The sequence below is a fragment of the Eleginops maclovinus genome, chromosome 18 (genome assembly GCF_036324505.1).
Source record: "Eleginops maclovinus isolate JMC-PN-2008 ecotype Puerto Natales chromosome 18, JC_Emac_rtc_rv5, whole genome shotgun sequence".
NCBI classification, from domain to species: Eukaryota; Metazoa; Chordata; class Actinopteri; order Perciformes; family Eleginopidae; genus Eleginops; species Eleginops maclovinus.
In genome coordinates this window covers 24152974-24441331 of record NC_086366.1, presented here as the reverse complement: position 1 = coordinate 24441331, position 288358 = coordinate 24152974, and the positions used below count along the sequence as shown (strand labels likewise).

Sequence of the window (288358 nt, the reverse complement as noted above, 5' to 3'; positions counted from 1 at the left end):
GTGTGTGTGTGTGTGTGTGTGTGTGTGTGTGTGTTAATTTCGTCCATTTATACACTGTAAATCGTGCGTATACCTTAGCATATTTTACACATTCCAGATCAGACCTACATCATTCCGAATAACTGTATTATTATCATTTGTGGGGGCAACTAGTGCTTTTATTCAAGTTATAGTGTTAAAAAAAGAGGGAGACAAAGGGGATGACACGTGGCAAATGATCCCAGGCTGGTTTCGAACCCGGGTCCCCAGTACACGGGCTGCTGAGCTATTCAGTTGGCCCAAAGGTACTTGTTTTAAACTCTGATATACTGCTTGTTTTATTTTTCAAAATCTATTGTCATGTTCGTACTTTTAGTGTATTAAGATTTCTTATAAATATTTAATTACAAATGTATTTTTTAATTGAAAAACAGTTTCAAAATATTTTTTCTACATTTTTTCCTTTTTTGCAACTTTATTCCTGTTACTCTATATCTGCAAATCTGTATTGTTATACAATTAATTATTGATATCGATGGTTTCTTCTTTTCTGCACTACTTAATACTGTAACTACACTGTTGTTAAAAAAACAAACATGCATTATTTAATTTTTACTATTCACTGCTGTTATTGCTGGCTGCTGATTCATTATTCTTATGTGCTCACTTAGTTTTTTACTGCTGCTACATATCTTTTATACCTTGGATGTGTTGCTTTGATCAATTTCCCTGCCATGGGATGGATACAGGATTTTGGATTCTGAACCAGCTTGGTAGTAAAGCTGATTCTTATGTGTGTGTGTATTTTCAGCTGGTGGCAGAGGACGTTGACAGTCAGCTGAATGGAGCCATCCTTTACTCCATCATCAGTGGAGACCGAGACAACCAGTTCTTCATGGACCCGCTCCGTGGGGTCATCAAGGTCAACAAGCCACTGGACCGTGAGACAGTAAGGATGCCACACAAACAAAACACACAACCATACACACAAAGACACACACACAGACACACATACACACAGACACACAGACACACACACACACACACACACACACACACACACACACACACACACACACACACACACACACACACACAGAGACACACACACACACACACACACACACACACAGACACACACACACACACACACACACACACACACACACACACACACACACACACACATGCAATTTTCTGAAGCTCATTCTTAAAAAAAACTATGGAAAGGATTCCCTCAGCCTCTCTAGCACTAAACCCAATTTAAAAAGCTTCAAAAAACACCCACATCTCATTTATCTGCTGTTATGTAATTGCTATATAATATACTTATAAACACTTGTTTACATTTTATTTTTTTAATTAAATTCATGTACTTGTATTAGTTTGCTATCACTTAAGTTAATATTATTTATTTATATATGAATCATTTATTTTTCTACGACATTTTGAATTTTAACATGATTTAGGTTTTCTAACCCATTTCAACCTGGCTATGTGTTTTGGCATTTAAGGAATGGGTGTCCACACTTTAACTAATTCTCATATTTGTTTGTATATTTAATGTAAAATATCAAATGTACACAGTCAGAGGCAACATAAGCGTGTTTACACCTGAGTTTCTCTTTTCTCTTTCTTCTCTCTTTTTTTAAGCATTTATTAGATGTCATTTGAAGCCAGAAAGCTGATAAGACATTTATTTGAAAAGAAATAGGATTATTTGCTTGGCTTATAATCAAATATGTATAGTTTATCAACCTGGAACTGGAACTAGAGGACTTTAATGTATAAAGAAATGGTTGCAGTGCTCCTGGATTAACAATCACACTTTTCATGAACTATTTCAGCTCCTAGCAAGCTAAATATCCACTCAATACCTAGCAACTTATTCTGTTTTATTCAACAGATTATTATCTCAAGCCTCATGTTTCTGGTTAATTGGCACAGTCCTAATATTATAAGACGAACAGCTCCTCGAAGAAACGCTGCTATGATCTCCTACTTTCAGCCATTTATTTATTTATTGAAATGGTGAGATGAGAACATCACACGTTAATGGTACCGGTCTGGGATTTGAACCCCAGTCTCTGCAGTGGGGATTGATCCACAGTAAATGGACCACTAGCCTTAACCTAAGTAAAAGTAATAATACCCCACTGTAGAGAAACTCTGTTAGAAGTAAGTATGGCATTCAAATGTTACTTTGGTAAAAGCATAGATGTATAATCATCAAATTATACTTAAAAGACCAAAACTAAAAGTATTTTTTGGAATTATTTGTATTTTATCATATTATTATAATGATGTATGCATTTTGAATTTTGATTAACTTTAAGTACTTTTTTACACTGCCAGGGAATCTCAATCCAATCTAGAATCCATTATAATCGCTCATTAAAACACATTTATTGTGTTGAGCTGCAGAGTAATTTACTATTCTTGTCAAATAGATGCAGTCTAGTAAAGAAATATATATATATATTTTCTACCAAATTGAAGTAGTAGTAGTAGTAGAAGTATGCAAGTGGTAGTAGAAGTATGCAAGTGGCATAAAATGCAAATGCTCAAGTAAAGTACAAGTATCTCAAAAATATACTTCAGTAAACTACCTGAGTTAATGTACCTAAATATATTCAAAGGTTTGAAGTCTTAATTCTCATATTCAGGATAGCTACAGTGTAGTTTTGCAATATAAATCCTTAATCTCAGGCTACTCAATGCAACATAAATATATATTTAAGACATACAACAGTGAAAAATAAGTTAGAGAAGTGCCAGGGAATGTTGTGAATGACCAATTTGGAAGTAAATACGTTAACTTTATACAGAATAAGATAAAACACAATGTTAAACTTTACAATGGAACACAATAATGCTTATTGTCAAAAAAAAAGTGAGCTGTAAACATATGAAGACCTCAGGAGTTTAGCAGTCTTTTGGCTGGTGGAATAAAACTGTCCCTGAGTCTGGTGGTTTTCCATCACTGGCCCCCATCTCTACCCAAGTCAGCTATACGGCAGCCATCTTTGATGTAAAGAAGGAGCCTGTTGGCAGCTGATGGGCTCACTGGGAGATGTTTTGCTGCGAGAAGGATCCCTGACCAGATGGCGACTAATCACTCTTCAACAGGAAACGCATGCAGAAAAGCAGCTCTGAATATGAGCTCTTTAATTTGCAGCAGGAAAAAAGATGGAAAGCACGAACCCTCCTGCTTGCCTGCCCCCCACACACCCTGCTCTCTTATGAGCTCTTTCCCCACTCTTTTTCTTTTCTCATTCATCTTGCCTCGTCTCCTTCTCCTCCACAAAACTTCAGAAATGTTCACATTGCTATCATAAAGAATTCAAGAGTGCGGCCCATGAGCGCACCCAGTAAGAGGGTGCAGGCAAGTGTTGAGGATCAAAGCTTTAGGCTGATGAAAGTGTGTTTGGGTTTATCACACAGAGCGCAGCAGCTTCCTCTGTGTGCAATGCTGATGTGTCCGTCCATGTGTGTGTGCATTCAAACTTATATGGGTGTTTACATGTGGTTTCATTTCCTTTTTTTTACTCCCCCTCCCTTGTCTCTCTGCAAAGCAGGTCACAGTTGTTTACTAAAGTTTTTTTCTCACATGTCTCAGGCAGCGGGATATTATTTTGCTGCTGCGTTTGCATTTCTTTTTAGTGTGCTTCATTAACTCTTTTCTATATAGCAATATGGAAAAATGGAAGAAATGTCCTGCTGCGAGCTAAGGGAAGACTGAGCAGCATGCCAGGGTAACTAGGTGTGGGAACCTCTCAGCCTTCCTTCAGACAACCATATCAAAAAAGCACTTCTATAATATGAAAGCTTTGATCCAGTGAGTCATGTCAGAGCGCTTTGGAAGGATCAAAGGCAGCGAACCAATCAGGAAGCCTCCTCTCTGCCACTCAGAGTCATTTTGTCTGACACTTAGCGATTGAGTGATTGTAGACTGGCGATGAAAAGTCATTTTTGATTAGCATCTGTTACTATTAACTTATGTCAATCTATATTTTCTGTATCCTATTATCCCTGAGCAAATATGATCACAACTTTGAGCTAAATTGCAGATTTTATTCCCTGGTATACTTTCACTATCTAATCAGGCAAGTAAGAAAAAGCTAGCTTACCAAATGTCAGAGCTAACAGCTAATACAATGTTATAAGAACTGATAAATTAATTGACAAAATAATGAAAGTAAGCCAAAATTGATGCTGGATTTTTTGGCCTATTATAAGAACAGAGGGGCAACTTGAAAAAAATCCAGTTTGGACCAATATTACAAGGGGTTAGGGTCTAAATTTAGGATCCACCGTCAAAGAAAACTACTAGGGCATTTTATCCACTACAACAATGTAAAAGGAAAACTATGAGAAGATGTCAAGAGCACATTTATACCTTTTATATTTGAACAAACCTTTGCCTATCATCTATTGCCACCCTGAGGACAAAATGTACATTTTCACCAGGCTGTAAAAATAGTAAAATAATCTTCCTGTTGATGCTCAGCCTTTTTTCAATGTGTTATGGAATGAATAAGAACATCCACCTAGCCTTGGTGGGAATTTCTTCAAAAATGAACAGCGACTGTGATGGTTGTTATATTTGTATCCAGCCCAGAAATCTTGATTTCCCCAAACATTTCTTCAGTCTTACGTGTGACATCACAGGTGCTGTGTTCATAATATTCAGGTTTTTAGATATATTTATATCTGCCATTGTGTTTTTTCCTTCGAGGTTCCGAGCTACTCGTTGGCCATCAGAGCTCTGGATAGTGGAATCCCACCCATGTCCTCGACCGTGATGGTCAACATAGACATCTCTGACATCAATGACAACCCGCCCACCTTCTCCCCAGCCAACCTCACTACTGTCATACAGGTACACCTCCCTCTGACATGATATTCAGTTAAAGGAGTCATGTTGTGCTGATTTCAGGTTTATATTTGTATTATGTGCCTCTACTGTGACATGTCTCCATGCTTTAATGTTCAAAAAGCTCTTTTCACCCTCTGTCTGAAACCAGAGCCCACTGCTCTGGTTGGTTAGCTGGCCAGCTCTGTTGTAATTGGTCAGCTGCTTAAAGATGTGTCGGAAATGTCCCGCCCCTTTAGTGTACAATGGGTTGGAACGCTAGCCAATAGAAGCACAAGTGTTACATTATATGTCATTATGTTACCAAATAAAACAATCAATGCCGTTAAGTAAGGGGTGGGAATGAATTAGCATTTGTATCCTCCTGCTCCTTTTCAGACACTTATGATTAATTATTATTATGATGATTGTTATTATTATTATTATTATTGAATATATTGTTATAATAATATATAAACAATAAACAATAATATTGTTTGACACTTAATACATAAAAAAAATACATAATAATACTCTGTTTTACCAATACGACATGACATCGGTATTATTTTTGAATTTTCCTCTGGATTATGGGATTTCAGCCGTTGCAGATGGGGGGAACAAAAACCCTGTCTGCAACGGCAAAAAAAAAAAAATAAGCATAATAGGGCGTCTTACACTTACACAAAAAAAGGTTCGTTTTCCTGGACAATGATTGTGTGCTAAGCTGCAGTTTAAGGGGTATTTTTGGAGGGGACTGACTGAACTAAACATCTTTACAACACCCCTGGATGGGCAGGGTAAATTCCCAAACCCAATGTCTCAGATTTATATCCAGGAGCAAACATCTGTGGCTTTTTTTTAAGGCACTGAAAATGAAATTAATATTCAGATCTCTAAAATACGTCATCATACTCAAACAGTCACCATATTGTGAGCATGCATAACATATCCCCAAACAGGTAGGTTTTCAATAGTGTGTTTCCTTCCCCAGGAGAACAAGCCAATCAGCACCAGCATATTGCAGCTGTCTGTCATCGATCAGGACTCCTCCCACAACGGCCCACCCTTCGACTTCCGCATCCTGTCAGGAAACGAAGGCGGAGAGTTTGTGCTGGAGAAAGATGGAACGCTGTTGGCCAATCAGGTCTTCAGGAGGGACCTGGCAACGGAATATGTGATACTGATTCAGGTGGAGACAAACTGCTGTTTAGTGGTGGATTTAAAATAAATAGGATAGGTTTTTAGCCTCTTAAATACAGGTGTATTCACTAACCCTATCACCTGTGTTAAACCTATAAGCATTGACATAAAAGACACACTACTCTGTCAGTTTATAGGCAGTCATGGCTGGCTGAGGAGCTTCTTCAGACCTTGGTTATAATAGTAGTAATAGTTTAAATAATCTACTCAAGCTAGATTAAAATCTATGCTACATTAAATTAAATGTACAGTGCATTTAACAGAGTACTTTTAACTTGTCGATCCGCCTCTGCAAATGAGTGCTGTGATCTGCATTAATGCTCTTTCTAACTGTGTGAATGAGATGTGAAGGGTGGCACGATGTAAGCACGTCGCCTCACAGCAAGAGCGTTCCAAACCTGTGTGTGTTTTTTATTCAAATTCAAAGAGTTAAGGCATGCAGATTACAATAGGTTCATTGCTGACTCTGAATTGCGTGTAGGTGTGAATGTGAGGTGACAGATTGTCTCTGTGTGAACTGATTAGTGACCTGTCCATCAGTGGCCTCTTGCCCAATGGGATTGGCTTGTGGTTACAGGTAATTTATCGGTGTGATGTGAAGATAAGATAAGATGTACCTTTTTTAATCCCCATGGGGAAATTCGAGTTCCAAGAATGTAGAGAAAAGATGTCAACAAATAGTCATGTTACCAAGACATTTCTCCTGTGTTCTTGATTCATTTCCTTATCTAATTTCTTTTCCTTCCTTGGTTCATCCGTCTCCTCTTAGGTAACAGACTCGGGGAAGCCTCGCCTGTCCTCCTCCTCCATGCTGACAGTCAGGGTGATTGAGGAGAGCCTTCACCGGCCAGTAGCGTTGCCCCTGGAAGTTCATATAGTCACTATGGAGGACGAGTTTCCCGGTGGTGTGATTGGCCAGCTGCACGCCACCGACGCTGACCCTTACGATGCTCTGACTTTTGGCCATGCCCCCCCAGCCCAGCGCAGTCTCTTTAAGATCAGCCCTCGTGACGGCAAGATCATTGCCCTGGGTGGCTTGGATGCAGGCAGGTACACCCTCAATGCCAGCGTAAGTGACGGCCGCTTCGCTGTGCCTGTGCCCGTGAACGTGCACGTGGAGCAGGCGACACCAGAGATGCTGCGTGAGGCGGTGACAGTGCGCTTTGAGAGTGTGTCCCCACAGGACTTTGTGGCGCTGCACCTGAAGAGCGTGTTGAAGGTCCTGCAGCAGGCCGCCGCATCGCAGCAGCAGGACAAGCTGCACTTGCTCAGCCTGCAGCCTGTCGGAGGGACCCAACAGCTGGACATGCTTGTTGCTGTGGAAACAGCAGCAGGCGGGTACTACAAGGCAGCATACCTTACCCAGAAACTTAGTGCATCACGTCGGCAGCTGGAGGGGGTCCTCAGAGTGTCGGCTATCCTGGATAAGAACTGCTCTGGGCTAGAGTGTCGCGGTGCGCAGTGCGAACAGAGCATCATCCTGGACTCACACAGCCTGGCTACATACAGCACGCCGCGGGTCAGCTTTGTTTCACCACGCTTCCACCGGACCTCACGCTGCACGTGCAACGGTAAGTGAGATGATGTGTTAAAATTAGAATCTGTGATTTGTAAACAGTCTGTTGTTTGGCTTCCAACATTATTTCCCATTAGCCCCTCACAGTCTTAATGTTGCGACCTTAACAAAAGAGGCAAGTCAATGGGTTGCAGAGAGTGTGATGACTGACTGTGGCAGGTGTCAGCCAGGTGTCAGGACAGTGGTAAGCGCGGGCAGTCATCTAGCACAGTAGTCGACAAACTACTGAACTAAAGGCCAATTACTCAGCAATCAAGACACTGTTGTCTCAACTATACTCGCTGTCAACTAGGATGGGTCCACATTTCCTGTGCATGGTTTGCTGTTCCTCTGTTTGATGTCCTTTTGTTTTTCATTCATTTAAGTAATTATTTCAACCAAGAAGGTCATGATTTTACCCATTTAAAAAAAAAAAAGGAACAGCATTACCTATTTAGCTGGTTAGCTGCTGTAATAGCAGCAGGGCAGATAAGACAGAACAAACACTGTAGAGGTTAGGCCTAAAAACTGGGGGAAATACTTTAGAAGTGATCATTGCTTTAAGTAATTGTTTTTGATATCCTTAAAATTGCTACTGTTTTAATTGTGTATACCAAATGCAGTGGTGAATTCACAGTTACCAATTAGCATATGTCGGTAAAAACGTACTGCGTGCTTTAGGTTTGCAGAATGATCATTGCAAGGCATTACGTTCTAAAAGCAGACGTACAGGGGCTAGCCCAACGTGAATGCAAAGCACTGCAGTTAGCATAAGATCAAATCTGCAGGGGGGTTTGTATGAATACATCATGAAAGGTTATTTAAGCTTCCTCAGGCTGCATGAGCCTCAGTGCTATGAACAGGCGAAAGGAAAGGGAGTCTTTGGGGAAAGACAATCATCATGTGACTGATGGGCATAGCCAAGCTAGCGCCAATGCTAGCAAGCTACACCCATGGCTCTGATTGCCTTCTTACAAGTAGCAGCAGCATCATAAGGATACAAAAAGCGTTAAAGAGTTTCAAAGTCTATAGAGAGCTAAGTTGTTGAAGGGTAGGGTGGGCTGTTTCTACCAGAATGCAGAGGTGACTGTAGAGCCTTCTGGTTGTCAGAGTCACAGTGTGTGTTGTGTCAAGGAAGGCATTTGGCTGAAGAAAATACATGTGACATTTTATGATTTAAGATGTTAGATGTTATGTTTACATTTACATTATCCCTACATTACTTTATTTGACTTGACAATTAGGAACTGCACTACAGCGGTAAACCTGTCTGAATGAAATGGAAACTTGGCATGTGTTCTATGCCGCAACATGTGTAACCCGAGCGTACTTTCATGGGTCACGTTGCGTGTTATGTAATTGCATTTTCTGCATGAATTCCACTTTTAATTTAAGCATATTTCACTAAAATGGGTCATGAAATTTCCTTCCAAGTATAATTATGGAATAGTGTATTGCAAATAGTAATGACGTGGTAATGATTGAATTATAGTTGTAATATAGTTATAGCCACAAAATATGTATCATGTAATACAGAGTCATTTCATAATAACAAACTCTCACATTCAGTGCTTTAATTTGTATATTTGCACATAATACAGAAAGGGGTTTGACACCATATGAGTCACTGACACTAAAACAGGAAATACTTTGTGTAGTAATATCAGTGTCCATCCAATGTGTCATACAGAAAGGAAAGTGATTTGTAAATCTGCAAAAAAGGTCTGAATACCTGAAGGATATACCTTAAATAATGCGTTCAGGTCCGGAAATGGTTCAACATTAATCTCAGTTTGTTATTCCATTTGTTCATAAGTGCTGATTTTAATATCGCCATCAAACATCTTTTTTAATTTTAAATCTTTATTTTGCTTTAAGTTCTTAATCCGAATTGTATTCTGATGGTGTGTGTGTGTGTGTGTGTGTGTGTGTGTGTGTGTGTGTGTGTGTGTGTGTGTGTGTGTGTGTGTGTGTGTGTGTGTGTGTGTGTGTGTGTGTGTGTGTGTACAGATGCCAGCTGTGCCGTCCTGTCAGAACAGTGTGAGGAGCAGCCCTGTCCTGCAGACATGCAGTGTGTTACAGTGGAGGCCACCAGAGGGCGCTATGCATGCCAGTGTCCACCGGGCAAACTGGGAGAGTGTGCAGGTGTGTGTGTTCAAGTAAAAAAAAGGGACTAAATACCAATAATCCTCAAGTCTATGTTAATATTTTCGATGTATAACACAATGTCATGTATATAAATATACTTAATCTGTGTGTGTGGGGGGGGGTACAGGCCATTCGTCTCTGAGTTTCTCAGGTAACAGCTACATCAAGTACAGGCTGTCTGAACGGCTGCAGATGGAGCTGAAACTCAGCCTCCGGATCAGAACTCTGCAGAGCAAAGGAATCATCATGTACACACACACCGAGCCCTGCACCGTGCTCAAGGTACAAACTCCCAAACACACACACACACACACACACACACACACACACACACACACACACACACACACACACACACACACACACACACACACAACAAAGTGTTGGTCTATGCTCTGGCAGTCTTATATTTCTTAAACACAACCCGATTGAAGGAAATGAATGAAAACATGTTTTAATGTGTTGGTACTGTATGCACCTTGATAACATTAATATATGTTTATAGAAGTTAAATTATAATAATCATTAGGACATAATAAATATACTTATTAGATGTAATGATTAGATGCATTTGAAGGATAATTCAGACACCCTGTTGTTACTGAGGCAAAAAGAGATTTAGGAATTAAAATGAAAGAAGCCCTCAAACAGTGAAACATTAAAACTCGCTTCACATTGTGAGTTATATTTTTGGGAAAATATGTGTTTGGTTCGACAACAGTTCTTCTAACTATTTAAACATATGGCACTTGTACATTTGTAAATGTCCATATTATGATCATTTCTGCTTTGGTGTAATATTAATCAGAAATGTCCGTTATTTTCCAGAACATGAACACTGTAGTGTATCATTATATTAGTATACACAATTTCCATGAAAATGATCCTAACAAGGGATTGGAACTGTTTGTAGAGTTTGATAAAGTATGTTTTCATTGAATATGTTGCCTGATTAGACACTGTATGTTGTCCGACATTAATGTTGGTATGTGTATGTGTGTGGGCAGTTGGAGGACGGGAAGCTGTGGTTCCAGCTGGCCTGTGGCGGTGCTGGTGGTGAAGGTGGAGGTGGGGACAATCCCGAGATGTTGGGCATCTCTGGTCGTCGTATCAACGATGGCAGCTGGCACACAGTGGCACTGGAGCTTAATCGGAACTTCAGCAGCCTGGCCCTGGATGACAGCTACGTTGAGCGACGCCGTGGACCGTTCATACAACCGTTGGCTCCGGACAGAACCATCTACTTCGGAGCACTGGTCAGTCCATTATATTTAGAGGGTTTAGATGAAAACACAATGGTAGCCATGTGGGATCCTCAGGTAAGCTTTTGACGTGTTTTTTTTTTACCGTAGCGCTGCCTCTTAATCCTGCATCCGGGTTTAAAGAATGCTTGCTAAAAATGTAACCTTCTTTTCTAAAATGCCCAATATTTTTGTTGCGCTATACTGTTACTGCGCACCGTCTATTCCAAGGTGTAATGTTAAATTTGGGTGCAAAACAATAATGTGGTGCAGGAATAAGTCCTTAAACCTGGAAATGAGTCAGGATTTTTCCACTTCTGGTTACCTTGTTTGCTTTTTGACAAGTTTTTGGTTAGCAGCCTGAAATAATCTCTGTGCCAAACACAAGCTGAAGAGTTTTACATGTTTTGTCCTATGACTTATATCAGTAAAGTCCCCACTTGTGAATTTCTGAAGCTTTTATTTGTGATAAAAAACAGCCATTGCTAAAACTGACTAGGCACTCGTACTTCTCAGTTTAATCTAAGAATTCTGAATTTATTCTCAGAACTCACTTTTAGGAAAACCTGTAAATATTGTCTTTTGCAAACTATCTCTGTTAGTTCATGTCTTAATTTCTGACCCTTCCATCCACAGGTGCAGCATCCCAACTCTCGCAGCCTCATGGACTCGCAGAAGGACCCGCGGGTGCTCGAAGGTTTTCAGGGCTGCCTGGACTCTGTCATGCTGAATAACAACGAGCTGCCGCTGCAGAACAAACGCTCTCGATACGCAGAGGTGGTGGGACTGACGGAGCTGAAGCTGGGCTGCATCCTCTACCCTGACGCCTGCCTGCAGCAGCCCTGCCGCAATGGAGCAACCTGCACCAACCTTCCCTCTGGTGGTGAGTAACAGGAAATGCAGCTACCTCAGACTGGAGGTCCTGAAAATATATTTGGTAAATGTCACTTAGAGATGTCAGATGTCAGACTATCCTGTAGAATGTGTTGGAGGAGTAGTCAATAGAAGCACGAGTGTTACATGGGGATGTCACTATGTTACGGAAGTAAACAAAGGAGTCTAATAGAGGCATTTAAGGCAAGGGGGAGAGAAACTCCGTCTGGCATGAACTAGGGGATTTTATCTTTTGCAGACCATTTACCTGCACACAAAACACATTACAGGAAAGGGAAAACCCCCAAAAGCATAATGAGGCCCCTTTAAATCATCATTTGGGACTCAAAGAATGAACCCATATATTCAAGAGATTTTTGTGGAATAGATGAGATCACTTGCTGACAGTTGAAATACCCACAATCATGAGGGTGAAGTGAATGCACCAGCTTCTGTGTGAGCAGTGTGTGTGATGGTTGAGGTCTACAGAATCACTAGGCCTCACTGAACACTGCTGTAAGACCTTCCGCACGCAACATGTTACTCATTTACACCATAATGAGCAAAGCATCCTGGGAATTGTCGCAGCCCACTGATGTCGTTTACACAGCGCTGTGGAAAGGTTAGTGTCTCTGGTGTATTGTGTTCGCACAATAAAAATGTTAATTCCCCCGCGTTGTCTTGTGTGTATTGGTGATTTGTGTGTCAGAGACTGTCCCTTGTGTATCTGTATGTGTGTACGCATGTCTTTATTGTGCTGTGTGGATGTCCTCGTGTGATTTCCCAAAGGTGTGTGTCGGTGCTCTGCATTCTTGATGAAGTGTATCTCCTGCCTGTCTGTGTGTGCAGGGTTCTCATGCAGCTGTAACCCCCAGTACACCGGAGGGCGCTGTGAGATGGAGATAACGGCGTGTGTTCCCAACCCGTGTCAAAACGGCGGAGTGTGTAAACCCATCGGTAACGCCTTCCTCTGCAGCTGCAGGAGAGGCTTCAAGGGCCTGACGTGAGTCCAAACACACACTCCTTAAGAGCTTTTGACAATCTTGTAAAAATAAATGTGTTACACGTCTCTAGCAGTCTCTCCGTAGAGTGGTGCAGGAATGAGTCCCTAAACCCGGTAATTAGTTAGCATTTCACCACATCACCACAACTCATTTCAGGGTCAATGGTTGTCAAACATGTTTTTGGTTATCTGCGTGAAAGAAACACATTTTTGTATTTTTAAATTACAAAAAAAAAATCATTGAAGTTTATCTTTTAAAGACTTTTAATTGTCTGTCTGTCTGTCTGTCTGTCTGTCTGTCTGTCTGTCTGTCTGTCTGTCTGTCTGTCTGTCTGTCTGTCTGTCTGTCTGTCTGTCTGTCTGTCTGTCTGACAACTCAAGGACCTTTAAGTTTACTATTTTATTGTTTTGTTGGTTATTACAATATGTAATAACATTTAAAAAAATGTCAATGGAAACAACTAAAAATGTATTGACTGCAGTTGCTGTTCCTGTCCACAAAGAGGCAGCACTGAATTAAAGCTCATCATTTTGCCTTCTGCTTTTTTATCTTCCTCAAACACAACACTTAACCGTCAAAGTCCAAAATAAATTAGTTGGAAGCCAAATGGCACAGTCACAGCAGATTGATCATATTAAAGACAAAGGGCTGGCAGGAGGATTGGGCTGGCATTGGGACTACTTCTTCTGTAATCTATCCGTAGTGCATTTGACTCTTGGGATCAGGTAGTGGATCAGTCAGATGTTATTTCTACTTGTAAATTCACACCAGTCCTTTTCCCTATTTCCTCCATCCTTCTCCCGCAGGTGTGAGGAAGATGTGAACGAATGTGACCGCAGCAATCCGGAGGGGGAGTGCGAGAATGGTGGCGTCTGCGTCAACACCTATGGTTCCTTCTACTGCAACTGCACAGCGGGCTTTGTGGGCCAGCGCTGCAGCCTGCGACCCGTCGTCGTCCCCGACATGCAGGCCGGTCACACCGTGGTCGGTAAAGAAGAGCTGATCGGAATTGCCGTGGTGCTTTTTGTCATCGTCACCCTCATCATCCTTTTCATCGCTTTCCGCAAGAAGGTCTTTCAGAAGAATTACTCGCGGAACAACCTGTCTCTGGTGCAGGACCCGGCTACTGCAGCGCTCCTCAACAAGGCCAACGGTGTTCAGTTTAAGACCCTTCACTGCTCACCAGGGGACCCCCTCAACCTGTACTCAGAGCCCACCGTGTTGGGAGTGGGCGGGATGATGGGACCTCCACAGGTCCCTGTGAGGCCCATGGCATACACGCCCTGTTTCCAAGGGGACCCGCGGTCCACGCTGGAGAAGATGGTGGACGGGCGCGGTGTGGAGCATACGGAGATGAGCACCTTTCACCCGGAATCCCCAAGGATCCTGTCGGGAACCACCAGGAGGGGGGTCGTGGTGTGCAGTGTGGCCCCCAACCTGCCGCCAGTGTCACCCTGCCGCTCAGACTGCGATTCCCTACGCAAGAGCCCATGGGACAGTGATGAGTGTGAGTCTGTGTGTGTTTTTACTTCCTGCCAAAGTGAAAAGTGCTGTTTGCAAGGTTAATGAGGTATACTGTATATAGCTGTATGCAGTACTTCTCTGAAGTCATTTTGTGCTACGGTTAGGGATGGGTTAGTGTTATCAAACTGCAGACCCATATTCTACACACCAAAGATCAACAATAGAGGCACCCAATACTTTTTGCCACTGTTTTGGAATATGGCCCTCCTGACCCCCTGACCTCTCCCTATAGGTAAAATGGTTGACATGGGAGAAGAAGTAACGTGTTTCTCAGGGAGCAACAAAGGCAGCAACTCAGAGGTCCAATCCCTGAGCTCCTTCCAGTCCGACTCCTGTGATGATAATGGTAAGACACGCCACCTGCACTACCCAACAATTTAGAAATTGGTAGTTGAAGGATAATCAGAATTCTCATAGTCATTTTTCAGGTATAATAAGAAATGTATTGCAATTATATGCATAGCTTTCTATCTATCATTTATCAAGGTAGTTCTTTAAATCATACAGGTTGTTTTTTGTGGTTGTAACTACGGGTAAGGCGAAGATTAGCAAAATATTGTCAATCATGTGCAACTGTTAAGAAATTGTGTGATTGATTGAATCCATTTAGTCAGGTATGTATGCATGTATTATTAATTTTGAATTGCTGTAAAATAATGCAGGAATGCATTCCAAAAGTTTCCAAATGCTTTCTCAAATGTCTTCAGGATTTTATAGTCACTGAAATCATTGTCGAAGAAGCTAAGGGACTTTCATTGCTTCGCAGTGCGGTGGTCTTTGTGCTGGAGCTGTGTTTTTGGTGTCATTTTCATTGCATCATGCTGATTTTATTTGCAAACCATGAAATTCATTGATTTAATTGTTTCAGTATGATCATAATATATAGTTTTGGTTTCCAAAATGATGACATTATTTACATATTTAATCATCCCTGATTAAATATTTGAGTTGTGCTGCAGCCATATTAATATTGTTCCCATTTTCATTGCTTTGCTTGTTTAAGACGGACTGGTGTACCAGATGAGTAAGTGTCTGCGCTGAAAGGAAAGAAAGCAGTAGAGTGTAGTGTTGTTGGTTTTGTGCTTACATATTGTTTTTTTCTCACAAGTCAATTTTCTTTTTTTTGCATTAATTTCTGATATATTTGTTCCCATTAAACTGTTGCAAATATGCAAATTTCCCCCGAATATCAAAATCTCGACAAGAAGTCTTGACTGTGACTCTCTGCAGAAAGGACTGGCAGTAGCGGGCAGCCATAAGCAACACCATAACGAAACCTTTTTCACTTTGGATAACTGTATTTCAAAACTTATCTCCTCCTTTTTTCCCTCCACAAGCCTCCATAGTGACGGTCATTCGACTGGTCAATGATGCAGTCGACACAATCGAAAGTGAAGGTACCATGTCTCATCCCCTTTGTGTCTCTCCTCTCACTTTTCTCTTTTTCCAGTCTGGTATTTGCAGTAACTCTTAAATGCTCTCCCTGAGTGTAACATACTGTATCATTCAGTTGGACACTGTAGATTAATTAGCTCTCCTTCCTCATACATTCTCGAGTCAGGGTTAGTTAGTGTGACCTACTTCAGGGTTAGATTTTCTTCTGTTCGCTCATTCAGTTAATACTTTTATAAAGCAGTGGTGGCAACCACATTCCAGTGATCACCTCAGTAGGTGATTCTACAAATTATTTCCTCCTTTTCACTATCCTGTTTAGTTGGAATGAAAAGTGCTCAAAGATCATGACAGTTGTACATGAATGGTAGAGAACAACAAGTCATATGCTGTGTCTCAATTTGCACGTTTCGGACCTTAGATTTGCTGTACATCCCTAGAACGCCCCAATGGTGGCTATGGCAAAATACAGTGCACTACATTGTGTATCTGGATGGTAAACTAATCAACACTCAAAAAGTTCAGTGTGGAACACTCAATGATCGCCATCTTGGCTATGTAACGTGTTGTATGCTAGCTAACAACACTTGTCTTCACTTTCTTAAAGGCATGGTACCTGTGTGCGATTTAAGAAACACTACACGGATGAAATGTAGTGTTCACAGTGTACGACATGTGGTGTACTGGGTAAAGTGCCCAAATTGAGACACAGCAAGAGTTTCTGACTTGGTCAAATGAGGATGAGAGATAAGGAAATGTGGGGAGGCAATTACATAATCAGGACCCTGTAAGTCAGGCCTGCAACTTTAAGAGAACTTGAAACTCGAGAATTTAAAGTGAGAAATGACAAAATAACTTACATTAGACAGGCTGACTTTTATTCCCACAGAACACCTAAGCCTTATGCAAAGCGAGGCAAGGGAGATGTATTTATATCGCAGCTTTCAACACAAGGCAATTCAAAGTGCTATACAAAAAAGAAAACATTAAGAGCATTAGTCATATTCCACCCTGTGAGAGTACATTTAGAACAGCACACACTCACTACCCAATGCTAAAGGCTTCTGTCTTGTGTTGTTCTTCTACCTGACAGTGTCAGTAATGGACCATGGTCAAACCTACAACAGAGGTGACTACCAGACCCTCTTCCTTCCTTTACCCCCCCCCCCCTATCTATCTATCTATCTATCTATCTATCTATCTATCTATCTATCTATCTATCTATCTATCTATCTATCTATCTATCTATCTATCTATCTATCTATCTATCTATCTGTCTGCAGCGGGTAGACAAAATATTAATCACAAAATACCAATAATACCAATTATGCTTTTTTGGGATCAATTTTTGTAGCTATTTGACCTGATGACACCAGGGCTTTATGATGAAGTTGCAGGTCGGTTATTCAATAATTGGTCCAGAAATATATGTCTAACAGATGCTGCACCTTAGCATTAAACTAACTTGACCCAATGTTAGTGAGTGAAAGTTCAGCCAGGAAAACTCTTGGCTACTTCTTAAATTATGAATCCCTATAAATCAAAATATCCTCACTAAAGACACTAACTGGCTCCATGCACACATGCTTATATTTACCAGTTATTTGACCAACATCATTCTAAAAGTCGACTATTCAAAAATAAGAACAGATCAGGTGTGTGAAGCTATGCTCGAGCCCCAGGTGAGAAACAACAACCTTTGCCTTCCATTGACGATAGTTTGTCTGGTAGATGCAGTGCAACCAGATCATGATGCTTTTCATAAACACACGGCCTAATCAGAGGAGCATTTCAACAGCTGAGAACTTGGTGAAGTTTAAAACGAAAATTCCCGCTTGTTGATATTCAATAGACAACTGTCTTGACAGTGCTGACATTTTCTGACCAGCTAACAGAACTATAGTGTCTAGCTCTAGCACGTTAGCAATTAAGTCCCAAGTTACATTAGTTCATTACATTACATGTAATTTAGCGCTTATATTCAAGGAGAAAAAAACACTGACCCTCTGATTGGTAGATGCCCATTTACCAGCTTAGCCACAGTTGGTAAAGCCGCACTACATCTGCAAGTAGCTACTAAGTCACCAAGCTTCCAGAGTGATTTGTTCAGCAAGTAAAGAGCCAAAGATAGCTTAATATAGTTAAGAAGCATGCATACAAAATATAAAGAATTCAATAATTGTTTGTTCTTGTGCCAAGCCTGAATACTCACACAAAGGTACAACCGGTTGATGTGATACACATTATTACCAGTGATTTCACACTTCTGCTGTCATTGGTCAAAAGTAATGTGTTGAGAAATGTAGTTATTCGCCAGCTAAAGGCAAATAGTGCATTTAGCTGGTAAACATGTACTGAAATCATTTTTCAATTACAATTTAAAACTAACACATTAGAGCTATAACCTCCGTGTGTTGTTTGATCACAATAAAACCCCTAAGGGTACATTGTTTGTTAATATCAAATTCGCTTCAGCTACACCTGTACCAGAAGCCAAAATCCACCTCGCCCCAACACCAGCAGATCACAACACTTTCTTCAAGCCAACTTTGTCAATCGACTGCCAGGCACTGACCACAGATAGTGTAGCTATCAAATCTAATCTTGAATCATAACTATTTTATCTCTAAGTTATTTTCTCTTGAAACCTCCATTTTTTTGTCTACCCGCTCTGTTTCTCTACCTCTGTGATTACCACGCTGTACTTTCGTATTTCTGTCATTGGTACATTTCCCTGCTCATCCCCTTCCCGAGTTGGAGGTTTGTGTGCGTATCTGTAATTTGATGTGACTTCCGACCCCCTCCAACAACTCATTGTGCTGTGCTGAATAAGCAGCCCAGTGCAGTCCCCCCCCCTTCCTGACAATTTTATTGCCTGCCATTTTCACCTCACTGCATCCACCATGTTACTTTGTTTGGTTTTTATCTCCAGCCCAGTGATGTTACTGTACCAGTTGTTGCGTGATGAAGTTTTCACAGCCTCTTCCCATGGTTTGTGTTCCGCTTTGATGCATGGATGTCTTCTTGTTTGATTTGACATTGCTTTACTCACCCTGTTTTGCTCTTGAATGAACTTGTTCTCATTTTAAATAATCTGCAAAGTTTTTGGTAGATTATCCTTTTGTTCTGACGAACCTCTGTGATGAGATTCATCATCCATGTCAGTAAATTGTTGGCTCAAGTGTTCAATACAAAAACATTAGCAACGGACCCATTTCAGACTCCCACACTTTGAGTTTCTATTGGGTAAACCCTTACTAAGGGCTCTGCCAAATGTGATCAATATTGCAGCTTGGTTTAGCTTAAAGCTAGAGGGGGAACCAAACTGTACGATCTCAAAATAATCCATATCCTTTCATTACTTTATTGTTCATTCTGCCGTTGGTTGTTGTCAAGACATTTTCATCCCAACTTACATTCTCGAATCTAAAACACTGTATTATTTGAAATAGTACTTATCTGGGTTATTTGAGCACAGATGTATTTTCTAGAGCCAACAACCCAAGAGCAATGCCTGTTTTTGCATCACTTTGTTTCTTTGACCAAGAGGAAAATCTACCAGATATTATTGTTACTGATGTATCCTTGTAACATCCAGAAACCAAAGAGATTTTTGAGCCTGTCAACAAGGCTTGAATGCTGCAAATCTTCATGAAGCTCAGCATGCTGTGACATCTGTGATCCCTACACTCAAAGGCTCCTGTTGTGCATGTCAAATACCCCTTATGATCTAACATGATTGATGTCCAGAATGTGCCTTGTCCTGAACCTGAGCTTCAGCATCTCTGTATTGTACCGAGTATAATGTGCCTGGTGCATACTAAGGCATGTCTGCTGCAAAGCTATTCATTGTGGAAACCAGTTTGAATGTGTCTTGGTTCACAGACCAGATTGTTACTAACCATCTCCCCTTCTCCTGTTCAGCATATCATTGGGACACATCGGACTGGATGCCTAACACCAGGCTGTCAGACATTGAAGAGGTACCGGGCTATGAAGCAACCCCCGGCAACGACGTAGCAGGCTCAGCCCCACGCCTCGGAGGAAGCACCCGTGAACTTGAATCAGACTATTACCTAGGGGGCTATGACATTGACAGCGACTACCCCCCTCCACACGAAGAAGAGTTTTTGAGTCAAGACCAGCTGCCACCTCCGCTGCCCACAGTTGAGGACTACCCTGAGGCCTACACGCCGCTGCCCACGAACCCCCCGGTCTCCAAGGAAAGCACCCTGAGTTCTGGCAGCACTGGGCATCAGCAAGCCAGGCCAAACTTCCACCCCAGCCAATACCTGCCTCCCCACCAGCTGCCCCTTGGAGAGGCCTCCCATGGGGACCTCAGCACTCCACTGAGTGGGGTAACCCCAGGAAATGGGGACACTGATGACTCTGTGTCACTAAACATGCGACTGTCCGTTGGTGCATCGTCAACCTCGGACATGTCGGCCCCCTGCGGGCTGGATGACTCTGAACATGGCAGTGACTTTGACAGTATGGACGAGCTTCGTCGAGGCGTTACCATCATCACTGACTCACAGCAACAGACTGAGGTGTGATCAGTTGACCAGTAAATAAAGGCTATGGGATCTATAATGGACCAGAAGGAGCATAACATTGGAGGAAATGGAAGGAAATGCACAAGTGGAGCTTATCGCAGGAAGAAATGCTCAGTCATTAATGCTTGGTTCTTCTTCAATTATAAAAATGACCTTAAACCCAAACGTTAAAAAAGACATTTCAACTGTTTTAAGTACTATCCTTTGGAAGTGTTGAGTTTTTCCATGAACAACAAACTCACTGTGTGTTGTCAGTTTAGTCTCCGCTGTGCAAAACAATCAGAAGTGTCCTTCCTGCTCCAATAGGGAGTCACTTGTAATGTAAAAGAATGGGGTAGAGAATGTGAATGAGAAAGACTAATCCAAAAGAGATGGAAATGTACAGAAGCGGTAGAGAAGAAAAGAGAAAAAGAGAAGGGACAATCATGTAAGTAAAAGGGTTGTTTTGTTCCCTGCTCCTTCAAAGAAGCCAATTGGACCACTACTTTCTGGACAGAAAGAAAAAAAAAAATTACAAAAATGCCCATTTCCTTTTTTCCTCTGGGGATTTGTAAACTTTGTAGTGCTCCGAACTTGTACAGACTTTGTAAAAATAGTATGCCCTTACTGGTGAGTACGTACGAAGCAATGTATCAGCCACGTGACGAAGAGCCATTTATTTGTTTTGATGTGGAATGTGCTTGCTCTTTGCCCAAAAACATCTTGTCCCCCATCAAGCCATGAGATTTCTGCCATGGTTTCTCATAATTCTAAAATGTTTAATGTATCATTGAACTTCCAGCTTTTTTTCTTCTGGTGCGGAAGCCAAGAGCTGGTATAGTTGCATAAATCACAAACTCACTGTCAAATCCCACAGTTAAGACACAGTTTCTAAATTCTAGGATGAATATTTTCCTCTAATATTAACCAAACTGTTTAATGATATCAGGACGTAACATATTGTTCTCTTCTCTCAATAAATGTCAGCTGCTGTTTAGAACAGAAGTGAAAGTACCTTTGTTATACTACATGACTATGGTTGGATGTACATCTGCATGAATATGTTACTAGTAAGCTGGTAGCCACAGGGCTGATGAATGAGCTAGTTATTACAAATCATGAATGAAGCAGCTGATGCCAAACAACTATAGCGTGACTTCAGGGCTTGGCCTGAACTAACACTATGCTCCATTTTGTGGACTACAAATTGTAACAAAGCTTTTTATATTGTCATATTTTAACTAAAGAATCCCCATCCACAACTGAATGGAATGCCATGATTTAAATGTGATCACGAGAAAATGTAGCTATATGATAAAAATAATTGTAAAGGTCTCCTATTATGCTCTTTTAAGGCATATCTTATAGGTCTCAAATGTATTAAAAAACCCATGTTTCTGACGTGTTTTGCTCAAAATACCAAACAGATCATGCATTTTAGCATGTCCTCTATCCCTCTGTTTCAGCCCCGTTTTCGAAAGTGCTGATTCTGTGATTTTCCCTTTCATGCAAATGAGCAGAAGCTGGCCACGCCCCTTTGGAGAGTAGCTCTGTCTGAAGAGAGAAGTTTCTAACAGAGAGACTCAGCTAAACGCTGCCGTGATTAAATGCCATATTATGCTCCAAACCACATCAAGCATTATCTCTGAAACACTTCTCAGTGTTTACCACTAGAACAGAGACATTATATGTATTACATTTACAACAGTTTAATGTAAAGCGAGCCCACATTTAGGTTATGACGTCATATCGGCAGCAAAAATCTGGATCAGCTCGTTTGTACCCCCGTTTTTAGAGATGTGGGTAAGGAGGAAAAGAGAGAGGGTTGCATTTTCTGACCCTTCCTGAGTCTCCTTACACACCGGGGACACATATTTATGTATAAAAGACAGCAAAAAGTGCATTTTGCATAATAGGGGACCTTTAAATAATTATATTAGCAACCGCAGACACTCTTTGCATCGGTCTTTTCTTATCTGCTACTGTAAAAATCTTTGGCACAAATAGTCAAAAGCACCAGCCGTCCATATTTGATCTTGTTCCTTTGATCTGTTTCATATCAAAGCATTATTCCAAAAATCCATGCAGAGCAGACACATTTTTAGTGGTGGTTACTGTTATAGCATCTTCACCATATCTCTAGGCAGAAGTCCAACCCTTATCCAGGTCACAAATGGCCTGGTTCCCACGTGGCCTCGTGGACAGACAGCACATCAAGCAGCTTCAGATCGTCACTGTATTGTACCTTAATCTGCCTGATCCACTCGGGCATGCAGCTCCTTTGTTCTTTGTAACAGGTGTATGTGTTTAAATCTCTGTACAGTGTATATAGCTAGGTTGTTAAAATGCAGATTTTGTAGATATACAATCCTAAACTTCCTTTTAGTTTTTTCTTTGTTCGACTGTTTGATGTGAATGTGGACACTAAGACTGTGGAATATCAATTATTTTCACATTATTCCTGCCCTTTCACTGACTGACTGAATGCCATTTCAATATTATAGATGAGTTTTGCACAGTATTAAATCCAGAGAATATTTCTTTTTTACTTTTGTTTTATGTTAATGAGGAAACCGTTTTTGTATATTTCTTTCATCTGGAATGTTTCAATGAATTTCTAATGTTCAAAGACATAAGTCAGTGTCAACAATATGTCCCCTATCTGCAAACATTGAGTGTACAAAGTGAGTGCTTTTTTTTACCTTTTTCTTTCCAATGCAGTGCAGACAATAAAAAGGTTCTTGCGCACCATGTCACCTGTCCTAGTCCATATTAGGGTTAGGGTTACCTTTTGGTAATACTTTGCATTGCGCAGACTTCTACATTTAACCTGCTTAATATGAATCAGGAAGCATCATCATTCACCTCTTTGCCAAACGAACAATGATCAACGTTGTCTTGTCGCCCAATGGGTAATATCAAGACAAAGAGATATAAAACACAATGGTTACAAACCTTTTCTCTTGGGGATCCCGTTTCTATCATTGAGTTAAGTTACGACCCTTGACTAAGTGAAATACTGTATAGGTATTTCATGTTACATTTAATGCGTTACAATAACAGCGCCAGTACAGATGACGACCTCAAGAACTACTACAACTAGAAAATTCTGAGAAATGTTGACTATGTGACTAAAACTAGAGCTGTTAGAACCATTATTTTAGCTGACTTTTAGCTGAGTATTTTAACGGTTTATCTTTAGAGTAGCCTTTCCGAGAACCAGCACCTTATCATGGTGGAGAGGTTTGTGTGCCCCGATGAACCTGGGGGCTGTGTTGTCTGGAACCTTGTGTTCCTGGTAGGGTCTCCCATGGCAAATTGGTCTCAGGTAAGGGGCCAGACTAAGATTGGTTCAAAAGACCTCATGACAAAGAAACATGAAAGTGAGGATACCCGGCCCGGAGGAAGCCCAGGGTCCCCTTCTGGAGCCAGGCCCAGAAGGAGGACTCGTCAGCGAGCGTCTGGTGGCCGGGCTTGCCACGGAGCCCGGCCGGGCACAGCCCGAAAAAGCAACGTGGGCAACACCTCCGCTGGGGGGGAAGGAGCCGGAGCTTGTGCAGGAGGTGGAGCGTTACCAGTTGGATCTGGTGGGGCTCACCTCTACGCACAGCGTCGGCTCTGGAACCTTACTTCTGGATAGGGGTTGGACTCTATTCTTCTCCGGAGTTGCCCAAGGTGTGAGGCGCCGAGCGGGTGTGGGGATACTCACAAGCCCCCGGTTGAGTGCCGCTTTGTTGGAGTTTACCCCAGTGGACGAGAGGGTCGCTTCCGTATGCCTGCAGGTCATGGGGGGGGGAGTTCTGACTGTTGTGTGTGCTTATGCACCAAACAGCAGTTCAGAGTATTCGGCCTTCTTGGACACCCTGAAAGAAGTCCTGTATGGGGCTCCTGAAGGGGGCTCCTTAGTCTTGCTGGGAGATTTCAGCGAACACGTGGGCAATGATGGAGACACTTGGAGGGGCGTGATTGGGAGGAACGGCCCCCTCGATCTGAACCGAAGTGGTGGTTTGTTACTGGACTTCTGTGCTGGTCATGGATTGGCCATAACAAACACCATGTTCGAACATAAGGATGCTCATAAGTGTACGTGGTACCAGAGCACCCTAGGCAGAAGGTTCATGATCAATTTGGTTATTGTATCATCGGACCTGAGGCCGCATGTTTTGGACACTCGGGTGAAGAGAGGGGCGGAGTTGTCAACTGATCACCATCTGGTGGTGAGTTGGGTCGAGTGGCAGGGGAAGCCTCTGGACAGACCTGGTAAGCCCAAACGTGTAGTGCGGGTGAACTGGGAACGTCTGGAGGAGTCCCAAGTCCAGGAGGCCTTCAACTCACACCTCCGGCGGAGCTTTTCAGGCATCTCTGTGGAGGCTGGGGACATTGAACCAGAGTGAGCGGTGTTCAAAGCCTCCATTGCCGAAGCTGCGGCGGGGAGCTGTGGTCTCAAGGTCTTAGGTGCCTCAAGGGGCAGTAACCCTCGAACCTCCTGGTGGACACCGGTGGTCAGGGAAGCCATCCGACTGAAGAAGGAGGCCTTCCGGGATATGTTATCCCTGGGTACTCCTGACGCAGTTGCAAGGTATCAACGGGCCCGAAGTGCAGCAGCCTCCGCTGTGGCCGAGGCAAAGCAGCAGGTGTGGGAGAAGTTCGGAGAAGCCATGGAGAAGGACTTTTGGTCGGCACCAAAGTTGTTCTGGAAAACCGTCCAACACCTCTGGAGGGGGAAGCAGGGAACCAAGCTGTGTACAGTAAGGATGGGATGCTGTTGACCTCAACTGATAGTGTGTTAGGGTGGTGGAAGGAACACTTTGAGGAACTCCTGAATCCGACAACTCCGCCCTCTATGTTAGAGGCGGAGCTGGAGTATGAAGGGGGATCAATTCCAATCTCACGGGGGGAAGTCAAACAGCTAGTTAAACAGCTCCACAGTGGCAAAGCCCCGGGGGTGGATGAGATCCGCCCAGAAATGCTGAAGGCTCTGGGTGTTGAGGGACTGTCATGGTTGACACGGAGTGCACACTTTTCAAAATGAAACCCAGACAAACAGACAGATCGTGAACAAAATCCAATTAGTCTCATAAAGTCCACAGTCTGGAGAACAGTTTCAACTTAATTTTTGTTCTACGTTAAAGTATGTGGAATCTGTATGGGGTCAAAGTGGGGTGTTTGTGAGCTCTGTTCAATTGTATTTCCCATTCATTCCCATGGGGAATATGATCGCAGTTTTCTGCAATTTACATGAAAACTGCTGGCGAAGCTCTTATAAAAGACATAGCAGACAGATCCCGGTCATTCTGCACGTTTTGATGTGATTTTTGCCCAACAAGTAGCATAACAAAATTTTTGGCGGAAGAAGGAGAATAAGATGAGATGAGTATCTCGAACACTAGACTGTGCGTGGCTTCACCACTCACACAGAATTAACCCAAAAAGAGTAAAAAATAACTGCAGGTGGTTTGTGTTAAATGAGCGATTTTGACTTATTTTGGATCAGAGTTTTTTTTTGTGAATATTACCTAAGAGACGAGTTCACAAAAAAATCTGTGCTCTTCCCCCTTTTACATGTCATTTACCAGTTCACTGTTTGGCTCATGAAGAACCAAAGAGAGGGAAGGCTATAGCCAATATAGCAGCGTGTGTTCATGTATTCAAAGTGGCCTTATCCTGTGAGATTTAAATAGCATTATACCTCTAAAATCAAATAAAGCTTTATTTATTTACCACCATTTATACACGGTGGTAACACAAAGTGCTTCACAAAAACCCATAGACATTTCACAAATACAAACTATACTATTGTTCCCTTCCAGGTTCATATTCAGTGTAAGACATAGCTTTGCAGAATTGTAATTTTGTTTTCTTCTCAGATATGAATGAAATCCAAAAATAAAGGCACATTGTATCCATTGAAAGAAATCAAAGTATTAAGGCAAAGTGTATCCATTTAAAAACAGCCATATACTTTCAGTGTAATCCAATAAGATCTCACTTACAGCAGGAGAGGTGGAATTGGGGTGAAATTGACTAAATGACATCCAATCTAGCTAACAGATGCTGCTGCTGTATCAAGCTCCAAAGATCCAAAGTCTGTAGCGGACTTGATCATAGCAAGATATTGTATGTCATCATCATGAGCACTACAATAAGTTAATGATTGTTTTACAATCCACTATTTTACCAACATGAACCCTACAGCTCATCAACTCATCAAACCACACACCCATCATTTAACGTCTTATTTCTCTCAACCAAATTTTTCACACAGAAGCAGTCATTGGTATCTTTTCAACCACCAAACACTTATATTTTATATACCACATACGTACTTATTCTGCCACAGTGAATTTAAATCCCCACCTTCTTGCCCACTGATCTACCAGCCAATAACATATTGCATTCAACCTTATTCTAATCATAGCGAAAAGCGACATTGCAAAACCAAAACTTACCTCCTTATCACGTTCATCATCATGATGTTAAATAACACAGAGCTGATTGCACTTGAGTTCCATTATCTATAGTGATTGTTTCAGGAAAAATAACTCTTATTTCCCAGCATCATACTGAGGGCCCTCCTTCCAGCATATAATATACACTGCCCGGCTAAAAAAAAAAGATCACCACCTGGATTTAACTAAGCAAATAGGTAAGAGCGTCCAATTGGATGTTTACTGCATGGGTGATTATGTTTCAGCTGGCAACAAGTTATTAGCCCTAACTGATGCAGTGAGTAGCTTCTCATTTGTTAAACAGTCATGAATAGACATATCCTGTGGTCATGGAAAAGATGTTGATCTGTTTCAGAAGGGTCAAATTATTGGCATGCATCAAGCAGAAGAAACATCTAAGGAGATTGCTGAAACTACTAACATCGGGTTAAGAACTGTCCAACGCATTATTAAAAACTGGAAGGACAGTGGGGAAACATCATCTCCCAGGAAGGAATGTGGTCACTTAAACGTTTGGTGAAATCAAATGGTAGAGAAACAACAGTAGAACTCACGGCTATGTTTCATAGTGAAAGTAAGAGCATTTCCACACGCACAATGTGGAGGGAACTCAAGGTATTGGGACTAAACAGCTGTGTAGCCGTAAGAAAACCACTGGTCAGTGAGGCTTATCGGAAAAAACGGCTTAATTTTGCTAGGGAGCAAAAAGATTGGATTCTGGTGCAATGGACGAAGGTCTTGTGGTCTGATGAGTCCAGATTTACCCTGTTCCAGAGTGAAGGGCGCATCAGGGGAAGAAGAGAGGTGGCTGAAGTGATGCACCTATCATGCCGAGTGCCTACTGAACAAGCCTGTGGGGGCAGTGCTCTGATCTGGGGTTGCTGCAGTTGGTCTGGTCTAGGTTTAGCAAGTTGTGCCTAAAGAATGAGGTCAGCTGACTCCCTGAATATACTGAATGACCAGGTTATTCCATCAATGGATTTTTTCTTCCCTGATGGCACGGACAAGTTCCAAGATGACAATGCCAGGATCTATCGGGCTCAAATTGTGAAAGAGTGGTTCAGGGAGCATGAGACATCATTTTCACACATGGATTGGCCCCCACAGAGTCCAGACCTGAACCCGATTGAGAATCTTTGGGATGTGCTGGAGAAGACTTTGCGCAGTGGTCCGAATCTCCCGTCATCAATACAAGATCTTGGCAAAAAATTAATGCAAGACAGAAATAAAGGTTGTGACATTGCAGAAGCTCGTGGAAACGATGCTGCAGCGAATGCATGCCGTAATCAAAGCTAAAGCCAGTCCAACGGGTATTAGAGTGTGTGACCTTTTCTTTCGCCAGGCAGTGAAGTTTGTTTTTATCCAAGAAAATGGTAAAATATACTTATATACAAGGGCCTTTTCAGAATTGAATTGTAAAGTGTCCCAGACTAAACCCATTTTGTTAGTGTGAGCTATCGGGCTCACACCTGGGTTCAGAATGATGGAAGGACCGATGGGTAAGGTGTAATAACTGAAATCTTTATTGTCCAATGGGCAACTCAAATTAGGCACCGAATCAATCGCGTTCGTCGGGCGTGGGAGGGGAGACAGGCCTCACTCAGATCCCAGTCTACTGCAAAAGGGGCGGAACCAGGTTACGACCATGCTTTTAATCAGTCCCTCATTACCTGATTCTGATCAGCTGCCTGGCCTTCTGCTGCCACAGTTAGGGTTAAATCCTCCGACCTGTTTTATATGACATGGACATTTTGGCAATGGGCCTATAAGATCCTGGACTGGTTTGCTGCTTTTCCCTGGTTTTAATATTGTCACAACCACTGCACATTTTCTCATCTGCAGGCAGCTATCCTTTCTCAAGAGGCAGTATCAATGCAAGCATTTATTCCAGCACCAAATGATTAATGTGCTTTTCATATCCTACTCCATCGCCCTCCCGGAGTACTATTCCTCCCTGCCTGAATCGCTTTTTCTTATTTGTTCCTTTACACTAATTTCCACTTTAATTATGCATTACAGTCAAATCGCCCAGTTTAATTTACTATTCAGGTCAGGGTGGCCAAATATTGTGTTGTAGTAAATATTACAAATAAACTGCTATTAAAACACGCCCCACAAGTGTTTACAACAACAAATGACATGAGTGCATGAGTGTGTATTTTTTCTCTTTCCAGATAGAAAGCTTGAAAAAGGTAATCCAAATTACAAACAAGGCATGGGATGGACACTGATTTTACATAAGATGGGTGCCTTGGTCAGTCATTTTATATTGGTGTTGAAGTTCATTTCAAACAGTTGCACTTGGGGATTACATAGAGAGTAGTTCTTCAGACACACAGACATGAAGTATTTCAGCCCCAGCTCTGATTCCCCTCATCACAAAGTCACAGCAACTCACAATATGTGCACTGACTTGATACGTTTAATGGAATACTATTGACGTATGAAGGACTTAAAATATATATGTGGAGATTGTTATTTTTAATATAAGAATAGGACGAAAAACTGATATGGTCATTTGTACAAACTCTGCTGACAGCAGACGGCTTTATTGCAGAGATTGTACAAATACACCTGAACTACATAAAAGCCGCTCTGGATTAAAGGGCATTCAAATAATATGTAATGGGTGCATGCCAGTTATTACTTCCTGAACTGCATTCCCCACAGAAAATAAAAGGTTATATTGAGTTTAGTATTCAAGAAAATGTCCAATTATTGACAAAAAACAATATTCTCAGCATATCTGTTTTTAATGAAAGAGCCCTTGTCCAACTGCATCTCCTTCAAATTGTTAAAAACACCCACGATTCCTGCACTGTCAACCAAGGATGGATCCTCAACCCTTACAGCCAATCAGTCAGCACTTTTACCTTTTACCGGTTTAATTGTAACCCTGACTAAAGCAACAAAATACAATTATTATTGCTTTTGCTGTCTTGCTATCCTGCAAAAATGATAATGACTCGATCCCCAGCTCTTGCAGCCAACATGTGGACGTGACCTTTGGTAGGATACATTACTTTACGTGTCATTTGTTAGATGCTTTTATCCAAAGTGACTTACACACATTCAATACTGTGGGCAATCCCTACAGGAGCAACTTAGCAACAGGTAAAGTGTCTTGCCCAGGGACACACCAACATGCTGACTGCAGTGGGACTCGAACCTGCTCTCCCCAGATCCAAAAATCAGCACACTATCCCACTGCCTCCTAACCCCACATTGCTTCTGTAGGCATATCTATATAGAAACACTTGATAGTCATTCTACACAGTGACTGAAAGTCCACACTTCCCTCCTGACAAATCTTCCAAACCAAATTGTACGTGCAACATTACAGTTCTAAATCTCCATTTTAGCTCAACAACATTAAAAAGAACGCCCAAAATTAACACAATTTAACATATTGAGATGAGTAAACCCCCATACTTTTTGAGGTAACACATATTGAAATTAAAATGCATACATGCTGTGACCAATCCCAGCTGATTCCAGACAGCTCACTCACTGTCACTCATCTGTTCCCGCAGCAAAGAGAACAAACAATGGATCAAAAGAATAGAAGATCCACCTGCTGTTTGGGAGGATCCCGTCATTAACTGTCAGCTGCTTGTTAGCTAAACAACCATGAGTATCTGAGTTTCATCTTTTTACAGCACAAGAACGAAAGGTGTATGAAGACAGAATAAGGGGGACAAGGATTAAGAGAAAGAAATAAGAACATGAGAAACAATAAATAAATAAATAATCCAAGGGAAAAAAAAGTTTAATAGAGTTCAAAGAATTATAAAGAAATTCGAGAGAAAATCAAATGTACTTCTGTGCAGCACCAAAAGTGTCCGGCGAATCTCTACCTGTGATTATTCTGTCTGACAGTTTAACCTGTGAGCAAAATTAAGTAGGTTTTTTTCTTTATAGTAAAAATTATAAAGAAACTATAAGTTCAGATGTTTCAAAACCCTACAAATGTGAAAATGAATATGTTTAATTCACCGTTTTAAAGGCAGGCCTCACTTGAAGCCCTTGATATAAATGGCAATGGGATCGAGCGTCAACAGTCATTTATAAGCTGTCCCGGTGTTTTCGAACATATCACACTAAATTGTGAAGTTATTTTAATTGGCATTTGTTTGAATATCTATTTTTCCCAAGCACCTCTCACCCATTTTGGCTAAATGGTTGCCGGTCAAAGGTAATTCTTGTTGAGGAAATTAGCAGTTGAACGTTGAGGATAACGTAAATGTGTTTTGTTCGAAACCTCAATATCATATTTAAAATGGTAATGAGAAAGATCCTGCTATTGTAGATTTATTTGTCTCAATTGGTAAATAACTGGTTGTGATGATACACTACATTTTTGTAATCCGAAAAACAGGTGGAGTGACGGACCGCCCATCAATAGGTAGCTCTGGTAGCTTAGCAAATAACAACAGCAAGCTGCACTATTCTCCTCCGTGTTCAGAGTCCTTCCTGCTTCTCTTATCGCTTTGCTAACATATGATTCAGATCCCTTTAATCTGCATCTACGTCTTTTTCTCTGCTGTTGCTGTTGACCTTTAAATGTTTTATTATGTGTTGTATTGTACACATTTGCAACAGGGCCTCGACACCATGGCACCCATATTATTTTTTAAATGTAGATAACAAGGGCAGTGAGCGTTTCTACAAAGTCACTCTATGTGTTATGTTCAGTTTTCTGCAAAGTGTTCACTGATAATTAATTAAATTCATATTTCAAGATTTTTGATTTATTTCCCTCAACTTAGGCAAAATTACCATTAGCATAGTTGTAAAGCACTTTGCTTGACTATGGAAAAAACAGTAACATCCTTTTGGTTGAATATTGACAATGTCTACAGTAGGATAAATGTATTCAACTTAACTAAAACACATCTTAGAGCACATATTTAATTCAGTGATTAGGTTTTCAACAAAAGTGTTTTTGTTTATTTAGTAAAAGTGCAATATATATATGACGTAGCTTCAAAACAGCTGCTGATACTGTCATACAGAGATTTTCTCAAAATCCAAATGTCTTTTCTGTGAGGATCTCATCTAAAAACAGGTTGTCAAGTTTGAGCAGCAAAAAAATAGCAAATATGGATATATTTCCTGATGTATATAATAAGAAAAATATTGGCTTTTTTACTGAAATAAAGTGTGCAGAGTGTTATCCAAAGAAAGCCAAAAAAATAAATCACCCCCAATTAAAAAAAGGAAAATCTAATGTCCTGTCCAAACAAAATGGAAAGAAATAGAAATATGAATGTGCCATTACAGGGATGGCCATGCCTTACACAGAGATGCAATCATGTACTTCTCTGTTCGGAGACAGATGTTGTCAGACCTGCTTTGTGTGGATATAAAAGCTGCGGTCTGTCCATTGTAGGACATCGAACAGCAAACAACATAAGATACTGATCAGATGGAATCAGAGAGCTGCAGAGAAGACACGTCAACAGCTGACAAAATGAGTAAGTATTACATTGACGGATATTTTAAGAATTTAAATCAATGCAAGTTAAGTTTTCAGTTACAATATATTGGAATGTTATAATATTCATAATAATAACAAAATACAAAATCACCTTTTTTGTAACAACATTACTATTTTCCTTGCTTGTGTATTTTTTTCTGCTTCATATTTGAAAGTGTTGTTAATTGTTTGTTTCATTATTGTGTGCATATAGCTGAAGGTATATTGTATGGTGTTCAATAAAAACATTGAATTAATGCAAATAATTCATTCTAGTCTGAGTATGGTCAAAACAAAAACAATATATCAGAGTTGTAGAGTTTCATTCTAAAATGAAAAAGTTTGAATTTACAGCTAATAGAGTATTTTTGCATCAAAGGTTTTGTTCTGAAAAAAAAATACAATTATTACATTTATAAGTATGCTTATTAAAAGCAAAACTTTAAAAGGAATATTTCGGTGCATGAATTTCTTTGTAAAAACACACAGTTGTTGTTACTGAACCCAACCCATACTAACACAAACATATATCTTTTATTATATTATTTTTATTTTAGCAAACAGAATTCCTAAAACGATGATGAAGATCTGTGTCTTCCTTTTTCTTTGCCATGGTAAGTTTAATAAATGAGGCCAAAATAAAGGCAGTACACAATGAGTCACACGTGTTGAATTTCAATCTGTATGTTATACTGATCCATCCATGACCCAGCCTCAACCACTGCGGCCACTGCTACAAGCACAGTGGCCTATGCAGCAACCACAGCTGCCCCAATACCAACCACAGCGGCCCCAGTACCAACCAAAGGAGCCCCACTAACGATCACAGCGGCCCCAGTACCAACCAAAGGAGCCCCACTAACGATCACAGCGGGCCCTGCACCAACCAAAGCGCTATCAATTACAGCGACCCCAATACAGACCACAGCGGGCCCAGCACCAACCAAAGCAGGTCCAGACCCTGCAGCCACCACAGGTGCCCCAGAACTGACAACAGCGACCCCTGTAGCAGCCACAGATCCGACAACAGCAGCCTCAATGCTGACCGCAGTGGCCTCTATACCAACCAAAGCAGCCCCAACACCTACTACAGCACCAACAAAAGCAGCACTAACCAAATCAGTACCAACCAAACTAGCCCCCATACCGACCACAGCGTGACCAGCACCAACCAAAGCAGCACCAACCACAGCAGCCACAGCAGCCTCTGCAGGAACCACAGCAGCCACTGTACTTACAACAGTGGCCCCTGCACTAACCAAAGCAGCACCAACCAAAGAAGTCCCAACCACAGGGCCTCCTATACCGACCACAGAGAGCCCTACACCAATCAAAGCAGTGCCAACCACAGTGGCCCCAATACCGACGACAACGGCTGCTGCAGCAACGCCAGCCTCCCGAGTACTGAGAACAACGGCCCTTGCATCAACCACAGCCGCCCCATTACCAACCACATCAGGCCCTGCACCAACCAAAGCAGCACCAACCAAAGCTGTGCCAACCAAAGCTGTGCCAACCAAAGCGTCCCCAATATCGACAACAGAGGAGCCTGCACCAACCACAGCGGACCCTGCAGCAACCAGAGCGTCCCCAATATCGACCACAGAGGGGCCTGCACCAACCACAGCGGACCCTGCAGCAACCACATTCTTCCCAGTACTGAGAACAGCAGCCTCTGCAGCAACCACAGCCACCCCAGAATCGACGACAATGGCCCCAGCATGAACCACAGCAACCTTAGCACTCCAGTATCTGTCCAGCTCCGTTGTCACATGGACAGATACTGGAGAGAACATTCCTGCCTACTGCGATAACGCTTTATAACAATTCACCTCTGGCTGACAGATAACTCTCTGCTCCATAGCTTCACTGTGATAACTGGACTTAAACCACACAGTACATTCTACATGTACAGTAAATTCTATTAAATATTCCATACCTGACACACTTAATGTATATATAATATCCTGCTTTATATTTTGTTTTTGTTTATATTTTGTGTGTATTTCTTGTCTTTATGTTGCTGCAATGCAAAAATGTCCCAAATTGGGATCAATAAAGTACTTTTATCTATCCAGCAGCAACCACAGCGACCCTTGCATCGACCACAGAGGCCCCTGCACTTACAACTTCTTCTCCAACAACACCTGCACCTACGACTTCTGCACATACAACTGCTTATACTACGAGTTCTGCAAGCACGAAAGCAGCACCTACAACTGCTTCACCTACAACATCTGCACCTAAAACTGCAACTCCTACAACTTCAGTACCATCAACAGCAGCTGTTATGACACCTTCACCTATGACTTCTGCAACTACTGTTGCTCCTTCGAGTGCTGCAAGGACAACAGCAGCACCTACATCAGCAGGAGTGAGGACACCAGCATCTACAACTACAACCCCAACTACTGCAGCCCCTTCCACAACTGCACTATCTATGACACCAGCCCCTTCAAGTGATGCACCTAAAACTGCTGAAAGTACAAGTCCAGCAACTCCAATATCAGCCCAAACAACAGCAGTAGCCACGACACCTACACCTATCTATCCAGTCCCAATTACTGCTGCTCCTTCAACTTCTGCACCCAAAACACCTGCACCGTCAACTTCTGCACGTACAACTGCTGCATATACGAGTACAACAACTACTGCAGCCCAAACTACTGCTGCTACTTCAACTACTGCACCCACAACTACTGCACTTCCAACTTCTTCTCCTACAACACCTGCACCTATGCCTTCTGCACATACAACTGCTGATACTACAAGTTCTGCAAGTACAAACGCAGCAACAGCAGCAGCGACGACACCTGCACCTAGCACTGCAGCCCTAACCATCGCTGCCCTTTCAACTACTGCACCTACAACACCTGCACCTAAAACTGCAGCTCCTACAACTTCAGTACCATCAACAGCAGCTGTTGCGACACATTTACCTATGACTTCTGCACCTACTGTTGCTCCTATGAGTGCTGCAAGGACAACAGCAGCACCTATCTCTCCAGTCCCAATTACTGCTGCTCCTTCAACTACTGCACCTACAACTTCTGCACTCAAAACATCTGCCCCGTCAACTTCTGCTGATACAACAAGTTCTGCAAGTACAAAAGCAGCACTTACAACAACAGCAGCTACAACAACTACTCTTATGACTCTAGCCCAAACTACTGCTGCTCCTTCAACTACTGCACCTACAACAACTGCACCTAATACTGCAGCAACTACAACTGCAGCCCCAACAACAGCAGTAGTCACGACACCTACACCTATCTCTCTAGTCCCAATTACTGCTGCTCCTTCAACTACTGCACCTAATACTGTAGCAACTACAACTTCAGTACCTAATACTGTAGCAACTACTCAGTACCTAATACTGTAGCAACTACAACTTCAGTACCATCAACAGCAGCTGTTATGACACATTCACCTATGACTTCTGCACCTACTGCTGCTCCTATGAGTGCTGCAAGGACAACAGCAGCACCTACATCGGCAGCAGCAGCAAGGACACCTGCATCTACAACTACAACCCCAACTATTGCAGCCCCTGCTACTGCTGACCCTTCAACTACTGCTTCTACACCTGCTGCACTATCTATGACACCAGCCCCTACAAAAGCAGAACCTACAACAGCAGTAGCTATGACACTTACTCCTATGACTTTAGCCCCAAGTACTGCTGTTCCTTCAGTTACTGCACCTATAATTGCTGCACATACGAGTAAAACAACTAGTACTGCAGCTACTTCAACTACTGCGTCTACAACTACTGCACTTCCAACTTCTTCCCCTAAAACACATGCACCTATGCCTTCTGTACATACAACTGCTGATGTTAAGAGTGCTGCAAGTACAAAAGCAACACCTACAACCGCAGCAGCTACGACACCTGCACCAAGCACTACAGCCCCCACTACTGCAGCCCTTGCTACTGCTGCCCCTGCAACTGATGCACCTCCAACTTCTGCTCCTACAACAACTGCACTATCTATGACAGCAGCCCCTACAAGTGATGAGCCTACAACTGCTGCAAGTACAAGTTCAGCAACTACAACTGCAGCCCCAACAACAGCAGTAGTCACGACACCTACACCTATCTCTCCAGTCCCAATTACTGCTGCTCCTTCAACTGACTGCACCTACAACTTCTGCACCCAAAACATCTGCCCTGTCAACTTCTGCACGTACAACTGCTGATACTACGAGTTCTGCAAGTACAAAAGCAGCACTTACAACAACAGCAGCTACGACAATTACTCTTGTGACTCTAGCCCAAACTACTGCTGCTCCTTCAACTACTGCACCTACAACAACTGCACCTAATACTGCAGCAACTACAACTGCAGCCCCAACAACAGCAGTAGTCACGACACCTACACCTATCTCTCTAGTCCCAATTACTGCTGCTCCTTCAACTACTGCATCTACAACTTCTGCACCTAATACTGCAGCAACTACAACTTCAGTACCATCAACAGCAGCTGTTACGACACCTTCACCTATGACTTCTACACCAACTGCTGCTCCTACGACTGCTGCATGGACAACAGCAGCACCTACATCAGCAGCAGCGAGGACACCTGCATTTACAACTACAGCAGCCCCTGCTTCTGCTGCCCCTTCAACTACTGCTTCTACAACTGCTGCTCCTGCAAAAGTAACAATGGCAACCAATCCAACAATACTAACAGCAACAACTATTCCTGCTGTAACAACAAGTATGCTAACTATGGCAACAACCACTTTGGCCACTGAACTTACTTATGTTATCTTAGTAGGATTGACAGAACAGCCTTTTTCAACTGCACTCACTAACTCCAGCAGCCATGAATTCAAATCACTGAAAGAACAAATGATAAATGCGGTGAGTTTATTTTCAAATGATCCATTCATAATGACGTGGAATCTGTTATGAAACAGAATAGTTTCTGTTCAATTAACATTTTTGTGTTATTTCATTTTATGAAAATGGTGCTAACCAAAGTCTTTCAATGGTGCTTTCCTTTTGCAGTGTGATAAGATATACAAAGCCGAAAATCCCAAAACCTTTTCCCACTGTGATTTGAAAAAATTCAGGTAAATATTTCTAGGAGTTCTTCTCAGATTTTACTTCATATGCAAGAATTTGATCTTAAAATAGGAATATGCTAATGATGGTAATGTGTTCAAATGTGACACAAGGTATACGAATAATGAAATAAATGAACACTTGTCACTTTCGCTTTTATGATACAGTGCCTTTAATCCCACACACGGGACAAAAACTCAAGCAACATTGGCAGTTGTGTTCCATGAGACTACTCCCTATGCAGACCTCCCACAGAATGATGACATTATTCAAACCTTCGTAAAAGCTGTAAATAATTCCAACAACAGCTTCAACGTCAGCATTTATCCTGCATCAGTCAACTTATTAGGTGAGTGATTTCAACAAAATGATTTGCTCTAGTCAGTTTTCCACACATTTAGAATTGTACACCCCATTCTGTGTTTGTCTTTAAAGTAAGCTATGATTCACGTCATGATTCAAAGTTTGATAAGCCAACTTTTGGAACATCTTATATGATTGTTCATATAGGTCTGTGGAACTGGAACCAAGTCAGTTTGACATTATATTTTTTACTGAGGTTAGTAATACTCATTTACATATTCTTTAAATCATTTGTTTTTACAGCAAGTCTAGTTACAGATCCAACGACCACTGCTGTATCCACGACATCTGAAGCTACAACTATAGCAACCATAAAAACAAGGGTGACATTCAGGTCTCTTCGAAGCACATTTACAAGTGACTTGCTGAATCCATTATCTACAGCTTTTAAACATCGATCTGCAATGATAAAGGAACAGGTAGGTCTCACCCTTAGAATGGAATGTTTAAGTACACCTTCTGAATATTTTATAGTACAGCTCACCATTTCAAAGAATTGAAAGCTAAGAAAAAGGCCAACATATACATTCTTATTAAAATGCTCTGAAGAAGTTGACTATCAAGACATGAAGTGGAATATATTAATACAATTAAAACAATACAACCAGCTCTCTTTATAACTTGTCATGTATATACATATATAAAGCTCCGGAAGAGTACTTTATTTCTACACGTATGGCAGCCATTCCAGTGTCTGTTTAATTCCAACACAAAGAAAAATTGTCAGTAGGCTAGTTTATAGAATACAATAATAAAAATAATAATAATTTAACTCAAAGACATTCCTATAAATAATAAAACAAGAGAAAATGATAATGCTGAAATGGCCTCTTAATTTTTTCCGCGACTGTAGGCCTATATATATATAATTCAGTGTTCCAATGCAAAAGTAAAAGTGTTTGTAAACCTGCTTCCTGTTTCCGCAGCTTTCACCTCCTTTACAAAGGAAATTCCCTGACTCCTTCAAGTCTTTGGAAGTTGTGTCATTCAGGTAAATTGTTCAGACATATCGCGTTGAAATGTAAGACTAGTTATCAAATTATTATTAATTCGATTTTGTTTCTCCTTCTCTAGAAACGGATCAGTCTACAACACCATGTATGTGACATTTGCGAGCACATCGGTTCCTAAAAGCACTCAGATTTCAAGTCTTTTATTCGAAGCAGCTTCAAGCGTCACCGGCTTTGACATTGAAGGCAGCTCTATCAACATTAACGGCATATGTAAGCAATACTGGGTGCACATTGATCAACATGCCAGTTAAATGGTGCTCAACTGCTTGTTAAACTAATGTGTATTCCCTTCTCCTTTTACAGCTTCAAGTGGAGTGAGCCACATGATCAGTCTCGTCACCATGTCCTGCATGCTCATGTTTTCATGGGCACTGTTTTGCTAGCAATAGCAGCAGTGCTAATTTCCTTTTGATTGCAATCACAACAAGATTGCCATCACTGCTATGCCGAAGGAATCTGGTTTCTTAATTCTTGTACAGCGTTTGGTAAACTTGCTGTCAAATTCCACTATAATATAAGCTGAACAATATGACAAGTAGCCTTCAGAAAATAGTTGCACTAGAATGTACAAATTAATTGTATGTAGTGAGAATTGTCTTGAAGCACTATTTATGCTAAATAATGTTGTTTTGTTCACTTTCAACTTGAAATTTAAAATCATTTAAGAGTATGAGAGCAGATTTTGAAGGAAGTTAATGGATCAAGTGACAAAACACTCAAAACCGGCATATGCTATTCAACAGAAGAAGAGAGACATACCATCGGCCCCATTTTAATTTTGCCAATGCTAGAAAAATGCAAAAGTCTAAAAGATACAAAAGATAGGACTTACTGAAAGTGGCTTTAGTGCTTTACACTTTATTTTGTGCCTCGGGTTTTGTGTGTTCTGACAGTTTATTACTTTTTGTATTATATGTCTTCAATTTTATTTTCATTTGGATAAGCAGGATGTGTCACAAGTTCAAGAGCTGGTAAACACACTTGAGGGTTTGATCCAAGTAACAAGTAACGTACGTTTAGTGAGTAGCCAAGATCTACTGAGCCAGGTTTAAGTATTTCTGTCTGTCTGATCAGATTTGTTAAACTGACAGCGTCACATTCACGCAAAGATCAGAGATCAAGGTGTATAGATGTAATCAGAATAAAGACCATGCTCCAAGATGGGTGTGTTCAGAGAGAGGATGCCAAAAGAAGGGGGGCAGAAAATGCAGTTGGGTTGAAAGTAACTAAGGAGGTTTACCCAGGTACATTTCTGAGATGCTTGTAATATACTTGACTATATTCTACTCTATAATCCTACTTCAATACAAATCAGAAGCATATATTGTAGTTTATAATCACTACATTTATTTTATGAGATTAGTTAATGTTACTTTTCTACTTTATCAATGTTACCTTTACTAGCTGCAAAATTAAAAGGTTGTTCTCATTAATGGATCAGTTATTTGAACCCTGTGATGAATTATAAATTAATCAGATGTTGTTTGCTTTGCTATGACAATAGAAAATGCAAATGTGATGTAAGGTAGGAAAATAATCAATAATAAAGAGATACTCAATGTGTAAATATATCGCTAGGGAAACATAGTTGGTTTTCATCATGTAAAATGAACAAGGGATGGAAGCGGGTGTAAACGTTTATATAATACACCGGACAAAGGGGTTTTGTAAGTCGAAACCTCCAGGACTGATGTACATTTTCTAAACCTTTGTTTTATTTTTCCCTCTGTGGCTAGCCCAGTGCATGCTGGGATGGGCTGAACTGGATGAACTGGTACATATAATGGGAGGATGTATGCTGTGTAAACACTGTCTGTTATTCAGTCTCTGTTCATTCTGTTGAGTGTCAGTGTCAGTGTTCTACGATAAGTCAGCATTCATCCCTAAATAAATTAGCAAACCTTTTTTTAGTAGGCAGAATAAAAACAGACATTCACAAAAGAAATACTCCGTGGCTACGCGTCCTGACTGCAGGCGGGCTTGGGGAGTAATGGATTAGGCTACATGTAATCAGAATACAAAAAAAAGGAAGTGTATTCCCTTAGAGTTATATATATTTTTTAATGTAATCAGATATCTGGTACATTTTCAAAAAGGGGAATAACTATAGGATTACAATTTTAAAATAGATTTAAAAAATAGAAAATGATATTACGAAGCTCATCCGCACACAGTAGGCTATTTTACTACTCTCAGAAGTGTAGCTATGGTGGAACTACTGTATGATGCTGCCTTTAGTTTTAATGGTAGTTTAGTTTTAAACTTGTTTTCACTGAGGGTAAATTACATCGTTTATTTTAGTCTTATCTGTGCGGCTTGTGCAGCAGCAGTCTACAAATGAACCTCTATGCACAATTCCAGATACTGGCAGCGTGTTACCCAATAAAACCACAGCTGCATTGGAATAGCTAGAAGAAAATAGAAGCAATTCTGACGTATTATTATCTGACTTATTCTGGCAATTATGATTGAGAAAAAAATACATTTAACACACATACCTGTGCGTTACAGATTGTAGATTACATTTCTTTTTTTATTTTTCGTTACTGCAAAGTGTGTCACCGCAAGTAACATTTTAACATTAACAGAAGCCTGGATGTCAGCTGGTGAAATGGGACTCAACCCTTTACACAGTGAGTTACATATCACAGTCATCTACAGTGAAGAGAAACAACAATAATGATCATTTTTAAGCATTTACTTTCATGCATTGTACTTCCTTTAAACTATAGTGGTAGCCTAACATCGGGTTTTACCAAATGGTATTGCCTTCTTTGTATGTTTGTATTCATTACAAACTGACAGGTAAAAAGAAATGGATGGAATCTAGCAGGGTCCAATACACAACCAGGTTTTTATAGAAAGATGTCAGCCATAAAGAAAATGAATTGATACACATGTTCAAGGTGATATACGATGTTTAGATAACGCTGGTGTTTTCAACTTTTGTCTGATTTTAAGTACCATCGTTTTTTTTACATGGCCCAGGCTTTCATTGGAGGAAACGATCCTGACAATGACCAAGTGTGTGTATAAATCCTTGTAATTGCTGTTAATAGCTTACGTGATACATAAGAAATGCATTCTTTAAAATGTGTAAATTAGTCAAGCATCCTTTTAATCTTCCTCAGTCTTCTTTTTGCTTTAAACGTGCAGGCAGCCAATGGGGTGTAGTCCGTGATCCAGTCCAGCAGATGGCGACAGTAGGGGCTTAATAACAAGATGGCATGGTAAATCAAGTCAAGGTTTAAAGTTTGGTTAAAACATCCTTCTGCTTGGTAACAAAAGAGACAGGAATGAGTCCTAAATTTGTAAATGAGTTAGCATTTCAGCCCTTCCAGTTTGCATCGTCTCAAATTCAATGTTTTTATAAGGGTTAGATTCCTGAAATAAGGTTTGTCAGTAACATAATACAAGGTCACAAGATTTTCCTGTTGTGTTGGAAATAAAATACATTAATAAATACACCACTTTTGAACTGATGCCTGAAGCTTTAACACATCTAAAAAATGGCAGTTACAATCAAGTGTCTAAATGAGACGACTAAACATCATCAAGCCGAACTTAAGTTCACATTTAGCTCAGCGGTTGATGTGAAGTCACGTGATGGTGAAGTAGTTTTTACAGCATCATGTAGCCATAAAGGTGCATCAATATGTGGAAATGATCCTGCTGAACAAAACGTGTTAGCAACATAAACCTGTGTCTGCAAGAGAGCTTATATCCCGCTAGAATCCGAAGCCAATGCTAAAATCAGACGCAAGCCTACAAAAATACTCTTGGCTGCACGTTCAACCTACCTACCATACTTAATAACGCAGAAAGAATGTTGTCACGGTTAAACACTTGTACATTTCCTTTCACCCTGGCATCCGGGTACTCCTAGTGATGTTATCAGAGTGATTTACAGAAATGCACATTGTGTAATCTAGCATTATCATGCGATCAATACTGTATAATATCATAAACCTTCTTTCTTGACTTCATCTAGATTGACCATGAACATTTCTTTGCTTCTAAGCTGATCAAGTGTTAATGCATCATATATTTCTAGGATGTAAGTGTTCGAGGACTTTGCTATGTACTCAGACAGTCAGAGCTTCATTGATCCAGCCTCAAATCATTTCTCTCAAAAAAAAAGTGAAGCAAGACACACATTTATGAAGGATCTCAAACCTACTGACAGCAAAGCGGAGGAACCGACCACTCCTCACTTCTGCACATTTGATTAAACATAGCTTTTAGACTTTGAAGCTTCTGTTAAATATCTTGTCTTTTATAGGGTAAATGAACTCTCAAAGGACTGCTTACGAACAGATCAGCAGCAGTGGAAGAATTTGATTAAAAGTAGTGTTGAGTGAAAAAATACCCTGTTCAGAGTAAAGTCCTGCATTTATAATCTTACTTAGGTAATAGAACAAAAGTGTAAGCAATAAAACTGAGAAGTAAAAGTAAACATTTCTGAGATTTTTTTCCCACTGAAAATAATATAAATATATTAAAGTCTAATAACATAATCTTGAATGTTGCATTTCATGTTTTAGACGATGCAACAAAAAAAAGAATGCCAATGAAGGCATGACCCGCTGAATTCTGCCTCTGATGGCTCACCGTAATGGGTGCATTTTTAATATAGTCACTACGAGCGCCGGAACGCCTTTCACAAACTAGACGTGTACATTTGGTGAGCTGTTGGAATCTGGTGATTGAGAGCTCCACACTCCTGGAGCAGCAGAATTGAACACTCCATCTCAGCGCTAGGCCTTATGAGCAATGAGTGTCTGATTACAGGGAAACAGACTGTAAGACAAATACGCTCTCAGTACAATGGGGTGTTTTTCTGACTTGTTTCGGAACAATGGGCTTTCGCAACAATGGGCAGTCCCTATAGAACTAAACTTTTGGTTTGAAGCCAGGTGTTTTAGGCCTTGCATGATGCTTGCATGCTATCTTATAACTCAAAACAATGCACATCAAGTCATATATGATGTCTACTAAATGTTATAATTGTAAAGTAGTTCTAAAACTCATATTTGCTCTATCCATCTTTTAAAGAGGTACTTGATGTGATTAGTGTGGTTCTTTTCTTATTAACTCTAAATCATTATAATATTCTGGGCTTTTACATCATAAAATATGTTGCTTTAATTTAGGTCAAGATGATATGACAGTGTGCAGAGTGCAGCAGAAAGGTAGACAGGATGCAGGTCTAAGCAGCTCTGTTATTCACTGACACTCATGTTTGCTTTTTGTTTGATGGCACTAATGAGGCCTTTTCAGTGTCTGTTGGTATTGGCTTGCCAGCAGCACCACTCACCTCATTAGAGATGTTCTTGAATCAAAGGCTGTGCTTGTTTTTACTCTGAGCCACCACACATCCACTCTAGCAGTGGAACATTAAACATTAAATTAAAAATGACTTTGCTAAAAAGCCAATGTTTGAGCCGTAATGAAATTGTAATGCAAAGTTACAACATAATTATAGTGTTAACAATTACCTTTAACTTTTCATGGAAAATGTTATGGAGCATTATTCTAAAAGTGGTTGTTGGAAAGTGTTTATTCTCTCTGAGGGGATTAGTGTGTTGCTCACAGTATCTCACAGTTACTTACTTCCAGATAGAATGTTTTAATAAAAAAATGGATTTACTTGCATAATATGCCTTTAAAGACTTCAAACAAGTCAACGTTATTTTTAGAATATAAATGATACATTGTAATTGAATAGCACTTACAATTTTCCCAAAATTACACTTTTGAACATCTTGATATCCTGTTGTAATCATTAGATTTTAATTCACATTTTCCAGCATGTCTGTGCAGCTGATAGCATACTGTATCTGCTCTTGTTGTGTTCTTCATCACAGCTGCTAACTACTCACTATACACTCTATTCAAGCACTCATAGCTTTCACCCTTTCTTGCTAAATCCACAGTTGTTTACACTCAGGTCTGCTTATGTTAGCTACGGTAGCTTAGCAGTTAGCAATTAGCTTCATTCCTCTGTGTTGCTCTGTGTGTCTCCCTCCTTTACAGATAATGGTACCTGTGTAGTCCTGGCAAGATTAAGCGCTAGAAGCACTGCTCCATGGTCAGTCATTAGCTATTGTAGTTAACCAGCACCAAAAAAAGACCTAGACAACAGTCCGAAACAGCAAACATGACCTTGTTTTGGAATCTGGTATTGAAATATTACATTTATAAGTACACTACAAGCAAATAAGGAAATTCCTACTCTTCAACTCAAGTGATTCATAAGCATAAATCAATACCATGTCTCAAATTAATGGAGAACTCCTATGCTAACAGTGGTCTCCCCGAATAAAACAGAGAAAGCTACCTCTTAGATATAACTTGCAAACTAAAAAGAAAAGAAAATTGCCCTCTACGAAGCATTGACAATATTGTTTAGTCTGGCTAGATAAAGCCATTACTCATCATTAATAGACAAAAATAAGAACAACAGGTTGCAGTTCTGCAGTGTAGCAGACAGCCACGCATCTTTCCTGCCTTTCTTTCTTAAAGGAATGTCACTGTTCCCTTTCTGTCACACATGCCTGCATGGTGTGAGTGTATTTTTTATATTTTCCTGCCTTTTAGTATAAGAACCACCTGCTTGGTGTTTTGGGTTTTGTCTGTTTGTTTGTTTGTTTTCCTTTTCTCCCTTTCAATACTTACCTGGCTATGATCAGCAATCAGCACACCTGCCCATCAATCAAGCCAGCTATTAAAATTTATGAAAATTTAAAAAATGTCAAATTTAACCCTGTTCCAACTTCAGAAGTTTTAGGTAGACCTGCCATTGTTGAGGAGGTTTAATGGTGGTGTTTGCACTGGGGCAGGAATGTAGTGTTGGTTTTCTGTGGGTGCCAGCACATGTTGGGGTTAAGGGCTGTCAGTTGGCTGATAGGGCAGCTAAGGTTAGTCTAGTCTACAAAATGTAGATTTGCAGGTGTCATCTGGCAGGATGGATGGCATAATCGATGAGAGAATAACTCATGAGTGGGAGCAACGGTGGGATGCAGACAGCACTCTCTAAAACATCCAAACATGAGTGAAACCTGACAGTTGACAAGGCTAAAAAAACGGGGACATTACGGACTAGCAAAGCAGACTAATGCTTGTGGGAAGACACAAACGTGGCAAATGTGTTTCCCTTTTTGCCTACGTCGCAAATTCCTTTAATAATCTCTACTCTCCAGGAAAACCTGCCAATCCTGTCAACGGACCCCGCCAACCTGCCAGCTCATACCCACATCCCTTTCTACCTTCCACAACTCGTGCCAGCCTGATGGAATGATGACTTAATAAAGAATGTATTTTTCCCCTACCTGCTTGTCCCTGTGCCTGCTTTTAGGTCCAGTCACCGTAACCCAGACAGTACAACCTGCCCAGTATGGACCCACGGGACATGGACCAGGTTTATCACCTAGTTGCCGCCAGGGAGATTTCCTCGGTCAGCAGAGCCAGACACTTTGGGATGTTGGTTAAAAGTCAACATGGGCTTTCAGCCACACTTGCCATCCTACAGAGACAGTCAAACTAGGCTGCTTGTCTTGCTCCAGCCACAACGACCCAGGAAGCCTCGGTATCACTGCCAGTCAGAGAGCCATGGGTACCCCCTCAGGAACATTATACTGGTTGTTTCAGTCTTTTGTAATGCAATGTGAACTATTTTTTTCTTGTGAGTAAAAAAGTCCCGGGTTTTAGTGGCATACTCAGATTTCACAGAGTTTTTACCATCATGTGCGGATAAGGTCACCTCCAAAAGACTATTTTAAGATGTCTTACTCAGTATTAGGAACAAATAATGGCCAGAGTGTTTTTTCTTCAGAACGAAGAAGGGAAGGAAGACCACATCTTACTGAGGGTGTTGTTGAAGCCTTTTGTACAGAGTGTTTTAACCGATATTTTTTTTTCTTTTTTTTTTTACTTTGTGAAATTTGGGATGCATGAATTACCACAAGGAGGTACGAACCAGCAACAGGGTCCCTGCAGGAACACCTCTGCAGAGTTATGTAAAGGGTGAGCTATATGAGTATTGCGGAAGCCTTTTTTACCCATTTCTTTGGGTAGAAAGCACATCCCATTATCATGGTCAATCAATTCCAAAACCCAATCTTGCTGGGTTAGGTTTTTGATCCCTAATTGTCCCAACCCTTAACCCTAACTCTTAAGTCAAAGTGTATGTTTTAACGACTCGTCATTTGAGCACAGAGCACAGTGGGGAAATCTAACAAAGTACATTTACTCAAGTGCTGTACTTGTTGGTACTGTACAATCTTGAGGTACTACTACTACTACTCCACAAAAATATAGAAGCTAATATTGTACTTTTGACTTAGATGCAGTTATCTCCAATATACGGAAATGTAATCAGTCATTATAATGACTGCTTTTACTTTGGCACTTATAAGTACATTTTATATGCCAGTAAATGTTTACGTTTAGGTAAGATTGGAATTTGTATCTCTGTATGTGTATGATTACAACGGAATGTCATGGGAGGCTTACAGAGTTGCATCCAGTTCCATTGATAACAGAGATGGAGAAGGGGGGGGGGGGGGGGATTCTGAAGCATGGTCTGGAGAGGCAGAGAAGAGGAGCGATTATCTGGTGAGACAGGGAAGGGGGAAGAATAGGTGGTGGAGGAGGTGTTGGGATTCAGGCTGCGCATCTCTGCTCTCACCCCCCAGGGTCCCTGCGCTGTCTATGGGTCCGGGCGTACAGCGGTCCGCTCCGGGGGGACAGGCTGCGGGGCGGACAAGAGGCTCCGGATTCTGTGACATGGCAGGGTAAAGCCGCATATTTGTATTTTTTTTTTGCTGTCACAGTTAAGAAGAATGCTTTCGTCTACTCACACCCACTGTGGGGTGTGAGGGAGGCGGGGACGGCGGCTATGGACATGCCGGAGGATGAATCGCTGTTGAAGAGCCGTACCGGACACGGGCCGGAGCAGAGCCCGGGGGCAGCGCGCCCTGCATGGGCAACGGCGGCTCTGGCCACCGTGCTGATCTTCACCACTGTGGTGGATGTCCTGGGAAACCTGCTCGTCATTATTTCCGTGCTTAGGAATCGTAAACTACGGAATGCTGGTAGGAAATGTGAAATATATACAATTACGGTTTGTAAGGTGTGTGTGTGTGTGTGTGTGTGTGTGTGTGTGTGTGTGTGTGTGTGTGTGTGTGTGTGTGTGTGTGTGTGTGTGTGTGTGTGTGTGTGTGTGTGTGTGTGTGTGTGTGTGTGTGTGCAAACAACAGAAGAACAGTAAAGCATGAAGCGTGAAACTCAGTTATCGACCCCATCATGACTATTGAATTTAACTGAGTCTGCAGTGAACGAATAAGTGTCTCCATATGTGAACGAGCAATGCATGAATGAATGATACTACACACGTTATGGCTCCTGCAGAGGTGAATGGGTTTTAATTAATTCCAGCTCTGAAGGAGTTCTTTTTTAGTGTGCCTCATATATCACTTTCTCACCAAACCTGACAGTCAAATGGAATAATTTCCAGTTCATCCAGTGTCTGTAGATTCAGCATTTAGTCTTAGTGCTATGGTTTTTTGTCGTAATCTGAGATAAAATTATTGAAATTATTGATTTACTTTAAAAGAGGGAATACTTTCAGGTTAATTTCTCTGAATACAAAGTACTCTACATGCAACCGATGTTTGTTATAATGTTTTTTATTCACTAAGGAGTTCATTATGAGTTACTGCTGCCTTTTTTCCAAACCTGTCAAAAGGAATCATTTCCATTTCATCCATTGTTTGTTGTTCAAGCTAGAGAAAGCCTTTGGCAGGTTAAAGGGTTTCACCCAAATATGTGTGATTTGCAGTATTAGCCAGGTTGAAAGCCTTCAGCTATGGGTATTACTGCAGTATTTTTATTTTTGCCTTACTGCCATTGCATTCTGTCTTATTGTGAGACAGATTAAGATTAGGGGAAGGATTAACTGACTGTGAAACCGAGAATGAATTCAGGCTATTATCTCTAAATGTCTGAAAGGATTGTAAACCAACGGGGGAGATATTGTGTTTCATTCTTCAGGGATAATAAAAAAGAAATGCTCTGCACTTGGTGCTGGTGGGACAGATAATCTACATTGACCATCAGGGCTTTCTCCATATTTATTTTTAGTGCTGTCTTTTCTGCAGCTACTGCAATTGCATCTGGTTGCGTCCCTTTAGAAGGTTCCAGCGTTCCACATCCATCTTTTTGATCTACAGTATATGAGTGCAGGTACTTCCAGTTACTTGCCCATACTTAGAATTGGAACGCACTTATGCACTCAAAAAAGCCAATGGACGTACAGAACATCGAGACATGGCAAGTGTCATTTCCTAATGGGTTTCCCAAAACACATCTTGAATCTGAAAACTGTTTAATTCCAAAGGATGATTCATTCAACATAGTGCTTTGGATGAATAGCATAATTTGGTAGGGTTCAATTGCTGCTTCATTTGTCTTTGTAAAATGTGAGGGGGCTCTTTCATGTGCCAAAATATTTGCATCAATTGAGAATTTGAACTATGTTACTAGTGTAGGAATTTGGAATATAGAGAGAGAAATTGCTATTGGGTTTAATTTTCGGAAATGCCGGTGGTTTTAAGCCAGGCTACGGATGTCAGTAAGTGCACCACATTGGTCATGAATATAAGTATTGGATGGATTGCAATAACATTCGCTACAAACATTCCTGGTCCTCAGACAATGTATCTTAATAACTTTTGAGAAAGTACCATTATCAGATGAAATGACAGATTACATTGGTACCAGTCTAACCTTTTAACTATTTGCATGCAAATGTGATCAACTAATATGGTGGACACTGTTACCTTTCCCTGCTAATCATAAGCATCTAAACAAGTTCACCCTAAAAGCCATTTTGAATATGGCTGTAGTTGTTGAATAAATCAATGTTATTTTTGCTTTCCACAGGACAATGTGTAACTGGATGTTACGTGAAACACCTCCATGGTGTGTAGAAACAATAGAGGATAGTTCTGTGGAGAAAGCAGACGAGAAAGGAGATTACCAGAGATGAATCCCTTCTCATCTTTTGTTCCTTGTTTTTGCTGACTTTCTTTTCTTCTTTTTTAAATGTTTGGCAGATGTTTTAATTTGAGAAGAGGATAATGAATATAGAGTTGGGTTTTGAGCTCAGGGAAAATCTGCATCAAGCTGCTCAGTTTATTTCCAGAGCATCACTTGAGCAGAGGTACTGGTCACTCTATTTTCATTAAAATAGTTTGAACGCATCCTTATGTTCTGCTGCTCTTGTATTGGACTGATAGTGTCAGTCATATTCTACCAGGAACTCTATGAATACAAAAGTCCAATTTAGCATCTGGGCAATAGAGTTACCATAGCGTTCCCACTCCTCACCAAACATCCTACTGACAACAGAAAAAACACTGAGTTTCTTTTTAAAGCCAGCTCTACCAAGCTTTGTATCATCCCATCATGTATGTTAATTTATTTATGTCAGGATAAGTTATTCATCAGGTTATATGTTATATGTTCATGCTTAGTTATAGTTTAGATTTAGGTGCATGTTCCTTGTCAAGTTACAATCACTAATGTCTCATCATACACTTCCTGTTTTAATTTGTACTTACCTTTCCCTCTTGTTTCAGAGCCCTTCCTGCCATTGTGTGGTTTCCCTCCAGTGTGATTGTCAGCCCCACCTTTCGATTGTTGCCACCTGTGTCCCATTACCTCTTGTATATATAGTCCTCGTCTCACTTTGTCCTGTGCCAGTTTCGCCTTGTGTCGTCAATAGAGGCAGCATTTAAACCAAGATTCTTTACAGTGATCTTCCACAGCCAAGTTTAGTTAGTTCCATGTTTTTGCCTGTTTGCGTTTTGCCTGTTTATGAGCGATTTTTGGTTGTACTTAAGTAAAGACCTTTTTGATTTTGCAACCTTGTCTCAGTCATGCATTTAAATTCCATTTCTCGTGTCACGTTCCTGACAAGCTTGTTAGCTTATCTGTTAGCTTTAGCCTCATAATTGCCCTCTTAGCTCTCCAAAGTATTTCTGGCTTTCACTGGATATCAGACCAAAAATATGATACATTACACTAACCAAAGGAGGGGAGTTAAGCTGAGTTCGCCGGATTGACATCACTTTTAACAACGTTTGCTGCAGAATACTCATTAGGAAGCATCCCTAATCCCCGTTAGTCCTGCTCTCCTTACCTTTGCCCTCACTGTGAAAAACCAGCACAGTCTATATAAAGCATCACAGGGAATAGGCGAAGTATCTTTCTATTAATATCTGAGAGGCTGTCATCTATCATTGATACAAATTCTGCATGTGTTGCTTTTGACAGTGTGCTTAGTGCCGATCATTGTTTTCTTCAGGTCATGCTAAAACAAGGTGGAAACATGGGAGCATTCAATCTTCTCTCCTTCAGATTATATAACCTTATTCTGCCTTTGCATTTTGCCCTGTGGATGTGCGTGTATGTGAGAGAGAGTGAGCCTTCATTCATTGTTGCCCCCCAGAGAGAGAGATCAGCCTCAGATGACCTGTGAATCCCTCTCTCTCTCATTCTTTTGTGCTACATATTGTGCCATCCTAATCCCTTACTCTTCCTCTCTTAGCTGTTCCTCCTTTTCTTCCCTCTTCCAAATCGCCCCTAACTCCTTCTCTCTCATGAGGTCTTCATTAAGCCTTCCTGTTTATGCAGATTCTTCTTCTTATCCTTGTCTCCTCTGTGTGTTCATTTTAGGAGTAGCTCCTATCTCTCTGCTCTTGAGTTATCCCCCTTTCTCTCCATCCATTTTGTAATCCAGCTTGTCATAAGGTTGCATCATGTTTCCCCTGCTGCTGGGAACTGCAGTAAGGTACCTTTTACTTTGGACTGCAATGTTGACATCCAGTCAGCCCCCTTTCTGGTGAAAACAAAGAATCTGTGCCAAGTGAAAAATATGGTTTCATCTTGTCTGCTGTGTATTGTATTGCAAGTTAAATAACAACAAAATATATCCAGCATTTTCTTTACTTATAGTCAATTTAATGAATGTTTAAAATATAAAACACGGATAAGCCAAGAAAATCCCAGTTGAAGTGTTATCCTTCCACTGGCAGACTGAAAGAACATCAACCCCTATTGCTTTTATTTAACCAAGCTGATCATGGATTTCCAATGACTTTGTGTAATTGATTACCTGATTGACCATGATCATATTTGGGCTTCATGTCGATACAATAAATACACCATTTTCCTAATTTTTTGACTGTCAAAGACCTCAGAATTCATATTCAGCTCCGGTCAGTACAGTCTATGGTAGACAGTAGATATGTTCACCCAAAAAGGGGCAATGATGCAGAGGGAAAGATCCTGTATGGGTTGCACTTATATATAGCCTGGATAAATTGCTTGGCACATGTTGGGAAATGGCTGAAAAAAATTGAAACGCATCCATGTGACAGGGATCACACACAGCTATTGTCCTGTTTGAACGCTTTCACACGTTAGGCTGACAAGCGTTAAACAACTCCACTCTGAATATGACCAACTGCCTCTCAGCACCACAAGGACATCTCCAAAGTGTGTGTGTGTGTGTGTGTGTGTGTGTGTGTGTGTGTGTGTGTGTGTGTGTGTGTGTGTGTGTGTGTGTGTGTGTGTGTGTGTGTGTGTTTGTGTGTGGTCACCTTGAATAACTGCAGAGGTTGATAGAATGTGACAGCCGCTCTGCAAAAGAGGTAGGCGACACACGCACAGACAAAAGATATAATGCTGAAACTGATCCCAGAAGCACAACACTCAGTGTACACTCTGACACTGCTGGACCTCTCTCACAGACACACAGTTATATGGCAAATGTCAATTTACAAAATAATCACCTCAAAGCTCTTTAGGTAAACATTTGTTTACAACCCTTCATCGGCATTCTCAGGTCATTTGCCACACCACCTTCTCTTCTGTTGCTCTGCATGTGATATTCATATGAATGCCTTTCCCATTCAAATAATTGTTAGAATCATTGGGTCGGCTCTGGCAGAGGGGGAAAAAAGGGTGTCTACCAATCAGAGGGTCAGTGGTTCCTGGTGCCCCTGCAGTCAAAATGTCGAAATGTCCTTGTGCAAGTCACTGAACTCCAAGTTGCTCCTGTAGACATGTCTACGCTACGTGTCTATGTTATTGAAGTGTATGTAAATCGCCTTGGATAAAAGTGTTAGCTAAATGACATGTAATATTAAATAATTTTAGACAAACCTTGTTCATCTCCCTCTTTTAAATCTTTGATGTAAAAAAAAAAATGCAGGGCCCACATTAGCGGTGCTATGAGGAGTTTGAAGTTGCTTTCATTCAGTTCAGGTGATACTTGGCATAAGCATCCACCAAAGTGCATGTGCTCGAGTGAATGGTCTAATTATGTCCTATATGTAGCAAGGGCCTGATCCATTCATAGTACGATAAGCCAGTAACAGTGTCTTGAGGCAGATTTAGGCTGCCCCTGGTAACAAATGAAGGGAGCTGGGGAGCAGATTAGTGTGGATGGTTGAAGACCAGCTGCATTCTGGATGAGCTGCAGAAGTCGGATAGCACTTTTAGGTAGACCAGCCAGGAGGGAATGGTATAAATTCAGAGGTAGGTTCCATTCAGGGGCTGCAGCCTTCGAAAGATACAACTTAAGTGTTCTCTGAAGACCACGTCTGGTCCTTTTGCTTCAACTCACACCAGCTGTTTTGTAACGCTGCTCCTGTTAAAGTAACTGGGACAGCTGCGAATAATTAACCAACACGCTAACAAACTGCAATGGAGTCAGGAACTTTACTTTTTGGTTTTAACTTGTATTAAAGACGCTTCACCCCGAGGACCATGCCCCGGTAAAAAGAGTACCACTGGATCTCCTATTTTGTCCGCTTGACCTATCCCCCATTAGCCCTCCAAATTCACTCCTGTCCTCCTTTCCTATTCCTCTTCTTCTTACTCTCCTTTCCTGTTCTTGACTTTCACCATCAATCAGTAGCAAGCTTTGTTTTTGCCCTGCCAGCTGAGGTGTTGCCTAACTGAAGAAGAGCTCTTTCTCACTCCCATTTCAATAAGCTGGTCCCTTTATGGCTGGTTCAAGCATAAAAGGGGGGATGGGAGGAGTTCTAATAAAGATTGAAGGAAGCGAGGGAACGCATGGGTTAACAGAAGGGGGAATGGAATGTCAGGTAATCAGGGGGAAAAGCGGGGATGGGGACATTTAACAGTGTTGAGTGGGTGAAGGACATGGTAGGTCACACAGACATTTATGGGCTGTAGGGGACATAAAGTCAACAGTAAACCCTTATATAAACCCATGGCTGCCCTCTCTCCTGTGTGTCACATTAGGATGCTTTCCTGCCGCGGAGGACATGGGATTATGCTCAAATCCTGTATGCTTCCGGTGATTTATGGCTCACTTTTAATGACTCACCTTACCGATAAAATGTCTTCAATTTAACCTTTGATCGCTCAATATCTCCCAGCCACTGAGGTCCATTTGTGTGGAGGAGGTAAAACAAACCCCTTTGGAATATTAAAATATTAATTGTGTGTCCGACGCATCATACGAAATGTTATGGATCTGTCAGGGAAAATAAAGATTCTTAAGTTACCGTCGGGATGTCAGATAACAATGTTGTGAACATGGTTTGTCCTGGCGAGACAAAAACCACAACAACATTGGTTCCTGTCAGCTAGTGGAGTTTATCCACAGCCTCAGGGACTGTTATAGATGCAAAGACCGGGACTACAATTGGCATTCAGTCTAAGAAGTGTCAAATACTGCTTCATGGCAAGCCTGACCCTGATACCTCTAATAAACTGAGCTCTCTTCATAATCGTTATAATGTCCTTGATTTTATTGATGAGCTGTCAGTTTCCAAAGTAAGGTTCGTAAGCAAAACACTTTGCACGTTAGTGTTGTATTTATCTTTACATTGTCACTCCAACTCCATTGTCTTTGGAAGGATGCCATTTTTGTGACTGTGCCAATAAATAAAGTTACAAAGTCACTTAACTACAGGCCAGGGGCACCTTTCTCTCTTTTTATGGTATCATTGGAGGAAAAACACACTACAATTTAATTACAGCTCAGGCAGGAATACAATGAGCTCTCTATTAAACACCTAGTGGTTGGTACAATCTTTGTGGGACAAGTTTTTATTAGTTACTTTTAACTGTATCCAGCCTCAGAGATTCCCCATCATCAACCCTGAACTGGTCTGTCTGCTGATGGATTTTCTAACCAAAACGGCACAACATAGGGTCAACACGTTCTGTATTATTAGGTTTGCAGACGATTCTGCCATTGCATAAATATCCTTGCAATTGAATTCATGAGAAGCTGACCATTGTGCCCGATGTGGATGCTCTGTGTAGAAAAGCCCATAAGCGCATGTATTTTTATCCAAATCTTCAAGGTTTTACTGTTTAGATTACTTTCATAAAATTGTATCTGCCTAATACAATTCGGCCATTCACTTCAGTGTTCTGTGTGACTTTCCACAATTGTACAAGGTCAGGTCTTTATAGAGCTGCTTTTGTCCTGTGCAGATACAAGTTGAATGCCTCAACAGTTTTCAAATGTAAGATATACGTGCCGATACATGAATTCAGAAGTATTTCTCTTCTTTTAGACTTTAGGTGAGTTAGGGTATCTTGCCTTTGTAGGGCAGAATACAAATATAGACTCCCTGAACCACATGAAAGCATGATTGAGGTTCCTGGAGTTCAAATAAGAGCATACTGCAGCACTCCCACAGTGCTGCAGTATGCTCTTATTTGAACAATATATTTGTAGAGTCCGTAGTAAGAATATAAAACTTTTGTTGTTGTTGTTCTTGTATATGTGGTGAAGTAACCGTTTAAAAGGGGATTTACATTGTTGGGAGTTTTGGAAAGTTGTTTTATTTCATTGATGTTACATTAGAAAATGTGCTAATGTGCTCTGTTCAGTGACAGGGCTTTTTTTCAAGCCCCAAGAAGGTGAGTTTTAATGTAAAAATCTACTAACAATTACAGACAATTTAATAGCCCCTGTTTAAATCATTAGGCCTTAATAGTAAAAGGCCAAATCCACATTTATTTGCCACCCAATCATTTCATTGAGCTGAGGCCAGACGTGACTGACTCGATTGGCTTAAGGAAGTGAACAACTCTGTTGGTCCATGAATATAGATGATCGCTAGAAGATCCAGGTATATTTATTTTCAGGTCAGGCCATTTTGGCTTTGTGCACCATGAGCAACTTTCATTGGAATGAACAGGCCCCCCCTCCAATGCTGTATCTGGTTCTCATTATATATCCATGGTCTCTTTAGCATAGGGTATATGTCACCACGCTGCTGTGGCTGAACCAAACTGTTGTACATGCTCAGGGCTGAACCACTACACACTGCTGGCTATTAAAATAATGTCCCTCTAGATAACGATATCCTGTGCTGCAGAGGACCAATCATCCAGACTTTTTGATAATCATTTAGTGAAGAAATCAGCACCATCCAATATAAACACGAAGACTCATTGTTTTTCAAAATGAGCCTTTGGTATGATTGTTTAATTGGCAGCTCGAGGACTCAGTTTCTCATTCACACACATTGATTATGTTGGTATTCGATTAGCTGGGAAGACAAAGCTGGCCAACACACAGTGAAGGCTGATTAGTAATGGAATGTTATTGTGGAGAAGGAGAATCATCATTACTGCATTATTAATGCATGTTCTGTGGTAGTCGTGGATACTTAGAGGGTATAGTTGATTGATTAGTTCCCTATATTCACTTCACATTTCTTAAATGATCAGCTTCTCTGAGATAAAAGCTGCAGTTGTGCATAAAAATGCCCCCAGAAGTCTTTCCCCAGCTTTGTTTTTGGAACTTATTTAGTTTGATGCGCCTGCAGGGAAATACTAAGGAAAAAGTTAACTTCATGGATACCTAGAGGGTTGAAACAAACTTCAAAGCATTCTGGTTGAATCTAAGATATCAAGGGTTATGCTATAAATGAACTAGTTCATACAATGTCTGCCCATGTTGGGAGGCAAAACTCTTTCAGCTTTTCTCAGTCGCCTCACTGGAAGGGCAAAAGGACAAGCATAGTTTTGTATATATACACACATCTCAGGAAAGCTTCTCCTGAAAAACTTTACAGAAATATATGTGTAACATATAAGATAAAGAAATGTTGAAGGAAAGGTTGTATCACGTCTTCTTTCTCACCTGCACATCTACTGACCTTTGTTCCCCTTGTTATTGAAAAGGGCATTGAATACGGATATTTTACTGAAAGTTAAAAAGTTACAAATTCCAGTATTGTGAAAGCAAAAGACCAAATGTGAACATCTCTTAAGCTTCTGTTGAAAGAGCTTATTTGAGGCATCTAACCAAAATGTTTTCAAAAAAACATTGACTTAAAAATGAGGATGTGGTAAAATGCTAAGTCTTTAACAGGTTTTAGGACTCATTTCTCTACCACTGTATTATGAAGTTGTCTTGGTAGAAATCATGAGGATGTGTTTCGTGACCTTAAGCCGGGGAAAAGTATCATCATTCATGCCTTTTTGGGATATGATTCATCAGCATTATGTGGGTAGCGTACAGGGAAATGTGACAGTGTTCGAATAACAGTCGAATCCACTCTCACTGATAACCCTTTAAGCCGGGCGTCATGGTGTCATCATGGCGTGTCAAAATACAAAAATGGTTCAAATAAATTATTGACAAGTAGTTTATGCTCCAGCAAAGACCTTAATAATAATGTGTCAAATGAGTTACTCCAATGTTTTGGACCCGTTAGGACTTATTTGTTCAGGAGTTTGAAATAGGGAACAAAGGGTTGTGTCTGCTTTTATCTCCTCTTCTTCTCCTGTCCACATGGATGTCCTTAACTATAAGGTGGTCCACTCCCACTTTTCAGTGCTGATTCGGCATAGTCATGTTGTTGGCTTTGTCAGCAAGGTCTGGCAGGTTTGTCTGCCATGTTGCATTTTAGGGGGCACCTCAAGGGTGAGGGAGATGTCACCGTTGAGACAGCAGTGCTGCAGCAGCGGCTGCTCTAACACTGACAGCTTTTCAGGTATTCAGGGAGTGTTCCATGAATAAAAAGAAGAGTGTCTGTGAAGTAGGCCCCCCCCCCCACACTTCTCAAAGCAGAGCGGAATACTCTGCACCCTCTCAGAAATAAACTGTGGGATTGCAGATTCTGATAAAATAACACAAGGTTTAGCATTACTATTACTATTTCACACATCACATTAATTATTAGCATTAAGAAATGTGTTAACGGTAAAATAACAATGTTTTATTTACTATCAATTTACCATTTTTTACTGATGGTTGTTATAAGGTCCTGTACAATATGGGAAAAAATATATGTTAAGTCAGGTAGCAACAAAACATTGCTGTAGCACTGTAACAGTGGGGTGAGTGTGAGAAATTAAACTCTTGAGTGAGTTAGCTTTTTAGCACTTCCGGCCTCGTCTCGTAGTTAATTGTTTTTTAGTTTTGTACTCGAAAAGTCTGTGGTTTATACAAGCTTATGAGATGTGAATGCCCCTGAAAAGCGGCTAATTAAGACAACCAAATGTCATCAAACCAAACCTTTAATTTAGGGGTGGTGACGGGAAAATCATACGATCGGAATGTAGTTTGTTAATCCCATGTGTGGAGATTAACCTGACAAAATGTGTATGTATGATAAAAAAGGGTTTGCAACAGAGCCCATTTTCAACATATTCCAAAATCCAATGCTCCAGGTCGGTCTACAAAAATATGTCACCGCTGTAAGACACATGTGCTTCATATGCAAACATGTTCCTGGAAATTGTTTACCTAATCCAATGAGATTTGGGGGAAGGAGTAATGAAGTGAGAGGAAATGGAACATGAGCATTCACTACACAGTAATGAGCTGCTGTGTGCTGTAGTGTTTCTCTCTCGCTGCCTGTGTGATTGTGATTGATTGCTTGCCACTGTTAGCCAGCTTGCTGTGGGTGATTGGGCCATGCATATACATGAAGCTGCGGAAGCTTCCCCCACAAGGGGTGCTTTTCATTTCAATAACTTTGGCCTCCTTTATCCTCCCTTGACCTTGAAATTGTTCCCCCTCCGGTCTTCATGGAGGATCCAATCCCTTATATTCTCCCTCCTGCAGCGACAAGATAAGAAGGAACTGTAAGAGCTGGAGGAAACAGAGTATTTGACACAAGTCTTTAATCAAGTGGTGTGACATTTAAATGCAACACCAACACACACGACAAACATATTTGCATGGCGTTAAAAGTTGTTTAAACCAGGCTTTACATGATTAGCGGTACAATGGCTTTGCACTGGCTGTGCCCTTGTTTTCCTATGGAGAGAGCGGTGCCTCCCAACTAGCCGGAGGTGCTACCGTCTACTCAAAGTTGTTGCGAGGGCAAATTTTACTGTTCTGTCCCCCTGTCTGTCTCTCACGTCCTCGCTGGGAGGAGCTAAGACGTGAGGAAGAGAGTGAGAGAAGACTTGTTAGCTTAATGCAAAGCAACTAGGAATGTTTCTGTATCAATTACTGCGTCACCTGACTCTCAGTTTCCTCTCCTTCTGTCCTTTACAGGAAATGTTTTTGTGGTGAGCCTGGCCTTTGCAGATTTGGTGGTTGCATTCTACCCATATCCTCTGGTTTTGTACGCCATCTTCCATGATGGCTGGTCACTGGGAGACACCCAGTGCAAGGTGAGCCATGACTGTATATCTAATATCTAATGCTGACTTGGTTTTAACATTTTTGTTTTTTGAGGAACAATACAAAGTACTCAAACATTTGCTTGAAAACAAAGTATGTTTTTGTAACTGCATTGAACGTTCCTCTATCTCAGGTGAGTGGCTTCCTGATGGGCTTGAGCGTCATTGGCTCAATCTTCAACATTACAGGCATTGCCATCAACCGCTACTGTTACATCTGCCACAGCTTCAGCTACGACACGCTTTACAGCTACCGCAACACACTGCTGCTGGTAGCACTCATCTGGCTGCTGACGGTCTTGGCCATCGTGCCCAACTTTTTTGTTGGCTCGCTGCAGTACGACCCCCGCGTCTACTCATGCACGTTCGCACAGACGGTCAGCACATCCTACACTATAACAGTGGTGGTCGTCCACTTCTTCGTGCCCATTGCTGTGGTCACCTTCTGCTACTTGCGAATCTGGATCATGGTCATCCAGGTGAGGCGGAGGGTGAAGTCAGAGGTCCGCCCTCGCATCAAGCCTAGTGACCTGAGGAACTTTATCACCATGTTTGTGGTGTTCGTGCTGTTTGCTATTTGTTGGGCACCGCTCAACTTCATCGGGCTTGCTGTTGCTATCAACCCTGAAGAAGTGGTGCCTCACATCCCAGAGTGGCTATTTGTGGTGAGCTACTTTATGGCTTACTTCAACAGTTGCCTTAATGCTATCATCTATGGCCTGCTGAACCAGAACTTCCGTAGAGAGTACAAGCGGATTGTCATGTCTGTGTGGAAGCCACAACTCTTTTTCCAGGAGACGTCCCGGGGGGGCACTGAGGGCATAAAGACTAAACCCTCACCAGGACTCAATAACAATGAGCAAATTAAAGGAGAAACTCTGTGACAGTTTTCCCCCTTCTTCCATGTCCACTCATCTTCTGGGTATACTTTTTACACCATTGATCAGACGTTAATCTCTACTGTACCAAAGCAATAGACTGTGGAAATTCAGAAAGAGTGGCTAACTATTAGCGTTACTGAAATGAATGAAGAAAATATGACAAAAGTGGCATATTGACTATTATAGCTGTGTTATCCACTCAAAGAGGGCCATTCGTACAATGAAGGCTCATTTATTTCAGTTGGTACTGATGTTGTCCTGAGAAGACATTATTTTCTTTATAGTAGATGTAAAGTTTAGATGTGTGAAACTAATCACTAATCTTTGTTTTTAGTAAATCACCATGGATGATGCCAAACTCACATCAGAATGAGATTGAGTTAACAAAGGGAAGAGAAGGAGATAAATCACAGATAGATAGAATAGTTTTGATAAGATAGTATGATATTTGTCTGAAATGTTAGTTCAGAGTATAACATTTTGACAATTAAGCTACTGGCTCAGGAAGTCTGACATTTTATGGATCCAAATGATGAACCCTAATGAATTTTAACATGAATTTCTTATCACTAATGATTTACAATTTCAAAATTGATGAGCCCTTGACATGTATTATAATGTTTTATGTTATATCTTTTGTACACCTCAGGGTGCCTGCTTCTACGGTGTGTACTTGAAAGTGGCTTCCCCAACAGATTAGTACTTTCACACCATGATTCAGGATGGTTGTCTAAAAGTCCCTCTGGATTCCAGTACTGTGTTGGTATTTTACTAATTGTGTGATTTTGGCGCAACAAATGTTTTTACTACTGTATAACAGTAGTTATTTTATCGTTACTTTCTACCAGAATCGTATTCCCTTTCTCTTTGTTACTGGATAATGCCTCAAATTTTTAATTAACATTTAAAAGATTTGTCAAAGGTGCCTGATTTAGTGTTCATTAAAATGAAGATCACCAAAAACAAAACACTGCGACAGAAGGCGATGGTGGGGTTAAAGTTGTATTATCATTCAGTTGGTTTACCAATATTCCTCATCAGCTGAAAAGAACAGCTGTATAGTGAAGGTGTGTTCAAACAGAACAGCATGTATGTCAAGTCAAAGCAAAAAGCAGCTTGATATACACACACAAATACATGTTTATAGGACATATTAGAACCTGTTCAAAAATGTGACAAATGGGGCATACCTTTCCCAAGGTCTTGGAAACCTGGGAATCAAAGAACTTCATTTCCATGCTTCTAATAAGACATTCATATGTCAAGGGGTTTTTTAAGTCTTTTATATGAAGACCTGACTAATGCTACTAGTAACGGGACTTATGTGGCCCATAGCAACACAACACATTTAAAGTTTATGTGACTTTTAAAGTCCTAGTTATTCAAAAAATAGGGTCTATGTTTGAAACTCCTAGATACTGTATGTTTTAGATATCTTGATTAAATGCTTAGGTGTACAATAAAACACTCTAACTTTTATAAAGAAGTTAGGACATTTCCGACAGAAAAGCCTTGTCTTATTCACAGGTTGATACAATGTAGTGAAAGTGAGTTGTTTATAGACTTGAATAAGCAGGTTTTAAATGGGACATAGCTTTTACATTTTTGTAAAACTGTTAAAGTTGAATTATTATTTATTTACGAATGTTGAAGTTAAGAATCTCTAAAAAGAGGAAACACTTAATGCCTTTATTACTTCAGTAAATTGCTGGTAAAATGTATAAATTACAGTACCAACCAAAACAAGAGCAAGAATGAAAATGATTAACTATCAGAGAGGGCCCTGATGGTAATCCCATAATCGTCCAAACTAGGGCTGCCTTTAATGAAAGCATGCATCACCTAATAGTCCTAGGATTCTGTAAAGTAACCACTAATCCAAAGTCAATTTGATCAACAAATCTGAATTTATGTTCAATGTCCAATATTAAAATCTATGTGAATAATAATGCAGTGATTCAGGGAATTCTTCTCAAAATGTAGAGCTTTTAAAGTACAAAAAAATGTTGTATTGTCATTACCCATGCAAAACCATAAAATTCAGGGACCGAATAGATGTTATGAAATGGTCTATTAAATGAGTAGATAATTATTATTCATGCATTAGGGACTATTTTTTTTATCTATCAATGTTATCATCTCCTTCACTTACTATGGATACTCCGGATATCAGCCCTCATTAGTGATAAATCAAGCCAAAGTGATGCAAGAGGTCATATGGATATAAAACAATTCCAATAGTGATAGTGGTGGCCTTTTAATGTTTTACTTTGCAGAATTGTAACATGTTATTAGCCACCTGGATTACAGTTTGCTTCTGTACAGTCAGTAAAATCACAGTTTGAGGCAAAAAAACCAAGTGCAAAACCTTGTCATCTGTTTCATTGGTGCAAATAATGCAAGAACATTATAAGCTCTTGAATTCTGTGTGACACACCCTCATTCATCAGACAAATGCAATACTGTAATTATATACAATTTAGATTTGACTTTTGATTTGTTAGAACATTTATTTATGTAAGTCTAGAATAAAGTCATAACATAAAAACCCTGAAGGCATAAAAAAAGCACAATTAACTACACAGCCCGGGTAACAGTGTACTTCTACAGTTTACAGTTAAAAATCTTAGTAAAGTTTCTATCTTAGTAACGATGAGAATCACCAATCTCTCTATGCATTTCATACTTCATAGCCGTACCCAAGAACAGCAAAAGAAGCTTACTCAATACTTAGTAATTTACTACTTCTTTCTCTAGTATATCTTAGTAAAACCAAGGAAACAGGTTGCCTGTATTCCCCGTAAAGAATGTGCATGTCTGAATGAACTTTTAATACTTCTGCTTTTGCTTGGGTTGGATAATTCTGGTTGTTATGATAACTGTGAAAAATTGCTGCAGAAAATATTATGACGATTGACGACAATGATGATGATGATGATGATGATGATGTTGATGATGATGATGATGATGATGATGATGATGATGATGATGATGATGATGATGATGATGAAGAAGCTAATTGGGTAGCAAATTAATTATTTCTGCCTGGGAAATGCCAAAAGAATGCCTGGAAAATAAAATACCTTTCTCGAGGATCTACTGTCAGTGCACATTATGAAACATTATTATAGCTTTCTTTGCCTTAGCAGTCACTTAGTGTTCTGTAAGGTAGCAAAAAATAACAAGGTATATATAATTGTGACTTGAGCATATGATGGAAAATGATTCACACTTTTGCCAATGTAAAAATGGTTCACATTGTAAAGAATAAAAAGAAAATCAATAAAAATATTTTTAAATTCTCTTGTTTTTCTTACATTGCATTAAGATACCATACCATAGTGACACTGCATTCTTGTTTTATCTGCAGTGTGTCATGATCATGTTTCCTGTTTTATTTTGTAAAACACTTTTCTTTGTGCCTGGTTTCACTTCCTGTCTTTTTGTTTTCCCGCCTTTTGGGATTGTTTGTCGAGTGCTAATTTTTTCCACCTGTGAGTTAAGTTTTTTTTTTTTATCTTGTCAATGTGTGACAACAGTTTATTTTACCCAACAAAAAAAGCAGCTGCAAAGAACTATTTTTCTTTTTAAAGATTTTTAAAACTCCCGTTACATCACTCCGAAGCACTCAGACAGCACTTCACCTAAGGTTACCTCTGATAATGCCATATGACATGGAAGCGTAATGTCCACTCTCAGGTTTTCAGAGTTAGCCGCTAGAACTGTTAGCTGCTAGCTACCTGATCAGCCATCGCCATTTTGATATATATATATATATATATATATGTTATTTTAACGATACCTTCATCTCTGTGAGTCACTTTGTTATTAAATGTGCTCTATAAATAAATCGACTTGACAACTGTTATTAATGTGGATTAAATGCTTCCTTTCCCCTAGCTGTCTCCCTGTGTGGGCACTGCCCTACAATTAGCCTTTGTCCTGCCAAACTTTATTTAAGCTACAGCAGGCCATCATCCTGGGAGAGGAGTCAAATAACAGACAGGACCACAAAGAGACAACTGAATACTGAGCTCCTCTGCAACCACAAGTTCAATCTACCATCGACTGTGCACCTAACATGCCAGGACTCAGATTAAAGATTAAGTCACAATTTAGATCAAGCATAAATTAGGCTGTAAGAACAATAACCATAGAGCCAGCACAGCATTAATCGTTCAACCTGCATTCACTCCTGACATGTTAACATAGTGCTTGCATTGCCTGCCAAGCGGTTTTGGCTGACTTCCCAACAGCAGACAGTGGCAGTACATACCACAGTAAACATTAATGTAGAACATATTTGAACACAATTTCTCACCATTGAACTTCATTCCTGTCATTGTGGAAATATAGTATCAGTGTATTCGAATGAATAGATGAGATTTTTTTTGCACCTTCTGTGATGATGGAATACCAACGTGGCAGAACAGCAAAACATGGCTGGCCGACACTCAACATCTACATCTTTACCAAGGCCCTGTAATGGAGTTGGTGGGTGAGGGCCTTAAGGATGTCCCATTTGTCCTGATTGTCTTTGATCAGTCAGTTGTGCAGTGTTTAAACATCATCTTTCAGGGGCAGCTCTCTCAGAACAATGGCTGAGGTGGCGCTAATAAAAGTACTACCCCTAGTGGAATCCATAGTAGAGCAAAACGAGTCGAGTAGCGCAGGGCTTTGTTTGTTTTCCCTTTCCTGTAGTGTGTTATATTGGGGATTTTTCTGCATTTAAATGGTCTGCAAAGGCTAAAATCCCTAAGCACACACCAGAGGGAGTTTGTCTCCAACTCACCTTTCATTTTACCCTCAGTTCAGATGTTTGAACACATGGACCTCTAGTGGTAAGAACTGGAAGTCTCCAAAACAAGAGATTAAAGACCACTGTATCAAACCACATAATGTGAAAATACAACATTCAGCTAAAGAGACCAAACTGTTTTCAAAGCGCGCATTTTTCAATGTGGTGAATGAATAGCATGCTAGTAAAAAATACTAGTTATTGTCCTAGACATTTCTATGGGCTTTTTTGTCCAAAAGTAATGTTGAAAGAGTTGGAAACTCGATCAAACCACCAGCTCAATTTCAATCCAGAGCTAGCAAGTCGTGCTAAATAAGAGACATGTTTTCTTTTCTTTCAGACGTAAACATAACTGACGGTAAAATACTTGTATTGTGTTACTCAGCATCATATGGACTTGTGTTCATTTCTTTGTATAGTGTGATGGGGATTGAATCACCGGCCCTCTACTATCACTACAACATGGGTTAACCACTCGATGCCAAACAAAGACACGTCACACAGCCCCAGAACATTTTGCAAGTTTAATAGTTAAAGAATGAAAAAACACCTAAATGTTTTTGTCGTCACATACAGACCATGGTTTGGCACAAAATCCCCTACAATCCACTCCAATGAGCGAAGTCACAGAGGCACTTTCATTGTAAGCAGGCCAACTGTGAGCCAGTGAGCCGCTGAAGACACGGAGGAGTCTGGAGGAACATCCGTCTGGAGCGGGGACTTCAGCAACCACCTTCCAGCGATCCTTGACTAAAGCTAGGAAAAGCAACGGAGAGGAGGAAATCTCTCCTGATCTTGGTGGGGGGGGGGGGGGGGGGGGGGGGGGGGGTTGTCTCGAGTGCAGGGGGTCAGTCCGTAGATTCATCGGGAAAATATCGACTCTCCTCTGTGGGACTCAGCATGGACAGTCCACAATCATGTTTTATCGTTTTCTTTTATTTAGACAAACCCAAATAAAAGGCACATAAAACATTGCGCATATGTTTACATAATTATTCTCAATGGACATACATTTAAAAAAAATGTAGGAATGTTTTACCTTTCTGCTAATCAGAAAGCCTAGCCTTTGTATATACAAAAATTACCGTTTGTTAATGTTCTAATACAAAAAGATTTATAAAAGGTTATTTTTTTTCCTTGCATGTGTCTTTCATAACTAACATGTCCTCTGATCTAAATGGTTTGTACAAAGATATACATTCATTTGCCTTCACATCTGCCAAATTCATCATACAAACTTCACAGAAAATAAAAGAAGAAATCTTCCAAAGCAATATTTGGCCAAATGTTTTTCATATTACGTTGAAGTCAAATTAAAGAAACCATAAGGTTAAATATCAGTTACAGTTACATGACCCAAACACAGATCTCAATTCATGTTGAAAGTTGTTCCTGAAGTAAGAGAACTTCACAATCATAACGTTGTAAAACATAAGAGAAAAGCTAACATAGTTTGGTTGCCATGGGGCCCGGGGCCGTCTGAACTGATGAAGGCTTTCCCTCGCAAAACGATTCCATCACACAGCACATCGAGAGGAGGAAGCATCGACGTGTGGAAAAGTCTTGCAAAGTATTTCAGGCACACTTGTTTACGGCCACTGGAGAAGGACAAATGACACGGCGCACTTCCTTCCATACTAATTTTTTTTTTTAGTGTTTTGTTTTCATAAAAAGTCACTAGCCTTCTAATTATGGTTTTTGAACTCAAACCTACACTGGACAAGCTCCGTCGTCCACATGCAACATTGTAAAAAATAAAATAAATCATATCGATGGCAAACTATTTTTAAAGATCATAATGCCAGTACACATACGAGCGTTTCCCTTGGTGGCCAGTGTTGGCATGCATACAAGAAAATTGAGGGGATGCCAAAATGCAGATGCAGCCAGGAGCTGTGAAATTAAATAAATTGCATTCCACCAAATTGAAATGCCCCTTTTAGTACCACTCCTCTGTAGTGTGCACATCCTACAGTTTGCGGCAAGTGCTTCAGAGTTCCTGTTGTGAAAAAAAAGGAGCTTAACCACCAACAGGCTTCACATCTACAAACTACTCACCCACACACCAGGGAAGAGGGGGCATTAGCCTGGTGCAGAAACGGTTGAGGCTGAGATCACAATAGAGGCTTCATATGCTCTCATTTTATTCCCTGCGGTTTGGCCGTGACAAGAGCATCTCCAAACACATGTTCGTCCTGCTCTGACATGAAGGGGATTTGATCGTGCTGTAGGAATGAGTCGTACACCAGGAAATTAGTTAGCATTTCAGCATGTTGGGCTCACTTGGGCTCAAAGTTAGTTTGGTTAGATGCCTGAAATAATGTCTGTGGTTGCACAGAATGAGTCATTTCCTATATTCACTAATGGCCGGTATGACCAGCTAACTAGTTAGCATAGTTAGTGAGAAACAGGTTGAATAATGCAGCAGCAGAGCCTCTAGGTGCTGGTTCAGTAGCCTCGCTAGCTGAACTATCACATTTCCTGAACCCATGCCTGCAAGTTACAGGCTAACGTGATCTGAATTCTTTGTTCTACGACATTAAACACATTAGTAAATAACCCACTCGGACAGTCAGAAGCTTGTACATGTCTTAAGAGTGTGGTCGCTAAAAATAAAGGCTAAATGAGTGTGCTAAACTTCATAACACCGAACAGGAGTCTTGTCTTTAGCTTAGTGTTGACGTGACGTAGGTCGATAATAGCCTGCGTTAGAATGTGACTTTTACTTGAAAATAAATAATTGTCAGGGTTACTCTTGTGATTATAACTTCCTGGTTGACCTACAAAAATACATTACTGCACCACTCTACTGTGGGGTCCAACAGGAATGACGACGTAATAGACCAGACAACTGAGTCAAGAATGCAACACATGGTGTACTGCTATTTGTGTTAATGCTAACTGCTATATTTTTAGCCTTGGTGCTATGATCTGCACAATATCTCTCAAAAGGTATTAAACATGTTTGCATAAGGTCGTGTAGCATATCGTTAACCCCTTTTCCTCAGTAACGACTTCACATGAAAAGCATGTATGAATGTGGAATTAATTAACCCTAATCTGCTTCTGACCTCCAGCTCTTTAAGGTACATTTTAATATCAAGTGGGAAATAAAGCGTCCTTTGTGATCGCAGCCTCAACTTTCCAGTGAAGATGAACTGCCAGGATTAAAACAATAATCCCGAACAAACAATAAAATAACACACTGAGCTATGCAAGTGAGGTCTACAGAGAAAACTTCAGCTTTAAAAAGGATATGGCTGGAGTTTTCTCTTCAGGCATCCGAGATGAGCTGCTAACAGCTACGGCCTCATATTGCTAACACTGTGCCACAGGTGTTCCTTCGATTGGAATAATTACATAAACCTTGTTTGTTTTTTACCCCGCTAATAACAGTGACAGTTTCAAGGAGTGATTTGAACAATCTGAAGGGCATAAGCTCAGTGTAAATGTAAATGAAGAGGCCATAGCTGCACTGATAATTCTTGTTCCTATGGTAAACCTTCAATGGATTTGATGATGGAGAACACCAGCCTTATCCTTTAGCTGCTGCTGCTCACGTCTCCCCTCGGATGGACGGCCACATCAGTGATGTAGTTCTTGCATTGCTAGCCTGTGGCAAGTAGAGAAGCTCCCTCTCCCACAGGTCAAAAAGGCAATAAAATAGTGTTTCATATTTACAAAGAAACGGCCAGTGTGTAGATGTTTTTTTTCTTTAAAGACTATTCTCAGTAACCTTCCTGAGTTGGACTGACAGTGATGGGATCCTAAAACCTGCTGAAGTAAACAATATTAGTGAACATAGGAGTTAACTTTGGGACTGCTTTCCTTATACAGAGCCACTTGGATAGCTTTCTTGACCTCTACAGTTGAAAAAAAAAAATCAATTCAAATGTAAAAAATGTTGACCTGTGATAATACTGCCATTTTAAAGGGCAAACGGTAGGGGACACGCTTTGAGTACAAGACATTTCCTCTTTGTTGTACCTTCAAACTGTGACGTCCTGATATAAATACATACAGAAAATTCCTAAACAGATGTCACTAGTGTAGAGTATCCAGCAGTGACCACTGACTGGTTTCCAGCCATTTAAAAAACATAAACATGGTGGGGAGGGGATAGTTGATGGATCTAAAAAAACAGCCTCTGAACCGTCGACTAAACCCCCATGATCATTCACCCTCCCCTGAAATGGAAGCTTTGTTTTTCTTTAAAATACATAAACTATCAAATACTGATAAGTCCACTAAAATAACAACGGAAACAAACTAAATCTGCCTGAAGAGGAAGCATTTAAGAACAACTCCGATACACTTCAGCTTTAAGGAGCTTTAAAACAAAGCCTAAAAAGGAGGGTAAAGTGTCACCCATGTTCAAAGTCAGATGCCCAGTTGGAGAAAAAATTGTCGGTCACTTTTACGAGATCAACACCGTCCTTCAGCGGTTAAATAAAAGTGAGAGAACTCTAAGGGCGTGCATCTCCACAGCATATAATGTGTTTAATGCCAACACTGCTGCAGTTAGCTCGCCCTCAACTATCTGTAATAGTAAAACCTACTACCCGAGTTTGAAAAAAGGAGTAGGCAATGGATAAATAAAAACAAATATGGGTGGAAACATAGCAGCTGACATTGTAATAACTGCCCAATAATTTGAAAGTCAAGTCAAAGGAAGTCTTTTGGTAGTGTAATAAAACCTGTTCATGTAACCGTTAACGCAAAGAAATTCAATTAGAGATCAGACTGCCACGCATTGGGCGACCATTTCATCATAAAGGAGAGTTATGCGAGGGTTCAATTGTGTTTTACAGTTTTCCCCTATTCCTTTAAAATATAGCATTTAGGGAGAAACTACTTAGAAAATCTTTGGCATAAAAGGGTCATTATTTCCACAGAATATCTGCGGAAACATTTCCAAAAACATCTGTCCGTTAAGTGTTCCATGGCTGGTGACATGTTTCGGGTTATTCGGGCAGTAGAGGAAACAAATACAAATGATCGGACAAGAGAGTTCATTATTCTTCCAAATAGTTTCACTTGTTAATCTGATCTTTAGGATCATTTTCTAGACTTTTTGGACTCCATCAGGCGAAATAGATGAGGCCACACTTATCTGGCACTCAAAACTATCTTTGAACAGACAGTGAGTTCAAACCTCTATAAGAAAAAGAAGTAAACAACGTAGATTTTTTTATCAAACCAGTTTCTATTTTGATGTTTGAAACAGGAATGGCCGCTAGAAATCCGACCCGGGTGAGTTACACCGTAGAGCGGGGTGGAGCTTTATAACAAATCATTTGAGAGGATAAGAACTGGATCTGTCAGAAATGTTTCCATTTTACTGTAAAGACCAATGTAGCAGATCCATGAGCTAGACTTCTTTATGGTTAACCTGATTTACAGTATGTTTGCATCAATGTGATGAAGTATCTTAATGTGACAGGTAATACATTTAATGGGTAGCCCAAACAGACGCTCACTTGGATAAAATATCTAGAATTGTCCTATATTACAAAATCTAAAAGAAAAATGAATGAAAAAGAAAATACTAGGATAGATAAGGGGTGTAAGTTTGCCTACCCGTAGAATGCACTTGTGGAAGGCAGCGTACTTTATTTCATATGGTAATTTTCTGACTGTCACTAAATTATTTTTTCCAGTATGATTAAGAATATATGAATGTTCAAATAAAATTAAGAATATGTCACCCCTGCAAATAGCAATCATTGGTTACCATATACGAGTTTGTACTGCATTCACTTTTGAACTTGTCAAAAGGACTGATTTGACGGGCTCGTCCATTATTTGGCAGTTAAAACATTATCAGTGCTTACATAAGCTAAAAAAAAAGAAGACGCTCTACCACGGAGGGGAGGAAGGCAGGACTTGGGATAGAAAAGGCATGCTATCCATGGGCCTCATGGCGATGTTGAGGGGCCCGGTGATATTCATGGACATGGGAGTGGTGATGGCCACGGGGTGGGCCAGATTCATGTGTGCTGTCGTCGGGATGTTGACGGAGGCCAGGTTCATGGGGCCGGTGATGGTGACGGGGTGCTGCAGGTTCATCTGTGACGTGATGTTCACCGTGCTGGTGGCGATGTTCATCTGAGCGGCGATGGTGATTGGGTTGCTGACGATGCCTCCGCGGTTCAAAGCCGAGGTGATGGCCGCAGAATTCGTGACCGCCGTCGTACTCGCCGAGTTGTTGTGCACGTTGTTGGCATCTGTTAAAACAAAAACAAAAAAAACCACGAAATTGAGATCCGGTTGACCTTGTGGAAATATACTACCCCTCCACAACGGAGAACAGCCCTCTCAGCTCCGTGGCTGTTCAGCCGGGGTCACTGAAAACGGCAATGCGTCATTAATATGTCAACGTAGGAATATTGTTGAAGAAACCTACCTCTGTGAGAGTTGTCAATTAGGACTTGGAAGGAGTTATTTAAAATCTCTCCTACAGTCAACTCACCTGAGGGGTAAATTCAAAAAGCAGGATCAATAAACTAACCAGCTAACTGTCCATTTGATTTTATTCAGAAACGTTCATTTTAAAAACAGTTATACATTATGACGGACATCTGAAGTTCTGTGTCTGCCTAAGGCTGGACACACTACACTGCCAGAATGCCAATTTGACCAGTGCAGATGAGCATTTTGTAAACATTATAATTGGTGTGTGGACAAATTTAACTATAAATCTGGTCAGTAAGGACAGAAGTGTCAGTTGGGTAATCATTAGGACCTCTGAGGAAAGGTCAGGTAGTGTGCAGCTAGCTAAAGTGTGATGGTCCAGTTTGTGGTTTGTTTAATTGAGCTACTGATCCTGCTTCATGAAATTTAACCTTAGTTTGGCAAAAAAAACACTAGATCTTCGATACAGAAAACCCTAAGTACATCAGTCCTCTGGAGAGAAAGGAATGCTCGTGTACATGAGTGACATGGTGCGTGAAGAAAAACTGGCCACTTGTGTTTTGTTGAATTCAGTGTTTAGGGGGTTTTGCTACGAGCTACTGGTTTACCTTTTCGTGGCCCTGAGTGGTTCCACTGCCAGTCACTTATGCCTATTCAGAAATACAGACACATAGGGGGTTACATTAGCACAGGGCAACAGTGCCATCATGTGGGAGTCAACAGTCGGCATGGTTACATTGTGTTTGCAGCGTGGGACTGGTGTGGGAAATATTCAACATTCTTCTCATGGGCTGATTTACAGAGGTCTCATTCCCAATGTAAGTGTCCTTTTGAGGCCCAATGGCGTCACATGTCCGACACAGAGGTTTTAGTAGCAATGTTTAGCCTTTAGGAACATTTGCTTCAACACTCAGCTCACTTCCTGGGGGCTTGGAAGAAACTGAAGGAGCTCTGAAAGTAATTTCCCCTGTAATGAATGTGTAATGGATTAAAATAACATATCAGTATGATGACACAACGATGGAACGTGTACAGATTGTGGTTGTCTGTCACAGTTTCAACCTGCCAACTGATCAGGTGGAACGATGATGGCGTGAAAGGAGATGATGGCCTACCTTTGTTGTTACACGGGTTGCTGAAGCTGGCCTGGCCGTGCGTCTTGAGGTGACTCGTGATGTAGGCAGCGCTTAACATTTTGCCGCAGATGTTGCAGGTCACTTTGCCTTCGTGCCTGATCATGTGGGAGCGCAGGCGGTCTTTGGTCGCAAATGCAGAGGTACAAGCCTGGGACGAATAAAAAAAGTGAGTTTGCTTAAAAGAAAAATGTTTGCATTTATTTTGTATTATTTGTAACAATTTGATATTTTAATGTCTGTTTTTGATGTGTTGATTTATGTCTTTTGTATGCACCTGACCCTATGAAGGTATTGTTACATACATCTGAACGCCACAGTGTTTGGTTCATGGGTTTTCTTTTCTAATTCCGGAATAAATATTGCTGGATTATTTTTCAGTTATGTTTTTTCTCCGTCATCGTCTCATCAGGCAGTGGCCATGGTTTGTTAAGTAAACTGGCTAATGTTGTTATGCTGGGTTGTCTTTGAATTGCAGGTTGAACATAAAAAATAAATACTGAATGCTTTTTATTTCAATTCAGAATCAAAATCCTTACACCCCTAATCTGATCTGTCCTTAAGAGTTCTCAATATTTGACTATCATGCATTCATATTGACACAAGCCTGAACTCAAGGCAAATATTAAAGCAATATGCAGAGAGGAGAAAGACTCTTACCGTTACTTGGCACTTAAAGGGCCTCTCTGAGGAATGGACGTGCTTGACGTGACAGCTTAGATGATCAGGTCTGCAGGGTGACATGAAGACAAGGAACACAATTAAAATCCTTCACCTGCTTCCATCATGATCATTTACAGCAGGTTTCATTTTTACAGCAACTGTTATTAAATTTGATTAAATTGAATTATAACAATTCATCGGTTTTACTGTAAACCACATTTTGAATACACAATATGGATCCCTTAAGGCGTATAATTCTAAAGAAAATGACTTTTATTTTTCACAGGGACCACTGCTCAGAAAAGTTTCGAAACCATGGTTCAAAAAACAGTCCTTAAAATTAAGAGAAAGTTGTAACTTATTACGAATAGTGCTAGCAATGGTTGCTCTTCTAACATAGCGTAGATTTTTAAGCTGTTCCTGAGGTCATTACATTAATATGTTATGTATCAGCTAAAATGAAGCTTATCATTTGTCAGAAACTTCTTCAAATGTCTTTTATTAGATGACTTAGGCATTTCAAAAACAACAAATGTCCTTGTAGGAGTTATTAAATTACAATAAAGTTGAAAAAATATGAATATGTTGTACAAGGAAAATGGAATAAAAACAAAGTTACAGACAGAAAAAAAGAGAAAAGTATAAAAAAAAGAATCTAAATTAAAATGAAGAGACCACTTCAGCATTATCATTGCATCATTGATCTCATATCTTTTTTTTTTGGTATTCTATAAACTACTAACAACATTTCTCTGAGTTGGAATTCAACAGACACTGGAATGGCTGCCATGTAGAGATAAAGATTTAAGAAACATTTGCAGTGGTCTCCTAATTTCTTCGGGAGCTGTATATATACACATAATGTCTGGGTCTGGAAGTACTACAGCTCACTCCCTGCAGGTTTGAATACTGACTGCAGGCCCCTTTCCGCCTCCCCCCTTCAAACATATCTATTTAACAAAGGTTAAACTGGCCAGAATAAAATATTTTAAGAAAATAAAATGAGAAATGAAGAAAAAGATGTCTGCATACCTTGAGAAGCCCTTCCCACAGACGGAGCAGATGTAAGGCTTGTGAACTCCGCCGTCATGGGAGCGGACGTGATAGGTCATGCGATCCTTCCTCTTGAACCTCTGCTGGCAGATGGGACACTCAAACGGCTTTTCGTCCGAGTGCGACAGCTTGTGGCGGTTGAGGTGGTACACGTCTCTGAAGGCCTTGCCGCACATGTCGCAACCGTGATTCTTTTTAACCGGTTTGGGGGTCTTCTTAGGGATGCTCTGCTGCTGCTGCTGATGCTGCTGCTGCTGCTGCTGCTGTTGTTGTTGCTGCTGCTGCTGCTGCTGCTGCTGCTGTTGTTGTTGCTGCTGCTGCTGCTGCTGTTGGTGTTGTTGGTGTTGTTGGTGTTGGTGTTGGTGTTGCATTGGGGTCATGATGCTGGTGCCTGTGGATGTGGACGTAGTAGCTGTAGTCAGGATACCAGCTACAGTTGTGATGTATGAAGGGTTCCCGCTGTTCTCACGTGGCACGGTGGATATGAGCGGGACCATGGTGGGAGCCGTTTGCATCTTCTTAGGCCGTGAAACCATCTTAATGCCGGTGTGGCAGGACTCGTGCCGCCGGAGGTGGTAGCTGTCCCGGAAAGCCTTGTTGCAGTAGCCGCAAATGAAAGGCGTCTTTGATTTGGGCTCCTTTTTGACCACAGTGACTAGAGGCCCTCCTCCCCCTGTCCCACTGGCCACATTGTCTTTAAGAAGTTCTGCAGCACTGACGGGGGGTTTCTGGTCCAAGGGAATGGGCAGCACAGGTTTCTGATCAGGTGGCTCTGTTCCAGAACTGAGCAACGGCAAGAGGCTGTTGCCGGCTACTTGGTGCTGGTGATGCAGAGCCTCATTAGCCTGCTGTAATGAGAAAGATAGAGCAATTTGGTGTTAATACATACATCCTCCGACAACACCACAGAAAAAGGACCAATGGTGCAGGAAAGAGTACTTGAATCCAGAAATGAGCTATTTTTAATTGCGGTTCCCTGGTCTCTAAATGTTTTTGTTTCGTTTTTACATTTTTGGTCCAATACCTGATATTAGCTCTGCGGTTAACATAAGCTCCAGAGCTTTTAACTTGTTATTCTAAATCAGAAGACACATCAACAAATACCCTACTGGTGAATGTTCGAAGTGTCTATGCATCAAGTGCCTTAATAAAACTTGTATACGTCATCACTTGTCTGTCTTTAGCTTGGCAAAAACAAGTCAGGTCAATTAAAAATAAAAAAAAGTATCAGAAAACAATGTGTAATACTTAATTATTTATACATGTGGAGAAAACTAAGCTTTGGATGCTGACCTTTCCCCAGTGATGTAAACACAATTATAACACACAAAAAAAAGAAAAGGGGTTCAAAACACAGAAACAGAGAGATCAGGACGACATGGAATCAGCACAAGACAGACGGGAAGTTATCCTTTCAGAGTAGGGGTTGCATCACTGCCTATTACCCGTTACATATAATCAGGTTCTCAACAATAAACACATGGTCCCAGTCATCCTTTTAATAAACATGAAATTAATCTTCATGAGAGAGCAAAAACTCATTACTCTAAACCCACAGGAGGAAGTTCAGACACAGATTCAGCATTCTTCATTATCTCAAATGAAAAATACTAAGTTGGTTTGAGGAAGGGATATGGGCTTAGGGAAAAATGTGTTTATGTGAAAGTATAAAAAAAGAAAAAAAGACAAAATACGTTTTAAACAATAAATGTTTGAAATATCCACTGCAAAAAAAAAGAAACCAGTCATTGGTTTAGTTATTTCAGGGGGCATTGCACATAAAATGTAACCCAACGGCAGTAAAAACAAAAAGAAATATGGAGGACATCTCAAGTCTGCAGCTGCTGGCCGGCATTGTTCGATTGGTCACGGCAGATCCCCAACGGGATAGGATGAACAGAAGGTGGTGGGGGGGTGGGGACTTGTATGAATATTTTTGGCCAGGGAGAAAGCAAGAGATTCACTAACAACTCTCTGAAAGGTCAACCCGGAGATGTGGCGATTGAGACGGCCTTGTTTTTTTTCTGTAATCACCACTGGGCAGGGTTAAAGACCTGACCTGCAGCTTTTCAGGTTCAGCCAAGCATCCCAACCCGGTCAGCCGGGAGGAGGGGGAGGGGGGGTGGTCTGAGGGGGCCAGGAACCCCAAGTGCTGATTTCCCTCCCCGCTGTGTTCTTTTATGAACAACACAAATCTAAGCAGAGTTGCACTTATGGCCCTCTGGGGGTGGGGTGGGGGGGTTCCATTCAACTGCAGGTTTCGTCACTACTTAGTGTAGACGGCCCCGCAATGTGTTTTAGCGTGGCGGAGAGAGCCAGGCCGTCACAGGTTGTCGACTCGCTTTTATATCCGCCACACTGTAGCAGGGAGGAATCATTACTGCAATTAGCATTTCTCCAAGCAGGCCAAAGACGACCAAACGCTCCCTCTCTGTTTCTCAGGAAGAACAAGGAGAGCGGCCTGCTGTTCTATCACGCTGCTCTGATGGTTTTGATACAAATCTGTTGTGACGGATAAATAGTACTGAAACACAGTTTGGAGCATGGAAATTAACGAGCGATAGTAGAAAAAAAACCCAAGAACAAAGTCATTGTTTACTTTCATTGAAAGATGGGGTATGGATTCCAATTTCATAGATCGCTTTTATGTCTACAAATCTGTCTGCGTTATGGCCGTATTGTATTTCTTTTCAATTGTTGCTTTAAAACCTCCAAGATAACTGACTACATTGAAATTCACAACATTTTTTTTTTTAATGACAATTCAGTGTATTGCTTAAATACTTATTCCCCTTCCAAAGATGTTTGTTGTGAAAATATTAACAAAATAGTTCATCATAACTTTTAAAAAATATCTCACAATGTCGCAGGGGCTACGCTATAATATAGCAGAGTTGATCGAATTATGATATAAACACCATTTTTCTGGAGCCGCCTCAAGAGTACCATAGCTTGAAAGCAACTCCAACCTCTCAAACCTCATCACAACAGCAGTGAACAATAACAAGTAAAGTTCATTTATGTCCTGCCTCTTTAAATGCTAATCATCACATATGTTGAACCAAGCAGAACCTAACGAGCCTCCTTATAGTCTTCTTGTCTCTTACACACCCAATCCAGGTACTCTGGCCAGACAGCGGTTTAAGAAGAGGAGCGAAGTCTGTGTGTGTCTCAGCACTGTAATTCTGTTTGTGTCTTGCAGCCAGATTAACGGTCAAAAGTGTAAAACAATAACATTTCAATTCATAGATCATGATAATAAAAGAATGGTTTAGGCCAGTGTATTGAACGCTTGAGCCTAATTTGACCGCCCCCCCGGGCCCAATCCATCCTATTTTTAAGATCTTTATAAAAACGTATTAAGCTGGTGTACAGGTTTTCGAGAAAAGTGAGTGGTGTTGACAGGGAGAAACAAACCGAGACACACAGAAGGAAACAGACCGAAAGAAAAAAAGAGCACGTGTCTGACATCAAATTAGTAATTATGATTTTGTTAATCTTGCAATCTGCCCTAACCAGCTGCAAAACAGCTCAGTGATTTCAAATTCACTGGAGCAATCAAAACATCGCTAAATCTGCTACCACTCTAATCTCACATATTTGGCTACTACCATCTTCACAGCCAATGATGGTTAGGCTTTTGGGGACTGCAGTATGTGTCCTGCGGCACATATAAGAGGGGTTTTAAGAGGAACAAAACCTGTTTTTAAGAATTATTATTAAATAAGGAACGCTTCAGTTTCTTTGTTAGAAAATTAGAAAGATTTCAGGATACATTGGGAACTATTCCTACCAATAGAATGTGTATGCAACATGCTGTGATCATAATATTCAATTCCATTGTAGAATCATTTGATTGTACATACTAGGCCTGCAAAATCCATTGATATTTTATCTAAATTACAGCAGTAAGACAGTTTTCCAATTACAGGAAGCACAATACTGGTTTGAGGCTAAATAACCATTTGAAATTAAGTATAATAGAGCTGCAGAGACAGTGGGCTAGAATAACTGAAGACATGTTTGTCATCTTCATTTGAATACATATTTCAATAAGAGGAATTGTGCAAAAAATGATCAATCAGTGCAGCCCTAGCACATGCTAAAATAGTAGTCTGTAGAAACATAACTGTCAGGTAGTGATAGATACACTTGGATTGCCCAAAAGTCCCTTAAGAGACATAGATGTGGCTTTACTCTTTTGCAAATAAGCAGATTTATACTAACTATGGTCAGACAATTAACTACTTTACAGCAGGAAGAGGAGTTTAACCAAAACTCAGCTAACGCAGGTGACAATTAAAAACGTACAACCAAAGTGCTTGCTCTCTCATCGCGATGCAAAGCCATTCATGAAGCATTTAACTTAACGTCACTTGTAACTTTTTAGAGGCTCCGTTCCATTGTCAGACTATGAAGACCGTTCCCACGATTAAGAAAAGTTCTTGAAACAAGGTGCACAGACGCTATGTATTTCCTAACAATAGGCCACATATTACCTTAAAGTTTGAAAGTTAGCTGGCATAAAGGCTCGATCAGTTGTGACTAGAGTTGCAAAACATTTACGTTCTTGTTTGGTGTCCGTGGCTCCAGATTTGTAGCGAAATAAGAAAAGTTTGGCGTCTTTAAAGTGGTTTGTCCCTGCTGTCCGCGTGCTAGGTCCCCTAGAATTTACAGTGCTAGCGTTAGCCAACTTCTAGTTTAGACGGTTGTCTGTTGTATGGTTAATGCTTTAAAACAATTATTTGCGTTGCTTCATCTGCATAAGTAAGGTTGGGACTTACACTTATTCACTTTCTTCCAATTATCGTTATCTGCATAGAGGCAGACTTGCCTTGGTGCAAACGAAAAAGTACCCGAGTTAAGCTAACCCATTAGCAAATTAGCGTAGCATACCGAAATGCAATAGCTTGACCGACTAGCTAATTTGCTAACGCGCGCGCATCAACAGCAATAGCTCCATAAATTAGCTTTACGCTGACTTGTGTGCGAACAAGCTCACAATATAATACGATATAGTGTTCACGAAATGCAACCAATGCCAATAAGGCAGCCTTGAAGAGCCTCTGTAGATCACACACAGCCAGAGGTCTCGGGTTCGATAAAGCTTGGTTAGCAATTTGCTAAAGTATCCCACACAGCGAAGCTAGCTAGCTGGCTAACGCTAGCACCTTTGTTTTGCTTGGCTAACTCTAATGGATTTCACAAAGTGATGCAAAAACATTAAGCAGGCAGCATATTCACACCATTTAAAACACGCGTATGCAGTTTCTCAGAGGACAGATGTACTGTGCTACTCACTTGGAATAAAAAGGTACTCCAGCTCGGTTCCATTGCAACACTTAGGCAAAAATCTGCAGGAAACCTACAAGGAATCTACAACAAAGCAGCTAAACATGGCAGCTACAACTTCCTGTAACCCCCAGGGCTGAACCAAGTCCAGCGGACTTTTTGTTTAGGACGTCTGGATTTTACTAAAAATACAATCACTTTTCCAGTTTCATTTAAAACTCCTTAAAATTGTATAGGCCGTAAGATAAAAAATCAAGTTTACCACGAAAACGTGGTGCCTGTATGATAAATATATGAATGACGTAAGATTATTTTTATATTTATCATAACAAATAGCAGATTGTTATATAATCAGAATATGGGCTACAAGGTTAGGAAAACCTCTTTATACTTTAAATAGTCATTGTACGATATATTTACTCAATATGTCTGAAAAAATACTTCAGAATGAGAAATACTTTTAATAGTAGTATATAGTAGGAGTAGTTTATTTACTAAATTATGTCTTAAGAAATAGGCTAATAATAATAATATTCACAATCTGAAATGCTTTTTTTTCAAAATGTGAACATTTTTATTTGGTGACCACTGCTCCCTTTTAGATTACTTTATATATATATATAACTTAATATATATGTAAATAAACAAATAGACAATAAATAATAGACTAAATAACATAACTTTAGTTTGGTGTTATTAAAGAATTAGGAGGACCTGGCTTCTTTTACTGCTTTTTGATAATTAGACATCAGTTGTTTTAGAGTTCATGACACCATTGCGCATAATATAAGTAGACACTGTGGGAGCGGGTGATGGGAGGAGGGCCTAGAAATATTACCTTTGTGGTCAGAAACATTGGCTAGCTTTACAGAGAGCAGCAGTTTCACGAATAAATCCAGTGCAAAGAACAATGTCCCTTCAAGTAAGGAGGACCCTCAACTGTCTATAATATGCAATATTAAAATATTCCCTTGTAAGTCCATGGTAGAGGGGCAGCCAAAAGGGCAACAGTCTTCTATTGGAAGTTTTCTTATGAAGTAAAATGACCCTGAAGTACCTAAGTTACAGCAATGAAAATAGTTTGAATTCTCTAGATGTTAATGCTGAATCGAAACGGTGCCAGCACCCAGACTTCCCCAGACTTCCCCCACATCACTGCGACGTGTCACCAGAATTTTTCTGACGACTTGGCCATCGTCGTACAGGGAGTATAGAGAACTGACTCATAACTTCACCCTCTGGTGCCAGAGGAACCACTTCCAGGTCAATGCGGGGAAGACCAAGGAGTTGGTGGTGGATCAACAGCGCCAACACTATCCCCCCACACCAGTGAACCATTACTTTGTTGTTGATCTGAACAATAAACTGGACTGGACGGATCACTCTGCTGCCCTGTCCAAGAAAGGACAGAGCAGACTGTACCTGTTGAGAACACTGAGGTATTTTGGGGTGCAGTCCTTCTATGACTCTGTTGGTGCATCAGCCATCTTTTAAGGTGTGGTCTGCTGGGGCAGAGATGCTGCTGACAGGAAGAGACTGAACAGACTGATAAATAAATTATAAAGCCTGCATGAAACAACAGGATAAGAGCGCACAGGGCCAACTATTAAAATTAGCTTTTAATAGACTATCCATGGCAAATTGTAGTTTATCCAAGGCAGACGCACATCAACACTATCCAAAGTTGCAACTTTAATAAGATAGAGTGCAGTCCTATTCTGAAGTCCTGATGAATTTTCCTTCACATACTGTAGTTTCATGTTGTTTTTAAGTGTGATTGATCAAAATTGGTGAGAAAAAAACCCGAAACCTGAAAATTATTTTATTTTTTTTGTTTACTATTCGACAGCAGCGGAAACTGTAGCTTAAACCTTCCATATAACATAAGCAACAAATTATCCAAAGAACACAAAGGAAAGTATTGTGAATGAGGCTTTATTAGACCAAAATTCTACAGCTACAGTTTAACTAGACTTCTGGTTCTGATCTGTTAGACTTTGAGACAGCTGTTGTTGTTTACATCTGGAAGACCTGTGTTGTTTAGTGTTGACCTCACATGCTGCTGAAGCTAATCTGTCCTTTCACTAAATGTGCATACAGTGATAGTTGCATTCCGTGCAAGGCAAACGTCACAATTTGTCACTGACGCTCTGCTTCTAGAGCTGTTCTGTGCGGATGCAGATGATTCAATGAATGCATGCACTGGTGAAGATCCGAAGCATTTTTAGTGCAATCATCATTGATTTAACTACTTACAGAGTCACGGCTGGAGAACGTTAACAAGGATCTTTGTTTCTAGCAGTGGATTGGATTCCTGGGTAAAACATTTTGACACTGTCTCACAAGTAACAAGGACTGTGTACTTGAACTGGGACTACTGAGCAGTTTAACATTAACTGAGGGTGAGATGTTGATTGGATGGAGAGGTGAAACCGGCCAGCGTAAGAAAATGTTTGAGGTTTCATCTTGAAAACAAATTAAATGTAAAATGATGAATTCCCCTCTAACTTGTACCTTTGGAGCTAACTAAATACTGAACCTTTACATAAGCTAGCATTGTGTCCCCTTTCTAGCTTGTTCTATACGCTTTTTGTCCGACTTTTCCCGGGCTGTTCAGAAGAGGAAAGCCAACCCCCCTGTCCCATTTTGTTTTGAAATCTTTGTTGCACTGTACATTGCCAGCCTTTGTCACCCCATAGCACAATGCCAGTTTCAGATAGACTGGCTCAATATGTGTGGTCAGCCCATTCTCCCTTACTACGCTCAACAGGATTCATTTCATCAACAATTTAAGATTAAAAATAGCCATGCAAATTGCATGGCACAGGCTTCTTTGTAAGGATTTATTCTGGAATGCTCAAGTTTACATCAAGGTGAGTTCAAATTGAATTTAGTTACCCTGCATTTGTGTGTGTCTTTTTAGAATGTTGGGAACCTGAAGACCCGTTTTTGGGATTTAGACAAGTTCTTCGTAGGCATACACCAATACATTTGAGATCAATCACCTTTGAATTAAAAATGTTTTAGGTTGTGGGAGAAAAAATAAGAAGTTATGAATCAACACAATAGGATTTAAAGGTCTAGTGTGTATTATTTAAGGGGGTGTGTTGGCAAAAATGTTATATACAGTAATATTAATTTCTAGGTTGTATAATCACTTTTAGCTTAGAATCCATATGATGTTAGCTTAAAATTAGCGATTTTTATAGATTGTCCGCCATGTTTAGAAGTCAAACAAACCTATCCCTGGCTTCAGACAGGGATTTTCACAGTCTAATATTACCTGAACACCACAGTCGTTTCTCTATGCACTTTATAAGGGGGGGGGCTGATCACTGGGATATTTGTAAGAAGGAAACCTAAAATAAATATCTCGCTGCTTACCTTCCATCAGACGTTTTTTTTTTCAACACGCAGATCATCATTACATAGGTTATCATTATTTTTGCCATTAACTGAGTTGAAGACGCACAAGTAAACATGGCAGACAATGATCAGAACTATATATGTAATTGTGATGCCATGTGATTGCGTCAAATCCGCAGTATTTGTAGTTGCTGTCAGTGAACACCAGCTAGCTTCTTAACACTGTGATAAGACCTTGTAAGGATATAGTATACTCATCAGTGAATGGAGTTCTCAGTTTTCGTGAATGGGGCTGGATGTAAATATTCCTTTGATCCATCTTCAGTCGTCTACTGACTCCTGGTTGAAAGCCCTATGAAAAGCTCTGAAAAAAGTTATATGTTAAAGCAATATTCCTAAAATTAAGGCTGGAATTTTCCCGTACGAGGAACTGAAGTGCTGACAGCTCATCGTGTTACCATGAAGATAACAGCCATGACTGAACTCTACTGAACAGCATTTCGTTTGTGCAAAAATAATTGAGTTTGAGTTCAACATTTCCCAAAAATCAGACAGTGGGATGGTCGCAATGACATTCTTTCTGCTTCCAAAAAGCAAGACAGAAACATTTGGAGAACCCCTGACAACTTTGTTGATATGATTTTTTATCTCTCTCGAAGGTTGAGCCATGGGTGACTGGTCCATACTTGGCCGCTTCCTGTCTGAGGTCCAAAACCACTCTACAGTGATAGGGAAGATCTGGCTCACTATGCTGCTCATTTTCCGTATCCTGCTTGTGGCGCTGGTTGGTGACGCCGTCTACAGCGATGAGCAGTCCAAGTTCACTTGTAACACACAGCAGCCTGGCTGCAACAATGTCTGTTACGACACCTTCGCTCCTGTTTCACATCTACGCTTCTGGGTCTTCCAAATTGTGCTGGTGTCCACCCCTTCCATCTTCTACATCGTTTTTGTTCTGCATAAGATTGCCAAGGATGAGAAGCTGGATGGCCAAAGGGCAGAGGTGGTCGCCCAGAGACCCCCCGAACAGAGGCAAATGGAAAAGGATGGGATGGAGGCCCTGAGGGTCAACATGCCATCCTACTGTCCCCACTACAGGGAGGAATGGGATGTGAGGGACAGGGAAGGGGTAGAACAGAGCTCTGTGGAGGAGCATTATAGTGAAGTAGGAGAGGACCCCACCCAGCAGTCCAACCAGGTTCTGCTCATCTACATTCTTCACGTTTTACTTCGATCTGTCATGGAGATCACTTTCTTGGTGGGTCAGTACTTCTTGTTCGGATTCGACGTGCCTCAGCTGTACCGCTGTGATACCTACCCCTGCCCCACTCTTACAGACTGCTTTGTGTCTCGTGCCACAGAGAAAACAATCTTCTTGAACTTCATGTTCAGCATCAGCCTGGGTTGCTTCGTGCTCAACATCGCAGAGCTCCACTACCTGGGCTGGGTCTACATTTTCCGTGTCCTCTGCTCAGCCTGCTCCACCTGCTGCAGTCAGGAGATGGACACTGTCAGACTGTACTCAAGCCACAACCCCCTCCTGCTGCAGCTCAGGCATTCTCTAAGGGGCCAGCTTGTTCTGCAGACCCCAGCAGCACTGGCCCCAGAGAAGAACGGAGGTCTGCTTGCACATGCTCCGGCCATCTCCTTCGAGACGGACTCAACTGTGGAATGCACCTCCAAGAGAAGTCCAGAGAGCAGAGACAAAGTCAAGGTCAAACTAGCCAACATGGCCAGGCTGGGACGGACTAAGAAGTCATGGCTATGAGAGGACATGTTTTTTTTCACATGCGTTTAAATTTGAGAAAGGAAAGGACCTTAAAGGCCTTTATTATGGTAAAATGAAGCATGGTAGTGAGGTTTGCTGTAGCAAAAGGCCGGATTGTGAAGTGTTTCGCAACGCTGTCTTCACATGTCTGTCTTGACATCGGTAAAATGTTTCTGAGCTGATGTGACCGTTGTGCTTCTTTAGAAAAAGACGGTACTACTGTTTGCGTCGTGCATCATAAAATGCTGCACTCAAAGTGAAAATTATTTAAACTCTGACCCTGACTGCAGCTGAGCTTTCAATGCGCAACCATTAAGATAACAGCTGTATAAAATGGAAGGGATTAGTAAGGGGTGTAACCATAGAAACAAAACTAACTGGCTGTTTCCCCAGAGGGATCACGTATCATGTGAAAGAAGCTTAAGTTTTTCCCGATCCATGATACATAGTTATTGTATTTATGTACTGTTTACTTATTCCCAAAATCTACAGTTGTACAAGAAAACATGTTTTTACGTTTTGTACTAACATGCAATAATTGATTGGAATGCCAACCAAGCATCAGAAAGAGGAAGTCCAAGTAACTCCTGGAGAGGAAGGAGAGAAAGCTGCAGAGCTTGTGTGTTTAGTTGTGAATGAAGTGTGCTCTGATGTAATGTTATAAATATTTATTCACTTTTATTTTGTCAATCAATATTTTGTCTGACAATTGATGTACATTTCATGTAAAATGGAGAATCCAATCTTCATATGTACTCCGCACATTTTCCTGAAGTTAGGAGTAGGTCAGTAGCCTGACTCTGTACTTCTGTTTCATAAGTGTCCAAACGAGTGCAACACTGAAGTTCTTGATGAAAGATTGTTGGTTTTCCCCTTTCTGAATTATGACTTTTAGCTTTTTGGTGCTGCTGATCTGAAAAGCGCTAAGCATGTTTGCCTTCCATTGTGGTTATTTTTAAGCACTCTGTAGTTGCTATAGGCAGAGAGCTATAGAAAGCAAAAATGTTAAAAACCTGGACTTTGAGTTAGGAATTATAGCCACCAAATCAATCATAAAACAAGATGTTTTTTAGACAGATAAACTGATTGTTTTCTTTTGCCAAGGAAAAGGTTCCACTGTGATTCACAATATTTTTATTATTGCATTAAAGGACATTGGCGTACTGCAACAACTCAAAAATCCAGTATTTTGTTGAATATCTTCCTCCTTTCAAGATCTTGCTGTATTCAGGTATTTTACATGCACAGATATATAAATGAGTATTAAGTTTGTACAGTGGTGCATTGCTTTTTTCATTCTTGGAAGTAGAGAGTGTTTCTCGATGAACATATTTTAATAATGAAATGCAATGAAAGATGAAAATTGCTTGCTAGGAAGAGAAAGAGAATCATGCATAATGCCATATGTTGACATGTCCAATTCCTGTAAGTAAAGTCATACTGTGAGCAGACCATCTATGCCATTTGTCCTACATTTAGATGTCGGCTGATATCAAGTTAAGTACATAAATACAAATAAATAAAAACATATTTGTTATTCTCCTCCAAACACTGAATTGATGTCCTGACAAAGAGGTTTTTTTTCTCCCTACTCAATTAAAAGAAAGAAAGAAAGAAAGAAAGAAGGAAAGCAAAAGAAAGAAAGAAAGAAAGAAAGAAGGAAAGAAAGAAAGAAAGAAAGAAAGAAAGAAAGAAAGAAAGAAAGAAAGAAAGCAAAAGAAAGAAAGCAAGCAAAAGAAAGAAAGAAAGAAAGAAAGAAAGAAAGAAAGAAAGCAAAAGAAAGAAAGAAAGCAAAAGAAAGAAAGAAAGCAAAAGAAAGAAAGAAAGAAATAAAGAAAGAAAGAAAGAAAGAAAGAAAGAAAGAAAGCAAAAGAAAGAAAGAAAGCAAAAGAAAGAAAGAAAGAAAGAAAGAAAGAAAGAAAGAAAGCAAAAGAAAGAAAGAAAGCAAAAGAAAGAAAGAAAGAAATAAAGAAAGAAAGAAAGAAAGAAAGAAAGAAAGAAAGAAAGAAAGCAAAAGAAAGAAAGAAAGAAAGAAAGAAAGCAAAAGAAAGAAAGAAAGAAAGAAAGAAAGAAAGAAAGAAAAGAAAGAAAGAAAGAAAGAAAGAAAGAAAGAAAGAAAGAAAGAAAGAAAGAAAGAAAGAAAGAAAGAAAGAAAGAAAGAAAGAAAAGAAAGAAAGAAAGAAAGAAAGAAAGCAAAAGAAAGAAAGAAAGAAAGAAAGAAAGAAAGAAAGAAAGAAAGAAAGAAAGAAAGAAAGAAAGAAAGAAAGAAAGAAAGAAAGAAAGAAAGAAAGAAAGAAAGAAAGAAAGAAAGAAAGAAAGAAAGAAAGAAAGAAAGAAAGAAAGAAAGAAAGAAAGAAAGAAAGAAAGAAAGAAAGAAAGAAAGAAAGAAAGAAAGAGAGATGGATGAACCTTTATTAATCTCCCTAGGGGGAAATTCAGTTTTCACTCTGTTTTTATATACATACTGTACATATTAACCACACACAGTACACAGGTAGGTGCACACATGCACATGCATTTTTAAGTACACACAGTTTGACACACTATACAGTTTTTCCATGTTGGTTGCACACATTTGCCAGTCTTGCCGGCACCAGGGAGCAGTTGGAGGTTTGGTGCCTTGCTCAAGGGCACCTCCGCAGGGCCCAGGAGCCCAGGAAAAAGTGATCACATAGAAAAGCCGTAGTGTGTGTTTTTAGGAAACGTATGTTTTTTTACTGAGAATTTAATAAATACTGACATGCTTTTTTTAATGTAAGTATTCTAGTTGGAACAGCCTTATTATGCTATCTTGGCTCAAACTTTGTCTCCAGGGAGGCCTTTAAGTCTCAGACTTTGTAATCTCCGGTCCTCACATTTTACCTTAGATGGTGTGACACACAGTGTCCTGTGGGTGGTGCTCTGAGCTTGCAGTTACTCAACAGCTCTCATCTTTGAATCAAAATCACAATCGTTTTTTACACATACAAGGAATTTGTTTTGTTTATATGTGGTATATGTAGGAAAAAAATAAATAAATAAAAATAGGACTGTTATGATAAACAAACAATTTTAAGACTATTATAACAAATTAACAATATTTACAGATGACAAATACGTTATACTGTATTTAAAGTGCAGAGCTGTGCTGATTTAAAAAATGTCCAACATGTGCAGGATTTACACATTTAAAAAATAACAAAAGAAGTAAATAAGCATTAATGTAATGCATTTTGTTTTTCTGGGGTGAATAAAGGGTTAGTGTCAGTGGGGTTCCTGGGCCTTGAGGCCGGTAGCGGGGAGGAAGAAACTATTCAGGTGGCGAGAGGTTTTGGTCCTGATGGAGACCAGCCTGCCAGAGGGGAGCGGGGTAGATAGTTTGTTTCCAGGGTTGGAGGGGTCATGAAGGATCTTCTCTGTTGTGGTCCCACTTCAAACCCATTGCCCTATAGTCACTGCTGATGATATCCAGCTGTTGAAAGCAGACATTATAATCCACTTTGGACACATGTCTCTGCCAATATAAACAAAGTATGTGTGTATACAACGTTAATAATTACAAAATAATCTCTGTTCATGACTGATCCACAGGCAGGCATTTGTGAGAATAATAAATAAGGAGTACCTACAGCATCAATTCAACATTTTGACATTTATATCATCCAAATAGTGTTTGCTTTTCCTGTTAGCTATGTTTCTGAACCCATTGTGAGTGGTTATCCTAAACATTATAATCTCTTCAAAAGTAAATCCTCTCTATGCTGTCAGCCTACAGCCTACAGTGCATTGATCACATGTACATGTTCTATCAAACTGAAAGACATTCAAACAGTTTGTCTGTCATTGACACTTGGTATTTATAAGAGTTGGGTGAAGTACTCAGATCTTGCATTGGGGAAAAGTAGAAGTACCGGAGTGTAGGAATACTCAAAGTCATGCATTCAAAATGTTCCTCCAGTAAAAGTAGAAAGTATTCTCATCAAAATGTACTTAAAGTAGCGACAGTAAAAGTAGACATTGTTTGATTGGTCCATTTCAGAATAATATCTCTGATATGTTTTATAATTATTGATCATTAAAGTGTTCTCAGAGCTGGTAAAGGTGCAGCTAGTTTTAATGGCTTTGTATACTGCAGGGTAGCTGCTGGATTTACTCCAGGTGAACTAAAGTCTGATTTAAGGGTTGATCATATTTACCATCATTAATCCAGATCTGTAAAGTAAATAAAGATATTAAATTAATGTAGTGAAGCAAAAGTACACAATTTACCTCTGATCTGTAGTGGAGTAGAATTACAAAGTAGCAAAAATGTGTTCAATTTCAATCAGGAGAGACTTCATTTTTGTATAAAGAATATTTATTGACACATATGCCACGTGATAGAAATGTTATATCTTCGGCGATTAGACCCTGATCCTGGTATCGTATATCTGAAGGGGGAAATGCATCCTCCCCCCCCAGGGGTCTAGACCTGGTGGTGATGCTGAAGATCTGGATTTGATGAGGAGATGGGATGAGGTTTTTGGATTAGCTCTCCTTGGTGCTGGATATGATGAATGGAGGAGGATGGGGTGAAGGCGGGCCGCAGCAAACCACCTGAAATCGCAGCTGACTGCAAGAGAGGGGAGAACGATTTTAAAGCTTGACTGCTGCACGATGATTGGCTGCTGGAGATTGAGGTGAAGTATAATTGGTCAAAGAGAACACCCATGATGACCTGATTATATGCAGCTGCGGAGTGAGTGACTGTACATCTAGGCTTCCTGAAAGAACTTGCACTGAGCTTCATATTAACTGTTAAGCAAGAATCAGACCTCCACAACAACCTGTCATAACATATTGATTCAACAAAAACTAAATGGCTTTGCCAGGGTAAATCTTCTTTATGGAAAAAAGTCATTAGTTGTTCTTCCCTTTATCCCTCAAGTTTTATTTTTTTAAGTTTTGTTTATTTGGAAGTTAATTTTTGCAGATATTCTTTGTCAACAATCTTTCATTTGGAAATGTCTAAGCTTCATATATTAAAGTGGTATTGAAGAAAAAAATGATATACATAGCGAGAGTAATTTATACATTTTGCATTTGATCTCAAGCCATTGGTTTGTTTTGCTTTATTTAACTGCTTTGAAGTGCATATTAGAATTGTATTTATTGATCTGTCCTTACCATTATGACTATGTTCAAGGTTGTTTCATTGTCTTTGTGCGATAAGCAGTAGACCCTATCTCCTACACAATGATTTTGGGCTGAGGACCCGTCCAGCAGATGGCAGGAGAAGTCTGTAGGAACAGGACTGCAGCTCTGACATCATCTGTTTGTGTGAATATTAATTTCTTTAAAAAAAGGCTTTAAGAGTACATGATCTGATTTACATTTCTGAGAATTACAGGTATAACCTTTCCTTATTTCAAAACAACAATCAAAGCAACTCAATATATGATTCAAGATACTGTGTTAAGGACTAAAGCTTGAATTCTGGTGAATCACAAGAGTCTTTATTTGTACAATTTATCATCTGTTTATGCCCTCAATATGCACATGGCCCATGTTTATATTAGTATAGGTATACATAAACTCCAAACCATGACATATTCTCTGCAGTTTTATGTTTTTCATTAGCAAAGAGCAACAGCAGTTTCATTTTTAGCTGACTCACTGTTAAAATGTCAGACATCACCAGTATTATTGTAAATCCAAACTAAAACAGACAAACATTGAACATTCCTCCAGAGAAATGTTGAGCTAACGTCAAATCCTCATTTTAATCATTAAAGTGTATTTTTAGCCTGTAAATATCCTGATGTAACAGTAGATTACAGCTGTTGAACTTGGATGTGTCAGATATGAACTTCATGATGCTTTTAATATCATTCTGGTGTCTTACCTTCAAGTTGTGAACATTAGTTAGGCTACCAGTAAAAACTGCAGTCTCAGCTGATAAAAGTTAAAACAACTTTAAGATATACTTCATAGTTATGAATAACCTTTTGAGCTTCAGCACCTATTCACTGCCACATTACATTACCTTTTACTTGCTGGACACTTTTATTCAAAGTAACTTTCATACATGCAACACTGTGGGCAATCCCCACATGAGCAGTTTGGGGTGAAGTGTCTTGCCCAGGGACACAAGGACATGCTGACTGCAGTGGGACTGGAACCTGCTCCCCCGATCCAAAGATATGCGCACTATCCCACTACGCCACAGCCTCCCACATTATTATAAATCCCTAGTTATTCACAAATAGTTTTGCTGTTACAATAGTTTATGTTTGTTATAGACCTGTCAACGCATTAACGCTTGTGATGGAAGAGGTTATACATAATAATCGTCAGTGGCTCAGTCTGTAGGGACTTCGAACCGAAGGGTCATCTGTTCACTTCCTGATCGGACTGGTAGCTGGAGTGGTGCCAGTTTACCTCCTGGGCCTGCCCGAGGTTCCCTTGAGCAAGGTACAGAATCCCCAACTGCTCTCTGAGACTGACAGCGTCTTCACTGAAGCGTCTTCAAAAAAATAAGTTTTACAAGTAGGTAAAAAATATAAAGATGCTGTAGTAAAAATAAGTATTTTTAAGAAACTATTTAGCATTAAAAAAGAAAATGCTGAAGAAAATGTCAATTTAAATATCCAAAGAACCTTAAAAGCTAACAAAAACTGAACACTTAGGACAATAAAAATATGGCAATATATTGAGTGCTGTGCAAGAATGTGCTAAATGCAGTCAGAGCTGATCATGAACAATGGATCATACTAGTGAGAATGAAAAAAGAACAAGATATTGTTCACATGATGTGCATTAATGAATGAATAAATTCTTCATTTTCATCTTAATGTTCTTCATCTTCATCCTCATAATTACATTTGACTACTAGTTTGACCTTAACTTCCTCCCTCAAGTCCAGCGTGGTTGTTTACCATGAATTTCAAAGCAGTGATAAGACAAAGAAAGTGCTATGTATTGCACTGACTGGAGACTACTGGACATCAAAAAGTGAAACAACTTCCTGTGTAACGGCAAAGGTTCATTTCGTGTGGCGTAAAGGGAGGAAAGGCATCAGCTAGAGCCTGGGCCAGTTTTTGAAGTTGCACAGGAGTGGAAGATAGCGGACACGGTCAACACTGTAGGAGCTGATAGTGTTGCAATATGATAGCGGCAGCAAGAATGCCACCATATGGTCGTATTCAGAGGGTAATCATAGCGGCTCACTGTGGCAGGGGCTTTGTCGATGCTTCAGTGCTGAATAATTGTCTCACTGCATTCCGATAATTCTGAAAACATGTGATGATACAGTACAGGCAACAGTCTGTAGGGACTTACACTTTAGACCGAATGGTCTCCGGTTCATGTCCCGATCAGAGCAAGAATGTGGCCTGGTACTGGAGAGGAGCCAGATAACCTCCTGGGCCACTGCCGAGGTTCCCTTGAGCAAGGTACAGAATCCCCAACTGCTCCCTGGCGCCGGCTAGACTGGCTGCCTCTCCATCCCGGGTTCCTTTCGATGCATATGCATGTATATACTAGAATTGTATGTGAATTTACAACTGTATGTGCGCATGTGTGTAAGTAACATGCCCACAAAACTGAATTTCCTCTTCTGGGATTTATAAAGGTCCATCTTGTTCTTCATAAAAACACTTTGATTTCTATTACATGTTTGTCATGTAATTTGTTTATTACAACACCATACATGTATTTGTGTTATTTCCCCTCCAAAATACAAGTAAATGATGGTATTTTAAAATCATGGTTAGCCCGGTTTAATCTACTTCATAGACATGCTCATACCAAACCCCAGCAGTGTGTTTCAGTTACGATATGATATGATCATACTTTAATTGTCAGATCAAGTCTGAAATTTGACTTGTGTCACAGCAGCTCCATTTGTAACATCAACATTGACAAATATCAAGACACAATACATGAAAAAACCAAACATTTAACATCACAACCACTGAGAGAAACATGCTCAATGACACTTTAGAGGGCATTTCTGGGATTTAGCTCTGTATTTACTGTAAGGATTGACTGGTGCACAAAGGGGTGCTTCAGTCTGATGTTATTGAATCGAGGGAAACTGTATCTCCGATTAGATGATAGCAGTTCATATTCGCTGTTCCTGTTACCATTTTGTGTTTTAGCATGGATCTATTTCCCCAGCCCTGCTTCCGCACAAGGCTGTCTGTTAGATGAAGCTCTGCTTTGATGTGCAGAGCCAAAACTCTTTGATGGAAATTCATTACAATGAGAACCAACAGCTTTTGTTAACGAACTCCTTGATGTGCCTGCTCTGTGAAAGAAAACAGGATACTGTTTATGTTGAACTAAATGCATCTATGTGGGCTGTCATTGCACTTAAGTAACTGGCGCACGCCGACTCCATCAATAAAACTGTGTATGCAATGTAAACACTGACAGAGCTTAAGCCCTTATTAGGGATGATGAAAATGATTATAAGGATGAACAATTTTGATACACAGCCCTTTAACCTGACTTCTGACGTGCTACAATAACATAACACTTGTTCTATATCAGGGGTGCCCAAATACTTCCCGATGGAGGGCCAAAATTGAACGTGAGGGGAGGTGCCGAGGGCCAAAATGATAATTTTGCAGTACATTAAGTGTGCGGTAAATATATGAGTGCAGTACATTACGTGTGTAAGTTAAGCATATGTGTGCAAAATAAACACTATATCACAAAGTCCTTTTGAAAAAAGAATTGCACTGTTTATTGTGCTTCACATTTAGGTCAAAAACATTTCAGAACATCGATCTGGCTTCTTTAAATTAAAAAAATAACTGAAGCACTATGAAATATTTGTGGACAGGTGTGGAACATTAGGCTACCAGTCCTTGGGCCTACCATACTCCCAGGTGACACAATGGGGGCCTAGGGCAGGCCTACATATTCTGCCTGTAGTAGTCCAATCAGTGGGAAACATGAAGCCTGTTCTTGGTTTTTAAAAGCCTCTCAATATCAGGTTCAAGCTGACTAACTGACAAAGTGAGAATGTCATGTAGGTGAGAGTCAGATAAAGCATTCCTCAGTTTGGACTTGTTAAGATTCATAAGGCTGAAAGCCTGCTCACAGACATAAGTACTTCCAAAGAGGGATAACATAACCTGGGCATGTTTGCGGATCTTGCCATATCTGTGTGCGGGAATAGACCTGTAAAAGTCTTGTAAGGAAAGCTCTCTGAACCTGCTATGGAGGTCTGAATCAGACTGAAGTTCCAAAAGTTCCATTTGAAGCTTCTCACTGACTGCATCCACATTCACAGAAAAAGGTTGAGCAAACAGCTCAAATGCTGTTGTATTTCCACGAAAATCTTCAAAGCGATGGTCGAACTCCACCTCAAGATTGTTGAGAATGTCGAGGTATTTTGGTGTGTCTTCCTCCATCAACCCAACTTCTCTGAGGCTGGGGAAATGTGCCAAATTTCCTGAAAATACAGACACAAAGACAAAAGCAGCAATGTAAGATGCAAGGTTGTTCATGAAATGAAATGAAATACCAATCATCAATCAAATGGTGGGCAGGGGATATATTTTGTTTTGTTTATGGCTGCAGTAGACTATGAAAAGCAATACAACTACTGTTTTGGATTTAATGCCTGGTTTAGTGGTTTTAAAAAGAACATCTATTTTCCACCAACACAAAGTATACATGCATCACAAACAATATATCTATGATAGCATGTTGTGACAACAAGCGTAATACATTGTTTTATGTTCAATAAAATATTAAAGTTAGATCTCACCTGTTGAAAGATGTCTGCTAAGCAGCTGGAGCTTTTGCTTGAAGGCTTTGACATGGTCATACATCTGCGTGATCATCTGGTCTCTCCCTTGGAGCTGAAGATTGAGGATATTCAGCAGCTCTGTGATGTCCACAAGAAAAGCCAGGTCTGCAAGCCAGTGACTGTCCGTGGGCACTTGGATGTTGTTCGTCTTCATGGCTTGAAACTCTCTTATTTCCTCGCGCAGATCAAAGAAACGCCGCAAAACTTTCCCACGGCTCAACCACCGCACCTCCTGATGGTACAATACATCACCATACTGGGCATCCATCTCACCAAGCAGAGCTTTGAATTGACGGTGTGAGAGGGCCTTTGAGCGAATATTGTTGACAATGGCGACGACATCCTGCATTACGTTTTTCAAGCCCATGTTTTTAGCGCACAGTTGCTCCTGATGCAAAATACAATGGTACTTTAAAATCGAGCCACCAAACTCGGAGACCTTGTCCGACACAAGAGCAGTTAGCCCTGCTCGCTTACCGACCATGGCGGGGGCTCCATCAGTCGTGATGCCAGATAGGGTTTCCCACTTCAAACCGTTCTTGTCCAGAACTCGCTCCACTGCCATAAAAATATCCACACCTTTTGTTGTCCCTTTCAATGTTTCAAGGCCCGCTAGTTCTTGACACACTTCAAAGTCCTCATTGACGCCTCGCAAAAACACCAGCAACTGTGCTGAGTCGGACATGTCGGTGCTTTCATCGCACGCAATGGAGAAGGCAGAAAAGTGACTTGCTCTTTGGGCTATCTGACCTCGAACGTCTTCGGCCATGTCCTCAACGCGGCGGGTGACAGTGTTCCGTGACAGGCTAATTTGAGAAAATACACGCATCTGATTTGGACACACATCTTGGGCAGCAATTGTCAAACACTCCTTGACGAAATCACCCGCTGCAAAAGCTCTCCCACTTCTCACGATTGCATTGCTAATGCGATAACTAGCCCGAGTGGCAGTCGACGGCTGAAGTAGAGTTCGCTGCTGGGTGGTTAGCTTTGTTAGCAAGTCTGCTAACTTGACCTTGCGATGTTCTCCAGTGTACTTTGCGAACTCAGCCGCATGCTTAGTTAGATAGTGACGGCGAATGTTGTATTCCTTTGAAACAGCGACCCTCTGCTTACATACCAGACACACTGCATTGGAATCTACCTCGGTAAAAAAATAGTCCTGTTCCCAAGTTTTTTTAAATTTTCGTTTGTCTGTGTGCCACAGCCTACTACGCTCCATCCTTGAATCCTCTCACTCACTGGTCTTGGGCGTTATCGGGTAGCTAGGAGCTGACTCAACAGCGCCATCCTATGGCATTATTTGGTAGTGCGCCAATAAATAATTTTCAACGAGAGCTTCCGATCGTTTATGGTGGGACAGTGCGGGAAGGCACGGGCCAAATATAATCGGTCGCGGGCCAAGTTTGGCCCGCGGGCCCCAATTTGGGCAGCCATGTTCTATATGCTTCTGAGAGCAGCACGATGGCTACTGGTCACTATAGTCAAAAAAAGGCAGCAAAGGTTTATCTTAAATTCTTTAACTTGAATAATAAAGCATGTGTTCTTGTTCTTGTATTTCTTCTGCTTCAGTGTGAGACTTATGACAAGTATATCTGGATCTGACCTGTGTGTGTGTTACATGATTCTGTTGCAATGATACAATGCACTTGGGATGGTGACCTACAAACACAAACCGACATAAATTGGTGATATAGGATGAATTGTTCATTTAAGGCGGAGAGAAAGAGCATGAGTATAGAGTGATGAGCCATGGATGGGGTAAGTAAAGGTCACCATCTCTCTACTTTTCTCTCTGTCTCTCTCTATGAGAGGGCTCAGGGACGAAATAAACAGCAATCACTGTAGCATGACCAGAGTAGAAGCTTTAATTGAGCTCTCAGTTTCACATTCCTTTCTGACCCCCCCCCCCCCACCCCCCCTCCAGCTGTTTCCACCCCTGGAAACAAACATATGGAGAGAACTGCAACACCATTACATTGCAGAAGACAGTTTTACTTTTGAGGGCTTCCTTCTAACAAATCATTAAGAGTATACATAAGCATGTCAGGTCTTTATTTTACTATTTTATTTTACTTACTTTTTTGGAGACAAGCTTTTACATCTGATATCCTACTTTCTAACTTGTTTTTATTAAGAAATGTTTTATAAACTTGACATATTTTTATTCGCTATTCTTTTACAACGAAAGTAATGGGATTTTTCCAATGAATTTGGAAGGAATCTGTGGCAAACACTATTTCTTGATACTTACATGTGTTGTTTAGCAGGATATTCTTAACACATTGACACGACTTTGTGATTTATGAAGTTTAAATGCATTCTTCAAAAGTAAAAAGCTGATGTGAACGGCTACATCACGGTCGCTCGGATATGGTTTGAAGACATTTCATACTCTCATTTACACACTTGCTGTTTTAATACACATCATCGATTCAGACATTCACAAGTGGGATTTATTGAAGTGTTTCATTATAATATTCTTAATTAAGTGTATTTCTTGTTTAAGCATGTTTAAAATAGAAAAGTAAGGATTTGTTTATCAGACAATTCCTGGCTGAACTGCAGGACTAATTCCTAACAATGACATGTATTAATTACAGATTTCATTCCCAGGTTTGAACATTCCAATTCAAAGTTTGAAGTTCCAAGTTCAAATCCCAGGTTTCCAATTCCTTCCAAGACCTTCTTGATTTCATTGTTTGTTTCAGAAGCCCACAGATCATATTCACGGTTCCAACATGAATAGTGCAATGTTTCTGGAGTTTTGAGAAGTGTTCAACAAGTACGGCTTACCCTGGCTTCACCTGGTACTGATGCCCCACCTTGTTGGAGAGTCAATCCCCAGCAGCCAAGTGCACCTGTCCTTCCAACAGAAGCCGAATGTGGACTTAGAACTCTATAGACCGAAAGGCCAGCTCCAAACAGCACAATGATTTTGTTTTCAGCAACTATATGTGAGAGAAAGGCATTGATTCAGGCTGATTTTAATATCAGTTTGTTAACAGTTTCGAAGTGATAATTGCATTTGCTCTCTGGTGTTTTCGCCAATAAACAAAACCTCCTTTCTCAAAGTTTCCATTCCTCGTTGCAAATGTACTGTCTCTCTGTGTATGTGTGTGGCCTGGCTTTCTCATCTCAACCTCTCAGATCCCTCCGGATTACTGTATTCAACTTTCTTGCTTTAATCACAGCTGGCTTAAATCAGTTCATCAGCCTTGCAGTTTTCATCCCCAGCTCTTCATATCGTTTCAACCATAGTGTTTAGCACTCTTGATTTGTTTTCTAGTAGTTATTGTTTGTGTGTGCCACAGGATCATTGTTTGTCTACCTGTTAAATTCCATTTACACCATTCAGCAACCTAGCCTGCCGGGCCACTAGTGTCCTTGCTAGCTTTAGTAACCACTCCCTGCCCAGCCCTTATTCCTGCACTGATAAGCTCTTACAGCCGCCAGCTTTTCCAGCCATCAGCATCCCATTTTTCCCCTGCCTTCACCTGCTGGACATCCCCTGTCCTCCAGCCTCATTCCCTGGAAACCCTGACAATGAAACTCATCTTACTTACAGAGTCTATTGATCGCAATACCCATCCTGTCTTCACTGACCATGTGCTTCTGTAAAGATGAGCAGCACACAAGTATACAGCTTTATAAGTTTACCTTTCAGTAAAGCCTTTAAGGCAGGATGGTTTTCACGTCCACCATAAAACCCCAATTACTAATTTCTATAGAGTTTATTGCACAATTTTCAATGGATCAATATATACTAGGGCTGTCAATAATATCGATCGACATTAACTTGAGAATGCTTAACAGAAAAAAACTTTATGTTATTATTTTAAACTTGTGATTGTGAATAATTAACTTTCTAAAACAATCTAAAAAATAACAACAGCATTTCTAACCATGAAATAAGGGCTTCCCCCTAGGTAAACATTAGTAGGTTTATAGATACATTATGCGTGTTTCTATGATTTGATACCAGCATAATATTTAATAAACTTGAGAGAATATATAAACAATCAACATCATCTTTCACAACACACTGTGTAATTTAGAAATGCCACTAAAAAATCAACAGTTGGCAAAGGTTACTCTCAACATTCTATGTTTCCCTTGTAACCCACTGACACTGTCCAACTGTTACTGTGTTAGTGTGAAGGTAAAACATTTATGTAATCACAGACACTGGTGTATCATGTCCTTAGAGTACGCTACAAAAGAATCATTCAATAATATTGTAGCAATTTAGAACACTAAATGTTTGTACTGAAATGTTACTGGGCAGTCAAGAAAAGATCAAATCTGGATTTATAAGTCCTAGCAATCCCACACTTTACACTTTGTGTATTGCATGTGTGTCATGCATTGCTGCACCTCTCTAAGCATAATTGCCTGAGATCCACACAAAGTACCAGTCAGGTAAAAAGCTCTCCTTGTTCAGTATACACACACTGCATAAGATGCAAAAAAGCATTGAAAAGTTCAGTAACTGCAATATCAAGTGCAATATCAACATCAACGCACTTAAAGCACCTCCAACGACTCTTGAGACAACCAAATGCATTTTCAATGGCCACGCAAGCCCAGCTCAAACCCTAATTGCGCCGGTCTTGCGTCAGGCAGAGATGATTGCTGAGGCCCTTCATCAGCAGCTTCTTTGATAGGCAGTCATAGCTTGATGTGAAATCACATCACATTCTTACTTTAACTTCTTGTGTTTAAACAAATATATATATATATTTTTTGTGTATTTCATCTTTTATCAGACATTTTATTTGAACTCATTATGTATATAGAAATATATTTATTGAACTGTATTTACTTGTTATTGCTAATACAAATATTATTGTATACACTTTAAACCATCGTATCTACGTTTTTACTGGGTCAATCTGGATGAAACAAAGACTGACATAGAGTTTCAAGCCAGTACTTTGTTTTTATGCAGCGCCGGCATGAACATTTCACGTGATCTGATCAGGCCTAAGGGTTAAACAAATATTATTTTTATTTTTTATTTCATCTTTTATCAGACATTTTATTTGAACTTTATATGTACATAGAAATATATTTATTTAACTATATTTACTTGCTATTACTGTTTGTATTCATATTTCATTCTATTTTTTAATGTATATAGCCTACTTATATTTATTTTATTCTATAACTGTCACAGATTCCATTTTCCCCGGGAAGTATTCTGATTCTGATTATTACACACCGAGAGTTTATACCAATATTTATTCTACAGTAGTAAGTTTAAATATATTTTTGTGGACACACATTTCTCAAGGTGGGTTAACTTTTTAAAGCTGAATCTGTGTTCTAGAAATTGTGACACATACCCAAAAGTTTTGCGACATTAGAAAGCGATTTCTTCATGGTTCTTTGTCAAAGTTGTCATGTTGGGGTCACTTGACCAAAAATTCATCGATGAAGTTCCTCTTTTCCTGAACAAACTTTCAAAAAGCAGCAGCTTTTTTAATTACACAGCACTTAAATCTTGGTTTCTGCTAAATGTAGAAACCAAGATTTAAGATTTCTACAAAATATATTTCTTCTTTTGTGTATTTCAACATCCAACATTGTATTCCCTTCTGATAACGTATGTGCTTGCCTCTTCATGTAATATGTAATAGTCATTTTAGTTTTATGGTTTGTTTGCACAATGTAAATGTTCCCGGTATTGGACAAATAAATAAATGATTCTGGTGAGTCAAGCACCCCATCCCTTAATGCTACATGTCTTCAGTTGAAAAGCTGACAGGATGCACGGTACAAGCAGTTAATATGGGGCGGTTGTGGAAAAGTGACGTCAGTGTGGTTGGTCGGTGACGGCGGAGGAGGGACCACAGACCCGACTGATCCCACGTGTGACGGAGCGCTGCATTCCCGGCTCGCTGACACTGTAGCTCCGCTCTATCCACCGACCCTAACGCCTGTGTGTATCCGTCACTCACTGCCTGTAACTGGGACAGAACATGGAAGGGGACGGCAGCCAAGCTACGTCTGGAAGCCCGACTGAACCGCAACACGACCCGGGGTAGGTTACAGCCTGTCATTACAAACAGGGGAATTGTCACTGTTAAAAAAAAAACAACCAACTGCAGCTTGATTTTGCTCCACTATCTTCCGGGTCCCGTCAACAACAGCTTTGTTTGGTTATATTATCAAACGGGCCTGCCCCCTTTTGCAGTGTAAACGCTTGGCTGACCCCGATATGTGGTGTTAGTTAGTGCGTGTGTGGAGGGAACATATGTCAAACTTCGTTTAGAAATGTGTGGGTCATACGCTGCCCTACTTAATGGCATAATTACACCGAATTAAAGAGTGGTTCATTTCCAACATATGCAAAGCTAAGATCGGTATTCCCTTGTCTTATACTCATTTTATTTTAATAAAATGCAAGAACATTGCATTCAGTTCCCAGTGCTCCTTGCCCAGGCTGTGTTTTGGTGGAGGTGAACATTCTCTGACAACCGAACGAACCCCAGTTAAAAGTTGAACTGGGATTTAGTGTTAAAGAATTATTAGTGTAGTACACGTATGCCGAATTGTTGACTGTGTTCTTACATTAAGCCGACCTCTCAAAAATGTGTTTTACCCGGTATGTACCGCTGCCTATGAGGCGGTAAGTTTAAACTTCCAGATGTTTTGAATGGAAGTTGGCATGACCCTGGTCCACCGCGCAGAAAGGGCTGCTGCCTGCCCGGCTTTGAGAAAACGGCTGTCGGGCTGCCTCGTCGTTGCATTGCTTCTATTTTTGTCCCCAGCTATTTTATGTCTCTCAAACCGGTCAATAACTTAGCTCAACGTCACAATGTATTGATTACTGTTACCTTTCCCTTTGCAGGAAAATGTTTATCGGTGGCCTCAGCTGGCAAACTTCACCAGGTAAGAACCGCGTCTGGGGGTGTGTTTATATGCGCGCTCACGGCGCAAGGGTTATTTTGATTTCAAGTCCTCCATTCGACCCCTACTTAACACAGGACACCTTCAATGCTGTCAACACAAATGCATTTTTGTATCTAACGTGTATAGAAAACACCTTGAGATAACCCTCTATGTCTCTTTTCCCCACAGATAGCCTTAGAGATTATTTTTGTAAATTTGGGGAAATCCGAGAATGTATGGTGATGAGAGACCCAACGACAAAACGTTCCAGGTAAAAACAATACCTTATATTTAAATTACCTCTTATAATCATATGAATACTTTTCTGTCAATTCACTGGATATGCTTTCCAATGAAAGGGCAGTGCAGTTTAACATTGAAGCTTGAATAAGGTCATTGGGTTTGAAATCAAAGTGAAAAGCATTTCAAAATCAATTGACTCTCCTGAACTGTGTGCAGAGACCACAATCATTTATACATTGCTCTTGAAATAATATGAATTCAAGACAATGTCACAAATGAGGAAAATAGAACAGGGAAATAAAATATGTTAATACAAGAGGATACATGGGGCAGGTATAACTAATAAAGCGACATTTTACAACATAAATAAAAGTGAAGCATGACTTATATAATGTTAGAAATGTCATATGCTGTTGTATCGTTTCTCAACAGGGGCTTTGGCTTCATCACTTTTGCAGATGCTGCCAGCGTAGATAAAGTCTTGGCACTGCCGCACCACGAGTTAGATTCTAAAATGGTAAGTTAACCTTTTTCTGTTCACATGGAGTCCAGAGAGAGCTCAGGGAAACACACACACACACACACACACACACACACACACACACACACACACACACACACACACACACACACACACACTCACACTCACACTCACACTCACACACGCATTTCATCCTGCTCTTTCATTTGCTGAAGGGTTTCCAGTCCTTCATGGCCAGTAAAAAGCAAGTTGTCACTAGGTATTGATTTAGTTTGTTTCTTTTCAATAAGTGTCTTTTAATTAGTGGCAATGGCTCAGGGGTTACATGGTCTTCCTCCAATTTGAATGTCGGTGGTTTGATCACCATCCAGTCAACATGTCATATTGTCCTTGGGCAAGATTCTTAATCTACTGTGTGTGTGAAAGTCGAAAGATGTCTAAAAGAGTAGTCGTAAAGAAACATTTGAAAAGAAAAAAAATCTCTCAAAAATTGCTTTCCGTTTTCCTTTGGTTTATATTTACAGTATATGACACCAGTGCTGTGGATTTAGAATTTGGTGTTTATCTGGATATTTTTTTGTCCTACTTGCTCTTCCCTGTTTCACTCAGGAGAGAGGTATTCTTTTTTTTGGACTCAAGAATATAGATCGTAATTTGCACATGATGAAATGTGAATAGTCTTTGGTTATTAGACCCCATCGTGATTTTGTACTTCTTGAGAGGATTGTGCAGCTGTAAGTAGAATAAAACCCACCCTCCCCCACTCCAAAAGGGTCTAGACACAAGTGATGATGATAATGGGATGATTTGAAGGCTGAATATTTGGATTTGAAGAGTAGAGGACTTTTGATGAGCTCGACCTGTGTTCTTGGTGTGATGACTGGAAAGGGGGAGGGGGTTGAAGCGATAACACCTGAAATAACAGCTGATTGCAGGAGTGAAGATTTAAAGCTTGATAGCACCAAAACGCAGTTGGTTTACCAAGAGTGGATGCCCCGAATCAGCTTACAGCGGAAGCTGGAGTGAGAGAGCATCGAGAATAAATAAACATTAATGTAATCTTCCTTGTGGGCCTTCTTGTGTTCTTCATCTTGATTGTATTTCTTGACATAGTCAATCAACAGGTTTTTCCAATGGATTTCAGAATCACGCAGTAAATACGTGGCTAACACACATTTATGATAATTGTTTTGCTGAGCAGAATAATCTCACTTATTAACACCCCTTTTTTGAAGCAGAAATGCAATCGCCAGGAGTAAAGGAGTAATGCTAACGTGACTTGTGGCATGACTTCACGCCACTACTGTTCAGCTAATTCAGACTTCTGTTCGCCGTGATTACAGATTGAAGTCTTACTTAATCACACAGTGGGGTATTTACTGATATATTTTATGTTGGCATTTTAGGCATCTTACCAAAAACACGTACAAAATGTTGACTTCGAGACAAGGGAATAGTCAGTTGGAAAATACTATTCTAAACTAATTTCCAGGTTTTACGACTCATTCCTGCACCACTCTATATCTGGATTGATCATGTGTTGTGGATCACAGTGGGGCAAAGGTGATTTGTGCATGAGCAGGGCCTTTTCAACAAAGTAGGTCAGCCTGGGTGACTGTTGAGAAAGCTCTGACAGCTGATTTACTGAGGCTTTAACACAGGTATTGAAATAAGCCCTGTGGTATGGGCTGCAGCGTATTGGGCTGTAATGGGTTGTGTCATGTTGAAAGTGGAGAAATGAAGGATGAGAGCTGGACTCTGCAGGGCTATAAAGGGAATGGTCAAAGGACTGACGTTTGACGTTTGACACCTGACATCTATTTAGCGCGTATTCTCAAGTTGACTAAGTGGTCAACTTGGATGGAAACCCTTGTAAACATCATATTACTTTTCTTATGCAGCTCTTCTTCAAATGCCCTTTAAAATGCCCCGCTCAGTACATATTACATTTCCTTACATTTGCTTATTCAAAGACTCAGACACATGCACTGTTAGCACTCTCCAGTGGACAAACTCTGTAATGAAGACAGTTTTCTATATGACCTTAAACCCATTTTAAATTTGTTTCTGTTATTACATTTATGTTACTTATTATGTGACGTGTGTCAACAAAGAGATGCACAGTATATAACCACAATTGGACTGAAGATTGAATTTAATGTACTTCATACTTCACTGTAGGTGCCAAATCTTGAATGGCTGGAGTAGAACTCAGGTCCATCACTTTATGTACAAAGAATCTCACAGTATTTGTAAATCTACGTCCATTTTAATATTAATACATAACAAAATATATATTTTTTGTAATAAATGTGTTGAATTGATGTCTTTATTTCAGACATGACTAAAATCTAAATGCAAAAAAACAAAACTAATCTATTGCAATTAGAAAATAATGATTACCTTATTCCATTGTTTTGTTTCTTCTTTTTTTCTGTTATTGAGAGAGTTGGGATGGGATCCGGAAAGGACCACGGGTCGGGAATCGAACCCGGGTCGCCGGCGTACGGTGCAGGTGCCCCAGCCAGTTGCGCCACGGTCGGGGCCACAATGAGATTTTTTTAAGTGCATTTAACTCATTCTCCCCATGAAACTAGCTTGATATTGGACTTCCTCACAAACCAAAGGCTATTCTGCCCTCGTGTTACACATCGGAGTACCCCAGGGCTTTGTGCTCAGCCCCCTGCTGTTTATGGTTTTCACCCACCACTGCACACTTGCCATAAATGTTGTTACATTTTGCGGATTGACCTACTAATTATTAGATGGTGACACACAATGATTAGACTTCATTGATGGATGTTGTTAGGGAATATTTTGTGTAAACTTGTAAATCTTTAGCTTGTTTGCTCTCTCTTCTCTCTGTCCTCCTTCGACCTGGCTCTACGGCCTTGCAGGTGCTGTTATCTTTATTAAGGAGGGGCAGCCTGGGCTTTCGAAGCCTTGTTGTTCCCACAGTGGGTACAAGCTCATGCTGACCTAAGATTGGCTTTATTGTTTAGGCACAGCTAGCTCCAGTTTATCTGGCCCACTATGCTCCGGTAAACACCTTATTTGTGACCTAGATGACAGTTTAAGTTAAACGTATTGTTCGAGCTTGTTTAGTCTGGCGTTTGAAAAATGTTGATTATCCATTTGGAACTAGTTAAAACCTCTTTCTATCCCTGAGATCTTCAGAATTGGTTTGGCAACCGCTGTAGCAACTCGTGTCTACAGTATATGTCTTGTCAATTCTCCGGCCGTAACTCCGAATAAACCCAACAGTGTTTTGCCATCAAGTTCCTGCTCTCCAGTGTCTCTCTGTTTCGTCTCCATTGCTTCAGCAGTTTCCACCACAGATTTGATTGTTGATTTTAGGAAAAAAAGAGAAAACACTGACAGGAAAGTGGGAAAAGAAAGGGAAGGACAGGCAGCTAAGTGCCCCAGGCTAGACTCGGACACAGGTCCTTGCCTTAAAGACTTGCCCTACCAGGGTGCCTGGCTGTGTTTCTGAAGGAAATTAATCAGAATCTGTTTTTATCCTGTAGGGGGTTTACTTAATTATATAATACAATTACAATTAAAATGTGCAATAAAAAGATACATATGAAATAGATCTTTATAGAAACATAAACAGTAAATGAAGACAGTTACTATGGGTTTTATCTTGCTAAAATGTCTTTCTGGTGAATGTATCATAAATGCATTAAATGGTAACTTTTGAGGTATTATACATTATATACGGGATTTATTCTGCCAGAAATTGGATTTCTTCATGACAGTTGCTCCATTTTAGGATTACATAGAAATAAAATACAAATATTTATACAAACATCAGAATGTGCAGGGCTCCGCGACCCTGAAGGAAAAGCGGGAGTAGATGGACTCCTCAGTGTAAGGTGATACAGAAGTTCCCTCATTTTAAAGAGCAGCTTATTTCCTCAGTATGTGGGACTGTTACGCTGGTTTTGGATGTTATTTTACCACTACCTTAAGCAATACCCACATTACCACTACAATAATGATATTCTATTAACATGATAGGTAACATCAATATATTTTTTCACCTATACATTTTGGGGGTGACCATAAAATGCAAAACTAAGTGACGTGGTGTTGGATTTCAGTACTACGGACAGCGCCAGCACAAAAAACAGCTCTGTCCATTGTTCTGAAACAACAGCTTGGCTATAATCACATTTCTTTCAGATACAGTTTTTACTGTTTTAGTTTTTTTCCTATAGATAAATTAGGTTCCAACAGATGGAGATAAATAACCAGAGTTTCCCTTTTTTATTTCTTGCTTTGTTGCTATTTATAAAGTGTGGAGTAATTTTTTTGTCTACTTTATTGTTCGTATTGTAATTTAATTTAAACATTTTGAATATGAGCCTGGACAATTCATAGTGCAGTCCTACATTTTAAAAGACAATAATACTTAGATCCTGTTGAACCTGAAGGTGTAGTCAGTGCCACGTTACTGTGTTCTGTCTCAATATACTGTCACTGTGAGTTATTTACAGTATTTTTTCATGTTGTGAGTGTGAATTGATGTTATTGACAGTGGCTTCCTGTTTATTTATGGATTGATCGATTGGTGCCGGCAGAACGACTTGTACATGGTTCAGTGACTGAACAGAGCTCTTGGTGTTTTGCCTTGTGTGAATGCTTGATCTGGTAAACAATAGTAAAGCCATAGATCTTGATTCCCCTTACATTTTCTCTGAAGATCATTTAAATTGAATAAATACATTAGTATCACATTACAAACTGCCGTGGTCACAGAAGTCTTTGTACATGACGTGTCACTGCTTTGATAAAAGACTGGCTCTGCCCCCCCTTCCTTTTTATGTATTTTATTTGGGTACCGTTTTTTTTTTTTTACATTGTTTTGTAACCATGTACACAGAGTGGAAGATCTTGCTCTCACACTTTGAATGAATGAGCTCTACTGCTCAGTCTGATAGCCGTAGAGCAAGGAGGATGTGTAAGGAGATAGAAGCACAACATTCAGCAGTTTCAGTAAACTGTTATATGAATTGAACACATCGCTGTCGTCCAATGAGCAGTGAGAATTTGGCCAATGTCTGTTCTTCCTCACTGGTGTGTTTGATGAGATCAGTGACGTCTCTTCGCTGGTGTGTGTTCAATCTCACACAACTGGCTCTATGTTCATGACAATTATAGTGGTTTGTGCTCAGACCAATCGTTTCCATAAGTGACGTGTGGCGAGGTCAATGGATGGGGAGGCACTTGCTTGTATCAGAGCCAGATCTTTACCCTGGTGCTTTTCCATTGCCTATTTAAGACCAGCGAGCCGATATATCTTTGACCCATACGAGACAAAAGTTACCTGAACAATGGAAGTTGAGGACATGTGATTAAGGGGTTCACATACATGGTTTTGGTGATATACAGAGATATTGACGGTGATCCATTCAGCTTCAATCAAATGAGAGGCAGAGATCGTCTCTCCCTTTATTTGGAAATGTGTAAGATTACTGTCAATGACATTTAAAACACCTTAAAAAAAGAAAACATTCATATTGTTATTATTGTACTTTATACTTTCCTTTTCTGAGTGTGACAAGTGAGGCTTTACCTCCCCTGATGGCACATCCCAGGACTCCATAGTTATTTTCAGCGCATAACTGTCCAGTGAACTCATCAAAGAACGACTTCATTCCTTTTTTTCTGTGGAACACCTCTGCAGCAACAGAGGGGGCAGGTGCAAAAGCCAACTGATTGTTGTTTGTAGAGGAATGATCTGAGGATGTCTCTATTGTGTGTAATGATCAAAACTGTTTCTGGATCTTTCGTTCTTGTGCCCGCAGTTTTTCTTTTCCCCTTGTTGTAAAGGACTTGTCTTTCAATAAGTTTGCAGCAGCCTGAATGCCATGTTAATTAGCTCTCTGTCGGTGTAATTTGTAAATCACTACAGCTTTTATTGACCCCCCTCCACTTAAGAATAGATTAGATTTGATGTGGAATGGTCCTGTGATTGGGCGAAGCTAAATTGCTAGTAGCTCTAAGTGTTATTAGCCATCTTTAATGGGAGCAGTGATTAACTAACCAGAAGTGGGGAAGACACACACACACACACACACACACACACACACACACACACACACACACACACACACACACACACACACACACACACACACACACACACACACACACACACACACACACACATTATATGCTATCAGGAATAGCTCTGTTCTGTTTCTCAGCCTGAGGATAGCCTCACTCAATACTTCCACTGTATGCTTAGAATAGAACAGGTACGCATTAGGGCACTGTGTTGGAGGGGAGGGTTCAGTAAACCGGGTATACATTTGCAGTAATATTTGGTAAGTCTTTGAATTCTTTCTTAAACAAACACATGATAAGAGTAAAGCAGTTCTAAACCCAGAAATGAGTTAGCATTTTAGCACCCTCATCTTAATCAACAGTTTTTTCAGAATCAGAAGTACTTTATTTATCCCAAACTGGGAAATATTTGTAATTTTTAAAAAACTTGTTTTTGGTTAGGTGCCTAAAATAAAGTCTGTGGTTAATACAAGGTTTCACGACAGCCAATATCCCGCTGGTAAATGTTTAAAGCCCTTACTAGTTTTAAAAACAGTGGTTGCTAATAAGTTCTAAATGAGGTTTCTAATCGTTATCACGGCAAACATAAGTCCACCATTAGCTTAGTGATATTGACTTGAAGTCATGCGACTGTGATGTTATCTGTCTATGAGCCTTACACTTTCTGTGCAGGACAATATCCACATTCTTACTCTACTTTTATAATAGTTGACGAGTAAATTTACCGATAGGCTATAAACATGTGGTTTTCTGCAATAGTCAATTCAATATCTATGAAACAATCCCATTGCTGCTTGTCGAGGTAGCCCTTGTGATGCAAACCCGGGGTCCGCCAACACAAATACTGTACGTCACCACTGCAGAACTCTACAGTGGCCTTGAAACATAACGTCACTTAACAGCTCCTATATCTATGAAATGCTATGAGTGACGAGTGCAGAGCAGGTCTCTGTTCCTCACAGCACGATGGGAAATCCTTATATTGACTGTATTGAAGCAAAGTGAGGACATGAATCCTCTCAGCTCACATTTTTCTGGCATTACAGTAAACCGTAACATAAGTTGCTCTCCTTCTGTGGTGGTCTAACAGAGTAGTGTGTCGTTTCAAACAGAGAAACTGTGAGCTGAAGGCATTCCTTGCCTCACTATAGCTTCAAAAAGCAAGATTTAACAGTACGTCAATACAATACTGAACACTTCTGTGTACGTATAGAATTTGATATGATGCACATTTTAAGGGTTTTACATGCTACAGGTTGTGCATACATTATTTTTTCTCTGGACTGTTGCTTTCCTTCGCTAATTATTTGTTTAGTATCTAAGCTCTCTGTGTCTTCATATGCTGATTTGTCGTTATGTGCTTTCCTTTCTGCAGATCGATCCTAAAGTTGCCTTTCCTAGACGTGCTCAGCCGAAGGTAAGAGCAATTTTGATATTTATGCTATAAAGAGGTGTGTTGTCACCTATTCTTAAAGTGTCTTTGCGGCCCTCGTATAACTCAGTGGGTAGAGCTGGCGGCCATATACTGGGGTTTGATCGTCAGGCGGTGGACCCAGGTTCAAATCCGGCCTGAGTCCCATTGCTGCACGTCTTCCCCTCTGTCTCCCAATTCCTCATATTAAAGGCACTGTTTGCCTTATTGGGACAGTGTCGTTGCTGTCCCAATAAGGTGTTCTGGTGGTTTGGTTGTATCCATTTCCAGACGTGAAGGATGGTGAATGGATTACGGCATAAACACCATCTGCATATAAAAAAAGTACGAGAGAAGATTTTGAGTTTTAGACAAAAAGTGCCTTCCAATTTTCTTGAGCTGAAACACGGGGAACTGTAAAGATGTGACAGTTTAATTTGATGTGTTTGTAATGCATGAGCACATCTCGAATCCACTTGTTTTGCCCCCCCCAAGGACACTGTGGGATTGATTGCTGAATGTTTTATCACACGGAGAAAGCTGTTGTCACTTTGGTAGTTGAGGTTTTACTGCGAAGGTTGTGCTGTCTTTAAAATGCGATGTTACTCTAGCAGTTTTTTTTGCTGCTCTGCTACTTGTTTAAGTGAAAGCTGGCAGTTTGAGCAGCATTGTTAGAGACTGTTGTGACAGCGTGGAAGCACGATAACACCAAAGGTTTTGTATTCACCATATCGTGCATATTTGAACAAAGCTTTGATATTCCTCCTCTGCGTGAGCCTGTTTCGGGTGGTGAGGGAGGGCAGCCTTTGCATTTATTATTCGAATAAACATGAAATTGACTCAAGGACATTCACAACAATACACTCCAGCTGCAGACTGCTCGGTTTTTGCAGCCAGAAGCTGTGAAGTGGAGGGCGGCTGAGGGTTAAACAGGCCCTGCAGTTGTCTTCGGACAATCTCATTAGTGCAGAAAACCAGCAGGACTTTCCCCGCCTTGAGAGATAGTGTGTGTCTTGTTGCAGAAGGACTGACAATGGTAGGGGGGGGGGCGTTATATATCATTTCTACCTGCTGTCGTCATTTTTTCAACCACAGTTTCAAATCAGCATCTCTCGGACAAAAAAAATGATAAATAATAATTAGAATAACCTAAAAATCTTTAGTGTTGTTCTTGTTTCTTTCTTGTAGATCTGATGTTTAAGAGCTGCTTACGATTCCTGGATATATACAAAACTTAACAATCAAACGCACACATCTACCATTTTCTAGAGAAATGTTTATTGGATCCTAGGTAAAAATAAAAACACACAGTAACCTTTATGTTTCTCGTAAATGTTGGCATGGAACTATTTGTTCACATAGGTTCCATTAGGGACACGGACAGCGTCGCATCTGGTCTGGTAGGGCAGCTGGTTGAGCCAACACAGACACACTGTTGGAGGGTTATATAACTCCTTTGGTTGGTTTGGAACCAGCTAATGTGGTGAGTGAGAACCCTAACCCTAATGCACATTAGTTGCTTTGGAACCAGACCCTCCATGCAAATGCTCCAAAAGGCGTGGAATTGTTGAGGGACAGGGTGAAAGGGTTTGTTTGGAATTGGTCCTTAGAATAGCTCACTCAGCTTGGAGCTGTTTGTGTGTGTAGGTTTGTGTTGTCGGCAGTCTATTGGCTGTTTTGCATACTTTATGACCTGTTCAATGGGAATAAACCAGTGAAGGTTGAATACATGGGATTTATTTTGTAAGTCTATGTAGCTGATACTTTTATCCAAACCTTAGGATATGCAGTGGGATTCATCTCAAAGCTAATATGCTATGTGTTCATTTGGTGAAATCCTAGAAGGGACGTCATGAGAACCATTAATTAAATCAACTGGATGCCAACATTTTGGAGACATGACAGAGTACGGCAAGTCATTTGGGTTCTAGGAATCACCAGGGTCCCCAGGATATGATACTATCGCGATACTAAATCTACAATGTGATTGTATTGCGATTCTACGATAAGCTGAGTACTGCGATACGATATATTGCGAAATGGCACGTTTCTGATTTCCTTCTCCGCTGACTCCATCTTTATTTTGACTAACTTCCTGCCAATCCCACTGACTTTACCCAAGGCCATGACTGCACAAGAAAGAGCTCAGTACCATAGTGGATTAAAAAAGCAATTGTTACCAAAAAATGTAACTTGGATTTGCAATATGAATAGTTCACATAATAAAATATCGATACTTGGCGTCCATGTATCGATACAATATCGCCATGCAAAGTATCACCATACTATGCTGTGTCGATTATTTCCCCCACCCCTGGTAGGTTTCATCATGCCTTGCCAATGAACAGATTTTCTACTTTAGTTCTGACTACACTAGTGGCTGTTGTATTTCTTGGACCACTCGGATGCAGTGTGCAGAAAGACCTAGTGCCAGTGGTCATCCTTAGTCCTGTAGAGCTTTTCATAGACATGTCCTGCCTCACTGATCTCAGCACCACTGCAGGGTCACACTGTGGTTTTGAGTGTTAGAGCAGCAGCACCAGAGCCAGCTGAAGGGGGGAGCAGCCAGCCAACCAGGACCCTCTCATTGAGTGACATTAATGAGGAGAGCCGTTGAACAAATGGACTCTCACAAAGACAAAGCCCCCCTTCTTTTCTCATGTGGAAACCTCTGCTTCTGGTGTCTTTTTTCTTTCTGCTTGGGAGAAGATGTAGCCTCTGCCCCGGTACTTGTTTCGCCCACACACATCTTGTCTGCTGCTCCGACACAGCGAGCACACAGGCCAGTATAAAGCCCTCTTTGATGAGAGGGATCTAGGGGCCAGCAGGCTGCAGGTATGGTTCATTTGAAATGAAGCTGGTGGACTCTTATTAGCGGTGGATATCACAGACAGATAGTGTGGAATGATAGCATAAAACTCATGTGTTTGTACCCTTCCATCACGTACGACGTTGAATTATGCAGTATGAATACATTATATTTATATACATAAATCACCTTAAAAAGGTGAATTTTTTTTCGCTTTATACATGCAAATGGAGGATTCTAATTAAATCAACCTTTTATCATCTCAACTACATACAGAACCAAACACACAGCAAAATTCAGACTTCACCCGACCTAGTAATAGAATTTATTTCATATATAGTTCCCGGGGAGCAGTGTGGGGGTCCGATGCTTTGCTCAAGAGCACCCCAGAGGTTCCAAGTAGGCGAACAAACACCTGTCAAAGTACCGATCTTCAGTTTGTCCATTCAGGGAAGAGCAACGTTGGGGCGAACCTCTGGTTTTCCAAGCAGAGTCTCTCACAGTGGTGCAGGAATGAGGCCTAAACCAGGAAATGACGTAGCATTTTAGCACTTTCCATGTCAAGTCAACTGTTTTGTGATGAGTTTTGGTTTAATGCCTGAAATAAGTTCTCTGCTTATTAACAAACTCACAAAATGTTCACTTGTGGTCAAAACCCAACTAGTTAAGGTTTGAAGCTTTTACGTGTCCTTAAAACGGCAGTTGCTAACATTGTTTTAATATGTGGCGATTATCCTTTCAATTAAACGTGTATGGATGATAAACTTGTGTGTGCCACAGGGCCTATTTTCTGCAATATTCCAACTTCCAATGGATTAACTGAAGCGTTTCTATAGACATATCGCAGACTTGCATTCTCTAGTAAGACTTTGTAATCCAGTAATGTCTTCATTTTGGAGACATGCCGTAGCTCACAAGGGACAGTGTGACTTGCTTTGCCAGTTTTATAATGGAGTCATTTATCCTCAGCCAAAGAAAAGCAACATTTGACAGAGAAAACCAGTGTTACCAGCTTTTGTTGTCTTGCAATTAATTAAAAAATTGAATTGTGATCAATTAAAAATCGTTTTGAATGAAAAATTCAATTGTTATAATGGCTCATGCTGAAGACTTCTTAAAACTAGCAGCATTAAAGCAGATGTACAGCTTAAAGGCAGCAATGGCGCGTTGATCTTTGGTAGGGCTTTCATTTCTTTTGTAACAACCAGATGACTTACTCTTTGTATCCAGGATGGCATAGGAGATGTTTTACCAGCTGTGTCGATTTGGGAGGTCGCCACCTCTGTCTCTAAACTCTTTTTCAATGGCCTGCAAGTCAGCCCTTGGATGTTTTTAGCAACATGATCACTATATAAAAGACTACAGGATGCTCATGGGCCGCCGTATAGCTCTCTTTGTAGAGCTGGCCCATATTCCTGCTTGGTCCCTGTTTGGAGGACTAGGGTTCAAATGGGACCAATTTGCTGCGTAACATCTGCTCCCTCTCCCCCTTTCAACATTGTCACTTTAAATAAGAAATCTTTGAAAATAAACAAAATCACAGCACTCGTGGTAGATAGATAGATAAGTACTTTATTGATCCCAATTTGGGAAATGTTTGCGTTGCAGCAGCATAAAAAGACAAGGCATTGTGCACATTAAATTAAAGACTAGAAATAAACAATTCAAAACGCAAACATCTCAATAGAAATAAAATAGCATTAAACAAGTAGAGAATATACAACTCGGAATAAAAATGTACCCAAAATATAAACAAACTATAAAGCAGGATATTATATATACATTAACTGTGTAAGGAATAGAATATTAAATTGAATATAAATGTAAAATGTACGTGTAGGAAGTTAGGGGTAATCTCCTGAAGATCTTTACAGCTGTTCCTCAGAAACCCCTTCCTCTCTCACTCCTTATCTTTGACTCGCTCTTTGCCTTTGGAACTTTCTCTGCTGCTCTCTGGTTCTGCCCGGGATAGCACTCTTGCCTGCCACTCTGTCCCGAGCCATCTGATTGGTCCTGAACAGCCCGTGTGATGGACGGCCTCCGTCTGTAAACACCCATCCCTCTCTCTCCCCCCCGTCTGTCTCTATGTCTCTCTTTCTCATATATGCAGACTCACTTTCTCTCTGGCAGGCTGTCTAGTTTGCTGCAGCTTTTTCCTGCTGCATGATAAATCTGAGGCTAAATTTAGAGGCCGTTTTTCTCGAGTAGTGAGGGATTACTGGCAGAGCAGGAGGGAGAATGACAAGGGGAGAGAGAGAGAGGGGAGCTGGCTCGCTCCAGACCCACTAACAGCTCAGAGGCCATTTTTACTCTGTGTTTCATTTAGGTCTAGCAATCTGCAAGCAAACAAACAGCAGTCCACACACTGCTGAATGGAAACTCATACTAAGGCTGCCACTGAAATTATTTAGATTTTGGACTATTCTTTTAACTTCTTTTTGATTAATCATTTAGTCCATGAAATAGGGGTGGGAATCACCAGGGTCCTACTACACGATACCGTCGCGATACTTATTCTACCATGTGCTAAGTACTGCGATACGATATATTGCGATATGGTGCATTTCTGATTTCTTTCTCCGCTGACTCCATCTTTCTTTTGACTAACTTCCTGCCAATCCCATTGACTTTACCCATGGCCGTGACCGCACAAGAAAAAGCTCAGCACCATCTAGGGGATTGAAAAAACAATTGTTACCAAAATAACCACACAAAGTGTCGCCTAATAAATAACTTGTTCTGTCCGATATTTAAAATGTGAAAACAGATAAAAGCAACTAATCGACACAATGGAGAAACTGCGAGCACAAACTACCAGCAGTGTGTGTATTACATGGATGGACTGTGTTGATGTAGATGGTGGTCAGATGTATGAGAGCTCAGCTTTACCTCTCTGACTACCTGAGCCCCTGACTTCTTAAAAGAGGCCCTGTTATGCTTTCCTGGGTTTTCCCTTTCCTGTAGTGTGTTATATTGGTCTTTGTGCGTGCATATTGTCTGCAAAGGCTAAAATCCCAAAGTTCCCTCCAAAGGGAGTTTCTCTCCCATTAGCTCCTCCCTCCCTCCCATAAACGCCTTTGTTTACTTCCCTAACATTGTTACATCACTACTATGTACATCACTATGTAACACTCGCTCTTCCATTAGCTAGTGCTCCAACACATCGTACGCAATATGCTAAGGTGTGGGACAGGTCCGACACATAGTCACGTCTCTAAGTGGCAGACCAATCACAACTGAGGGTGAAAAAAAGGCAGTGTGATAAGATAAAAAAGCACGCTAAGAACATTAAAGCATGGAAACATGTCACAGTAAAGAAACTAAATACAAATATGAACCAGAAAATAAGCACATGTCCTTTTTATGTCTGTTGACATCTGAATATGATCTAATCCAAAGTACGTTTAGGATTTCTTGTCTGTGCCAGCAGTGCTGTGACAGTATTTCAAGGTATTCTCCGATCATGACATTTCCATGCCTGTTTGCCGGTTTTGTAAAAACAGCATTTCACAGCAGCATCTGAATAATATTGTAGATGAGACAAACTACCTGACCGAACAGTAATAATAGCACAATGGCAGCTCTAACGTTGTTCCGAAGTATAAATGGAATTGATAAGATGTGTGTTCCAGAATAACAAAAAGATGGAGAATGAAATAGACAGCCAGCCAGTCCCCTTGCATAGTATGTACTCTACCTTTTTATAAACTCATTTCTGCTATGGATTTCATTTGACAACATAAACAGCTGTGTGTTTTAGTCTGTTAGTAATTTGATAATTGGCTGTCAGTGTTTATTTTTAAAACGGACAGGCCATATTTATCTTCACCTAGTTTCAATCCAATATTAAGTGTTCTAGCATTTCTTGAACTTCACTCTGAAGTTTAAATGTATCGCTGTGCTGAGATCACAAAGTAACTAGGAACCACACATTTTATATACATATTTCAACTTTGCAACATCTCAAGGAATACTATTATTAATGCTATTTATTTATTTCATTTATTTTCATTAAACACACAAACATTACCGTTAGTAGTTTGTTGGCTCAGACTGGCTTGTGCGGCTAGGCTAACATCGTCCATGCAATACAACAGAAACTTACCAATATACAATCTTATGTTTACTATGCTATGTTGCCAACTAATGTCTTTATAAACAGAACAAAGATATAGATGGTTGGGGAAATTTGTGTCAGGGGAATCTTCTGGTGAGACAGAGTAGTTCTGGCTTAAGTCTGGGCTAGCAAAACATGAGCCTAAACATCGGTGGACGAGCAGCATTGGCAAACGTCGCTAAATCATTGTGGCATATTACTAGCCATGCTTGCAATTCATCTGGCTTTGGGAGTTTATTAGAAATATTAAGCAGCTCCAAAGTAGTCCAACATTGTTGTTATTGTTAGGAAAGTTGATGATGTAGTTGCAGTGCTGTACACAAAGACGTCAGGATGTGGCTCCTCTCAGGCTCTGGTCACTGGAAAAGCAAACTGGTTCTTATGTGGTACGCAAGTTAAACCATCTTCCAACCAAATTCGCCTGGCAGGGAAACATAAAGGAATTCATTTAAGTTGCAAAGGGATGTTAAAGTTCTGGCTGTGATAAATATATAATTTAAGTTGACTTCACACATCCAAGTCAATGATGAAGAGTGTCTCGTCTTATACAGTAGTTTTGTCACCAACAACTGCTGGTCACACATAGATAATAAAGACAGTTTGTTATTATGATCATGTCCTGTTTGTTTACTACCTCCATCAGCTGTGAGGCTGTTTTCGGAGCAGTGCTCTCTCCTTCATTGCACTGTTAGCATTTCTGTCACACGGCCTGAGTGCACTCTCTCAGCTCACCTCTGTAATGATGTGTTGCGAGCTCTGGGATGCTGTGCTGTGTAATCTTACTGCACACACATACATGGTTGTCATTTTGACACACTCAGCTAATTCTACAGCCACCAGTACCACCCCCCCCCCCCCCCCCACACACACACACAAACACCCACACAATGTCAAAGGCCCCCGCGCTGTAACACACTCAATCATCCTCCTTTTTTCCTTCAGATGACAAATACTGTTGAGTGTAATTACTTAGTGTAGAAGATGAATAGAGCAATTACCACATGCATACAACAAGCACTTAAGATGGCTTTAAGTAAAAGCAGCAGAGGGGCTCTTATGGCCTCAGCCGGGACTCACACAATGTTATCGGCGTGTTATGCTGTGCCTGACAAGGTTTGCTTCTGTGTCTTAGCCGAGAGACCTATACCGTGAAGCCAATCGTTTAATAGACTTCAAACTCCAATCAACTAAATATTTTATATTGCTTCTCAAATCTTTGCCTCCTACTGACTGTTGGTTTAAGGGTACAAGATCGGACTCAAAACACAAGACAGATGCTTATATCTGTTGAAGAATTATTTTTCTAGGCCCATACCTTTTGACCTAGTTTATCAGTCTACTGCCCTCACTAAGCTCTGTCTTTTGTCTCCTTGCTCCTGCCTGTTGGTGTCAGCTGATAGAGGTGTTGTAGTGCTTTGCCTGTTTTATCTTGTTATGATTAATGTTAATTATTCCCTCAGAACCAGCCAAATACAGGGGCCCGGGTGACAGATCTTCAGAATTGGTCAGGCAGGAGTTGTGTCACTTTGTGGCTGCAGCAAATGTCTTTGTCAATTCTCCGGCCATAACTTCAAATACATCTTCAGTGTTTGCCATCAAGTTCCAGCTCTCCTGTGTTCTCATTGTGTTTCGACTCCGTGCTCCAGAAGTTTCCCTGACAATATCAGTATACATTATTACCTTCTTGTATGTGATATCTTGCTGAATGCAGTATATCTACTAAGGGTGGGGGAAGTAATTAATACAACATAGTAACACAATACTTTGCGTGGCAATATGGTATTGATACATGGACGCCAAGTATCAATATTTTATTATATACAGCTCCGGAAATGATTAAGAGACCACTCCAAATTATTCTTCAATCTTAGCTCTACATGTATGGCAGCCAGGCCAGTGTCTGCTGAATTCCAACACAGAGAAAAAATCAGTAGTTCATACAATCCAATACAATCTTTTGAAAAACATTAATTTAACTCAAAGACATAACTATAAATATTAAAACAAGGGAAAATGATAATGCTGAAATGGTCTCTTTTTTTCCCCGCGGCTGTAAACTATTCATATTGCAAATCTAAATGAAGTGTTTGGTAACAAATGCTTTTTCAATCCACTACATGGTGCTGAGCTTTTTCTTGTTTGGTCTTGGCCATGGGTAAAGTCAGTGGGATTGGCAGGAAGTTAGTCAGAACAAAGATGGAGTCAGCGGAGAAAGGAAATCAGAAACGCGCCATATCGCATTATATCGTATCGCAGTACTTAGCACATGGTAGAATTGCAATACTATCGTATCGTGGGGACCCTGGTGATTCCCACCCCTAATATCTAAATATATGTACATTTGTTTTAATAATTCCTCTTGTTTCCTTTAGGGGCTCCTCCTGAACGTGTTTTTGCTTAGAGGCCTGAAATAATGTATTTTTGTTTATACAAGCTTAAAAGACATTTACGTTTTGTTCTATATAAGTCAAGTTAATACCTCACTAAATATCCAAAGCTTCTTTATGTCATAAAACGACCATTGCTGAAAGGTGGTTAAATAAGAATATTAAACGCCATGACGTTAAACACCAGTCCGCCTTTAGCTCATTGGTGGTTACACGAGGTAATGCAACACTGAGGTAGTTTGTTTATGCCATAATGTTAGCTATTTACTACTGGCTATGCATTTCAGCTTCTTAAATCATAAATTACCCCACTGAAGAAAACATGTAATTTTTTTCTTTCACTCTTATTTTCTGCTTTAAAACAAAGTGAAGAAAATGTTATTCTAACTTTCGAGTCGGCCTACACATGTTTTATTGTGTACAGTTATTTTCCTGTTCCTGTTCCATGTGACTTGTTCAAAATGTATGAGATGATTTACCGAAGGTCTACAATAGTAATTAGTATTTAATGCCTTCGGTGATAACAAGTTAACACAGATATTGCCACGGGTATTTCCACAGCTTAGAGTTCTGTTCCAGCCCTGATAAAGCCCTGGTGTAGAGTGACTAACTTCCCAAGGGTGACTCTTTATTGTCCTTCACAAACTATTTCAGTGTAAACAATAAATGTGATTAATATCTCCTTGTTTAAGTACTGTCCAAATATCCTTTAATGGCTTTGTTTGAACCTTGTATGGCTTTATTTGTCCTGTCAGTTTTGTGTCCTCTAAGGGTACACTGAGGACAAGCAAGGTATATCATCTATCTCAAGGGCTCTATAATCAGCCCGGGTTAGAGGAGACTAGAAGCTCGCTCTTTCTCTGACTCCATCAAAGACAACAAAAGCAATTAAAGTCATAATTCTCAGGAGGAGGGGGTGGAAATGACTGGTGGCAACAATAGGTTTTACCCACAGCCCTGGGGCTCGTAGGAGTAAATATCAAGTCCCTGCAGTGCGTTGAGGTTATGGCTCTGCGTTGCTATGGCACTCCCTCCCTCCGTTACAAGTCTCTCTGACTGCGTGTTACTCATCAACCTGCACATAATTTGCACATTTTTCCTTTCTTTGCAAGCATTAGTGGAGAACGTCAAGAAGCCAGCTATTAATACAGAACATACAGATGCTTTGCCTATTTTTCTTCTTTAATGTTGACAATATTGTAGTGTGCATCATGTGGTCTGTTCATGTTTTGTCATACAACATATTACATGTGGATATAACTATGGTATTTTTCTTTAGATTTTTTAATATTTCAGATAATAAGATGCTTTGTTTGGCAGGATAATCTCCATAAATGAACACTACATTTATGGTAGTTTATGCCTAAAGGCTATCGGCAGTAGTACATTTTTAAGGTAAACTACATCAGAGTCGCATTAATATTTTTCATTGACGTTTTAAAGACGAAGTAAAGGCCTCGGGATGTGCACGAGAAATGATTGCATGCTCACAAGCTGGTTTCTCATACTCACAAAAAACGTAACATTGCTCACAGGAGGAGATGGCGCACACAGCAGACCACCAGTTCATTGCAGATGATTCTGTTTATATATTAGTGACGCAGGAATCTATTGAAGTACCTTTCAAACTCAGACTCCATTATAAGGACATCAATCAATCAATCAATCAATCAATCAATCAAAGTTTATTTATACAGCTCAATATCACAAATGTTACATTTGTCTCACAGGACTTTGTACAGAATATGAATTCAAAACTGTCCGTGGACCCTCACATGGGACAAGGAAAAACGTCCTAAGAAACCCCACATTCAATGGGGAAAAGTGGAAGAAACCTCCAACAGAGGAGGGATCCCTCCCCCAGGACGGACAGGAGTGCATTAGATGTCATGTTTAAATTAAAGAAATAATACATTTAAAACATAGGTAGTCAAAATGCTGGAAAATGCATGTGTCTATATGAACGATGAATCCAGGTGGATGTCAATAAGCCTGTGGCAGCCATCAAAGAAGTAGTAAGGTGAGCATCATGCAGGACCACAGGCACAGCCACAGCCACAGGATCCCGGCATAGACAAACACCAAAAATAAATTCTGAGTACACAGGTACAGAAAGAGAGAAGGAAGAAGAAAGGTGTCCCCCGACAGTCTAAGCCTATAGCAGCAACAACTATGGGCTGAATCTAATCAGCCCATAGGCTTAATCAAAAAGGAAGGTCTTGAGTGCACTTTTAAAAACAGATAGGGTGTCTGCCACCTGAACATAAACTGGAAGCTGATTCCACAAAAGAGGAGCTTATAGTAATAATAACAACAATAGAGCTAACTAGATTACAGCCCTGTTAGCACGTTAGCACGTCGTCACGTTATATTCTCTCCTAAATGGTATTTCAAACACATTTTGAATTTTGAAAGTCTATTCTGGCAAGGAATTCACCAGTTTTGACTGGGTAATTACTTTTATCTACGAACAGTTACAAACCCTTAGGGGCCCTTGGGAGTTTATAATAAGTTCATGTTTTTATTTTTTTTGAAGTATCAGTTTCTCTCATACATGTGGGGAAATCTCTCCACAGCTGTCTGACCCCATCAGGACATAGTCACATTGGTTCTCACATACACACCAGGACCTTCCTGAAGTTGTCTCTCAAAGAGCTGATTGGTGGAGCATGCCGCTGCGCTCTACAGCAGGTGTGTTTGTTTTACTGCACAGCACAGTACTGTCCGTGTTGTTTGCACATCTGACATGGATGGTTGGCTTTCTTGGAGGGGAGCAGAATCTATGTACACCCTTCTCACTCAGGCACATTTTTTAGTGGCCTGGTCCTACCAGAATCTCGTACCACATTTCATTTGTACAGAGAGTCCAGCCTCTCTCTATTGACAAGTGTTAACTTACTTGAAGGCTGGTACTCTGTTGAAGTTTAAAACTATTGGATCTGCCCAGTGCCACTCTGGATCTGCCATAACCAATCGCTAATGTTTGATCGTGACGTACGTCATGCGCCGGAACCGACCGGACATCATGGCCAACAACAAAACTCAACAAAGCTTGTTCTTGCTCCGGTTTTAACTTCCACAACTGACCGAATAGCTTCGCTTGCATCTTTCACTGCTGCCATTACTTAACTACAACCAGAAAATGTGTACTACAACTCAAACTAGCGCACAACTTCAACGTAATCGTTCTCAGCTACTCCCTCTGGTCGCTGATTGGACCGCCAAATATTTGGCCGGAGAAAACCCAACGATGTACCGAAAGCCCAGACGTAGTACTGAAGCAAAATCTAAATTGAGCGGAAGTACGTAGGAGGGCGGAGCCAGGCTACGTCTTTGGGCCTTTGGTTGTGATTTTGGGTATTATACTCAGGCTCCCTCTAATGATCTCTTGGCTCAGATATCCACTGTCTGCAAAGGATATTCGGAAAATGAAGCCATGAAAGTAAAACCAGCAATTGTATGACCGATGATGCTTATCGCTATCAGATGGATAGCCGATAGCCTTCGAGATTGTTTAACTTGTCTCTTGTTTACGCTGCCCCAAGTGGCCAAACAGTCAGTTATTACAGGTTTAAGTGAAACATCTAAACATTTCAGTAGAGATAATTGTAGTGGCCGATTATGCTTAACCAAATGTTCTGAGGCCACTTAGGCTGCGGGGCGAATTCAAATATTGACTCGCTTGGAATAAATAAATCCAGATACCTTCATCGTTCCATTGCAGTCAAAAACGTTTTAGCTTGCCCCTACCAGACTTTCTTACAGACTTCCCACTTTGTCATGCCTGACAGTGCCATTTATACCTGAGACTGCCCACTCCAGTCTGCTATAATTCTATTCTATAAATAATAACAAAACATAAACTTAGAGCAGTCCATAAACAAAATAAAATGTTCCAAAAACTGTATAATTATAATTAAGTTAATTCAAGTTAACCTAAAAGAATATGCAATTGGCTCATCAAACCATAAATAATTACAATAAGTAAAATGGCTCTTACAATAATTATAAATGCATACTCATTTTAAGATGGCACACGAATACAGTACTCTTAAACCACTCTAGAGCCATTTCAATGAGAATTCATGTTTCGGTTTTAAGCCTTCAAGTAGGTATCATTCACTGTGTGTGCCGTGGGTTGTTTCTGTCCGATTCCCTATGGCATGGGTATCTAAGGTGTTTCTTGTCACCTGATTGGGTGTGTCTGACCCCGGAAGGGCAAATGGTTTTTGACTGCAGTACCGCAAGTGTGAATATCGCAAAGATTGTTTGTTGAATGGATTATTGAATGGACTTCACTTTGACGATGCACAAACTGGACAATAAATGGATTATATTATTCAGCATCTGATAACGAGCCTACCGATTCATCACTGAACACAACAACACAAACGGTATCTATAAACACAGCAAAGCGCCAACGCCATGTCATCCCCGGGAGTTAAACCACCACACAGAAGCTTCAGAATTAGACTAAAGCTCCTACAGCCGTGTTTAATAAAAAAAACATAAAATGCCATTCAGCGATTAACTTTGACAAAACATAGCTTTATGAATTACGTTTTGTCAGCGGGCTTGAAATCATTCTAAAAAAAGGATTGAAATGAGTAGGAGAAAGGAAATCACACTGTAGCAAGATGGCGCCGAGGATGGCTGCCGTGTCTCGAGCTCCTCAACAACTCCACATCTTAGTGTGTTTATTGTTTTACTTTGTTGGTTGTTTTTAACTTTTTTTTGCAACATGCAAACCGCCCAAGCGAGCCCTATCATCCAATATGATAGAGAACAACTTTTACACATCAGGTCGCTGGTGGACAGCAATAATCCATGACGACCTGCAAACAATGGAGAGTCTCTGTGTTTACCTGCTGGAGCTCTACCTGTGGAGCGCAGGAGGAAGAGACAACGAGGTTCCCGGGCCGGGGTCCTGGTCAGGCTGAGGAAACGTGAAAACAGGCCTCCTCTACCGAGTCTACTTCTGGCAAATGTCCAATCCCTGGATAATAAGCTGGACGAACTCCGTAGCAGGGTGGCATTTCAACAGGATATTTCAATGGATATAAAGCCCTCCCCCGCACCCCCTTCGGCAAGTCAGGCCACATATCTGTTCTTCTGCTCCCGGTTTACCGGCAGAGACTGAAGAGGAACCGACCTGTGACGAGGACAGTGCAGCGTTGGTCCGAGCAGTCTGACTCTGCTCTCCGCCACTGCTTTGGCATCACAGAGTGGTGTGTGTTTGAGGAGGACGACATAAACACACACACTGACACGGTCATTTGCTACATCGGCAAATGCATCGATGACGTCGTGCCTCGGATTACTGTACGGACATTCCCAAATGAGAAGCCCTGGATAAACGGCGAGGTCGAACTAAACTTAAAGCCGGCCATCGTGCACAGCGGCAGAGATTTGGATGAGTACAGGAATTCCAGGTATGCACTCCGGAGAGCTATTAGCAGCAAAAAGACAATACAAGGACAAGGTGAAGTCGAACTACAAGGGTTCCAACGCCAGAAGCATGTGGTCTGGACTAAAAACAATAACAGACTACAAAAGGAAAACGAGTGGTGCTGAGGAAGTGTCTGCGTCTCTCCCAGATGAACTGAACACATTTTATGCACGCTTTGAGAGGCCCCCGGCTGTGGAAGCACAGAAGGCCCAGGATCCCTGCTCACTGGTTTTAACCAGTGCAGATGTGGGTAGATCTCTGAAAAGGATCAACGCACACAGGGCTCCTGGACCTGATGGCATCCCTGGCCGTGCTCTCAAGGTGTGTGCAGTTCAGCTGGCAGATGTGTTCACAGACATTTTTAATAGGTCACTGCTCCAGTCTGTAGTCCCCACATGTTTTAAAGAGTCCATCATTGTCCCTGTCCCCAAAAAGACAAAACCCATCTGCCTCAATGACTACCGCCCAGTTGCACTCACCTCCATCATCATGAAGTGCTTTGAGCGGTTAGTCAAAACTTTTATCACCTCCTCCCTCCCTGACTCACTGGACCCCCTGCAGTTTGCCTACAGAGCAAACAGGTCCACGGATGATGCCATCTCCCTCACCCTCCACACTGCCCTCTCCCACCTGGACCAGAGGAACACTTATGTGAGAATGCTGTTCATTGACTACAGTTCAGCATTCCACACCATTGTGCCCTCCAAGCTCATCATTAAGCTCAGGGACCTTGGGCTGAACAGCGCCCTCTGTGACTGGATCCTGAGCTTCCTGACGGGCAGATCCCAGGCAGTGCGGATGGGGAACATCACATCCTCCACCTTGACCCTCAACACCGGAGCCCCTCAGGGTTGTGTGCTCAGCCCTCTCCTCTACTCCCTGTTCTCGCACGACTGCGTGGCCACACACAGCTCCAACACCATCATCAAGTTTGCTGACGACACGACCGTCATCGGCCTGATCACAGACGGCGACGAGATGGCGTACAGAGAGGAGGTCAGAGCCCTGACATCTTGGTGCCAGGACAACAACCTCCATCTCAACGTCAGCAAAACAAAGGAGCTGATTGTGGACTACAGGAAGAGGCAGAGAGAGGCACACACACCCATCACCATCGACGGGACTCCTGTGGAGAGAGTCAGCAGCTTCAGGTTCCTCAGGGTAAACATCAGTGAGGACCTGACATGGACACATCACACCAGGGTCATATCCAAGACGGCTCGACAGCGGCTCTTCTTCCTCCGCAGGCTGCGGAAGTTCATCATGGACTCCAGGATACTCTGCAACTTCTACAGGTGCACCATCGAGAGTATCCTGACTGGCTGCATCACCGTCTGGTATGGCAGTTGCACCGCCCTCAACCGTAAGACTCTACAGAGGGTGGTGAAAACTGCTCAGCACATCACCAGGACGGAGCTGCCATCCATGGAGGACCTCTACACCCAGCGGTGTAGGAAGAAGGCCGGTAGGATATTAAAGGACCCCCATCACCCCAGCAACAATCTGTTCTGTCTGCTGCCGTCTGGCAGACGGTACCGCAGCATCCGGACCAAGACCACCAGACTCAGAGACAGTTTTATACCACAGGCTATAAGACTGCTGAACTCCTGAGCTCTGTGAATGTCTACTCACATCTGTTTATAGTACACATATATATATATATATATATTATACACATCTGCCATACATATCTGTTTATAGTACACATATCTATATATTATACATATCTGCCATATACAGTGGGGCAAAAAAGTATTTAGTCAGCCACCAATTGTGCAAGTTCTCCCATTTAAAAAGATGAGAAAGGCCTGTAATTTTTGTCATAGGTACACTTCAACTATGAGAGACAGAATGAGAAAAAAAAATCCAGGAAATCACATTGTAGGATTTTTAATGAATTTATTGGTAAATTCCTCGGTAAAATAAGTATTTGGTCACCTACAAACAAGCAAGATTTCTGGCTCTCACAGACCTGTAACTTCTTCTTTAAGAGGCTCCTCTGCCCTCCACTCGTTACCTGTATTAATGGCACCTTTTTGAACTCGTTATCAGTATAAAAGACACCTGTCCACAACCTCAAACAGTCATACTCCAAACTCCACTATGGCCAAGACCAAAGAGCTGTCAAAGGAGACCAGAGACAAAATTGTAGACCTGCACCAGGCTGGGAAAACTGAATCTGCAATAGGTAAGCAGCTTGGTGTGAAGAAATCAACTGTGGGAGCAATTATTAGAAAATGGAAGACAAACAAGACCACTGCTAATCTCCCTCGATCTGGGGCTCCACGCAAGATCTCACCCCGTGGGGTCAAAATGATCACAACAACGGTGAGCAAAAACCCCAGAACCACACGGGGGGACCTAGTGAATGACCTGCAGAGAGCTGGGACCAAAGTAACAGAGGCTACCATCAGTAACACACTACGCCGCCAGGGACTTAAATCCTGCAGTTCCAGACGTGTCCCCCTGCTTAAGCCAGTACATGTCCAGGCCCGTCTGAAGTTTGCTAGAGGGCATTTGGATGATCCAGAAGAGGATTGGGAGAATGTCATATGGTCAGATGAAACCAAAATAGAACTTTTTGGTAAAAACTCAGCTCGTCGTGTCTGGAGGAGAAAGAATGCAGAGTTGCATCCAAAGAACACCATACCTACTGTGAAGCATGGGGGTGGAAACATCATGCTTTGGGGCTGTTTTTCTGCAAAGGGACCAGGACGACTGATCCGTGTAAAGGAAAGAATGAATGGGGCCATGTATCGTGAGATTTTGAGTGAAAACCTCCTTCCATCAGCAAGGGCACTGAAGATGAAGCGTGGCTGGGTCTTTCAGCATGACAATGATCCCAAACACACCGCCAGGGCAACGAAGGAGTGGCTTCGTAAGAAGCATTTCAAGGTCCTGGAGTGGCCTAGCCAGTCTCCAGATCTCAACCCCATAGAAAATCTTGGGAGGGAGTTGAAAGTCCGTGTTGCCCAGCGACAGCCCCAAAACATCACTGCTTTAGAGGAGATCTGCATGGAGGAATGGGCCAAAATACCAGCAACAGTGTGTGGAAACCTTGTGAAGACTTACAGAAATCGTTTGACCTCTGTCATTGCCAACAAAGGGTATATAACAAAGTATTGAGATGAACTTTTGTTATTGACCAAATACTTATTTTCCACAATAATTTGAAAATAAATTCTTTAAAAATCCTACAATGTGATTTCCTGGATTTTTTTTCTCATTCTGTCTCATAGTTGAGGTATACCTATGATAAAAATTACAGGCCTCTCTCATCTTTTTAAATGGGAGAACTTGCACAATAGGTGGCTGACTAAATACTTTTTTGCCCCACTGTACATCTGTTATACGTAATATATGCATCTGTCCATGCCTCCTCATTCAACAGTGTAAAGTGTTTAAATACTTTCAATGTATTCCACATATGTATATATTTCACATCCTCAAATCTTTATTGTTGTTATTGTAAATATTCTTCTCTCTTTTTGCACTATTTTATTTATCTTATTTGCACCATGTATGTTGAGTTGTTGGAGGATCATGGGACATAAGATTTTCATTGCCAAAATATACGTTGTATATGCTGTGCATATGACCAATAAAACCTTGAACATGCACTTGAAATGTGTGGCTGGATAGGTGAAGAAAAACATGGACCTAATGTTTGTCGCTGAAAGGAAAGATGTTGTTCCACATTTCTAGCCTGCTTTTCATCTTTTGTGTGATATGCAGCATAGACTGTTCACAGTGAGCAGGAGCTGCAGTCTTTAAGCAGCTGGGCTCACCGATGGCCCCAGGACTCAACACTCTGCAGCTCTAAATCTGGCAAAGTTTGTAATTGATTATGTAATGCAGTATCTATCATCTTTATTAGGGTCGGAAATCTTGGAAACAAACAAGCACACTGGCTCGGCTCACTCCTGAAGTTAGTTTTCCAAACTGTAGACTATAAAGGAAGTACATTTGATCTTCCAACATTTTTTCATTTTGCACATTTTGTTGGAGAGCTGCCCCTCTTGGAAGTTTGATTTATTGTTTCTTTGCTTTCCAATTTGCCTGTATTCATTAACATGTTTAATGTTTATTTAACTATTGGTAGATTTGACATCATCACACAAATTGCAAGCTCACAACATGTGTAAAAAATTGACTATGGAATTCTAATGGTTTCCAGATGAATCCTGAGCATTACCGTAGACATTCCTAGTATGAATATTTGAAGTGATCATCTGATTTCTTACCCCAACCTTTTGGTAAAACACATTTTTCAACCTCAGGGCAACTGCCGATATGGGGGTCCTCACAACATGCTTTGAGGTCACGGTCCTCACATTTAAAGCAACACATGAGTGTGTGTGTGTGTGTGTGTGTGTCTGTGTTTGTGTGTATGAGTCCTGGCAATTTGTTTGACAGTGTGTGAGCAGGCAGGCCTCCAGTGTGCTCTGTGATTTGACTTTATCTCCGATCATGTGCAGCTTAGACAAACAGCTCAACCACCCAAAGCCCTTAAACCAACAACTTGATGCAGCCTTGTAGGAGCAGTCAGGAAAAGCCCTTGGTTCCCCAGTTCCATCTTGCTGCCAATAACAGATCCACAATTCATTCTGCTTCCCTGTCTGACATGGCTCATTTATTTATTTCCCATAAATCAAGTATTTAGTAGTATGTATTGCTCAGGCTGCTCACATGGAAAGCATTGAAATGACACACACCTGTGTCATTTTCTGTTTCTTGACGGCAGTTGCATTTTTGACGCTTGAGCAGTCTGCCTGCAGCTAATTGAGTGAACGGCCTACTAGTGTCCTTATTTTCTCCATTTACCTTTATCCATCTTCTTCCTTTGATCAGCATTGCATCCGCAGCAGGCTAAGTAATGTGGCCCAGATATCCTTCTCGCCAGCCTTGTCCTCCAACTCATTAATCAGATGCTTGAACCATTTCAATTGCTCAAAATGCATCAACATCTCTGTGAAGGCCTGGACTGCTCAGTGAATTAAACTAATTTAAGCTGCTTCTTAAAACCCTTTTTAAACCCTTACAAAGAGCCCACGATCGTAGATAAATGGAATGTGGTAGATTGACAGGGATCGGGGCGACTGTGGCTGAAGATGTGGATGGTGGTCCACCAATCTGATGACCCTAACCCTGCAGTCAACATTGGAAATGTGTTGTTGATGATCGATGCCCCCTAATTGCTCTATTGCTTGGGCAGTGGTGTATTAATACGTGTAAATGTGTATATATACTTGTATTTTGGTAAAAGTGCTTTGACGTGGCTATGGTATCGCGTGATGCTCTTCTGTCTGCTTCAATCAACATTTAACCTCCAATGTTTTCTCGAGTTGGTGCTGATTGAAGCAGTTAGGATGACAATCAGCACCATAGTCCTATTATGGATTTACATTACAGATATTTGTATTGTACATTTTTTTTTACTTCCAACGTGTCGGTAATGGAGTGAGTGTACAGTATATAGGTACAAATTGAAGGTGTTCGTTGTTTTTAATTTGATGTATACAATTGATACTATATCCATTCAATTAAGGTGCGCCCCAAACCTTGAATTTTGTGTTCCATTAAATCCCTACAAATAATGCCACGTTTTCTACACTCAAACACAACAAACCCTTTCTGGCACGCCTCCGTCCAACTCTAACTCACATATCCACCATTGTTTTTTTGACACTTTACAAAAATCCCCAAATCCCTAACTCTTCCCTCGCTGAAAGATCCCTCAGAATAGGGTTGCAATAAGTTTTTTTACAGATGGGATTAACAGACATGTCTATGACAACATTGAGGTTGTTGTTAGAAGTATTTTTGTGATGGATGGCACCTGCAAACGTTTGTCGAATCATTGCATAAAGTGGCTGTGATTTCAGCGTGTGTGATATGGAAAATTAGAAAAATGCTGCCATCCCCAAATCCAAACATCAGTAATATTACTTAAAAAGCTGTTAGATTATCTGACGAGCATGTCATTTGAAGGTCTTAAGTCACCTTTTAGCCAAGGCAGAAGAGAAATGGTGGGGGCTCCTCCCTTTCTTCAGTTTGTTTTTCTCAGTGTGATTTATTTGTCCAAAGCCAACACTGAGAAATGGTGTGCTATCGTCTGCTGCAGCTCTATTATCATTAAACACAAATACATTGTGATTGCCCCTCTTAGCTCCTATTGCATCGACTCATAATAAATAGACAGGCATTCCCATTCTGTTCTCCACCCTCCGTTAGTCATGATCATCCCGGCAGTGTATCAAGACTTTGCCTCTGTGTTTACCAGGGATTTTCTGCTTTCGCTCTCTGCCTGTTTCACTGTCAGGATTAATGGGTGAATCAAGGAGCAGATTTTACCAATGTGCAGGCGGTCTGCTGACAGGAGGCAAAGAGCAGTGTGGGTGACAGGCCTCATGAATTATTTAGTAAGTCATCCTTTTGTATTTATATATTTTGCCCGAGATTTACCTTTGCTTCGAAGGATGTCTACATTTAAAAAGGTGCGCACTGTAGTGAATCAATTAACAGCAGGCTTTTAACACCTACCGATATAACATGTTTGTGTTATTCTCTGTCCACTTACAGAACTCATGACCTTGTTCTTCCTTCAGTTTGATTTGACTCTCTCTAAGTAAAATAGATGTTGATGTTTCATTGACAGTCTTCACCATTGACCATGTTTTCTGAAAGACAAAGTCATACACCCATGGCCATTATTCAGGAAATAATTGACATTTTTTGACATATCTGGTCTGTATTTGAAAAAAAAACAAAAAAACCTTCCAGACACTAACATGAATTTCTGCAGGCAGTTCCTCTTTGAGTCAACCACTTTTATCACTGGGAAGAGAAAAGCTCCATAATGACTCGATGGCATATAAAGTCTTAACACTTGCCGCATAGTGTTTGAGCATGTATGTATGTAATGTAATGTTCCGCTTGACTCCATGTTTATGTTAGGTTTGTTATCTTGTTATCTTATCCGTCGTTTTGTAAGCGAAATGAATTACCCATTGCATACACATGAACAGAACCTGTGTACTACTTTTATCCCATGGACTAACATACTTCTCAACGACCATGGACCAGCATTATCAACTGGTTCATGTTTTGGTGACTTTATAACAAAAGGTGGTAGGAAACAACTGCACCTCAGAGGAGGGTTGTGCTAAGATTCAAATCAATGGTCTTTACGGCTCGCAGACGTTTTAGTTTTGTCATCATGCCAAAAATGGTGTGCAGAAGGTACATTACAGTAAGAGTAGCTCTTGGTATCTTAAGACTATCTAAAGGAGTTCCTGCAGTTCTGAAATATAAATCCATTGTTCATACAGATTAAAGAGTTATCTGATTTGAATGAGGTTATCTAGGGAACACATATTTACATGCAATGTGTTACCCTACTTCAACCTATCTCCCTCATCCCAAGACCTTAAAACCATTTGGGCATGAACATTTATTCCACATCCTATATATGTTGTCAATGGTGATTTGTATCCGCTGTTATAGAAATAAAGAAAGAGTCAAGACTGAAAAAGAAAGAAGCTTGGAAACCTACTCATAATTATACATATCATGGACTTGGAAATCAGGTGTCTCTATTTTCAATCCTCCTTTTTTTGGAAACCAATCTTTGGTTTTACATAATGCAGTTAAGCTTTTATCAGAAAGTGGCTTGTTACATTGTTATTTAAGTGCACGCAAATTCACTGACTGACTAGTTGACTGGAAATATCTTAGAACTTCGTTGGTAAATACGTTTCAACGTATCAGAGGCCAGAAACCTGTTCCTTGAGTCAAGAAACCTAAGTTGAGTTGTACATGATGTTGTAGCTCAGAGAGAATACATGCTCTGTCAGCAGCAAGCCATGTGCACAGGGTTGAAATAAGTGGTTAGACAGGAAGTTAGTGTGTAGCCTACAAGGCAGTGGAGCCTGAAAAGAGCGAACTCCTTGACATGCTCAGTACCTGCAGGAGTCTGTCAGGCATACTGTGCACTGGAAGATCCACCACAGGAATCAGAAGCGAGCAAGAGTATAGGAGCCGACTAATCATGTCTAGGACACTGCAGCATATTGACTTCAGAATACACCTATCGTGCTCTCCTTCTCTTTTTCAAATTAGCTCATAGCTTTCCAGTATTTCTGTAATATTATCCAATCTGTAATTGTATTCCATTTTCAGCAGATATTTTTCAGCTTGTTGTAGATTCCTCCAGTTATCTGCTGGGTTTACAGTGGATGTGTCTTTTATCAAGCGTTGGGTTCATTTCCAGCGAATCATGCTAAAGTGGAAATTAAATTCTGCAAATTTGGAGATTTGCTCTAAATTCCCTTTCTGAGACTCCTGTTAAGGCACCTTCAGAGTTACAATACATATCATTTTTTCCGACACTTTTAGCAATTTGCAAATAGGTGCAATTATCAATTAAGATAAAACTAGACAAGAGCCTGGAACAGAACCTGTGTTGCTTTCGTGGTAAGCAGGGGAATCCTGATGCAGTATAGAGTTAAACTGCATGAGTGGGTTTTTGCAGAGATGTGAGGTTTCACACCCAGATTCCTTGCAGTCTGAGTCGGGGAAACATCCGAGGTGCCAATGTTGATTGTCAGGTCGTGGAGTACTTCCCTTGTAGGTAAAGCAATTCAGTTCTCTTAAGTTGAACTTCAAGTGGTGTTCAGACATCCAATTAGAGATGTCATCCAGAAAAACAGAGGTTTGTTGACACTTTGATTTCAGACCATGGAAAAGGAAGAATCAGTTGTATTTCATCTGCGTGGCTTTGGTAGGAGAAGCCATGAGAGATCATTAAAAAGTGAATGTTTGTACAGTGAAAAGAGGAGGGGACCCAGGATGAAGCCCTGAGGGTCCCCGAGATATGTTCCACTCCATTTTTCTGTTGTCCTTAAGGTAGGATGTGAGCAGGGAGCATGAAGAGCCACAGCCTCCCAGTTCATGGATGGTGTAAAGGAGGATCTGATAATTTCAAAGTCAAAGTCCACTTTATTGTCAAAGTTTCCACATGTGTTATACATACAGAAAATTGAAATACTGTTTCTGGCAGTCCCACAGTGCAAATATAAAAGAACATATAACATAAAAAGATAAGAGCGTAGAAAAAAAAGGGGGGGGGTAAAAAGGGGTATACAAAAAAAAACAAACTAAGTAAATATATTAGACACAATCAACACAGTTTGACGGTAGTGCAAGTAGTGCTTAAGTGCAAAAAAATACTTTGTGCAAAGTACATTTTCAGTAGCAGCGGAGAATAGGAAGTGACTGGTGCTTTCACTTTGTGGTTCACAGACTTGTTTTGAAATGTTTGTTTGTTTAAAAAATGGAAATTATGAAAGGAAGTTTGTAACATTCACATTTAAACTTTAACTCAAAAATCATACTAGAAAACCTGTTTTTATTAAAGCTTTTAAGAACCTGAAGTAAAACATTAGTGCTGTAGTGTAGGCTACAGTGTAGGAAACAACCTAACCCTAGGAATATGTCACGTTAGGGCCTTGTGGGATGATCCAGAGCATTTCCGTCATTTCATTTGGACCCACTAAAGCCCCTATCACTTAACGGCCTACTCAAACAGGTTTTGTGTACTTAAATGGGGATAGCAGTTCAGTTCTATGTATATTAATTGATCGTTTGGTGAAATTCTTGTATTTTTGGGGAGCACGTACAAGCAGAATAATTGACAAGAAAAAATGTTTTTTATCAGCCGGCGAAGACCATCTCAAAACAGCCTGCCTGTACCGGAAGTAGCAGACGACTTTCGCGTGACGTCACGAGTGTAACTGTACCGGTGTTGCAACCATGGCTAGCAGTACTAGTGAGAGTGATTTCATCAAAAATTGGTCTGTTTCTGTTGGTGCTGAACACGATGAAAGTGTCAGTGAGCTCTCTGATGCCCCTGAGCGGTCATCAGATGGAGAAATCGACGTGGCAGAGCCACTGGGATTCCAACCATATATGTTTGAACCAGCCGTGTCAGACGCTGGGAGTGACAGTGACAGTCGTGAGAACGACGGAGCCGGTGGAGGGATAGACCACGATATAGATCGCCTACAAAATACAGAATGGTAATTAGTTTTCCTTTTGACCCTGGCCTGTTATTGTTATTGTTTTCTTTAATCCGTCTACTGCCTTGGGCGACATCTGTTGCCACGATTCTAAACTGCCTCCCAGCCCTGGGCGACATACAGCGCCCAAACAGCATCGTGTGTAGAAACGTTGTTTAAACCAATCAAATGCGTATTGCTAAGTTGTTATACCCTTTTGGACCCATGATAATGCACAACCAGTAGACAATCATGCCATTGGCATTGTGAAACTGAAAGGAGTCCATTTATTAACAAATAGTAATAATAATGTCAATGACCAATACAAAAGTGTATTCTAGATACATGTACGTAACATTACAGGTGGCTACTGCCACACTGTACACAAGAGATCCATTAAAAAGCGGCCCTACTGTTTCACAGTTCATAGTGCAAAGTCAGAGAGTATGAGGACTGCATCACTGTGATGCATGGTCTACAAAGCATTTATGATGATGTGTATAGATTAGACACATGTGGATTATATTTAAATTAGCTGCAGAAGGCCGCAATGCATTGCTTCCCACTCGCGATTTTCGTCATTTTAGCCTAGAAATGACAAAGCAAAACACGACGAAACACACCGGCAACAATGGAGGCCCAACTTGTGGTTACACTCGTGATGTCACGAGGGAGCTCCGCCCCCAAGGGTCTCAAACAAGAACGTTTTCAGGGATTTCCTGGGGCGCAATTTTTAAATATTAATTACTCCGTTAATTCGACAGCAATGACATGGGTTGCAATGATATATGTTATTCAGTTCTATATGTACTATTAGATTGCCTGGTGTGTAGTGCTGCACTTCAGTAGGCCTTTAAAATGTGTATGGAGAAGCAGTCCAGGTCCATGGAAACCCTGGAAAAAATCCCTTGGTGTTAGTTAATATTTCAACTCGAATCAAATCAGTGCTCAGTGGAAGTTTGACACAAGGTCAGTTAGGTCGCAGAGCTGTCCAGGTTTTTGCCTCTCTGCATGTTTAAATTTAGCCACCATGTCAGAATATTAAATTGTAACTTTATTAAGGTTGAGTATGATGTCATTTTTAGCTCAACCCTCAGGTCTCATGCACATCCCTCTTTATACCACATACAGAATACATAATCAAAACCTTTTTCCAGGGTGAAAGAGAATTGTGCAAGAAGAGTGTGTGCTTTTCTTGCTTAGAAAAATTAGGCATTTCCTCGATCATGGTTGCTTGTTAACACTGCATATAACAGTGATGTCATTCCAACTCATGGATACTGGGACATGTGTCTTATTTATATGCCTTATAAATGTATATGAAAATAAAAGGAGCCTGAGAAGAAGGTTTTTTTTGCTGATGCACGAGCAACATGGGAGGGGTATTTGAGGACAGTTAAAGGTGCTCAAGGTGTATTAAGCTCCTTGTGATGGTTGGGCACATTGACAGGAATGCTGTTGAAGAAGTACTTGGGCTTATTAGGTGCAAACAGAGTTGCTCTGTTTTCTGTGTGTTCCTTCAGGGCTGTGTGAAGCATCGGTAGTTGCCTGAGTTAATGGAGGTATTCTGTGCTGTCTTTTGATAGATCTAACAAAAATGTTTGGTTTCCAAGTTGTGTGTATTTCAGTCCTAGCAGAAAAAAAAAATCATCTGTCTGCTCATGCGTGTCATAGCTATCCAGACAGAATTAAACCCCTACTGTGTGTAACTTCTTAACTGACCATGGAGATCTCTGACTGTTAGTAGTCTGCTGTCAGCTAATACGCAGTGCCCACCTGAATGCAGGCTAGAGGAGGAGTATCACTACATACAGAGGTCAGGCCACGCAGACATTCAGGTATGATGTTGCTCTGACGCATGACATAGGGATGCCATAGTGAGAATAGCTTTCCACTTGTTAATAAAGCTGAACTAACACTGTAGTTGAGCGGGGTGGATCCAAACACAGAGATATTGATGTGTAACAGAAAATGCCTTTTGTTTATGGCTTGGTCATGACAAGGCAAGACAAAACTGAACAGAACTTCCCGAAAGACGACAAAGACAGTTTGACTAAAATGAATAAAACTGGATTTAAATACAAGCTTCAAGTAATGAGCGGATAAAGTGCAGGTGTACAGGATAACTAACGAGGCCTCATTTACAGATTACCTCATCTACTTTATTAAAGTTCCCTTTTTGGATTAGGTTTAAAGGTAACCTATTATGAAAATGCACCTTTTGATGTCTTTTATAAGTAAATGTGTGTCCCTGGTGTTTAAGGAGACTCGCGACCCTCTCTCTTTTCCTCTTTACCGACATCTCTAAAAATGGGGGTACAATTTGCTGCAGACTTGACATCATATTGGAAATGTGCGCTGGCTTTACATTGAACTCCTGGCATTGAAATATTGCCAGATAAGAGCTTTTGCTTTATGCTTTGACCCCAAATCCTCCATCATAGTATTGACTGTGGGATGCAGTGCTGTACGGTGCAGACATTTTAACTCTCATTTATAGCTGTTGACTAACTGCAATGATTACACAAATGTAATTTTACCTATTAGAGTTTTTTGCACTTTACGCATACATTTTACTTCAATATTTCTATATCTTTTTATTTATCTTCTGACACCATGTAACACCATTAACTCAAACATTACCATAAAGGAAAATACATAAATTAACTGTTGCATGTAAAAAAAAAAAGACTTTTCAAACAGTGACTTTATGTACTGCTGGTGCAACAATACCTGGTTTCAGGCTTTCTGTCTGTATGTTTTAGTAAACTAGCGCAACAATTGATGAACTGAAATAATGAATTAAGTTTGAACGTTTATTCTTTAGCTTGGCAAAACTCATGGTCCTCTTACTGGTTTGCATAAAAGTGGCGCAGGGGTCATCTTGGTATTTCAGCATGGATGTCCAAGGCTAAATAACTATTAGTGCAAGTGTGAACATAAGGGGTTATTAGAAGAAAAACATAAGAATTATAACCACTGAAAAAATCTGATGAATCAAGTACAGTTTGATAAATGTCCAGTGGTGCAAAGGCGTGAACAACAAATCAAACCTTTAGATTTTGAATAAAATCCAATTCAGCTCTAAAAATCACAGAACAAGCAGATCTTTTACTCTCTCAGGGTGTGTGTGTGTGTGTGTGTGTGTGTGTGTGTGTGTGTGTGTGTGTGTGTGTGTGTGTGTGTGTGTGTGTGTGTGTGTGTGTGTGTGTGTGTGTGTGTGTGTGTGTGTGTGTGTGTGTGTGTGTGTGTGTGTGTGTGTGTGTGTGTGTTCTCTGCCCTTTCCTCCCGTCCCCGCCTGTTGACCTATGGGAGCCTAAGGGAGAGTGGCAGCTGGTTGGCCTCTGGGCTGTGCAGCTGTGTGAGAGCTCATCCTTTATTTCCTATCTTTGCACTCTCTGCCACACTTGGTTGAATTCATCTTTTAAAAATGTTGCTTTATCAATATATTGGCCTCTTAGGAGAATATCAGACATAAGTCATGCTATAAAATTATGATCAATCATAATTTGTTCATATTAATTGAAAATACTTGTTTTATTGACAAGTAGGACAGCTTACTGACAGCTATGACAGCTAACGTGTTAGCAGGATGGATACTCTCTACTTATGGTTAAGCACTAATGATAACAAAAGATGCCTTCCCATGCATGAATCACTCTGAAGCCGGCCTGACTGCATGAAGTGTGTGACGTTAGAGTCAATAAGTGAATGTTTTGAAGTTACATAACATTTGTGCCTATATAAAGAGATTGTAGTGGAAGTCTGATCATATGCTCCAGTCTCTTTCTTCAAATGTCCACAACATTATGAAATCACACTGTAGTCCATGTTCACTTTCTCTCATCGTTATTTTCTAGATCAGCTGGGGTTTTTCCAGGCTTTAATATTTCACTGCAGGCATGGTTGTGTTTATTTGGGGTGTCCATGTGTACTGGTTGTCATTATTTGTCCTATTGGTGTACAACCATGGCTGATGGTGAAAATGGTCCTTTTGTAGTAAAACATTTGATGCCATTTACTTAAATGAAAGTCTTACTAAAAGTTACATTATCATTCCAAAGGAATAGTGAATCTTCGTAGCAGACTTAAATTTAAAATGAGTTTTTAATAACTGTACTTTGACTGTGGGAAGAGTGCTTTCTCTTCACGTCTGCAGCCCAAAAAACCTCTTTCTCTAGTAGCTTCTAAGCTGCTGAGCACTATCAGACTCAGCCTGATGAGAAACACTGATAAATCCCTCACTGCTCCCAGAATTTCAATATCTCCAAAAAAGACGCTTGAAGCTTAGATATTGCTTTCTGGTTTTCCTAAATGGCAACTCGGGGAAAGAGACTTTAGCGAGGCTGTAATGCAGCAGGAAACACAGCAGGAATGAGAAAACAGTCACTTTAAAATGTTTATGGCCTCAAGCATAACTGTGTAAGTCATTTGTTAAGTGCATATAACTTCCTTGCAAAAGTTTCTGAGATTTCCCTTGAAGCAGGCGCTTAATTAGCATATTAATTTTTTAGAATGACTTTGAGGATAATTTTTTCCTTACATTTTTTTTTTCAAACTCCTATTAATGTTAATATAGTTTTCTCCTCTTACTGCTATACGCAGGGCCTGGTTGAGCTTAGTTTCTCTGTGTAGCTGTATTGTCCTCTATAATCTCGTGACTGCTATGTTTTCCTCTTGCCAATTTTTATCCCTGTTCAATCAGCTGTTAAGGAGTAAGGGGGGGGTGGTGCATAACACATCATTTATAACTCAGTGTGTCACACGTCTTAGTGTCAAGATCAAAGAGAAGCCATGTTGTATTCTGACAAGGGGGCCTCACTGCAGAAACTAAACACAATATTAACTATATCAAAAAGGTGGAGATATATATGCCCTTTAAAATCTGTTTTCATATCGATATCATAACCATTGGTTACACCTGCCTATGAGAAATTCCCAAAAGAAAGTGTAATTTGATCAATTGCACCAGAATAGCTGTCCTAAAACCCTGAGTTAGCAGTTAAGAACTTCCTCATGTTTTTGTTTAGAATCATGAAATCAGGTCTGTTATTTAATACATTAAGATATTTTAAAGATTTTTTCTACGCCTTTTAAAATGTCAGTAATCTGAGTAAAAGGGACTCAATGACACTAAACACGCCAAACATGGGTCCGTCTTTAGCTTAGCGGTATTGACGTGTATAATGTTAGCTTTTTACTTGTGCTGATAGCATTAAAGCTTCAAACATGCTAACGTGGTGTTAATATGTGGAGATTACCCTTTTGAGCAAAACATGTAAGTATCATCAATGTTATTGTTTGCCACAGATCTTATTTTCTGTAATATTCCAAAATCAAAAGCACAATCCAATCGCTTTTTGTAGAGGGAGCCCTTGGAATATTAACTTCCCGGGTCGGCCTACAGAAATGTGTCATCACTGCACCACTGAATTCATAGCGTCTAAACCACCAATGACACAAACCTGTGAAATGTCATTGAGTTGTGGATGAGCTTGAGTTTTCAGGACTTTAGTGATGTGCGATAGGGAAAGCTGTTAGCGCTGTTGAACAGGATCTTTCAATCTGCTTCCACACAGCAAACTGAACAACTTTTTAATGCACAGTGTTTCAGAAACAGGGTTGATGAATATGTTTATTTGTTCTCATTATCACTGACTTACCTCCATTGGACTCATTTTGGATGTGTCTAAAATGCTATTAAACGATTGCTGTCAATCACACATTTACATATAAATGTTTCTTGTCGATGATGGACATCCTTAAGCATTTGCAGTATTTATAATTCGGATGTGTATCTCTCTGGTTGACAGGAACATCTACAATAATAATCGATGAGCTCAGAAACACTGTTGGAGAGATTCAGGCCTGCCCTCTGGGAGAGTTTAGCTTGTTTGGCTGCTGGATGAAGCACGAATTGATAAGCAACCTTGTATTGGGGAGACTCATCTAATGAACAATCTTAATTAGATCTCCCACACTGCCTGCATGAAAAAGGATGTGCAAAAGAGATGCCTATCCTTTTTCTTATTACAAACCCTGTCCCTCCCCAGGCTGCTGCTCAGCCAAGTCACATCTCCTGTCTCTGTCAGCTGGAAACGACTCTTCAAAGAAATGTTGTACCAAAAAAGCACTGTATGTGTCCTTAAAACGGAGAGAGTTTGGGCTTCTGTTTTAAATGACCAGTCTGCTGTATTTTAGGTTTTTTGTAACCTTTATTTTTTTGGACTAGCTAATTTTTAGCTGGCTTGTTTTTCATTTACCTTCAATCAACACAAAGCGCAGTTGGTTGATGTTATGTGTCTTGCTGTCACTGACTTAATGCTGGGACAGACTCTCTCAATGTCTTGGAGACATGGACCAAAGGGGACATATCATTTAGCTTCATGTTTGGTGAGACCAAAAATATGAGTGGCCACACCATATTTGTTTCCTCAAAAACGATTATGAGAAACATGGTTTCTCTGAGGTCAGACTAATCGAATGCCTGCAGTTTGCAGAGACTAATGATCAATGAAAGGAATCAGATACACAAGCCAGAGAACTTTTGTCATCGCTTATACACACTGAGTCTTAAATATCTCTGGCACTCTGTCAGTAATGATGCATATGAAAGCGGCGTCTTTGAAATATGTCTGGATGATCATCCAGTCTCAGGAAGTGGAGAAGGTTTTGGTGTTTGCCTGTAAAGAAAAACAAATCACTGGGGTGGCTGCAACATGCAATGTATGTATAGGGAGAGAGCAAATTTGACAAAGTATATGATCTAATGCTTTATATAAGGGCTATCTAAATATTTGTACTGCATAGTGTTTTCCCCCAAATAAATATATATGCTGATTAACAGACATTTCGTTCACAAAGTATACCAATGTAAAAAAGTATTTTTTGGCCACATAAATGACAGAGAGGTTGTGTTACCACCTCTTGGCCACTACAATAATATGCTCACTACAATTAAACTTTGACTTGAAGTGGATAGCCTCATTTCATTGGTATAAAGGAAGATGAAGGACAAGATTCTTCCATGTAACTCCTCTCCTTCCTCTACCATTATTTTTACTTCACATAACATGTAATTTTAGCTGACACCTTTATCCAAAGTGACTTACATACATTTCAATACCATCGACATGCCTACGGGAACAAATTGTGGTGGGGGATTCTTCCCTAAAGACACTTTGACAGTGCAGGAGATGAGCACCGAAGCACTGAGCCTCTGATTGGTAGACACCCATTTACCTTCTGAGCCACATCTTCTTGATCTAGATCCAGGTAGTTTTATACCCTTCAGTCAAACCCTTTGGCTTCCTGCGACGCTGAGCAACTGATCTAATTATGAACAGGGCCCTGCCTCCAACACTGTATTCACTGGTCTTCATTTCTCTATATTTCACCCTATAGGACCTATGAGCTGTAATCATGTTCTGATGAGTCATGATATTAGCCTACCTATGCCCTTGATTAGGTTCTGGTGAGCATTCCTCCTATGTGTTAACCAACTTGGCAATAAACCTGTTTCTTATTCTGATTCATTTCCCACATTGTAACTGGTGAAACAACTCATTTCGGCTTAATTTGCCTGTGTCTTATGTACAGGATTTTGCAGATAAACAAATATCTGCAAACCAAAAACAAACAAAGCGTCTCCTGGGTAAAGTAGTCCAGAAGACGCTTCAATGCCGCCTGTGGGAAATGGAAAAAAAATCCAACCTCTTCTCTCTGGAGACCTTCCCTGCTTGTGTTAATGGAAATGTCAGTTAACATTTCGTCCCCCGTGGTTGTATTCTCTTCATTCATTAGTATTCCATCTTCCACCTCAGCTCTCCATGTTGAGTGGCGGCCTTTATAGTGCTTTGACTCAGCCCTATGCCATACATGTGCCACATCTCTGGAGACCTGTGGATTATCAATGGGGGACAGATAACCATAAGGTGGTCTGCAGGTGGCGGTTCTCACCCCGCCTTTTTCGCTCAATGACAAACCGCCTTTTCTTCCACTGCCTGATGCTGTGTGTAAGTGGCGCACCGGTTCCCTTCCCATTGTCAAACGTCTTTTATCAGCACCTCACAGCCAGCATTTGAGGTATGTGTGTTTGTGGGTGGATGTGAGGGTCGGGGAGCGTCTTTCATGGACAGCCATGACAGCTGACATTCTCAAAGAAGCATTGGAAGGCGTTAGTGCTGGAGACAGTGGGATGGAGTGGGTAGAATGATGGAGTTCGCCAATAATGGGAGTTGACGGAGGCCAAAACGGCAGCATCAGCAGGAGTTGTAGCCCCTCCCTATCCTCCTCCCCTGTCCTCTTTCACTTAATCTTCTCTACAGAGCTCCTCATCTCAGCAGAAACAACACACCTTCTCTCCATCACTGCCTGATGCTATGTGCTACTCCCATTTCTCCGCCTGCCTCCCAGGGAACCGCTTTTATAGTCATGGGCCCGCTGTGGGAGTCCGACTCAAGATTAAAAAAACAATGTACTGAATGTGCCAACTGTTTGTCAGTGTCTTGACAAGTAGCACAGTTAATGCTTACTATGCCTTCTTTGAACCGAAACATTTCTTTGAGCTGGGTTCTGTTTTGGTGCACCTTTTGGTCACATATTTTCTTTGACTTTCTACAAACCTTTTCAAATTTGCACTCATAACCAATCCCCTAAACTCATAGTATGTCTCTTCTGGTGGCTCCTTCTGCAAAGTCACCAACATGCTGTACTAAAAATGACAACATTTCTAATGACACCAAATCATGTAGAATTTTTGTAATAATAATAATAATAATAACATGTATTTATTATAGCACCTTTCATAGAAATACAATTAAAAAAAAGTGCTTAACAAGAAAAAAGGGAAGGGAAATATGCTCGGGCGCTGCACGATAGCTGCCCACTGCTCCTAGTACTAGGATGGGTTAAATGCAGAGGACTAATTTCACTGTGTGTGCTCTGCTGTGTGCATGTATGTGACTAATAAAGAGGGTTTCATCCTCCGATTCTATCTTCTATCTTCTGCTATGAAACTTTAAAATGGATCTATGTCGTCATTTCTAATTTCCAGTCATCAAACCATCAGTCCTACTGGGATTAAGGCCATGTAGTACAAATTACTTTTGTGAGACGGATGATTTAGTTTTTCTCTTGTCTGTTTCTTGCCATGGTCTATTAATATAATCCAGACTCGCAGCAGGTTAGGGTTAGGGTTAGGGTCAGAGAGAGAGATGCTTTTCTTTGTATCCTATCATAGTAAAGCATGCACAATGGCAGTCCTTGTTCTGGTAATACCGTCATTGTTGTAAAACATCTTCCCATACATCTATCCCGCACTGACTGTGAGACAATAGTCATCCTGATGCAATGGAGAACTTTAATTCATTTTTCAGCTCCCTCACACGCTGCTAACCCTCCAGTTGGGTATTTATTGTAGCTGCAGTCATAATAATGGCAGTGGCCATCCTCATTATGAAGATGAATGGTGTCTGACTCTAGCGCTGGTATTATCCACCAAATGAGCTAATAGCGTTTCGCAGCAGTGAAATATGACTCCCCTGATGCAGAAGCCAAGAGTAAGAGAGAAATAGAACAGGTGTGTGTTCTTTACTTCCTACTGTTCTGAATAAACAGCTCTCAGCATTGCCAGGGTTTACTCAGCTGTGACATTTTTACCCAATCGTTTTCAGGTTTAACTATTTCTGTTGCCTTCATGGTCTTCAAATAGGGATGTTGTTAAGCACCAGGAAAAGGTATATAAATACCATGTATTATTATAATCATGGGGTGAGAATTGGCATAGACCAATCCTAGGTGGTCAGTGGTTCCATCCCCATCCCCTGCAGTCCACTCGTTGAAGTGTCTTTGCTTTATCCCAATATGCTCCTGTAGGCAGATCTACGGTATTGAAGTGAATGTAAGTCACTTTGGACAAAAGAGTCAGCTAAAATCAGCCTCTCATCAGCATCGTTGTTTCCGGTTATTGGTGGCGAGTTGCTGTTCTCTATTCGATTATCCTTTTAACAAGATTTGGATTGTTTTTTCAGGTTTGTGCTAACATATGTCATGAATTATCTCGTCCAAATTCTGTTTAATACATTTCATTTACTCACAGCCTCACCTTGAATGAATATAACCATGTCATTTTTCCAAATGTCTTCTTCAGTTGGTGAATTAGTTGTTTCAAAGCAATTGCTTTTCATAATGATGCCCATTTAATACCACATCATGTTTATTAGTATCAAAACATTTTATACTAAATCTTATTCTCTTCATTTGACAATAGGAGAAGCTTTGTGAATGTATTTGCTTTTTTCCTTTAAACAAACAGAGTAGAAAGAATCATTATTAAGAATTGTTCATTCCTGATGTGAATTGTCGCTAACCTGCTTTATTCCCTTTTGTCTCCCTTCCTTCAGATGGTGACGAGAACAAAGAAAATATTTGTCGGAGGATTATCAGCCAACACAGTTATTGAAGACGTGAAGCAATATTTTGAACAGTTTGGCAAGGTAAGACCATTTGGAGTGTTTTAGTCCTCTGGGCTGCTGTGTTTGTGTGTGAGTCTGGTTGCCTGGTGATGACATGGCAATACTGTATGCTTAGCCAACACAATGCACCTGGACTGCAGTCTGATGAGATGCGTAGAGTCAGGCTGGAAGAAGAAGCATATCAGTTTTGTCTCTGCCTGTATACGGTTCAGCCTAGCATTACTTACTTACTCCTCTTTGTCCCCTATGGGGCAGTAAGGCTAGCATAGTGAAAGTAAACTAGCCTAGCTTCAGAGCATAAAAACTGTCTGTATTCAGTCCAGTGTCACACAGGTGGTTTGGCAAGACGATCGAGATCATGTGTTTGTTTGGCTTAAGATAAAACATACTGATGTCTTCAGGTTAGCATCTGCCACATTATAGGTGTGTGTGTTTCTGTGTGCACACATTTGTGTGTGGGTCGAGGTCATCATGATCGACCTCTCAGTTCATCTTCTTCTTTTTTTTTGTCAGATCTACCCGGGTTATCCATCAACATGACATATCTTTATAACGTGTGTGTGTGCTGAGAATAAGATGGGGAGGAAAGAAACGTAGCAGTGTGAAACAATAAAGGGGTGTGATACATAGTGGGGAGGAAGGCGGTGGGGGTTGTTGTGCTATTTATTGTGCTGATAGAACATAGGTACATTTTATTTTCACGCCAGCTATAATTATATATGTATTGCTCTTTCTTTTGGACCCCTTTGAAGAGCAAGTAGGTGCTAAATGTGACCTTAATGAATGTATTGCCTTTGAGTTTTATAGTGTATGTTGTAAAAGTTTTATTTATACAGACAACACCGTGTCTGTCCGTCCTGGAGAGGAATCGCTCTGTTGCACTCCCCGAGGTTTTCTAACTCATTTTGACCGTTAATTGTTCGGTTTCTATTGGAGTTCTTCCTTTTTAAGGTTGATGGTCTAAGGATAGAATTTTATAGACTGTACATACTTGATTATAGATAATGTTTGTGAGGGTTTCTTTAATGGACATAATAAGTAGTAAAAATGAAGTAAGCAATACTAATATATGCTGTTACACTGTTATGTGACTTATGCAGTAATCTGTTATCTCGTGCACCATCTTAGTAGTGAAGTGGAGCAGCTGTAGTTTTTAAATTCTATTCATTTTAATTAGCAAGTGAAATTATGGTGGAATCCCTTATATTTATGATTGTGTGTGTGTGTGTGTGTGTCATGTAACTATGAGTGTGTCTTAAATGTCATCCTCAGGGGAACCATGGTGTGAGTGATGGCGCATAAATTACCTCGGTGATCAGACAAGACCTTATTTTTCCAAACGCTGAGTACCCTTAATTGAGATGGCAGCTGCTTAGACCTTTTAATTTTGTATTTATTTATTTTGCTAATTTATTCCTAGATGCTGAGCTAATCAGTTCCGGGTCAATCTAGCGCCAGGCACGGTGGCTGAGTGTTAAAGTCAGTTCTGTCTCGTTGCTTACCAAAGTGAATGATTTAGAATAGCAGTGATTCAACGTGGTTTTAATATGTGGAGATCATCCTGCTGAACAAAACATGCCATCATGAATCATAAATGTGCGTTTGCCATCCCATTTTTTTATTTTCTGCAATATTCCAACATCAAATAGAAGATTTGAGGACTTCGGGTATTATACAGAATAACACCATTACTGCACCGCTGCCGTTAGATAACTAATTTAATGTGTAGGCCCAAAAGCTGAGGGAACATCCTTTAACACAAGCTGATGTAACGTTGCATTTATTAAATAATTCAATTCACTTCTCTATCACTTTCATGATAATTGTACATGTCCGTGATATCCTTAAGGAATGTTGAAAGGAATATCCGCGATCAACTTCCTTTGACAGTGGTCAGATATCAGTGAAAACATCTTGGCCCAATAAAGCGTGTTGGATTACGTATATGACACAGGATTAATTACGAGATTAAACTATGATTGTGCACCTCAGATTGTAGGACGAGAAAACACAATTTGTTAGAGGTTAATGAACTGCTCCTTCAAACGTAGTACTAATTCCTGGCAATAAAATGTATTATTTTGCTTAAAGGTGCCATAGAAAGCATCTATCTGGTATTTTGAATTGTTCTCTGATGTCTACAAAGAAGATATATAACTTTGGTTGATCCAAAAAATGTCTAGATGTGGTTTTACAGGCCCATTTACAACCCTCTGATTTGGTCCTAGAATGAAACAAGCTGAAATGCCTTATTTGGGGCTCATTTAAATAATTATGACGAGCTCTGCTCTGATTGGCTGGTTTACAAGGAGCAATCCATGGCTGCCTCAGAGCCCACAGAAGTAAGTGAAGTTTGCGAAACTGTGAGAGATGAACCATGGAGGCTATTGGCATCCAACCTTACATGTTAGCCTTTATCGGAGGAGGGAACCGATGAATTTGAAGAACAGCCAGTTGGTCGGAGATTGGAGAGCAGCGTTACGGAGTGGTAAGTGTTAGCGTGAGTGTTTCCAGTATTTCCAGGGATTGTTGTAATTCGCCCGTTTTACCGCTTTGATTGTGATTTGTGATTTGCACGTGATTTGGACAATGGTGTTTGAGGTTCACGGTATGTCAGTTCAATGTACCGAACTCTCCTTCTTCAACTATGCAAAGGTAAATACAGTTTTCCATTCTATGGCACCTTTAATATTCAGATAAATATAAGTATCAAATTATGTTATTAATCCAAACAAAAGCTAATTGGATTGGAATATTGTCTTTTTTAAATCATGTTAGATTAAGTCTGAACCCAATTTATGCAGGGCCAAATTACTACACATATTTACATCCATAATAATCCTAACTGCAAAAATGTTATTTAGCCTGAGTTTATCCTTTGAGTTATTATTATTTGCTTACATTACTTTTATTTGTATTTGTTGAGCACTTCCAGTAATTGCCACATGGGTGTGGTTTGTGTATGTACTGTAAGTCACCTGTTGCATGCTGGGGCTGAATGACAAGATCAAGAGACATTTTTTCTTTTGACTTAGTATGGTGGCCACATTTTGATTTAAATGTGGGTCGCCAAGAGGCTAAGCCAGGCTTCGTGCTCTGACATGATTTTGGTCCATGTAAAGTTATCGTTTGATTTATATATTAAACATGATCGAGCACTCAAAACTTTAGTGCGGACCAAAAAACGCGTCACAGCACGACGCCAGGCTTTGCCTCTTGGCAACCCAAACTTAAATGGAAATTTGGCCGCCTTTCTAACATTAAGTGAATAACATCCATATTCACACATGTGACCTTCATCTGTTGCAGTGGGTGATACCTCCATTCATCCATACTTTAATTAACGGTGAAACATTTCCCCTGCAGTAATGGCAGTATCACTAAACACATGAATCGGCCACTGGAGCGGTCTCTAACTGTCCACCTCTGCTGAGCCTTCATCTGCTGTTCCTGCTTTTCATCTTTTACAATACTTTCAAGACTGAAGCGCTTAAATTCCAAAGCGCAGCAGTGAGCAATAACACAAAATTGTTTAAATGAAGATGAAATACTCGAGTGCTTTCATATTTCTCTTCCCAACTCTGTGTGGAAATGAGAGGGAACAAATCAGAAAAGTTCACTGAGAGAGTAAGGAGGAGGCACATTTGGAATGGTTTCATAGCCCCTGACTGATCATGATAAAGGTTAAGCATATAGGAACTTGGCATGCAGCGGTTAATTTTGCCCGGTTTGCCAGAACACTGGTGTAAGGTAATGGTGTGCAGAAGGTGCCTAAAGGAATCAATACCTCATTCAGAGGAAGCACAAATTAATCAAGCCTGCTTCATCATTTAGCTTTTAGGCTGCTGTAAATCATAAAAGAAAATAGAGGTGTTATCTTTTTGTGATTATTAGTAGATGAATGCATTTATAGAATCAAGGATCAACATGTCAAATGTGCACTTAATGGACAACCTACTCAACTTCCTAAGCCATTGACCCCCTTGCTAATCAAAACCAATGCCCAACACCATTTAATTTGACCATTAGAAACATATCCATACTATATGACTAGATGTTTCCCGATTTACCACCGCTGTGCTTAATGTTTGATTATGTTTCAAATGCTGGAAGCGCTTTTTGATGAATAATTGAGAGGCTCTGCCCAGCACCTGTATACTAAAAATAGACGTTATGTGGACAAAGGCATCCTTGCTGTTTGTTGGTGGACTCTGAGCTTAGACCCAGGCTACCTTTCACCTTGAGAAAAAGGTTGGCTTTTTCTTGGCTTAGTCATCCTTGTAACAGAGTGAAGTACTTCTGCCTTGCCTTCTTATCTGACACCAGTTCGTTGTATTAAAAGTCCTTCTGGGATTGTGATGGGCTTTGCTCTATTCACTCTGGTATTCACCTGACCTTCCTCAAACCACATTTCTTGAGGGCACAATCCTCTTTAATTCTTTGCACATTAGCATGACTCATGGGTGGAACGAAAATGTTTGCCCTCTACCTGTTCTAATTTTTTTTTATAATCAGGTCATTTTCTGCTTGATTAAATAGTGACTTCTCACTTAACATTTTGGAAAGTCAATCTATCCCACTAATGGCAATTCTTTTGAATTTCCTGGATACCTGGAGTGAGCGCTAAGATGACTGTGTCTGATGGAAAGGGTGGATCTCTTGAACACTCGCATGTCTAGATCAAATTTAGGAGAGGCTGGTTAATTTTAGAACAAACTGAACAGACTATTTTGGTAATAAGGTGATGCATTTTTTGGAGCTTCATTGACTGAACCCTGCTGATCATGACATATTTCACACCCAAACCCTAATGCTATATCACTTTATTTTTATCTGTGATTGAATGTTAGCCAAGAGGCTAATGAAACTCCTTCCTCAACATTGTCTTTTGCCTCCTCATTGGGCATAGCTTGCAACAACTGACAGACATGGATGTACAGATAAAACACAAAAAAGGAATACATTCGAAGGTAACCAAAATGAAACTCATCCCTAGCTTGGTTTAATGCAAGATTAATGCAACATCATGGTTAGAAACCCAGCATTTGGCTTTTTATTTCATAATTTAAGCTGAATTGCAGCGTTCTGACATTAGCATTACTAAAGCTTTAGAATTATAGCTTCTGGTAGCTGGTAGCTCTGGTATTGCAGTACTGATATCCAGCATCCAATAAGCATTCTTCTGCAGAGTATCATCAGCTGCACAAAGTTACCCCTAATCAAGCAAACAGTGTCCTTAAATCTGCACCACAAAAAAAAAGAGAGAAAAAGCTTTTTTTTGAAACAATTGTAATTCACTGTTGTCTCTGAGGCTTCCCATATAATTCCAATTGTGTAAAAGGCATGCACTGATAGACAGTGATGGGTGCGCCATATTCTTTAGAAAAGTATTGCCGTTGTAAGTAGGGCTGAAAAATTACTTTTAGCAAAATTGCAATATGGAATAGTTCAATATTCACTTGTAAAGTATTGAGCCAAAATATAGTTCTGATATAGTACTGTGGTGCCACAGAGTAGTCCATATTTAATTGTTACAACTGAGAATAATGATGCAACCAGAGGGGTCTCCTAGAAAAAATATAGTATAAGGGCAATACTGCATGGATGTATTATAAGAACTGGATACAGCGTTGGAGGCGGGGCCTCGTTCATTCCTTTGAGAGCTGCTCATTGGTGCATGAAGACGAAATGGCCTGAGATTCACGAGAGCAACACGTCACAAATTACCCATCATACCTGTCTGTGGAGAGCATAGAGCATGCGCAGTTGAGTTTCCACTTAAGCCCCGCCCCTGATCTCCCACTCAGCTCACTAGAATGAATGGACCTAATGATTTAAATAAGGGCTATAAAAATGTTCATACTGGGAAGTTTATGTAGTTAAAAAAAAAAATGTACGTCTATACGTCTCTTTCCCAATGTAAGTCAATGGGGAAAAGTCTTTCTGGGCCGGGTGACGTCACGGACTGATACGGAAGTTGTAGTACCCGCTGTTTGGCCACTACGAATATTTTCTCAAAGTCCCGAGCGCTTCCTGGGGGCTTGCAATATTGTGGCACTGTATATAAGATATATCAATGCTCGTGAGAACATGATGCCCATATACAAGATGGCGCCGTAGACGTAAACAACAACGCGACGTCAGAGCTCCGTGTAAACAAAGCTGTCTAAGGCGACTGACTGTCTATTTGACAAGATTTTCATATTTGTTTTAATTTTATTCTAAATCTGTGAGAAATCCTACAGCATGAATTTTGCAGGTGTAAACTGAACGCTGATTGGGAAATAGGATCTCCAATCAGAACTGTCAGTCAACACCATGCTGACTCATCATTTGTTTCTGTTGCCCCCCCAACCTTTGGTTTGTTGCTTGTCTGATTCTGATGCAATAACCTAATAAGGCCTCTAAGGTTACCCGGTGTATGTAGCACCAGCAGTTTGGGCTCCCTTGTCTCTGGAGTCCAGAGTGCCAGAGTAACTCCAATAATATTTGTTATAAAAAAACTATAAGAATTGTAGTCTCCATATAGGCAGGTAGTGTACAACCAGAAGCAGCTCTCCAATTACCAGCTGACCATAAACTGACCATTAAACATGGTATTAAAAGCCATGTCTTACATATGATAGACAGATCTAGACTCTTTTCAGTATAGTCATCAATGATGAAAAAATAGCGCAAAGTTGCTAAGCAAATACACATTTTTTGTTGGTGCCACAAGAATTGGGACCACATTGTAAACACATTGTTTTTTTTGGGGGGAAGGGGTGGTTCTTGACATACCAGATCATCAACGTTTGTTTTTCAGGTCCCACTATCCCTATAGAACTGGTTTGTACAGATTGACAAAAATCAGGTACTTAATTTTCTATCATACAACCTAAAGCTGAATAAGTCACTATTCGAGATATGCTGTATGCACGTACTCTGTACATCTTTATTTGAAAGGTACAAGTTTAAACACCACACATATAGACCCAAGAAGCAAAACAGTATCATATGTGAAGAGGCTAACAAAGCCAGACATTGCTTATATGAAATATTAGGGCATTAAACAAAGTTGTTTTGGCTGGCATCAAGAACAAAAAACGTAAATATTGGTAACATAAAGAAGTTGTCGATAGGTGTTGCTGAGGTGTTGAAGGCTAAAACATTCTGCACATTCTTCCATCCTTAGAATTAAGACTGTTTCAATTTAAATGGAAATGCATCCTGGGATGTGCTGCAAGAAGCTAATATGGTTTCCCCCCCCTGCCACAAGCCATAATGAAAGGACCAGGATGGGATGTAAAATTCTACTTCCACAGGCAATCAGTGTGCGTTGTGAAGCAAAGAGTGTGAAGGAAACCACGGTAAGGGCCGCCTGGCTGTGCTCCCAGATTCACACGGTACACCCTCATTTAGATCTGATTGGAGAACAGAATCTTCCCCATTAACCCACAGTTTTATTTTTCTCAGGCTTTCTGTGGTTTCTGATGATGTTGTCCTTCCTTTTATCCCGAATCCCCATCCCCATTGTGTGGAATATTCTCTCCCTAGTTTCAGCAGTTGTTATTTGGAGCTAGTATTTATTTAACAACTCCAAGCATTTCAGACATTTCACCAAATGGATATATATTCTTTGCTTTATTGCCATTTCTCCTAATGTTTCTGTGGCTGTGAGGTACTGTTGTCATCTACCATTTGGAAGTTTAGTAGCTCAATCCCAGCCCCATGCAGATACTTAACCCCAAGTGTTCTTCTAAGCCCTCAGGGAGTGTGCCGGACGCTCAAGAACATTTTTGTTGTGGCTAAACAGCAGTACTACAACCGGCGTGTCAATCGGTGACATCCATGACGGCCGGCTCTGTTGTAATTGGTCAACCACTTAGAGATGTCCCGCCCCCTGGCCTATCATGTTCACTGTGTTGGAGCGCTAGCCAATAAAAAAACCTATGTTACATAGTGATGTCACTATAGGGAGTGAACAATGGAATCCAATCGAGGCGTTTCAGTGAGGGAGGTGTGTGGGACAGAAACTCCCTCTGGTCTTACCTTTGGAATTTAAGCCTTTGCAGACCATTAACATGCACAGAAACCTACTTGACGCACTACAGGAGAGGGGAAGCCCTTTAAAAGCAACAAAAACAAGATTGCATTTTGTACAATACACAGTATATGTCAACGCAATGTTGCCAGATTTTTGCTAATGTTAGAGCTGCCCCTGGTGTCCAGAAAGTGCTGCTGAGCAAACACTTCTTTGCCTTAAGTTTATTCCCTTTGCACAAATACCCAATTAAGGTACTTTCCCAACATAGCTGTATTAGTTCTCTAAGAAACAAATTACTCTGCAACTCCAAGGTTGGTAAATTAAACTGTTGACAATTGTTATTTCACTTTTTACTTTCATCAAAACCATGTTTTACTCGTGCGAGGCTTCGGTGCCGTCTCAGAGAACATGTGGACCACAGAGTTTTCTGTCTCTCTTTTTTTGGCCCGTCATTTGACCCGTTGAAAATGTCCTTAATCCGTACCCAGGGGGAGCTCTATGGCTGCAGCAGTCTCTAGGTCAATTATCTTTAAGCGAGTGCATAGCAAATCTCATTTTCAGTAATGATAGCATGCGCTATGCCAGTGCACAGGGAAGATAAGTCCATTATATCCCGTTCTCCCTGATCTGCAGAAGCCCACTTTGAGGATAGAGTAGAGTTCATGACTAGACCATTGTGTGCTTCCAGGACTGCTGTACAGCCAATTGTTGCTTCCTAATTGCCAGACACTTGAAACTGCTCGTTGTCTTACTTCTCCGTAATAGCCCTTAACTTCAAGAAGGGCCAATTATGTTCAAGTATCTTTATTGCTTCCCTTTATGTGACCAAGGTTTCAGATTCTTGTGTGAGTAATCCCTTGTTGGCAGTCTTTATACATTTTCTTTGCCCAGAATAATAAGGGAAGAGGAGGCATATCCTGTATTTAGTCATACTATATTTAGTTAAATAGTATGTAGCATCAGTTTTAATGGGTCTCACAAAATGAGCAGGGTTGAGTTTAGGTTGAGAAAAGTTAAGTTGAGCAACACATTCAAAATATAATCCAATTCACCTACAGACAATACAGTGGATTTGTGACTAAATAAGCCACACTCAGACTTGAGAAAAATGTGTATAATGATGGCTTTGCTGGCAAAAAAAAAATATGATTTATTAAAATTGACTCAGTTTGGGATTAGACACTAGAAACCTATAACAGAAAGTCTGCTTAACAGAGTGGAGGCCATCAGATTGGCCTTTTTAAAATATAATAATAAACATATTTATAAAGAAATTGGAAGGAATGTGCAATAAAATGAAAACAACAACATGAAGATAATTATATAAACATAACAAGTTTGAGTCAAATGCCCAATAAAAACACAATTAAATAATAATGATACAAACAATTACATAAATAATGTGTCCGCCTCCTCCACAGCTCTCTGGGTGGACTATAAGCTTGGGCACGGTTTGCTTTTGTCAGCGCACACTGTGCCTCCCCATCACACCTTATTCTCTCTGACAAAAGGCCCTAATGGTTCAATATTTTAATGTCTGCTCAGAGCAAGTGAAGACAAAATCCTGCTCGCCATCTGCTGCAGCTGCAGATGTTTCTCCCTCAGTGAGCTGAGCTCATTCACTGGTGAGTGTTTTAATTTCACATCGGCGTAGGGAGACCTTCTGTGGAACAAATTATTCCAAATTATGACAGAGAGCCTCTCAAGAGCCCTCTTTGTTCTATTTGGGTAATACAGTCCCTGGATGAACCTTGGTGCACAGTGGACATCAAGTGTGTGTATATGGTAACACATATTGGCAAGGGAAGCAAAGAGTATGGCTGATGGTCAGAATAAATGTAAGGTACATGAGGAATTGACGTGTACATGAAAAATAACTTGAAAATTCACCAAGGGAGTTTTTTGCCTCAATAATGCAATCGAGACATTCAGTTCACATTTTTCAATGACTTATTGAAATGGTGAAGGATAAATGGACAGCAGTGGTTTTCCGGTCTTTGCGACCCTTCATGGAACTTTCACATTTTCAAGTCATCATTCACTCACATTCATACAGAGGCAGAGGCTGCAATACAAGGTCCTATCAGTTTATAACCCAAGGAACAACACGTAAGGCTGGGGATCGAACCACCGACCTTCCAATTGGTGGACAATAACCAATCATTATATTTGGAGCAGGAAGCCGCTACTATAAAGCGCCAGCCAACAGTGTTATGACCCGGTGTCTTGCTCAGGTATCAGTCTACTCTCTGTACTCTGGTCCCTATTAACTGAGCTTCTTCTGCTGAAGCTAAACTTAATACGGTACATTTGTGCAATTGTGGACTTTTGTTTGCTATCCTGGCTCAGAAAATAGCTGAACCAGCTCCCCATTATTATCGGACAGCAGAAACGTGGCTAATGTTCGACGTGATGACACTAGTTGGTGACTGCTGTTTTTAAGATGCATAAAACTTCAGACATTCCTCATTGGGTATTTACTGACATATGACCAAATCTCTCTATCTCGTGTTAACCACAGGCCTTAGTTCAGAGATCTAACCTAACCATGTTGAAAGATGAGCAAACAGGTGCTGAAATGTTAACTCATTCCCTGGTTTTCAGACTCATTCATGCAGCAGTGCAATTTATATCCAAATCTTGCTTGCTCGCACTTGCTCAAATAAAATGTGAGATACACATTTAATCTCCTTTTTCACAGTCACAGAGTTAATCTAGACAATGAAAGCACAGGGTGCAATTTTGTATACTTCGGGTGAATAACTGCTTAAATAATCCACTTCCTAGCACTGAGTCATAATTGGTACTTGCAGGTAGCATGCTGTGATCTCAACTTTGCCTCATGATTCATTAAATGTCCCCTTTTAACTCAGCATGTCGTGTTCAAGAGGGTAATCCACCTTCTCTTCTGCTCTGGCCCTGATAAGTGAATATAATGAAGCTGTGAAGTGTGGTTTATGCATTCAAACAACACATTCACATTGAGTTTGAATCATGTGCATCATGTTCTGCCATTGTATGTGTCTGCCAGACATTCTTAAAATGTCACACCACTCAGGAGTGCTTAAAGCTTTATTTTCAAGGGCAATGTGTGTGGTTCTAATTGGCTGAAGCAGAGTGAATTGGCTAACCCTTGGCTTTAACTTGAAGGGGACTACTACGGCATACTACTGTTTCCCTCTGTCAATCAAGCTTTTCCAATGACTTCAGTTCCAACCATTTTTGTGTTTTTTGTTGCTTTAGTGCTGTTACATCCATCTAGAGAGCCCCTCAGCATGTTGCCCTCTTCTACGTATGTCCTGGCAATAATTACCACCAGCCCCAGATAGTCTTGGGACATTTATGCAACAAAGTGAAACCTAGCTGCTGCTGAGGGACAGCTTCACCACAGAGCTTGTAGAGACAGGAAGTGCTTGTTGTTATGGCATCCTGCCGCTGGGTTTATCCTTTGACCTTTGCTTGCTCCAGTTCACAGCGTGTTACAACCACAAGAAGTCCAGCCGTCTCCCTATAAATAAACACCTCCAACCGAACCCCCACCACATGCAGCAATTAGCACACAGTCGGTGGCCTTGATGTAGCAGGGAATATCCTGAAGCCTGAGGGCACAACAAACTGCCGTTCCCCCCGCACAGCACGGAACAAATTGGAAATAGAGACTTCCATTCACTGCCACTACACAGATGTGGGAAATGGATGGCTTCCTTAACATGTTCAGTTATTTGTTTCACTGCTTACAAAAGTTACACATATTCTGAATCAGAGGTAAGACTAAGTCATTGTTCTGCCATTAAATCTCAAGTCTTGGCTACAAAGTCCCATGTCAAGTCCAACAAGTCCTCTGTAGAGTTTCAAACAGTTCACTGCTGTTCCTTTACATTAAATCAATTCCCACTGCAGCCATATTCCAACACAAAGTGCGGAAAGACAGAAGACAAACTCTTCGTCTTTGAAAATGATTTAATGAGTATTCGTAAACATTTCTCTGGACATTTATACTTCTAAAAGAATGAGTGTTTAACGTTTTGTCTCTGTCTGGCCTTTACTCGTTTACTAGTGCCATCACAACTGTAACCACTACTGTGAAATAACACAACAGAGTGAGCTGCTCTGAATGTCCGAATGGTACATTCCAATCGGCAGTGGACTATTAGAACGAATCAGACCAGACTTTTTTACAAACATAACTTTATTGGCCAAACTGAAGACGTATACATTAATACTTTTTCAATTGATAGTGCAGCTTTCTCTAGTGTCGTACTGAGGCGATATCAATTTTGTGTACAACTTTTGATGCTAAAATGATCTTAGGCTTCAAGATAGTGTTAGAAATTGGGGTCCAGGGTCTAAAGCTGTTTGGTATAGGCCCAAGTTTACAATGCAGGTTGTTGCAGACAATGCAAACTTCCAACAATGAATGGACTAATCATGAATGATTGCTAGAAGTTTACCTGGAACTTGCATGTTGTATAATCTCCTGAACAGGGCCTAAACTACGCAACAGTGTATTAAGTTCCCAACATTAGCTTAGAAATTGAGCACATGTATGACCACTATGTGATAACTGCTCAGATACTGGTACAACTTATGCAAAAGTATACTCTTTTGAATGCTTTACCTTGTACAAAATAAACATATTTTGGTACATTCTCAAATAAATCTCCTTACTCTTTAGGGTAAGGGTTAGTACTCGCACCAAGAACCTATTGTATTCACCACTGACACACAAGTTTTGTACAAAATATAAGTCATTAATACACTCTTAATTTGATCACAGTGTGCTTGAACAGAGTGAGGCCAGAAATCAAGCCACCCAATCCCCCTTTCTCTCACTTTCTGCTCAAGGACGTCCTTTTTTTGCTAATAATGAGCCATGGTTAGTCTGTAATTTAAGAAAAATATCCACCTCTACTTATTCATGAAAAATCACAGTTTCCCCAACCTGTTTTGGCAAAGAGCTGCTCCCACGAGTGTCTTTTACGAAGCAAAGTGGGCTTTAGCTTGAAGGATGATGTGAATGTGTGTTCTGCAGACACATTTTTTCATTACCTTCTGTAAGGACATTAGTACTCTGCTCCAAACAAATAATTGTATAGTATTTCACCTGCAGGCTAGTACAACCCTCATTCACAGACAATTTGTATAATGCCTGTGTGTCCATGTGAACTTGTTTGCAGATGATAACTTGCTTTTTTTTTGCATTTCAGGACAACCTGGAAAATCACAAATTGCATGCATGGCTTTGTGTTTGTCGCTCTGTTTTTTTCTAGTGACTGCCAAGTCTTTCCCTCTCTCAGTTCCACAATGTTTTTTAACTGGAAACTTTTGACTAGAAATGAGACATGTCCAAATTGTGACCTGCTAACAGACTACTTGGTTTTCTTTGAATCTTGATCTTAACAGAGCTCCTGCTCCTGTTTGGTTGACATATTGTAGAACGTGTTGGTGCGTTCGTGTTAAGCTGTGTCTGTCTTTCTCTGGCTGCCAGTTGAGGATTTGATGTGGGATACTATCTCCCTTGATAGCAAAATGACCAGAAGGTCGGCCCCATGTCAACCTTCCATTGCTCTCTCCATCTCCTACTCACACAGAGAGTGCAGGGCCAGAGGGGTTGTTCAGTTCAATATGCTAGTCAATCCTTTATCTGACCGTGGGTTGTGCATGTGAATATATTGCCCTTACCATGGCTCTGAAAAACAAGTAAACGTGCTAGTTACTCAAGCTGATAAATCCATGGGGTTGTCCATGTTGCTGATGTAACAGACAGATCTCTGCTTTCAGAACCAGCTGGTGTTCTTCATCGAGCAGGGTTAACGCATAATTGATTTGCATGTTCTGTTTTCCTATAACTGTGGCACCCAACTTGCTAAGATGTCTAAAAACTGAATATGAGTTTCTCCTGAAGAGGAATGGAAAATGATTTGTGTGGATCTACCAACAATCCAGGGTTCCCATCTGCTTAACATATGTAGATTATTAGGATCATTGGAGAAACTCTTTTCCTAATCACCTCAAACTTGGTTTATAAAGGGAAACTAATTGAAAGATTATTTTCATTCCAAACATCTACAGGTGATTTCATTGCATTATATTCTCATTGCAGTTTGCTGTGATTGTGGATCATCAGCCTTAGTTGGATAGTAACAGCCATTGTATCTTTGTGATTAAAGACATGTAATGCTGTTTGTTCTGCTAACCTTCAGTTCAATTCACCTAGATGTTACACAACAGTTGAGTCATGGGGTTACAACAGAATTACCATCGGGCTCGCTCTGACCTGGTTTTCTCTACTGATTCAGAGCAGCAGAAAGTTGCTGCTCATCTGTTGAGAAGCAACCATCACCTCAACACTACCTTCGAACAAATATCCCCGCTGCTTGTAATTGACTGCTGAGAGCGTTAGCTTGCCACCTCCGTCTCCTCTCTTGGGCAAAGCTGTCAGATGTAGGTCTCTCACCACTAACCTGTACATGTTGCCTGGGCTGCTAAATATAAATACCTGCAGCTGACATTTAAAGCTTTGAAGTAGCTGCTTTAGAGCTTAGGAGTGTTTCCCCTGAAGGAAACTATCTTCACAGCACTATTCATTCAACAACAACCATCTGGCTAATGCACAGATGAGTTTAATGTGGCTGTTTTTGGTCATTATAGCAAAAGGAACACCGAGAGAGTACTCTGGTTTTGAATCACTTACAATGGTTTAGCTTATTTGAAGCTAATATTCCTGCAGCTTTCTTGCTTTTGAGTTTGTATCTTTGTTGGTTATTGCACTTATTATTTGTCCCTTGGATAAAAGCACCAGTTAAATTAAATTTAATGTAATGATTCACCCATCAGTGTTCCTTTTGCTGTAAGCACAGGCTCGCTGCAAATGTTCCTGTTTATTACACAGAGATATATAATTATTTGATTGCATTGTCAGTCAAAGCTAGGAAAAATCCAGGGGTTTAAATTGTTATTATTATTATTTGTATCATTAAATATTTTTTTAATCTACAGATTTTTTTTTTTACATGTTTATTTAGAATAAATTGTTATTGGATTGCTACTCATCTTATATGATTTGATTATTATACTTTCTAAATTATTATTATTATTATTTCATCTGTCAATCTCTCAAACACACTCACACACACCCATCTGAAAAAAAGTTGTATTATTTATTTTACTGTTTTACTTTTTTTTCTCGTCCCCCTGTGTATTTTGTCATGTGTTGTTTGTCTTTACTTACAATTACTCCCTACTCGTGTATGCACCTGTAATGGCTATATCACTAAATGAAAAAACTAAAATAGAGTCAGTCAAAGCTGCAGAACAGTAATACTTAAATATAGCTTTGGGTAGTAAGGGTGCATATAAGTGATGGGGAATTAGCCTCTCTTTCTCTCTGGTTGTCTGCTCCCCCACCAGTAACATTGAATAAATACTGAGCTTTTGCATTTGCACTCACTTTCCAATTAGGATCTAGAGACAACACACACTACCACACCGGTGCACTCGCTGTTCATAGCTGTTATAGCTCGTTGCTAGCCACGATTCCTGCCTCTGCCATGGGTCTCAGCGTTGGTTGCATGCAGCATAGTCCTCAAAAGAAACCCATCCAGCAACTTGATTGGTATATCAGTTACTTTTTTCTGAAAAATATCTACAAGACACTCAGCTGGAGCATCATTATTTTGCCATACAACTTGTAATAGCCACTTAAGCCCACATTATATTTCAGAAAAATGTTTATGTCTGCTTGACAAATTCTCTGAATATCATTTGAATTACTACCACAGCAACGTGAAGCTGTCAACCAATTAGCCTCAAGCCGCGGCAGCAGACAGCAGGGTTAAAATGTGACCTGTGTCATTTCATTTACTCACCTCTCAGGGTTTCATTAGTCTGTACGACCCACCTCTTATCATTAAATTGATAATTAGCTGCAATGGGAGGCAAATTATAGACATGTGAGCCAAAGGTTTTGTTTATTGCTTTGACACCGGTGCCCTTGTCAGTTTTACAAGTGAGGCAGACTGCCAAAGTGTTGGTCAGTCAGACAACTAATCCAGAGTAGAAGTGCATATTAAAATCAGAATTAGAGCAGGGCATCTGACATTTGGATGATATAAAACTTTCTGAAGCGTATTACTTTTTCCATTTAGTCTGGCTGTTGAGACAGAATGAGACTGCAACAACCCAGCCTGCTTATTACACTTTTAGGTTCCAGTTGTTATTGTGATCTAGCACAGTGGTCCCCAACCACCTGTCCACGGCCCGGTACTGGTCTGCGGGTCATTTGGTACTGGGCCACACAGAAAGATTGAATAACAAAATATTCTAATGATTATCAGTCTCAAATAAGTTTTATTTTGAAAAATGACAGGATACATCTGTCTGTGCGTATCATAGGTCAAGATGCTCGTCTCAGTAACGTTACTTCAAAAATTAAGGAAGACAGGATATATTCCGGCTGTGATTGGTTGTTTGTCACAAGCATTGCGCGTTGCTGCTTAAAAGTTAAACTATTTTTAATTAAGGACACAGCTGTTAGTGGCGTCTACATGGACAACAGTTGATTTGAGCATGCAAAAACGGTGATGTGAAAGACCCCTAATGGTTACTGCAACTGTTGATTTGTCTCAGCGTACTTTGAAGGCTGGTCTGTGAAAATAATGTCTTGCATGAAACCGGTCCATGGCGAAAGAAAGGTTAGGGACAGCTGATCTAGCATGTTCAGTGGTTACGCTCAGTTCTCGATTCAACAATAGCAACAGTAATAACATTGAAAAAGGAAGAAACATGGATCTATAGGAAAACCGAGTGGTGTCATGATGAAGAAGAGAAGATATACTTTACAAGTATTATTTTAAACATACGTAGTTCCTTTGCACCTCTGAAGGTGAGTCACGAAGCACGTAATGAAGGCTAATAAATATGACAGCTGATAGAGTCCCTGATGAAGTATTATGCATCTGAGAGCGTGTCATTAGACACAGAGGAAGTCTCAATCATAATACTGTATGTGCGGGTCTGAAACACACATAACTCAGGGTAAAAATACACAATAAAAAGCAAACATTATTGTTTTTTTTCCATTAGTACAATTCATTCAAAAGTGACAGATTGCATATTTTCACAGACTTTGTCATTAAACTTTGGAGGTTACTGAGTATTGATTTTGAGTCTGATCGATGAACAAGAGTGATTGCCAGGGGCTTTCTTTACTGGACTGTGCAAATGTTTCCTTTAGTAAAACTCTCTGTCAGTGCAGAAACAACACAAACATGTTGGCTCACCCTCTTTGTGTGCTTGCTTCGGTGTTGTGTTAATCTAATATCTAGGGTTTGAATCACTTCTCAAAAATCACTTTTTTACTAAAGTGTGAACTCCTCGGTCCGTGGTGGTGAAATGGTTAGGACAGTGGTTCTTAACCTTGTTGGAGGTACGGAACCCCACAAGTTTCATATGCGCGTTCACCGAACCCTTCTTTAATGGAAAAATAAAATAGGATTTTTTTCAAATTCAAGACATAGGTATATGTTTTACTGGTGCACAAAATGAACCGTGCATCAACATCACTGTGTTCAAAGAACAAAACCAGCAAAACATGATTTTCACACAAAAACAAAAACATAATAATGAATACTTACTTCAAATCAGTGTGACGTCTGCTGTTGCCTTTGAGAGACCAGTTCAGAAATGCGCAGCTTGACTTTGGCAAGTGCCACTCTCATGTTGCTGTTGAACCTGGCTCTGCTTAATTTCAATGATTTCGTCGAGGTATTCATCATTGACATCTGCTGTCTCAACACCAAATGTGAACGGCTGTCTCCTCCATGCTGGATATGACTCTCTTGTAGGGAATTATCCGTCGAGGGACTTTGCAAGCTCATCCAAGTGCGTGGCAATTGCTTGCTTTAGTTCCGTGGGTACAGAAATGTCTCAGATTCCAGACACATCTTCGATCTTACTTACGCAGTCGTCCAGCAGGGGAAAGTTTGCAAAGTTATCGTTCTCTGTTCGTCGTTTCCATAACGGTAGCTTTTTTTGAAAAGCCTTCAGGTGTTCTTCCGCTTCGATGATGTTGACTCCATCGCCCTGCATCTGCTGATTGAGACGATTGAGAGCTGCGAAGATATCAGCCATGTACGCTAAAATGAGAATGAACTCAGAATTTTTGAAGCAATCTGCATGACAATGTTGGTTAGTTCACGCATTCCACTACAATTTGTAATACTTCTGCCAGTTTTGGAGGCAAGGTTTTTGTTGCCAATGCATGCCTGTGCAGAATACAATGCGTAACAATGAGGTGTGGTGCATTGGCTTTCACTAGCGCACCAATACCAGACTTTCTTCCCAGCATGACTGGAGCTCCGTCCGAACCAACTGCAGAAACCATATCCCATGAAAGATTGTTGTCTCTGAAGAAGACATCCACAAGTTTCTTCACATTGGCTGCCTTAGTTGTTGTTGTAAGAGGCTTACAAAATAAAAAATCTTCCTGTATCACGTCGTCTTTCACATCGCGCACGAATACAGCAAGCTGGCCTAGATTGGAAACGTCTGTGGTCTCGTCACCTTGGAGGCTGAATTTTGCCGGGCTTGAAATCAGATCTGAAAATACTTGAGCCAAGATGTCTTTGCTCATGTCCTCTATTCTGTCGCTGATGGTGTCATTTGACAGAGGAATTTGGGATAACTTAACTTCAGCCGCTTTTCCCAGCATGATATTCGCCATCTTCAACACAACTGGTTTTATAAGTGTTTCACCAATGGTGTGTGGTTTGCCCTGCTTTGCGATCAGGTAAGGAACTTCATACGATGCTGTGAGGATCGGTTTGTGGATGGGTACAAAGCCGAGAACAGGCAGAGTAGCCTTTTCATCGAATCTGGCTCTCTTCACTTTGAATTCAGCAAGCATTGTGTTCTTGTATTCCCCATCTCCATGCTGCTTAAGGAAGTGCTCCCTTAGTTTTGCCGGTGCTAGACTAGAATTGCTCAACTTGGCATTACAAATCATGCAGTTAGGACGCTAACTCTCATCACGTTCCGTTATACATGTGAATCCATATTGTACATATTCGTCCAACCACTTTCTTTTTTTGCTCGATATAGTTAGTATGAAGGGATTCAAATATTAAGAAAGAAATCACACGACGTACCATCACGACAGTCACAAGTCGACTACTGAGCGCACCAAATTCCATGCAGCACAGATAGGCCAAGCGATGTAGCGTGATCACCTGCAGCCAGTGATGGCCAAGCGGGGCGTGTCATCACGAATCATATGAGTCAGGTGTGTGTCTTGACCTCCGCCGAACCCCTGAGACTGACTCACCCAACCCCTGGGGTTCGATCGAACCCAGGTTAAGAACCACTGGGTTAGGAGCTCTGCCTATGGACTGAAAGGTCGCCGGTTCGATTCACCCCGGGCCCTTTATTTTCAGGGTGGCAGTCTGTAAGGACTTGGACTGGGTGCTGTTTCACCACCCGATTGGACCAGAAAAATGCTGTGCCAGTTGTCCTCCTGAGCCACTGCCGAGGTGCCCTTGAGCAAGGCACCAAACCCTGAAACTGCTCGCTGCCGCCAGGTACCTGGCAGCCTCCCTGCTCTGCCGCCTGTACAAGTATAACATGTATTCTTAGCGATGTCTCTGAGCAGCTGTATATCCTTGTGTATTTACATCAGCCGTGGTCTCTGTGAACACGTCTGTTCCCAACCTGATAACTTGATTGTAAATCTACCCCAGCTGAGAAGTGGCTCACATTAAATGACTTTTGGCAGTGTTCCAGCGATCAGGGAGAGTGTCCCGTTAACATTTCATAGGCAGCTGTCTGCTTTGTTAATGGATGTGATTAATAAACAGCTGACAGGAAAAGGAGGGGGTTTCTGGTTTGCTGGAAAGCAGCTGGTTTGCCTGAATTCAGTGTTGGTCAATAGGCAAAGTTTAACAGTGATTACATTAGAGAGGGGCACTAAGTGATCTCAACGCTGGGGTATTTTCTGAGCGCCATCATCTTTTGTCCATTTTTTCCAATGAGGTCAGAGTTTATACTGTATCAAGCGGCAACCCCAAGAAAGTACAATCAGAATACCTTCATTCGTCCCACAGAGGGGAAATCTACAATTGTTACAGCAAAGACAGCTTAATATATCTCAAGAAGCATGCATAAAAAAGGATTAAAGATAAAGAACGTACACAATTTACAATATACCCATCCATTACCAATAACAAAGCAGTGCCCATCAGCTGGCAGAAGAAGAATGTTGCTCAACCACTAAGACTGAAGTGAGTGGTGAAGCTCATTCATGCACAGGGAGTGCAAAACTCCCGTCAAACAAATATAAAGCAGCCCAAAAATTAAGTAAAATGCAAGGGGGCTATGCTAGTCTGTCAAACAAAAACCGTGATACTTTGTCAGCATATAGTGGTCAAAGAAACATTGAGCATTTATTTTATGAAACTGTTAGTCCATGTACAACTTTATGGTGTCTCTTAGAGAAATGTGTGTGTATGCTTCAATATGCAGTATTCATCAATCATACGTTAAAGGGTAACATTGAGACAAATCTGACATTTATAAACAAATTAATCACATTACCAAGTTTGACCCTTTGTTGCTCATGTCATTTCCTGTGTACGGAAAATCACACAGCAGTGAAAAGGCAGAGAATGCGGGGGGATGGCACAAGCTGCTGAGGACCACTGGACTTCAGTAACCACCATCACTACCTTGGTGTAACATCATCTGATTGTTGTTACTAATGCTTATTTTGAATTATTAACTATTCTCATCATGGATTCATCTGCTGGTTATTTTCTCTAACCAAGAACAGATTCAGTGTTTGGATTAGGTTTCAGCTGTCCTTGTGTTAACACGGTCGATTAGTTTCTTTGCAACAAAAATGTCATACTTTATAACACCTTAAATAATATATGTAAACGTGGTTGGTTTTGTAAGTCACTAGCTGTCAGATTAGTGCAGTGAAGGCTCAACTTCTGCCTTCATTCCCTTTAGTTGTCGTGAAAATGGAGAAAAGGCATTTTATCGAACCATGCACCAGTTTCTTGAAGTTGCACAGGAGGGAGAAATAGCGGACACTGTCACCATTGAAGAGAACAGAACAGATAGTGTCAGAAATTAATTTGGAGATTGAAAAATTTGAATATCTTTTATTTTCTTGCAAAGTAATTCAAAATTCTGGGATGCTTTCCAGTATTGGTTAACTTGTAATGGGCAAAACATTCCGGACTTAACATTTGATCATATAAAATTCGGCCTCCAATTCGAAAACTAAAAATCATAATTTGGAATTGATAATTTGAGCAAAAATATTTTATACACAAATGTCGCTTTTTACAAAATGTCCCTAGTTTTTATTGGCTTTCTAAATAAAATGTTATTAAACAAAACTCTTATTAAATTATGCAAAAGTAAAAAAGCCCAAGATTTTTTTCTAATTTCTAGACACTTTAATTCCTGAATGATCATTTTTTTCCCCTCAGTTTTTAAAGTGAAGTAATGCACCTCGATGTTCATGTGCCTTGTTATTTCATATTGATATAATTGTAGTAAAAAAAATGGAGAAACGTTTGCAATTGTTGGACTTCATGCCAATATGTTAGAAATCATGGTAAAATAAAATAAAAATCCTGATTCAATTTGTAATTAAATGGACAGCACAAGTTCATTCTGATACCTTGTACATGTATGTGTCAGGGTTAATATTGTTAAGGTAATACAGTTCAAGTCAATACATTTTAATAGATAACTGAGTAAGACACAAATTGTTCATTTTTGCACGTACATTTGTTTTAGGCCAGGCTATGTGCTCAGTTATTGTCAGCTTGTCAGGTATATGTTTGACACACTGAATGTGTATATGCTGTGTGACTGACAGAGTGCCTACAGTTTATCACCCCCCTGCAGATCAGCCTTTGTTGTTTCCTGCTGTGCAACTAAAGTTCACAGCTCCACTTATCCACTCACCCACTAAAATAGAACCATGCTCAAAGCTTTTTGGCAAACATTTTTTTAATTTCTTGCCATATTTTAAATTGTCTTTATGGTGTCATGCTGCTGTATGCCTGTAGTGTGCATTATCAGCATCAAAAATCCAATTTGAGTATCCTCCAGTGTATCAAAGCTGTGTGCGACTGAGAGAACTACGCTGAGCCATTTTAATTGTTTTTCTGCTTCATGACGCTGCCTCCTCACAGGCTTGCAGATGCAGGATTGATATCTCAGTTTTCTGTAAAACAGCTCTAACTTGTAATTTTAAATCGTTGAACATCTTGTGTCTGCTGAGGCTTTATGTGGTTCTGAAAGGCAAGCGGAGGAATAACAGTTCCCTCTCTTTCTCCTACACAATCACTCCCTTTGACAGCGCTTCCTAGCCATAATCATCATCGCCATCTTCATCATCATTTCCTCTTCATTCTTGACTCAATTACGCCGGCGACACTTTTATGAGTCTGTCAGCTGAAATATGCCACATTTGGTCGTGATTGTGTTTTATTGTGCTGCTTGAATTGAATTTGCAGTTGCCGGGTTTTCTGTGCATTGTAAATAAAGAAGAGGCGGCAGAAAGGGAGAAATGAAGTGGAAGTGGTATCACTTTTAACAGGCCAACCTGCTATTTTTCTACATTGTTCTCAGCAGAGAAAGGCAGCCGGGGGTAATTTGCATTTATAAAGGCCTTCCCTACACACCCTGGGTTTGGTTAAACCATTCTTTCTCCCCTCCAAATAATAGAAGCACAAATAGAGGGCTTTGGGCACGCAGGGATGATGGGAAATATATTAATTTGTCTCTTGTCATTCGCTGGGGATAATTTGAATGTTGTCATGGTAATTTGGCGCTCAGAGGCTGCGGGTCACTTTCAGACAGAGACCCGGCAATCCTTGTGAAGCACTGATAAGAGCTGCCCGGTGTGTGTGGGTGTGAGTACATGTGTGTACCCTTCACTGCAATGATGAATTACCTGCTTATCTGGCTCAGTCCAGAGAGGGGAGCACATGACGGTATACGGGACTGTCAGGGAGAGAAAGAGGCGGTGAGATAGGATGCTGGAGAATGAGATGAAATGATGTAGGGGGTTGCGGGGTGGGGGGGCATCACAGCGATGGAATGGCTAGATGGGGCAATGCAAGAGGAGAGATGTGGAAGGGAAAGTGCTGCTGGATGGAAGGAAATGGTGATGCTCTGCTGTAATAATGCATCGTGGTCATTCTGCCTCAAATAGATGGTGAAAGCTTCAGCCAGTGTATAGACTATATAGAGTTCTGCAGTGAGGCTGTATTTTTACAGGTCAACCCTGAGGTTAGCATCAGAAGGGCTGCTTAGACAAAAAGCAATGGTATTTTTACATTGGAATTTGCAATATTGCAGAAAATAAGATCTGTGGCAACACATGTTTGTGATACTTTCTGTACCACACTTAGCTAGCATGATCATTTCCACATGTAAACGCCACTTTGTGATTTTTGAAGCATTAATGCAATCACCAGAAGTAAAAGCTATCGTTAGGCTAAAAACAGTATACCTCATGCTTGCATGCTTCGATTCTTCACACCGCTAAGCTAAAGGCGGACTTGGCTCGTCTACTAGTTTGTTTAGTCACTTGTTAGCAGTCACCATTTTTGTGATGCATAAAAGCTTCGGACATTCATGAGTGGGGCATTTACTGATGCATTTTATGTTGTAGAGCAAAATGGGAAAACCTCTGTTAACCAAAGATCTTATTTCAACATAAACGCGTCAAATAAAACGTCGACTTTGAAATGAGGGAACCAGAAGTAATAAAATGCTAAGTCATTTCAGGTTTGAAGACCCACCACTCATTACTGACAGCAAATACAAGATGCCTGTCCAAAAAGACGCAGTTTCAGCTGACACTAAGATTGAAATGAGTTGAAGGGCTAACCATCATTTGCAGAATGTCCATCTGATGCTACAGTTTACTCTCAGTAGATCTGTCTTCTGCGATACACTTCTGTGAGCACATTCTTTGGTTACCTTAGGAGGTAGAGGTCTTACAGGTCCATCTATACCATGGGCTTGTAAGCTGGCTTTGGATCCTTGGTTTATAAAGTCTAGTCCTGACCAGCGCTGCCTGAAGATTGATGTAATATAACAGCAATCTGGCAAGGATTGCTTATATGCATTAAAGCCAGGCACTGGAGAGGAGGCTAGTAGTGCCACATGAAACAAACCCATGGTTTCATTTTGTAAAATGACATTAACTTGTTAAAAGCAACTAGCTGTGAAATCAGTGCTGATCACTTTGTATCCCCTTGACAAGTTGAGGTCGTACATTTATTGGTATTACTTGGCACAGCTTTTATATATTAGACAGGTTCTCTTCCTTGCACTACCTTTTTCATAATCAGAATCAGAAATACTTTATTTATCCCAAACTGGGAAATGTTTTCATTGCAGCAGTGAAATACAAAGAGAAGAAGCATAACAAATAATTAGAATTAAAAATAAAAATAAAAGTGAATAAAAATGAGAAATATACAAATAAACAAATGTCAAGGTGTGCATGTTATGTCCAGTTCACAAGAGAGGCTATGGAGCAGTGACTTGTCGGCAAGCCAGTGGGGAATTATCGTACAGTGTTATTGCAGTGGGCAGGAATGTTCTCCTGTACCTGTCCTTGTGACAGCGGAGCTGGAGCAGTCTGTTGGAGAAGGAGCTGTTTTTTGAGGGTGTTATAGCACCTTTTTTACCCAAACCATTAAACCCTGGCAATATAATTGGGTTGTATACTGATGGAATGAGCCTGCACTTTGTGAAAGCACATCATATGTTGGTCTACTCTGAATATATGTTGGTCTATGTCTGTCAATTCCCCAAAGCTTTTGATTTTAATCTGTACAGACCGAATGGTAGTCCTGGTTTTATGAGCGTTATACAGCTAGAGACATTAAACAGAATCTTCAGCATTGGCAGGTTCTCCCTGGGTTTACCTTATTGCCTGTCAATGTTAATCTCTAAAATTATTTTTCTCATGCATATCAGATAAGGGAGTTTATTCAAGCTGAGAAAGAAATCATTATTAATACATATCCTATGCATCTCATGGGTTTGACTTTGTATTATTCATACAGCCACACACAGACAGACAGAGGTTAATTTAGAAAATCAGCTGTCCCTGGCTGTTGTGTCATCTCTGCTCTATAATGGATGTTTGTGAGGAGCACCTGAGCCCCTTCTCCCTCTCCTGTTCTTTTACAGACATTCCATTTCTATTCCTCCCCTTCTGTTTCTTGCTTGGCCCCTTCAGCCTAATTCTCTAATTCATATTATTGGCTCTTTCTTAAGCATTAATTACTGATATTACCTTGGTATACTCTTCCGAAAAGGGTTTTATAGACCATAAGTCCCTTTTCGGAAGAGTATACCAAGTTAATCAGTTAATATCACCACTGACCTAAACCTGTGGAGGTGGGGTAAACTGATAATGTATCCACTGGGAATACGATATATATAACAGCAGATATCCATGAGAAACCCTTTAAATTTAATCAAACTAAAAAGTAAATCGCTCAAATTATTGGTTCATCATGAAATTGAAGTTATGCAACATAACTGCTGCTAAAAAAAAATCTATGTGTAATACCATCACATGAAAAGAGGATAAAAGTTTCTCCCCCAATGCATTACTTTTATAGCTAATTCTGATCCGATGAAATGACACCACTGGTTACTTGATCAAATTCAAATATTTTTGCTTTCCTGTCCTCACATGTTGGTGTCCTATTAACTGTTCTGTCTGAGACCTACAGGTAGTTAGACACTCCACAAACCATCTGCCTTTGAAATAGGAGTACCTATATGCAGAATGCAAACTTTCCTTTTCGTCTAAGTCTGCTGAAGGGACTTGTCAGTCTGCGTTTGATTGACAGGAGCTGGATCTTTCAGATCAAATTGACTATGGTATCTTCTCCATTTTATTGTAAGTGTATTATGTAGTGCTGGATTCACACTAGTCCGGTTTCGTTCTTGATTTGGTCTCACCGTGCCTTGGTCTTGGTCTTGATTCGGTCCCACCCTGCCTTGGTCTTGGTCTTGATTCGGTCCACCCTGCCTTGGTCTTGGTCTTGATTCGGTCTCACCCTGCCTTGGTCTTGGTCTTGATTCGGTCTCACCCTGCCTTGGTCTTGGTCTTGATTCGGTCTCACCCTGCCTTGGTCTTGGTTTTGACTTGGTGTCGACTTCTTATAGTCATGGTCTTGGTACACCCCGGTCTTGGTCATGACTTGGTCTCGGTTAAGGTGGTCTTGACTACAACACTACTGTCAGACACTGAAAGTTTATTCAGTAAACTAAATACTAAATTTGCTGATTCTCTCCACTCCTAACCCACTACCAAACACCCCCAAACTTCATAGGAAGTTATGTCTTGTACAGAGAGGCTGGCTCCAGAAAGGCACTGGACCGATAAGATGGATTTCAAAGATGTCTCCTCTGTTTATGAGTTTGCTTGAGGCTGGGTCAACAAGACTTTAGAGAATATAGACTAAAATTAGTTAAATTATTCCGTTTCTATATTACATTATCTACACTTGGCATTTAATTCCTGTAAAGAGCCAGGATTCCCTTGAGGCTGATTCAGGTTTCTGATGTGTGTAAGCGATGATGTGGAGCCTCTCCTCTGCACCTGCTGTTGCGCTCTTCATCACAGCCATAATGGTGACTGACAGCTGGGATAGAACTTGCTTCCCTGGAGAATAGCCTGTTTTCTGCAGCAGGTCCCATGGGGTTGGCAGCTGCACAGGGAGTCAGGTGCTACCAGTCCTCCATGAAATGTGAAGATTGATTACACTCAGTTACAGATTTAAAGAGTGATGCACAAAGAAAAGTCCGAAATGTAACCCCTGCTGGTTCCCTCTTTTCAAACGCAACATTTATTTGAGCGGTGGTAGCTAACAAATGACTAAACCACACCACTGAAAGTAATCACACCAAACATAAGCCGCCATTAGCTTGGCAATGGTAACGTGAATTATGCCACCATTCCGTAGTTTAATTGAAGTCCAATCTGCGCTTTTTACTGCTGGTGATTTTCTTGCAAATGTGTGTTTGCCAAAGATCTTATTTTTTGCGATATCCCAAAATCCAATTGAAAAATCTCATTGATTTCAGTCAAGGGAGCTCACTTCTGGGTTGGCCGACAAAAATACATCATCACTGCACCACTTCAGAATCAAATGCAGTATATCTGGGAATATAGTCGATGTTTCGTGTTCGCAATAGTGGAAAATGACCTCTTTTCTCTTTGCCCAGTCAATAAAACATTCACACAAGACATAGCAGAAATGCTGACAGTATAAATAAGTAGTCCAATGAGGTATTGTAACCAGTAACACAACTGGTAACCAGTTTATAAGAAACTTTGCAGTGTGCAAAGATTCCCACTGTCACCTGTCCAAATCAGTCAGCAAGTCCTTATATCAGAACTACAGAATTTCTTATCAATATTTTTCCAAAATGTCCCAAATGACCATGACAAAATATTTGATCTGACAGCTCCATGAGGAAGGTGTGGTAAAGTTCAGTAATACTTCTGGATTTAAAAAATATTGGTTAAAAGATGGCAGTTGTGACTGTTGAAAGGAAATAGGATGTGTACACTTTGATCATCCACCATACAAATTCATCCAGTTATGGATCATTTTTGAGATGTCATTATAGCTGCGCGTTTCAAAAGCTACACAAATACAGGATAAATCATATTTTTTCTTAATATTTGAATACTTATTATTTTTGCTCCAAATGTGGTTGAAAGTGGGGTATTATAGCAGGCTGTTTTCGCTCATGTCATGTCAGTAATTGCTTTAACATTAGTAAAATTCTCCCTGTGGATGTTTTACGGCAATCTAGTATACATCCCGTTAACGTGTGACACAGTTTGTATGTACTTTTTTTTAAAATCAGCAACAGTCTCTGTGAGTGAGTGTGTGGAGTAATGGTTTGACAACCAAACCATCAGGTGGCGACTGAAAAGGGACTATTTTCTTTTCAGTAGGTGATACCCAGGACCTTTGGAAAAAATAACTCTTATCACAGTAGCCGTCTTAGTTGAAATAAAGGTGGCATTTTAAAAAAGTTTGTGTGCAGCACTTCAGAGGATTGGGATAAGGCATGGGAAGTTTAGATAGGCGGTTTCTCAAAGGCTCAGTCAGCTTCTCGTTATCGGCTGGGCTCTTATCTCTTCATTTCATATTTACCTGATATTGGCTAATAACCCCTGCTAGTGGCAGCTAGCACATGGTTACCAAAGGAAATCAGGCTTCTTTTTTCCAGGGATTTGGTCATAACATTTATTTTTTCTTAGAAAGGGTCCTAAGGAAGTGAAGTGACCCGGAAATACAGAAGTGGAAGCCATGATAAGAGCTGTTCATACTCTCTAGATTATAGTAAAGGAGCTTCCATGCTCCCATGTTATCTCCTTTAGCATAGGATACACTGGACCATGCTTTACAAAAAGGAAGAGCAATAATACACAGCCAGAACAAACTAATGACTCGACTCCCGTTATTAATTGAAATTATTTTATTGACGATAACATTATCGTATTTCTTCTTCTAAGGAAAAAAAAAACTCTGTTCCACGGCGCACCAGTGACAACTTTACGGCCGCACTGATCAAGGTTTTCTGTAACTGTTCAAGTCTGTTTACAGTTTCTCTTTCCTTGTTTTATTTTAAAGCCTTAGTACTAGAATAATTGTCCATGTTTATAAAGCAGTGCATGAAACAGTAAGATACAAATGCACGGGTAGAATTATATAGATGAGCTTTTAGTTGTCGATCTATGCAAAATTGTAGTTTTCCCACAGCAGATGCACATCGGTCGGATTTGCTTAGCACAGATGTTGTCTTTTCTTTAGTCCTGATGAATTCTCCCTTACATCTTTCCTTAACCTCATGACATGTCCACTAAGGTTAAGGAAACGTGTTGAGAAAAAGATGTAGGACCTGATTTTTTTTACAGTTCATCAGCAGTCCATGTAAAGGATTGCACAGTCACAGGAACTTTCTGCCTCCTGTTAGAGTAAACAGCATCATGATGAGTGCAAACACTGACGGCCTCTCCCTCTTGAGACAGGCCATCCATGAAATTTGAGCAGTTTGGTTATCAAAAGAGATAAAACATCTTTCCAATAACAGACGCTGAGAGAAGCAACGTCTCTCTCCTGTCAACAAGTCATCCCTCACCCTGTGTCGCTCCGTGTCTTCCTTTTAATTTACTCTCCGCCGTCTGAGAGATGCAACAGCACATCGTCTGTGGCCTCACGTCTCTCATCACACTCCCACCGTTTGAATTCAGGCTCTGAGTAATAAAGCCTTTTGTTCAGCAGAGAAAGATTTGGCATCAGTCACAGGAAGCATTTCCCTGGCTACAACCGGCACATAGCAGCGCTGTCATGCCTTCAGAAGCACCACTCATATGTTGCTGCCACAAACTATATCCCACAGTATACTTGTTTTACCTTGCATTAATTTGTTTATGTGTCTTTGGGACACTTTTTGGACTAGCATATTGGGAATTTACTTTGTATTACCTAAACACAAGGCGATTTTTTTGGTTGTTACTTTCCTGGAGTGAGCTATACAGGTTTTTGTGAATGTAAATGGTCTGCAAAACATAAAATATCAAAGTTCCATCACTGCATAATACCCCCACCCCCCACTGCCTGAAACGCCTTCAGTGTAGTTTTTTTATAACTTGCATAACATAGTGAGATCACTATGATCACGCTTCTATTGGCTAGCGCTCCAACACAGTGTATGGGGCGAGACATCTCTAAGTGGCTGTCGAATCACAACCGAGTCGGCCAGCTAACCAGTCAGAGCAGACTGGGCTCTGGTTTCAGACAGAGGGTGAAAATGGCAGTATGAGGGGAAATAAAGAGCTTTTTGAACACGTTACAGTAGAAGAAAAAAATAAAAATTGGAATGTGAAATTGGTGATACAGTGAGAAAATAATATAATAAATAATTAGAAAAAGAGAAAGTGTGAATTGCGTTCTGGTATTGTCTGTACTAGTGGTGACCAATTTCAAAAAACTTGTCTGTTTTCAACTACAATATTGCCGTGATTTCCTCATTCCCCCGTCTCTCCATTTAAATGTTGGTGGGCTGGGGCTTCAATCAGGAAACTGTTATTTATATCTGTTAAATTAGTGGGCAGTTTACCATTGTAAAAAGTACTGGATCCAAAGTGAATGTTTTTACATTATTTTTTACATCAAAGGTGGTTAAGTGGGCAGTTTTCCGTTCTGTGCCCACTTCAATCTGTCATTTATTTCTCAAGTAAAATGTCTAATCTGAATAGAAAATAAGAATGTGTAATTCAGCGGAATGGACTGACAGTTCCTTTTTTCAGTTTATATCACACATCTGAAACTCCAGCTGTGGCTGTATGTCAAAGCTGCCAGGTTTGACAGGGATGTTCTTTTTATTAAATCGTAGGCAAGTTCAGGACAGACTCTTTTCATTGCAGGTGTTTACAGATAGTAATCATACCCTGCAATCAATCACATTTTCCATGGCAGATTTGGTAGCATTGGGAATGGCAGTGTTCAGTTTGGTTGAGCATGACATAAACAGTGGTGTGGCGAAACTTCACAAGCTGCCTCTACAGTAGATGCAGTGTTTCTGTTTGGATGTGTGCACACAAGTTGAACAATTATTTTTGTCTTCTTTCAGGTAGAGGATGCCATGCTGATGTTTGACAAAACCACCAACCGACATAGAGGTAAGTTCAGATCCACTGCTACTGTTCATCCATTTCTGTGTAGAGAAATACTTCTTCTTCCAGTTCTAGATCAATATCCTCCACCATTGAGCTTTTTCCTGTTCCATATATATATATATATATATATACTCTGGTCACTGCAGTAACAGCTACATCAGTAAGTGTATTTCCTACTTCCCTCAAGGTCAGAGCCATTGTTGTCCGTTACAGATGGCTTTCACTCTGCCCAGCAATCCATACTAAATCTGTTCCCTTATCGTTGTGATTCTCCACACAGCTGACTGATACACACATATACCCACGGACATGTCCAATCAACAGCACATGGCAATCCGGCCTGACAGCTAAACGCACCACATAGAAGAACATTTATTTCCACTATCAATTTAATTAGCCTCATTTCCCCCTTCGGCCATGTTGCCCTTCCGATACGTCGATATGGATCTACACTGGCATTCTGGTGATTGCATGATGGAAGAGAGCGACATGGGGTGAGAAAAGAATAAGAGGGTCAGGGAGGGAGGGGGCAGAAAAAGAAAAAGGTGCCCCACAGTTTGAATAGAAGGATGGAGATTGAAGGAGGGAGGCCTGTGTGGTCCGATAAGGGTTCAGATAGCTGATGCTGCAGAGCGACAGAGGAGGCAGGATGGTTATCTGCACCCCCTCCTTATCTGAAGGCCTTATCGGTGGCTTCAGCAGTGCAGCCCTCTGCCCGAAAACAGAGGACTTTACAAAGACACAGCAGAGAGGAGGAGACGGATATAGGAACAAGTCAGCCACTCCAGACCAACACAAGCTTAGAAGAGGTGGGCGGTTTTGGAAAATAAACACAATATAATATGAAATGATCAAGAATAGAAAAAAAGGCACAGTCAGTCTAAATAAGTTTTCCTCATGAACTTAATAATTTCAGACTGGGTCTTATATCCATTAATTTGGTGAAGCCTCTTTCTGATAGTGATAGCACAGTGACATTTACTTGAAATATCACAATCCTAAAGATTTGAAAAAAGAGCATACTTAAGTACAGTACAATATAATAATAATAATAATAATAATAATAATAATACTAATAATATATATTTCATTTATTTTACATTTAAATAAAGCTATGTTATCTTGGATTGGCCTAGGATAGTATCATTACTCTTTATTTGGAAAAGCACAAACAAGCGAATGGACACATATTTCTTCCACACTATGCTTGTTGTTATTCCAGAAAGAGTTCATTGTTGACACGTCTTTGCATCTTGTATTATTCTTCAAATCATTTATCATACAAAAATATCTGTCCTTTTTTAAACATAGCACTTTGGTTTCACTAACTAGTCGTTTTGTTTACACCCATTATTGATAAGTGATGCTGTTCTGTGGCCGACAGTTGACTGTTCCTGGCCAGGAATGGCAATTATTCCTATCCAAAATAGTCCCAAAAAATATCCCACGCCCGTTCGTCTGGCAGAAAACACCCACCCAATTACTCTGCAAATACACTCTCTCCCTCCAATTAACAGAAGCACATGGCTAATAATAATGGGACACAGGACGTTCCCTTCTCCCTTAAACACTTGCAACTAAAATTAAGGTTGAGACCTGAAGTTCTTTTATCTTGCAAAAATGTAATTATTCCTAGAAACACAAGCAAGAGGACAACATCTACGGTTGTGTTTTGGTCACATAGCTTACGTACTTGCCATCAGTTAATTGTGCAAGTTGTGCAACCAAAATAGTCCAAAAAAAACCTTGACTGTGCCGTGTTTGTTCTCCATCCTCCTCTCTACAGACTATTTTACTGTTAAGGCTACGTCACCTAAATACCTTAGAGGGAGTCTTACACATCTCGGTTCACGATAACGTTGGTTATATTACACAAGTATTAATGCATTTCTCAAGATCAGTTGTGATTGGTTACTTATGATTCAACCTGTGATCTCACTTGCTCACACAGTCTTTACATGGATTGTAGTTTGGCTTGTAAAATGGAACAAGATGCCTAACCCCAGTCAAGTGGAAGAACTTTTCTGAAGAATAGATTTGGAACCATATAAAGACGAGAAGGCTTTGTCGTTTTGTAAATTCAATACTCTATATATTTAAAAAAAACATGATAATTGTTTTTATATAACAAACAAAACATTGAACTCAAATGGACAGACTGTGTGCCTTGAGTTAATTTTTTTAATACGGTTAAATTATTCCTACACTGGAGGACTGCATGTATGTTTGTTTGTATTCACATGTGTTCATTGATTGCAGGAACAAAGCCTATCTTACAGCAGGGGGGTGATTAGAGTTCACTGTAGAGAGGGACCCCTCAGTTCTAAGACAACAGTGTGACACACCCGCATGCAGACACACATTGACACCAAAATTAGGCAATCACACAGAAGTCCATATCACCTGACACATTTGATTGGTTCACACAGGTTGGTAGTGGACCAACCTGAGGTAAAAGTCAGCAGTGGCATCTGAAGGAGACCAAATCGGAAAAAGATTCCTTCAACATCCTTTTTTTTGTTGGTTACTGTTGCTTCGACACTGCAGCAAACATAAACTCTCTTTGCAGTGCGGCCAAAAAAGTTGTTTCGTTGAATAATTAACTAGGAATAGTAACTTCAAACAACCATGAATTCAGAAATATTTAAACTATTAAAATGTTGCCTCAGTTGGAACCAGTTGACTGATGCTGTCCGGTGTATCAATTGACAGTGTTGTGATTTATATGCGGGCAGCGCATAACTGCTTTGAAGTCCACAGTGTACAGCATATATTAGGTTGGTTCTTTCAGCTCCAATACCTTTGGGATGCCCTCTGCATAAGTGCATATATATGTGAAGGATGATTGAGTGAATGACAGTGGGGGATCGGGAGGGATTGATCATCCTGTACTCTGTAGGAGCCATTTTTGAGTTTGCAATTCAGTTCCTTAGAAGAGCATGTGCAAATAGTGTACAGAAGCATTTGAAAAAATAGAAAGGCTGTCAGGAAAGCAGTATCTACAGTACATCTAACTTTAAAGGATGTGTGCATAAATCAAATACATGTGTTTTAACTTCAACATCATTGTCAGTTACTATCACCATCTTGGTTAAATATTTGAGTACAGGAGATATTGGATGTTAGATACTGATGAATGCAAGTTGAAGAAATATGAAAGATGTCAACAACCCCCTGACGGTACCCTAGAATAAGACAAAAAATATGCACCAGTTTAAATAAAAAATAAAAGGGGAGATAGGAAGGGAAGATGGAGGGACGTTGAGGAGGATGAGTGTAAAGATGGAGGGATGAATGGTTAAAGGGATACATATAGGACGAAAGGCATGAAGGTTGGGAGGGATGTAGGGTTGTAGACAGGCATGGGTAAAGAGGCGAAGGGATGTAGGGAGGCATTGATGAAAGGAGGAACAGATGTGGGTGAGGTAAGAAAGGGAATGGAAGGGAAAGGCAGGGTTTGACGTGAACTAGGAGACAAACTAGGCCAGCGTTGATCAGGTATATGTGGCTAAGCAGGTGATTTGGGTGTTTGATCACCCTGCTCACCAACGTTCGCTAATTCCCTTTATATCCCAAGGTGAAATGATCTGTGTGTGTGTATATAGCTGTTCTAACGTTCTTTGCAATTTGTTTTGACTTGTGCTTTGATAACTAAACACGGTCTTACTCATACTTATCATACTTTATTTTGAAAACCATGAGTGCAGTGAGAATATTGTTGATTTCCAGCCCTTCAGCACCCACGTACCTTCAGCTGGTTCCAGGCTATACTATCGGGATATACGTACGACATAATGTGAAGCAGGGTTACCATCAACCAAAGTTTACCTAGTCGACCATTAGTCCTCAGTTCAAGCATTTAGTCAACTGAGAATGTTACTTTGAGAATGAGATTATGTTGCTTTGTGCTACATTTAAAATATAATATAAAACTGTTCAAATTAAGCCTTAGAATGATATATACAATTCTACACGTTCAAATCACTTGTCACAGCGCAAGGACAAAGCAATCTCCTCGCGACAATACAAACGACAGAACGCTGGTTATGATTATTAACGTGTGTTGGAACAAGCAGTAATATGAGAAGTGAGTATGTATTGCTTACAACTGATACTGATTGGAATTCACCAGCAGTCACTGTTCAAAATGCTACAATGACAGCAAACAGGTTGTATCTTAACGTATAGTGAATAACATGTCACTTGTATGCCTGGTTAATGTTTCACAATGTTTATGCTATACAGTAAGGTGTTATATGAGAGTTAGTGTTAGTGTTAATATACCGCGTTCTAGACACTTTTTGAAGTTGACACTTTGCTTCACAACTTTCTACTCTTCGTCACACTCCCCATGAATTGTTTTTGTTACGTCAATCCCACACCAGTTTATCCAAAATATTCCACAAAGGCAATGATCGTGTTGGCACATCTGCAAAGGATTCTGTCAAATTCAGTGAGCTGTGTTCCGCAAGCGCTCAATTTGATTAAAATGTATGCTGACAAATATGCAGCCTGCATATTGGAGGGATTAGTTTGCAGGAAAAACACATTCCACCATTAGCACAAAGGTGATCTGAGGAGCGGATGGCCTTCTGTCTGGCCTGCTCTCTGGTCGACTCCCAGCGTGACTGTGCTGATCGTTTCCCCCCTCGGCTGTGTGGGAGGTCTGGGGGAGCAGCTGCATCTCGGGGAAGGAAACTTGATACGGAAATAACTCTTATAAATAATAAAGCTGTGGTAATAACCAGCTGATTTTGACCTTGTCCCGCTACCATTATCTGTAGCCAGTAATGATTTCACCACTATCTGTGATTGGCACATGAATTATTAAGCTACTTCCTACTTCAGAACTTGGCCCAGTCGGGTGCCAACTTCAAGATATTTTTTGATGCTACCACCATCCCACTCATCTCTCATCAGGCCAGAATACCTGCACTTTAAGGCTAAATGAGGGTGGTTATGGTTCCCTCAATGTCATGATCGCCTGTCTTCTTTTCTATCTTTCCTATCTTTACTATATGAACCTCTGGAGACAAAATGAATTTAATTGAGGAATCTAGAGCACTTCTTTACTTTTGAACCGCTGTTTTGGTAATAGCAGTCTTGTGCACAACCACAGTATTTTCTAATTTCAACAATTATTATAAATCGTTTGTAACAAAATCAAAAGTCATCAGGCAACTATACAGTACAAAAAACAATACAAAAGTCCTGTATACCCTGATTAAGAAAATGTTACAGATCATTCCTTGAACATTCCAAAAGCAAAAATCTGTCACTACACCCTAATTAGGCAGTAATCGGTCCGCTGAATGGAGGTAAGGGACTATCTTAAACCCTTTTCGTTTATATTCCTACTTTTTTTCTGTCAATTTACATGTGAAAACTGCAACACCATACAGTGGGGCAAAAAAGTATTTAGTCAGCCACCAATTGTGCAAGTTCTCCCATTTAAAAAGATGAGAGAGGCCTGTAATTTTCATCATAGGTATACCTCAACTATGAGAGACAGAATGAGAAAAAAAAATCCAGAAAATCACATTGTAGGATTTTTAATGAATTAATTGGTAAATTCCTCGGTAAAATAAGTATTTGGTCACCTACAAACAAGCAAAATTTCTGGCTCTCACAGACCTGTAACTTCTTCTTTAAGAGGCTCCTCTGTCCTCCACTCGTTACCTGTATTAATGGCACCTTTTTGAACTCGTTATCAGTATAAAAGACACCTGTCCACAACCTCAAACAGTCATACTCCAAACTCCACTATGGCCAAGACCAAAGAGCTGTCAAAGGAGACCAGAGACAAAATTGTAGACCTGCACCAGGCTGGGAAAACTGAATCTGCAATAGGTAAGCAGCTTGGTGTGAAGAAATCAACTGTGGGAGCAATTATTAGAAAATGGAAGACATACAAGACCACTGCTCATCTCCCTCGATCTGGGGCTCCACCCAAGATCTCACCCCGTGGGGTCAAAATGATCACAAGAACGGTGAGCAAAAATCCCAGAACCACACGGGGGGACCTAGTGAATGACCTGCAGAGAGCTGGGACCAAAGTCACAGAGGCTACCATCAGTAAAACACTACGCCGCCAGGGACTTAAATCCTGCAGTTCCAGACGTGTCCCCCTGCTTAAGCCAGTACATGTCCAGGCCCGTCTGAAGTTTGCTAGAGGGCATTTGGATGATCCAGAAGAGGATTCGGAGAATGTCATATGGTCAGATGAAACCAAAATATAACTTTTTGGTAAAAACTCAACTCGTCGTGTTTGGAGGAGGAAGAATGCAGAGTTGCATCCAAAGAACACCATACCTACTGTGAAGCATGGGGGTGGAAACATCATGCTTTGGGGCTGTTTTTCTGCAAAGGGACCAGGACGACTGATCCGTGTAAAGGAAAGAATGAATGGGGCCATGTATCGTGAGATTTTGAGTGAAAACCTCCTTCCATCAGCAAGGGCACTGAAGATGAAGCGTGGCTGGTTCTTTCAGCATGACAATGATCCCAAACACACCGCCAGGGCAACGAAGGAGTGGCTTCGTAAGAAGCATTTCAAGGTCCTGGAGTGGCCTAGCCAGTCTCCAGATCTCAACCCCATAGAAAATCTTTGGAGGGAGTTGAAAGTCCGTGTTGCCCAGCGACAGCCCCAAAACATCACTGCTTTAGAGGAGATCTGCATGGAGCAATGGGCCAAAATACCAGCAACAGTGTGTGGAAACCTTGTGAAGACTTACAGAAAACGTTTGACCTCTGTCATTGCCAACAAAGGGTATATAACAAAGTATTGAGATGAACTTTTGTTATTGACCAAATACTTATTTTCCACAATCATTTGAAAATTAATTCATTAAAAATCCTACAATGTGATTTCCTGGATTTTTTTTCCTCATTCTGTCTCTCATAGTTGAGGTATACCTATGATAAAAATTACAGGCCTCTCTCATCTTTTTAAATGGGAGAACTTGCACAATTGGTGGCTGACTAAATACTTTTTTGCCCCACTGTAAATGCCTTCAACAGGCTGTTTGCAAATATTTGCTGTCGATCATAATCGCATCATAATATCAGCAAATAGGCTGTCTTTTGACACCGTTTGTCCAGGTTGCAACATGTTATGCTTTCTATTCTCTCGAAAAATGTATGATTGGATTTATTTCTGACTTACAGTATTCCTTTTTTGTTTTGTGTCAAGCTGTAATAAGTAAACATTCCTCTCTAAACAGTTGCGGATGCAACCAACTTTGGATATAGCTGGAGTTTTCATTGCACAAAACATATGCTCCTGTGTGTGTGTGTGGTTTCAATGTACTGGCACAGGTTGTAATTGTGGAGGGGTCTAGGAGTGTGGTCACAGATGCATAGAAGTCATATGTATGTAGAAGGTGAGTACAAACCATACTATGATAAATAACACTGTATTGCGTCTCGCATCGGCTCGATCATTTCAAGGAAACCCCAGTTTTTTTAAATGAATAAACACCAAGAAGCTAAAACATTGACACAAGTGATTCCAACATTCTCAAATCAAATCTGATTATAGTATACACCTTTGCAAATTGATAACTGAGACACCTTCAGCAGCCCTCAGGCTACAATGCGAACTACAATGAGCTGATCTTCTATGTTGCAGAAGGGATGAAACATTTGTTTGGCACTGATTCTCTCTCAGTCTTTCATCTTTTATCCTGACCACTCTTTTCTTTATCTTTGCCTTTGTCTCCAGAGTTACTTCATTTCTGTTTCTCTCGGTCAGTAACCCTCTCTGCTCACTGACCTCCTCCTCTAGTCTGTCTCCCCCTTCTGCCCTTCTGTTACTTTTGTCAGAAAGTTTGACTGGGCCCAGTGGACATGAATACATAGAAATGGGTGCCACAGACAAGCACATTTCTCAGGCTGATTATAGATATTATGGATAATTTATTCCTAATTTTACTTCGGTTCTGCCTTATGTTTTCCCAATCAAGCACTGATGGCTAGTTTATCTTGTCAGTTGACTTTGCTTTTCACTAGGTCCCTTTCATCACAAATCATGACCTTGGGAAACGAACTTGAAGTCATTCTTTCAAACAAAGAGCTGTTGACTCTGACTCTGCCGTCTACAGTGGAGAGCCAAGTATTGATAACCTTCTTTCCGATGCACCTAATTACAGCTGCCAAAAGCAGCGGCTTGCTTAATGGATCTCCCCAAGGGCAAGGTGATGAACAATCTCCACACCCTCTTCATACATCAATGCCCATCTCCTCTCCTCTGCACTTGCGTATGTGCATCTGCTGGATAGAGGCTTGAAGGCGATAATTAAAAGACTGAGTTGTTCCCCGTGTGTCAGTACATGTCTGTCTGACCGATGCTATTTGGCAGGCTGCTGTAGCCCCAGGGGTGACCTGTTTGTCTACTTATTAACTTGTCCAGAAAGAGAAAGTGGCAGATGGAAAGATGGAGGTCAAGAACACGCAGCCTCAAGAAGTACAACCTTTAAAAGGATAGGGAGGAAGAGAGGGGGTGTGAACAGAGAGGTGCTGTACATGTTGCCGCGGAGAGACAAGTGTGATTCATGATCAGAAAAGGAATGGATACACATGTATGTGTCATATATGAGGGATGAAGATAAGTTGACCAAGATGGCTTTCAAAATACAGTCCAATCAAAACACGGTCTTCTCCACTGTAGGTTATTAAACCGTTTACTTTGTTGGTCTGTTAAAAGATCTATATACTGTATTCAAAGCATTAATATTGTACATTTCCCCTCTGTGGGGCAAATAAAGGTATTCTGTTATTGAATCTGAATATAGCATCTAATAACTGTTGCCTATTTATTTCACTGCTGAGTCGAGTACTCGATGCTGATTCGTAGTTTTCGAACATTCTGCGGTTTGCTCTTTTTCGCCAACAGACCACGGATAAGGATGGCTGCTATGAAAGCAACCTTACAGTCATATCAATCTACAAAGAAGAAGTCTGGTCAATTTGAAGTCAGCACTGGCCTTGAAAAAAAATATTTCCCTCCGTTAGAAATCACCTTTTATATTGATGTAAAGCACCAAACTTTGGTTTCATCACAGCTGATTGGTCACCGTCAAAGAAAAGAAAAAGAGAACAAGAAAATGGCCAAATAGAAGGAAAGAGGTTGAAGAATAAGAAGACATTTATTAAGACTTACTTTTATTAATCCCTTACAGGGAAATTGCTTTCTCTACTCTGTTGTGTTGACACACATTAAACACACAGAGGATATACATGCACAAACACAGAGGAAATACATGCACACACAACCACATGCAGAGGAGAGGTGGCAGAGCAGAGAGGCAGCCAGGAACCCGGCGCCAAGGGAGCAGATAGAGGTTAGGGGCCTTGCTCAAAGGCACCTCGACAGTGGCCTAGGAGGAGAACTGGCACCTCTCCAGCTACCAGCTCACCCCCAGAAGACAGAGAGGCTGGGACAGATAGTTCAGCAGAAGAAGAAAGACAGGCATAAACACTAAAGGGGACCTCAGTATGTGCTCTGGCAAAGCCTGTACCCTGGTTAATGGAAAAATAAAATGTCAACAGACCTGGACAGTTGGACGGCATTTTAAGCGTCCAGTAATATACTATATTTCAACAATATATTGTTGTATACATCAGATATACTGAATACAAAACTTTGTCTCTGAAGATCAGGCATTGTAGCGTATAATATACCCCTTTGTGTAAGCCCTGTTCCAAACCTGTGGTAATTGGCTAATGGTTGCCCAACCCAGAAAAAACTGTTGTGATGCCACAACATCGCAAATCTGATGAGCTCATTTTCAGACAGGTTTTGAAATGGGTAGATCAGGAGAAAAAGAGAGAATCATTTTCCTTGAAATGTTTCGCATCTCTTGAAATACTAGGGACATATTTATGTACAACAGACATGAAAAAGTGGATTTTGTATGATAGCTGACTTTTAAGTTAAGGTGCTGTCGCCGCAGATCCAGCCACTTCGGGATACTACTCACCCTGTCGGTGTTCTTTTTACATTCATGACCAGCTCACTGCACATTATCTCTTTAAGATAAAGTTATGCCTTCCTGAGCAGTTGACAAAGTATCTTTCCTTTACGTTACCATTTCTACAACTCTGTAACATTGTTTGTTAGAACCTTCTAAACTGTTTTTCCGTGTCTTTCAAATTCTAGTGCTTCAATGTTTTGTGTCCAAACACCTAGTAACAATGCATGGCAGCCATACATCAGGAATGTCTTCTAATTTGGAGTTATTGATGCCATATTTATATCTTCTTGAGATATTTGCATTAACTAGACATTCAACAACAATCCTTGCCTTTGGTCATTTTTATTTGAAGTTTTCCTCCCAAGCATTCAGTGATCATATTATTTAAAGGTTCCCCTACTATGCAAAATGCACTTTTTGATGTCTTTTATAAATAAATATGTGTCCCTGGTGTGTAAGGAGACTCACAAAGTGTCAGAAATATACCCCTGTCTCTTTTCCTCCTTACCCACATCTCTAAAAACAGGGGTACAAACGAGCTGGTCCAGATTTGCTGCCGATATGACGTAATATACGAAATGTGGGCTGGCTTTACATCGAACTCCTGGCAACGTCCCGCCCACGTGACACATTCCAACCTATCGTCCCCCATATACAGTCGCGAGCTGAATCCCCTCTGCTGTGTGTGTGTGTGTGTGTGTGTGTGTGTGTGTGTGTGTGTGTGTGTGTGTGTGTGTGTGTGTGTGTGTGTGTGTGTGTGTGTGTGTGTGTGTGTGTGTGTGTGTGTGTGTGTGTGTGTGTGTGTGTGTGTGTGTGTGTGTGTGTGTGTGTGTGTGTGTGTGTGTGTGTGTGCGCTGCAGGAGGGACTTAGAGTTGTTGTATATATAATACATACTGTATAATGTCTCTTTTCTAGTGGTAAACACTGAGAAGTGTTTCAGGAATAATGCTGGATGTGGTTTGGAACATAATATGGGGTTTAATCACTGCAGCATTTAGAAAAGAATCCGTAACTCTAGATGTATTTGTAGTTTGAGGTGCAATATATGACTTAGCATGCTTTAAGTTTATTATTTCCCTCAGCTCTAATGCAATATTTTCACCGGAAAGTGGGTGGTGCCACAATTTTGACTGGAAGTGACGTTAGCGCCCTCATACTATATTTTCATAGAAAAACCCCTGGGTACTCCCTTCTTAGCCGCAATGTGTTTATAACCTCTGTGTGTTTGATATGGAGCACATCCTCATTGTATCTTCCCTTTATTCCGCCCCACTGTCACTTCTAATGAAGCAAATTATGAAGCATAGCCTCATGAAGGTACACCCTTTTAGATCTCTTTCTTCTCTCATATCTTCCACACATTCTGTAAAACCCTGCGTCTGCTATTCCACTGGGTAGGAAAATGAATGTGGGCCCTGCTCATGTAAAAGACCATCAAATGAAATGTCTGGTGAGAGCAGAATGTCACCTGACTGCATATTGTCATTGTGAAGCTGTTAAGGAAATACACAGGCAAACAATGAGTTGTGTTTATCTTCATTACTGTGTGTCATCTTGATAAATGTTATTGATGTCTGTGTAATAGAAAGAGTGATGAGTATTGAAGCTAATGCAGACACAAATAAATGCTTTCCTTTTTTTTTGTCCATGCTGGAATTTGCTCTATACATTTCTTTCATTGAATGCAACAGAATAGAAGTGTTAACTTACAAAATTGGCAAGTCATTTTCAAGGGAAAGGAACAGACACGATTGGGATTCAAATTGTAAAACCGTGTTTGATTTTCACAAGAAAAGGGCTTTGAGGATATAAACTTCCCAATGTGTTAGGCAAATATAAATCCTAGTCAATGGATGTGGCTTGCATTGTTGGATTTATAGTTTTTAAGATCCAATAAAGAACATCTGCTGAAAATCTCTGGATGTTCCCTGAAATACTCGATGGTTTGAATAGTTCTGTTGACATGTTCGGTAAAAAGACAGGCTTGACATCATTCCATGAAAAGCAAATAAAGCGATGCTACACAATATGAATTATTTCAAATCATTCAAGAGTAGGATCAAGACCTTCTCTTTCTTAGTTCTAAATGCTCTTAGTTATGCTGCTATAGGCTTGGACTGTCGAAGGACTTTCAACGTCTTAACTCCTTCTTGTTTTTCTTTATCTCTATGCTCGCATGTCCCAATAATGCATGCTATTAACTCATCTTATATTAGCACATCAAGGGCATAGTCCCCAGAGTTTTTTTTTGCCTATCACCTGACAGATAGCCACTTTTAAAGGTTATGTCTGGATCATGAGTCATGCCTGAACCTGTTTCCATGGTCCCAACTGATGCCCATGTTGTTACTTTTCGGCGGCACCTGGTAGATTTTTAACACCCCGACTTATCTTTATGTAACTACTAATTATTAATTTGTCATTCGTGTTGTGCATTTGTTACCATTTTCAAATCCTTACACACAACACTTTTGCTCTCCCCAAGATTTCTTCCAATTTTCATCATAAAATTGCGGGGTTTCCTGGTGGTTTTTTCCAGTCTGCTGCAAGGGTCTATGGACAGAGGGTGTCGTAAGCTGTACAAATTGTAAAGCCTCATGAGACGAATGTAAAATCTGTTGTATAGGGCTGTAGAAATACAAAAATAATCAATACATTTACTGAATGTATCACCTCAGCTGACATGCTTTTTAAATGATCACTGTCATCAGTTTTAAGTCTTTTCTTTCATCTTCAGTACTGGATTCCACTCCAATCAGATACTCAATCAATGTTCCTCTTTTTCTTTTTCTCATGGCTTCTTGGGGGTCAGTTTTGAGATAAATATATCCCCCATCAGGAGTGTGTATCCCTGCTTCACACTGAATAGTGACAGGAATATGTTATTAAGTCCCACTGAATTAGAGGTATGTTTGTTTGTCGGTTTGGATTTGTTAAGCGTCATTGTAATAAAGTGCTTGCTGGAATTCAGTTAGTGCTCAAGAAAAATTATGCTCTAAACAAACTGCGAACGTTTACAGCCGGATGCATGCATGGCGAAGTGCAACTACATGACTTCCTCTAAAATTCAGTAGGTCTAAATAATTGTGTGGGATGTGGCGCTTATGGTTTCACTAAGCTTCTGTTTAACTGATCGCTGTGGAAAGGGATGGGCAGAGGGATCAGTGTTTGAAGGGCACGGTCATCAAAATCCAATTTCTTTCATCTCTGTATACCTGCAAAGGGCCATTAAAGGAAATTGTAGGGAGAGTGTGTATAATGGTGTGTTTAACCTCAGGCTCTAGGGGACATCTTTTTGACTATAAGCAGATTCCGGGCGAGGCGCAAATCAAATTATGAAAATGACAGCCGGTGACATATCCAGACAGAGAGGCCACTTAGGTGAATGAAAGAAGCCGCAAAGTGTGGAACTATATTCACAATATGTGTTTGCTTTTTATACGAACTCATATGCAGTTAGATATTATTTAACTGGCAACACATTCTCTTTCATTTTTGCAGTCACAGACGTAGATACAGCTTAAGAACTGAGCATGATAATAAATTCTCTCCAAAATTAATTCAATGGCCTATTACTTTGAGACCACCGTTACATGGCTGTGATTCAGGATTTTGTACCCTGTCTTTTTGGTGCACATTTACACGATTAAAACGGTTTGATTTACATTTTGTAGGTGTGTTATTTTCATCAATTGAATACTAAGGATAAACGCTAATGCTCGACAGTAGAAGAACAAATATCTTGATTTGGGTATTTATTGCACCGTTATCCTTCACTCCTGTGTCTGAGGATGTACACACAGAGAGGAACAAAGCAGAGACACAAACAGCGTTTTTCTAGGGGAAACTCTGCTCTCCCCTGGACAATATTCTAATACATTTTTTTTTAAAACAACACCCTGAAGAAGTTCAGTTGTCAAGATGTGTTGACAAATTGCTGCAGGTTAGGGAAATCAACTCAACACTCTTTTGGACTGTCTTCCTTGTTACGGAATCACACTGGAGCTGTTCTTGGCTTCAGAAGAAGGAATATTTCCCTTAAATAGTTTTAGCCAACATCTAACTACAGCAGCAGCAGCTAATGTAAACCAATCAGAAAGCCTGTGTTCTAATAAGCTCAGCAAACTTAAATGCAAAAGGAAACAAAGTTGAAAACCTTAGTTATAGTATCAAGGTACACTCATTTGTTTGCAAAAACATGACCTTTGTCTGTACAAGCCACTGCCGCTGCTGCATGTAGCTGCTACATTTTAGTGTACACAATTTTAGATCCATAAGCAGTGTTTTCTTATTGTTAAACTCACTTTCCCAATGGGTTTGCTGGCTTACTATCTCTCTTTCTCTGACTCTGCCTCTTCCTATTCCTCATCTCCCTTGGTAGCGGATTAACTACAGCAGTTTAAAGCTCAGTCTCTTGTCACAGATGTTGGCTTTGAGATTTAAATGAGCTCTCTGTGGTGAGCGAAGTGAATTAAAAAGGAGAGGAAATGTAAACCTGAAGAGGCCTTAAAATCGCATTTCATCACGGATTGGATAGAAAAAGCATGAAAAGAAGTAGGGCCCATTTGCAACCAACCAAATTGCAGCAGTGAGTCTGGACAAACACTGCAGGCAGCAAGAAATAGTATCAGCTGTTTAACAAGCACTGAATATCAGAAAAAACTGCTGATATCACCAGTGTGCCCGTCTGATGAACAACTTCAACTGATGGTGAATCCGGGCTCTGTACAGGAACAGAGTCACAGCACAGGTAGCCGTGGTAAAATGATTTAGTTTCAACTGTTTAGATCTCGGGTATGTTATTACAACTGAGCATTGTGGCTGTTCTATCTACTAGCATTGTGCAATCCAAGCTTGTCACTAAGTTCAGGGACCTCAATCTCACCAGCGACTTCTGTAAATGGATTCTGAACTTCCTGAAGTGCCGACCCCAGCCAGTGCAGATGGGCATCATCACATCTTCCATCCTGACCCTCAATACCGGAGTCCCTCAGGGCTGCATGCTCAGTCCTCTTCTTTACTCAAGTTTGCTGACAACCGACTGTCATAAGACTGATCCCTGAGAGGAACAAAACAACTAAAAGAGAGATGTTCAGAGACCTGACATCAGAAGACCAGACATCTTGTTGTCAGGACAACAACCCTGCAATCTTAAGGTCAGCCAAACTAAGAAGCTGATTGTCGATTAGAGAGGGCAAATTCAAGAGTCACACATCCTGATCGCCATTCACAGGATTACGGTGGAGAGAGTCAGCTGCTTTAGGTTCTTCAGGGTTCATATCACCGGTGAACTGACTTGGAATCATCACATCAATCTCATCACAAGGACAGCTCAACAGAGGATGTTCAAAGTGGACTCCAGGGTACTCAGCAACTTATTATGTTCTCTTATGTGCTTCCATATCTCTGACTAGAGAAAGTTGTTGCTCCTGTTGCTCTACAAAGGTGTCCGCTACTAAAGGCACAGTTCATTTTCCACATATATTGGTCTTCTGACATTGCATGACTTTGCCTTCCCCCTTTTCCCCTTTCATTTTTCCAAAACATGCCTACATTAGCAAGTTGTGTCAGCTCCAACATGTATTATCATTTGCATGGCATGGCTTTGTGCAAACCTGATGCATTTAAACCATGTTTAACCAGCAAACTGAAATGTTTAAGGGTATTTGGAGGATATGAACAAAGGCTTATTTTTGCTACTTTATTTTGTACTATATGCAGTTTTGTCGTACTGCTCTAATTTAGTTCCCCCTCGGCAGGGTTGTTTATTGTGGCTGAATGAGAAAAAGATGGGATGCTGAGCGACCCACACACCCAGTGCACCAAACATCTAGCTAAGTAGGACAGTGAAATGGATGGGCCTGTGTGTGGAGGTGACCTACATAAATGAATGTGGACAGAGATTCCTTCCACACCTGAACTGAGCTGTGATGTGGGTGTGAAACTCAGCAAAAAGGACACACAATGTGCTCACACGTACACGAAAAAAAAAATCTGATGTGATGATCCACATAGATGGCCATCCATGCAAGTATTACTGGACCCATCTTAGGGATAAACTGTTGTTGCTAAAGAGGAGAGAAATGTTCAATTCTGATGCTTTGACTCAGATTCTCATTCACTGGCATGTTTGCTTATCATATTATTGTCTTCCAAGAAAAGTTCTAGGTTTTTTACACCTTTGTTGTTTTCAACCATTGGTGATGAAAACAATTGTGTCTGTTTTAGTACAGAAACAGGGAGTCAGATACGTCTGCTGTTGTATTAGTCCAGTAAGTCAGCAACAAAAGACATTATACATGTTTTAAACAGTAATGGGCAAGTTACTTCCCAAATGTAATACAGTACATATTACTTATTAGTGCAGCAGTGGCTCAGTCAGTAGGGGCTTGGACTGGGAATCGTAGGGTCGCCGGTTCAAGTCCCCAAACAGACTTGAAATATGGGAGGTTGACTGCTACTTGGAGAGGTCCCAGTTCACCTCCTAGGCCCTGCTGTGGTGCCCTTGAGCAAGGCACCGGACACCTCCGATCCCCCCTCCCCATTGCTCCCCGGGCGCTGCATGATAGCTGCCCACTGCTCCTAGTACTAGAATGGGTTAAATGCAGAGGAATAATTTCACTGTGTGTGCTCTGCTGTGTGCATGTATGTGACAATAAAGAGGGTTTCATCCTCCGATTCTATCCATCTATTACTGTCTTTTTAAAGTAATAAGTTACATTACATTATTACTGTCTCTGAACTGTAATGCGTTACACTATTTTTGAGCTACTTTCACCAAAATACCCGCAAAAGTATGGTTTAAATGTTGAAATGTAGTTTATTGCAGCTCAATATTTAAAGCTATCTATCTATCTTGCCGTATGCTGAAAATTAGGAAAAGAGCTAGAAATTAAACATATTCTCTGTTTAAGTGGGCTGAATAATATGTGATACCGGTAACATTACGTCTCTGTGTGTTATTAATAACATGTTAGTGGAGCCTCTGCATGGCCCTGTAACCTGCTGTATATGAACGAGTCTCTATTCAACGTTAGCTCACCTTGTCATTGGTGTGTTAACGGGGATTTGCTGACAAGCTTTCTAAAGAGGACGGGGGGTGCAGATCTTCAACTCTGCCACGAGTCTCTCAACTTCTCGGGGTTCAAGAGGCATGCAGCCCGAGAGAAAGTTACCTTCTGTTGCTTCGGCCTGCGCGCACTCGTGTGTTTTTCTTTTCTTTTGTTTGTGAATTCTTAAAAACTAAACACCACATCATGTCGGGTTAAAATGTGTTGTAACTGCGTTACTGAGAATTGTACGGGTATTATATTACCCAAATTTCAGAAGTAATGCGTTATATTACTGCGTTACAGCAAAAAGTAATATATTACTGTAACTCCGTTACTTTTGTAACGCGTTACACCCAACTCTGGTTTTAACCACATGATTAAGCACATGTCTAAACCACTTTGGTAAACAAATGTTAAAAAAAACATGGCTTACAAAACTATTTTAAAATGGAAACTATTTCTTCACCTCTAAGTGAAAACACAGAGATTAAAAAGTCCTGTGTGGAAAAGTCTCTTTTTTTTAAGCTTGAGAGTACCAGATGGAGACCAAACCCAAAAGTCCTGAGTTGTTTTAATGGTTCATATAGCAACAGATCAGAAATGTATTTTGACCTTAAACCAATCAGAGCTTCATTAACAACCTGCAAAACAAGTCAGCATTCAACTATTCACACACATTCCTTTAGTGGTCCCTCCTGCTCGGGTAAACTAACAGTCACACACATTCACATACCATTGGCCATGCCATAGGGAGTCATTTGGGATTAACAAATACACATCAACATGTTGACTTCAGGGTTGAGGATCAAACCATTAACCTTTCAATTGGAGGAAGACCAGCCACCCCATATTGTGATATTTAGTTTTCACCCAGTCTTTTTTACATTCAGTTTAGTCTTTGTTCCCGTCTGTGGTACTTATTTCAGTTTGTGTGTTCATTGTTTCCTGATCCTCTGCTGTGCTTGCTATGCACCAGAGAGGGATGTATTTAAAGTGTGGAAACGATTACAAGCCCCCGCTCAATATTCCAGGTAAGAAGAGTGTAATCAAATATACATTTGTTTATGTCTCCTGTGAGAGCTCCACTTACATCCAAATACAGCGCTGGTAATCAGCAGCCGCACTGTTGAAACTCAGGAATGAGGATGTGGTGAGGGAGACATCCACGGACCCTCTGAGATAACACCATCCAGACTCCAATGTCTCATCTGTCACACGTAGATTGCTATTAAAGCTGTCTGAGAGCATTGCCATCATCTAATTAGAAAAGCGATCTCTCTCCCTGTCTGTCTTGTTGGTGTAATCTCTCTGCCACCTCTCCCTCTCTTTGTTTCCTCTCTGTTTACCTCTCTGTCTCTCTCTCTCGCTCCTGCTTACTTCATCGGTCATGCCAATTGATTTCTTTGAGAAAAGCCTCTCATGGTTTTCGCCTTGATGTGTCTCGTGTAATTAAAGGCCAAATTGTTTTGATGCCAGTGTAATCACATTAGTGTGTTATTGCGGGAGAGTAAAGATGGGAAGAGAGAAGGGTGAAATTGGACTTTTTTTGCTTCACATCCACAACCTGCTACCACAGTGTAAATGTGTATGTGTGTGTTGTGTGTGTGTTTGGGTTTGTTATTATGAGCGTAGAGCTGCCATTGGTGCTCAAAATCGGGGGCCATGGTGTTCCATTAGCCTTTCTGTCAAATGGTGAAGGAGGGCAAAGCTGATAGACACAGCTAGTCAGAGAGAGGAATCTGTGGCTCTGAGAATATTTGATTTGGTTGTACTTAATATATGTCGATATGAGGGGATAATATTTCATTAGGACTATTCTGAAGTTCTGAATATTAAAATGGTGATATAAAAGAGATAAGGATGGTGGTGGTGGTGGTGGTGGTGGTGGTGGTGGTGGTTGTGAAGGACCAGGGTGGAAAAAAATGACAAAGGAGTCCCATTTACCTATTTATTTTGTACATACAAACCCGAAAAAAAATAAGAGACGACTTCAGCATTATCAGTTTCTCTTGTTTTATTATTCATAGGTATGTCTTTGAGTTAAATTGAGTTTTTGTGTTGTATTCTATAAACTACTGACAATTTTCTTTGTGTTGGAATTCAACAAACACTGCAATGGCTGCCATACATGTAGAGATAAAGGTTTAAGAACAATTTCGAGTGGTCTCTTTATTTTTTCAGAGCTGTATATAATCTAGAGCCTAATTATAATTGAATCAACAAAGAACTTCAAAAAACATGTTGAGGGATCCATTGACAAGGAGAAAAATGCCTTCCTTTCCACTCTGCAGGAAATGATAACCATGCTAATGAGTCCATTGTTAAATGCAGGAGAGCAAAGACATAGCTCTACTTAAACGAGGGGCAGCATGGCTGAAGTAACCGGCACATTTACTGAGACTGATTTGATTGAGCAGATCAACCTTTTGCCAGGTGGAAATTGAGCTGCTAGACACTGACAACAGTTTGGACGGAGGATGATGATGAGGATGATAGTGGTTATTGTAGTGCTGGTGATAATGACTGTGGTGGTGGTCATGATGATTATAGTGGTGGTGATGGTTATGATGGTGTTGTTGGGGGTTATATTGGTTGTGGTGGTGATGGTTATGATGATGGTGGAGGAACGAATGGTTGAACAGAGGGATGAAGGGTGGAAGACATGAATGGATAAAGGAGTCTAGGAAGGGAAGAATGAAATGAAGGAGGGATGAAGGGATTTGGTTGGAAGGGGAATCGATGAAGGTTAGGGAAATGAAGGGTGGGTTTTAAAAACAATCATGGTCGGATGTGTTGACTCGGTATGAGCAGCTGTAGCAGGGTTAGGATGTGGTTGAAGCGTGACTTTGCCCCAGAACCTAAAGGCTTAATTTGCTGCGCTGATATGCTTTCTCATTTTAAAAAAAGTAATGGATGAAGAAAAGTCATCAGGTCATTAGGTGTTATAATTATTTGTTCTGTTACCTTCACTGCTTGCCATTTTCTGTCTTCACTCTCTGCAAGGGTATTTGATTCTCATGCTGAAGTTCATCTTTCGACATATCATATGTCCTCAATATTTACTTTGGCTCAAACGTGCAGATAGGCCCTGAGGTATTCCAAACCCAATCTGTTGACAGCAGTAGGAGTCAAAACAGCACGAGTCTACCTCAAGTCGGTTCCATTACTTCCGACATTCAGCAGACATTGACTCTGGTAAATCCCTTCACTGCTTCTTCCCTTTCTAACTGAGTCAGAGTTACTCCATCAGAAAAGGCTTTTTCCTGTCCTCCTCTTCCTCCACCCTACCTCTCATTCACCTTGTGTGTTTCTCTCTGCTTCTATCAGTCTGCTAAATGTATTTCACTCTGCTCATTACAATGTCGTGAGATGGCTTGCTGCTTCAATCGATCCCCCTGTCCACTCTCATTTACTTTACACCGCATCCGGCTCCTAAAGAGCTGAACTGACTTTTTTCCTGCCTCTTCCTCCTCTCTCATTTTTCTTGTTTTTGATTAGGATGATGTGTAAATAAGGCCAAAAGCTCCCATTGGTAAATGCTAATCTGTTTATTGACGCATTTGATCATTTCTCCCATAAATCATCCCAAGGTGACACCAGACTCTTGGGTTTTGCTTCTGAAAGTTTTGCATGTGCACTCCTTACACATTTACTCTCTTGAAGTTATACTATTTATATAAATATATAATATGTATGTACCATTATATTAGGCTTACATAAAAACTGTTGGTGGTTCTTGGAGAATCAGTGTTTTTCTCGGGTTGGAGGAAGGATAGAAAACTATGCATTCAAACTGGACTTTTTATGGAAAATGCTATATCTCTAGATAGCTTTAACATATGTTATCTGTCCCACCATCCTGCTGGTTTACCCATCATGTGTGGGTATAGTGGGAGGGAGAGGTTGTTGCTTTATGTTTATGAGTAAATGTATTTTCAATTTAGATAGTGTAACCTGTTCTCTTTGGTTTGTTAGGTCATAACCTTGTAATGACTAAAGCACCACAATTTAGATTAAGGGAAATGATTCATGCTGCAAACATGACTGTAGAGGTGACGAGAGAGGCTCAAAATGCACAGTTTGTAAATGCAAATGTTTTTATAAAACAGATGAAAGTAATCAGTCCTAATGATGTCACAGCACCCCGCTGTGCAAACCCTGCTCCAACCAGCGTTCAATTAACACACACAAATAAACATACACACACACACACTTATTATTCACAAAAGACAAAGTCAACATGACAAATATGTTACACGTCACACAAACCCAGTATTTGGATTTAAAATCATATGAAAACTGCAATTCTTATTTTAATTATATCACACTAGTGAGCATATTTTGACATGTTGCTAATTCATGTAATTTGTGTGGTTTGCACATTTTTAAATAATGTCAGTTCTATTTATTAGTATATTCTGTTTTATTAGTATGGCCTGTTCTTCTTTCATAATTTAAGTCTTATTTGTTTATTTTTCACATTTTTAAACTCCATATTACATTTAAGTTTCCGTTATAACTTGATTCTATAGAACAAAGTTTCCTACTCTGTTTTGAATCATGCTAGGATTGTTGTGGATGTAAGCAGATGTCAGGCTTTGATTTGTTGAGTAGGTGAGCAAGTGGACATACACATACACACACACACACACACACACACACACACACACACACACACACACACACACACACACACACACACACACACAGCTCCCATGGGCTCTTCCATTGATGGAGTGTATAAATTGGGTGCCATTTGTGACAATGCTGTCATAGTGTGTGTCTGTATGTAAATGACTTCGCACACTCGGGAGTAAATTGAACGTGGGTGCAGAAAAATGGAACAGTAGAAAAAAAGAGAGAGAGAAAAATAAAGGAGCATAAAGCAGGAGTACCCTAATGGAGAGGAACAAACAAATGTGCTGCCAGTGTTTCTCATAAACTTTGAGTGACTGAATTTCTCCCATTGTCACTGGTTTTTATTAGCTGCACAGTCGCCAGTAACAGAATATTTACTAACCCACAGTTAGGAACAGCGGCTGTTATATCCATGCTTACATATTGGACTCTCTGTAGGCTTTGGTTTTTTATCAGAGGAAAAATGTGTGTGATATTTAGTGTACTTCTCTTTTTATTGCCAGACTAATCAATATGCCCAGACATTGTTAATACATTTAGAATATCTTGCTTCCTGCTGCTGTGGATGTAATTTTTTATTTGGGAGCTGGACGGAGTTAAAAGAAGGTAAATCAAACCATGCCTGAGAAAACACATGATAGGTCTGAAAGACTTTAAAGTACGGGATAATGTGCAGGGATGCGTTCATTCATGAAAAATAATACTATTGGGGTGTTCTTTTTCATGAATGACCACCTCGCTGTACATTATCCTGCTTATTACATAGACACATACTAAATAAACTGAAAATGTTACTCCCTTACGAATTAAAAATGATTTTATTGGCTTAAAAAATATCGTATTGCTTCTACTTAGAAAAAAATAATCCGTTCCACAGCACACCAACGCATGGAACAGTGGCAACAACGTCAGTTAAAATGATCGGTCCAAGTCCGATCATAGTTTCTTTTCCGCTAACGTCCTTAAACACTGCCAGAGCAGCCCATACTGATTTTCTGTTAGTGTTTACTTCCTGTCTGCCTTTTTCTGGTGATTTATGTGACGTCGAACACCCTGTCTTTTAACCTAGTTCCTTCTCTCACTTGATCCTCATAGCAAAGGTCATTATTTTTCTAAACAGTGGTGTGTTATCGAGTATTAAAATCCTTTGAAATTTCAAATTGACTAATCGAGTATCCTACTAAGCTGTGTAATACACATAGTTATGTACTGTATTAAAGTTCCTTGCAAGCTCGGTAACACAAAGTGACTGTGTGTGTGTGTGTGTGTGTGTGTGTGTGTGTGTGTGTGTGTGTGTGTGTGTGTGTGTGTGTGTGTGTGTGTGTGTGTGTGTGTGTGTGTGTGTGTGTGTGTGTGTGTGTGTGTGTGTGTGTGTGTGCGCGCGCGCGTGTGCGTGCGCGTGTGGGCATGCGGGCGTGCCCAGCAAATCATCATAAGTGTGGATGCAATCCTACGCCATCATAACTCCCTCTAGCTCTTATTAACCACTTCTGATTGGAAATTGCATGTTGTTGAGAGGACAGGTAAAACGTGACAGCTGACATTAAGATATGTTAGAGATAAAAATATTTCTTGTCTTTCCGACTTCAGGAAAGTTTGCAGTGGTGTACTGCTTGTTGTACAAAATAAAGATGGAGGAACATTTGTAAAAAAGAATAAGGGGTGAGTTTTTTTGGATTTACGTTTACCCATTTGGATTGTCTAACCAGTATTGCTATTTGGAAAGGTGTTTATGGTCTACAATATAAAACGTCTACTGAGCATTGCTCCAGATGTACATGGAAAAGATTTGATGACATCATGTCAACCGTCTCTTCAATCTGGATGAAACCTGGATGGATTCACAGGTGTGTTCACCACCATGTTTGACCATTGTTTTGTTGAGGCCACATGGAGATGATGCCTGGATTAATTCTATTTGTGAGGTATCTCTCTTGTTATTCTCAAGTCTCATTAACACTTGTTTGCAACCATAGTTTTTAAGACGCGTCAAAGCTGCGGTCATTCACCAATGGGGTGTTTACTGGTGTATGTCATGTTAAAATCAGGTAAGCTTGTATTAGGAAGTCTGGAAGTGGTAGAATGCTAACTAATTTCCGTTATTCCTGTACCACGCCTTGAGTTATTTCTGTTACTGTGCATTGTGACGTAGTATTTTGTCTAGATTATGGTTTGAAATGTAGTCAATTGAGCGTAAATACAGTCTTAATTCTCTTAATTTGGTAAAAATGTACCTCAGAAGAAAAAGACTGGACCCCGTATACAAATATCATCAAAGCAGAAACACACTTAATGATTTATGGTTATCATATGTAGTTATTTGTTTTTATGGACCAAGTGTTTAGCCCCTGCTATTATAAATACGCTCCCCCTTGGCTCCCCAAGCCACAATTATCTGCTGCCGCTTCTGGTCACAGTGAGTGACATTCTATTTGTCGTTGCTCTCTGCTCTGTTGTTGGAGCTTTGCTGATCCACTCCCATGATTTGCTGTCTGCATGGTGGCCTGTAATTGGCTGCTCAGTTTCATACTTCAATCAACATCATGCTGGCAAGTTGGATGTATTTTGTGGCTCGCTTTATTTCTCGTTAGTGTTGTATTCATTTGTTGAATGCTTTCTTTGTATATATGAACTTTTGTTTGTGGATTTACATTTTATGAATAATAGCAATGCCATCTTACATCTTTCTGTTAAATGTGGTGAATTGTACCAAGAATTCTGTATTGCAGGTAAACAATGTAAGTTTGATTTCCTAAAAAGTCCACAAATTATTTTTTTCCAATATTAAATTGAGGAGAAAGTACGACTTTGTAAAGAAAAAAAGGAGTTTAGCTAGTCCATTAATTCTAATAGTCATGGCATTAATCAATACTAGGTGCAGAAATATAACCAAGGTTTAACTTACGGCAAATCAAGTCATCACAATATGAATCAATGGTTTCAGAGTTCACTGGTGACCATGTTTCAAATGTGCAAGTCCTCCATATTAAACAGCAATACAACTGTTTTAGGTCTTGGGTAGAACACGGTTTCCCCTGAGTGAGATTGGGGCATCCCTAACCCTAACCTCCCTAACCCTAACCAATGAGTGTCTGAGAACTACCAAAATCATAACATGGACTGTTTCTAGAAAACTTCTGACTATTTGTTGGATGATCTATCCCCCAGACATCCTCTCTTGGCAGATTTGATGGCTCTCACATCAACCTCCTTTGCTCACGTTGGAATAGTCACAATTACTTTGGCCACTAGAGGTCTGTTGTCTCTTGAAATCTAAGATGTCATTTAGCTGCTTAGCTACTTTACCATCAACTTAGTACAATAACCATCTCAGAATTTGTTTTTTTTTTAATACATCATGTACAGATATTACAGTGAACTTGAATTTCTACAACCCCCTTTTTTCTATCTCCGATCTCTGTTACACCTGCGCTCTTATTTTGTCATGCTCCATCCCATCAGCCCTATCGCTCACGATGCCACCCATCCTGGTTTCTGTATGTTGGCTGCCGGGCTCTTTGACAAATTGCCCCTGACAGCTGGTTTGTTGGCTGTCAGTGGTGGCTAGGGGACCTATAAGGAGGAGAAGGAGAAGGGAAAGGCAAGAAGGGGAGGTGACAGGGAATGAAGAGATTAGATATTTTTATTTTGTTTTCAGGTTTTCATTCTAATGGTCCACCAGAACAAGTGAGAGCTAATGCTAGACTACGTCCACCTGAGTGATGTTTCCTTACTCAAAGTAACTTGAATATCCATTGTTCTATTAGATGGTTTTTCTCTACAATGCTTTATTCTTTCTTCCCTTCTTCAATTCATGTAGTGTGAAGTGGGGTTATTAGAGCTCAGAACTGTATATAGCTGCAGCAGATGTGCATTTGTTCCTGAAAGTGCTACAGCAGAGGCAATAGAGGGTGACTGAATAGAGTTAGGAATGGAAGATTGGGAAGATGGTAATTTCCCCCCTAACAATCTACAGTGTAAACAGTGCTCCTCTCAGATGCACATTCACAGTCTTTCCAAAGCACAGTTAAACATCTTCATTTGTGCATTTAAGAGGAAATGGGGCATGAACTCAGAGTTGCATTGTTCTTCCAGGGTATGTTATTTTCAAAGATGTTTTGAATTCAGTTTCAGTGTATTATCATTATACATTGACTGTACATAATGTGGTAACTCAAAAAAAGGTCATTTTGTGTCAGATTACTCTCTAAGGTCAACATGGTTCTGAGAAGGACAGAAGTAAAGAACACAAAGTGCAATAAAGGAGGAATACAAACATACCATTCAAGAAATATACTTTGTGGGTTTGCTCTGTTTTCAACCATCAATATGTCTGATATGTATTTCTTTTGAATCTCAAATGCCTGTGTGACACTTGCCATTACTTCAAGCCTAAACTGGTTAGCTTCTCTCTTAAATAAAGCAAACACATTATAGAGTGGTGTAATGATGATGTATTTTTGACAAGAATGGAAGTAAGCATCGCAAGGGCAACCTTAGAAAAGGGAATGGGATTTTTTCTTTGCATTTCGGAATATTGCAGGAAATAAGATCTTTGGCAAACAGACGTTTATGATACCTGCCCGTTTTGTTCGGCAGGGTAATATCCACATATTAACACTACATTTACAATAGATGAAGAAAAAATGCAATTGCCGCAAGTAGATAGCTAACCTGAGGCTATTAATGAACATCATCACATGCCTGCGAGTCACCAACACTAAGATAGTGACTGACTTTAGCCTGTTGTGGAAATATCTTAATCTTGTTTCAACCACAGATCTTATTTTAGGCATCTAAACAAAAAGTCCTTTATAAAAGAACGGCGAGTTCGAGATGGGCGAACTGGAAGTGGTAAAATGCTAACTCATGTCCAGGACTCATTCCTGCACCACTCTATATGCACCAATCTAAGAACTTCAATGGTCTGTAAAGCTGTTTTGTTCAGCTTTTTGTTCATTTTAAACTAAAGTATTGTAGTCCCACTGTGAGATGTCTATCATTTTGATCGCCACAGGGCTTTTGTTGCACCAGGACTATAAAGCTTAGTGAGCCTGAGGAAGCAGAGGAAGCTCTGTGTGAGGTAAAAGGCTCCATTTCCACCTCTTAATCGATAGAAATGAGTGCTGATAGCTTTAGCGGATCATGCTTTTGTGGAATTATGACCAAGTGTGCCCTCCTCCCCCTTCCCCTTTTCTATTTCTTGCCTCCTCTTTCTCTACTCTTGCCATTATTCTCTCTACCCATCTGTCTCCTCTGCAGGTTTTGGCTTTGTTACATTTGAAATTGAGGATGTGGTGGAGAAAGTCTGCGAGATCCATTTTCATGAAATCAATAATAAAATGGTGAGTGGCTCCCATTGCATTTCAGAATGTCTGACACAGATCTGGATTAATGTTTGATTTTACTCAGTGTAGCAGTGAAAGTGATCGTGGAAACTGACACTAGACTAAAGGAAACTGATGCAGACACACACACACACGCACACACACACACACGCACACAAACACCATTGAGATACTGAGGGAAGTGGAGGTCAGCTGTCTGTTCCTCGCAACTGATCACTAACCATGAAATTGTGTGTATGAACCCGAAGCACGCAAAAGGGCAGAACAACCTGGCCCTACCTCTGCCCCCATGGCCAATTTCCACAGCATGATGCTCTGCAAATTAGACTAGAATGGCTGGCCATGACTGAAGGTTTGTCATTGTAACGGGATAAAAAAAAAAGGTCACAGGAAACAGGGGGGGCCTACAGAAGGTCCCAGGTTAGTGTATGAGCTCCCACCCTTCAACTTAAAAGTTCTAGCCAGTGGTCTTTTCTTTTGTTCGCCTGTCAGCCAAGAACATCGTCTTGCTGGTTCCATGGCAAGTCAAATAATACTTCAAGTTGCACATTACAATAAACTTTAATTTCACCCAAATCTTTCATTTGCAAAATAAACCTTAAACGAAAACATGATCCACTCCACTTCTGTGTCCCCTTCTTTTCTCACATAGATTGGGACCCAGTGTTATTGACAATACAAATACAGACTAAAGCCCCAGGCCTCCCGTTAAGTAAGGAGCCACGTGAGAGATGAGCTTAGATTTATTCTAAAGCAAAATGCATATTATAATATATATTTGCACAAATGCCATGCCATAATGTATAGATAGAGGCCGGCATAAAGTGTGTACAGCAACTGATTCTGTGTTCCTGACACAACAATGCTTGATAAAAAATGATATTTTTTATTTTGTAATAAATAAAAATGTAATACAGAGCACAGCGCGCCTCTCTTTTTGTGCGCTTCGGATGGTAATCTGCTGTTCCTTTAGATTACTTTAATTTAGAAAAGCTGAAATACTGTGCAACTTTATTTAAAAGAGAAAAAGACCTATTCAGAAACCAAATTCTAAATGGTTATGAGCAGGACCGACGGATTATTCTAGTCGTTGACGATTTTGGTTTAAAGATTATTTGATTATTTTCTTGATTTGTAAAAAGAGATGATTTTTATCTATTTTTTAAAAACGAGGCAAATATCACGACCGCTGACGACTGTTAACTGAACTTTGATTTCGATGAACAATGTTTACTAGAGGGGGTAGGACTAGAAATGTTTTTATGCTTCTTCTTGCACCTTTTGCGCATGCAGGAAAACTGCTTGATTATTTATTGTTATACCTTGTAAAGTCTTTGTTAACATGTTCAATAAATGTACTAATACAAAAATAATATATTGACTAAAAAACTTCATGTTGAAGTTGACAGGAGAATAAAGAAGCCAGGAATACAGACACACAAATGTTTTGGTAGATATCCAGTGTTAAACTCTATAGGCCAATTATCTTGTGTTTAAAGAATGAGAATCCTTTGCAAACCATCTTCTCAGCAACACACATCCCTCACACATTACTTCCTTAAATCATCTTACCTGTCCTTAATTTGAACAGGATCCAAGGCCGCTGCCAAAGTAAGCTCTTTTTCCCCGGTCTTATTTTTGTCACTGAGTAGGTGATATCATCCAGAGTTGCAGACAGTAATAATAAGCCCTGCACTTGCTAACTATTGATTTACACATGATAGGACATCACTTGCTTTTATTGTTTCGGGATCCCAGCAGTGCTGACCATGATTTCTTTATTTGAGTCGATATCCCCCCATGGACCGCGCAGCCCTCTTCCTCTTTTCACACCACTCATCGACTGCCTGTTTTAAATTGGGCTACAGGGGGATTGCGTGCATTGTTTACACAAGCACGGGAGGGCAGGGGAGTATGAAGAAGAAGAAGAGGAAAATTAAGAAGAACGAACAATAATACAGCTTTACATCCCAGCCATGACACACATTAATATTGAGTTCTAACAAAAGTAGCAGTGTTTAATCTGCCCTGCTATTCTGTCAGTGTAGAGTAATATAGGCTCGTGTAGGCCCCTATTTCCCAAGTGCTTGTTAAAAATACAAGAATACTGGTCTACAGCAGTAAAAAAATTGCAAACCCAGCTAAATTGCAGCCTGTGATCTTGCATTTATAGAACATGTGTTTTAGCACAAGGGTACCAAGACAACACTGTGAATCTTTTTGACAGCAATGGACACTGAACATGTATTTTATACTTCATACATGAAGTTATTCACTCTCACTGGCTTCAATCTTACTAATCACATGTGGTAGTATTTGAACAAATGCTTTTTGAGTAAAAAAATGCAGGGAAAATTGAGACTGAGAGAATCAGGGAGAAGTTCTGTGGTTAAAGGAATCTAAAGAAAATGACAAAGAAAAGACGAGTTACTGAAAGAGAGAAGGCTTATTGACTTCATCTTTATGACAGGGCCTCAATCTCAGGTACAATTGAGATAAGAGTGGCAGCGATAGAAGTAAACAGGTAATCTATTGGAATACAATTCATTCAAGTTGGAGAACACCCTATTTGTATCCTTAAAAATGTCCATAAACCTTGGAAACGTGCAGTCCGATTGCTGTGGACATATAAGAAGATGATTTGCAAAGATATAAGATTACCCGTAATCAACAAACACCATTCATTCAACAGGTCACAACTACTGACACTGAAATGTGTGCCAATAGGAAATAATTAATACGGGTACACGATGGTGAGGCAGGTATCAGTGCTTGGACCCTTTTCTGGGGTGTTTGCATGCTATCGTCTTGGGCACAGCTCTGGCTTTTCTTGACCCTAAAGGATAAGTGGTTAGAGGTGATGGATGGTTGGCTGGATGGATGGTTAATAAGAAGTGTCTCATTTCCAATTTTATTCTGCTCTTTATTTAAAACCTTTTTTCCCGTGATATTCGATGTCCAATTTGTTTCAAATGTGAAATTGTTTCGAAACACATCCTTAGCTTTCCCACTAAATTGCCAGTTACCACACTTTCCTACTCTTGGCCAACCGGCATACTGGGACAAATCCTGTTGCCGACAAATCTTTGAATTTGTATTGGCTGTCGTCAGGTCGTTAAGTTTTAATCATTCATATTAAGCTTGCTGGTTAATTAGACATTTTTTGTGGTGTAACAAACTCTGAAAATGTGTTTTAGCTTTACTACATTTATTCAATTTCTGTACAATCACTGTTCGGCCCTTCTCTTGAACCTGGAGCAATGGCGTGTTATTCATAATGTAATATCTATTAATAAACGTGATAATTAAATATTTTTCTAAATGATTCATCGTAAAATGCTAAAGCTTTGTGTAGTAAAGCAATGATACCTCTTTTTGGGGGTTATCACATGAGGATAGTTAATATAAAATAATACTTTTTACAATTTTAAGTACAGGTTAAAATTACATATTTAATATTTAATAAAGAATTAGCTTTCATTTAGGTTGTTTTATTATTATGCAGTTTTTAATCAGCTCGATAATGGGACTATTTGATATTGCCAAACTTTTTTTTTTTAATGATCTAATATTGTTTTTCTTGCCATTATTGATAGCATAAGAAAGTGCACCAGTGTTCAAAATTTGTCCTCACTTACTTATGACTGACATCCCTATCTGCAGCCATTAAAAGCTGCAATATACATAAAACCTCACATTGAAATAATCAATCAATGTTCCGCCAGTGTTCTGGTTCAAGGTCACAGCTGGAGCAAGAAATCCCAGATGTCTTTCTCCACAGCCACATCTTAGTCTAAGGGACGAAACAGCTTAATCCTTCCAATGTGGGTGGGATCTGCCCCAGGGAGGTGTCCAATTATAACCCTGCCCAACTGACTCCTTTTAATACAAAACAACATGGTTTTTCCTCTATTGAAGGACGAGTGTTTTTCTTCAATTCTGGCCTTATCAAAGCCACCCATCAAAACAAGACAGACGGAATTATGAGTGGAGCGATTGAGAAGTAGTTTCCTGCACGTAATTGTATAAGTCAAATGGCAACAACAGCATGGGTGGCTTGTGTTGTAAAGCTAACTGGGCTTTATGGCTTCATAACTGGACGTAATGACACACATAAATAAAGGAAGCCAGCACTCTGCTTTCCCCCATGTTCTCTGGGAGTAGGAAAATACTAGCATTATTATTATTTGATTCCGCTTCATTGATATTAACTAACTAAAGTCATGGTTGGTCTATGGTAAATACTGTCACATGCAAGGCATCAATTTAAACTTTCCCCAAGTGTCATGGTTTGATTGAAGTGTCTAACTGTGCGCCTGCTGTTCCCCTTTTGCTTTCGTCACCTGGAGGGTTACTAATTGCACCCTGCCAAGTGGCACAGACCCATGCTGCACTCTCTATCTCCCCTCAGGGCCTGGAGTGGGTGGCACTGCCAATCTAGAGCCTACAATGGGAGACATTAACTGTTGGCTGGCTGAGCATTTCTCTGTCTGCAGACTTTTAGTACTGCAAGTTCTAAACAGCTTATCTTCGCACTGACTCATTAAATCTAGGACCACACTGCTCTGTGCGTGCAGGTCTCAACACTGGGTCTCACAAATATAGCTTCACATATACAGACAAAAAACTTTTCAGAAAATAAGACCATGACAAAATAGCAAAGCGGACCAAACCAAACTGAATAATAAAATATAGGTTTGTGTAGTATGGTGTGTGGCTGCTCGGGTGTTTTTATCTTATGGGAGTAGTAGGTGTGTGAGACTATCTGGTATTGCAAGACATCTGGAAACTTTAATTGAGTTAAAAAAAACTGTAAGTTAAAAAAAACTGACTAGAGAATAGAAACACAGACTAGAGACGTTTCTACATCAGTAATAACCCTACCTCAGTGTTAGGGCACAATTGCACTCCTTTGCTTTGGGTGTGGTCAAGGTGAGGGAAAGGCATTTCCGTGAAGCATATGTGTAGCGCATATAATTCAGTGGGGAATAACAGTGGCATACATTTGCGTATGTGTGTATATTTATGTGTACTGTGTGTACAGTATATCTTATTTTGGATACACATACCAGGGGTTTTTCTAGAGAAATTATAGTAGTAGGGTGTTAACCTCACTTCCGGGCCCCGCCCACATTCCAGCAAGATTAATGCATCAGAGCGAAGCGTGGAATAATAGTTCCTTCATGTCTTTAAGCTGCTGAATCATATATTGGACCTCAAACAACAAATAAATCCAGAGTTGTGGTTTCTTTACTTCCTCTACAGAAAAAAGGAGAGTAAAAGAAAGGATGTAGTTCAGAAATCTCAGTTTCAGTGCAAGCCGGCTGCCTGCCACTCGTCCACCGGCAGACCCACCGGACATCCATCCCCTATTTATTCTCCGTTATAACAAAGCTGTCTCTGCCGTCTGGCGCTCTATTTGACAGGATTTGCATATTTTTGGAGTAATTATACAGTTTTGGACCAACTGAAATATTGTTTTCTGGCATCACTTTAAAATGTTACGGGGAAAAACTGCATTTTGGTATGAGGGCGCACGCTGAAGGTAGAAGGGTGCAGAACCCCTGTTGTTGGTTTAGACCAACCCTTCATACCATACACCTTGATTTGAAAATAAGGAGGCAATTTTTAAATGGTACATTTTTAATGATGAACCATTGTCATCAGCAATCGGACTCCTTTAACACTACATGTCATTTAGCTGACGCTTTTTAGCCATAGCACCATACAATTGTTGCTATATTTTAGACATCCCTATGGGAACTACTGGGTCAAGTGGCGTAAAATCGCTGACCCTTTGATTGCTAGATGCCACTTGCCTGAGCCACATCAGTATGTGGTCACACCAGGCTGCCGTGACCCCCGCCAGTGTCCCATTCCCGTAGAACATCCTGTATCCACTTGATGGTTAATAACTGCAACCTCCCTGCTAGCACAGTTAAACAAGAACTTTGAAGGGTAAAGGGGCCTTGGGCACGTTGTGTTTTTCTGTCTCAGGCGTATCGATTGAGGCATAATGATGATATCGGCAAAGCCATTGAAACAAAGGCTCTCTGACCTTAAGCGAATGGCCTTGGCGCAATCCAGGACAAATTAGCATTTCCGATATCCCCCCAGATAAAGACAGTAACAGTGATGTCGGGGGGAACCGTGCAGAAGGTGTCTGAGTGTGAGTGTGTGGTCCTCCTCTAAATTAAGAAGTGAGCTAATGAGACGGAGATGACACGAGAAATAATTAAGGGGAAATTACACAAAGGAGAGCTTATTCAGTGCCCATTGTACTTAATGAAGCACTTTTACTCAACCTCTTCTTCTTGTAGAGGTTGAACACACTTAATTTACTTTGGACAGTATCTGATAAATGAGTTTAAAGAAATCCAACAGCAATGTACAGCCATTCTGATTTTACATCACACATTTGCTGTCTATCTGGCTGCGATCTTTGCCAACTGGAGGGTCTAAAAAACCAACTTGTAATGAAGCCGATCATTTATAATGTTTAGCATTGCAAGTCAACTTTAAACTGAAAGCATTAAAAACATTATCAACACTTAGCAGTACAGGTAAAGTGTCAATTATTGTTTGACATATTTCCGTGTTATCCTCACAGGTAGAATGCAAAAAGGCCCAGCCTAAAGAAGTGATGTTTCCTCCAGGGACACGAGGTCGGGCGAGGGGCCTACCATACACTGTGGATGCCTTCATGCTGGGCATGGGCATGCTTAGTAAGTATAATGCTTACATTTTTAATTATGCATAGTATTTATCTATCGCAAATTAATTTATTTCATCAATTGTGGAAACGTATGGCACCGGCTAATAAGTCTATCACATTTAAAAGTATCAGTTTATTGTGCCGCGGGACCCCTCCTCAGGCAAACAGTTTAGGTTGCAATGGAGTCCAAGCTGCGAGGACAAGGATTCATTACCCACATTTTATATTTTACACATTTATATATTTTAGTGCTGTAGCAATAATGGCTTACATATAAGGACCTAGTCCGAATCTGCCATTGTTTCAGCAGGTTCAAAGGAACACATGTCTCCTTTCTACACGTGTTGTCTTTAGTGCATCTCTCCTCTGATCTTTAGTGGGATAGAATAAGATACAAGGTTAAATGACTGAAAAGATTATGCCATTATGGACGTTTTTATGTGTACTTTTTTATCATGATTCTTTTCTAAAATGTATCTCTTCCCTTCTCTCCAGGTTATCCTAACATTGTAGCGACATACGGCAGAGGTTACACTGGTTTTGCCCCAAGCTACAGCTACCAGTTCCCAGGTAAGTTCTCACACACACACACACACACACACACACTAACAGGCAGGCCAGTTTGACACACCTCAACACTGCACAGTGGTTTGCAATGCTGGAACATTTTACAGCACATTGTGAACTGATTTTCCCATCATTCTTCACAATCGCCTGGCACCAAAAATGGCCGAACAAGCTCTCCATTGATATCTTCCATCGCAGACTAAAAACCCACCTGTTTCCACTGCCACTTTAAAAATAATCTTTAATCTTCTGTCAGTAGCACTTTTAAATGTTTGTCTTATTTGAAGCCAATGCAGCATGGTTTAGCCTTCTGAAAGCTAATGCTTTGCAGGATTCTTGCTTTTTTGAGTTGGTAGCGTCACTATTGTACAACTTATTGTAAGCAGCTTTGGATAAAAGCATCAGCTCTATGCAATCTAATGTATAACAGTAGGATGAAAGTGATGTACCAAAAATGTGTTCAAAGTCAATCCAAACAAAGTAGGAGCGTGCAAACACCACAGAGACTAAGCACATGCTGGCTTCAAACCTGAGACCCTGCGGACCTCAGGAGGAAGGGGAAACAACTGAGCCACAGTCCTGCTATTACTCAAGGTCACTTTTGTGCAAATTTGCCAAAGAGCTCACTTGAGCCAGCATTTTTTGTCACATCTTCACACTGCTACGTCTCCTTGTTTCGACCACATGTCATTAATTAAAAAGCAAAAGGTTGGGATGGAAATGAGCTGAGAAGGAGGCTGGAGGAGCCCCATGGTGTGACAAAGCCAGAGGAAACAGGATTAGAATATGTCAGCCCCAGGACTGTGCTATAGCTTCAAGGCCACAGACCACAGCGCACCGGGGAACACAGCAAGCTGCTGCCATTCACACACACACACTAACACACACACAGCTGATGGCCCACTAGGGTTGGCCAAGACAGCTTGTCAAATCCCAGCCTCCTCCAACTGTGATATCTCCTCCATCCGCCCTTGCTCATCAACAGCGGTTGCTCCATGGGTTACTGATGGCACAGCTTTGTCCCCTGAGGCTGAGCAAAGGATCAGCGGCTGTACCCCGAGCATGTAGCTGTAATCACAACCTTAATGCTTCCAGTATCCGTCTCTCCATAATGACATTGACAGTTCTTCTCTGCCATCATCAAGCCTACAACTTGGCAGCGCATTACACTAACATCCATCCTTTCATTCCATCCAGTCTGGGACCCTTTTAAAAAGACCGTGATTGCTTTAGTTCAACTTCTTCAGACTTTGCTCTTAATCCCGTGGCGCCTCTAGTGAAATGATTCTCCCCCTGTTCTTCTCACTTATTCACTTTGATTTCCTGATAATAGCAGAACGACCTTGGTGCTCAAACATGAAAAGGTGAATTAAAGCCTTCTTTCTTCCCCTCCTTGTCACTTAGCAGTGGTGAAGGATTTAGAGTAGTTGGCTTGCCGTAGAGGTTAAAAATTGACTGTTGAGAGAGCGAGGAGCTCATCCCTTTCTGAAGCACTGCCCATAATCCTCGCCGCGGACCCAATTCAGAGGAGGTCAAAGAAAGTGGCTTGTGTTGGTGTATGGGAAGGCTGTGAGTGTTCATTCTGCCTTTCCACTTCTAATCTCAGCTGCTTTTTCTGGCTCCGTTTAACACAGTTTTTTTACAGCAATCTTTATATTCAAGCGCATTCAAAGTCAACTATTCCATTGCCTTCCTTTTTTCATAGCCTATTTAGAGGACATTTCTTGTAATGTTAGCGGGAGACGCCGCACTGATGGTAACAGACAGTAATGATTACACTTCACGCTGCCGTGTTGTTATTGCTTTGGTATATTTGCTGTAGAAATGTCATTTTAAAGAATATCCGGTGGTTTCATTACTTTTTCCTGTGTGTGAGGAGTGTGAGATGTGTAATGTACTAGGAGACAAACATTAAGACAAACACAACAATAATTCCCCGATCCAGTTCCAAGGCTTTGTCGTGACAGTGTGCTGCGCTGCAGTGATGTCAGTTCCATTTGAATCTTAAGTGTCATTTACGCTGGGGACATTTACCCAACACTTTTTTATGGTATCATTTGTTGAAAAATGTTCTGAAAAACAGCAATGGTAAATAAGAACACTTTGATCTATTTATTTGCACAAGAGAACATGTACAATCTCAAGAACGTTTTGTCCGTTCACGCTTGGTGCCTGTATTTCTGGAGACGCAAGTGGTGCAATTTCTACATAGGCACATTTGACGTTAGTTAGCTTTAAATAGAAAATCAGATATTGCTCCTGCTTTTCAGCTAAAAATAATGTCAGACAGAAAGAATTCAGCCTATTGAGTCTAAAATGGCCCAAAACATGGCTACTCTGATCAGAAATGTTAAAGGTCTCCTATCATGCTATATTTCAACAATATATTATAGGTCCATATCTATACAAAACATGTCTGTGTTTTGCTCAAAATACCATACAGATCACCCATTGTAGCATGCGTCATATCCCTCTATTTTCCCTCTGTAAGTGCTGATTCTGTGACTGTCGCTTTAAATCTAAGCGGACCGTCATGCAGCTCTCTCTCCACTGTGAAAGTTTTCTACTGGGAGAAGAAACTCAGCTAAACGCTGCCGTGATTAAACCCCATATTATGTTCCAAACCACATCAGGCATTATTTCTGAAAGTTATTTTCTCAGTGTTTACCACTAGAACAGAGACATTATATATGAGCTGCTCGAGGGGATTCAGCTCGCCGACTGTATATATGGGGTATATGTATGGGCAGTGGTGGGCCGTCAGGGCCAGCAAGGCCTTCTCTGCTGGCCTAAACATCATCAGAATATAAATTAAATTTTGATATATTTTTTCCACAAATATGTATTAAATTATTCCCCATAGTCTATTCTCTTCATTTTATAGCGTTCGTCTTGGCTGCGCTGCTTCCAGCCTCAGAACGAGATTTGGAGGGCTGGCCTTTATGTTAGAGCTTTTATCCAATCATATTTCAGCCATAATGTGTTGCTAGGGTCAAAGAAATCTGCCCTTAGGCCTTCAGAATCAACAGTGCGGGCGGCTGTAGCTTAAAGTGAACGCAAACAAAATTGTGGCGTTAACCAATCAGATTTCGAGGTGGCGACAATGGGCCAGCTAGCAGGCGTACGCTAACGTTAGCACGTGCACATCTTCTGATTGGATACGCACTATTGAGAGGCAGAGCTAGGCAGTAGGCAGAGCCATACAGTCTATGGGCAAAGCTAGCAAACAGAACTAGAACTTGAGCGAGCTAATTTGTGTAGATTTCTACAAGCTATTTTTTTCAACCCACAATGGCTGAAGGAGGAGAAGAGATCAATTTGGTAGAAGATATAATTACAACGCCATTTTCAAAACGAACTTTTCAAGTAAAGCTACACATCTTGAAAAGGGAACGACCAACTCCAACACTAGCGAGCCTAGCACAGCAGGGAAACTACGAGCGGTACCCCTGGCTCACAGCCTCCGAGAGGCACTGCAAATTGTACTGCCGGGAATGCCTGCTATTTGCAACTGATCAATTTGGTGTTTGGAGCCACACTAAATTTGCAAACTTGAGTTGTCTAACCAAGGCAGCAACGAGACACCAAAGCACAGCTGGGCACTTGGAAGCACTGGTGCTTTTGAAAACCTTTGGGGACACCCGAGTGGATCTACAGCTCAACGAACAAGTGCGCAGGGAAACGGAGCTCCACAACGAAAGGGTGAACAAAAATAGGGAAATATTGAAAGACTGATTGATTGTGTCCTGTTTTGGGTAAACAGGAACTTTCATTTAGGGGACACGATGAAAGCGCCGAGTCCAGAAACAGAGGAAACTACGTGGAGCTTCTTTCTTTTCTTGCTGAGAACAACACAGATTTGCATTACCACCTGTACACAAACAACATGTTTACTGGGACGTCAGGCAAAATACAAAACGACCTGATTTATGCTATTGCTGAAGTGATGGGAGAAGAGATCAAAATGAAGATTAAAAAAGCACCCTTTGTCGCTGTTATGGTGGACGAGACGTCAGATGTGGGTAATGTAGCACAGCTGGCACTTGTTCTGCGTTATGTGACAGACACAGGTGTCAAGGAGCGGTTTGTCAGATAATCTGATTAATTAAGTTAACTGTAAATATGCTGATGTATTGATTATAAATGCTTCAGAAATATTAATATAACTCTGTTGTACTTGACTATGTTAAGGTGATGCAACGCCCGGTTATACTGCGTTTCTGTCTAAATGTATAGTTTCTAGAGCCATGGCGTCATAATGATGGTATTAAGAGGTGGAATAATTCAGGTAGGACTGTGTAGGACATCACTGAAGGCCTAGGTGTGAAATGCACGGCCCGCCACTGTGTATGGGGGACAATAGGTTGTGACGTGTCACATGGGCGGGACGTTGCCAGGATTTCAATGTAAAGCCAGCCCATTCTCTGTGCGCATCAAGAAGTAGACGGGCTGTTGTGTTGACTTTGCGACGCTGAAGAGCAAAGACAGATCTTCAGGCGGCTTAAGCAGTGGCGGCTGGCCAATAGAGGGCGCTAGGGCGCCGCCCCACCACTCACCTCTCACCACATTTCCTTGAATAAGACATAAAAAAAATTAAATAAAAATGAAATAATAAAATAAAAATATTTCGAAATATATGTATATATTGTTTTAGATGTAAAAGATAAATATTTCATAGTTAATGATGAGTAAAGTTGTTTCGTTCGTTGACATTGTCTGTATTTCCGCCCTGGGGTGCAGGAATCTTTGCCCATAGACTCTCGTTAAAAGTTGTACATGCGCAGTAGCTCCTCTTCAATACAAGAGATAGGACGATGTTGGGGCGCACCTCTCCTGCACCCGAGCTGAATGCAGCTGGATTTGGCGGCGGGGCTGACGTCACAGCCTTCTGTCATAAAGTATGTGTATTGTCCATTTTATATATGATATATATTATTTAAATATATAGATATAGAGATATATCTAGAGATAGATAGAGAGATAGATATAGAGATAGATAGATAGATATTTATTATATATGTATATTGGCCATCTGTATAGTAATATAGCACATCTGTATATTTGTTCATACTACATCTGTTTATACTATGCCAATTATTCCCACCTCTTTATACTGCCCTTATCTTTACATAATCACTCTTAACTGCATATACTGTACATACTCTATATATCGCACTTGTTTCTCTTTGCACTTCTATCTATCTATCTATAATGTTGTTTTTGTTTATGTAAATACACTCGTTTGATACCTTAGTACATGTATGCATGCTTTTTTTTAATATATATACATTTTGGAGTTATAGCCCCCCCTGGAGAAAACTCCACCAGCCGCCACTGGGCTTAAGGTGTGGCTTTCTGGTGGGGGGTGTGAAATACACTAGTTGTTTTTTATAACTGAAAAAGTGTCCCCCCCACTTTTAAAAACAAAGTGACGCCCATGCTTTTGACAACTTCCTGTGATGTATAAGCAAGAGCAAGGTCTTCTTCACCAGCCCTTTTTAGCCACTGCCCAATTTAAAAAAAAAGTCTCTTTGTATTTGTCACAGTCCATTTTTGGTGGATGACATGTTGGTCGCTGATTAGAGCTGAAGGGTGTGTGTGTGTGTGTGTGTGTGTGTGTGTGTGTGTGTGTGTGTGTGTGTGTGTGTGGCACGAAGGTCACAGGCTCTGCAGAGCTAATAAAAGCTCCATCCTGTCTTTCTTTCCTTCTTCTCCTCTGCTTACCTGCTTGTTGGGAACCGTTCCTCAAATTGATGTTTCACTTTTTATTAGAGCCTAATCAGTTATGAAAAAAGATACCAAAGACACACACATGCACACGAACAAGGCACCCAGTAATGCAATATCTTACCCCAGGGACACATCACTATAGCTGAATATAACCTACATCAAGATATGAAGAATATATTAAAATAATTCAATTATTTTTAAATGTAATAATTCTTTAAATGTCTTATTTGCAGAGAGCATCAGGCATTTATTTGAGAAAGACTGAATGCACTTAATTTTAATCAAACTCCCAAAAACAACCACCATGATACAGTACTGCCCTTACAGTGCCAGGTCCAGCTAAACAGCTAGCTTACATGCTGACACAGCAAGTCTCCTTTCAAGAGATAAGGCTTATCTTATCCATTGCTTTTACTGAAGCTTCTTTAGACTTTGTTGTTTTTTAGAACTTTAACAATACAGAGATATAAAATGCAAATTAGTTACACACATCACTGCACATACATTTATAGCAGGCAAGTGCAAATTAAATATTAAGCAGCGCTGTAATGTATACAAAAGACACAAAGCTTTACTTCTATCACAGCTATATGAAATACATAAAATACCGACTGACAATAGTTCCCAAGACAGAAGCTTGACAGCCACAAATACAGCAACACTCAGACGTCTCTACTCTCTCCCAGTGTGTCGATCTCATAGACTATTGTTTAAATTAAAAAAAGAGTGCTCACTCTGAGCTTTAAATATGACACAACTAATTTGACCCACCCCATCACACCTCCTTTCTTTTAACCTAACCTAAACCTGATTAAAACCTTAACCTTAAAATCAGGTCTAGACAAAATGTCCTCACATTGCTACACACACACACACCACACACACACACACACACACACACACACACACACACACACACACACACACACACACACACACACACACACACACACACACACACACACAGCCCCTGTCAGGTTCAGCAGATAATCATGCTGTTACCATGCGGTGCTCTGCTTCCTGCATGGGGACAGTTGTCTGAATACTTGTGACTAGGTTTTATACAGGGATTGTTAAACAGGTGAAAGCTGCCCCTACAATTTATGTCTGATGCCATGCTGTTGGCATTTTGTCAAAATGATTATTTATTGTGCAATACACTAGTCTGTTTTTCTGCTTAAAATGTCATGGCCTGGAGACATTGCAAGACCAGAGCCCGATTGCTACAGTGCTGCTCAGTTAGAGTTTGGTTGAAAGTTAACTTGTATACAATGCTATGTAATGAAACCCACCCTCTGCACGTTGTGGGAAAAACAGCATCAGGGGTTTGACTCCTTATTGGTGTTTAACATAATATTGGGTTTCATAGCATTTATTTATTTCTGTATTTTTAGCAGTAGCTTTTCAAGTTGGCTATTAAAGCCTGTCATCATAGAAACAATCTAAAACATAATAAAAGATCTGCTGTGAATTAGTTCTCTTTGTCCAGAGGCAGAGGAGGAGTAGGAAGAGGTTTAACGGAGGTAATGATGTTTGGATCGTTGATTGCTACATTTATCTGAGTTTGTCTCTACTCACTTTACTCGCAGAAAAAGCAGAATTGAACTCCAAGCAGTGGAGAGTAAAACAGAGGGGGTGCGAGGTTCACACCGCTCTCCTCCTGGTGAACTATTCTCTTAATGGTGCAAAGTAAGGCTGCTCCTTCCAGCAAGAAAACAGGAAAAGAAAAACATTTTTACCCAATGAATTCAAAATGCAGTTGCACACTTCCTGTGATTGATTTGACGGGTGTTTAGAATGGATGTGTAATAAGAACGGGATACAGCGTTGGAGGCTCGTTCATTCTTTTGAGAGCTGCTCATTAGCGCATGAAGACAAAAGGGCCTGAGATTCTCGCGAGCAAAATGTCACAAATTACCCATCATGCCTGGCTGTCTAGAGCATGGAGCATGCACAGTTGAGTTTCTCCTTAAGCCCCGCACCCAATCTTCCACTCTCGGCTCACTAGAATGAATGGAGAGAGAAAATAAATCTGGATTCAGCTTTTAGCACATTTGACAACTTTTAAAACCTAATGATTTAAATAAGGGCTATAAAAGTGTCAATACAGGGAAGTTTATTTAGTTTAAAATATATTTTAAAGTCAATGGGATAAAGTATTTCTGGGCCTGGTGACGTCAAGGACTGATACAGAAGTTGTAGTACACCGTGTCAGGCAACTACGAATATTTATCTCAGCGTCCGGAGCACTTCCTGGGGGCTTGGTCGGATTTCAGTGCTGGCATCTCTTTCCTTAAAATTGCACCCTCTTACTGTGAATGATCTCCGAGTCACTCAGCTTGTCTAAAGTTAAATGTCTGTGTTGCTGTAGCATTTCAGTATTTCACATGTATTACAGATTTCCTGGCGAGCCCATACAGCTGGTGAGTCCTCAATACGGCAGCCCTACCTCCTAGACCTTTACGCCTCTTGTTTTTTACTTTCCCCTTGGAGTCGACAGCCCATAGCTGTATTTAAACCCATATTCCCACTGCCTTTACCAAATCTGTGTGATGCTGCACTCACCTCGAGTGGAACAGACAGAGGTCGCAGGCTTTTATACACTCACTGCTGTGGAACAGGAAAGAGGAAGCCTTTTTTTTCACAGAGAATGTGTCAACAATAGGTTGTCTATTTTAGAAGAGGCATGGATGGCTGTTGCAATTGGATTCTCCCTGTGCCTTAATGCCTTCAAAAATAGCTTTGTGAAATGCACCATTAGCGCAGACTGGAGGCATCCAAAATAATGTGTGTGTCTGTTTGTGTCTTTGTGTCTGTACTCATTATATGTCTCCAATGTCACTGTTGAGGATGGATGCTGACAAAATTCCAAAACCAGAGGCCTGGCACAAACAAACACATATTTGTGGGTGAAACCACTTGTTATCCTTGGAGGCGATTTACTCATGAACAATGCTTTTTTTGTAATACTAATCGGAAAATGGGCAATTTGTAAGCAGAGTGGAGCTTTTTGGCACACCCTAACCTACTCCCACATTGCATGGTTTACATTTAGAAGATCAAACTCTAGCAACACCTGTAGTATACAGAGTAATTTTGCGGTCAAACCAGTACACGTTGGCTTTTTAATACAGCAGATTTGAACTCTTCAGGATAATGCAATTTGTGCTGACCTTGGTCACCTTACACAACAAATAGTAATACACTTAGACAGCCCTTTAAAAAATAAAAAAAAAACGATTAAGAACTTTTCATTGTTTAATGAGGACCAAAACATTCCAGGATTGCATGAAATCAAATTGGATCTGCTACTGTACATACAAATCTGAATGCTATCCCTGAATGTTTGTTTCATCCGTAATGTTATCTTGATTTTGGCATTGTATACTGTAGAGTGAAATTGCATTTCCATCTTGGACTGCAACTACTTCACAGTGCTGTCCTCTAGATAAATATATTTAAAATATAGACAACAACTGTATTAAGATTTTTACAAAATAAACTGTAAAATAAGTAACATATATAAAAAAATAAAATGATATAGCAGGTGACGGTATGTTCAGGCCACAGCAATCATATAATGTCGACCCAATCATCCACATGTCAATATTTGGATAATATCTTTTTTTAAGCTCACAAATCTTAGCTGTTATCACTACAGTCTTTAATTTACACTTCATATGAGGAACTCCATCTGTTGTAAAAAAAAAAGCTTTTTTGGTCGAACTGCTCTTTCAGAAGGTAAAGCATATCTTAACATAAGCATTTCACTTTCTCTAAGCTTCGTCTTATTCTGGATGTTCAGAGCAATGGAGCTCTAGCCCATGTTTGCCCACTTCTTGCCAACAAAGCTTCCACTGCTTCAAACAGCACTTGACCCTGGGTAATGGCGAGGAAGCTGATGGTGCTGCTGTTCGGGTGAACACACATTTACTATTTCTAAGTAGCCACTAAATACAATACAATTGTCCATCCCAGACTCTCAGCTGCTCTGTTTTCCATTTGTCAGAGAAGAATGAGCCCAGGTGGGTGCAGATGATACTAATGAGTGATGAGTCTGGAGGACCCTAATATGTGTCGTCCATGAAAACATCCCAGCTAGCCAACGAATGTGAAGAGATCTTACTGATGAGGATGTCTTCACATGGCCTGTGTTAAAATAAGTTGCACTGACTGTGTCAGGGTTTTACTACAGAAAGAGCTGTGCCGCCTGTTCAGGAAGAAGTGCTACCCTTGCCGTTAAGCACTGCTCGAAATTGTCACCTGGTGTAGCACTTAAAATTAAAATAGTTTCAATTCTAGAAGAACTCAACTCGATTGCCTCTGACCTTTTAAACGCTAAGCTCTTCGCACTACCTAGCGGTGAGCAAAGACCAAATCACATATCATGAGAAGGCAGCTTAAGACAAACAGAAAGGATTTTAATAACATATTCTCAAGAAGAACCGAGCAGCTGGGAAAACGGAAGATTTTGTTGATGTTTCGATACATTGCAGAAAAATTCAGAAACTATGGAGCCCCCTTGTTTGTCCTTTGAGCTCTCACTCTCTTTGTCTTCAGTCCCAGATCCCACAAAACCCCCTCAGGACAAGCTAAGTACCAAGGCCCTGAACCCACTGCAAATCTTAACATTGGCTTTATCTTTCTAGCAATAAAGGGTCCAAGAAATTGATTTAATGCCACGCAGGCTTTTCCTGGGTGGCAAGAGTCTCAAAGAGTGCAAAGCAAGGCACCGGCTCCGACTATTCATTAACATCCACTAATCCGACTTTGTTCAAGTAAGTCTGAAAGTTCAGCTGGTAGGCCAAGCCTCCCACTGCGGAGGAGAAGGGGAAACATGGAGCAGATACAATTTAAATTTCAAAATCCTCGGTTAACCATATAACCTAGTTTATATCTCTCTATCTCTTCTAAGTATGCTTACTGTTATTATTTATATTGACATTGTTTCATTAACGTACACATTTAAGTATTCAGTTGAAAGGTAGATTGACTATACCAAATCAAATATAAGTTGCTACAGAACAAAAAAACATCATCATCATCATCATCATTATCATCATCATCATCATCATTAACCAAATGCATATACAATGGAGGAATTCAATAACTAATCTCCAAACAGTGGTTTAAAGTAACTAAATACATTTACTCAAGTACAATATTGAAGTTCTTGTATTTTACTTGAGTATTTCTATTTTCTGCTACTTTTGACTTCTACTCCAGTACAATTCAGAGCTGAATGGTGTACTTATACTCCACTACATTTATTTAATCCCTTTAGTTAGAGATCTGGATTAATGATGGTAAATATAATCAGCCCTTAAATCAGACTTTAGTTCACCTGGAGTAAATCCAGCAGCTACCCTGCAGTATACAAAGCCATTCAAACTAGCTGCACCTTTACCAGCTCTGAGAACACTTTGATGATCAATAATTATAAAACATATCAGAGATATTATTCTGAAATGGACCAATCAAACAATGACTACTTTTACTGTCTCTACTTTAAGTACATTTAGATGAGAGTACTTTCTACTTTCACTGGAGGAACATTTTGAATGCAGGACTTTTACTGTGACAGAGTATTCCTACTCTCTGGTACTTCTACTTTCACTCAACTAGAAGTTCTGAGTACTTCTCCCACCCCAGCCTCCAAATTTAAACTAAGGTTAGGAGCAGCTATCTCACAAGCTAGCTTACACTTGATAAATCGCTGAATATGTAGCTGCCTTGCTAAAGTGTCTGGTAAGTGAAGAGACAAGTCCTACAGCTCCCAGTTTATATTGCATTACATTTCTCACAAATGACCATGTCAGATTGCAGGGACTGCAGGCTTGCCAGTAATAAGCTGAGAGAATGTAGCACCGACAAAAAGTATTATGTTTTGTTTCTATAGTAAAACAGATGAAGAAAGTCACATATTCACCATCCTGTACTTTCTACAAAACATCATTTGTAAACAACATGTTTGAAACAAAAATTATTTGAATGGGACAAAATACTACCCAGGTGAGGGTTTCTTTAAACAGAATCAGGAAAATCTGAAAACCTTAGCATCATTAAAACATGTCTGAGGATGAAATAACGTTCCTGCTAACTTAAATGTTATCTATAAAAAACTTGACAGATTTGACAACAAATGTGTCCCAGCAGTTTTTACATGTGACTAAACATTTACCAAGGAGCCACTAAAGATCATTCTGTACAACCACAGTCTTTAATGTGCACATGAGGAAACAGTGATTAAACAAATTAATCTTGAGTGACCTCTTTTGTGTTTTTCTCTCAGGCTTCCCAACAGCAGCGTACGGTCCGGTGGCGGCAGCAGCAGTAGCGGCAGCGCGTGGCTCAGGTAGGGGGGCCCCTGGAAGAGTCGGCGGCTACATGGCATACGGGCAGAACGCAGGGGCAGGTAAAGGCTCTGTCGGTATTCTGTGTGGCCTGACGCTCTCTCCATGCAGTTTCTCACCTCTCATGCACACCCCAACACTCACCTACACGCACATACAGCTGCTGTAATTACTGCTTGTAGAGTAGGAGGAGAGGGTAGATTGAAGACCCAATTCCAAACGGACCCCAACACCCTCCCACTCCATGATGGAGTGAACTCTGTCTGTGGTCTCGTTATCAGCTGAATGAGGCTCCTTCTTTAAGGTGGTGGGTGTTATTACAGCGGCAAGCAACCCCCCCCCCCTCATGACTTTTCATAACCATGGTTTCTAATCATCATCTCAATGAAATTAAAAAATATTGAAAGTCATATCTTGTTGTTTTTTAAATCTGTTGTTAATGAGCTGATTGATTTTTGGAAACAACCCCGGTAAATATACTAAACTTTACAATCAAATGCACACGTCTGTATGGGATGATCCTTAGTAATAAATAGAAGTAAATGCTACATTTGTTAAACATCTTATTTGGGAGTTACGAGTAAATACTTCACCTTTTTACAGGAAAATATAATTATAGAATATTACATTACTATAAATGTCATATCATTTTAATGTTGAAGGCGCCAGCAGCAGCTCATTAGCATTTAAAGCTACAGACACAGAATCAGCACTTTTGGAACAGGGCTGAAACAAACGGGTTATGGGATGCTACAATGATCTGTTTGGTGTTTCAGCCAAACACTTCAGAGACAGGTTCTGTATATATCTGAGACCTCTAATATATTGTTTAAAACAGTATAACAGGGGACCTTGAAGTCACTTTTAAAATACATTTGAGCATTGAAAAAGAAGGTGAAAATACCTCTCCTCTTCACAAAATAATACTTCCTCAGGACTCTGCTGCTGTCCGACCGTTTAAGTGCAAAAAGTGTAGGTGTGTGTTGTGTGTATAATGTGTATCAGTGTGTGTATTATGTGGTGTTTGCTTAACTGTGTGAATATACAACATGCTGAGACTTGCAGATATGCACACACATGTGCAAAATGCCATGAAAATGTGCATATGTATTATAAATGTTTAGGGCAATAAGAAATTCATAATTTAAAACACATACTCTTTTAGACCTGGTTAGATCTTCATGATGTTTTTATCAGGGTACTAAATGAACTGCCATCTGTTCTAGATTATTAATGAGCTTCCATATTGGGCTGAAAAGGAGTGGTCTTTATGTTAATTACTCTGTGAACCATCTTGAAGAAGACCATTTACTGAGAGAAAAGCCACCGCAGGGCAGAAATAGAAAAGGGCCACATCCTTTTTAAAACTATCACAGGAAATTAAGCCTGTAATGAAAAATTAAATGAAATCCCAGTGGTGATTCTGAAGATGTTTAATAGATAATGGAAGATAGGAGGAATTTAACAATGAGCTGGATTTGAGTAGTCACCAAACTCCTCGTGAGTGAACCTGGCATCGAAGCACATTTGTGTACTGGCCAAACAGCAGAACTGCAACTCTCATGTCAGTGATGTGATGTCATTTGGCCCTAAACACAAAGAAATATATACATTTGTTTAAAGGTAATTCAATTACCCCGTACAAAACAATGAGGTCCTAAAAGTTGTTAAATGTCAGAAAAGCCGAATCCAGATGTATTTCCCCTTTCATTCATTTGACTGAGCCAAGACCAGCAGGGAAGGCGTGGATTTGCGGCAGGGCTTAAGTAAACCATGAAGCATATGCTGTATGGGACCAGACCCCCGGATGATCTGGATATGTGTGTACTTAAGAGTCAGAACATTTTGGCTTCTTGTACCACTGAGTTGCTTTCCTATGAACGGGGCTCCAACTCTGTACCCGGTTCTCTTTATACACTCATGGTAGTCACAGACATGTTCTCATGTGGACATCTAGACCAGAGGGTTGGATACTGCAAGGTCAGTGTACACAAAAAGGGCAAACACACACACACACACACACACACACACACACACACACACACACACACACACACACACACACACACACACACACACACACACACACACTCATAGACATTGGGAATTCGGAAAGTTTAGCCCCTGGAAGTAAATTATGCACACTGTTATTTCCAAGGTGGGTACTGAACTAACCCCAGCCTCCCCACAAAGTCAACCATCAACAAAAAGGTGCCGTGCTTTTCAGCTGACAAGACAGTCGTTAAAAATGTATTCCTCCATTGCACACATTCATGAAGCAGATTAGGTGGAAATGGGGGAGTCTCTGCTCTTTTTGGCTTCTGGACTACTATTCTATTTAAATAATTGCTATTTGTAACCAAAAACTTGTACAAAATGGAGGTAGAACATACAGTATTCAGAAAATGAAAGCATTTAGAAAAAACTAACAAACAGTATTTCACAAAATGCAACAGCTGTGAGGGAAAACATTCAAATGTAGAGAGTGTGTACCCTCAAACAGCATACGTATGTTTGAAAGTTCCTTTCAGAACATCAAGGATTAACAAACTGATAGTCAAACCATCTGTTAGGAAATGTTCCCTAAAAAATTGCCCTGGAACTCATCAGGGTCAGGAGATATATCTTTTGTAGGTTTCAACTGATCTAACGAATCAGTTGGCTAAGGATGATACTTGCCTCAACAAGGTATCATTTAGAGCATTGGTTTTCATCTGGTCAAGCCTCAGGACCCACTTTTCCTTCGTCAATCAATCATGACCCAAAGTTTTGAACCACGGCAGTAATATATGTATATATATATATATATGTATATATGCCATGCAAGGCAGATTATATCCCTTCACAGAACTAAAGTATGCTTTAAAAGAAGTGTAAACTACCTTCTAGAATCAGAAATGAACTTTATGAAATAAAAAAGGCACACATATAAACTCACCACACATGAAAAATGTGACATGTTGAAAACCCAAACCCTGAGATTTTTTGAAATACTAACATGTAAACTATGCATTCTGGTACATTCTGAGAAGAAAATAAATACATCTGTTATATTGGGTAATATTTAATCATATTTAATGCCATTTATCTTTTGTTACTTTGTTCTGACTGCTGAAGCTGCTGCTGCTCCTCACAGAGAGAAGAGGAGAGTGGCTGTGTACATTACTTTAAATTGTGGATAAGGGTAGATAGCCCCCATTGTTCCGGGGGTCAAAATGAGAGACAGCATACACAATTTTCGTTATTATACAATTTTTAAAAACGGTAAATAACACTGATGTATAAAGTTGTCTTCCGTGGGGACTTGCAGCAACACCCTGATAGGCCAGAAGACTCGTGAAGCATCAGCAAAGATGTTTTATTGACAAGATAATCACTGCGTGACAGCAGTTTTCAAAACCGTTTATGTTCTCAGAACTTTCCAGTCAAACCGCTACTGCATGCGCTGCATTAGAAATTCCAGCCTTCAAAATAAAAGTTGGACTTTTTTCTGAGATTTTTTTTTTTTTTCAACTTTTTTTTTTCCACTTCATATCTGCGACCCACTCAAAATTGGGCCCGTGATGACCCACCAGTTGAGAATCACTGATTTAGAGGTATCTCTCCAAATATTAATATTGAACAGCTAACACGGATGTTGTATTGCACTATTCATTTAGTATTTCAGGCAGAGATGGGAGTAAGTCACACATATGCAAGTCTCAAGCAAGTCTCAAGTCTTAACCTTCAAGTCTCAAGCAAGTCCCAAGTCATTTTTGTGAGAGTCGAGTCAAGTCAAGTCAAGTCATAGCTTAGGTCAAGCAAGTCACAAGTCAAGTCATAGAAATATAATAAGCTGGAAGACAACCGTCTTAAAACCTTAAGAGACTGCAGCCTAAGTTTTATGTAGCCCTCATTTGCACAAAAGGGCTAACAAATAGAGGAAGGGGATATAAGGCTAAAGAATAATTATAAATACTCACTAGGACCAGCAGGATCAGAATGACTAGGAACGACTACAGGGCCTGGTGTACCAAACAATAATTACCAGACAGAGTACTCAACACAGTAGTTTATCTTGGGAACAGCAGCAAACCACTTCCTTTTATTTACAACCATTTTTTCAATATGTTGCAAAAGACAGTCCTTTTTTTTAATGTGTTGCAAAAGACAGTCCTTTTTTTTAATTTGTTGCAAAAGACAGTCCTTTTTTTTAATGTGTTGCAAAAGACAGAAGACAAAGAAGTGCAAGAAGGAATGAACTTGAACAAATACAACTTCTATGTCCACTACTCCTTCAAAAAGGCCTCACTCTCTCACTCTGCTGTGGATGATTAAAGCTGTAGCCTAGGTATTGCTTGGAGTTCTTGAAGTAATAAACTGCGATATCATTGGCTGAGTGGTGTCAAATGTGTCCTTAGTAGTGATGTACTCTTCAAATCTAGACAGAGGGGAGAAGTGCAAAAAAACTAGTTTTAGCTAGGGTGACCAGACGTCCTCTTTTGCCCGGACATGTCCTCTTTTTACGTCCTGTCCGGAGCGTCCGGGGGGTTTTATAAATTCATGAAAACGTCCGGTTTTCACTGTTGGGACCATTAAGCGTGTACTTAAATTGACTGGCGCTTCCCCCCACCCCCCAACAATCGCAAGTGTCCTCTTTTTCGCCACCTCAAATCTGGTCACCCTATTTTAGCTCATGTTTTCATTGTATAATATTCCATTAATAAATACCATACGGAAATGAAATGGGAGACACTTCTATGTTATTTGTTGTTACGATTTACTCTTGAAAGTGGCCCATTTCTCATTTATGTCATACATCTCTCATATATCATATACTTATACATACATTTACAGTAATAGGGTTTGTGCATGTTGTTTGGCTGTTATACTTTATATATGATTTAACAAAAATAAAGCAGCTAGCGCTAACAAGCTAACAGCTACATTTGTGTGGTAGACTTTGAACTAGCAACTAGCGCTAGCTAGACCTGATCTGCCAAGTGAATCAATCTGGCAATTTCAGATAGGCTGCCGTATTTCAGTCAGATTGTCTGTTATTTGATAGGCGGGATCAATGTGAAACTAAGTCAACATGATTAAAAGTTAATGTGATGCAAACAGTAAGCTCTTGTCACGTTTGACTGATGGAGATGGGATGTTAGCTGCCAGCTAACGTAAAAATAATGTGAAATTAGCTAGAGACATTACTTACTTTTCTTTGTGTAGTCAGAAATGGCGGATGAAATTTGACGTGGTGCTGGATGTGTCGGATATTTTTGCGCTGCACACCTTGCACACGGCGAATCGTTTCTTTAGTTGAGATGAATAGTCTTTAAATCCAAATTTTATGATTTTGGGAACACTGGCTGCAGTAGCAGCAGAACTGGTAGCACCTTCCATCTTCCAAACCGCAAACGCTCTACTGTAGATGGCAGGCGCATCACCTAGTAGAGATTACTGGTTGCCAGGTTCGCCCACAACAGGAAACATCCAATCGAAAATATTTTTTATTATTATTATTCACCAATTAACCAAGACAGCAATGACTTGTCGAGTCATTGCATGCTAGTCTAAGTCAAGTCTCAAGTCATGAGTAGCAAGTCCAAGTCAAGTCAAGTCTTTTCTCACTGTTGATCAAGCAAGTCACAAGTCCTCAATCTGGCGACTTAAGTCTGACTCGAGTCAAGTCACTAGACTCGAGTCCCCCATCTCTGATTTCAGGTAATGCACTTTTATCTATAGAGCTGAAATTGTCCATCTTTCATCGTCCTGTTCTATCAACATGAAAGCATTACATTTACATGGACTGATATTATAGAGGCCTTTTATCTCTTTTGATGTTTGCAGGTGCTAGTTGGTATTCGTCTAAAAATAGCCTATTTGGCAGGTATTTCTGTTGTATTTTAACTGGGTAGTGGTTTGTTTCTCATGGTCAGTTTTAGTAATTGACATTCCCTTTGTTTTTTATTTAAAGCAACATCTAAACATTCGGGTCTGGATCTGATGGTGCTTGTTTGGTTTTCCTTTTTGTATTAGCCACAGTTAATTAAGAGAGCAGACAGAGGCCCGGGACCTCAGGACAGGTCTCCATTTGTTGATTCTGTTACAGATCTAATTAAAGAGCTGAAAGATAACTGAACAGGATGCGCGTCTCCATCTGGGGATATCCAAAATCTGTGTGAATGTCAAGGACATTAGCCCGTACATCAAAGTGGATTAAAGCTTTGAGTGAGGAAATGTTTGTCTGAAAAATGTACAAATGTACTGATTGAATCATTTTATTTAGAATTTTAAAAGTTTTCTTATTTGTGCCAACTGCCACGTTTTGACTATGCCTTAATTGGCGGGAAAGGCAATTTGAAATTATGAAGTTAATATTTTATAAACCAAATAAAACCAACAAGTTAACAGTCTTTATGTGATGTGGTTCCATTATAGTTCTGCTGAGAAGTGAAGGGGATTTCTGCTCAAAATGTCCTTTGCTCTTACCATTTACAGTTATTGTTCTTAAAGATTTATTTTTGGGCTTTTTTATACTTTATAAGTATGCATTAAGATAGAGAAGAAAGGCTGAGAAAGATGTGAGGACTTCTTGGAAAGGGCAACTGGCAAAAGTAGTACCTTTTATATGCAGGGAAAGTCAACTCAAATAATATCTTGCCATGTTGAAGTTGTCCTCAAATTGAATTTAAAAAAATTGTCAAAGGTTTCCTGGAATTAGATTTTGATAATAATGACCTGATTAAAAACCATATCAAATTGCTGGACATTTAACTGCAGTGTTTTTTGAGAAATATGAAAGGTTAATTTGGGGGAAATTACATAATATGTTATATAAAAGTTATACAATTTCCTCATAAAAAAAAGTTAGTGATCAACGTTCAACAGAGTCTGCTTCAGAAGGACACTGATTATGGCCCCCTGGTCAATTTTGAAATTATTTTATGAAACAACAGTCCCTTTAAAATACTGTACATTAAAAGGTAGAACATGTAAAATAGTCAGGATGACATTGACTAGGATAAAAAAAATCTAAATTCAATATCTCAATCTAACCTACATTGAAAAGTTGGCAGCGCTGCAGATCATGTGTCAGAGATAAAGTGTGAGGAATGATGCAGTGGAAATGTGTTTTCTGCAGAAAGAACCAAGAGTAAATCAGATCACAGGGAATATAAAACAACACAAAACTAATAAAATAAAATGTGAAGTAATAAGGTGAATCTCCTTCCATTTAACGGAAAATCAACATCTGCCAAGTGTAAACACATACAAACACTCACAGTAGAGGAAATAAGAAGACTGCAAATGTTCCTGAAGCCCCGCCTCCCAGCTTTAAGTCCCGCCTTTTATCTGCTCCGTTATGTCTGGTCTTGGTTCAGTCAAATGAGAGGACAATAACATGCATTCAGGTTGTAGCACTTTCAACTTTAAGAACCTAATGATTTAAAAAAGGGTTTGTACTTGGTAGTTGAGCTAACTCAAAGAAATGACACGCTGATTAACCCACTTCGCTTTCCCAATGTAACTTGACACAGAAGTTGTAGAACCACCATTTAGTCATTACAAAACTGTGCTTGAAATAGCCAGTTCACTTCTTTAGGGCTTGGCTCAAAGAGGCAAAAATGTGTTTTAACTGTTTCTAGTGATCTACATCCACCAACCTAACCGGTTAGTTGCTCTAAACTTTCATGATTTTCTTGCAGTTCCTCAAAATGTGCAGTGCATGTCCATGTACAACCTGTAGAAGTGTGAGGGCCAATGCCAGAGAAGGAGCCTTTACTATGAGCCCTTATCATCGAGCTGAGACCCCGACTTGCGAACCTGTCAGTGTCATATTTAAAATGAATAGGACAGTTCTGACAGCTAATTGATTTATGAGCACAGCCCAACCTAAATTATTGAACATTTTTAATCATCATGTATTCATTTTGTCATTTATACCTATAGCTGTTATCAAATGAATACACAAGTGTTCATTTCAGCAGGTTTATGTAATCATTCTGTGATTTAAGTATTTTTCAGGATTAAATTAAAAAAAAACATAAATCCCAAAATTATGCAAAAGGTATATAATCATTAATTCAAATTAGAATTTCCAATAAAAAGTAATCCAAAAATACTATAAATATACTTACATAAACATAAGAAAAAATAGAATGTCTTATAAAAGGAAAATAATATTTAAATATAAAAACTGTTGTTAATACAAACAAGTTAAAGGGGAATTGTGCACATTGCACCACAATATGTTTAATGCAATATATACAGGGGTGTTAGTATTATAGTATTGGTATTAATAAGATATTAAGGCTTAACTGCAGTTTTAAAAATACAATTATTAAATCAAGGTCATAATAAAATGTCCCCTCCCCTACCCTCCTCTGTGTCCCAGGCTTCCCTGACTATGGGTTGTATTCCACGGCCGGCAGTGACATGCGGGGAGGGGCCTCCTACTCTCTGGCTGACTATGGCTCCCTGGGTGCCCAGGCGGCTGCTCAAATCCTGCCCAGTGAGCATGCCAGCTCGGCCTGCAACTCTCCTAACTCCATCCAGCACCACCTGCACAGCCCGGACCCTTTTAAGAGCCCAGGTGTGTACCTCCATGTCTCCTGCTGCCACACATGCACAGAGTCACAGACACTGCAGCAACACCATGAGGAACAGAGGGGGGGCGGGGGTTAACGAAGCAGTGAAGCATGGCGCTGTGTGGCAATTTGCCCAGAATGCAGTGGATGCTTTTCTTAGCTGTGCCTTAGGAGGATGGTTCATTTAATTTCTGTTGTTGTGCCATTTGTTGGAGTATTGTAAAAATGTGTTGTTTAGGATGAAACACTACCCCCTAAGCTGGTCTGTAACAGTCTTGTGTTTGGGTTGTGTTGCATGCGTCAGTATTCCAGTATTGGAGGACGTAAAGAAATAAGGATGTGAAAGAAAGTGCAATAGAAAAGGCAAGTTTATTTATATAGCAACATTCAACACAAGGCAATTCAAAGTGCTTTATAAAAATGAAAGACATTTAGAGCGTTAAGAAATTGTGCTGTGGAAAAGCATAACAACACTTCTTCATGACACAGCACTCTCTAGAGTAACAGTGGTGTTTTCCTGATTTGAGCATCAACTTCTCACAGAACATAATCCGGAGTGTATATTAAAAAGTCTGCCCAGTAAAGACAAATGAGCAAAAGAGAAGTTGGTCAAGAGGGTCAATTTAGCTCAGGAAAATGTTTGTCCCCCTGCCTTTTTTTAATATATTTTTTTATTTAACCTTTATTTAACCAAGATAGGATCTCATTGAGATAAGAATGTGTTTTTCAAGAGAGTCCTGGCCCGAGATAGGTACTGTAACAGCACAGTTACAGACACATTTAAAACACATAGTCACAACACAGTCATACCACAGAATTTAGCTTTCTGAGAATGTGGTTGTGCACGTTCATAGACTCACTTCAAAGCCCAAGAAGCAGCGGCACAACCACATCACACACACACATACACACACACACACACACACACACACACACATTGCATTACCTATTTGAAAATGACGGTTTCTCCTGACAAAAGGTGAGGGAATCAGGAATGAGTCTTAAACCCAGAAACGAGTTAGTATTTCATCACTTCCGGGCTTCCTCAGTAAATACCCTGCTAGTGAACGTCTGAAGCTTTTTGTATTTTAAAAACAAGTGGATTAATCAGACTTTGTTACATCATCTCCCCGATTAGAGTCCGCCTTGAGCTTAGCGGTGTTGATGCACAGCCATGTGACTGCAGCGTAGTTTGTTTATAGCCTCAGGTTAGATATTTACTTCTGAAGATTGCACTTCACTGTTATAATAGTGGTAGTAATAGGTAGAGATTATCCTGCTGAGAAAAATGTGGAAGTATCATAGATGTTTGGATGGAGCCATTGCCCTCCACATTTAAGTAAAATCCTAGTGTACAGTATATGGTCATATAAACATATCTCCTCCAAAAAATAACCAATCAGAAATATGAATAGTGATCTGCAGGTCCTCTCCTCTTCAATAAAACACTCCTGAAGTGAGTACATGGAAAAGTGTCTCACCCCTGCAGTCTTTTAGCATACATTACCCAGGACACCCTGTGTAATTTTCTGCCTGTCCGGCAAGCTAGGTCCAATACCTCGAGCCCTTTGGAGAAGATAATCACAATCATATATTTAAGAGTTGGTGAGGAGGGGAAGGGGGTGTGGGTGTGCTGAAGTGTGGAGGCTCTCCTGTGACAGGTGTTGATTAGACGAGGGGTGCTGTGCCCAATCCCCCTGTGCATTTTCTGCCAGGAATTCACACAACGCCTGGAAGTCATGTCTGAAGTTTCTGCGCCGTGCAAAGTAGAGAACGCCGAAGAGGGGCTAACATTACAAAATAGACTCTATATATAGGCCTGCAATTGGCTTCAAATAAGTGAAATCTTTTAAGTAATACATTGTTTGGTGGGTTTAATGGTCAATGTGCAGTAGATGTGTAGACTTTTAGAATTCCTGATATTTAAGGAGAGCTTGTGTTACGTGGGTCCCTCTTCATACTGTAGCCCATGGTTGGTTTGAAATAAAGTTCCTCTCTCGATGTGTGCCTAATCATAGTCAAGCTTTATCTCTGAGTGCCAGCCGTGTAATATTTTCTCTGGCTAATCCATCCCCTGGCCCTACTGAACAGGAAGCAACCAGAACAGGCCTGGAGCCTTTCCTGGGGCCAACAGTCCTGGCCCCGTAGCTGACCTCTATGGAGGCACCAGTCAGGACTCTGGTGTGGGCAACTACATCAGTGCCACCAGCACTCAGCCAGGCTCTGGCTTCAGCCACAGCATTGCTGTAAGTACACATATTCATGTGACATTATGACATCATCATCTTCCAGCTCATCAATTCTCACTAAGGCCGTGTGTCCTCAAAGTGTCTTTTTCAGGCAAGCGTTTCTGTAATGTTTCTGTGACAATGATATCTTTACAATATTTCACCCATTGTATATGACGGACTAGATTCGCCCCCTTTCTTTATCTATCTAGTTGGGATACCATATTTTTTACCGATGAACACCAATCTACAGCCGCGGAGGATGAACTGCGTAGGGTTATGGAGGTAGTAAGTTAAAATAATTGAACCTAAGCACAACCTAAGAAAAATACACAATCCCTATCTCTACACATTGGAAACAACTGAAAAAAAGATGCTGGCGCTCAGCAAAAGCACTTTGAGAACCCTGGCCCTAACTCAACGGAAGTAAAACAGTCAAAATGAAATAGAGATCATTTGGATGGTCAAACTCTTGAATCAAAGTTCTTCCAAACATGTTATAAATATAAATTCTACGTTTAAATTCACGCTAACACTTAGCAGCACGAGATGACTACTCAGCGAAAGGGTCAAAACAGGCATCATTGTTTTGTCTGCGCTGGCACTGCCAACCCTTTTGTCTTTAGTTTGCCTTTCCTAATGGCCATCAACAAAGTAATGTTTAGTTGAATTTCATTATACATTTCATTTACGTCAACAGTACGCTAACCACAAATGCCTTTTCGTGTGTTTCACTAGCTGCTTTTTGGTGCACAGACATCGTGAACACCATTTGATATAGAAGAATAACATATAATCTGAACATCTCATATTCCACTGAGATTTACTATGGCGATAATGTTGAGGTGGTATGCATTAGAAATAACCTGAAGTGTGCTGCGTTCACCTTAGAAACAAAATCCACAACATTCATCTTTGCATTGTAGATTAATAAAAAGTATACAGAACATACAGTTTTTATGGTACATAAATGACTATGAAAGCAGTTGTTTCGCTCCCCTTTTGGTGAATGCAACCGTCTTCTGTGCATAATTGCTGTTTTGCGCATCCTGTTGTTTTTTTAATGATTAGAATGATGCGGGTCAGCATGAATTTAATATGCCTGAAATGTAGATTTTCCCTCCAAGTAAATCAACCAGACATATTCATCTCTAATGTTTACAGACAGGTCGGTCTGTGATCTGTATGACAAGCAGGTTCATTTTAACGACGATGACCTCAAATAGAACTTCCTGCTGTCAAGGCTTGACATCATGGTGTGGTTACACGAGGTTTTTGTAACAGTAATCCAAGTATGAAATATGTGATTCAAACCAGTCCTAACAGCCCTACAAATATTTGGATATATATATATACGCTGTTCGGCTGAGATGTAATCTTATGACGTAGCACACAGTAGAATACATATGGTATATATTTTGGGTCACATTTATTAAATCACATTTCAAACCTTAATAGATAACAACCTGTTTGTCATTTCGGAAATCCCAGATGTTGCCATTAGTTTGACGATGTGTGTTCTTCGAATTGACATTCATGCTGGCATCCTATCATTTGAATAAACTACACTCACCACTTTTTTTTCCAAGAGGTGTGTACTGACAAAGTTACTAATTGTACATTTTAGGGTCCATTGATTGCGACAGCTTTTACAAATGGATACCATTGAAAGCTAACAGGTGACTGGTTGGCATCTCTTTTGAGGTACTTTATACTATTTCTATATCACAACCTGCCCATCCCTTTTAAACATCTTGTTTCCCTGTCATTCCTGCTTCTACCATACTGTATGTATTGTTGAGCCGATCATTCCTGAATAAGTTGTCAGCAACAGCTATGTGATATGTTCCCAATGGCCAACCCTTTAAAGACTCGCATGCATGCATAGTTTTACATGAAACAATTTTTTCTCACACTTTTACTTTACCCGCTGTTTCTTTTCTGACATTTTCCCAGTTAGTTTGGAATTCTAGGATGAGAAAAAGATTATTTTTTCATGTTCTTCCCTCTCTCCTTTTTGAAAAGTATGTTTGTGTTGTTAAATATAACTTAATTAGCTTTTACTTAAGGCTGACATGTTAAATAAGGCATTTTATATGCCTGTCAGTGATTGTGTGCTTCACAAAACTCATATTAATGATGAGCACAGAGCTACATTTGCTCTGAAAACTTATTTTGATGAAGAGATGCAATTTGTGAAACATTAGGCGTATTTGAGTAGCTAAGAGCCTTCTTGTCATAAAAAGGAAAAATGCTCATGCATGCAAATGATTTGTTCTCGAACCATGAGCACATGCTATTCCCCTGCAGCCAATAAACCTTAGCTGGCTAATGTGTTTATGTAATGGAAGCGCCCTCTTGAGGTGAAATCCTGCACAAAACTGAAAGTGTGTGTTTACAGTTGAATCTAGACACGCATGGGATTTCGGAGGCCATTGGCTGCCAATTTCTATCCCACCAGTTCCTCCTTTTCTTTTTAGGTGTTACAACAAACCAAACGTCACTGAAAGCACAACCCTATTATCATACCATTCTACCATTAGGGTTGGTGGTTCAATATCAGCCATTGCAGTCAACAGATCGAAGTGTCCTTCTGCAAGATACTTAGCCCTTAATTCCTCCTGATGTAAATGGACTACTTTATCCAGTCTTCACGACCCCTGGTAGCGCTTTACATACTACAAGTCATTCACCCATTCATACAGAGCAGTACACCTTGCTCTAGGTCCTAATATTCATACACATACAACGTTGGCCATGGGGAGCAACTCAGGATTAAGTATCTTGCCCAAGGATACATCGATATGTTGACTTCTCAGGCTGGGATCGAACCAGCAACCTTCTTGTTGAAAGACGACCGCACACACTCACAGCCACACTCGCCCAGTAGTTGGCCAACTAGGCCTGACTTGCTGTCAGAGTTGTTCTCCATCACAAAAGTGTTGGTTAGGGATGAGTTCAGTGCTCCGTGCAGATGGCTTTGTGGATGGGGCATTAGGAAAGAGCCAGACATAAGTATCACATTAGTCATTGTTGGGACTTACCTACAAAATGGTCACGTGTCAATCAAGTCAATAACATAATTGCATGTCTTTTTCAAATGTTGTAGAAAAATTCCAGAGCAACACTTGAATGAGTTCCACCTTTTTATTTCTACCAAAGCATTTCACTTCACTGTCGTCTACAATAGTAGATTGTGTCATTTGGAAACAGTGAGGAAGGTAACAGATAATGTGTGTCTCCTTTAACTCCTCTGAAGCTAAGAGTACTCTCTCCTCTTCATTTTGAAGCATGAATGCATGTTTTTTCTAATTACCGATAGACGCATGGACCATGCTTTGGATTACCATTGAGAGGGACTGATGCCAAGGGAAGTCATGCTGGAGTCTCTAAACTGCTTCTGTGTACAGGTGATGCCACCCAGCACTAACCACTACAGCATCCACGCAGTGAGCCTGAGCGGGGGTGGAACCAGATGAAGAACAGTTTGAAGATAAGCCCGCCCTGCGATGGAGATCCCTCTGACTGTGTCCGGTATACTTGTGTTGAGATTTTGCTGGTTTGGATTTTAATATTTTTTCTTTCATTTTGATTTGTAAACGTATTGTATTGGACTTTAAATCAATAATGTTAAATTATTTTTCAATTATTTAACTATGATTATTTTAAGTGTACGTTTGTTTTGTTTGTTTTGATTCGCAAGTAAAAAAAAAAAAGCAATGTACGTATCACTACACCTTTTGTGTGTGGTTACTTTTTATCTCTGATTGATTGAAAGATTGTCAGTTTGCACATACAAAGACATCTGATGTGAACAGTGTTGGTTCACGTATCAATTAACACAAGACATACCAATAACACCTAGTAGCTTCGGTTCTAGCAATGTGGTCACTAAACATACCCATTTTGGCAATAAGAGGACGACAATATTTTCACAGTCCTGTTTTATAAATGTTTTGTTGTCTGGAGAAAAATAATATATATAAAGTTGTCTTTTTATTTCTGTGTCAAATTTGAAAAGAAGTGTATAACTGTACCTGGTGTTTAAGTGGTTATAGTGGTTTAGTGAGGGACAGGAAGGGATTACCTGAAGATAGTCCCATCATGCACTGCTGTTTCGCTCCTTACATGCTCTTTGCTAACTGTGGCTAATTTGATACCAGCATATGTGTCTACATTATGAGCTATAGAGAGCTGAAGGAATGAGTCCTTTAACACGAGAATGAGTCCTTTAAACCAGGATTGAGTTAGTATTCTACCAGTTGCGGTTCCCTTGTTCAAAATCAACAGTTTTTTGAACCTGTATTTTGTTTAATGCCTGAAATAAGGTCTGCTGTTAACAAGATGTTTCCCGTTTTGTTCTACGGCATAACATATGTCGTTAAATACTCTCTCCATGTCTGAATCTTTTCTATGTCATTAATACAGCGGTTGCTAGCAAGTGGCCAAATAAGAATACCAAACGCAACCACGACAAACATTAGTCCTCCTTAATTTAGCGCTGGTGTGTATTTTGTTTATAGCTTTTTACTACTGCCTATTACATTAACACCTCAACTGCTATAAAAGTGAAGTTAATATATGAAGCTTATCCAGATGAACAAAACGTGTCAGTATCATAAATCTTTGTTAGCCGCAGATCTTATTTTTTGCAAATGTTGAGGGAGCCTTGGTGATGCTAACTTCTGGGTCTGCCTACGAAATTACGGCCCCACTGCACCACCCTGTAGTGCACCAAATTATGTGACACACAGCTGACGGTCTCTCCTCTCATTCTCTCTGAAGCTCTGTAGCATGAAAACAAATCAATCCAAAGCACACTTGATAGTTTTTGGATTACAAAGATGATTTTTATTTCATATGCTGTAATTGTCCTCACATGTCTGGTGGTTCACATAAAAGGCAATATTTCAAGTTTTGCTACTTGTGTTTGTTACGAGGAGGAAGGAGTGTTGCTTATTACCTCAGTCCTATGAGATTTTCTAACGATGACAAGAGAACCTATTTAAAATTATGACTGGCTAACAAAGTTGTTGCGCTGTCAATAGAGGTAAGGCTGAGAGCAGATTTCATTTGCACATTTAGTGGACTTTTATGTATAACTCAATTTTGGTCAGCCTAACTTGAAAATGTCTGGACATTTATTTACTGTTTTTAATTGTTACAGTTGCTTGCATAACACTGGTTGAAAACACACAGATTTCCATACACGCATTACAAAAAATGTAAAGGAAAATAGGAATGTTGTCTGTAATTTCATGTAAATAGGGATTTGCTATAACTAAAGAATCAACCTTTTTTTAAGTTTTAAATTGATATGAATTGATAAATGTACGCGGTTTTCTTCCCTCTGTGCTAATACAAATATTTTACAAATTACTTTTACAAACTGTGGGAAGCTGAATGCTGGACTGTTTCTATAATGCAGTAATAATCGAAAAAACAAATGTGTAAGTTGTTAATTAAAAAAAGAAACATGTATGTTCCCTTGTATGATTCACATTTCTATGAAGGATTTGTATCAATATTTTTGTGGCTGTTAATGATTCTATAAATAATATCTATATAAATCATAATAATTATATCATGTACTGTATATTCATCCAGTTCTCTCTTCAACATCCTCTACAATAATCTTCAGTTGAGCATTAATGTATTGCAGTAATATATACTAAAGAAAATCTGATGACCTTATATAGGAGTGCTGTCTTTGATACCAGTGTAGTGTGCTATACACAGATGTGTTAACCTTTAAAACTCTCACTTGTTTTGTCTCTCTCACTCTTTCTCCCAGTAACTAGTGGTAGATGTTCTGTAGTTGCAATATTGTTAGCTAGTACTCATCACGTAGGACCAGTAAGGATAGTACCTTCACATTTTCCAGACTCGGAAAAGAAGCGGACATTTGTTTCACGTGGATTTACATTTTTATTTTGAATTTGTGCTGCTCTCATGTGGTTTCAGCAAACCAAAGCTACGGTGGCCAACCCGTGCAAACACGCTACAAACGCCAAAAACACTGACCTTAGGAGAAACACGCTGCAAGTTCAAAATCATCTCAATTTATGAGAACACAACTGTGCCAAAACACATGCAAATTAAGAAATATCTTCACCAACTTAACACATGCGCAGCTTCTAGAGAACATTCACCGAAACTCTGCAAATAAAAAACGCTGCAGATAAAAAGCGATGCACACAGCAGGGACTGGAGCACTTGTTGATGTTTGATTATGTTGATTAGAAAGTTTGCAAACTGTCACTGTCTGGAAACTTACCTAGAGACTTGTGTTGGCTTATTTCAACAATGTGATCGTGTCACTCCTGCTGATATTATTGCAGATATGTTGTAAGCTAGTTAACTAACGTATTAACCTAGCCATTTTAAATATACTGATAAAACACTTACAAATATAAAACACTGTGGGATTTATTCCTGAACGTCAACAAGTCCGAGCTGTGTGCATCACTTTTTAGTGTCCCTGTTTCTGTTGTGTTTTGAACTTTTGGATTCGCAGAGCTATTAGTAAATGCTGCACGTGTGTTGTCATTGTCGAAGATGTTTCTTCATTTGGGTGTGTTTTGGCATATTTTAGTGTTGTTTGTTTTCATTGTATTTGAGGACGCAGCATGTTTCTCCTAATGGAAGTGTTTTGAGCCGTTGTGACGTGTTTACTCCTGTCCGGCCACCGTACAAAGCTCTCATCAGAAGCGTTTCAAGCAAGATCTGCTGTGAGTTGTTCTTCTAAACACGGCATTAATAGAACCCCCACCCTTGAATGTTATAGTAAGGGGGTTTGCCATACTACCTTAAATGCTAATGCTGGATATGCAAAACAAACTTTGATTTGTTATAATTTGAAGTTAACGAGCAGGAGGATTTTATTACTCTGATGAATCAAAAAGCATATTTTTATATAGTTACAACAGTAGTAATAAAGACTGTTATAAATATAACTAATCTGAACGCTGTGTTTTAATGTTTGTATTTTTACTTGTTCAGTACTTTTGAGTTTGAACTCATCAACTCCCAAAACATTTTTTATTATTTTGCTCTTGGATCATGCAAACAGCTCCTACTTTAATCAATGTTAGATTGCCAACCACTAAAGCTTGTTATCCATAAACTCTATAACTGTGGTGAACTGAACTCAAATGCTATATATTATATATAAAATATACCTTAGATCTTCCATAATATATCGGTCAATGCACATTTTACATTATCCTCATATGCCACCTCTTTGCATTTGCATTACGGGCGTCAAGTAAAGTCAACTGAATTATATTTATACATCCCAAACAATCTAATAGAGACAGTAGTAATCCTAGTGGGTTTTTCTTTGTGCTATGGCGTCACAGTAGGAGATGTGGCAGTAGCCATTCTTTGTGGACTTTGCATGTGCTTCCATCCACCCTCCTCCTCCTCCCTCTGCGGAGTGCGTTTCTCTTTAAGAGCATGTCTCCAAATAGCGTCATTTTTCAATTCTTTCCAATGAGAAGTGGGTGCATGTCGCCACATGTGGTTTAATTGCCATACGCAGATTGTCCTCCTCGCTCTACGACTGTCAGACTGAGCGGTGACTAGCTTATTCATACAAAGTGTGAGAGCAAGAATCTTCTGGAGGGTTTTAATTGTGGAAAACGATGTTAAACTAATATGTAGTATTTAGAATAGATAAATAGATCATTATAAAGGCAAGCAGGCAAAGCTAGTCTAAAAAAACAGTTATAAGTTATCATTGTCACAGAACATTAAAATAAGTGCTGAGAGCATTTTTTATGGAAAAACTGGAGGGTTGTTCATTGACATGAAATACATCAGTAAATAACCCATTGATAAATGTCTGAAGCTTGAATGTTTTTTAAAAGTGGCGGCTGCTAACAAGTTGCTAGAGGAAGCCACTAAACGTCATCACTCCAAACATTAGCCGCTGTTAGCTTAGCGGTGTGAAGTCAAGCGTCCGTGATGCAGTTTCTTTTATAGCCTAACATTAGCTTTTTACTTCTAGCAATTGCTTTATGCTTATAAAAGTGGTGTTAATATGTGAAAATGATCCTGCTAAAACATGTTTGGCACAGATCTATACTACCCCATTAGTTTAAGGCAGGAGGCCCCTTGCATTGCTAACTTACGAGACGGCCTACAATAATATGTCATCATTACATCTTCTACAATGCAACGGTTTCAACTATCTTAGCAAATTGTCCACTCATGATATATATGCCTACATTATGAAATTGTTCCAGACAGTTCATTGTGTGTCACAACTGTCACACTAATCTGCACCTGTCTACGCCATTAGATACAGTGTTATTAAAGTAGGAGTTGTTTGCCCTTTTCAAGTAGCTGATCCAGGTCCACATGTCTTGATTTGAACTCATATCTCGCACTTTAAGGTAGCATGGCTCTGTTGTTGCTGTACGTAAATATTGACAGCAGTTTACAGCTAATGAATGTTAAACATCTTGTTAGACAAGTTCATAACTGTTGACTAGGAAAAAAAGAACATTCTACCGTGAAGTTTTGGGAATTTTTATTGTGAGTGTACTACTTTATCCACTTAAACTTGAATCTTGAGGCAAGTGCTAGGTAATGGCCAACTTCACAGCTTGTCCCTGAAATGGAGCCTGCTGGTAGCTTCACACTCATGTACACACAGATCCGAGGCTTTCCGCATGTGGATGAACAGCTTTATGTATAGCCAACACTTGCAGCTCACTTTTTCCAATACTGCAAAATAAATGATACTTAAAAAAGGTAAGGTACAATAATAATTGAGTTTAGTGTGCCTACAGTCGCACAACTCTGATGTAAAGGTTTCATGTTCTCAATCATCAGTGTCTCATCATGTTGCAGTAGATTCTTGTCCTTCATCTGGAGGTTTTCTGATTGCCTTGCCCATACCTACCACTTGCCCTTTTTTTTTTTAGTGTTAACAGACTTTTTACCATGAGAGCTGACTGAATGGACTGACTGTCTGAAAACATCTTTCAGGTCTTCTTGTAGGGCTTGCTCAAGCCCTGCTGTAAAAACAATAAAAACAACAAAAAAAAAAGTGGGGTGTCTCAAATCCCAGATGTGGAAAGTATAATTTTGTATTTGTATTTTCAAATAATGATAATAAAACATGTTTGTGAAAGCTTTCCATCCTCTACTCTGGTCCAGAAATCAATGTGTTTGTCTAAAGAATGAAATAAAGCTGTTTTCAATCAGTTACCTAGTGTTTTTACTGCTGGAATGATGTTAGAATAAAATATTCATGATATTCATTCATTAAGAAAACAACACATCACAATCAGTTCCTCTTGCAAAAGTATGATTAGAACAAGCAAACAAAATCAAACCTGGACATAATCATTTAAAACTAATCCTATGCAGTCTTCAAATGTTGTTGTCCTAACATCATCTATGCTCCCCTCTTGTTGTATTCAAAACTTTACGAATTCAAAATAAATGCAACCCAAACGATTCTTTATGTCAATCGGCAGAAAAATTGGCCACACAGTGCCAAACGACACCCTTTAGCTATTGTAAAATAACTGAAACTCAGACCACGGCCTCAAACACACTGCAACACATTGTTGTTATCAATGACTGAGTCAGGGATACTTCGCACTGAGCTGTTAGTTATAGCTAAAAGAACATTGACGGGTCTTCATGAAGTAATTGTATTACTTTCACTCAAAAATATTCTGTTCTACTCATGGAGGTATAAATAGAACTAGATACAACGTTTGGTGCGGGGCCCCGTTCATTCCTATGAGAGTTGCTTAGTGACATATGTACCCAAAAAGGCCTGACTCTCGGAAGCAAAAATATCCGGATCATCTCTGCATCCATTGAGCCCACAGAGCATTCACACTTGTGTTTTAATAAAGCCTCACCTCCAACCAGCTCCAGGACCTATTCAAGTGTTTGTACTGGGTAACTGATATACTGATACTTCCTGTGGGCTTGGTTATACTGCATTGCGATGGCTAGAACTAAGGGAACGATGACAGCACTGTACCAGGTTTCATAACTGTCCAAATCTGTTCAAAGTTTATTTTCCATTAACCAGCCTTTAAGCACCCATACTGTGTTCCCTCCTCCTGTCTGTCTTCTTCTGCTGATTTCTCTGAGTCTTCTAACCTTTTTCCTTCTCTTGCTTGTCTTCCTGTTCTTGTTCACTTATTCTTTCCTTTGTTTGGGTTGGTTTAGCGACCATGAATCCAAAGTTCTGTGCTCTCGACAAATAGAAAAATGAATATTCAAACAGAATTCCACTGTGTTTTCTAATGGAGGAGAACTAATGTGTTCTTTTTTTAGCCACAGCTGACCGTAAATTGTCCGAACATGTTCTGCCAAGGGATATGACTGCACATAGTCCATTGATCAGAGCGTCCTTAGCAGCGGTCCTTAGCAGCGGTCCTTAGCAGCGGTCCTTAGCAGCGGTCCTTAGCAGCGGTCATTAGCAAACTAGAGAATGTCCAAATTGACCAATCAAGTGTTCAAACAAGCTGTGTAATAATAACAAATAACAAACATAGCAGAATAGTTGCCAATACACATAAAGTGGCTGTAGGGCTTACACACTATAACTAAAGAAATTAAACATATTTTACTCTTGGTTTGAAAAGGAAGGGAGAACAGCATATCTTAACTCTCCCCTGGACAAGCAAGCAAACCATCCATCACTGCCTACAGAAAGATAAGTGTCTGATTTAGGCTTGTTTTGTGTGTCTACATTGAGTCAGTTCAAACATGGTGTTTAGCATCTGTATTAACAGTGGGCAATGCTATAATAGATATGCACTAAAATGCATTTGGTTTCCTCTATGTAAAAATGAAGTCATGGTTACATTGTGACTTGTCTCCCAGCCGACTCAGTTTTCACACCGGGCATCAGCTGACTGAAGAGGACCAATTAAAAAAGGTTGAAAAATGACTGCAGGTGCAGGAAGGGCTCTTGAGAACTCATTTGGGCTCTCCAGTGTTCATTTAAAGCACGCTGCTTCTGTCATGTAGCTGTGGATGTGTATGAAGGCTTTTATTATAACTAGGGCTCTGAGTGTCACCATACTCCTGCAGCCAGCCGTCAGCCGGTCTCTAGGCTCTTTGTGATCCTGCTTTTCACCAATCAGCAGTCAATGATAATGTCATACTGACTGTTTGTTTTATTCATGGTGACATTAGTTTCTTATAAAAACATGCACATACTGTTTTTCCTAATTATTCACAAAACCTATATGAGTCAGCTGAATCTCTGAAAAAGGGTCATAGTAAATGGATGCTTTTCAACAGCAATATATTTAAACAAATCAGGCTTTAAAGAGAAGCATAAAGCAAGGTTTGAATCATCATTCATAATTAATTTAGAAACCCCTTTTTTTCTGATTCATTACCCCATTGAATTTGTGATATTTCAGTAAGGGGGAAACAACAGAAGTGATGTGCAGACGTCCACTGAGAGATATCAGCTAGACAGGTAGAGATTTGTGCGACCACCTCAACTTCAGACTCGAGTAAAAAGGCAGCTTTAATTGTCAACTTGGAGAAGCAAAGAAAAGAAATGACAGATCCAATTGAATTGGTTAACAGAGAAAAAAGGAGAGGGCCCTGATCCCATGAGGAGTTAACAAGGTTCTGACTTTGACCCTCTTCAAGTCACGCTGTAAGTGTAAGCTGTAAGGTCTTTGAGTTAGAATATTATTAGGGACCGTTTGAGGGCCGCAGAAACCCAGTTTTTGGAGGATATAAAGGAGGATATGGTGGTTGTGTCGAATGCAGCGGAAAGGTCCAAAAGAGAAGACAGGGAGGCAGCTCCTCAGAGGCAGCAGAGAGCCCATTCTCAGAAAACAGAGTAGTACAGATCAGGAAGGTCGATGAAGATAAGATCCAGCGCCAACTCATAAACCCCTTTCCCACCAAACCAGTTCCCATTTAGGTTCAGTGCTTGTACTTTTTCTGGTTCGGAACTGGTTTTTATTTTCTTCAGTTGTGTTTCCACTGCCCAGTACCCGACTGGTGCTGTGTCATGACATCATCGTTTACATTGCTGATTTTTTCAACAACGCCAACAACAACAACAACAATGTGGTACTGCGTTGGGTCGAATCTGATGTTGCTATTGATCATACGAAGCCAGATTCAATTAAAGAACGACTTCTCCAACGTTATACTCTTTCCCAGAGTGCAGTGCTTCATTGTTTATTAATGTGGTTAAGTGGCCTGGCCCTCGAACCGCTTTGGTGGGAAAGGGGCAATAGACACAAATCGTACACTTTGTATGCGGCAGGGTTTGCACGACATTACTGACCAAAAGGACGCGGCACATGCCTGCAACAGGGACACTTTTCTCCCAGGGGGAAATTATTGGTTTTCATGCACACTTCAAAAATATGAAGGGCAAACTGCAAGTCTGAACATGCCCATGAACTTTGAGCTTTAATTTGCCTGTTTTCCCAGACAAAAACGTGTGACCATCCGCATGCAATTGATGCATGGTGTCAAGTAGTTTTCGATATACTGTATGCCCACATCTTCTGGATACCAATTTGGTTTCAATCCAAGCCTTAGCTTAGACAAACATGTCATATTAATCCTGCTTTATCATCTCAGAAACATTTTAATAATTAGACCATTTTTTTCTCCCAATAATCTGGAAACTGTTATCCACACCTTCATCACCAGTCGATGCTGTTTAAGAAAAAATTAAGAAAGCCCTCTCCTGTCCATAGCCTATGGAAACTCTACTGCATGGGTCTTATCTCAGGCTCGGAAATACTGTATGACCACAGCACACCGATTTTGCCTCCTTTTCACTGGCTTTTGCTCTACCCAATTGATTAACCAACTTTTTTTTTCAGGGTAATTAGTTCATTTAAATGTATTCAACAAATATATTTAATTATTTTTAGTAATGGACTACCGCCCAGTACCCTCTTCAATCTGTAAGGGTTTTGTTACGCTGTTTTTTAAAGGGATTGTTCTCCTTACTGAAGCAGATGATATCACAGAACTTAAGCTCTCAGAAATATACGAACATAGTCCTGAAATATTTCAATCAGCCCCTTCTCAAGCACCCTGCTGCACGAGTCTCCATCAGTTGATTACGGGGCCTGGCTGTCTGCGTGTCCCGTGTGGGCCTCTATGCTGGAGCAATTACATCCAGCTCCCCATCACTCCCCGTCTCTTGCTGCACAGTGGAGGAATATTTCAGCCAGACCTATGAGGCATCCCACTCATCTTATTACACACACTCAAATCAGCCCCGTGTTATCACCTGATACTACCTGCTATCACAAAGCACACTAATTATTGGTTCCAATCAGCCAGCACAGGAGTGAGCTCTCCACAGACTCCTGAAGCTTGGCTATGAGCAGGTCTTTATCGTAGAGAAGGTGTGGTCTGTGATTCTTCATACTATGTCATTTCGATGTCCATTTATGTAGTCTAACTGGCAGTGACACATGTTTTATTGATTATTTCAAAAGAATGGAGGTAGCAAATCCCTGGAGTGGTTTTGATGCTAACCAACTTTGAGAGTAAAAGAACTGAGAGCCACCGTTTGCTTTTTGCTTTTTTTGTCCTACTGCCACTAACACCGTCACGGCAAACTGTTGCTACCAGCCTTGTATTTTTTTTTTAAATGACAATAAATACAGACCACAGTAATGTGAATATTACTTTAAAATAATTATACATTATCTGAAAAAAAACCATCATACAATCTCCAGGGAGAAGTGCTTTAAGACTTTATGGATCTAAGATTATCTTTCAAAACATGATCATATATTGACGAGAAAATGTTTTCTTGACTGTTTTATGTCCTCTAGTTGCTCTGCTTCGATTCCATGTTATTTTTGATGAAGAGAAACCTTCACTTGATGCTAAAGTAGCTAACGGCTAATAGCTGAAAGAGGGATGGAGAATAATTGACAGTGGGCTTTGTTAACAAACTCATCAGCTGTACTCCAAAACATACAGCTCCGGGAAAAATGAAGAGACCACAGAAGCATTATCAGTTTCTCTGGTTATACAATTTATAGGTATGTCGTTGAGTTTTTCGTTGTATTCTATAAACTACTGACAACATTTCTCTGTGTTGGAATTCAACAAACACTGGAATGGCTGCCACACATGCGAGAAAAGAGTGGTGTCTTAATTTTTCCGGAGCTGTATATCAGAAATATAGTGTTTATGGCTGTAATCAAAAGTGTAATAGCTTAAAGAGTTTCAGTGACAAGTCCTCAGAATTACCATCCTCTCTGACTGCCTACGTCAACAAGGGTAGACCATGTGGGATCAAATCTTTGCCAATCTTTTTCTAAACTAATGCACCTCTTCTCATGTTTGGTTCTAATGTAAAGTTGGCTCTGTACTTGTAAGTGCAGTAACTCCCAAATACCTTCCTTTAATAGCACTTCTTCTCAAGGAAATAGTCAGGTTGAAATCTGATCTTGGTAAAAGCCTACATTAAATATTGATTAGAAAGAAAAGACATCCGGCTTCAATACAGCAGTAGCTCTGAAATGTTTCATCTGCTTCATCATGATATATGCAGTGGTGTATGACAAGCAGGGGCTCGATGGGACTTGACACCCAAGTCAATTTGGACTTGTTATGCACATCTGTAGGAGTGATCTGGGAAGCCAGCACCCACTGTTGCATCAGCACCTACAAAGCGCCTACAAATAAGACTTACAGGCTTTCTAATCAACATTAAAACTGTCCCAAAAATGTATGTCTTATCAAACAATCGAGAGCATTGAAAAATAAAAAATCATACACAGAGGCGGGCCACAGTAAATGCACAGAGGATACCCTAACAGAAGACCGTCCATCATCTGTCAGGCACATCAACATTTATCTGTCCACCCGTGACTCCCTGTCATACAAGGCAACTTCCATTGATCATTGTCATGGCAACGGCCTTTGTAACGAGACAGCCCAGCGGCCTGTCAGACCTTCCACTGTGTCCAGGCTCCTTTTGTTCCTCTCCTAAACCATAGGCAGATAAGATTATCCCTGACAACCTCAGGTCAGCCGCCAGCCACAGACCAAAGCCACATGTAGATGGTGGCAAAAGGAAAAGAGATGTGACAAAACTCTTTGAGGATCTGGATTTTTATTCCGATATGGCGATGGACATTTAAAAAGGTTAATAAGCCTTTGGAAAGCGCACATCCCAAAGTCTGCGGTTCTTTGAAGACAAGTGAAAAATCAAAGCAGGATAGACAACAATAGTGCCAAAATCATTATTGATAAAAAAAAAATGGATTTCTTTCCCTAAAACCTATTATGCTTGTATCATCATCACAGAATCTGAAACTCTTGAACAATTGATGATGTGTCTAAAAGTGGATGGCAGAGGAAATGAACAAAAGGACAGCAAGATAGAACACTGATGGATTCAGATGAGGTAACATTATTTATTTAAGGATATAATTATTAATGGCTCCTTTATCATTGTCTCTTTCCTGTGATGGCATCAATATTTAATGTTACTCATTGAAAGAAATGGAAAAAATATAATGTATTTCACGTCCAGTGACACAAATTCTAAAAATTGAACACCAAAAAGGTTTCGATGGTAATCCTGGAGGTTTTAGGAATACCTGAAATAGCTGTGTCAGTCGTTCTAGTTTAGCCTTGTTTTTTTCCCTGTTTCTTTTCTTTTTGTATGGTGTGTGTGTAGGAATCTACCCTACGTCATACAGGTCAGAATCGTTATTAGTAAGTGTTATGCTGGATGTGCTGCCCAAAAGGACCTGAGGAAGTAAGGCTTTCCCTTTCATTGCAGCGACAATAAAGCAACATCTGTTCTTCCGTACTCAGCCTCAAGCAATACTCTGGCAGCAACAAACTCCCAATGCTTCCAGCCTCCTCTCCAGAACCAACCGCTACCAGAGTCTGGACCAGCAACTCAAAGGGGGTCCACCAAATGCTAATCAATTCAGTAATTTCCCAGACAGCTCCTTCACTTCCGTCTAGAATGGTTCTCCAGATAGACGAAGGACATCCAAACAGCCAGCAGTGTTGCTTTAAAGTGAAATTGAAAGAGGGTCAATGGTTTGCCAAGATACCAAGAATGCTTTCGTAATCATGTCTACGTAATCAAAATGTATGTAAGTTGCTTTTGTAAAGATGATGGGGGTGAGCACTGTATAACACTTTGCCCTGCAAAATGTTCAATGTTATTAAGTTTGGTTGAGATCCGGTGTATTTATTTTATGTTAGAGTGTATCAGAAGGAAGTGTTCAGTCATAAAGTGTAATAGTATGTTTTGTCATCCTAAAACAGGCCAAACATACCCACCAATGGAGTGGTGCAGTGATGATGTGTTTAGGCCGACCCTCGACAAACAGCAATTTAATTTAAACGTTGGATTTTGGAATTTTGCAGTAAATACGATCTGTGGCAAACAAACATTTAAACTTAAATGTTTTGTTCAGCAGCACAACCTCCACATATTAACACCACTTTCATATTTCAGTCAGACAACTCACATGTTCCTTGATGTGTTTATCAAAAGCAGCATATAGTTTGAGTTTGGCATCTAGGCTCAGGCCTCATCACTTCACAGATTTATATAGAACATTGAGTGATGATTAGATAACTATCTATCCCCCACAGGTGAGCAGCAGCAACGTGGAAACTGCAGCAGCATTAGCGAGACAGAGGCAGAGGCAGGCATTTTAGGCAGCTTCAAGAGAGCGGTAAGTTAAAGAGATAGTGTTTGGTTGGTTGTCAGAGGTGTAAATGTGCCTCCCGTACAAATGTATCATTGATGCTCGAGTTGAATGCTTAGCTTGCAGGCTTCGTCCCATTAGTTGAAGCGTAAACGCAATTGCCAGAAGTAAAGAGCTAACGTTAGGCTATAAACAAAGTACAACACGGTAGCATCACGTCAACACCGCCAAGCTAAAGGCAGACCCCAGTTCAGCGTGATTATGTTTAGAAGTCTCCTTTAGCTTTTTTGCAACTACTGTTTTAATGAGACATAGAAGCTTTGGACATTTATGTTGAAATCAAAACATGAACAACTTAAAAGCTTGTGTTACCACAGACCTTATTTCACACATCTAACCAAAATCACTTAATCAAAAGTTTGGCTTCAAGATCAGGGAACCGCAGTGGGTAAAATGCTGACTTCCATCCTTCATCCATCACTCTATATTCTCTAGCCAGGTTTTTATGTTGTGTACTTTGAAATGTTTGGTTTAACGATATGTGGTCTTGTGTCTCATTCCAAGTCAGAAATACTTTTACAAGAGCAAACTGCATTGACACTCATCTCAATCCAATGGCAGATTTTTTTTAGATATTAAAAAATAAGTCTGAATATGAGATGAAATGACTTGTAAAGACGGATTGGAAATCACACTTGGATGAGCAGAACAACTTTCAGGGCATATCGCTGAGAACCCTGAGACCTCTGACTGTGTCTACACCCCCCACACCCCTCCCTCCACCCCCCCACCCCACTCTGTGGAACGCAGTGCTGTGACTGTAGCATCTGCATAATGCATCCTGTGGTATTTGCCATGACTGGCTGTGGTTGTCGGGTGAAGGGACAGATGCCTGCCAGTCATCCAAGGCGCAGCGTGACATTTGTTCCTCTCCAGTTGTCATGGGGACTCATCAATGTATTCAGTCTGCTGTTATCCAGGGCCTGTTTGGGGGGGGGGGGCGTGACACTGCAAATCCTACCCTTGAAACCTCTCTCCATGAGTGACCGTTCCACTCCTGTGAATTTACCACTTTCACGCCTCTTATTGTTTCATTTCTCCTGCACCTGGGCCACCGCGAGGACAGGGCCGCTGGAAGGGACGTCAGGAGAACACACATCTCATCCAGCAACAGTATAACATTACACACCACACACACACACACACACACACACACACACACACACACACACACACACACACACACACACACACACACAGCGGTGGAATGTACATTTTCTCGAGTACAACTTTATAATACTTCAGGTGTATGTAGTGGAGTAAAAGTACAATATTGCCCTCAAATATGTAGTGTATTAGAATTATAGAGAAGGGTTAGATGAACATACTCAGGTAGGTACCTCAATTGTGCATAAGTGCAATACTTAAGTACATTTACTCCATTACATGGCTTTTCTGAATAATACTTACATTAGAAGATATAGAATAGAAACTTTGGCTGTAGGGGCTTCAGTGGTTCACGTCCCGATCAAAAAAGAGAAAAAGAAAAGTAGTGAATTGGTAGCTGGAGGGGTGTCAGTCAGTCCCCCTGGTTAATATATGCATGTGAAAACTGAATTTCCCCCTAGGCGTATTAACAAAGGTTCATCTTTTTCTTCTTCGTGTACTGCATCTTGTAGTCTATTATTACGTGAATTTGAACAAGAATAGGTTGATTGCAGAATCACAGGCCCGGGTGTTTAGAGTGTCTCGCTAATAATGCCAAGCTCCAAGTACCTTATTACCTTTACATTTCCCAGCTGTGGGACAAATAAAACAACTCTGATTTCTGATTTTGAGGTATAAGTGTGTCTCTGCTTCCCCCTAGCGGACTGATCACGGACATTTTCTCTGTAGTGCCTCCTCAGCCTGCAGCTTTCTCAGCCAAATCGATATCTCATCATTTGTACAGGAATACTTAGGGCTTAAAGACCGCATGAGCCCCAAGATCCTTGACCACATGTCCTCTTTATGTTCCACTGTCTCTAAGTGTGCATTAGTCAGTAACTCAGCTGACTGTGACACGCCGCTCTAAGCAGGTTGACTGAAGGCTTCATTATAACCCTTTTCCAGTCTGTGCAACCCCTCAAAAGTAAAAAAATAATAATAATTATATAAGAGGGAGCCTTATCTAAAAAGCTACTGTTTGATTTGTTTTTTAGATGAGGGGGTGGCCCTCATCTAAAAAACAAATTAATTTTTTAATTTAAGGGTGGGTTAGGGTAAGGGTCTCCCCGAAACGTAACGTTATATAAGGATAATCCCTGATGTCCGGAACTAACTTTATAGGAGCAGGGACCCTTATATAAAAAGTCAACCTATCAAATAAGGGGGTATCCTCATCTTAAACATTAGTTCTGGACATAAGGTGGAGAGGACCCACACTACACAAAGGTGGAAAACAAAGACACATGATCATTCACATTGTGCACTGTCTGCCCTCCACGTAATATTACAGCTGTCATTTAAAGTCAGTGGCATGTAATTATTGTGCTTTAAGGCTCCATCTACATGATGAGGAGATATCGCAAGGACCCAACAAATGTGCATCGCTTTATCGAGACCGGTATATTTGAATATACTGTGAATGAAGAAAAAAGCATGCAATTTCATCTGCTGATATTTTTGTGTAAAGAAAATAAGTTGTGTTTTGTGTGTCCAAACATGTTAAATATTAAAGAACATTTACTGGCAACCGTCTGTTGTGTGACCTTAAAAGGTGCGAATGATATTCTGTAGTTTAACAGTTTAAATCTTAGCCTGGATTCTAATGGATTTGTTTTTTTACGGCGACCTACAGTATGGCCTATGGGTATTTTTTGTACATTGTTTCTATCTATATTATTTTTTTTAAATAATGCTCAGTACACATTATCTTTATATGTTATCTTGTATACGCCTCAAATGACTGTCTTCCTCTCGTAAGTCTTTATGCCTCAAAGATATTTGCAATATCTAGTCTTTTTCAAAACGTTTTTCGAAAGTGGGCTTAAAAAATGCGGACTGAGTTTTTTTTAGCAATAAAGACTAAACATGATCAACCAGGTGCAACTGTGTTGTTCCTCTGATAAAAGGGGAGACATAATGTGTTGTTACCTCAGACCCTAGATTGACACTGTCTAATTGATCACATTTCAACACTGTGACATTGTTCGAAATACATAATAATAATAATGTGAGAACTTTTTAGTTTCATCTTTATTACATATTAAAAAATCATTAAAAGCCATGCATTCTTTTAACCTTTCACAGCTGAATGAAGTGAAAGAGTGAATCCAACATGCTAGCAAAGTCGCTTTAATTGTATCTTTCATTTCACAGTTACATGATTAAACACATACATATATAAACAAATATAACATGTGCTTGGACTATTTCCAACCACAGGATTTAAAGATCCATTGATCTTAGACTAACGGCATCCTGCTGGTGGCGCAGTGTCCTGTGGAAAGTCACCTTAGTTTAGGAAACATGAAGCTGACACCCACAGCTGCGGCGGATAAAGCCGTTTCCCCAAATGAACATCACTTTCAGACGAGCAGCAGAGCCAGAGTTTCTCAAAGTCAAACATCATATCTGCTGAGGTCTATGTTGTGTGTGTGTTTGTGGTGTCTGCAGTGTCTGTAGTCTCCTCGCTGCCAGCCCCGACTGTCTGCTCCTCCGCTGACATGTCTGTTAGCCTCGACTCCCTGGACTCTGCTGACACCTGCAGGAAAAAGGCAGAACTGTAAGCATGTGCTCATCCGGCGCAGCATTAATGAAAATTAAGTATTCCTCAGAAATTGGGTACGGTACCCATCTTCGTGTTAGGATTAGCTATTCCACACAGAAGTGACGCACAGTGTAAAATTATGATTGGGTAATTGTTTGAACAATAAAATTCTTTATTAACTGCAGTATCACACTGGATGTCTACTGTCCTTCAAAGGATTCAAAGGCTTTATTCTCTTCCCTTGAAGGATGAGGTTGTAATTCATTGTGTTTCGGTGGCTGCCTTATGCTGCTTCCACACTGGATGCTAAGCAACATTTTAATGTGGCATAATTACATATCAAGTCAATGCAAAGACACCAATAGACACAAATTCGCAATGGTGTTGCAAATTCCAGAGCATATGATGTTAATGAAACTAAATTCCCGTAATTTGCAAGTGTTAATTGTGTGGAGATTATCCTCCTGTCACCTCTATCATACTCATGTTGGTGAATCAAAAATCTGGAAAAAAATATCATTTTTTTTGTGTATGACACGTTTTTATTTTGGGTCTGGACTGTAGCTTAGCCTAGCCTAGCTTTTATCAACTTGATCTATGGTATATGTGGTATCTACATGGATAAGCCCCGCCTCCTCTTTGGTGCATCTAGTTTGAGGTACATGAGTTAACACAATTGATGCCCCGATCAAACTCATGCACTTAATGTGGGGGAAAATGTGGTTTGTCAGGTCTGAAAACACAATTAGTTAGTACTTTAAGGAAGGACTCTTACAGAGGGAGCTCCTCTCTTTTTCAGCGTGATGCCTTCTGCGAGTAATGCCTTCCCAGTCTCCTCAAACAGAGCGGCCTCCTCCAACTCACCGCGGCTCTTTAACTCCATGTACTTGTCTACGAACCTGCGTGAGAGAATTACAAACACTTAATAACACAGGCATGGAAACAATATGGTTATTGTGTAGCATGCAGTTGTCGTTTTTATGTTACTCATACATTTTTTCAACCTTACACTTCACAATTACACCATAGATTCTGGCATTACATAGAAACATAAACAACCAGATTCTTTAGACACTTAATATTTGAAACCCCTTTTATGACCTGAAAGTTACTTCATGCATGTTATGTTTTCTTATAAATCACTTTCAAATGATAATTACAGAATTAACCAGAAGGGGGAAAACCTACCTCTGAGATGTAGAAACAAAGTCTGGCTTGTGAAGCAAAAAGGACCGATAACCCGACCCATAATGCTCAAAGAACTTCCTGAAAGACAAAAAGCATGTATGGCCTTCATTAATTAAAAACATTTATTATTTTTTTGTATAGAAAATCAGTGGACAGAGTCTCTGATAAAACATTGATTCACTTTTTCTTTTCACAACATTAACAAAAAGAGCATGTCGGTGGTATGGAAGCATTGCTGCTTTTCGCTACTGTGAGGACTTGACTTACGCTCTGATTTCGTCCTCTCTGTAAAAGATTTCAGGCACTGGTTCCTGCTTCTTAGTGGCGGTCCTGGTGTGTGGCTTCACGTAGAGTGGCTCCTTCTTGGGTGGAAACGCCTCGTATACGTCGAACCAGATGGGTTTCTGTGATGGCTTTATGACCCCAGAGCGCATAAGATCTCGAACCCTGAGGGAAAATGGAGTTAAATAGTGAATTAAATGAGTAGAAAATCTAGTACCATAAATAGCCATATTTTCTGACATTGTCACTAATCAGGCCAACTAAGGACAAATATTGTCCTTTTTTTTTAATAGCTTAATACAAATGACACGAAGAGATGCTTACACAACTTTCCCTTTTTTTTACCTTAAATAAATTCATTCATGACACAAATTATTCAGACATACATCTTCATTTGTGATAGTGTTTTTTCATATCACATAAACACTGTAGCACTTAACATCAATGAATTAACCCTTCAATAAATGTAATATTTGCCAAGCAATATTAAGTGTTATTTTTATCCAACTAAATATAGTGACATAAAAGAAAATGAATAAGACAATTCGGTTACATTCCGTTCGTTGTAACACCTGTATTGATGGTGACAATTGAATTCTTGTCTTTCTGTGATTTTTTATTATTTAAACCCAGATTTGTCATTGTATTGAGCAGTAAAAGGGATAAGTTTAAGTTTAAAGGAGGTTTCTGACCACTTTTAAACCATGTTTTTAAACACCAACATGACTGCAGTCTTGGTCGCATGGATATGATGTCATCACCCTGTATCCTTAAACTCCTGTGACCTGACATGTTCTTCAACCTAATTATTTTATCATTTGCCTCTTTTGGCACTGTTTCTTACATATTTATTCACAGTCCGTGTTCCCTCAGCAGCATTAATGTCCGGATGTAATTCCTGCTGAATAAACTTAACACCGCTGCCGAAGGACAGCAGATTATACTTTACACTGACTGCAAAAACCCGAATGTGCTCAATGAAACAGCGTGTATTATGTTTTATAACCATGACCCAAACTGCATCTGTGCTAAATCAAACTTCAGACAACATTGCTCTTGATAAGATGGCTTTCTATGGGTCAAGGATATGGCTAATAGTGTTAGCTACCTAGCTTCCACACGCTTATAGCACAGGGTAAATGGCCGATCTCTTACCGGGAGTAAACGGTTCCAAACCTCTCCAGTCTGCTGCCCGCCATTTGTGTTTGTTTACTGACAGCTTTACAACTGTAACATTGAATTGTCTACATACACAACTAGATCTCCGGTGGGATCTTTTTTATTTTTGAAATAGTGTTCTTCTTCGTCCTTTCCTACTTCTTCTATGGCTATATAGGTAGATCAAAAACAACTTTTAAAGTGCATAGCACCACCTACTGGATGTGTAGTACAATGGTATCTGAATTATTATTTATAAAAAACAACAACAAACACACATGGAGAGAGAGAGAGAAAATATATTTAAGGCTGTTGCTCAGACTTTGATCCCCATCCCCTGTAGTCAGCATGACCCCTGGGAAAGATACTCAACCCCAAACTGCTCTCGTAAGCAGGACAGGCATTTACAGTAAGGGCGTGTGAGTCACTTAATAAACATTAAATGACATGTAATGTAATGTAATGTAATGATTATCCACACACACACACACACACACACACACACACACACACACACACACACACACACACACACACACACACACACACACACACACACACACACACACACACACACACACACATACACACACACACACACTACATATACAATTAAGTAGTTGAGATTAGGTAAGCTTAGTTTATAAGCAATTTAGTGTTGGGTGTTTTGAGCTAATACATGTATCTGTATAATATGTGAGGTCACTCTAATTTGAGATATGTTAGTATACGTTGTAAATAATTTATGACTTTTTTGGGCTGTCCCATTTGAAATATTTGGAACATATGTTATGATTGAACTGTATTTTTGAACAGTTTGTGAATATAATGATTGGAAATGAAAAAACAGTATTGTAGTTAAGGGATATTATACTAACTTATACCAAACCAAGCTATTGTGCATGCAAAGCATTTTTTAAAGATAACTAAACATACATTAGAGGGCATTCCAAAACAAACATGAAAAAGAATACCATTATCTGTAACCCTACCACAAAATGCCTCTCTGGATAACAATGAAGGGAATCTCTCTGCCTCTTTAGAAATGCTTTTCTTTGTTACTCTGAGTACAGAACACAGTGTGATAATAAAGGCAGCACAGAAAGGATTATTGCAGTGAGGGAAAAAAAGAAAGAGTGAAAGTGAACTTTAAACTCTCCTCATCAGCTGACTGCAGATAAAACTACTGCATGTGGGCCATGGCTCAACAGGACTTCACTATCAAACAAGGAAATAAACCACACCACCTGCAAAATGAAGGATTCATTTTCTGCCATTTGTTATTCTTTACCTTGAATGATTTGGCCCATCATACAGGTTTTGTGATGGGCTCTGAGAAACTCTGAAACAGAGAGTTAGAGAGTCACCAGGTGACTTTTCAGGTTCCACAACAGGGAGGGTTTTGGAGCCGTGGGACAGGCTGGCTGGTAGGGCCAGGTTGAGTTGAGGAATGTCAGTACGTAAGAGGGTGGTGTACAGAGAGGGACTGAGGGAGGGAGCCTATCAGAGGAGGGACAAAGAGCAAGAAAGGGAGAGAGTCATAAATGCAATAATTACAGCTTAGGCAGAAAAAAGTGACGCACTCTCCTGATTCAACAGGCTGCCTGCGTAGCTAACAACACTGCTGTCACACTGACAGCAAAGAAAACAATTCTCTTTCTCTGGGTTCTTCTTTGGATTTACTTTTCACCAGATCTTTTTATCTTTTAGTCATGGAATTGCTCCTGGATTCTGGCTGATTATGACTTTCTCCAAGTTTTCTCAAAGTCAAACAGAATCTTCCTGACTTGATTCTGAAAGTAACAGGAATCCTTTGCCATGTCTGTGACTGCTCTGTTCAGGAGCAAGTTGTGGCAAAAATCACAAGACCCCCAGGAGAAGCATCCATCACCTATAGCTCAACCCAGCCACGAAGAAGACTATGATGAGGATGACCCAAAATCGGGGTTCAGCAGGGAGACTATCCGCAGGAACTCTCGCTTTTATCGCTCCATGAGGAAGAAGAGGCTGGCCTCATCTGAGCAGCCTGACAGTAAGAAAACATCAGGCTTCTGAATTTTCACACTGTGTTTCAACTGTACCTCACATTTGGGGAACTTGTCTAGCCTACAGGGTTTGTTATTTGGCCCAATTCTAACCAGTTCTCCCCCAATGATGAATGCTTTGACAGGCTCCAATTGGAGAGAATCACAGCATACATGCATCAGTTAGGAATTCAGTTCTGTCTTTACCTCCCTAATGGAGGGATTGTATATAGAGTATATTGTTGCTCTACACATTGTTGTCATTTGGCCTATAATACAAATTCATTTGACTGGAACAAAGGCTTGGTGCTCCCATCCCTAGATTCGGATAGAACCTGAGAAACTAGTTTTGATGAACTTCCTAATTGTCTGAGTAACGCAAGTGCTTTCATTTCTAAAGGTCACGATTTCCAGCTAAAACCAATTGAAGTTTGTATGTTAGAATAAAGCAACAAAATAAACCAAATATCAGGTTGACATTAAAGTTTAAAGTAGTTTTATTGCCGATTTGAGATCGAGACTCAACAGCCTTCAGGAAGCACTATCACATCATCTGAATAAAAGGCATAGTTAAATGTCCAAAAGTGATTAGTAATGGTCCAAAACAAAAGTATTGTTCTAGTGTTTTTATCCTGTGCATATCCATCTAAAGGAATGCACCATATTCAGAGAGCCACACCAAATGCAACAATAAAGTGTTTGAGCTTAGACTTTGCCCGGCATCTCGGAGAGGCCTCAGAGACTGAAGAGATTACTTAATACATAACCATTCAGCACCAGCCTTACAATAAAAACAATTAAAAACTGAGGCCTGATAACAAAAAGTCCCAGAATCTCAGCCACATGATCATCCAGTGACATCGAACAAGGAAACAAAAACCAGTAATGCATTTTCAGAGGCAGTATCCAGTCATAAAGCTAAATTCTGTTTATTGATTTACATATCTCCATGTTCTCACCAGGTATCAGGAGATATATGATCATGAAGTATTTGCTTTGATAGCGTACCTGATACAGCTCATCCGATAACTGAACAATGAGGCCTACACAAACAACGATATAACTGTATTTACTGTGCAACATAGACTCATGCATTACGGTTCTTCATGGTAATAATAGGTACAGAGAACCAGTGGCTGTATTAACAAGAAACACATTTCTAGGAGTTGGCGGTCAAATGTTGAGACAGTTCTTAGAGAAATGTTGTATTTGTAGAAGTCCAACTTTAAAAATGTCTGGTCTTTTAAGAAACACACCCAGAGAAACAGGTGTTTTTTTTTCCTACCATGAGTAGGAAGATGTCTGGCAGTTTCGTCCCTTTGACGTCAGAAGCAGACAGAGACTGGTCTAGCTCCTTCAAAGGTTTTCCACTTACACTATGTGCAGAGAATCTGATCAAATTGTTTCACGAATATTACAGAATTATCATTGTCCTAAATGAAGCAAACATGAGAGTATTTAAGTAAACTTAAGATTTTAAAGTAAATATACAATAAAATATACAACTATATTAAATATTTATAAAAACACAAGTTAAAGATGTGCATTTGTAAAAACAATTTAAAGATATTTATACAAAGATAAGAAGTAAAATGTCAAACAAAATAAAATTATAGCTAGATAAAATATTGATTCAAACATAAGGAATTAAATAAAAAAAGTGCACATTGTTACACAATATATAACAATTATAAAATAAACAATGGTGTATTAGTATTACTAAGATACTAATGCTGTTTAATAATGATTATACCTCATTATAAACCAGTTTAAGAAATACAAATAAAGCAAACTCACTGTAAAATAATGTTCTGTTAACCAATACAGTTTGCCGATTTAAGAGGCTTAACAACATTTGAATGGTAAAAAAAGAAGATATATCCAACACATATTCCCAATTCTGATTGAACTTTTATGGCCAAATGGAAAAGTACTGTTCAAGTTATGTTTTGTTGGAATCTAGAATATTCTGTAAATCAAACTAAACTGTAATATATGGTATTAGATAACGTATTGATTGTTTAAGGATATCCTTGACTACTTAGACATAAATGACCCAGTCCGAGCAGTCACACTACATTTTTAAATGAAGACCTTATAGTTTAAATGGTTGTGAATATTGGTGAAAACTCTGATTTATCAACCACCAAATCATCCAATAGTCATGAAAACCAAGATATATTAATAGAATGTCTGGGTTGAAGAAACTGTTTTTTTTGGCAAACCTTATTTAATAGCTATTGTTATATTTCACGGCGTTTCATGCACCAGAACTGAGTAATACCATTATTCATAACAAAGTGCAAAGGTTTGTTTGTGTATCAGAGAGACTGAATGTACACATTTTGAACACATCCCTTCTTTTTTTTAAAAATCTAATACTTGGGGGAGCGGGTTTGTACTTCGAAAGAACCTGTTAGCCAGTGTTTTCAGAAGAAAACAGGATTTATGAAAAGCGACTGGCAACAGCAAAACTCAAGGTAAACATCATTTTTAACTGCTGTCACACCCATGAGAGTTACTTTTTCAAGTCTCATCAAGTCTTCTTTTACTTTTTAGTTTCTCTGCCAGTGATGAATAATCAGGGTTACAGTTTTTCCCACATTAAACTGCATGTTTTGCAGTTTGCATGATGTATTCTGTTGAATTCAAGTAGACGTGTGCCAACTCCACATGTCTAAACCCATCACAGACTTTAGTGTAGTCTAATTTTGTGATAGAATTCTAAAGTCACAGAGAGAGGGAACGTCTTCTGTAATGAGACATAATTATAACAGAAAATAAATGTGGGGGTATTATTAGAGGGCTTTCTATCCAACTGTGATGTCCTCAAGCATTGATGAGATGGTTTGAAATCAGTTTAGAATCGAACTACTGCAGATTTAGAGCAGTGACAAGAAGTGCATAGGGACTGTGTCTTTAAATAATTAGTAAAAAGTAATCTTAACACAAACAGCCTGTGAAGTGTTGAAACTATTATGTTACCAAATCAGATTGCTTCCTTGTGGCCCTGTAACAAATGTCCCATGGCCCTGGGTTTGGAAACGTCTACAGTATTTAATTCTATGCTTAATACCTTAAAGTACAGGCTATTTATAATAGAGAGTGTTGAACAGACTTTTTGTTTTCTTATATTCTTTGTTGTCATTTGTTTGGGGCTGCTTAATTTATACATCAGCGTATCCTCAGGGCTTTTAGCGCTTTATTTTCTTCTATTTTATCATTAACTCCGTCTTTTATCAACCTTTTCAGAGGTTTTACAAATTAAACTGTAGACACTGTATTTATGTTTCACACATGGGCATGTTCGAGTCAAAGTAAAACACACACACCCACATACAGTTGGATTGCCACCAGCCTGCTGCGATAAACAGGTGTAAAAAAAACAAAAAAAACATTGGCACATCATTAGCTGATTGCACAATTTGAATATGGTAAAACCTGACGCTTGTTTTCCTTGCAATAGGCTGAAAACAATCCATAGTGCTTTTGGTATTGGGATGAGAAGACTACAACGGCATTTACTGACGTGTCGACTCGTGCTAGAACATGTTAAATATGTTTAGTATACGCATACTAGTGGCATTAAGATTGTCCACATCACAACAATGTTTTAATACTTTACTTAGTGTGTGTGTGTGTGTGTGTGTGTGTGTGTGTGTGTGTGTGTGTGTGTGTGTGTGTGTGTGTGTGTGTGTGTGTGTGTGTGTGTGTGTGTGTGTATGAAAGTAGTTGAAAGTAAAGAAATAATGATTCTCCTGATATATTCTCTTCATAGTGTTGTTAATACACATTAATACCGTTCATACTGTACGTGCTTTTTTTATATCTGTATCTTTATATGCGTATATTACACTCATAAATCAGAGAACACTTTACTGCTTCTTTTGCACTCTTGGTTAGACGGTAAAGGCATTTGCAATGTGAATAAAGTTAAATCTCATCTAATCTAAGACTTCTTTTTCGTTCCCTTTTTCCAGATCCTAGTTTGGACCACAGTCCATCTGGCAGAGCGGGGCTCTCCATCCCTAACGTTCCCCCACCCAGCAAATCACCTTTGTTGCCTATGGGTAGACGGTGAGTCCTCATGCATCCAATGCCCAACCCTAACACTGAACACATACGCCTGGAAAACAAACACGCATGTACAGTGCTTGTTTAAACTCTGCACGCACTCCACTTTTTATACGTATTACTTGCTCTACGTATCGTGTCTCAATCAGCACACAAGGCTATCCAGTCTCTCTGAAGGTCAGCTCATTGAGAGAGAGACAGTCATCTCCTGTATGTACAGTTTTGATCTGAAGACTGTGCTTACAGGAAGCAGAATGCTGAAGGTTCAAGACCCAGAGTTGTTTCCTATGTTCAATGCAAGCTAATATCTATAGTCAACGAGGATAGTGTAAAGTATGGCCTGTTGTTTGAAGACTCAACAATAGGCAGCATGATCTGCAGACTGAGATATGAAATATGACGCATCATTACATTTTATGACGCTATTTGGCTGACACTTTTGTCCGAAGTGACTTACATGCACTTTGATAAGCGCAGTCATGCCTATGGGAGCAATGCGAGGTTAAGTATCTCACCCAAGTACACCTAGACATGTTATGTGCACACAACAACTAAACTACTCCAACTCACTTCAATGTTTTGTTTTATCCATCTGTCGATGAGGGAAAGAGTCTAATGTGAGGGAACAGAGACATAGCTCCTGAGTGACCACGTCCGTGAAGGAAATGCAGCAGCCTAACCTTACTGTATTTCAACAGCTCAGTGTGGGCGGCAAGCTTCTATAGAGAACACCTTGTAATTATTTTTGAACGATTCAACCATAAAGAGGATATGATATAAGATGAATAATAATATTCCTAAAGCTTTATTTATATAGCACTTTTCATACATGACATGCAGCTCAAAGTGCTTTACAAAATGGAGTATTCACAAGTTAAAAACAAACAACAAAAAATGCCCAAATGGTCAGATGTTTAAGCCCAATTCAGATACATGCAGCATAGCAACAGAGTATAACATTTTAACATTAAGAGATACATTCTAGTAAAGGTATGGTAATATAATAATAAACAATACAATTATTAAGAGACCAACTTAAAAGGAATATTGCTATTAAAAGTGTTACATAAATAATATGAATGAAAACCCTTTAAGATCAATAAAACAATATAAAAGTAGGTAAATAATAAAGACTAAAAGACCATTTAAAAGGAGTGCGCCACTAATAAAAATCTAAAGAAATGTGTCTTAAGCTGTCGTTTTAAAATGTCCACTTAGATGGTTCTAGTTTTATGGGACAGAACAATCAGGTTCAGTCAGTTATTCCGTGAATGTTTAACTACAACTTATCAAGAGAAACTGTTCCGAGTTTATCACTAGGGGAAATCCACATGATACACTAGGAGAAACTGAAGGTTTTATAACATCTGGGGTTACAGTAGAGGTTGCAACGGTGAACTAAAGGCAATAAGTCTACCATCTTAAGGAAATAACATATGTGAAGATTATATGTGGCAGGGTTTTTTCTGGTTTTTATTATTTCCGCTCTTTAAATTGGCAGTGATGCATGTACTTGGTACTTACATGTCTCTCCAATAATCCCCTATCTGACCTTCATGACAGAAAGTACATTAAAAAAGGCTCAAAAGTAAATAAACAACATTTCATAACTTTGACCCACGCCTCACAGCCTTCATCCAGCAGATAGAGCTGGCTCAGGAGTAATTACTTGACCTGTGAGGAACTTTGGTCCCATATCACATTATCTCTGTTCATATATGATCCTCTTAAAGGAAGTGAATGTCCTCCCTAACCTTTTTTTGGTCAGTGCTCCTGACCTATTGTTCATTAAGATTCAAGGATAAATGATAGCAGGATACGGCTGAATATGTTGCTCATTGCTGTTGAAGTTGTCAGAACTGTGGCTCAGGGGATAAAGCTCTGTTCAACCAATCAGAGGGTCACTGCAGTCAACATGTTGACAAGTGTCCTTGGGCGAGAAACTTAACCCCAAATTGCTCCTGTAGGCATGCAATCTATAGTATTCAAGTTTATGTAAGAAGCTTTGGAAAAGGCCTGAAGGGCTTTCAATCTATTAACATATTTAATCGGGATTAATCGCATGACTGTACATGCTTGTTATACATTGCAAATTATTCAGACTTTTTAAAATCTGTTTACATTTTTTTTACTTGGTTTTTTCAGACATCACATACAAACAAAAAACAAACATACATACACACATAGAGATGTTTACATAGCTGCACACATCTGGTGTAATCATTCCTGTCCTTCTTGGACACCAAAAGGAGATACAGTTGAATGGATGTTATCAATCTTCAGTTAAATGATCATACAATATCTGAGCTGTAATGTTAGTAAAACCAGTGCATTACAAATTAAATAAAGTTTAAAATACTTTTATCAACATGGGAGTGGACAAACAGAAGTCTGATGCGGTACAAATTATTTCCAGCAGAGCCTAGTCCTTCACAACGTTTATCGGCCTGCAAGCTGTAGCTACCCATTTAGAGATCACAGTTAAAAGTTAGTTTCTTGTTGAATGATCCATGCAGCTATGTTACAAAATATCCAGCGGTCTGCCCTTGGCGAGGGGAAGAAGGGCTCTCTGCAGCTGTGTTGGCGAACAAGTGGTTTTAAACTTGATGAACCCCAGTGGTAATTTAAAAGGGCCTTTTCTTTTTCCATTTGAGGCTTGATTCTGCTTGCCATCCACAAAATTACTGCTCCATTGCTTCCTGGCTTCCCAAATTACAAGGGTCATGATCATAGGAAAATCAGTGGCATAAAAAGGAATTCGCGTTTACTCGTTATTGTGGCGTTAAACTAGTAATAGTTATAACATTAACAAAGTATTTGAACTATGAATGCGTCCTTTTTAGGATCCAGCCAATGAGTTAGGAGACTTAATGTCAGATACAGGATGAAGGTCGCTGCACAAAAGCACTAAACTTTAAACAACTGGACATACAACTGTGAAAAACACAGGTAGAACTTCTACAGTTTCTATGTAGAAAGGGCTGCTATGAATGTGATTCTAAAGTGTGTTTTTCTGCCTTCAAATGTAGCCCTCCGCCTTCGCCGCAGCTCCATACTTCCAAGACTTGGTTGCCAAGCAATGAGGCCAGCAGAAAGGATGCTGTGGATAGGAGAAGAGAAGGAGTGGGAGGAGGGAGGGGTTTGGACATATCTGCTGCCTCCAACAGCAAGCATCAAGATTTAACAGAAGGCATGATCACTTACCGGACTCACGCCATTCATAGCGGAGACATAAAACAGCTGTCGGATAAAACAGCTGCAGCGTGCACTGTACAGGAGGTCAGACGGACGACCATGAACTCACCACGGACCAGCGTTGAGGGGGCAGACCCGGACAACACCAAGCTCAGGTCAGATCTAACGTCTAGTAACAGAGAGGATGGAAATAAAATGGGTTGTTTCTTATGAAGATTAAAATTGTGGGGTTATGCTCCTGATCAAAAATACACAAAACAGGGAAATAAAAATGATGTTTTTTCATACTTTTGTTTGAGAGCAACACAATGACAAACACACTGTGAGATGTGAGAAAATAGGTGATGGAGAGATTTGGCAGTGACTCATTGTGTGGTGGAGTGTTTTGATTTTCCGTCCAATATTGCAAAGAGGAATCTTGATGCTTCGGTTTCTGTGTGCTTGAATGCACCAACAGCACTGCATCATTAAAAAAAAATGTATTTGCACAATTATATGGTAACAAGGCATGTATAATCAATTGAAATACAGTTCAAACTAAAATGAATGTAAACAAATATCCAGAAATCAGAAAAAGAAAACAAACGAAGAACAGTCATTTATAGTTTTTTATTTGTATTGTTTTTTTTATTTGCATTTTAAGAAATGATATGGTAATAAGGCATTCAGCAAAATGAAATTTGGTTAATACTGAAATACATTATTAATCAGAAAAAGAGAAAGAAAGAAATCAAACCGATGAACAATAATCTATAGGATATAGTTGACAGATAATGGACACATTATCAATTCTGATTCATTTTTATACCTGAGTGGAAAGGTAATGTGTAATGTCGCATATGGTGATTTTTTTTTATCTCTTCAGGTTATCCAGCAATGGAGAAGGCTCCCAGACAATCGGCCACGGCCTCAACATCGTCAAAAACATTGGTGAGGAAAGACACATATTCATATATATATATATACGTATATTCCACCCACTTTACCACCTCCATCTTTTATTTCTGAATTTATTATATGACTAAGACTGAACATCGGTAAGTCACACACAAACACCTGTATGCTTGCAAACAGAAATCACTAATAGACAAAAGGCTTGATAAGGCTCCAGCAGTGCCACTGAGCTGTGTCTGCTACTGCCTATCAGTGACTCGTTCAGCAAGGTTGAGTGCCTCTCTGAGCTGATAGTCGGCTGTGTTGACAGACTACTCACCATTCTGTTGTGCGGTGTGTACACAGGATAATGGTTATTTGGAGAGATTTCTACAAATGTACTCAAGATGGCAGATTACCTGCATGAGTAGTATGGTAAGCAATTCAAAATCTCAACAAACAGCTTTGATTTACAGATATTTTGTACAGATACTGCTCATATCTATGCGCATTTCTCTCTCTCTTATGTAAGTCTAAGTCCAGTTCTACGCCCACCAAAGCAATCCGCAGTATATGACTGAGGGAGATTATGCAACAGGCCCGTGTTGTTGAAAGTCACCTTGCCTCTTCATATACACAGTGCCAATGTTCCCTGAAATAGAGAAGCTGTTCTTCTCTGCAAACCTTTGCAGTTGAACAAACTAAATCAACGCTACCATTGACTAATCATATAAAGCCACATTGAAAAATCAAGTTGCAGGATTTATTATAAACATTCTTTTTCACAAAATTCAACATTTCTGACCTTTTGAGCCTTCACAAAGAGTGTGTCCTTCTGGTTTTGTCTGTTAGCCTCGGGTAGTTTCTGTTAGCTTTTAGCAATACCGTTAGCTAATTAGCTCTCTGGGTTCAAACAGCTCACTATAAAGGTTTTAGAGATGGGTAAAGAAGTCTACATTTCTAATATGATCAAATGTCATGCCTCATCCAGTTCAGACACATTTTAAAATAGATTATCTTTGGTCCAAAGATACCTATTAAATTAACGTACTTATTTACTGCATATTGCAGCAAAACATTGATTTGGTTTCTACGCTGAACAAGAGCAATATTGTTCAAATGTGTAAGTATCATAAATGTTTGTTTGCCACAATATAAAATACGATGGAAAAAACCCATTGTTTTTTGTCGAGGGAGCCCTTGTGATGCTAACTCCTGGGTCGGCATACAAAAAACATTATTTGCAGTTGGCACAAACGATCACTGAACCATCTGATTATTGCCTTGTATTTATCGAAGCAGATATTTAACTATAAATTAAAATGTAAATTTGAACCCACCTATGCAATATTTATTTAGGATTAATACTATAATAACAAACAATATGCTTGTTCGTCTTGCATTAATAAGTCAATTTATGGAAAAATATGAAAAAATATGTATGCAGAAAAGCCACACTAAAGCAACTACTTTTATGATACAATTGTGTTATAACATTTGAGTCCATTACAGAACACCTATATCAACACATTATTAGCAGTCGCCATGACAGAATGGTAATTTAGGGCAACTGGCCAAACTTTACATGTTCGCAACATAAAAAAAGTGTGGATTTGGTGGTACTTTAAATCTTAGAGTATGATATACAGTAGTTCTGGAGTAATACATATTATATAATTCCTCTTACTATCTCCATTTATCATTATTTACAATTTGACGCCAGTGGCTCTGCTACTGTTTCGGTGATAATCCAGCTAAACTGTACGAGTTAACCTGACGTGTGACTCTTGTTTCCCCAGCTGTCCTTTACCAGGAATACCGGGACACCTCCAAGCAGCAGGAGATCGAGCAACGGCGGCAGCTTGAGAACCTTTCTCCTCGGGTCTCTGCAGGGACTGTGGTCGAAGATTCTGGTGTCGTGCCTCCTCCAGTGTTACAGCTACAGCTGAGGAACAGTTCTCGCTCACTGAGCTTGTGGCAGAACCTGGAAGTTGTGCAGGCCAGTGGTCTGCTCACCCAGTTACAGCAAAAAGAAGTCATAATGCAAGAGGTGAGAAAATAGGGAAGAGGGTTATATGGATAGGTGCAAACGTTGATTGCGAATATTGTAGTCAATAGTGAGCATAAAGGCATTCATATGGATAGGTGCAACCTGATTGACCTGATTTCTGTCAAGGGTAAAACACAGTTATTACAATCCATTATGAGGGGGTCACAACTGTCCATGCCAAATTGCATGGCAATCCATCTAACAGTTGTCGGGACCCTTTGGTCGGGACATTTCACCTAACTACAAATACAAACCTCATGGCGGAGCTGGAGGGAAAAATTAGGAAAAGTCAGGCGGTCACATCCTCTGGAGACCAACAATGTCTACACACAATACTGTACCATAATTAAAAAAGTAGGATATTTCACTGGCTGAGTTGAATCTTTGAAGCCATAAGGAGCATCCACTAGCGACCATGCATGTTTGTACAAAATCTGAAGGCAATCCATCACATACATGTTGAGATGTTTCACTATAAAACAAAAATGTCAAACTCATTGTGACTTAATAATCTGGGGTCCAATGTCCATTCAATAGTTGCTGAGATATGTCAGCCTGGATAGAATTGGTGGACAGATGGGCGACAGATTGACATTGCCAAACATAGTGCCAAGATGCTAGCTAACGTGATAATTACAAGAGAAACAAACAAATGGACTGGCAGATGCCTTGCTCTCAAATAACCCTGCAATACATCCTTTATGAATATTCATGTAAACAGATTGAAAACCCACATGGAAATCATTCAAATGAAAAAAAAACATCATTCTTTATCAGCAGGTGTTAATGTGGCCTTATGATTTTTCTTTTCTGTCTAGGCCATGTTTGAGCTTGTTACTTCAGAAGCATCGTACTACAAGAGTTTGGAAGTTTTAGAGACTCACTTCCTACGTAACCCAGTTCTAACCAACACTCTCAGTCAATCCGACATGCATTTCATCTTCTCCAACATCGAGGAAGTCATGAAAGCCAGTGAAAGGTAGGACAAGGTCTTGATTAACACAAATCAGTTTGATATATGAAGTCTGATGAAACATCAAACACTAACCCAGCTCACAAACGTTTGCTTCCTATTCGTCAATAACCGTCTCTTAATTTCTTTAGGTTCCTGATGGATCTTGAGCACCGAATGGAGAAGTCGATTTTGATCTCGGATGTGTGTGACATTGTTTGCCACCATGCTGGCGAACACTTCAATGTCTTCATCAAGTACGTCATCAACCAGGTGTACCAGGAGAAGAACTACAGGCGCCTTTTGTGAGTACCAGGTTAATGATTATTTTCAATGTGGACCAAGTCGTCTTCATAAACTTTATTTGTGAAGTCAATTATTTAGCAGCATGTGTTGGGTAGCAGTTTCTCATTGGTGCCGACCAATATGTACATTTATTTCAATATTGGACAGTATTTTTGTCTTTTGAAAGCAGAAAATAATAATAATTTAAGGATTCTGCTCAGAACAGTGCTGTGGCCTGTTTGATTATTGATCAGGAAACATGACCGGGCTAATTGTGAGAAAGAATAATGGGCGTCATCTCTCATACATAGCTGTTCCTTTATGTCTGTGAATGTTGTCAGTCCGTCTTTTTAAAACAGGTTTGTTTTTGATCATGACAAATGTGATGTGAAGGGTGTGGTGACTGTGACTATAATGCGTGTGTCCCTCTTCATCAACCACACATACCTTAGTGAAAGTTCAACATTCCCACGCACTGGATGGCAGGAACCAAATGGTTACTGGAAAAACCTCTGACACCTGTTGGTTAGGGTTATTTAGTGTTTAACATTTTAATATGCACATTTAACAGAGTGCTAGGTAATGATCTAACATCTTAGAGATTCATCTGTTTAAAGAACATACATCAAGCATACTCAGAAGGGTTTTTAGAGGAGTGCGATGGGATTTATATTGGTATCAGGAGTGCCAAGCCTATTTACTTGTCACATGGAGTCACATGAGTAGCTGGGCTGCAATGTGGTTAGTTAGTAATTATTGATCTCAGAACAGTGCAAAAACCCTATGACTAATCTTGTTTTGATGTTCAGAAGAGAAGAGCTTTATCCCGCCCTCTCAATTTGTAAAACATTTCCCTTTCTCATACAGGCATGTATATTCACGACAATTCAGGACAGATTATTTCCAGATTGTATGACATAAAGCAAAGTTCAGTGCTCTCTTATTTTATATTTACCACAAAGAGGAAACCCTTGAATACTAGTACCAAGTGGGAGCGAGACCTGAATTGTACCTTTGGAGACTTAGAACGGGACTCATTATGTGAGGAGGCCCTAACTTTCTCAAACAACAACCGACTTAAACTTTTGCAGTTCAACATTATTAACAGAAGATAGACTTCATAAGATAAATGTATGAATTTCAGATCTTTGCTAGATGTAAGACAGAGACAGGTGGCCTAATTCATAATGTTGTGGGAATGTAATCACCTAAAGCATTACTGGGGTTCAATATGGGAGACTCTTAAAGAGATTTCTGGGTTTGAGATTCCTTGTACACGTAAACTTACCCTGTTAGGCAACATTTCAAAGATCCCTTCTCACAAAACGAATAAGGTGCGCCCAATCAAACTGGCCTTGATTGCTGGCAAAAAATGTATTGCTCTATTATTGAGTGCAGAACCCCCCTCCTCCATAGAAGAAGCGGGGTTCTGGGTCCATGTGGTTTAAAGAAATCTCTTCTCTTGTCGGCTGAAGAAGGTTTATGACAAATACACATGCATTTGCTGAGGCAAGTAGCTGAATCTTTCTTTCTTCTTTTTGAGATTACTGCACAAGGTGGCCCTGTCTGGAGGTAGGGTAGGGAGGGACTGGTCTTAGGGGTATTTTGTTTCTGTCTTATATCATTGTGTATTTTGGTGTACTTCTTTATTTCTATTGTTATTACTGTACTGGTATTATTATATTATTATCATTATTTGCACACCTGTTCTCGTGTTGTGTGTGGAAAAACTCAATAAATACAGTGTTTTAAAAAATAGAGTTCAAGGAGGAACTATTTATGTAAGCGAGCACTTACTTACCTAATGCATATTCAAGCAAAACAAAATGTAGACTATTATGAAATAGAAAGCTCCAAGGAGTGATGTTGTCTTTGGTGGAGGGTTAGTTTTTGGTATGTTTTTCAGACTATTGTAGTTTTGAAATGATAGCCATTCCCCAATTGGACAGATGGTAAGGATGCCAAGGTATGAGCTTGATATACACACAGAGATTAATTCAGATACACAGTGTGACAGCTTCCTTTTCCGTTTCATTCAATGTTTCTTGTCAAAAACAAAGAGGCAAGAAAGTGTGTGAGTCTGTAATGCAGCTGTATTTTAAACAGAGCATTGTGTTGTCTTTATCTGACTGTGCAGAGAGGGAAACCAGGCATTCCGGGAAGCCATGACTACACTGGAGAACCATACTTGTGTCAGGGGCCTGTCCTTCACTTCCTTCCTAATCCTTCCCTTCCAAAGGATCACAAGGCTCAAGTTGCTTGTACAAGTGAGTGTTCTTACAGGAGTTCTAACTTTGTACTAAAAAGTGTAATTGCAAGATTCAGCAGTGAGTTTGGATACTTTTCAACACATCAAGTTGTATTAATAAATACATATTTGGGTGCCCCTTCCCAAGCATTTTGTGTACATTTTTGTTTTCTTAATGTGACTTTGTTTCTCACACAGAATATCCTGAAAAAAGCAGAGGAAAACTCAGAGAGGGAGGCAAATGCTATAAAAGCACATCAGCAACTGGAGCAGGTGAGCATCAGTCGGTGGCGGGTTAATAGAATCATGTCAACATGATGACAGTATGACTATCATTACTAAAATGTGACTCAATATAAAGATATAATGACATAACTGTCACTGTGTTGACACATTTATGTCGCACTGCATAGGCTTATCATTTACGCGCAAGCATACATTCCCTGTATATTACTTGTCATTAGAAGCATCATTTGGATTGATTATTGAGATGAAGTTAACCACGGTTTGTGCTTTGTTGTGTTCTCTGTCCAAACCATAGCTCCACATACTGTAGTGCTCCTTATTCAGCTTGTCCTTACTCTGAGCCAATGAGATATTAGCAAAGAAAAGCAAGCTTGATGTAAGAGAATTAACAAGGGTTATAAAAAACACAAATTCTATTATTTAGAAGTCCTAATTACACCCACTTCAACATCCTTTACTGAGCTCACTTGTAATTGCCAAAACTCATGTATGTAAGTGTAATCAGCACTTGATATGAAAGCAGGTCATAATGCAGTGTGAATACCCCTAATGGCTCAGACTGACGCTTCTAAAAACAAACAAAGCACAGTAGAGTTCACAACGACAGATGAGGGAGAAAGATTCCTAAGAAAAGATCCATATTGAATCGGCTTGATTGCAATCTCAATGCGAAGGAGACCCATGGTACCCCTCAACAAAAACACGCCGTTTTGCTCTCCTGGCTCCAAAATGGAGGAACAAGCTGTCTATTGATATCAGGACAACAAGATGTCTACATATGTCACTGATTGAAAACCTACTTGTTTCCATTGCACCTTGGCCAATACAAAAAAAGTAAAAATAAATCTCACTTCTGTTTGTCGCACTTGAACTTTGTGGCAAAGTTAAAGCCAATGCAGTAGCACTTAGAATGGTTTATTGAAAACTAATATAGCCTACTAACAGGATTCTTGTTTTTTGGGGGTTTTTTTCTACCTGGTTGACGGCACTCATTGTAAGTAGCTTTGGATAAAAGTGCAAGCTACATTAAGTTTGATGAGATGTAAAAAGATATTTGCAATATCAAACGTGTTTTATTATTGTTTGTATACTTGTTGTTACTATCAGCTGCCATCAGGTGGCAATCAGATGCTTCAACAGATAGCTCAGACTATTAACTGGAAACATCAAGCCAAAGCTTCAACGTTGAAATAAAAAATGAATGAGCGAAGCAAATGGGATTTCCATGATTTGTATTTTTAAAACAACCATTACACTAAGAACCAGATATAGGATGTACTGTAAAGAGAGGGAAAACAATATGCATATAATGTTCTAAGGTTATGGATTCATTGTGTAATTTGTCTTTCTCAGATCGTGAAAGAGTGTAATGAAGGGGTGAGAAAAATGAGTCGCACTGAGGAGCTTATCAGCATTGAGAAAACACTGGACTTTAAATCCAAGGTAATCCAAGTGTTATTGTCCTATTGCATTTTCAAACAATGAAGTCACACTGTTTCATTATCCTTAAGGCAGATTGCAGATTCAGTGCCAATGTTTTCCTTTTACCTCTCTACCGTATTTCATCATTTGAAACAAAGCAGAGGGTAAGAGGACAGCACATCAAGCAGGGCAATACAATATTGGTGTTCAGGATTAAGAGGATTTTTCAAGCTATAGCTGTGCCCCAATTTAGAAAGCACTTTATTCAAGTTTGGATTTCAGTTACGTCATAAGTAAATAAGTCCCATTCCAAAGGTTTGAGTAATGTAGCTGATAAATGTGTTATTCTTGCCATGTAAGCAGTCACCTGTTTCTCACAATCTATAAGCAACTTATTTAAAGGTGTGAAGATTAGAAGTATTGCACCAAGACTCTATACTTATAGGATTTACATTCAGAATGTCATCAGTCAAATACCGTACATCACATCAAGAAGAAAAAACAATTTCAAATGCTAACAAGAGGGGCGAGTAGAGTTCATTTGAGTTCACTTTCAAACACTGATTATTCGGTGTAATCCTCATCCTTACATATGGTCTTCCGTGCGGACGTAATATTCTATTGTTGACTAGTTGTTTTCTCAATGGTTAAGCTTTCTACGCTACCTTGCCAAATTATGTTTGACACATTCATTATTGAACCCGGAAGACATAAGACAACAAGAGTGAATGGGAAGTTCAAATACAGGAAGTTGTTAATCCACAACACACTGAGGCATGATTGTGAGAATTTCACATTCATCATTTAAGAGATTTCTCGTTTGAAATAATTAGAAAATCAAACCTGACTCTTTGCATATGAAGACAATACATTGGCATTGGTCATAACTTAACAGTTCCTCCAATATGACAGGCTGATAGGGATGGGTACATAACCGTACAGTATCAAATGGGCCATGGGACATCGGAGTGAAAAGCCAATCATTTATCAATACACCTACCTAGTTTGGCTAATAGCGAACTGTTAGTATTCCACATTTCCTAAGACTTTGTGAATTCTTGTAAACTTATCTGCTGGCTGACAAACCAGCAGTATTAGCAGTGAAACTTATTTCAAACCCCAATTGTTTTGTCCTTTGCAGTCTGTGCCCATCATTTCCCACTCACGCTGGCTGCTGAAAAAAGGTGAAGTGCAGCTCATGGCTGGACCTAAGAGCACTCGGACCATGCGGAGTCGTAAGCTCTACCAACCAGTATACTTGTTCCTTTTTAACAATCTGCTACTGGTCACCAAGCGCAGCTCCAGGTAAGCTTTTGGTTATGAATTCTCACTGTGAAACACTACCTTGCCAGTTCATTTGGAATCCTTTGCTAAAACAAACACAGTAAAATCCAACAGTCCTGTAAAGCATCCTCCCTCCAGGAAGTGTTTAGACTAGCAAGGACCATGCCACAACAATATGTAATTTAAAGATTGTTCTACCAGATGGTCCCCTGAGTAAAACAAGTATACCCAATTTTAAATGGGAAGGGTTGAGGTAGAATGAAGGGATCAAATGATGAGGGGAAGGAGGGATGAAGGGGTGAATGGGTTGAATGAAAGATGTATGTGAGAAAACTATATGAAGGGTGGGGGGGGGGCAGAAGGTAAAGGATAAATGGATGAAGTAATAGAGGTTTGCACAAGTTAAATAGGAAGGAATGAGAGGAGATGGGTATAAAGGATGAATGGATGAGGGCATGGGGAGGGATTTAGGGGGAAAGAACGGAGGGGTTCCTGGAGGGATGAAGGGGTGTAGGGATAGATGGATGAGGGGATGCAAGAGTCAATACCTAGAATGAGACATAAGAGAAGTAAGCACAAGTGAGTGAGTGATGGGAGGACATGGGTAGAGACAATGAAGGGATGAAACGTTGAGGGGAAGGAGAGATTATGAAGGAGTTAATGGGTAGTGGATAAAAGGGATGGGGATGAACGACGATGAAGGATGCATAAATGGAAGAAGGAGTCGAGGGATGGAGGGATTGAGGGATGTAGCTAAGGATGGGTGCCGATGATTGATTGGCTTGAGGCATGGCCCTGCTCCTGAACCTAAATTAACCAATTAACTTGATTTGTTTGAATAGTGTTTTGTTGTGCTCATTCAACTTAATGATTTATAATAAAGGATGTAGTGCTCACCATCATTTACTTAGATGTGGAGGACAAACCTAATATTACACCATAACAGTTTAATTCCACAGCAACATCATCTAAGTAAATGTTTGTTTACATTGAACAAATATTAATTCAGTCAACTTGTTTGTCAGTGGGGAAAAGTTCCAGGTTCTCGACTCATGCACTCGGTCCATGTTGAGGACTGAAGATCTTGAAGACCAGGGCCAGCTCTTGGCTAACGTCTTTAATCTTAAACTGCTGGAGAACCAAGAGGATCGTCCAATCAGCTACATGTTGAAGACCGCCAGTATGTGAGTATCTGAAGCAGAATCACTAAGCAGTTGTGAATGTAAAAAATACACACAAGAGGCTTACACTATATGATAACTGTGCCTTTTTGACTATGCTTAAGGTTTTTGTGATGAAGTGGGGCAAAAGGTCAATTTTTGTGTGGAAAATGTTACACCTCTGCATACGTAGTTCAGGTGTTTAGTTGTAGTGGGGAAAGAAATAAACATGCATTTGAATACAAAGCCTACACAAACATCTACAGAGCTGTATTGCACTAGTAACCAATGATATATAAATGTATCAAGATGGATTCAAACCAATTATTTAAGAAGACAACCAGTATTAACTAACAAAATCCGGCATGATGATGGCATCCGGCATCTAACTGTCTTCACGTATATAAAAGGTGTGCACTCACACAATTGCTCTGCACTTAAATGTTAGTACATCTGACTCACTGATACAATATGACATGTTTTAAAGGCCATTTAAAGATTGTCCACTTTCATATTCATATAGGAAATCAGAGGATATACAGTATATGAGTGTGTTGATAAGAATCACCTCACTGTTGTTTTTTGAGTTTCATGGGGTTTGGTAACCAAAGACAAAATGTAGAATATGATGGATGTGGATTTGTATAGAACCTGTTGGTCTAACTTGTTGGCCCTACTGAGAGAACAATAAACATACCAAAGAACAACTAGGATTATAAATGCTGGTTTCTCATGAACTACATCCTGTACACAGGAGTGATAAGCTTCGATGGATGTGTACCCTCACTCCTAACCGGCGCACACGCTTCATGTCTACTAGCGCCCACCAACCAGGTAAGACAAAATATCACTCCTCACATTGTTGACAGTCCTCAACATTCAGATGTGTTGATATGAACTCAAACTATCTCTTTTTATCAGACTCTCCCCAGGTGCAGTGCATTCAGTCATACTCATCCCAGGAACCAGATGAACTCTCCATTGAGATGGCTGATGTTTTGAACCTCCTAGAGAGAACAAACGATGGTGTGTAAAGGCACAAATCTATTTTTTAAAAATCTATCCCATTTGAGATTTTTAAATCTTGAGTGAATCTTGTGTTTTATGTAATCCAGGCTGGATGATGGGTGAAAGGCTCCATGATGGAGAAAGGGGCTGGTTCCCTAGTCGGGTTGTAGAGGAGATCCAGAGCAAGGAGCTCCGGGCTCAAAACCTGAGAGAGGCCTTCAGGATCCAGCAAGCCCAGGAAAGTGGAGGAGCAGCGCAAACTGGAGCCAGGAGTGGTTTAAGGGTGGGGAGACGCACCGGAAGGGCCTCCAACCATTCCAATTCTTGAATTGATCTAATGGGGGAAAGTAGTGAAGTCAAGCAGTAAAGCAGGAAGAATGTCACCGTTCAGGGCTAAATACACCACAAGAAATGACTTAAATCCTTTACAGTGTCCCCTTGTCCTTTTGATTTTCACTTAATGGTTTTAGAAATCCAAATGATCAAAGAGCTTGGGTCGATAACCTTGTACAAGCCATGCTGCATGTCTTATATAAACGTGTGCTGCAGGTGTTATTTAGCCCCACACACTGTAGTGTCATGCATGAAGCAAAGCTCTTTATCTGGTCAGGAGCTATGTGTGGAGATGGAAAGAAACCCAGCAGGTCTTGTAAAAGTACTGTAATCATCCCTCAGCTGCATGGGCAAGTTTTTAAATGTGTTAATTCCATTGTAAAAAACACTTTTGCACTCTGGATTCTACCCCAAAACACAAACCTTGTACGATATCCCAAAGAACTCATTGCACTGCAACTTTAGAAAACACATGCAATTAAAAACAACACAATGCAATACAAAAACATGCTGCAAAATTAAAAAACACAACACAATATATGAAGTGACTTGAGCTTTCAGGGCCATCATAAAGGTTTCTATTAAAAAAATATTGTATGGATATTAGAAATGATTATTTAAAACGTTTTTGTCCATGAATATTTAAATAAGAGAGTCTGCTAAAGTGATACTCCACCCAAAACCCTTTATGAATACGAAACACTGGCTACAGCCAGACATGATTGCTGGCTGTACATTTTGTAATGGGGTAGGTGGAGCAGGATGGATCCAAACTCATGAGACAGAAACTCAAAAGAACAAAACAGAACTTCTCCATCACAACATAAAAGAATCGGACAAAGAAAACCAGCCTTAAATACATCCACAGCTAATCAGGGAATAAATTGCAGGTGTGCCAAAGACCAGGTGATTGCACGGCAAATGGTTAACAGGTGGAACTTATTAGGCTGGGTCAAAACATCTAAATGGATGGGAAAACACCCAAAGACAGGAAGTAAAAATAGACATGATACACAGAAATAAAATAGACAACTGGTAAACAGTAGCAGACAGCTTTGATTCAAAGCCGTTAAGACAGCCACTACTAGAGTTTGGAAAATGATTAGTAATCAGTGATTCCAACTGGTAACCAAAGGAACTCGAGACAAAAACATGCCAAATAGATTGCTTACACAAACAGCACTGCAAGAAATGTATTTTATTAGTTCCTTCAGGTTAAAAATCCCCAATGATTGTTGTAAATCAGGTTTTCTCAGTTTAATAGAATTAATATCAGGGTTTATAATTTGTCTACATTTTAAAATTCTTTGTCCACAGTGGCCATATTCTTCATACGTGGGAGATTTTATGGATAAAAAGCTTTTACATTTTGACTTAGATTGGTATAAAAGGCTCCTCCAGCATTCTGCTGCTTGAAGCACTTAGTTTGAACACTAAATTCAATTGATCAAATAGACATTAGACAATGGAAACATTTCCCAGTAACCACCAAGTATGATACAGAAATACAAAATCAATGTCCACAGATTATTTATTGTATAATTTGTGTTAATGATATATAGCTGTATGAATTTCTGACGTCTGTCTGTCAGAAATTCATACAGCTATATATGGGATTGCAGTTTTATAGTCACATGTACTCAGGGATAGTGTTCACAACACTCATGAATTACTTTTTCTAAATGTATGTAAACTTACTGTACTACAAAAGAAAAGTGAAGAAGAGAAGAGCTGTTATATGCATTGAACATAGACCCCTACTGGCACAAACCGACGCTAGGCTTATGGCATAAAAGAAACTGCACACAAAATCATTTAATGTCAGTGCTTTATATTCAAAAGATTAATTTTGTGTGGAATATCACTTGGAAATTGCCAATACAACAGGAGTACAAACATGTGCAAGGGATAAATCCTGTTATAGAAATGTAATGCCAAAAAACTGCAATATGTCTTCACTGTATAGAATGTATCAACACTATGAACAACTATGGATCAGCATGATTGTAAAGCCCTGTGTGTCTTTAAATATGGTATGTGTACAGTAAAGCCAACATTTGATGTTCAAGCTTATAATTACGAAATAATTGTTATTTCATTTTGTAAGATGTAAATTATTGTTCATAAAAAAGTGTTAATCAGAAATGTGCTGTCTTACTGATGTACATTTACTGATTTAATTATTTTAATTGTATTTTTGTTGTTTTTTCTCTAGTGTGGAATACACAAATTAATATGCACGGCTGTTCTTTTTCCTTTAAAGTTCTTTTGGAGATAGAGCAGACAAACATGTGACAGGTCACTGATGCTAGCAAGAAGCTTCAGGATAGGAACGGTATATCTTTATCGAATGAATGTCTTTATTAAGTGTGTCACTTTTAATGCATCTACAGGGGCTATGCCTCATCACTGCATAATACATTCTGCATCACAACAGGGAGCTGAACTGCAGTTAAGTCAAAGGATAGTAAAAAGCAGCATATTCCAGTCCTTACTGAGGATGGACAGCAGCATAGAGCTGATATTCTAAACAGCCAAAAGAAGCTACCGTTAGACTAGAAGTATCTGTGTACTGTACTGTAGGTTTAGTGAAGCTATGCAATTTCTCAACGTGGACACTTCCCATCGTACATTGCATGTCATACGCGTTGAACACTTAAGCAGAGTGTGAATTCCGCCCTTATAGGGTTATCTTTAATCACACATGGCAACTGTGCCCTCAGCGGACGTGATAATGACCACGGTTTGCTAGCTAGTTAGCTAGTTATCTAGAGTTAGCTAGTTTCCTAGCAAACAATATTGTTTGTGGAAGCATTTCATTACAGACTGCTCAATTAACTTGTGGCTTCTTTAAAACACCAGTATAGTGGTACATTCATTAAAAACTGAAACTATATAAGATGGCGGTTGTTGAGTGTGCGCAGTGTCCAGCATTCCACACTCAACTTTTGGACTGTTATAAGTGCACTATCCATGTAAGCTACTCAGAGTGCACTGCCATTTGCCAAAGCTTGCATTCAGATGCACTTATGCACTCAAAATAGCACATGTAAGAACAAAAATGTACCAATTGAGATAAAGCACTTGTTTCTTTGCTACTAAGATAGGGTCTCTGTTGTGTGGCTGTGGTGGATTGTCAGATCATAGCCGTAGCCATGCTGTTCATCACAGGTAACTTAATGTTTATCACCTAAACATCTTGTGAAGGTCTGAATAAGGCATGATTACCATCAGTTGTGTTAACTGCCACTAAATAGGAATAAATACTGACATGTGTGATATTGATTTCCAATTGCGCTTATTAAGCTTACATACAACAACGCAACTAGGGTCTCTGTTGTTGGGGCACTAAGTGGGGCTATAGTAAGCCAGTGTTATGTTCTTTATTGTTACATGTGCTTTAACAGTCAGGGTAGACATAATCCAAAAAATACCTCAGAATATTTAATGTAATTATTCCAGTACCCTGTAATGATATTGAGTTGTATAATGTAAACCTCTACTGTTATCATAATGTTTCTATCGCCAGTCTTTTATTCTGTACTGGTTGAAAAAATGGATGGAAAAAATACAACTTTCTGCTACAAAATGAAAATCATATGTTTAGCTAAAAATCCTAGTCATAAAAAGTTAACTACAATTAGTTGGCTTGTCAAAAGTGTTTATGTTTTTGTTTCATGTGACAGGTCATACATAATCTGCCATAATAAGTCACTCCAAAACATCTGAAAATAATGAGCTCCCTAGTTGAGGAGGTGTTAGAATGCACAGAGTGTTAAAGGGATCCCAGTTCTTGAAGGTGGGATAAGCCAGGAGAGAAGGCTCACAGCTGCCTGTATCCCCACCAGACCGCCTTTCACACTTCTAATTGGTGTTTACGTTGTCTTAATTGTTTCTCCAGACACACAGTAAAAGTACAACTTTTCTGCGTGTTATGTTGTTTTCAGAAAGGAACTTTAGCTTGCAAGTAGTTGCACTAGATGCGCCAGATTTTATTACAACTCCTGGCTTTTTTCTTGTTAAAGCAGGTGTGTTTTCTCCACATTTGATTGTAATTATACTCATAGGATAAAGACATCAATTGGTTTGGACCAGGGGACATAAAAAAACGGCTGTGAAACTTGGCCTAAGCCCGGAATACTGGACAGCCCAATTAAACTAAGCTACTACTTTTCCATAGACTGATCTGTTTGAACAAGGCAAGGCTAGGCAAGTTTATTTATATAGCATCGTTCAACAAAAGGCAATTCTAAGTGCTTTACAAAAAGTGAAAGACATTGAGAGCATTAAAAAACGCAAAAAATTAAGGCAAATACAATAAAATGAACATAAAACGTTAACAACACATGAATAAAACACATTAATAAAAGTCACAGTGCAATGTTGGATAAGAATAGTTCAATTAAAAGCAGCAGTAAAAAGAAAAGACTTCAGCCTGGATTTAAAAGTAGTAAGAGTTGCAGCGGACAGGCAGATTTCTGGGAGTTTGTTCCAAATATTTGGAGCATAATAACTGAACGCTGCTTCTCCTTGTTTAGTTCTGCAGCAGCAGCAGATCGGAAATGTATTTTTCGGCCCAAGCCATTCAGTGCTTCACAAACCAGCAGCAGAACTTTGAAATCAATTCTCTGACAGACAGGAAGCCAGTGTAAAGACTTCAGAACTGGAGTGATGTGATCCACTCTCTCAGTGTAAAGACTTCAGAACTGGAGTGATGTGATCCACTCTCTCAGTGTTAAGACTTCAGAACTGGAGTGATATGATCCACTCTCTCAGTGTTAGTGAGGACTCGAGCCGCAGCGTTCTGAATCAGCTGCAGCTTTCTAATGGATTTCTTAGTGAGACCTGTAAAGACACCGTTACAGTAGTCCAGTCTACTGAAGATAAAATCATGGACAAGTTTTTCTAGACCCTGCTGTGACATTAGGCTACCTTTACACGGAAACGATCTGAAACAAAAACGCAAAAGTGGCGTTTCGTTTTCACTTTTAAATCTGCATTTAGACGAGCGTTTTAGGGCGTTTTGCGTAGCCGACCCTCGTCGCTTAAGTAGTAAAGCGTGCATGCTACCTTCTTAACGACGGGGACAGGCGCCCTCATGTTTGTTACTTGTCCCTCAATGTGAGGACGGAGTTCCTCACTCAGGGCAAACAGAGACTCCTTCGTATGCGAAAATTTTCATGCCACGCTTGGTCGTCTACCACCTCATTCATGAAGTTATCCCACCACTGAGAAGTCCTCCCAGGTCTCACCCACAGCAGTTCTGACTCATCCAGTCATTGATTTGTTCAATGCACTTAGGCCTACTCAGTGTTTGAATTGGAGCATAGTCTCCTGGTGAAATGGTAATGTAAATGTGTGTGTCATCAGCATAGCTATGGTAACCTATTTGTTGTTTTTCATTCATATGTGAGCCAGTTACCACTGGCATGTTTTTAAGAGCGGTTTAATTACTGCAGTTTTAAGGGCCTGTGTCAATTCACCTGAGTGAAGAGACATGTTTACTATATGAAGTAGAACAGAGTACAAACCAATGGCGTCACAGTGAATACGTACACTAATTTTATCAATTGTATGCCCAAACCAGTCTGAGAGTAGAATAAGGTCGCACTCACACCTAATATTCCGCTCTTTTGGTCCGCACCAGAAGCAACTTATTCAGAAGGTTTGGTTTGCATTCACACAGTCAAACCTCAAACGGACTATAAACAGTGAACAAAAGTCATGTGCACAGAAATGCTGTTCAAATTTAATTGTTTGGTCTATAATTCAAAACATGTATTCATTCATTCATTTAGTTGTACCTATTATACCTGCAATAGTTCCATGTTTCCATACGTGTCCTACAAAAGAAACATTTTCCTTCGTCGATTTAAAAATGGCATAACTGTTTGTTGGTCAGTCTTGCCAAAACACAGAATATTGTGTAGGCTGTTTTCCATACATTGATGAAACCCTCTCTGATTGGATGGCCCAGAACGTCATACTTGAATGCGGCCTCTAGGCAGTTTTTTTGTTACAAAGACAACCATCAACCCCTAACACAGATCTGTGTGTCTCTGTTGAGCCTTTGCATTACATCTTTGGTTTCATCATGACGTTTGGTCTTTCTCAGGAGCAGTACTGTTTTCCGGGCTCTAATGCCTCGTGTGTTACGGATCAGTTCAATGTGGGGATCAAAGTTGCCCTTTACTTGTTGTTTGTTTTATGTATGCTGGTTACCATTGTAGGGAACTTTATTGTCATTGTGTCAATAGCTCATTTCAAGGAGTTGCATAATCCCACCAATCTGCTTGTTTTATCTCTTGCTCTCTCTGACCTTCTTGTTGGGGTTGCTGTGATGCCCTTCAGCGCCATCCGGACCATTCATGGCTGCTGGTTTTACGGAGATGATTTCTGTATGCTTCACTCAAGTTTAGATATGTCTCTTACAACTGTTTCTATATTCCATCTAATGTGTATTGCCGTGGACAGGCAACAAGCCATATGTAATCCTCTGCATTATTCTAGGAATTTCACAATGTCAGTGGCTTGGATTATGGTATGTGCAAGCTGGGCGTTGGCTGCCGTCTTCGCTTATGGACTACTTTACTCAAAAGCCAACGTAGCAGGGTTAGAGGAGTATATAGAATCAATAAAGTGCCTCGGCAGTTGTAACCTTCTCTTTAACCCCCTTTGGGGAATCCTGGACAGTGTTACTGCCTTTTTCTTTCCCTGCACTGTTATGATTTGTCTGTACACTAAAATATTTATTGTGGCTAAAGAGCATGTCAAAAAGATTGGAGACATGAACAATTGTTCAAACGACAGGGTAAAAGGTGGGTTTGTTAAACAGTCTGAGCATAAGGCTGCAAAGACTCTGGGTATTGTGCTTGGTGCCTTTATCTTTTGTTGGATGCCGTTTTTTATGATTACTATAATCGATGCCTTCACTGGCTTTAACACACCTGCTGCCCTCTTCGAGGCATTTGTTTGGTTGGGTTACTTCAACTCAACCTTAAATCCAATAATCTATGCCTTCTTTTATCCTTGGTTTAAGAAATGCTTTTATCTTATTGTCAATATGAAAATATTTAACCCACATTCTTCAACCATGAAGGTGCTTACACATTTATGAAAGTAGTGTTGAGTATTTGTATGGTAATGTCTGCATTAAGACCTGGTTTCAATGCATCTGTTACAAATAAATGTAAACCTAGATGAAAGATGAATGGATGTTTATCCTTTTTTTCCTGCTACTCTCGGTGTGAAATATACTACAGCACTATGCCTTATTTTCCTGTGACAGGTTTTTGGACTTCTTGGTGAGCATTCAACTTTTATTGCGATTATCATTGTAGAAATTAACACAACTAATTAGTCAAAATATTTAAATCTCTAAGTGCCACCGTACAGTTTATGATCCCTAACAAGGTACATTAACCACTTATGGAATTTTCCCAATATGAATTGGTCTTTACGCTGTGTTGATTGTTACTGCAGACACAGTAAAAGTAAAACTTTTTTACGTCATATGTTGTTTTCAAAAATAATTTAGCTTGCAAGTAGTTGAACGTTGCACTATTCCAGATTTTGTAGCATCTCCTGGCTTTTTCTTTACAAAGCAGACATGTTTCTCTATGTTTGATTGTACTTTTTCTCATAGGATAAAGACATTGATTGGTGTGAATCAGGGGACCTAATAACGGCTATGAAACCTGACCTAAACCTGGAATACCGGAGAGCCCCTTTAAACTATTCTACTGCTTTTCTATACACTGATCTGTTTGAACGAAGTACAATCCAATGGCTTCACAGTGACTACACTTACTTTATCAATTGTATGACCAAAACCAGTCAGAGAGTAAAATAAGATAAACATAGAGGCCAGGGATTTTCCATTTAATCTCAAAACAAGGAGCCACATCAGGCTTCAATATCAGCAGACCAGAAGCATGTTTGAAATTTGAGAAAGGATGGATTTAAAGAAAAGACACTGTACTGAACAGAATAGAGATAGCCTTTAAAAGTGTACACATATTAAACCACCTGTTTAAGCACTATTCATGGTATACCTCCACAGGCCTGGAGCTTCAATTGTCATAGAAAAATCCTTTAAAACATAAAACTCAGGAGCCATCAGTATATTGCATTCGGCCCCGATTGTAATAGTTTGGTCTATAATTACAACATGTATTCATTCCTTTAGTTTTGTTTCTACTATACTTTTATTACAATAGTTTCATGTTTCCATATTTGTCATTTACACTGGGGACATGACCCCTTCACCTTTTGAGGAAGCTGATTAGGTCCAAAAGTACAGAGCCCGGGAGTGGCCATAGAGAGAAGAAATAAATAAAACGAGGCCACGCTTTACTACTTTGTGCGCACGAGATGTAATTCGTGGCCTCAATTTAATGAAAACGTTCACACGTTTTAATTCAGTCAAAGAATAGAGAGCTGCTGGGTAGTGATGAGAAAGGAAGGGGTTAAAAGTTTGGTAAAGTTAGATAAAGATATTGACAGATTCAAATTTCGCAGATCAATAACTCATGAGCATAACGTTTTCAAAATACAACATATGGACTTTACAGCCATAGCAAGGTAGACAAGAAGCTACAGAGCAGTTTCTATCAGAACAGTTCAGTAAGATCCATCCTCCACGCCAGTTCATTCAATGGTTTATGTCTGCGGAGGAGAGACTGATTGTCAACAAACTACATATATTCAACCAAACCTTTTGGTGTAGTTTAAACAGCAAGAATCTCTTAATGTGTGAAATGACTTTGTTTGCACTACATGGTAAAACAGTGAAGCTATGTAAAATATGTCAAAATAAATATTCACTCATCATATTTTACCAACCTTTTTGGTGAAGTCCAAAAGAGGAGTCTAATAATGTGTGCAATGAGTTTGGTTGCACTTCCAAGTAAAATGTTCTATTCCTTCAAAACTGCTGGTTTAGTGCCACCAGCAGGAGACTATTGATGTCTGAAATAAGTCTGGTTGCAAAATGATATCACTGCAAGGTTATGCAATAAAAAAAGTTTACAATAAAAAAATCTCCACAATGTTTTAAAAGTATATTTCCATAAAACTACTCTGAGCAGCAATGCACCATTGATGTGTGAAAGGGGGTTGGTTGCACTACATTATTGTGTAAGTAATTGAAGATAGTTTGAAATAAAAAAGCAAGAATTGACGATCATATATATAGACTAGACGGGATGTACCCAAAAAGTGAATGTAAGGAGCATTTATGGGTACAAGTTGGGAACCGGCCTACTTTACATATTTCAAGGGTGCTGAATCCAAAAAAACCGGTACCCGAGCGAAATTTTGAGTTTTTGACCTTCTAATTTGCATATCAAAATGGCCGCCAAACTCCCTATCTTGCTCAGTCGTTGGACCATTTTCCCCAAGTTTTTTTGTAAGTAGGCAATCAAAGATGATGAATTAAGTGTCTAGATCTATAGTCTGGGGTCAGAGCAAGGATATAGTGGAGGCTCAGTGCCTTTTTTATGTATATATATATGCAAAATACCAACTTTTAAGGTGAAATTAAGCATTATTTGTGTCATTTTTTAAGGCCGACATAAATATTCAGTCAATATCACTCTTAAATGTTCCCAGTGTATATATGATATGTGATGTATTCCATATTACATAATAACTAAGAAAAACACCATTGCAAGTTGTCTGAGAATTCATTTTTTTATGCAAACAAAGCATAATGCTCTTAATTCAAACATCGAAAAACCCAAGTGAATAGGGAAAAAAAAAACATGAAACTTCCCTTGAACAGTTCTACAGATCACATCTTGTTTCTGTATATTTTCTTTCATGTTTCTAGCTGAATTGCTTTGCTTTCATCTGTCTTCTGTAAGTTCCATAGGTCACTTGTTTTGGTAAATTGTTTTTATACCTTTCTAGTTTGCTTGTGTGCCATTTGTCTTTGGAATTTCATTTTGATTAGTATTTCTTTCTGCAGTCCTTTTCCAAGTTCTTTGGTTACCCATTGCCTTGGTATGCTTGAGGACTACAACTCCACATTTAAACAAGGACATTGGTCATCACTCTGACATTGCAGTGCATAACAGCCCCGATTTTCGGCATTTGCACTGGCGTGTTGTGCATTGTTTTTTACAGGCACACCTGATCATTTCCAGGCAACTTTCAGGTATTGGGTTCTGTGACATAAGAATGGGCTGTAGTCCTGAATCACCATCTTTCCATCCCATGTCCAAGGGTGAAGGAAGCTCAGGTGTGGCATAGTGAGCATTTCTCCAAACCATTGCCTGGTAGTGTACTCTCAGCAGATGGAAGTGGAGCGCATCGCTTGTAGGCGGCATTGCTTCTGGTTTACCTGTCCTGGAGAAAAGTATATGCCTTGCTGCATCAACAGAGTCTGTTTTATGCACATCATATATTCTGCAGACAAAAGCCTCTGAAGATCTTTGAGTCTCCTCCGTGAGATCACCAATTCCGAGGTTGCTGAGCAATTGATGGTGCATTTTCCAGACTTTCCATGATGTACTTTTGGTGTGACTTGCAATGTATGATGTGGTATCACAACCAGTTAGTGCATGAAATGCTACAAGGCTTGGTGCTGAATCCTTTGGCAGTTTGTTAAAAACAGCATCAATTGGTATATATTGTGGCTTCCTTGTGGTACCAGACAACAGCCAGAGTTTTTTACATGCTACGTGTGGGAAATGGGAAACGAGAATCACAAGTACATCAGTGTCTCTAGATGACACGACTACTGTGTCTGACTGGCAGTGCACTGCATGTAATACCAATCGGGTATCTGCCTCTTCGTGTGTGGCTCTCAGATGAGTCAGGTTGGTTGTTGCTTTTGATGACCTAACCTCCGTCTCTTCGTCTCTGAACCCACCAGCAACTACTATCTCTTTATCATCCGGTGCCTGAGCACATAGTTCTTCAGAGAGTAGATTGGCAAGATCAGCTTTGTTGTCAGGGAGGGACAGGAAATTGGTCCAGTTTTTTGGAAGAGGCACATCACGACCCTCAACAAGTCGTCTGATTGGTTGAGCTGCTTTTGTGCGTCGTGTCCTGGTAGCACCCTTGATGGTCTCTTCTCTGTATCTGTCAAACACAACGTCTATCCTTTTATAGTAACATCCTGCTTTCAACACTGCTCTGACAAATGTGTCGGCCAGATCCCCAAATGTTACTGCTTTGTCTGGCTTTCCAAGGGCAACCACAAGTGCCTGTCCATCTATGATGAGACAAGATGACATGTCGGGA

General features: G+C 40.0%; 9 protein-coding genes and 1 long non-coding RNA gene across 16 annotated transcripts in view; 7 read left to right on the top strand and 3 right to left on the bottom strand.

Moving 5' to 3' along the window:
- The window catches only part of fat3a (FAT atypical cadherin 3a), a 98076-nt gene extending 75014 nt beyond the window's left edge, over positions 1 to 23062 (top strand). The window contains exons 16-27 of the mRNA XM_063907609.1: positions 791 to 928; positions 4718 to 4861; positions 5829 to 6026; positions 6807 to 7608; positions 9603 to 9737; positions 9868 to 10022; positions 10748 to 10996; positions 11618 to 11864; positions 12704 to 12857; positions 13665 to 14365; positions 14615 to 14728; positions 19699 to 23062. Of these exons, the coding sequence (XP_063763679.1) occupies positions 791 to 928; positions 4718 to 4861; positions 5829 to 6026; positions 6807 to 7608; positions 9603 to 9737; positions 9868 to 10022; positions 10748 to 10996; positions 11618 to 11864; positions 12704 to 12857; positions 13665 to 14365; positions 14615 to 14728; positions 19699 to 20330 (3669 nt within the window). The 3' untranslated portion in view covers positions 20331 to 23062. The remainder of the gene's footprint in view (positions 1 to 790; positions 929 to 4717; positions 4862 to 5828; positions 6027 to 6806; positions 7609 to 9602; positions 9738 to 9867; positions 10023 to 10747; positions 10997 to 11617; positions 11865 to 12703; positions 12858 to 13664; positions 14366 to 14614; positions 14729 to 19698) is intronic.
- Positions 23063 to 36940: 13878 nt separating this feature from the next.
- LOC134880501 (uncharacterized) lies at positions 36941 to 40631 on the top strand. Its single transcript, XR_010167927.1, has 7 exons — positions 36941 to 37104; positions 37252 to 37316; positions 37476 to 37657; positions 37915 to 38090; positions 38598 to 38662; positions 38746 to 38894; positions 38988 to 40631. It is a non-coding gene; the product is annotated as an uncharacterized LOC134880501 (long non-coding RNA).
- A 6931-nt stretch (positions 40632 to 47562) lies between these two features.
- Positions 47563 to 63478, top strand: mtnr1ba (melatonin receptor type 1Ba). The gene is made up of 3 exons (XM_063906221.1): positions 47563 to 47779; positions 59263 to 59381; positions 59525 to 63478. The coding sequence occupies exons 1-3, from the start codon at positions 47584 to 47586 to the stop codon at positions 60272 to 60274; spliced, it is 1065 nt and encodes a 354-aa protein (XP_063762291.1). The 5' UTR covers positions 47563 to 47583; the 3' UTR covers positions 60275 to 63478.
- Positions 63479 to 65578: 2100 nt separating this feature from the next.
- On the bottom strand, positions 65579 to 79719 carry LOC134880375 (vascular endothelial zinc finger 1-like). Of its 3 annotated transcripts, XM_063907303.1 has the most exons (7): positions 79634 to 79719; positions 74312 to 75180; positions 73277 to 73346; positions 72599 to 72767; positions 72092 to 72133; positions 71476 to 71541; positions 65579 to 71296 (listed from the first exon to the last, which is right to left on the bottom strand). In XM_063907303.1, the coding sequence occupies exons 1-7, from the start codon at positions 79664 to 79666 to the stop codon at positions 70929 to 70931; spliced, it is 1617 nt and encodes a 538-aa protein (XP_063763373.1). In that variant the 5' UTR covers positions 79667 to 79719; the 3' UTR covers positions 65579 to 70928. The 3 variants fall into 3 exon arrangements, with proteins under 3 accessions (XP_063763373.1, XP_063763375.1, XP_063763376.1); XM_063907305.1 differs by lacking the exon at positions 71476 to 71541; XM_063907306.1 differs by lacking the exons at positions 71476 to 71541; positions 72092 to 72133.
- A 2154-nt stretch (positions 79720 to 81873) lies between these two features.
- Positions 81874 to 86254, top strand: LOC134879827 (gap junction delta-2 protein-like). Of its 2 annotated transcripts, none has more exons than XM_063906353.1 (2): positions 81874 to 82497; positions 83650 to 86254. In XM_063906353.1, exon 2 carries the CDS (start codon positions 83658 to 83660, stop codon positions 84756 to 84758), a length of 1101 nt encoding a protein of 366 aa, XP_063762423.1. In that variant the 5' UTR covers positions 81874 to 82497; positions 83650 to 83657; the 3' UTR covers positions 84759 to 86254. The 2 variants fall into 2 exon arrangements, with proteins under 2 accessions (XP_063762423.1, XP_063762424.1); XM_063906354.1 differs by having other exon boundaries at positions 81900 to 81942.
- Positions 86255 to 89202: 2948 nt separating this feature from the next.
- LOC134880511 (general transcription factor II-I repeat domain-containing protein 2-like) lies at positions 89203 to 95475 on the bottom strand. The gene is made up of 3 exons (XM_063907465.1): positions 94501 to 95475; positions 94004 to 94182; positions 89203 to 89349 (listed from the first exon to the last, which is right to left on the bottom strand). Exons 1-3 carry the CDS (start codon positions 95369 to 95371, stop codon positions 89203 to 89205), a joined length of 1197 nt encoding a protein of 398 aa, XP_063763535.1. The 5' UTR covers positions 95372 to 95475.
- Positions 95476 to 100415: 4940 nt separating this feature from the next.
- Positions 100416 to 242114, top strand: LOC134879964 (RNA-binding protein Musashi homolog 2-like). 4 transcript variants are annotated; one of them, XM_063906581.1, is made up of 15 exons: positions 100416 to 100588; positions 101399 to 101439; positions 101629 to 101710; positions 102115 to 102199; positions 109614 to 109655; positions 144873 to 144965; positions 175678 to 175726; positions 202651 to 202733; positions 209347 to 209461; positions 209947 to 210021; positions 222041 to 222103; positions 230479 to 230676; positions 232763 to 232917; positions 234527 to 234603; positions 236310 to 242114. In XM_063906581.1, the coding sequence occupies exons 1-14, from the start codon at positions 100527 to 100529 to the stop codon at positions 234566 to 234568; spliced, it is 1185 nt and encodes a 394-aa protein (XP_063762651.1). In that variant the 5' UTR covers positions 100416 to 100526; the 3' UTR covers positions 234569 to 234603; positions 236310 to 242114. The 4 variants fall into 4 exon arrangements, with proteins under 4 accessions (XP_063762651.1, XP_063762649.1, XP_063762650.1 ...); XM_063906579.1 differs by having other exon boundaries at positions 222041 to 222163; XM_063906580.1 differs by lacking the exon at positions 234527 to 234603.
- Positions 242115 to 252794: 10680 nt separating this feature from the next.
- mrps23 (mitochondrial ribosomal protein S23) lies at positions 252795 to 256152 on the bottom strand. The gene is made up of 5 exons (XM_063906289.1): positions 255952 to 256152; positions 254782 to 254961; positions 254515 to 254592; positions 254102 to 254225; positions 252795 to 253320 (listed from the first exon to the last, which is right to left on the bottom strand). The coding sequence occupies exons 1-5, from the start codon at positions 255993 to 255995 to the stop codon at positions 253201 to 253203; spliced, it is 546 nt and encodes a 181-aa protein (XP_063762359.1). The 5' UTR covers positions 255996 to 256152; the 3' UTR covers positions 252795 to 253200.
- A 1319-nt stretch (positions 256153 to 257471) lies between these two features.
- ngef (neuronal guanine nucleotide exchange factor) lies at positions 257472 to 279297 on the top strand. The gene is made up of 15 exons (XM_063907113.1): positions 257472 to 257986; positions 261959 to 262055; positions 265082 to 265402; positions 266113 to 266177; positions 267920 to 268170; positions 268989 to 269149; positions 269275 to 269427; positions 271545 to 271674; positions 271854 to 271928; positions 273255 to 273344; positions 274465 to 274628; positions 275633 to 275791; positions 276522 to 276601; positions 276689 to 276793; positions 276883 to 279297. Exons 1-15 carry the CDS (start codon positions 257773 to 257775, stop codon positions 277101 to 277103), a joined length of 2286 nt encoding a protein of 761 aa, XP_063763183.1. The 5' UTR covers positions 257472 to 257772; the 3' UTR covers positions 277104 to 279297.
- Positions 279298 to 282547: 3250 nt separating this feature from the next.
- On the top strand, positions 282548 to 284225 carry LOC134880509 (trace amine-associated receptor 13c-like). The gene has a single exon (XM_063907463.1). It carries the CDS (start codon positions 283203 to 283205, stop codon positions 284223 to 284225), a length of 1023 nt encoding a protein of 340 aa, XP_063763533.1. The 5' UTR covers positions 282548 to 283202.
- The last annotated feature ends 4133 nt before the right edge of the window (positions 284226 to 288358 follow it).

Coding starts and splice junctions, on each gene's coding strand:
- mtnr1ba (XM_063906221.1), top strand. CDS start 47,584: ATGGACATGCCGGAGGATGAATCGCTGTTGAAGAGCCGTACCGGACAC. Junction 47,780..59,262: donor TCGTAAACTACGGAATGCTG/GTAGGAAATGTG, acceptor TGTCCTTTACAG/GAAATGTTTTTGTGGTGAGC. Junction 59,382..59,524: donor TGGGAGACACCCAGTGCAAG/GTGAGCCATGAC, acceptor CCTCTATCTCAG/GTGAGTGGCTTCCTGATGGG.
- LOC134880375 (XM_063907303.1), bottom strand. CDS start 79,666: ATGGAACCGAGCTGGAGTACCTTTTTATTCCAA. Junction 72,768..73,276: donor CCTTTAAGTGCCAAGTAACG/GTAAGAGTCTTT, acceptor TATTCGTCCCAG/GCTTGTACCTCTGCATTTGC. Junction 72,134..72,598: donor CAACCCGTGTAACAACAAAG/GTAGGCCATCAT, acceptor ATTTCTGAATAG/GCATAAGTGACTGGCAGTGG.
- LOC134879827 (XM_063906353.1), top strand. CDS start 83,658: ATGGGTGACTGGTCCATACTTGGCCGCTTCCTGTCTGAGGTCCAAAAC.
- LOC134880511 (XM_063907465.1), bottom strand. CDS start 95,371: ATGCGTGTATTTTCTCAAATTAGCCTGTCACGGAACACTGTCACCCGC. Junction 94,183..94,500: donor TAGCAGACATCTTTCAACAG/GTGAGATCTAAC, acceptor CTGTATTTTCAG/GAAATTTGGCACATTTCCCC. Junction 89,350..94,003: donor TTTCTGTGAATGTGGATGCA/GTCAGTGAGAAG, acceptor CCTCTCTTGCAG/TCAGCTGCGATTTCAGGTGG.
- LOC134879964 (XM_063906577.1), top strand. CDS start 100,527: ATGGAAGGGGACGGCAGCCAAGCTACGTCTGGAAGCCCGACTGAACCG. Junction 175,727..202,650: donor AACCACCAACCGACATAGAG/GTAAGTTCAGAT, acceptor TCTCCTCTGCAG/GTTTTGGCTTTGTTACATTT. Junction 222,164..230,478: donor CGGGCAGAACGCAGGGGCAG/GTAAAGGCTCTG, acceptor TCTGTGTCCCAG/GCTTCCCTGACTATGGGTTG.
- mrps23 (XM_063906289.1), bottom strand. CDS start 255,995: ATGGCGGGCAGCAGACTGGAGAGGTTTGGAACCGTTTACTCCCG. Junction 254,593..254,781: donor AGAGAGGACGAAATCAGAGC/GTAAGTCAAGTC, acceptor TTTGTCTTTCAG/GAAGTTCTTTGAGCATTATG. Junction 253,321..254,101: donor AAAAGAGAGGAGCTCCCTCT/GTAAGAGTCCTT, acceptor TTTTTCCTGCAG/GTGTCAGCAGAGTCCAGGGA.
- ngef (XM_063907113.1), top strand. CDS start 257,773: ATGTCTGTGACTGCTCTGTTCAGGAGCAAGTTGTGGCAAAAATCACAA. Junction 266,178..267,919: donor CAACATCGTCAAAAACATTG/GTGAGGAAAGAC, acceptor TTGTTTCCCCAG/CTGTCCTTTACCAGGAATAC. Junction 268,171..268,988: donor AAGAAGTCATAATGCAAGAG/GTGAGAAAATAG, acceptor TTTTCTGTCTAG/GCCATGTTTGAGCTTGTTAC.
- LOC134880509 (XM_063907463.1), top strand. CDS start 283,203: ATGACGTTTGGTCTTTCTCAGGAGCAGTACTGTTTTCCGGGCTCTAAT.